Source organism: Dasypus novemcinctus, chromosome 27 (assembly GCF_030445035.2).
Source record: "Dasypus novemcinctus isolate mDasNov1 chromosome 27, mDasNov1.1.hap2, whole genome shotgun sequence".
NCBI classification, from domain to species: Eukaryota; Metazoa; Chordata; class Mammalia; order Cingulata; family Dasypodidae; genus Dasypus; species Dasypus novemcinctus.
Window position 1 is genome coordinate 17,071,243 of NC_080699.1, and position 288,358 is coordinate 17,359,600.

The 288,358-nt window shown below is 44.1% G+C and overlaps 3 protein-coding genes and 3 long non-coding RNA genes across 7 annotated transcripts; 2 read left to right on the forward strand and 4 right to left on the reverse strand.

The window, feature by feature from the left end:
- Positions 1 to 97,500: 97,500 nt before the first annotated feature.
- On the reverse strand, positions 97,501 to 203,733 carry LOC131276245 (uncharacterized). Of its 2 annotated transcripts, none has more exons than XR_011647619.1 (3): positions 203,580 to 203,733; positions 98,895 to 99,016; positions 97,501 to 98,237 (listed from the first exon to the last, which is right to left on the reverse strand). It is a non-coding gene; the product is annotated as an uncharacterized lncRNA (long non-coding RNA). The 2 variants fall into 2 exon arrangements; XR_009183744.1 differs by lacking the exon at positions 203,580 to 203,733 and adding an exon at positions 164,118 to 164,165.
- POU2AF2 (POU class 2 homeobox associating factor 2) lies at positions 166,713 to 203,928 on the forward strand. Its single transcript, XM_004481118.4, has 5 exons — positions 166,713 to 166,722; positions 176,563 to 176,672; positions 199,289 to 199,331; positions 201,699 to 201,997; positions 203,202 to 203,928. Exons 1-5 carry the CDS (start codon positions 166,713 to 166,715, stop codon positions 203,550 to 203,552), a joined length of 813 nt encoding a protein of 270 aa, XP_004481175.2. The 3' UTR covers positions 203,553 to 203,928.
- Positions 203,929 to 207,957: 4,029 nt separating this feature from the next.
- LOC111761304 (uncharacterized) lies at positions 207,958 to 214,060 on the reverse strand. The gene is made up of 2 exons (XR_002794705.2): positions 213,846 to 214,060; positions 207,958 to 213,082 (listed from the first exon to the last, which is right to left on the reverse strand). It is a non-coding gene; the product is annotated as an uncharacterized lncRNA (long non-coding RNA).
- A 127-nt stretch (positions 214,061 to 214,187) lies between these two features.
- Positions 214,188 to 222,770, forward strand: POU2AF3 (POU class 2 homeobox associating factor 3). Its single transcript, XM_004481119.4, has 4 exons — positions 214,188 to 215,045; positions 218,976 to 219,030; positions 220,458 to 220,687; positions 222,100 to 222,770. The coding sequence occupies exons 1-4, from the start codon at positions 214,920 to 214,922 to the stop codon at positions 222,469 to 222,471; spliced, it is 783 nt and encodes a 260-aa protein (XP_004481176.3). The 5' UTR covers positions 214,188 to 214,919; the 3' UTR covers positions 222,472 to 222,770.
- On the reverse strand, positions 217,575 to 219,167 carry LOC131276223 (uncharacterized). The gene is made up of 2 exons (XR_009183726.1): positions 218,880 to 219,167; positions 217,575 to 218,177 (listed from the first exon to the last, which is right to left on the reverse strand). It is a non-coding gene; the product is annotated as an uncharacterized lncRNA (long non-coding RNA).
- A 31,700-nt stretch (positions 222,771 to 254,470) lies between the features above and the next one.
- Positions 254,471 to 280,609, reverse strand: POU2AF1 (POU class 2 homeobox associating factor 1). The gene is made up of 5 exons (XM_004481120.5): positions 280,475 to 280,609; positions 262,895 to 263,025; positions 262,436 to 262,478; positions 262,084 to 262,349; positions 254,471 to 259,516 (listed from the first exon to the last, which is right to left on the reverse strand). The coding sequence occupies exons 1-5, from the start codon at positions 280,488 to 280,490 to the stop codon at positions 259,202 to 259,204; spliced, it is 771 nt and encodes a 256-aa protein (XP_004481177.1). The 5' UTR covers positions 280,491 to 280,609; the 3' UTR covers positions 254,471 to 259,201.
- Between the last annotated feature and the right edge of the window lie 7,749 nt (positions 280,610 to 288,358).

Sequence of the window (288,358 nt, forward strand, 5' to 3'; positions counted from 1 at the left end):
GCCACATGTACTGCAGTCCACAGACTGCTGTTTGTTCTGAGGGTGGGGGGATGGGCACCAGCCTCTGCTTCTGTGGCTTTACTCTCAGGATTTATCAGCCAGCTGAGACTCCTTTCCTTTGACCTTCTCTCTTCTGGATGGTGTCACCCATCCCCTGGTGTCCTGAGCCCCAAAGTAGCCCTCTGGATAGTCTCTGCCTATCCTCTAGCTATTTTTTCTCCAAAGAGTGCTATGAAGAAAGCCTACATGAAGAAATCTCTTTTGAATTTGAAAGTTTTAAATAAATGGAAAGTCATATTTTTGTAGGAATACTCAATATGATAAGGATCATGTTTCTTGCTAAATTAATACATAACTGCAATTTAATCCCAATCAAAATATTAACAGAATTTCTTTTGGAACTTGCAAGCTGATTCTAAAGTTCATAGGGAAAATTAATATGGGGGGGAAAAGCCAGAAAATTTATAAAATGAAGCATAATACATTTTGGGGAACAGCTCTAAATTACCAGAATACCTCCAGTAATTTAGAAAATTTGACACTGCCACATGTGTAGATAAACAAATCAATGGGATGGAATAAAGAGTCTAGAAATAAATACAGACACATTTGTGAAGAAAAAACAATCACAATGTTGAGTCTACTGGCTGGCTATTTGGGAAACAAATAGTTCAGACTGCCTACCCAACTTCTTCCACCAAAAATAAATTCCTGATTGATCAAATATTTAAGTTTAGAACATGAAACTGCCAAAGATCGAGGAAAAAAATTTGTAACATTTTATATAAAATCTTGAAGTGTTGATGTACTTAATATGATATAAAAACAGAATGTATGAATTTCATTTTATAATTTCAACTTTTACATGACAAAGCCCAGCACAAATGGAGCCAGAAGACAAATGACAAAGTAGGGTGGCTATTTACAACACCTATCCCTGACAAAGGGTGAATTCACTTAATATCCAGAGCTTTACAAATTAACAAGAGAAAGACCAACAACTCCATAGGTAGAAGATTAAAAGATATGAACAAGCATATAAAAAGAAAAACATATAAAAATATATAAAAAGAAAGAATTCGTCCAAAATGTGAAAGGATACTGAATATGGCTCATAATTAAAGAAATTAAATTTTAATTTAAATGAGATATCATTTTTTTACCCATCAGATCTGTAAAGATGAAAGCATCACATAATAATGTTGGCAGGGTTTGAATGGACACCATGGGGTGTTAAGTATGCTAAGCAGCTGTATGAGAGCCATTTGGCAGTATTATTAACAGTTGTAAGTTACACATAAAAATGGTCTTCGTAGCATCCTTAGCAATAGCTAGTTTGGATACAACCTAAATGTACATTAAAAGGAATCAGTTAAATACATTATGTAATGCACAGATGAGTTTCATATGACTGTTAAAAGAATGAGTTACTACTATGCAAATATCTGCTAGAAAAAAACAGCTTGTTGAACAGCATATATAAAATGAACTCATTTTTGTAAAATGAAAAAGAATACATGCTGTGATGATTTGGTTAATATGTCAACTTCACCAGGTAATGGTGCCCTGTTTGGTCTAGTCAAGTGCTGGGCTAACTGTAATACAAGGGCATTTCATGGACTTTAATCATCAGTGAGTGGATTGCATAGATGGCTGGCTACATCTACAATCATCTGACGAGATTGCCATCAGCAGTGAGTGATGTCTCTTCCAATCAACTGAAGCCTTAAAAGGGGAAGTGATTTCAGCATTCAGAGAGAGAATTCCCATCTCTACTTCAGACAACCTTGATGAGTTCCAATGTCTCCTGGGAACTCATCAAGGACCTTCATCAGGGCCCCTGGTTTGCAGCCCGCCCTACAGAACTTGGACTTGTGCATCCCAACTGTCATGTGAGACAATTTTAGAAAATCTCATACTATTTACAGACATCTCCTGTCGGTTCTGTTTCCCTAGAGAACCCTGACTAATGCACATGCTCTATTGGCTTTTATATGCTTGCTCATGCATAGAACTTTCCAGAGGATAACCAAAGAAATTGTTACTAGTGTTCATCTTTGATGAGTGGACTGGGGAACCGTAAAGGGAGGAAGATGCACTTTTCAATGCATGGCACTTTGCACTAAAAAAAAAGTACTCATTGTGTGAGTTTTATAATTTCAAGAACTACTAAAATGAAGGTTAATGCCTTGTGAGGAAATTTATTTTTTATGGGGGAATATAATGATTTTATGCACATTCCTGCCAGAACAGTAGACAAGCATCTATTTTGTTCCCCAGAGGGATGCAGAAATGAATTCTTACCTCAATAGACTCATTTGACAGAAACAAGAGTTTCACAGGACATTTTGACTGGAAAAGTTTGAAGAGGGCTGATAAAAGGAATGAGCAAAGAAGGCATTTTACAGTTCGCCAACTTATAAAAATGAACACCTTGCTTTCTCCCTCCATAAAAAACCAATAACCAGGGAAATAAATTCATATGCTGTTTAGGATTAAATACTTTGGTTGCCATTGAAAGAGCAAGAGACCAATCTGAATGTTCTGTCTCAAGCCAAATTGTGCTGGGCTCTGGAGCTATGGAGAGAATACATTCGTTCTCCAGAAGCAACTCAAGGCTGGTAGGGGCTGAATATGCAGACAAGTAAACAAATAATTTAAAAATGATTCAATTAGTGTTATAATAGGTGAGCTCAGCTCAAGGCAAGAAAAAGAGTTCAAAGTAGAATTAGGTCATCATATGTGCCTAGTTGAGCTCTTTTCTCTCCCACCAGCAGTGCTTCTCATCAGAAAGCTTGGGGGGGGGGCAGGGGGGAGGAGTGGATAGGCCTGTACTTTATTAATATAACCCATAATCCCTCTCCATAGAATTACTTTCCAAGCACAGTCTGTTCCAGATGTCCCTTGGCTGGCAAATTTATTTCAGGAAGACAATTTCCTCAGCACCTTACATGAGAAATTTTAGAATCAGATTCTGCCTGCATTAGAGTTTTCAGATGGAGGCACCCTGCACCGATACATAGCATTCAAGGCCGCTTGCCTCATTCAAGCACTTAGAGGCCAATATTGTTTTTTGTCTAACGATTGACAGGCCATGAGATTCCCTTTCCCCCTAAATAATAAGAGTTTAAGTTTGCAGAACATTCTCATATTTATCTCATTTGGTCTATACAAACCTATCAGCTGGGTGTCACTAGAACTCCCTGTCTCATAGATAACTGCAAATTCATGAAGTTTGGACCACACACATGATTTCATTTGATCATCACTAAACCCTGTAGATGATGTTGTTCGTGATTTTCTTGGTATTTGAAATTTGCTAATCGTGTTGGTTAAGGACAACGCCCTGGAGCCAGACTGCTGGATTCAAACCCCGGTGCTGCCACTTAGTGGCTGTGTGACCTTAGGCAAGTTGTTCCAACTCTCTGAGTTTCCACTTCTGGAAAAATGGGACAATAATAGTTCATAAGGTTATTGTGAAGACTAAATGAGTTAAAATAGGCGACCTACTTGGAACAGCACATGGTACATAGGAAGTATTTATTAACTAGTAAAGTCATGCTTTAAATCAAGAGATTTAGAGTCTTGTTCTTTTTGCTGTACTGCTGCCTCCAGTGCTGTTGTGGAATGCTTCTAGGACATAGGTGGGGAAACCTAAAGGGGGTGGTATCGTCAAATATGTTCGGGAACCACTGCATTAAATAAAATTAGAGGGAAGCAGATTTGGTGCAATGGATAGGGCATCTGTCTACCACATGGGAGGTCTAGGGCTCAAACCCAGGGCCTCCTGACCCATGTGGAGCTGGCCCATGTGCAGTGCTGATGCGAGTAAGGAGTGCCCTGCCACGCAGGGGTGTCCCCCGCGTAGGGGAGCCCCACGTGCAAGGAGTGCACCCTGTAAGGAGAGCTGCCCCGTGCATAAAGAGCACAGCCTGCCCAGGAATGGCGCCACACACACAGAGAGCTGACGCAGCAAGATGACTCAACAAAACGAGACATAGATTCCAGGTGCCGCTGACAAGAATACAAGCGGACACAGTAGAACACATAGTGAGTGGACACAGAAAGAAATCAATAAAAATAAATCTTTTAATAAATGTTAGATAGCACTCTTCTCTGCAGTACTTCTCAGGGCATACTTGAGTTAACTGTGGACCTCTTCAGAGGGTTTCTCACCCAGTACCGGCACTGGGCTTCTTCTTCTCACCACCTTTGCGCCTTTTGCCAGTGAAGATCTTTGTTCAGGGATGGACGACTTATAAGTATCCTGGGTCTCTGAAGGTGAAGGGCGTCCACAAGGGACAGTTTCAATGGGACCTGGCCATGCCTGTGGCCCTGGCTGGCCTTCTGCCGCTGGTGATGCACAGGCAAAGGGCAGATGGCGATAGAAGGAAAGCCTGCCCCTCTCAGAGACAGGTGAAAGTCCCACCTGGCGCCACCACCTGGTCAAGGGTGGCACTCCCTAGAGCTGTACTGCAGGAGCAACATTTCATAGGTGGCCCAGCTCCCATGTTGCTCCCTGGAATGGGCCGTCAACAGTATGAGCAGTCTCTTGATACTGACCCCTCTGTGTGGGGGGTGGAGGGGGTACAAAAGGGCTTGCTCTGCCTCCAGTCCCTCTCCAGTTCCTAGTCACCTCTTCCCCTCGCTGATTCCCACTTAGCTCTCTTTTCAGGAAATCAAAAACCAAATGTTAACTGTTTCCTGCTCTTTGCATTCCTGCTATACACATCCTACTTCTAAGACAGAAAAGGCATGAATATGGAAGAAGAGAGAAGAAATCCACAGGAATTTTAAAAATCAGCTCACTACATTTCACAAACGTACCACAAAGCCCCTTTTTTCTCTTTTCTTCCCTTCCTCCTTCCCTCCCTTCCTTCCTTGTTTTCTGCCTTCCATCCTTGTTTCATTCCTTCTTTCCTTTTTTTCTAGTAAGGATACTTTGGAAGAGGCCCAAGCTGCCTCACTTAAAACCCTGTTATGTTCCTCAACTATTGGGTAGTTGCCTACATGATATGATTTTTAAGTTGTTGATTGAAGTATCTTTGTTCTAAAGTACTTACCCCCCAACTGTCTGAAATATTTTGTTTCACATTTTTAACCTTCAGGCTGAAATATGACACCATGCAGACTAATTTGAGTCAATAAACCCTAATTTAAAATAAGATACCCAAGATGAAAAAAATCCCCACCACCCATGTTCTCATTGCAATGTGAATTGGTCAATTGGGTTGCTTTCTCAGCTAGGTCAAGAGCCCTGAGGAATTGTAAACTTTGCTAGAGATGGAATAGGGGGAAAGGAAATCTGAGATTGATATGAAAGCAGAGCAGATCTTGGTGGATGGGTGGGTGGGTAGCTTGAGACAATCAGAGTTAAGAATATAATGCAACCACATTGGTGAAATTCTTACTGTGAGCAAAGCACTTTCACATATATTATCTCCATCCAGTCTTAGCTCATCATATAGGTTATGTATTTGCTTATCATGCTCACCTGAAAGGTGAGGGAACGAAGGGCCAGAGGGATGAAAGACTGCTTTAAAGACACTTAGCCAGAAACTGGCAGGGTCGGGGTCTAAAGCCAGGTCTCATCTCATGACTCCAAAGACCATACTCTTTGCACTGTGCTGTGCTGCCAGGTATAAGAGCCCAGGCTCCCTGGAGGATGGGAGAAGAGACACCAGCAGCAGACAAGGAAATAAGAGTGAAAGTGGGAAGGCAGCCTCTCCACAATGTCGCCTTAAGGCAGCTCTGAGTAGCGCCAACAACCCCACATGTCTGATAAGACAAAAACCTGCCAAGAGTGAAAATCCATTCAACCGAGGAGTTCAAGAAATAATTTCAAGCTGGAAATTACATTTTAGCTTTTCATTCCCTTAAGTTCAAAATTCAACTCTCCACAGTTGCCTTGACTAAAAAAAAAAAAAAAAAAAAGGAAAGATTCTAGCATCGCAATTCAACATCCACAGTGAGTCAAAAGTCCCTGTGCATCCATGCTGAAAATGGCCGATTGAATTGGCATGTCTTGGCAAATAAGACAAGAGACTGCACATCTATCAGGCATTGGGGCCCATTTTCTGTATTCATAATTATTGAAGAAGAAATAGATTTGTGCTCATGTGCAGCCAGTGAATAATACTAATCACCACGGTTAGCTATCCAGGGGCTGGAAGCTAATGCTTTATCCCTGGCTTCCTGGGAAATAGCTTTTTCTAAATCTAAGGGCCAGGAGGACAAAGATAATGGCTACAAAGGAGCTTTCTAAGTCTGTTTCTGCCCAGAGAGCCACAAACATAATCAGAGAGAGGTAATGTATTATATAAAAAGAAACCATTGCCTTTGGAGTCACTCAGGTCTGGGATTAAATCCTATCTCCTCCATTTACAAACTGTATGACCTTTGGAAACTTATTTTTCCTCTCTGAGCTTTGGTTTACCTCTCTGGAAAACTGGGACCAAAGGTTTATTGTGAAGACCAAACAAAATAACCCACTTAATTAAGAGTGGCTTGAACTTATTATGTGCTCAATTATATTTATTTTAATCAAAATCATCATAATTTTGTAGGAAAAGAAAAGCCTTGTATATTAGTCAGCCAAAGGGGTGCTGATGCAAAATACCGGAAATGTTTTTATGAAGGGTATTTATTTGGGGTAGGAGCTTACAGACACCAGGCCATAAAGCACAAGTTACATCCTTCACCAAAGTCTATTTTAACGTGTTGGAGCAAGATGGCTTCTGACATCTGTGAGGGTTCAGGCTTCCTGGGTTCCTCCCTTCCTGGGGCTTGCTTCTCTTTCCTCTGTGAGCTTACTTCCTGGGGCTCCAGCTTAAGGCTTCAGCATCAAACTCCAGCATCAAAAACCCTCAACTCTGTCCTTTGCCATGCCTTTTATCTGTGAGTCCCCACCCACCAAGGGGAGGGGACTCAACGCCCTACTGATGCAAGAGGTTTACTTGATTACTTAACTAGGTAAACCTCTAAATCCAATATAATCTAATATGCCCAAAGGAAAAGAGAAGTGTAGAAACATAATCCAACACCTCTTTTTGGAATTCATCAATAATATCAAACTGCTACACCTTGGTTAGATAAACAGATCCAACAATCAGCTAAGAGAGAGTCTGGTCAGAAGCAGCCTAAAGTGGAAGTCCTTCAAGGTCAGCAATTAGCCGGCGTTTGATGGCACTGGCTCTTCTGTGTTTCTCCAGCAGCCCCAGAGCCTTAGGACCGGGTGAGCCGCTGCACCCCAGCCCCATGTGCCAGCTCCAGCAGACGAGGTTGACAGAGGGGGGAGGAGCCGGGCCAGGAGATCCATCCCCCTTGTGGTGCCTGCCAGAGACACGACAGCCCAGATGCCTAGGAGAGGCCTGCGGCCAGGGACAGCCAGGGGCTGTGCAGCTGTGGAGAGGAGAAAACACTTCATCCAATCCCAGCCAGGGCCAGCACAGGGGGGGAGGTCACTGAGGACTAGGGCAGCAGTTTCTATGAGGAAAGCACCCCTCTCCGTCACGAGGAGGCCCGCGAAGCTCTCACTGATCCTGCAAAGCATCTTCTGCGGGCAGCTGGGGTTTGGAGCGTGGGCGTGGATGGGGGGTCCTGGTTCTGTCTCCCTCAGGTTGGCTCCCTAACCTGTGTTTAAACTGGGAAGGGGGCGCTTCAGCCAGGCCCCTGGTGGAGATGATGGCCCTGAGCGAGCTTTTAACGCGCATCTCAGGGCTATCGTTAAGAGTATAAGAAGCAGCCCCAGAACGTCTGCTTCCCACGTTGTTCATTATGGGTTTCAATATGCTTGAAAGACAAAACAAACAAACAAAGAACTCCAGCTGGCAATTTCCCTTTAGAGTTGAGAGATACCGTCGAAAGGCCAGAGGTTTTGAAATCAGGGAGGCCTGGAGACCCGGACGGCAATCCTGCCCTTCCGCGCGCCAGTGACGCTGCGGGCCGCGCCAGTGACGCTGCGGGCCGCGCCAGTGACGCTGCGGGCCGCGCCAGTGACGCTGCGGGCCGCGCCAGTGACGCTGCGGGCCGCGCCAGTGACGCTGCGGGCCGCGCCAGTGACGCTGCGGGCCGCGCCAGTGACGCTGCGGGCCGCGCCAGTGACGCTGCGGGCCGCGCCAGTGACGCTGCGGGCCGCGCCAGTGACGCTGCGGGCCGCGCCAGTGACGCTGCGGGCCGCGCAAACGTCTTTCTTAATGGAGATGTTAACCCCTTCCTGGAGGGTGTTATGGGAATAAGAGTTGCTATTTTTTGAACGTGTACAGTGTGCAAGGCGCTCTGCTAAAGCCTCGTGAACATCTCACTGAATTCCACAGGGATTTCGGTCCTCCCTGGTTCCCAGACCACATCTCCCACCAGGGAGGAGAAAAGGTGGCATACCGCTTGACAGCTACTGGGTGCCTGTGAACGACAGCTACCTTTTCCTGTTTCTCTTCAGGACCTGAAATATTCCCTTCTATTAAAAAAGTTAATTAGGGCAGTTGCAGGTTTACTGAAAAATCATGCAGAAACAGTTCTATGGGTGTTTTACTTTTTTAAAAAAATTCTGGTAACATATACACAGCCTCACATTTCCCCTTTTAACCATTTTCAAGTACACAATTCAGTGGCGTTAATTACCTTTACAGCGTTGTGTTACCAGCACCATCAGCCATTACCAAAATTTTCTGTCACCTCAAAAAGAAACTCTGTACTCATTAAGAATTAGCTTGCATTCCCCACTCCCACCTCTACCCCTGGTTACCTGTATTCTATTTTTTGACTCTATGAATTTGCTTATTCTAATTTTTCCATACAAATGCCTGGGGTTTATTTCACTCAACATGATGTCTTCATGTTGTCGCATGTATCAGAACTCTTTTCTTTTTTAATGCTCAGTAATATCCATTGTATTTATATACCGCATTTCATTTATCCATTCATCATTGATGGGCACTTGAATTAGTCCCATCTTTCGGCAGTTGCGAATAATGCCACTATAAATATCGGTGTGCAAATATCTGTTCAAGTCCCTACTTTCAATTCTTTGGAGTCGCTGGGTCACAATTCTATACTTAATATTCTGAGAAACTGCTAAACTGTTTTCCACAGCAGCTGCACCATTTTACATTCCCACCAACAATTGTATGAGGGTTTCTATTTCTCCACGTCCTCAAATAACACTTGTTATTTTCCATGTTTTCAATTCTAGCCATTCTAGTGAATGTAAAATGGTGTCTCATTGCATTTTTTTCCTGTTTTTCATTGTGGTTTCATTTGCATTTCCCTACTGGCTAATGATGCTCACCATCTTTTCATGTGTTATTGGCCATTTGTGTATCTTCTTTGGAGAAATGTCTATTCAAGGCCTTTGCCCACTTGTAATTGAGTTTGTCTTTTTGTTGTAAATGAAATAATTTTTTTAATGAAAGACCGAGTTTAAGCTTTTTGTGTTTTCCCTCTTTGGTTCTTGGGAAATTCAGATTCTTGTTCAAAAGCAGTAACTATGTTTGCTTTCATGGGTATTTTATTCCTCCCAACTTGTTCATGATTTTTAACTTCCTAGTTTAGCAATTTTATTATAGCCATATTTATTGTGGGCCACCTAGAATCCTTTCAGAAGCAGACAGGTTACAAATCTAGGATCCCTGGATGGGATATGAGCTGCAGATTAGACACAGTCCTGATTATAACATATTAGAATGTTTGAAATCAAATGAGTGTTCCCCTTAAAAAGGGAAGCCTCCAGAGGCTAAACACATATTCTGATTTTAAATAATTCAAAACATTTGAATGGCTCCTCTTTGGGAGTTGCTTTTAATATCTATGGCATAATTTTTCCATCCTTAAAATGATGGCAAATTCATCCCTGGGGTAGGGGCTTAATTTTTGGAAATAGATAAAAGTCATTCAAAACTAAAGCTGTTGACTCAGATTAGTGTTTAAACTGGGAGAGTTGGGTTTTGGACCAAAGCTAGACAGCTATTTAAAATATGAGGCTCGCTAGCTTTCTCATGGGACTAATGAATTGGCTATAAAGACTTGGTCAAATCTTAAACAGCAGATACTTCAGAGGGAGCTACCTAGAGCCCCTGAAAAGAAGGCAGTCACTTTTGAAGGAGGGGACTGCCCTTCTATCAGGATGACAATGTGGAGACAGAGGGTCACAGCAAGAGAGGCCAAAAGGGCTCCCATGTTAGCCATGGGAAGATGGGTCTCATGGTAGCCAGAGCATTTGGATTAGAGTTTTGAGAAGGCAAGGAGCATGGAAAGGATGATACTTAAGGTCATATGACTCCTGTCTGTTTGGTACAGATGAGGTTGCTATGAAAAGAAATATCAGGAACTCTTGTTTGAAGAGCTAAGTTTGGGTGAAGAAATGGCAGAAGATTGGCTGCCCTGCCTGGTGAAGAGGTAGTACGAAAGAGGCAGAAGTCTGGACACAGAGGTGGCAAATGCCAAGGAAAGGAGGAGGGGTCTCAGGCTAATATTTGATAGTCATTAGTACCTGAGCTAAGAGTCACAGCCTCTTCATAAATTCTAGGATACTCAGTTTATTATGCCCAGATCTAGGTGAGCAGCATTTCTCATCATTCAAAGGACTTTTGTTCTTCTCCTTTTTATTTTTAATAATTTCAAACTTACAGAACAGTTGCAAAAATACTGCAAAATCCATACAGAGTACTCCAACACTTACCCCAACACCCAGCTCCACATTTGTTATATCTATCAATCGATCTATCAATCTATTATTTGTCTGTGTTCTAAACATTTGAGTGTAGGTTGTCTAGAACATGCTCTTGAACACATAAATACGGTCATTTCCTATGAACAAGGGTATTATTCACTTATGTAACTACCCTCAGGACTGTTATCAAGTTCAAGAAGTTTAACATTGATGGTCTATATTCCTTTTTTTCCCCCTATGTCCTAATAACGATGTCTTGGGCATTTTCTTCTCCATTATTAGATCCAGTCAAAGTCATGTACTGCATTTAATTTTCATTGTCTCTTTAGTTGCTCTTTTTCTTAATTGTGGAGACATACACACAACATCGGCCTTCCCATCTTACCCCCTCCTAGCATAAGTCTCAGTGGGATTACCCACATTTACAGTGCTGCACTACCCTCACCATTCATCGCCAGAACATGCCCATCACTCCAATTAGAAACCTGCATCAGGCATGCATTAGCTCCCCATTCCCAGCCACTCTGCCCTGGTAGCCTATACTCTGTTTTCTGTCTCTCTGAGTTTGCATGTTCTAGCTATTTTACATGAGTGAAATCATGCAATATCTGTCCCTTTGTGTCTGGCTTACTTCACTCAACAAGAAGTCTTCAAGGTTTTTCCATGGTGTTACATATATCAGAACTGCATGCCTTGTTCAAAGGACTTTAAAATTCTTGTTTCAATGAATCCTCAAAGCACCATTATGAAGTGGGTGGGGAGGTAATATTATGGGACCCATTTGACAGTAAGAAGGTCAAGACTCAGATAAATTAGTTATCTAACTGTTCAAGATCACTCAATTTATTAGGGAATAAATTTACTCTAGAACTTTGAATTACTATCCTCAAGTTCTGAATTAAACTATCTCTTCTACTCTGTTAACAAAGACATAAATTCTGAGATATTTTTCTACAAAGAAATGATCGCCATGTGTAGCAGTTTGATATGGTTATGTATTCCAAAAATGGATATTGGATTATGTTTGCAATCTGGTCTATACCTGGGCATGATTGAGCTAAGATTAGGGCTTTGATTGGGCCATGTCATTAGGGCACTGAGTCCCTGCCCCTTGGTGGGTGGGGACTCACAGATAAAAGGCATGGCAAAGGACAGAGTTGGGGGTTTTCTGATGTTGGAGTTTTGATGTTGGAGTTTGATGCTGAAGTCTTAAGCTGGAGCCCCAGGAGGTCAGCATACACAGGAAAGAGAAGCCAGCCCTGGGAAGAGAGGACCTGAGCCAGGAGAAGAACACAGAGGAATAGAGACAGCTCCTTAGACATGGCAGAAATCCCAGGGAAAGAGACAGAGCCGTTCACCTGATAGTCTACAGCTGACCTTGTGGAGAGAGGCAAAGTCTAGAGAGCCTCATAGTCTACAGCTGACCTTGTGGAGGAAACAGGAGCTGAACCCAGTGGAACCCAGGAAGCCTGAACCCTCACAGACATCGGCAGCCATCTTGCTCCAACACATAAAAATAGACTTTGGTGAGGGAAGTAACTTATGCTTTCTGGCCTGGTACCTGTAGGCTCCTACCCTTTATAAAGACCAACCCATTCCTTGTATTTGGCATCAGCACCCCTTTGGCTGACTAGCACACTGTGACTTTAGCAGCCTTAACTAACATCTGAGAAATAATTTTTAAAATAGCTTCAAAAAGAGAAACCTTTTCTGCAAAGTTGTATCTGAAAACTTAAGAGGACACCCCCACACTTTGTTACATTTCATGGATCTTAAATTGTCTGTCTTTTCCTCCTGAATGAAGCAAAAGGGGCACAAATAACATTGCTGCTGACTATAAGCTGTGCCTCCTATTTATAGACACTCACAATCTTCAGCGAACAACTGACAAGTTTTCCTAAAACACACATTGTGGCAGACTCCGTGAGCCATACTTGTCAGCCCAACCTAGCAAATTACCTGGAAGACAGGTGTGGGGCAGCAGCTTTCTCCTCACTTTGCCGTTCACCTCTCAGCCCCCAAATTGGGACCCAGCAACATCTGACATGCCCAAATCACATCCTTTTATGCCTAAACCTGAGTTTGATCCAAATCCCTAAAGAACACAAGGAAAGGCTGAAATGCACAATCTTCTAGGATCAGGATCTCTCATTCACTGTTTTCTCTTTAGCGTTAATGTGAAAATATTGGCAAATATTTAAGAAGAGCTCGAAGAGGATGAAGGAAGAAAAGAAAGGTAAAATGAAGGAGGGAGAAAAAATGGGAGGAAAGAAGGAAGGAAGGAGGGAAGTAAGGACAGAAAAGGGGAAAGAGGGAGAGAATGAGAGAAGGGAGTGGGGTTTCAGCCCTCGGAGATTTTAATGAAGGACAGTTATAAAAATACTTGTTTTGTGTTCATAAAAACTGGCAAGGAACAGAGAAAAATGAAGACAGGGAGTTGATTCTACCTGGAGGCATTTTCATCAATAATACTTGGCTTGCTTTTCTCTATGAGCTATGCCCACCTCAGAGGTTTCCTCTGGGTAAGATGGGTGTGTGTGCGTGTGTATGCACACACACACAAAGAAAGGAAGGAAGGAAGGAAAGGAGGGAGGGGGGAGGGTAAAGGGGGGAAGGAGGGAGGGAGGGAGAGAGGGGGAAAGACTCCCACTAGACCCTACAGAAGTCTGATTGTGAACTGAACTGAGTCCTGAACTATGTTTACTGAGGAGATGGTGAAATCCAGAGTTCTCCCAAGCACATCTTCAAGCAACCACATCTTCTCTGTGAGTTCTTCTGCCAATCTGCCCAAAACCACGCTGAGAAGGTGATCCACAGCCAACTACTTCCCTAGGCACTTCCCATGCTATGGGTCATCTAGGGCTTTGCCTCATAAATTCACTTGCCAATCTTTTCTTTTCTTTTCTTTTTTCTTTCTTTCTCTTTCCTTCTTTCTTTTCTTCCTTCCTTCATTCCTTCTTGCCTTCTTTCCTTCCTCCCTCCCTTCCTTCTTTCCTCCTTCCTTCCTTCCTCCCTCCCTCCCTTCCTTCCTTCCTTCTTTCCTTCCTTCCTTCTTTCTTTATAAAATCATTATTTCTACTTCAAAAATAAGTAGACAAAAGGCAGTTTAACAAATTATGGATGCATTATTTCAAAAATCCAGGCCAGGCATATTTTTCTTTCTTGATCGCCACCATATGCTGGGCTCTCTGCATTACTTCCCACCCCTTCCTGCCCATCAGTACCATGGAAGAAAACAGAAGTTGATGGCTCTTCTGCTCATTTAGAATATCCTGGACTTCTTCCCAGGCACCGGTGGCAGGCAGCAGAACCCTTGAGCCCACTGGGAGTGGGGTCCACAATGGTTCCTAACTTACTAGCACAAGGTAAGACTCCAGGTCCTGGCTCTCAAGTTCATAATTTGCCTACACCACACCAGCCTCTCCTTTGACCCATTGCTATGCCAAGCTCCTCCCAGCTTTCTGTATCTCCTTTCATGCCATGGTCCTTGCTAGCTCCTATGATGCCTTTATACAAATTAGAAGTAAGTCTCCCTTCCCAAAGAGACTTGCCTTCCATCCAATGCAAGATTGTTAAAACAGGACAAACCTCTCTTCTCTTCCAGGAAATTGTCCTAACAGTCTATCAACTACAGTCTCCAGTGAAGGGTATCTCTTTAGCTCTAGTCATAGCAGGACTGTGTTTTGTCTCTCATTTGCATGGCTCTCATTTCTCATCTCCTATAGAACTTTCCAATTTTCAAGGTCTGAATTCTATCTCAATCCCTCCATGACTATCTTCTGAACAACTTATTCATACATTCCGCAAATATTATTTGAATACTTACTGTAAGCCAGGACCTCTTCTGGGCACTGGGATACAAGACAGGCAAGGCCACTGCTCTCGGAGAGACAGAGATTATATACAGGGAAACAAAGAATTATAGAAACGACAAGGGCGATAAGGAAAATAAAAGAGGATGGTCAGAGGAGGTCACTCTGAAGGGCTGATATTTGAATGATGGGAAGCCAGGCATGTGAAGATGTTGGGGGGAGCACTTAGGGCAGGAGAGAAGTGAGGGTGGGAAGAAACAAAGTCGAAGAAGGGGGCAAAGGCTGGATCATCATACGGGGCTTTACAGAATGTTGAGGAGTTCTGATTTTTTTCAACAGAATTTAAAACAGCTTCTATGATTGGATTTCCAATTTGGGGATTATTTAGTATATTTGGTTTGGTATATTTTACTAATGTATTTTTAAAATTGAGCTCAATGCCTATAACACGATCTTCAACAGTGGAACTATTTTAAAGTATTTAATTTAGTGACTTTCAGTGCATCCACGGTATTATGCAACCATCAGCACTACCTAGTGCCAGAACATCTGCATCCCTCCAAAAGGAAAGTCTGTAGCCATTAGGCAGCCGCTCAACATTCCTCCTTCCCCCTGAGAACAGGGGCTCAGGGGCTGTAGGTTTGCCTATTCTGGACACTTCATAAACACACAATATGTGGACTTTTGTGTCTGTCCCCCTTCACCTAGTATAATGTTTTCAAGGTTCATCTGAATCATAGCATGTATCAATCCTTCGTTCCTCTTTATAGCTGAATAATATTCCACTGTATGGATATACCACATTTTGTTTCTCCGTTTATCAGCAGATGGACATTTAGGTTATTTCCACCTTTTAGCTAAGAATAGTGCTGCTCTGAACATTCATGTAAAAGTTTTTGGGTATATTCTTTTGGGTATATACCTAGACGTGGAATTCTTGGGTCATATGATAATTCTGCTTAATTTTTTGAGAAACCACTAAACTATTTTCCACAGTGGTTGTACTATTTTACATTTCCACCAGCAATGTGTGAGGGTTCCTATTTCTCAATATCCTTGCCAAAATTTGTGATTTTCTGTGTTTTTTGTTTTGTATTGTTTTATTATTACAGCCATTCTGGTAGATGTAAAATGGTATCTTATGATTTCCATTTATATTTCTCTAATGGCTGATGTTGAACATCTTCTCATATGCTTATTAGTCTTTTTTATAGCTTTGAAAAATATCTATTTAGATCCTTTGCCCCTTTTTATTCAGTGTTTGTCTTTTTGTAATGGAGTTATGAGTTCTCTATACATTCTGGATACTAGACTTTTATTGGGGACATGATTTGCAAATATATTCTCTCATTCTGTGGGGTGTCTTTTCACCTTCTTGATGGCATCCTTTGATGCATGAACATTTGTAATTTTTGTGAATTCCAATTTATCTATTTTTTCTACTATCTCTTCTGAACTGAAAGCTAATATTCTTCTAAGCAAATGGCTTTCTTTTTCCATTCCCAACTCCAATTCTTTCCTTTTGTGCTTCTAAATTTTGGAATTACCCCATATTCCACATCTTCCAGACTTCCTTTTTCTAACTTCTAAGTCTTCTTCCCCTTGACAGCAGAAGGGAGGAATTGCTCCTCACTTGTGAGCTACCTGGCCAACCTACAAAACCAGACAAAAACTCTCAGCCAAGGAGGTCTACCAATTGTTCAATCCTACCCCTAAAATTATGCAACACAGAGGACACAAACTCTCCCTTTCTCTTTGGTGTGTAATCTATGTTCCCTCAGCCCACTCCTACCGAAGACTAAAAATGGGATTGCAGCAACAAGACAGAATTTCTTAGGATCTCGCCACACCTAATGTTCAAGAAGGCCAAGGCCCTTGAAATTCTTCTCAAATAGTTCTGGGAAGGTACAAGCTAGTGCTTTGGCTCTCACCTGCCTGCCCTTGCCTTCCCACCACTTTCTCTTCTACCCCAGGTCACACAAATGATGATTTCTGTTGCTGCCAATGATAAAGAACAGCTGTGCTCCTGGCCTCCGCCAGAGCTGCCAGAGCCTCTGCCAGGGCTGCCAGTGCCCATCCTCGGGGGGTGGATCTCTGTGCCAAAGGCCCTGATGCCCCGTCCTTGACCACAGAAGACGCGGCTGCTGCCACTGCCAGCAGAAAGAGCTCTTCCCATCCGTGCCCCCACTGCGTCTGCTGGCCATTCCTCCCCACCACCACCACTTCAGGGACACAGATGTCAGCAGCATGTCTCCTATTTCTGCTGGCACCCATTCTGTTGACATCCTGGACTCTTGGCAGCCCAGGGAGATTTGAGAAATCAATCTCATTCGATTTTTGCTGTTGCTCTTGCAGCCCACTAACTCGAGGACTTACGTGTGATCCCATAGTTGCTGGGTCATTGGACAACCGAGTGATAAACACTTGGGCTGGATTTAGCATCACTCCTCCCCTTCTGCACTTACCCAGCATGTTCCGTAGCTAAACATTTGCTGCTCATTTCTCCCTTTCCTCGAGTGGGTTGTGTCTCATGTAAACAGACCCCTGGCAGGCCTGTCCTGCCAGTCCTACAAGCATGCCAAAACAGAATACTGGAAGTCCACGAGAAATCCTAGGTGGGAATGATTGATCCAAAATCACAACAGCGGCCTAGAAAAAGAAAAACTCGGACACTGACTCGCAGATGTCTGCGGCCAGCAAAGTGATTCTCAATTTACAAGCTGCAGCAGAAGCAAAGAAATTTGAAAACTCCCTCCTTAGAATGCTGCTTATTCTTTCAGCCATTTGTTTCCTCTAGATAAGATCCTTATACCTTAATTATAGCTATAAGGTGTCAGGGACTGACTATATATTTATTGCACAATTTCCTAGAATTCACTGTCTTGTGATTGTAAACAGTCACTATTTCCACTGAATCAAAGTTCTCAAGGTAGCTTGTGTAAAGTTAATAGCTGAGCCTCACTACAGCACCACAAGTTCAAGTCTATAAACTACCTCCTCGTGCCCATTTCCTTGGCAGTCATTTGCAGCAGGGCAGGCCCCTCTGTGAGATACAAGCCTTGAAGACTTTGGTGGCTCTTCCAAGGTACTCACCCATTGAGCTCATTCAAAGATTGCTTTCTCTCTTGCCTGGGAAAATCAAATTTCCCTTAAGCATTTTCTCATAAGCTGCATTTCTTTTTTTCATGGATTCCTGGTGCTTATGTAAACCAAGTTCATTTTTCTTTGGTCAAGATGCGGTAAAGGCAGGCATGTCTGTTTCTACTTGTTTTCTTTATCTTGGCTTTGTTCTTCACGTGTCTTCGTTGTTGAACTTCCCCAAATCCCTCCTTTCCCTGGGAGCATGGTGTTGGCAATGCAATCTATGTCCAGCCTTTTTGGCCTGGTTTTATCTGCACGGGAACGTCTCGATCAGAGATTGTGGTTCTTGTAGCATGCTTGTGGGACTACGGATATTATTTGATTTGAGTCTATTAGATCAAGTTCGTGGTAGACTCTCTTCGCTTTCTATGCTACACTGACTTTAATATGCTCTTTTATTGGCCGGTGATTCTCATCACTACCACATTTAACCTTTTCTCTGTTAACATCCCTTCAGTGATTTCTCATAAAATTGCACACTGCACTGAGCTTGGCTATCTTCTGTTCAGTTTTTTCTTTATCACAATTGCTGCCCCAGGCTGCTTGCTGCCCCAGGCTGCAGCTGGCTGAATCAAGAGGACAAATAGGAAGGGGGGAAAAAGCACAAAACAAAAATTAGGAGTCTGGTAAAAATATTGTTTATGAAGAAGAGTTGAGGGCAAATTCAATGTTCCTATAAAAATTATTTGAATGAATTTTGTGTGATAACTCATGACATTGTAGATTTCCCTTGCTTCACTAGTCATTTGTCTTTGAGCAGTCTAATTTCTCTGTGTTTCAATTTCCTTCCCCATGCAATGGAATAATGCTGTATTGCCTATTAACCTAAGAAGATGATTACAGGACATGATTTCAAAATGTATAAAACACCATTCACTTGTATTAATTTGATAATATTTTCATTTGAAGAGTAGAATTAACATCTCTAGAAAAATAAGTCATTTTCTCATTAAATTTATTTCCTCCATTTACTCTCAGGATTAGCCTTCTGATGAACAGAATAGGTGGTTTCTGGTGGTGGAATTCCAGGAGTCCTGGAAAGTATCCTTGACTCAAAAGATGCCTTTGCCACCTGCTCACTGATATGTGAAATGCAATCAATTACCAAAGACACATTTCACTGTTATGAGATGAGGCTGGCAATAGAAATACTTCTGAAGGAGGGACAAGCTGACATAAATTCAGATCTATGGTGTGCATTGAAAACTGCTTCCAGAAACAGTCCTAGGAACAGGTTTGATGTCAGGGAGTCAGGACGTTCCTTGCCCAGTGTACCGTCTCCTAAAGGGTGCATATCCTGGCTTTTCTCCAGGTAGCTTTCACTCTTGGCTTATCCATTCATTATCAAAATTGCAGAAAAAGGTGGTAAAACAGCAATCACCCTCTCCCCCTCATCGATGGTAAAAGCCAACCACAGTAGGTAGTCACCCACCACACAGGAGATCACAGTTGAGTGTACAGGCTCACAGCAGTGCTGGGATCTTCAAGTTCACTCTAAATCACAGACTGTTAGAGCCAGAAGGACGTTTTAGAAACTCTAATTGACAGCTCAGTAACTCAACGATTCACAGAGGCCAGGTGAGTAACAAAGTAGGAGGCAGTGAGAGACAATAAAGAGTGGGAGAGTCTGGGGCAAAGCGAAAAGAGAACAAACATCCTTATAGATTTGTCGTTCAAATCTAATTAAAATTTGTGTTAGTTAAGCCAAATATGGCCACAGAGGGACTATATTTGGCCTCCAGTTGCCAATATGTGGCTCCTGATCCAATTCCTTCGTTAGAAAGGTGAGCTGTGGGTACAACTAAAGTCACATAGCACGGGAGGCGCTAATTACTATGGCTCAGCTTATAATTAGTTCTGCCCTCCCAGAGAACCTCAGCTACCCTGGGAGGCCTGCCACTTTGTGTGTCTTCCAGTCACCACCCACGGTCTGTTCTGCTCTGTCCCATTATCTCTGTTCTACCTCCTCTTGGGCTGCTGAAGGTGCCTTTGTGAAAACACCAAGGTCTATTCCAGGGGTGCTGCCCAAGATCCCCCATATCACCACTCTCCCAGGTGCAGGGAGGGGGAGAGGGGGAGAATCAGCCTCTCCACAACGCCATGTCACACTTTGGCACCTGAGCCCCAAAGAGAATGAGATCTCTTGTGAAAGCAGCCCTTATGACCCCTTTTCTGTCCGGCTCTGCCCTCTCGGTCAGAATGACCCAGCACGGTGCTCACAGCATCCCCCACCTTCACCAAATAAACAAAGGCAAACCTGCCCAGACTCTGCTTCGACTAAAACATACGCAGCCATTTCCACTAACCGAAAGAACCAGCTTCTCTGTGTAAAGCCTCAGCATTAAGGAAACGTCAAGTCAGGGCAGGGAGTTGGAGCTTGGCTTATATTCTCGCAACTAAAGGGCCTATTTGGGTGATCTTGCCAGAGCAAAAGAATCAGCTTCCCCAAGAGTTACTGAATCTCTAACTTCCAACAGGACAGACAACTTCGGTTTTCAACAGAGACTTTTCCATTTCTACCCATTGTACCATCAAAAATTGGGGGGGGTTGAGTTTCATTCCATGTATCTTGATATAGATCCATGAAGGTTCTAAGATCTCCAGAGGGGATGTGGCTATAAATGACACCATCGAGAAAGTGAAAAGACACCCTGCAGAATGGGAGAAATTATTTGCAAATTATCTACCTGATAAGTGACACATCAAGAATATGTGAAGAACATTTACAGGTCAATAATGAAAAGCTAAATAATCCAATTTAAAAGTGAATAAATAACCTGGTTTTAAAAATGGACAAAGGAGCTGAATAGACATTTCTCCAAAGAAGATATAAATATGACCAATATGCACATGGAAAAATTTTCGATATCATTAGACATCTAGGAAACACACATCAAAACAGCTATGAAATACCACTTCACACCTGCTAGGATGCTCTAATTAAAAAGACAGATAATAGCTTGTATTGGCAAGGATGTCAAGAATTTGGAATCTCCATACATTGCTGGTGGAAATGAAAAATGGTGCAGTCACTCAGGAAACTAGTTTGGCAATTTCTCAAAATGCTAAGCACAGAGTTACCATATGACCTAATAATTCCACTCCTAGTGTATATACCCAAAAGAAAAGAAAAAAAAAAAATGTGCCCACACAACATCTCATGCACAAATGATCATAGCAGCATTATTCATCGTATCCAAAAATTTAAAAACAACCCAAATATCCCTCAACTGATGAATGGATAAATGAAATGTGCTATATCCATGCAATGGAATATTACATATTATCTAGGGAGTCTGTGCAGCTCAGTGTTTGAGCACTGGCTTCCAATACAACGTCCAGGTTCAATCCCCAGTTCTAGTTCCTCCAAAAAACAAAAGGACATGTAGAAATATTATTTGACAATAAAAAGTACTGATACACACTAAAACATGGGTGAAACTTGAAAATATTATGTTACGTGAAAGAAGCCAGTCCCAAAAGACCACATATTGTATCATTCCATTTATGTAGAATGTCTAGAACAGGCAAATTCACAGAGACAGAAAATAGATGGGCAGTTGCCTAGAGGAGCTGGGAAGGAGTGGGAGGAGGTGAGGTAGAGAGTGAGGATGGCTCATGGGTGCAGATATCTTTTAGGGGTGTTATAAAAAAGTTCTACAGTTTAGATTGTGGTGGTAGCCACAAAACTCTGTGAATATGTTAAAAACTCTTGAGCCTGTACACTTTAGGTGGGCAATTTGTATGTATTGAATTATATCTCAATAAAGTTCTAAAAATATATTTGAAGGGGGAAATTTTAGGTTGTGTATATATTACTAGAGTAAAATTTTTTTAATTAGTACTTTATAACATAAACAGTGAACTATGGACTACATTTAATAGCACAATTAAAATAATATTCTTTCATCAATTGTAACAAAGGTACCACACTAACACATGAGTGCTAATAATAGGAAAACTGTGTGGGGGGAATATATGGGGACTCTGTATTTTCTGCATGATTTTTCTGTAAATGTACCACTTCTCTAATAAAAATTATTTTTTTAAAATTTTTTTTAAAAAAGAGGGGATGTGATTTTAAAAAAAGAGGAATTCAAGGCTGCAGGGTGCTTGGTGGCATAACCAGTTTTCCTGTGCCCTCTTGGGACAAAATGCTATTTTGAACTCCTCCCAATTCCCAAATATAAAGCTAGTAAAAACTGTAGTAAAATTGATATAGATACAGATAAGGATATGAATCCGGATATAGATAGAGGTACAGACAGCTTTTTAATTTTCAAAACCATTACTGTTACAACTTTTTATATTGAAATAGTTTGAGTCACAATAAGCGACAAAAATGGTAGAGTGCTCTCATATACTTTTCATCCAGCTTCCTCCAATGATAATACCTTTTATAACCACAGCGCACTCTAGACTCAGGCTCTTAAGTAATTTCTTATTGTTCTTCACTGTTCTTTCTGAGGTATTTCTTTGGGGTGGAGCGTCTCCTGGCCTTCAAGTTTGCAAACAGAACCAAACCTATTCCATCACCAACACCAAAAGCCAAACACTGTTTGAAATTCCTGAGTTTGTCTCCGATGCTCATGAAAGGTTGGTGTTGTGACCATCTACCCAGCATCCTTGGAAACGGACCTCAGGGAGGCACAGATGCTCTGCAGACTGCAGGGCCCAGACACAGGCTGAGGGGCACACGAAGGTCAAGGTCTCCTGAGCCCTCCAGCTGCCAGTTGAGCTGCACTCACAGGCCTCGAGAAGTAGAGGGAGAGGGCAAGTGTGAACAAGAGTGAGAAGAGCTGCACTTCAGCAGTTAGCCCACGCATGGGACGTGAGATCCAGGACTGCTTAAATGGCAAACGAGGAGACGGTAAGTCAACAGCAATGGGTGGGCCACGGCAGCCAAACCGGACTGTGGGGGCACACAGGCACAGAATTCAACTGCACTCAAACGGCTGAATGCAAACGAGAGAAAAATTTAAAAGTACTGGCTCGGTGCCAAAGGTAACATCCAACCAAAGCTAATTGCAAAGCAAAATGTATAAAGACACAAGGAAACAATGAGTCATTCAACCTAATTTGACTAGGAGAATAGGAAATTTCACAGAGGCCACCTCAAAGGGCATTTGCAGGGTCTCCTTGCCAAGCTCTTCTGGGGCTGCTGCCCCTCTATCACCTTGTAAATACCTTTAAAGTCCAACTTTCAAGTTCGCTATAGTGGAGTGAGTAGATCAAAGCATTAGAGTAAGTGGATGTGCTTCACAGCTCTTCCCGGCATGTTATCTTGAGCTAGTTAGCTACCTGTTGTGAGCCTCAGTTTCAGCATTGGTAAATTGGGAATATCAGTCAAAAGAGCATCTATCTCACAAAGAGGGTATGAAGACATGTGAGAAGTATAGTAAGAGCTCAGCATAGTACCAGCTCAAAAAAGTGCTCGCTACATGGTGCCCATAATTAACGTGAGCCTTGCCTTTCAGTGAAGAGCCAAGTGCATGCAAGGCTTTGGCAGATTTGAGTTCTCCTGCTGAGGATGCCCAGTGCCTCTCCTGCCACACCTGCCTCTGCCCTCCCTCCGGGGCTGGCTCAGGAGATGGGTTTGGAGGGCCAGGAAGCCTCCGGCTTGCCCACGCAGATGTAAGGGGCGTGCAGTGGACATGGGGCCCCCTGCGGCAGACACCTGCTGAAGTTGGGGCACTCGGTGGCTTCCTCAGAGATGGTCCCAGAGGGGGCCCTGGGTGGCAGCCGCCCTGACCTGACAGAGGCTGAGACTCCTCTCAACCAGGTGTTCCGATTCCTCGTCTCTGGAAAGGTCGGTGGCCTGCCCAACTGGGGTCTCATCACTCCGCAGGCAGCTCTCTTGGAAGGGATTCAAAAGGGCTCAAGACCCACCCCATGCCGTGAAACCAAATTTCCCCCTCACCCCACCGAGGGTGGGAGAACTCCTCTTTGCCCTCTCAGGCTGCTCGGGCCACAGCTGTCAGTCCTTATGCTCCCCCAATTCTAGCAGGTGTGCTTTTGAGGTGCTCGTGTCCGTCTCCTGAGGCGCCCTCTCTCTTCCGGCTTAATGAGAGGCAGAAACAGAAGCACACCCCATCTCTACCTCCAGAGCTCTCTCCCCACCCAGGGGTCTGCTCTTCCCTTGGACTCTACCTTGACCCCCCTAAATGGGCTAAGGATCCCCAGATGAGTTTTGTGACATCCTCTTTGAAAGTTCTGCCCAGCAGGGTCCTAACACCTTGCTTTGGAATTGAGGGTACTTGGTCTTTTGTTCTAGACCTTTTAAGTCAGAAAGAAGGTCGTTTAATAGTCTGTTACACAATTGTCCTTATTAAGCTACTGGGGCAAATAAGTCTAAAAGGGAGTCTCTGCCTTGAGCCCCTGCTTCTAGAAACGTGTATTACACATCTGCCCCGTATTCTCAGGTTCTCTCATTTTAACCCCAAGGGGACAAACGTTATGTGGAGGCTGGGAGCCGTGTTGGCAGGCTAGGGAAATGATTTGGAAGCAAGAGAAGATCCAGACATTTCAGCTTTCCTCAAATCCAACCTCATAATTTTGAGCAATTGTTTAGCATTGTGAGTTTATAAACTGTTGGGTTTTTTTTTTTTTTACCCTTTTCATATTCACAGGGACCCTTGTGAGTCTCTAAAATCATCCCAATTTCTTTCTACAGAGTGGAAAGCTGACACTCGGAAAGTTAAGTAATTGTTGAAGGCTGAGCAGCTGGTTTATAGCACAGAGGACTTTGAACTCCTGCCCTCTCTCCAGCACACAACACTTCCAGCCTGTCTGCATGTGAGACCCATAGGAGCTGTTTTAGCTTCTTCTTACCAAGAGATTTTTTAAAGGCAGCGTTTCGAAAGCGCAGGCTGAATACTCCTGCTAGTCAGAACGTCCACCGGGTAACCGCATATGTATTTGGAACTGCCTGTTGCAGACTTTCTTAGAGCTATAGTTTTCTAGGAAGCATTTCTCCTGGTTCGTGTTCTAGCTTGTTTCTGAGATTGAAGATAAGTCTCTGGAAAGAATGAGCTAATAAGGAAGAAGCACTAGGCAGAAGGCTCCGGAGAGAGAGAGGCTCCAAGCTGGGGTGGGCAAAGGTTTCGACTAGTTTGTGATTCATCACAAGTTTAGCAAATTAAGATATGCTCCTACATTTCATGCCCCCCAAGTCCTGTGACTGCCTAGGACAGTCTCCCTGGCCGCTGGAGCAGCTGAAAGCAATTAAGTGACCTCTCGTGAGAGTGGGTGGGGGCACGCCGGGGTCCGGGTGCCCACAGGGTGTGATGAGATGACTTGGCTCCCAGAGAGGTCCCTGATAAATGATTTTGTCTGAATTTTGAGTAGGGTGGGCTCGGCGACTATCCATCCAGGCCTGTGCAGGGGGGTCCTGAGGGCCCGCCCCCAGCCCAGCTCAGGCTACCAGGGATCCTGGTGAACAGCAGCGCCTGGCGCATTTCATTCTGATTGGACTGCTTGTATTTTATCAGAAGTGAAATGAATCTTGTTTATCTAATTTAATGCAAATTAGAGGAAGGGAACTCTATGTGGAAAAAAATATTTTTTTAAAGTCTGATCGGCCTAGAAGCAGAATCATTCTCAAAATACCTCCAAGGAAAATCAAATTCACGAGTAGCGCAGCCCCACGAGCGTTCAGGGAGAAGCTCGGGGCTGGCACAGTGAACCGGGCGCCGCCAGCTGAGCTTCCCAGGGGCAGCCGAGCTCACGCAGGGCGAACTGAGGCCTCTCGCTCTTGGCGCCTCAGCTGCCCCATCTGCAGAATGGGCGCACCACACATTCAGCGTAGGAATCAACCAACTCTTCCACAGCTCTTATTCAAAAGCTGACATTTCTGATTCTGTGAGGTTCTGTCCCTGAAACTCCCTGCCATGGGTCAAGGGAGAGGAAGGAAAATGTATCTGGTCTTGCAAGAGGCGGTGCACAGGGGTGAGGAGTGCGGCTCTCGGGTTTCAATCTTGGCTCAGCCACTCACCGGACGCTGAAATGCCAGGGGACGTCACTTAGACCCCTGCTGCCTCAGTTTGATCATCTGTAAAACCTCACGGGGTTGCTGTGGAGAGTGAATGAGTTTTCATATCCAAAGTGCTGGGAGAGTCAGGGTCCCCCGAGAAACAACCAGCAGGAGAGGTGTGTGTGTCTTTGTGTGTGTGTACAGTTTTTAAAATATTTTAAGAGACTTATTTGTACTAAACTTTTTAACTAGAGAAGTAGGCTTTCAGGAAAACCACGCAGAAAATAGAGTTCCCATCTACCACCCCCTCTATTATTAATACTTTGCATTGGTACCTTTGTTACAATCGATGAAAGAACATTATTATAACTAAACTATTAGGTCTAGTCCATACTTTACATGAAGGTTCACTGTTTATATTATACCATTTTATGTTTTTATATTCTAATTTTTATGCTAGTAACATATACATATATATATATAACCTAAAATTTCTTTTTTAATCATGTTAAAATATTTAATCCAGGATTATTAATCATATTCACAATGTTGTGCTACCATCACCACCACCCGTTACCAAAACTTTTCTATCACCCCAAATAGGAATTCTAGATTATCTGAAGAAATTGGCTCTTTGACTGGGGGAGACAGGGGGGATGGCTGGCAAGTCTAGGATTTGTAGAGCAGGCCAACAGTTGGAAATTCTGGTAAGAGTAAGGCTGAAGTCTTGAGCCTGAAATCTGCAGGGGTGGCCAGTGGGCTGGAAACTCAAAGAGGCGCAGATGATGTAGTCTTGAGGCACAATTTTGTCTTCTTCTGGGAGCCTCAGTCCTTCACTCTTAAGACCTTCCACTCATGGGCTGAGGCTCACCCACATTATCCTTAAAGTCAACTGTAGATGCTAACCCCATCTACAGAACACCTTCCCAGCAACAGCGTGGTCAGCATGTGACCAAATAACTGGACACCATAACCTAGCCAAGACGACACATAAAAACTAACCGCCACGCTTCCTCCCATTACCCCTTACTACTTCCCAATTTCACACACACAGGTGTGCACAGGTAAACCTAAACAGGAAAAATACCCTTTCCTCAAAGAGCTGAGCCAAACCTTCTACCTAATGTAGCATTTTCACGAGCAAGAGTAAGGTGTGAAGCATTTGTAATTTTTCAAAGCAGGAATTGAGATTACATGGCTAACGATGCCCGGATGTATTCATTTCCAACCACACCAACTGGCACTCTGGCTCCACGTGTTAAAGAACGAGCCTCCTTCAAGCTGGAAGGATGACTCTTTACCTGGCAGTGCTAACTAGCAAGGCTTGCCGGCCGCTGCCTAAAGCGCCTCAGGGAGGTTTGGGGACCATCTCTGATTCGTGCTGTGAGACATCAACCCTCTCTCCACAGCACAAACACATCGTGGGCAGGTGCCCACGCCCACTCCAGCAGCCATGCCACCTGCACCACGAGGAGGCACTAGGAGGGAGACCACGCTTGCCTGAACTACCCCAACTGACGGCCCATCACAGCACCACAGACTGTGAATCCTCATCTAGAGGTGTCAGGACTTGCATACTTATCTTTAATTATTTATCTCATGAAGTTACAAGAAGCTAGCATTGGCCTTGTTATGGCATTTTTGAATCCCAAATCGCAGCGAGTATTCATTAGGCATGCTTCCCAGAGGGGCTGACCATTGGCGGTCCTCACAGGTCCTGTGTTTGCATTGGCTGCAGCGAGATGCAGCCTGGTGCAATCACTGGTTTTTCGTTTCTCTTTGGAAGATTCAAAGGGCGAGGGTAGTATGACAGAAAACAAGCTCGTGGCAGGAGGTGGAGGGCCAAACTCTGCCCTCAACCTCCTTGGGAACTTGTGTGGTCCCTTTACTTCTCTTGCCTTCATCTTTCATATACGGAAATGTAAGGGTAAAACAGGTGATTTCTAAGGATTTTTAAAATTTCTCCCCACCCCCACCCATTGTTAGTACTCGCAGTCTGCTCTTATGTCTGTTTCTTGTGTGCTCTCTGTGTCTTTCCATCTTTTTTTTTAAGAAGGCACTGGGAACTGAACCCAGGACCTCCCATGTTTGGTGGGAGAGGTGCCCAATTGTGTGAGCCATCTCTGGCTCCCTGCTTCTAGTGTGCCTCATTGTGTTTCCTTATTGTATCCCCTCATTGCATCATCTCATTGCATCATCTTGTGTCAGCTTGCTGTGCCATCCATTGCATCAGCTCACTGTCTTGCTTGTCTTCTTTAGGAGGCACTGGGAACTGAACCCGGGACCTCCCGTGTGGTAGGCGGGCGCCCAACTGCTTGAGCCACATCCGCTTCCCTCTAAGGACTTTAAGAAATCAAATCTATTTTCTGACTCTAGACATATCCACACCTGAACCTTGCCAAGGGGAAGCTACTCTGTGTAAAACGTTACAGAGAAAAATATTTCCCAGCCTCACCAGGTAAGCCACTTCTCATAAGCAAGGTGCTTCCTTGAACATTCTCTTCTAAGCAATATTTTCTCATTGTCTGTGGTTTCCATAAAGAGTTGGCTGCCCCTCTTCAAGTTTCCTTATAGTCTAAGTATCCCTACGTTAGCCTTCTCCAAGATGAGACAGCTTTGTTACTCATTTGTGAGTGTTCTCCATGACCCAGAAGATTCTTAAGCCTACTTCTCTCATAAGAAGTCATCAGTGCTGAGTTAAACAGAACATTTCTCACATAGTGTCCTGTGGAGCGCTGCTTAGCAGGGATATGAAGATAAGCACTCCAAGCAAGGGCTCTGTACTCAGACACATTTGAGAAATGCTGAGCTAAACAGAGTTGAACAAATGGCTTCATGGTAAAATTTCCCAGAGCTTCAATAAGCTATTTTTCCTTGTGAAGTTGTGAGGGGAGATGCAGTTTCTCAAACTCATTTTCCAGGGGAAAGCAAAATAAAGCACTTCTTCTGGGAGTATCTTGTGGAACCAGCATTCCACAAAATAGCCCTTGGTGGGTATTGTACTTCATGACCATACCCTGAGATGAAGTTCAATAAATGTAGGGGAAAGCGATGAGGGGAAATGATTTTATTTAAATTAAGACTGACGTAGGCTGGGGTCCCCCAGAAGTACTGATGTAAGGTTTTCAGAGCAACTGGTATATTTCAGGGTTGATCCTGAAAGCACCAGTGGTAGAAGATGAAACTGAGGCAGGGAAGAGAGGCTGCACTGGTAAACAGGTCACCGATCGGGCTTACTCCTACTGGGGAGCTCCGGGGGGCTGTACAGGACCACCTCAGGCTTGTCTCTCCTTAGAACAAGGAAGATGGCGGATTTATTCCCCATCTCCTGTCTGTCATTGGTTGAGGCCACCTCGGGGTATTACCTCTCTAGCATTCCAACCATGTGTCCTTGGACAGAGGGTCTCAGGGCTTGCAGGCAAAAGCCTTGGTGTGCAAGGGAATGGTGACAGGTGAGGGGAGATGGGTGGGCACAGCACTGTCCGCCACATGTGGCTTTCTTCCCTTTCAATCTCAAAAGACAAGGCATATCTCACAAAATATCTCATCCCCCTTATAACCTATTATGAGCATGCCATCTGCTTATTTAATCAACTTATTTATCTTTTCCTCCAGTAACACCACATTTCCTCTTAGAGGGGACAAGTTCCATTAACTTGCCCCCACTTCCTATAATTTTTAGCTCACAACTGTTCTAAGGCTGAGTCAAGGTATAGCTGGGGGCACAACCAATGGGATTTGGAGAATCAACAGGGTAGGGGGGTGGGGAGGAAAATCTCAGGAAACCCCAAGTTTCCAACTTATACAACAAGGCGAATGGCAGCGCTGTGATCCAAGGTGGGAACCTTAGGGTTTGGTGTTTGAAATGCTCACGAGATAGACAAGTGGAGATTTCAGCTGTGCCCTTGGTAATTCATAAGGCCCAGAGACGCAGTTGACCTTTTGGCTGCCACAAAAGTGCTGGATGGGACATTACATTCTGCAGTTACCCTGGTTAGACTGGCTGGAGCTTCTCAGAGGAGCGGGGCCCTCAAGGTGCAGTTTGGAGGAATCATCAGACGATGTACATTAGAAGCTGCTGCCTGGGAAAAACCCACCAGGAAACCCGTGTGCACTGGAGTAGGCCTCCAGAAGGCTGAGGTCAGAGCTCAGTGTGCACCCAGCACGGGCACAACGGTAGGAGAAAGGAGCAGCAAACGAAGACAGGAGCAGTCGAGAGGTGGCCGGGATGCAGGTGGGCCACAGAAGACAAGCAAGGGAATGATGATGGGCAGAGCCAAGCGGTCTGCAATGAATGTGGAAAAGAAAGCAGGAATTTTCCAGAGCATTCCTGCTATTGCCAGAGAAAGGTGGAAAAAAGGGAAGGCCTGAGATTGCTGCTGGGACACCAGGGACAGCGGAATTGCCATGTCCTTGCAGAGTCACCTGAACCTGACAGGTAAGAGGGGAAAGTGAGGGTGAATCCTGCCCCCAACCTTCCTCCCAGGCTCGTCCCTGCTCTGCTTCGAGGGCTTTGTGAGGGAGTGGGCAAGATCAAGGCCAGACAACCCCGGTCCAGCCCCCAACTCCAACACTCCATGTGGAAGATTAAGCTCTGGGTGCTCATCAATAGGGTAAGGATAAAAGCACCTGCCTTGAGTGTTGTTATGAGGAACAATGAGCAACATAAGGGGCCTTGGTCACTCAGAGAGTACCATCAGAACTAAATTCAGGTTCCCCAACTGATCACCAACCAGATTCCATTTGAAGATGGGTTTGAACCCTTCCTTCTAACCCAGGCCCCTTTTTCTTTCCCCTCTTTCTACACAGAGATGTATTGTGTAAACTCTCAGGCACATGCCCGTTGAGGGAGCCCAAGTTTGCCCTTGATAGTACCAACTGCCGATGCCTAGCACAGGCAGGGAATTCTGTGCAGAGGCAGCTTGTCGGCAGTCTGAACACTTTTGGAGACTCCGGGGATGGAATGTGGAGAGGGCAAAGGGAAGCACTCTTCCCCCTGATGTCAGAAGGAACACCCTGCAGGGACCATGCGGGCTTGGGGAGAAGGGGGTGTCATCTGTGGACAGTCAACAGTCATTTGCTACCTCCAGCTCTAAACAAGATGAAAACTCACATCTCTCAAGCAGGTTGCATTTGGCCCATGCAGTGGTTTTGAAAATTCTTATTAGTTACCCAGAAGTAAAGATTCAGATTTACAGCTGCTTTCTTTTTTTGACATGGGAAGATTCCTGCACAAAAGCAGCTGCCCAGGGTGGAATAGCTGCAGCTCCTGGAGAGGGGCAGAAGTGCTCTCCTGGCCTACCCTCCCCTCTTTCCTTCTCCCTCATCTTCTTGACTTACTTGCCTTCTCAATGGCTCTCCCAGGCATCTCAGTTTTAACAGATCTTTGTGGCGTGATGCTTGCATATCAGATCCTGTGGTGGCCACTAAACATCCAAAACTGTTCAGGGAGGGAGGAAAACACACAACCCATTGCAACAGAACCTCAGTGCCCTGACCGAGACAAAGTGCTATGGGCATCCAGCAGAGGGAAGGACTAGTTGCCTAACAACAACACCTATAATTTCTTGGGTGCTTACCGGGTGTCAAGCTTCTTGCTAAGCATTTCACCTGCCTAGGAAGTCTGGGATGGCCTCACAGAAAGGGTTCACTTCAGCAGACCTTCAAAGATAAGAAAACTGTCAAGTTGAGAAGGGCATTTCAGATGGAACTGCATGTTCAAAGAGAGAGTTCAAGAGCGTTCACTGAGCAGTGGAAATTTGGTATGGCTGCAGCTGAAGGTGCACAAGGGCCTGGGGTGAGAGAAGGCGCTGTCAACCTAATTTGAGGTTAGAGAGGTCTTGAGGGCTGTGCACTTGGACTTTATGCTACGGCCAGTGGGGAGATATCAGAAGTTGAACCGGCTCCTCTACTGTTCCTCCTGAGGCCAGACTTAGTAGTGGTAAAGGGTCAAGGATCCTGAAAAGGGGGAGGGACAGGGGCTTGGAGCCCCTCCTGGCCACGGCTCCATCTGGAGGAAGCTTAGCTGGCTGGACTGCATAACCCCTCACCTGCCTTTCCTGTAGAATATGTTCAGGGAATCCAAAGCTGCGTTTATTTTATCAAAGAAGGCAACACTGATGCCAAACATACTGACAAAGTATTTGCAGCCCAAGTGTAGTTCACTTCCCTCTATCTTTAATTGATCATACTTGTCTCTCATCAGAATAGAGGTTAGAATCTAAATGCCTACATGTATATATCTTTTTTTCTCAAAGCCATGCTCAAAATACCTTTCTTAAATATTTAAAGTCATGGTCCCTTTCAGAACCTTCTCTTTCATTTGTTAAATCCTTCTTGTCAATCCCTGCTTTTTGGCAACACCCATTCACACTAATGTGCCAAGGGGAGCACTGGGCAGGTCTGGGGCCACTTTGCCATGCAGATTATTTAGAGAAAGCAACATGAGAGCCCTTGGGGAAATTCTCAGCTGTAACTAAATCGGAAAGTAATATCCTGTTTTGTCTGCATGCTGCTCTAGTCTTGTGTGTCCTGTAGAGGAATCCTGGAGTTTCTCCCTGCTGGCTGAAAGATCAACAAACGGGTGCCCTCCAGCCCTCCCCTCGTGCTTCCTAGGGAATTACATTGAAAACAAAGTGTCATCAAAACTGAATCAAAAAGATGGAAACAAATCCTTAAGGGTCTTGCTAGCAGCTAATTTCAATTCTCAGTGTGGAAATCTTGAGTTTTGCCTGTAAGGCAAGCATTTATCCACCTCTCTGGGAGGCGTCTCGGGGGTCATCTATCGGAATTCCTACCATCATGGTTAGTACCATCCTCACCTGGTCCCTGTTTTTAGCTTCAAATAATTTTAGAGACTCTCCAAAAGACTCACCGTCAGTATCGAGCAGCTGCGAAAAGGTCTAGTAGACAAAAAAATCCACCAGTAATTTAGAAAGGGTTTTTAGAGGAATTTTAATTTTGTTAATCGCAGCAGTGGGCTTGCCCACGGAGAAATGGCAATGCCTGTACGTGTGCGGCGTCGCGCTTGTTTAATCTGGAGCGTAGACAGCGCTTCCTTGGGGAGCATGTTGACTATGGACGCCTTTGCAAGAATTCTCTTCCCCACCCCCACCCCCCACAGGAGTCCTCCACCCACAGTTGAAACTCATTGTGACTCAGAAGAAACAGCAGGGGTGCAGTGTTCTGTGTTTCTTTTAGGTTGTTTTGTTTTGTCCAACAGCAGGATTCACTGTGTTACCTGTAAAACACTGTTGAGATTTAGTCAAAGTCCCGTGGAACTGTTCTCTGACTTCCTGCCTTCTGTTTGAATTAGCCACAGTCTCCCTCAAGGGCAGGTGCTTTGAGGGTCTTCCCTACCACAAACTTCATCTTGGCGTAATCTCTCCTTGGAGGCTGTGCAGCCATGCGCAGTTCATGACGGACAGGATGAGACTCGCCGTGGTTTCCTCACTGGGAAGTAATGTTCCAGGAGGGACCAGAGGGTCCTAGCAATAGGCAGGAAAGGACACCTGGTCATCAAGATCCCTAAGTTCTGTAAAGAAATTGTTCATTCATCATTGTATCATTTATGGAGTGTAGACCACAGGTTAGGTAATGTGGAGTAAAGATTTTTTAAAAATCTGACCTCAAGGAGGTCAGACACACAAGTTGGAGGTGTTCAGAAGCTTATCCAAGTGGCACAGAAACCTAGATGAGCTAAATTCCATGAGGTTCAGAGAAGGGAAGGTTGTTCTCTAGCCAGGTGAGATCTGGTAGGCTTACAAAGGCAGTAGTAGCATTTGAGTGGGCCTTGGAAGACACAAAGATCTGGACAACTCTTTAATTCCCATGCCTGCTATAACGTTTGTGGTTTGGGACTAGGAATTTGAGTTGCCGGGAACAGGCCCCTTTTCTTTTTACTTAATCAGGGAAGGCTTTTCATTAGAGGGTGGGTTAAGAAATCCTTGAAAGAAGACAAAAAGAGCCTCCTGGTTACCAGGCAATCTAATTAATAAGCTTTCAGATTGTGAGGGCTAGCCACCAAGATTCAAGGTCTAGTAAATCTGAATGTAAAGCCTTCCCTATTTTATCTTGATCTTAGACTCATAATAGTAATACCTCATGGATTAGCATTTTGACTAAACATCATTATGCAAAGACCGTTGGTATTTTACACCTAATCGCCTCTCTGGCTTCATCTTTCATAACCCTCCCTACTTCCCCCCCCCCACCCCAGCCCTGCCCACTTTCACACTTCAGACTTTATATTCCCACTGCACCGAGCTGCGCAGAGAGCCCTACACTCATCAGAAGGTCCATTACTTAAGCCTTTGTGTATGCTCTCCCTTGGCCTGGAATGTCCTATGCCCTCTTGTTCCTTCAAAACCCAATTTAGAAGCATGACCTCTAGGTTGGCTTCCCTGGCTTCCTCTACCAAATACTTTATCACTCTCTCCTCCATATTCTGAACATAATTTTATTATTGCACTTGCAGTGGTATTTTACTTTCCCAAATCATGAGCTCCTTTATGGACTGTGTTTGATTCATCTCTGTAGGCCCATCCCTTAGCACAGATCTTGGCACATAGCAAGTATTCGATAAATGCTTATGAATGGAACAGGTAATTGAATAGATTGCCATCAAGTATATTCACATTTCCAAAAAGCCCTTCATGTGCACCAAGCTCTAAAGTGCTCACCAAACATGTTTACTACCATTAAATATATATGTTAGAGACTAAAAGGGACCTTAGCTCCTGGATCTTTTATGAAGGAAGAAGATGAAGTCAAATGAAGTGGAGAAGTGTATCCAGATTCACGTAGTCAGTCAAGTGGGAGACACAGAACTGAAACCCATCATTCTGACCAAGTGTTCTTCCACTTATCCATTCCTAGTCATTGTTTCAGACCTAACTCAAATCCAAGCTCTTCTGATGACTCCAATCCACACTGATGCCCCTCTTCTCTGGAGTTACTAATGGGTACAACTGCTGCCGGCACCTGACCTTGCTCTTTCATGCAATGCTCCATAACTCTCTTTTCATGACACAGGTTCTGCAATCTGGAAAATTTAAGTCAAAATCCCAACTCTTCACCCCCAACACACATACACACACACAGGCACATACACGCACATGCATGCACACACATGCACTCTCACATACTGACGCCAAATAAATCTGCGTGGGGGTTGACATGAAGGGGAAGATTCCTGAGACATATACAGGCAGGACTACATCTTTAGGACTATAGAACAAGAGGTCCAATGTAGGGTGGAAGGAGCCTTGGCTCATGATGTGGCAGATGAATTCTTTAGTGAATCTTCCTGATGATCAGTGATTCTGAAAGGGGTCACAGGTATGATGAAATGTGCATTCTTTAGCCCTTACTGCCAGGTGGGGCCCACATCCTTGGGCCATTTAACAGTCTTACACACTTACCCGAGTGGCCCTGCAATATAATTAAGTTCTAGGTGTGCTATGACATGAAAAGTATCCTCCCTTTGTCATCTCTGCTCTCTCCTGCCCACTTGACTAGACTGCTCAGATTGCCTGGTGTTGGCTTGTGGTTTGGACAGAAAAGCTCCATGACCTACCTGCAATATGGTGTGGCCAGCAAGGTATCGGCAACTTAAGGCCAAATGGTAACAGACACTGGCGTCATCAGGGTCTGCTGATGACCACAAAGTTTTACTTCAGGCTCTGCCTGGAAATGCTGTGCAGAGGTGTAGGGTTATTACTTGAAGGTGTGAGTGCAGCTCCTGGTTTGGGGGACATTAGCTGGGAGATGGTGGTATAAGCAGCTAAAGATAAAAGTCAACTTCATAGCTAGAAAGCACACAGCATTTGATTTCCTGCTCTAGATTAAGAAAAATTAAAATTTCTGACAAGTCCTGGTGAAAAGAAAAAAACGTTGAGGACTGGAGTTGTCTTTGATGGAAGTCATCCTTGAGACCAAGCTATCAGAATTCAGAGCCCAGTGCAAAAAGAAAACTTAATAAGTCCTGCCCTTTTCAGACTTTGCTAGAAAAAGAACGGAGAGAAGAGAAATCTAACTATCCAAAACAAGATGAGGTGATAGGTGAAATCACAAGAACACAGCAACTAGGAATTGGGAATCAGAATCCATCCAGTCCCATGGGGCTGAAGCCAAAAGAACTTTAAAGTTCTATTATAAAAGTGAAGAACAACTAAAATACATGGAAGAAAAATACGAAGATTCCAAACTTAGGCAAACAAAAAACTACTTTTACAAGAAGCTGAAGGATGGCTAAAAGAATGAATGAAATGAACAAATAAAATAAAAAGGATAAAACCTTCTAAAGCAGGGGTTCTTAACCAGAGGTCCATGAGCTTGAATTGAAATTCAAAAAAAACATTCTTCTTGTGGGGATGTGTTGGTGTGGGTGTGATTTATTTATTAAATAATAAACAGTGTAGTGTGGACTTTGTAAGGGGTCCGTGGTTTTCACCTGACTGGCAAAGGGGTCCATGGAACATAAAAGTTTAAGAACCCCTATTCTAAAGCATGTGTAGAAAACAGTCTTCATTAGAGGGAACATCAGCTCAAGTCTCTGACTGAATGCCTACAAAAGATGGCAGATATGGCATAAATCGTGGTCACTGGAGCTGGGCAAAAGAGAGTTGGAAATTGGAGACCACTTACATGATCATTCCAAAAGGGTTTGAAGAAACTGATTGGTGCCCCCAAAGTAAATATTTCCTTACAAACCCTTAAAAGAGAAAGTAACCAAATACATATTAAATTTGATGAAGAAGATAAATAGAAACCAAACTTAAGGATTATATCAAAACTCTCCATAGGAAGAATGCATCCTTGCAATCAAAAGATGCAAAGATTGAAAGTGAGCTTACAAAGCTCAACTTTAAAATAATGACTGAACTTTAACTAGGAAATGAAAATAAACCTTACATGTCAAGGGAAGAGACAGTTTAGAGATAGAGGAGAAATGTCCCAGCAGATGAAAATACAACCCATTCCCCTGAGCAGCTGGATACCTATAGAAAGTAAGACAGTGCTAGGAGAAAAAATGCCAAGACTCATTTGTCCTTTGAAAAACCAGATCATAGCTATTAACAAAGCTCATAATACCTGGTGGATAGTTTAAACTTCAATGGCTCAGTAGAAGAAAGTGCACACAGGGGCCCAAAATTGACACTGAAGCAAACATTACATTTGGGCTTTTAAGTAAAAGGCCTTGGTAATCAAATCACAGCATGTGGCAGGCCTGGGAAGACCAGAGATTCATTTGTCCATCAGATCACCAACACAGAAGCCATGTTCAGCTGGGAGGGCCCAGGGATCCAAGGGTCCAAAGCACCCATTGTATGCCACATGTCCCTTCCTCACGATCTAGGTCCCAGGTTGATGATCTCTCCAATCTGTCGACCTAATTCTGGACCAGTTCTTCCTTCAGAGGGGCAAGAGAGCATTTATCCTCCTGTACACAGTTCTGGTAATCTCTCTGGACCAGCCTAACTCATAAGTTTTGATGGAGCCTAAGGTCCAACATCCTCAAAAGCAGAGTCCAGTGGAAAGGATACTAAAAGGTTATGGGTCCCTGGTATGGTGGTTGATCTTCTTCACCTCCCTGTTCGCTGGCCAGGGTAAGTCCAATAAACCAGAGGGTAGGAGTTACAAGTCTGCTAAGGCTCAGGGCCTGGCTTTCACATGGACAGTCCAGAGATTCAGGTCTCCTGATTATACACCAACCACAGCACCAACTGCAGGTCCAGTAAAAGTGACAGAAGAGGCATGTGTAGAAAAGTCACATCTGAGTACAATTCCATCTCACTCAGGAACACAAACTCCAAACAGGGCCAACTGACATGGCACTGAACTCCAGAGCCATCTGCCATGACCATAGAACCTGGGGGTCTCTGTAGCCCTCAGGGGAACCAGTACCTGGGGTTATATCTACTTTGGCTGTCTCTGGGACCCTGCTGAGGCATGTGTAAGCGCAACCCCTCTGATAACCTCCCAACTCTTTTTTGGAGACTCATAGCCATGTAAATTCATTTGTCCTTTCCATTTCTCCCTTTTATTCAAGGTCAAAAACCAGTTTTTAACACCTGATATTACATGAAGGGTGAGATATTCTGCTGGTCTGAGTTGACCCTTTTATTCAAGGTCTTTTTCTAGTTACATCATCAGCTCAAGCTTGGTAGTAATCCCTTGGCACCAGAGAGGCACATTCCCGGGAGTCATGTCCTACAACTGCCAAGTAGGAGAATTGCATCCATCATCCATGTGGAATCTAAGCCCCCTCTTGATATAGAGGTGGAGTGGACATCAACATCCCAGGGTCCACAGTATGGAGGAATAGAGTATGGATTAGAGTAGACTTACTGATCTTCTACTATGGAACTATTGTGATTAGTAATGGAAGAAATTGTAGCATTGATGTGGAGAAAGTGGTCATGGTAGCTGCTGAGGGTAGGGAGAGGGAAGAAGAGATATGATGTGGGGGCATTTTCAGGACTTGGCATTGTCCTGGGTGGTACTGCAGGGACAGATGTTGGACAATGCATGTTCTGCCATGGCCCACTGGGTGGACTGGGGGAGAGTGTAAACTATAATGTAAACCATTATCCATGTAGTGCAGCAGGGCTCCAAAATGTATTCATCAAATGCAATGAATGTCTCATGATGATGAAAGAGGTTGCTGATTTGGGAGGAGTGGGGTGAGGGGGGTAGGGGGTATGTGGGACCTCTTATATTTTTTGAATGTAACATTTGAAAAAAAAAATAAGAAAGAGAAAAAAAAAGGTTATGGGTAATTTATGTTATTCAGACTCATCATTCCCAACTGAAAGTGAAACAGTAGCCCAGTCTTCTTTCCTTCATCTCATTCTCAGGGCAGGGGCTGATTCATGGGGCAGTTAAAGAGAAGAGAATCTTAGGTTCTTTACCTTCCTACAATGAGCCCCTAGAAAGCCCTGTCATTATTTCCCACGAGGAGATTTTTTCGGCTCACTCCATCCTTCAGTAGCACTGAGGAACATCTGCCCATTGAGGAGGTTTCCTTGTCATCCTGTCCAAGTCCTTGATTTCACCTCTACCACCATTTTCTGAAAGAAGGAGTAAGAACTTGGAGTACTCAGTCCACCTTCAAGTGCTCTTCTTACGAAGATCTACACGCAGAGAAAGAAAGTTTGTCTCTTTTCTAGAATTAATTTGACTTCTTCTTTAGCTTAATTGCTATTGTTTAGGTGATTATACATTTGTACAATCTGAACCTTAAATAGAATTCTAATTTACAGGTGGTATTTTTATAAATGGAGATGATTTATAAATTACGATCTTTTTAATAAATTATTTTCATTTTATTATACTCTGTAGGTAATGTAAGCATTGTATTTTGCTTTGATTAATCACTCCAACTAGCATAAGCTGCAAGAGACATTCTGCATGGACAGCCCAGCAACGAGATACATTTGAAGCTTTAAAGGATTTTCTGTTTGCCAAGAATTGTATTTACTGCATTTATGACACAAATGTGAAACAACTGAAAGTTTACATAAGAACATTTTCATTGATTTTGAACAAATAAATTTTAATTCTTCCCTCCTCCCTTAATACTCTCTACTTATGTGTGTTCCTTTCTACCCTAGCTTGAGTGGAAGACGGGGATGACGGCTGATGTTTTGTTCATATCTCCAGCCTATACACCTTCCATAGTGGGCACAACACCTCAAAAACTACCCTTTTCCATCCAAATTCCTTTTTATTTTGAAGTAACTTCAGAATTTAGAAAAGTTGCAAAGCAGTACAGAGAGTTTTTATTTGCTCTTCAGCCAGCTTTCTTGATGCGCTTTTTAAGTTCCTCTTGATTTTATTCCCTCTCTTTATCTAACTTCATATTCGTCACAAAACAATTTTCTCCATTATTAGGGCCAAGCATTCTGAAACGTAAGCCTTGGCATCTTCCTGGTGGACTCGTGGGCCAGCCCAGTCTTCACCCTTGGTTTCCCAATCCTACACTTGGCTGCTGCGTGCGCAATACCCATCTCTACCCACCTGACCTGTGAGAACAGGGACCTGGGGGAAAGGGTACCGCAGGAAAGCGCTAGGGCAGTTGGGACGGTCGGTCCTGCATAAAGCTCCTGCTCAGGGCGCCCACCTTTGCCTGCACCCTGACAGCTGCAAGTCCAGCCAACAAGGGAGGAGTCAACCATCCCAGGACCAAGCCCTGAAGACAAGCGATAAGGAGAAGCCCATCCATACCCCCTGCCCTGATCCCCACCAGGCAGGCAGACACTCAGAACCAAGGAAGATGTCGTGTTTCCAATCCTGCCCACTCAGAACCCACGACAATGCCGTAATTCACAGTCTCCACTAATGAGGAGGAAGGGGGCGGAGGGAGGCCAGCCCCAGCGTGTCTGCCCTGCAGGACGCCCACGGCCCAAGCTCACACCTGCAGTGTGCATTCTCTCACTCCATCTCGTTTCTTGCTAAACCCTTTACTGGCTCACCTACCCTATGGCATGTCCTTAAATTCCTTCATGCGGCATAGGCAAGAACCTAGAAACCCAGTCGCCAGCAACACACAGGCTGCTGGGGATAACTCCAGGGGTCGTAATGCTAAGTGCTGAACTGTAATGAACATTAGTACCTGGCACTGAGCGCCAGATGCTACGTCACCATCTTACATGAATTCTTTCTTTCCATTTTTCATGCACTCTAGAAGGGAGACACTCTTATTTCCTCCTTTTTATGTTTAAGGCCCACAGGATTTAAATTACTGGCTAGTAAGTGAAAAAGAAGCTACACCTTCGATTCCATTTTCCCTCCCTCCTGTGTCCTCTTGACCCCTCACCGCCCCCCGCCAGCCCCCACCAGCCAGGTTCCTATTCATTAAGTTGTATGTAACAGGGCAAAATACCCATTCACAGACTATACTCTCCTGTGCATATGACGCCCATGCTACATATAGACCTTCAAGAGACCTGCAGTTTGAGTCTAATTATCTAATAGCACTTCTGGCTTTGGGCCAAGCCATTTCTAGTCCTTTGCCTAAGCTCCATTTTGACCCAGAGTCCCTACCCTTTGATTAGGTTGAAGGTGGCGTTGTCCATAAACCTTGATGACACATTAACTCATACGCTGAGTTTTGCAGTATGGATAACCAGCTTGTCTAACCCTAAGAGCTATACCTTCTGAAGTTGCCAAGCCCCATTACCAAGGACATCTGCTAGACTAAAGCCATTATAGATTAATTCTGGAAAATATTCAAGAAGTTTAAGCCAAGATTCTATAGAAAAACAATGAATCAATGCTGAGTGTCTTTCAAGGGCATCATAAATTGTAATAAGGGGTAAGTTTCAATATTACATTATTTAATCTCATAACAAATAAGATGTTTCGGGTGATTTTCCAGATTTCCAGGTATCATCTAAGAAAACCTAAGAAAACACATATTCTTTGCATATAATGGACAGTGTTGATTAAAATTAATTGTTATTGAATCGAATTGTTTTCATCATTGATTAATTATAATTTCTCTGGAAGTGTAAAGTTCCAGAATTTAGATAATCAGTTAATTCTGAATTAGAGAAGAGACAAATCATCAGCAATGTGAATTGTTTTCAGTTTTCTCTGACCAATTTTACTATTTTAAGAGTCAACTACTATTATAGTAATCAAGGAGTCTACCGTTTCATATACTGTTCCTTTCCCAAACAAAATTAATTCCTAGTCTAGAAACTGATGGATAAGAAACAACCCAAAACAGGACATTTGAAAAAGAGATTAAAAAAAAAAAAATGAACTGGAATCTTAAGCAGAACAATTTGTTTCTAATAACTGAAAATTGACTCCCACAAAGCAACAGGAATTGAACATTTGGATTGCAGTGCCTTGGAAATCCATGGAAACCTCAGCTCTCTGAAAGGGATGGATTTACAGGTTAAATAAATCTTTCCAGAAATCTTTGAGTGTGAGAGAGAGTTACAATTAACGTTAAGGCAGCATAAAACTAGCACTGTCATTTCAGCCTGGATTAATTCTTTCTTAAACACGTTGTTGTAGAAGATCCAGGAAACTGTCCGCCAGACAGTGTCTGCATGCAGCCACAGCCTGGAGCTGGCCCTCTGGGTACCACCGCTTTCATCTTTTCCAGCACTGGAGGGAGGCAGGACCTCAAAAGGAGCAAAAAGCTGCCCAGGCTGCAGGACCCCAAGTGGTGGCTCATCACGGAGGGTTTGGAGAGACAGGCAGGCACTCAACTTCTGGTGCCCCAGCCTGTTTCGTGGATGTGGGTGTGAAGCCCCAGCCCTCTTCCCCCTCTCTTCTTCCTTGCTGAAATCCTTTTCTCTAGACGTTATTGCTCGTCCCGTCAAAGAACAAAGATGCAACAAAATTATGAAACATGGGGAAATTAAAAATATTCCAGGAATTTTATGAAGTTATTTTTTTAATTCTCAACTTCCATTTTGAAAGGATGCTCAGTAACTTCTTTCATGCCGTTCTAAATGCTGGTCTCCAAGTGCCAAATTCTCCACAGGTCTCTCCCATGTCTGCACATTTTGCAAGTAGAGGCATGGGCTGTCCTTTGTTGTGACCCATTTTTTCAAAGGGTGTGTGTAGAGTGACGAGTCTTGGAAAATACAGTGTCCCCCTCTGGAATAAAGGGCAGGCACGCTTACTGCTCATTTTAAAAGATTAAGGCTCCCTCTGCTCCAGGTTCCTCTTCCCATGATGAAACCTGCCGCGTGTGCAGGCATCGGTCTGGGCCCGTTTGTGTCGCCCCCATGAGATGTGGGAAGGGGAACTGTGCACATATGTGATGCTCACTCAGTTCACTGTGCTATGAGTATAAAGTCCTGCATCTCTAACCCGGACGTCCCCAGGCTTCTCCCAGCAACCCTGAGACTTTGCTAATACGCAAGTAGGGGAAAATCTCAGACCTTCCCCAGTTCTTAACTGGGAGCACAGTGGCTGGTACATACAAGGAAGAAGCCTAATAAATGGTGATGTCGACACTTAGATGCCCCCCTCCCCCCCCCCCCCCCCCCCCCCGCAAACACTGGTAGGGGGTAGGGGCCTGCTATTTCCAGGGATCCACTGCCAAATCAGCCTCCCAATGTGGCCCTCCTCTCCTTCTTGCTCCGTGGGCTGGTCCTTCAGGTCTCCCTAGTTAAGAAGGCACCTGCCCCTTGGACCCTGCACCCTCCTCCCCAGCAAGGTTTCTCAGGCTTTGCCTCTTAGAACGCCTCTGATCCATCCTGTTGAGTACTGCCCGCATCTGGCCCCTGAAGACTCTCTTCTGGGTTTCAGACTCTTCTCTCCATGTAGCCTGTTCTTCTGCCCCCACATCCAGGTGGCATTTTTCATTTAGCTATCCCACTGCCATTGTTCTCCCCAGGCTTCTGTTTGCATTGGCACTGTCCCTTCTTTGCTTCTCTTTTACTGATTTACTAGTATGTCTTTCCCATTATAAACAATTTGGAAGGTGGGATATATTCTTCATTCTCCTTATAGACTAATGTTTTTACAAGTCATAGACATTAATCGAAATGAATTATCATTTTACATATATGCATAATCATAAGCATTTAAAGCCATCAGTCCCCATCACTTTCACAAGGGAAAGAAAAGGGGCATTTGTCGCATAGGCCGTTTCCTCCTCCTTGCCCTGCCCTGCCATCATGGCTATTACCTTCGCCTGCCATGTTCCTTGGGTAGGAGCTAGAAAAGACGGTGTTAGGCCTTTGGTGCCGCTCTGAAGAAGCCTCAGAGGCAGGAGTGGAGTCACAGGATGACGGGATCTTTGGAGACCCGAACGGCTCTGGCAGAAGGACTTAGGTCAATAGTAGACAATGAGCTGGTCAAGGTCATCCATGGCCTCCTCATGGGCAATGGGGATGAGAAAAGGAAGGACTCGTTTAAACTTGCTGTTTTAAGAAAAGTTCTCCAGACTTTTGTTCTGGAGGCAGGCAGAAAAATAACCCTAGAGCAGAGGTCTCTTAATGAACTCAAGTGTCGGATGCCAGCCTCCACCCTGGGCCCACCCACACCCCACGTTTAGCCTTCCAACTCAAAGCTACCCCAGTCCCAACAAGTCCAAAACCACCATTCTGCCGTCTCTCTCCAGGAGAGTTCCAGGGTGCAGGAGAGAAGAAATGAGGCCTTGGGCGAACAGCTGTTCCTTTCACCGCACTACTTTCCACGCGCTGGAGATGAAGACACGGGGCGTGCACAGCGTCTTCATTTTATTTTCTGATGTGCCTGGCACAAATGCCAAAGACAACTACAAGTAATTGCTCTCTAAGCTCCAGTGAACTAGAACGTCTTCATTTAAGTCATGCATAGGCTGGAATTTTTTTTTCAAGGAGAGAAAGATGACTCTCTGTGGTAGTTGCTAGGCAGCCAGGCTCTCAGGGAGCTCAAACATGCATGCAGCTTTGCAGAATCTCAGCAGGAAGGTTGACAGTGGGTAGTTGGAGCCAAACTGTCCTTTTTAAAATGCTAGCTCTCCTTACGCAGCTCTGAATCTTCTACTGCATCCAAAAAGGCAAGCTTCTCTTTTTATTGTGTTTAACTACTACCACTCCCATTAACTAATGATATATCTTGAGATGATTTGCATTAGTAAACCTTTTGGAGCCTTACAGAGGACCTTGAGGCAGCCCAATCTTTGGGCAGAACTCCAGTGGAGTAATTCAAAGAAATGAGATTTCATTGCTTTACATTTATTACTTTACATGTTCCTGGAAGAAATGTTGGGAAATACAGAGAAGCAGAAGGCAATAAATAAAAAAATATAATATCCCTACCAGTCAGAACAATCAATGGGCATATTGGTGATATTTCCTTCTATAAATATATACACTAAAAACTTGGGATTGCTACATAGTCAGGATTTAACATGATTTCTAGAAATAGGCATTTAACACTCAATAAATACTTTGAATGAATGGATGAGCACATACCATGTCATTTTTTCAATGAATATTGCAATATGAGCATTTTCACATTATTAAAGATTGATTTAATGCTTTATTAATATTTCATCACATATATTTAAATCTTTTTGTCTATTTTTTAAACCTATTCTACTATTGTTGAGTATTTAATTTTTTCCCAATTTTTGGTTAGTTTAAACAATGCTGTTAAGAAAAGGCTTTATATAATTTTGTTTATTTTTTAGATTTCTTTAGGATAGATTCCTAGAAGTAGAATTATCTGATCAAAAGATAAAAAATTATTTTAAATTTCTTCAATGTTATCTTCAAATTGTGTTCAGCAACATGGGTAAAAATTCACATTTCCATGCTAGGTTATATTAACTGCTGTCCCATTACATCCTTGTTATTTTTTAATTGTGAATTTTGGTGAGTTTTTTTCCTACAAAGATATAATTTGTTGTTGGAAATTGGCATTTTATTTTGATTTGATGTTCCATATTTTTCATATGTTTACTGTCTCTTTACATCTATTCTTCTGTGACTTGTGAATTAACAGCTTTTGTCGATTTGTTTTTTCTATTAGGGAGGGGGCTACACAAAGGCATGGCTGCCAGGAAGTGGGGATCATGGGAGCCACCTTAGAGGGTGTCTACCACAACCATCTCCAAGTCAGTTTGGGACCCTGAGTCTCACTTAGCTTGAGTGTCAAAGCAGAGAAGTTAAAGGGGGCCAGATGAAGCATTTCATTTTAAGAGAGTCGTCAAGGCATTTGGGCTCCCCATTCTACCACCCGAAGGGACACCCCTTCAGCCAAGCGAATGTGAGGGCTCCATGAAAACCTCTCAGAGAGTTGGCCATGTGTCTCCTGCAGTTTGGGAGCTCAGGTTGTGAGAAGCTGAGCCTCGAAGCTGCCTGAGGAGGCAGAAGAGGGAGGGAGACAGGGCCATCCTGCGCTTGACCACACTCTGTCTCACCATGGGGCAAGGAGAGGGTATCTCCTGGATGAGATGGGGCTCCTTGAGAGGAAGCTGGTCTGGAAGTGTCCTAAATCCTGCCCGAGGTGAATGCTTGGAGATGTGATGGCAGCCGATGGAAAGTAGACTGTCAAATGCCCGGGGACCGAGAGGGGAATTAGAAGTGGCTGGCAGAGTTAAAGTATGGCTCCTGGCAAGAACCTGCCACCTCAGGGCCCCAAATGGTCATCTTCCAAAATGCCCAGGAGAGCTCCCCAGAGAGAAAGAGTCAGCATTACAAGCTTTTCACACCTAGAGGGTATGCTCACTGGTTGACCATCACCAGGCCAGCATTTATTTTGATTTGCTGTTACATATTTTTCACATTTTTACTGTCTCTTTACATCTATTCTTCTGTGAGTTGTGAATTAATGGCCTTTGTCGATTTGTTTTTTCTTTTAGGGAGGGGACTACACAAAGGTATGACCACCTGGAAGTGGGGATCATGGGGGCCACCTTACAGTGTGTCTACCACAACCATCTCCAAGTCAGTTTTGACTCTTATTCTCACTTAGCTTGAGGGTGTCAAAGTATAGAACACACTTGGTGTCAGGTTTAATCCTATAGATTTTCTGGTATGTTTTCATTCATGTTTTTGTTATTGCTATTACTAATGGAATATTTGCTTTCATGTTTTCAAACTGACTATCACATTTTAAATTAAATATCGCTCCTTGTATACTTATATTGTAACCAGCCACTTTACTAAATTTTTATTAAATTTTAAGAATGCTTTAGTTGATTATCTTGTATTTCTTGGGTTTGTAGTTAAACCATTTGCGAATAATGGTAGGTGGGCCTAATTTTATAGCTTTTGTTTCTGCCTCATATTTTACATCAATGTCCAAAAAATTATGGAACAATTGCGTTGATTATCAATAGTGATTTAGAGCAGGTGGTTCTTGTTCTTTGCGTTAGCAGGGATTTTTCTAGTATTTCAACCATGAGACTGGTGTTGGTTATTGTTTTTAGACAGATGTTCTTTTTAATTTGGGGAAATAAAATTTTATTCCTAGTTTTATAAAAATTAGATCAAGAATGTGTATCTAACTTTTTTTTGAAGTTAATATATCACAAAGAATGTTACATTAAAAAACATTAAAAAAACATAAAAAACATAAGAGGTTCCCATATAACCCACTCCCCACCCCCCACCCCAGAATTTTTGTAAATTGTATTTTTTCGAAGATATATACATCACCAAAAATATTACATTAAAAAACATAAGAGGTTCCCATATGCCCCCAACCCCCACCCCACTCCTCCCACACCAACAACCTCCCCCATCATTGTAAAGGCCTCCAGTTAAGGATATTCCAACATCCAAAATAGCAATGCTTACCAGTATTTAAGCCCTCTAGTTTACATGTAATTTAAAATTTAAATTAAGGATTAAGTCTACCTGCCCATGCTTTGCCTAAAATAGGTATACAAACCACTGGCCACAGGGTCGATTTTTACAGATTTTTAAGGTTCATGTAGAACGAATAAATTGCCCAACAGGACAGTCCATGAGTAGAGGTGTATATAAGTTCAGTATTCAGAATCAGAGAAATGGTATGTTTTTAAAAATTCTATTTTACTAGTACTGGCAGCTAACATTTTTAGTACTTGTGAGCATTTTGGAAAGAAGGTAATCACCAGCAGCCAGTATTTGTTCACTGTAAATAAACATGCCAAATTAATCAAACTAATTTTAGTTTCTTTTCTTTTTCTTATTTCAATAGAGCTATTCTACGAGGGGAATCTGCTAGGCAGAGTAAATTTGAATTTCATGAATTCCTGTGGCAAAGCTTCTCATGATATCCTTATAGGTAAGATGGTTAACTATGACTGTAACCTAATTTTGCAACTATTTTAAATTAGAGTGTGAACAGTGGTTCTGTGTTCCTGGGAGTTGTCAGGAGAGGCTCTTAATCTGCCCTATTAATTCATTTTATTAGTTACTGGGATGAAATCGTAGGAGGCATGCTTGCTGAACTTCAAGATGTCCGTCACAAAACTGGGAACGAGAAGAGATCGTATATGTCAACACAATGAAAATTCTAAATGATCTTAGCAGCTTGAAATATATGCTAGAAATCTCAAAAGAAAAAAGTAGAGGCAGCCTTAACATTGACATGAAATCCTTCTCACAAATACAAGATGAGTCACGTGACTTGGCAGCTGGACACATCAACAACTGTTGTTTTCTTTTTTAACGCCTTAAAACTAAGGCTGCTTCTGCTCAGTACAGAGTCAGTGGCCTCACATGGGTGTCACAGGTTCCCCAGGAAGCAGACAGTGAGCTAGTGGACAAGAGCGGACAGAGGGAGAGAAGCCAGGAGGTGACGCGGGCTCGGGACTTCCTTGACCAAACTCTTGTGCTGCTTCAGAAAGGAGCTGAGCGGGCCACGGCAGCCAGGGCGCCACACTCCCGCCTTCATCGGCCATTGGACATGGGCTGTCCAGGGGAGGGGCAGGGCTCGGACGTGGTGGCTCCCTGCTGCCCACAGGCTGACAGCACCGCGGCACCTGGGTCAACAAGCCCCCGTGGAAAGGGCTCTGGGCAGCGCACCACGGTGTCCCCCGCAGGGAAAGCCCGGTGTCTGCTCCAAGCCCGGGGAAGTGCTGGAAAGAATACTCTTTCAATGTTTTAAATACACGATTAAGCATAAGAAAGCAAGAAGCAGTGCCAGAAGTCAGGAAGAGGCTGACAGTCAAAGCATAAGAAACGTTCCCATGCTTTAGGGGAATATGGTTGTAAGCCCATTGAGAAGGAAATTAAGGCTTTAGGCTCAGAAATGAGAACTCCAACGTCACACCATTTGTGAGTGTGTGGTCTAAATGTGTACTCTTCTCGGGGGAGGGAACCCTAAAATGATGAATTAACATAAAAATTGGTCTAAAAGTGGTTCTACGTATCGAGCCGCAGCGAAAGCAAATTCAAACCCACCCATGGGAGTGTCCCACTCCCAGCGCACTGAGGCTCCCACGCTCCACGATGCCAGGTGATGGGAGGCAGACACAGAGGACAGCCTTCCAAAGCCACAGTCTGCAAAACTTAGAGTATTCCGAAAGAGACTTAAAAAGAAGTATGTTTAAAATATTCACAGAAATGAAGGAACAAAATCCAAAAAGCAAATAGATTAGGGAAAGTATTATAACAAATAGAAATTCTAGAAGTTAAAAGCACAGTCATGGAAATAGAAAAAAAAAATCTCAAGAGACAAGCTAAACACTCTATCATATACAGTGAAAGAGAAAAAGGTTTAAGTTGGAAAACTAATATGCAGAGATCACCTGGAATGCAGCCCAGAAAAATGAAATGGAAAATATGAAGTACTACTATGTTCAAAGAATCCTGTTAAATGCTGAAAAAAACCTCTTTTCATTCATTATTTACTGAATACCTACGATGTGCCAGGCACTGTTTTAATCCATGATATACCCACAAATTTCAGTGAAGAAATGAAATAATAAAAAGTAAGAAGAGATATCCGGTAATGCAGTCTTGAACCATGTCAAGTCAAAGAGGGAAAAATCGTCCCACCGTGCTCTTTACCGATTAACCATAGCTGAAGAAACACGATTCCTTCTGGACATCACTATTTAAAGTTGGATTTAACAAACTACTCAGATTCCAGACTCAGGAGACAAGAATGTAGAACAGCCTTGAACAAATGTCATTTAAGAAATAGCTGATGGGTGTGTTACCAAAGAAGGAGAGAATAAATAGGTACAAATCGTCCAGTATTTTCCAGCCCGAAAACATTATGATTCATGGTTTCTGGGGCAGAGACTAACTGTTCACCTGTTCCTTACCCCTGGCTATATAGCTAGACTAGATTTCCCAGGTTTCCTTTCAGCTGGGTGAGGTCAAGTGACTGAGGTGAAGTGATGTATGCCACTTGTAAGGCTGGACCACAAAAGCATCATGCATGCAACTCTCTCTACCCTTTCACCATCTTCCCACTTGGTGCAGGACACGGTGACCTTGGAAGCCAGAGCTGAAGTCGGTGGAGCCACAAGATGGAAGGAGCCTTGGTGTCTGAGTTACGACTTGGAGGAGAGCCTCCACCAAACATGTACATTTGCTTTGCACTTTACATGATGAGAAGTACTCTTCTATCCCATTTGAGCAATTACGCGTTTTACATTTTTTCATAATGCATTATTAACTAATACTACCTTAAACCCAGTTTCTTTAAAAGGGGTTCCCCACCCAGTTTGCACTCCCAGTTTCCGACTGATTCATTTGAATATAATTCTATTTACCACAGTTCTATTGCCCCTGGGAAGGCATGCTCACAGAGGGAGAGCTTTGTCCCTGCCATGAATTCTTTTACTCACAGTGGTTGAGGCATGATCTTGTCAGTGGTCCAACTTCTCTCAAGGAGAGAGCATTTCTTATTTTTCCCCACCAGAAATTCATTTACACATCTGTTCCGCCACTAGATTGAGTTACTTGAAAGCTGGGACTATATTATACTCATGTCTATATCCCCAAGACTTATCACAGTGCTACCCATATTAGATACTGGTCAACTGAAACAATAAACAAATCAGGCAACAGAGGTACTTACAGAATGTGAAGCTATGCCACTTATCTCTTTGACTCTCAATGAGAAAAATAAACCCAACAATATTTAACAAAAAGAACGCCAAGAGTGTGTATGCAAGCCGATATAAAACTATTTCAGTGCAGGCTACACGCATCTATGCACATGTTTGTGCACAAGGAGAAAGGGTTGATTTCCAATCAGTTATTTCTGGGTATAAAGCCAACAGCTTCTTTTTTTGTTTTCTTTACAAGATCAAGGAAACCTGAATGTGTAGCTATTTTTAAAGCACACACAGGGTTCCCCCGAACAAATGGTCTCTCACTGAATTAGTAAATGAGTAATGGTAATGAGATTACACTGGGAATAGCACATGTCACAGAACTGTAGGGCTCACAAATGAAAAACAAGCAAGCAAGCCTTTTAGGAATTCTTAATCTTCTGCTACTAAGCAAACACATCTGTCCAGGTCAAGGCCAAATACCTAATAGATCCCTGAATTTCATGAGCAGAAGTTAAAATTTAGGCAATGCCATCTTACCTTTCTCTGGGGTCTGCACTGGAATCAGAATTAAGGGGATGAAAAGAGAATATGGTCTTTCTTGTGATTTTGAGAGACAGAGAGAAAGAGCCAGAGCTTGCTAAATAGGAAATATCTAATTATCATGCTCTTCAATCAATTCTCTGGAAGCCCAAACCCACTCTTCAACCCCCTCCCCCTCTTCTCTTACTTTTATCACACAGTAGCTCAGAGCAATAGCTAAGCCTTTCCATGTCTGCTGTTTTCTCTTTAGGTAAGATCTGTGAGGACCAAAGTCATTGTTTAGTACACTTTTGGTCCCAGGGACTTGGCACAATCTCAGGCTCTAGTTAGTGCTTATTAAAGCCTGTCAAATGCTCTTGGATTTTCCTTAAAGTAGAAAGCCAATTTTGATGGGTTCTCTGCTGGTTATGGCTAGTCTGGGAATAACAGAACATAAAGATAATCAATAGCCACACACCCTCCTTTCTGACTAGAATATACATCTGCTAGTGGTAAAGGGAGGAAGAACTAAATTCTCACAGTTAATTGGGGCAAATCAATGTAAAATGCCTAAAAATGAGGAATCAAGAAGTAGCAATAAGTATGTTATTCAGAGGCATAAAGAGTGAACGTTAACTTATCAGCCAAAAGCGGTAAAAAAGTGATTGCTTCTGGGATGGGCAAATGTGAGCATGAGGAGACTGCCATGCTCGACCTTATGGGATTCTTTGACTCTTTAAACCATGGACACATATAACGTTGATTAAAATAATGGGGAAAAATAACAGAAGGAATAGAGGAGCAAGCTGTTTTTCCAAAGAAAATTGTCAAATCATTTGCACCTAGTGAAAGCAACGTCATACACCTCTGGCTGAGATGGAAAAACTCTGGCCCAAGAAATACTAAAGAGGATGCTGCAAAATGAAGTGAGATGATAATAAATTCATTGCACAGCAGTCATCTGTCCATCCAGCCCGGTCCTGGCATCAGCCTGACCCACCTGTGAGGCCTACATGACAAGCCATCGAAGTCAGTCCAGAATCAGCCTCTCTAGTCTGGCTCAGCTGCTACCCGAGGCTTGGTTTTATCTCATCCGCTTCCAAGTTTTGGAATGATTTTTCATGTAAATTATACAGTTGTTGGTTATTTGAGCGACACCACAGGACCTTCCACTTACAAGGATGCTCCAAAGCCCAATGATCCTCTGACTGCTTCATTCAAATGCTACCTTTTCAGGGGCTTTCGCTGACCAGTCACACCAACGCGCACCCTTCCACAACCCTCATCACTGCCTGTCACATCCCCTGGGCTCATTCATTTTATCATAGTGTTTGTCAGAATCTGAAATTACCTTGTTCATTGATGTTTGTCTTCTTTGGTTTATTCACATGATATCCCTGATGCTGCCGACAGTGTCTGACATCTATTAGTTACCTAATCAATAACTGTTGAATGGAAAAATGGATTGGTGAGTACATTAGTTAGTGTTTGCTGCACTAATGCTGCATAACAAACCACCCTAAAACTCGACATCTTAACACAACAAGCATTTCTTTCTTGGGCTGGCTTGAGTTCAGCTGCTCTTGGCTGAGCTCAGCTGGGCTTGGCTCCAGACTGTGGGTTGTGTTCAGGTCTGCGCTCTGGGTTTCCTCATTTTTCTTGGTCTAGTCTAACCACTTCTTTTTTTTTTTAAGTTACCAGGGACCAAAATTGAACCCGGGACTTCGTATGTGGGAAGACAGCATTCAATCACTGAGCCAAGTTGGCTTCCCTGAATTGTTGTTGGGTTTTTTTTACATTTTTTAAATTATATCCCCCCTGCCCCATGCAGCTTTTTTTGTGCTGTCTGCTCTGTGTCCTTTCGCTGTGCATTCTTCTGTGTCTGTATTTATTTTTATTTATTTCCCCTCCCCCCGCCCCTTTGTGGCTTGCTTGCTGTCTGCTCTTATCTATTTGCTGCATGCTCTTCTGCATTTTTTGCTTGTCTCCCTTTTTGTTGTGTCACCTTGCTGAGTCAGCTCTCCATGGCGCTTTGCGGGCCAGTGGCTCTTCACAGCGTGCAGGCCAGCCTGCCTTCACAAGGAGGCCCCGGGACGCGAACCCAGGGCCTCCCATATGGCAGAAGGGAGCCCAACTGATTGAGCCACAGCTGCTTCCCCTGAGTTGGTTTTCCATTTGTTTTGCTTGTTGTTTTTGTTTTTTCAGGAGGCACCGGAAACTGAACCCAGGACCTCCCCTGTGGTGGGAGCTCAACTGCTTGAGCCACACCAGCTCCCACCACTTTATTTTGAAGATAAGAAAACAGACCAAGAGAAATGCAAATGAGAGAATGCTGCAGAGTTACATAGCAAAGTACATGCGATCCTATTAACAGGGGGTGAAGAATTAGTGTGAATAATTAATTCACACTACCAAAGGTATTACTGATGGCAAGGAATGAAAAAAGAAATGAACTGAACTGAGAAAGAGGTGCTGGTAGAGAGATAAATGTGAAGATGAAGGAGAAAACGTGGGGAAATGATGAAGTAAGATCCTGGGGAAGGCAGGAGGGAAGGGTGGACCATGGAAAGGGAGGCTTCTGCCTAAGAGGAGGAAAGAATACACAGGTACATAGACAAACTTCCAGGCTCTAAGTAAGGACAGACAGAAGTCGGAAGCATTCATATCTGTGAGATAAGGTAGAATACAACCCATGAGGGAAGCAGATGTGGTTCAAGCAGTTGGGGGCCCACCTACCCCATGGGAGGTCCCCAGGTCAGTTTCTGGTGCCTCCTAAAGAAGACAAACCAGACAGCAAGCTGATGTGACAGGCTGGCACAGCAAGATGACACAAGAAAGAGATGCAACAAGGAAACACAATAAGAGACACGGCAAGCAGGGAGCAGAGGTGCTCAAGCCATTAGGCCCCTCCCTCCCACATGAGGGTTTGGTTCCAGTGCCTTCTAAAAAGAAGACGAGCACACAATGAGCAGAGAGTGAGCTCAAACAATAGGGGGAGGGAGGGAGAAATAAAATAAAATAAATCTTTTTAAAAAAGTGTTTAAATTAAAAAAAAAGACTACAACCTGTGATTAACATACCTCACCATAAAATACCCACAACAACTCAACTTCAGATTGAGTTGATAATAGCAAGATTGATAATAATGATAATAATGGGTTCCCAGACCCCAGCAACCCTGCCCGGACTAGTTGTCCACTGAATAGCTTTGTGGCTAGGTTTTACTGTCCGTAGAGTATCTAACTGTTTTCAAAACAAAGTTAGTGAATGTTCATCTCTTTCCCCTTGTTTAACCTCAACTTTCTCAGAGAAGTAGGTATGGAAGGAATTTGTTTAAAGAAAAGGCAGTGATGTTTATGCAAGGGACTCATGGCAAATGATGATGGTTAGGAATGGGAATGTATCTAAGGGAAATGGGAAAGCGGTGACTGAAAGCACCTGCAGAACTGGCAACCAGCAGAGCAGGCTACACTGGGATTAGACCATGAATTGGAAGCAGTGCAGAACCACGTGGCTGAAGGATTTCCTCCTTTTGGCCATTTATGGAATGCTTATAGTGGGCCCCGAACAATGGAGGTGGTCCCTAATCTCAAGCTGATGATAGTCTACTAAAACATATGCAGAATGAATGAATGACTAGTGAAAGGACTCTGTTAAATTTCAGAATTTAAAACCAAAAGTGAAACCATGAATTCATGCAAATGTAACCTTTCCATCTCATCTGCCTGCATAAAATGTCACTGCCATTTAATTTCCTAATAAATTACCGTCATATTCAGGATTTAAATGCAAAGCTTAATGAAGTCAACAAAATTATGGCATAAAAGAGTAGAACATAAATTCCATCGCAATCTTTCGCCACCTAATTGAGAGAGAAATGTCATTTATCTCAAGATAATATTTTCGATATTTTCACAAAACCATGTAGAGAGAAGTTTCAGCTCCGGTATTCCGAAAGGATCTCTGCTGGCCCCTATTTTTACAATAATGACACTAAATTGAAAACATGTACACAGAATAAAATGCCCATAGCTTTGCTGCTGATTAAATATTAAGTGTGAGTGTCACAGAATGAGAAAACCATTACAAACTTTGATCTGGTCCAACTGTGTCATTTACAGAAGAGGAAAAAAAGCAGAGGAAATTAAATAAGTTATTTTGCAAAGGTCACAGAATAAATGAGTGGCAAAACAGAAATAAAACCCAAATCTCCTGATTCCTACTCCAGGGTCAACCCCATGCACCGTGCTTTCTCCTTAACATGTGGGGATCCCAGGTTGCCACATCAAGCAGCTCTGAACAAAGAAAAGACAGGCATGTTGTACAATGTTGCCCTCTATCCTTCATGCAATCAAGAGCCCCCAAGAGGAGAAATCCAATCAGAGAGAGGCTGAGAGGCACACAGTCCACTATGATAACTGCAGGGTGATAACCATTGACAGAGGCTTTCTTGCAAGACAGAGCAACACCACCTAAAACCTGAATGAGTATGATCACTATGAGAGAGAAGAAGTGCCATTTGCTTTATTTTGGAAACTTTATGAAGTCACTTGGTATTCACTCAACCACACAACCATCAGCATGCCAGGAAGAAAATCACCATTCACATCAATTTTTGCTGAACGGGAAGCAAACCCATGAGGGGATGCCAATGGGCTCTTTAATTCTTCTGATTTCCATTTTCTGCAAACTTCCCCAAAGACAATGTTCACAGTCATCTTGAGTTTCTGATGGTTCAGACTGCTTATCCCCGTTTGCCTCTCCAGATATCCATTGTTCTCTGTTCTAGTTTTTAGGGAGTGTCTGGGAGCAGCATCTCAAGTTCTTCAGGATAGTATATAGGGAAAGTCTGGTTGACCTTGGGCAGGGTCAAACCATCCATAGGGTCCTGTATCCGTTCCATGCCATTCCACTCCAAGAGGGACATGGTAAATCCAGGATGCAAATTGGGGGATCTGAAAATCATGTTATATGAGAAATGATTGAACAAATTCAGTGTTTAGCCTGTAAAAAAAAAAGTATGTTTTCAAAAGAATAATGGCTTTGCCTTTCTAATTTTCTGTTACTCTTTTTATTCTGCAGCAGGATTTTAGCTCATTTGTTTTCATCTTCCTTGTTTTCTCATATATACTTTCAGAGCTACACCTTTCGCTCTGAGAACTGATTTAGCTGGGCTTCACAACCAAAACTCTGGGTTAATACATTCCCATTACTAAGTCAACCTGTTGCATGGTATTTCTCATGGCAGCTCAGGCAAAACTAAGCTCTCTGAAAATAGAAATTATGATTATTTAAAATGCTTTAATTGTTGAGTCCGCAGATTCAGTTGTATATGACTTAGGTTATTTACCTTACACTCTTTTTTCAAAATAGTGTCTCCTTATTTTTCCCCCTGAGTTCACATCTCTCTGGTTAATAAAGCAAAATGGGAGGAGCCAAATTACCCCTTGGCTGGTATACCTTTCTGACGTGCTTCAAGAAAAAAGGGGCATGCCCCAAAGTGGGCAACCCTGGTCGCACTGCTGGACTCTGCTGTCAGTGTGTGCGCGCGCGCACACACACACACACACACACACACCCCATGAGAGCTTGTTCTCTCTAGACTGCAGGTCTCTAGCCCTCACATGTGGAGGGGGTGACCCACGCCCAGCACCACCCCCACCGCCCCCACAGTGGGCTATAGAGTGGCCCTGGGCTGTGCTGTTGGGAGACTTTGCTCCTGTGTGTGTTTGTTTTTTAATCTGCTGGTGAAGGGACAGGCAAAGGTCCTCAAACATAACGTGGAGGAGACCACAGCTCTAAGGTTCGCTCCTGCTCTGCCGTGGCGGGTCTCTCCCCGGTTGAGACACACTCACTCTCTGTCTCTGCAGAGAGTTCCGTTTCTAGTGTTCAGATCTGCCCTCCTTGCCCCATGCATGACACCACTCTAAGACTGGGTTGGACAGAAGAAGCCAGAAATGAAACCTTTTTATATCTTTCTTCTTTTTTCTTTCATTTTGAGGGCGTTCCTCTAAAATGGATATGATGTTCTCGACTATGAATTTGGTATGATCTTTCTGTGTATTTTTATGGCATTTACTTTATATATCTTTAGAAGTTTTCGTGTTTCATTTCCATTTCTTTCCTGATTCCTGACAAAATGCTTGTTAACTTTCTCTGTTACCATTTTTTGGAACCTCAAAATCCTGGGATCCAAAAGGAGTCTAAGCATAAGCTATGGATTTGGAGGAATATGTGATGAGTCAGAAAACGCCTTCCCATTCTGGAATCCAGTTGGGATTCCCTGGTCAGGAAGAGAGAGCCTGAGAGGAAGCAAGAGGTGAGTAGAATTTGTGAGTCCTTTTTAAAAAAAAAGAAGCTTGATGAGGAAATACCTCCCAAAAGGCCTGAGAAACCAACAGGAAAGAGAGAGTCCCGGGAGATCACAGACCAGAGGAGAAAGTCTGGGTGCCATGTCGGCAACGTCTGGCCCTCACAGAATGCCCCTCGCCAGGGAGAAGCTGCATAATCCACAGCAGTCAAGAGTGGCATGGAAGTAGCCAGGGTCCTAGGCTCTCCCACACAACATCTGGTGGCCTGGCATGGACTGGGAGCCGCAGATTAAATTCCCTGGTACCTCAGAGGGACAGAGCAGGAGCAAAGATTTGACGAACCTAAAAGAGACTTTCCATTAGGAACTTGTGACAACTCATCAGCAACCTGCCAAGATTGATCAAGGACAATGAGACATGAATAAGGACATCCAACCAATGTCAGCATCTACAGATGACAGCACAGGGCCAAGCCGTGGCATTCCACCAGCCCCTAAAGCTCAGGCACCAATCTGGGCAAAAGCCTGCCAGACCCCAAGTCAGTTGGACTTAAGTCCCATGGTCTCAGTGGTAGGGAGACTCACTGTAGAAATTTCTTTCTGTTCTAGAAACTCACCTTTCTTTCACCTGTCAGTTTGTGATCCGAGATTCCCATAGGTGGCCTAGAAATGTCATCGGCCACATATGGGCAGCCCTTCCTTACACAGCTCAACTAGTGCCCTCTTTTTACCACCTGGGTATGCTAGTGAGCTGGTAACAATCTTTCCTTAACTAGCATTCTAATGCCGCCATGAAGATTTGCCTGCTCCTTTATTTCTTTCTTTTTTTTTTTTAAAGATTTATTTTTATTTATTTAATTCCCCTCCCCTCCCCCAGTTGTCTGTTTTCTGTGTCTTTTTTTTGCTGCGTCTTGTTTCTTTGTCCGCTTCTGTTGTCATCAGCGGCACAGGAAGTGTGGGCGGCGCCATTCCTCGGCAGGCTGCTCCCTCCTTCGCACAGGGTGGCTCTCCTTACAGGGTGCACTCCTTGCGCGTGGGGCTCCCCTACGCGGGGGACACCCCTGTGTGGCAGGGCACTCCTTGCGCGCATCAGCACTGCGCATGGGCCAGCTCACCACGGTCAAGGAGGCCCGGGGCTTGAACCGCGGACCTTCCATGTGGTAGACGGACGCCCTAACCACTGGGCCAAAGTCCGTTTCCCTATTTCTACATAATTATCAAAGGAACTACACTAGAGGCTTCTTTAATATGCCAAAGTAAGAAAAACAAGCCTTTCAAAAAGGCATAATTCAATACAGAAGTTAAAACCACCACTGAGTGATGCCTCTGACTTGAATAAAGCATCGAAAGCCCTGCGGAATAGGAACAGGTGTATGCTGCAGTGGAGGACCAGGGAAGTCTGCTGAGGTGTGTAGCAAAGATGGGCACATTTTTGCATGTCAAGTTCATTTTTATTTCTCAATCAGCTATTACATAGGTAACTGTTTTGGCACTTACTAAGCATCTGACACTTTGCATACGTTAATTCACTTAATCCTTGCACAAACCTATGAGCTAATGACTGCTACTCCCACGGACAGCTCAGGAATCCATAGGGTAGAGGGGAAGCAGCTGGTTCAAGGTCACAGGCGTTCCAATGACCCACCCAGGTCTGCAGGCCTCTGACACCTATTTTCTTAACCATTAAGCTATTCTTCCAGCCCAAAAGGATTTTTTTGTCCCCTAAATGCAAATGATTCCAACAAATCCGACCTAGAAGGGAACTATCTGGTCATTCAGGGACACAAGGCATGAAAGTGTATTTATAATGCGGGAAGAGGAGGCGGGGGAGGCCATTCTCTACCAACCGTGGTGAGCAATCTGTTCAGTCCCAAAGCATGAAGTTTGATTTTCTTTTTATCTGGCTTTTATGTTCAAGGGAATATAAATGTCAGGAATCAAGCATTCCCTGTGGATGGTAGAGCAATAAATAACTCTCATAGCATTTTGCACAGATGCTGTGACTAAATTGAGACCAGGAAAGATAGAGACAACTCTAGCAACAAAGTGATGATGAATCTATTTTTAAGAGCAACTGTTAAATTAGAGAGATTTATCAAATTAAAAAAAAAAAAAACTTAGGAGGAAATAATTTGGGCTCAATTCTAAGAATTACATCCAAGGAGATTCAAAGCTAAAGTATATGAGCAATGCACTCAACCCAAAAAGGACTGGTATTATACTTTTTTCAGTTTTGAACGAAATTCTGAGTATTTTTACGGCATAAAAACAAAGGAAATGTTTATACCTTGAATGGCTTAAAATGTTACTGGGCATACAGAAAATACTCCTGAAATAATTAAAACTTTATATTGTAAATAAAATATACTATAAACCAAGAATAATATCACTTACCTGTCTTCAATGAAATTCACACTTTAAACAAAGATAAAAAATATCTGTTCCATTTAACAAAAATTAGAACCTTCCAGTACAGAACACCACTCCTAGATATTTATCCTAAGGTAATAATACAAATGTGTCAATGACAACAAATAGTTGTTGGAATATTATTTTGCTTCAATATTGGAAACAGACCCAAACTAAGGAAATTAATCGTTATCTGAAAGGTTATTATTTGTCAGGTATTATCTGGGTACTTGACTTCTGTTATATATATAACAGTACTAATCTAGATATTCATTTCCTACTGAGGAAATGAATCAGAGAGGTTATGTAATTTGTCAAAGATTAAATAACCCATTAATAAAAAAGCAAAGTCAAATCTAAATGACAGTGAATAGAATGATTCTACTATTGAATTACTGGTATATCATTACATACACCAATTTAATATTATTTAATGTTATTTTTCATACAGCCATCAAAATTAATAGTTCTGAAGATGATGGGGCAATGGTACAGGATGGAAAATGCTTAAGATTTTAAAATTCACCTAAATAAATATATATAAGCATATATAACTGCCTCATGCTATCATTAAATATGTGAAATTATATTTACAAATGATCGATGAGCAGCATATGAGGACAGTGGATATTTGTTAGGGTAGCAGTAGCATTGTGAATGGTTTTCCTTGACATCAAAATTTCCACTGTCCATTCTTGGACATCAATGAGCAAAATAAAGCCCCTACCCACATGGAGATTATATGCTAGTGGGGAAGACAAATGATAAATAAGCATGTTACATGAAATCACTTAGTGGTCAATGCTATGGAGAGAAAAAGAGCAGGGTGTGATGGCTGAGAGTGATGGGGTGCTCTCTTAAGATCGACGGCAAGTAAAGCATCTCTGAGGAGGCAACCTTTGCACAGTAAGTGAGAGGAAACGAGGCACATGGATATACGGAAGTCTCACTGGCAGGGCAAACAGCACATGCCGAGGCCCTGAGGCAGAAATGGGATATCGTTCGGGCTATTTAACAATGTGGGGGAAAGTTAATATAGTAATGCTAAGGATAAAAATGATGTTAAAAGGCTAAAAGTTATACCTATACTGTGATCACAACTCTGTAAAAAGGCAGAGTAAAAAGGTATTAAAATAAACATATAACAATATGTCAATGGTGTTAGTATAATTTTAAGAGCAAGGTCTCCAGAACCAGACTGCCTGGGATCAAATCCCAGTTCCCTGACCTTCCAGCACTTCATTTGTAGCGATGATACCACTAGTACCTGTAGGTACTAGAGCATTGTTGAGCAGTGCAGTGGGCAGAAAAGTACCCCTCCCCCAACTCCCAATGTCCAGGTCCTAATCCTGGGAACCTGGGAGTATGTTCCTCACATTGCAAAGGGGAACAAAGGCTGTAGATGGAACCCAAGAGAACATTAGCTGACCAGAGATGATCTGGAATTATCCAGCTAGGATCCATGTAATCACAAAGGTCCTTGAAAGTAGATGAGGGAAGAAGATGGAAGTCAGAGAGAGAGAGGCAGGGTCAGAGAGAGGGTCCACTGCTGACTTCGAAGATGGTGCCACAAGCCAGGGCATGCAAGTGGCCTCTAGAAGCTGGACAAGGCAAGGAAGAGATTCCCCCAAGAGCCTCCCGAAAGGAACTCAGCCCGGCCAGCACTTTGATTTTAGCCCACTGAGACCCTACTGGTCTTCTGAACCACAGAACTGTAATCTACTAAGTTGGGTTGTTTTAACCCACTGTTTGCTGGTAATTTGTCACAGCAGTAACAGAAAAAAAAAATATTTAGAATGGTGAGCATTCTATAAGTTATAATATTTTGGGTCATTTTCTCTACCACATTTTCTAATAAATGATAAGTATGTTTTAGTTAAAAAACAAAGGGAAAAAATTACTTAAAACGAGAAAACTTTATCATTAGCACTACTAATATCTGAAAAGGAAGATTTTGGTTGCAGAGAAAACAAAGTTAATTCAAATACAACATAGGGATAAGGAAAATCTTTCCTAAATTAAAAAGAGCTTTTGTTTTTAAGATACTTTCTTCAGCTGTTAACAAAATATTGACAAATGGCTGTGGCTGGAGTAGATTAAAAGAGGTTTCATTTTGGAAGTGTGATTTATAGACTATAAGGAGAGCCATGAATCCATCTAGGATCCAGATGTAGGTCAGTAATCTAAGGCATGGAGTCCAGTAAGTTCCTTTACAGACAAGGATCATAAAAGCTTGGAATTTCACTCCTAATAAAAGCCTCTAGGAATTTGTGAATTTCATTTTCATTCCAACAGAAAAGTGAGAAATCAAATTGCAGCAATCAACCAAGAGCATGCCCTCCCTTAATTCTTGGCTCAATCAGGTCTCAAGGGCACTCAAAAATTTCATTTCTATCCAAACACTTAGCAAGCATCTCCCATATGTATGGCCAGACCCTGTGTTAAGTAGCATTGAATTTAAATACAGACAATACATAAACTGTAACTGCTATAGTTGAAGAAATGCAGCCTCATTAATTTTTAAAAATTGGAACATTTACTGCTCATGCTCAATTTTTTATTGAAAAATATTTATTGACTATTCCTCTGAATATACTTAGATATCTCGAAATGATTTCAAATAAACTACATGGTTCTCAAATAATTGGTAGGAAAGGAATGGGGAATATTTTGGCTTTTCTACTTTACTGCTTTGGAATTACTTTACAATACTTCATCATTTAGATGTTTGGCAAAAAAAGACAGGACATTTATATGCGCTGCTCTCCCAAATCCTCCACCTAGGCCATTCGACCAAAAGCCCAATTGTCTGCAGACACAACAGGTATTTGGAGCTTTAGTGCTTTGGAGAGAATAATAGCCATTGGTTTTTTCCATTTGGCCAGCATCAGAATTCTTTTCCTTTATCTAGGCAAGTCTCACTTCTGGTATGAAGCCGAACCCATCTCCTGCGACGGAAGCTAAAGGTCTTCCAGTAATACTGTGCATTCCTAAGCTGCTGAGACTACCTTTCTCAAACTGGCTTGCAGGTAGGGCAAAGGCACATGACCACCAACGGTCAGGCGTACCTCCCTCAGTCTTCCTACTGAGCAATAATAATGGAAAGAAGGAAAAAAGAAAGACTTTTTTAACAACCACAATGAACTGTTGGTGGTAGCAACAGCAATCAGGACGGTCACATTCCTGGGGCTTGAGTGGTGGGACCAGGGTCATACCCATCGTTCAGGATCCGGTACTGTGTGAATGATCGACAGGAACGGTGTCTGCAGTTAGAGAAGGGGTGCCGGGATTGCCACCTCCCTGAGTTTCTCTGGCTTCTGCTCTCCCACCTTCCCGCCCCCCATTTTCCTCACCACTGCCTCTCCTGCACCAAGTCTTTTGAACACATTTATTTTTTGCCCACGTCAACCCGGGATGGTTTCAGTGTGCCTCTAGAACCACTGATGGGTACAATGGGGATGGTGGAGGAACTGGTGAAATAGTACCAGCTTCTTACAAAATGCAAGAAAACATAATATTTTCTTCCCAAAGTGACTTGTCCAATATTTTCCATAGAACAAAAATATTTCCAAATGATTATGAAGCTTGGGTTCATGGTAGGAGAAGCTAAGAATTACCCAGCATCCTACAAATGGGCTTTCCCTCCATTCTAAGTTGCCTCCAGCCTCATTTGGTCTGTGAAAACACCGCACTTCTGAAAGGAAGGGCTGCATCACTAATCCAGTTCACTTTCTAATGTCAGTTTTTGTTATTCTGCTATTCTAGATTTATATGAACACATCACAGAGACCTGTTTGAATGGATAACAATACAGTGCAATACTAACAAAAGTAGTAACAAGATGCAGGTACAACATTCAACCCAGTGCCTCGCATACAGCGAGTGCTCACTACATTTTAGGTTTCTTCTTTTCATTAACATCCATGTAAAGTGCCAGGTGATTGCCCTAAAGGAGCACCTCAAGGTAGGGGAGCCCTAAATCTTTCTTTGCAGGTAAGACTCAGCACAGCTGACCCCTCCTGAGAGAAGCCTTCGCAAGCCTTCTCATGCTAGAAGAAGTTCTTTTCCTTTGTGTTTCTATAGCATTGTGCCTAACTGCATCTTTTCACTTTACCCAAGATAGTAGACTTGTCTATTTATGAGTGCTGTGGGGATGACCAGGAATTCCTTAAAGGCAGACCTCCCACAATGCCTGGTGCATGGACAGCGCTCCGGAACACTCTGATGGAAGACTGAATGCACAAGGAATAGAAGCCGAGGAGATTGTCGGATGGAGGCTTGCTGGCTGTTGTTCCTTCCAAAGCGAGTAAAGTGGTGGCAGAAGAGACAGCACTGGTCACAGATGGTGCTGAGGGCCACGCCACCGAGCTGGGCCTTTATCCTAGGGCCAATGAACGACTTTCAGTAGCGTCAGATAATGCTCATCTCCGCATTTTTACAAGTTCCATCTGGGTTGTTACATAGCAGGGGTTCTTAACCAGGGTCCCACGAACCCCCAAAGGGTCCTTGGAAAGATTTCAGGGGATCCGTGAGCTTGAATTGAAAAAAATAACTTATTATCTTTATTTTCTCTGACTTCTAACTGAAATCTCACATTTCCTTCACTTATGAATATAAGCAATAAATAAATTACAGTAGTATTTATTTCATCTGACTGGCAAAGAGGTCCGTGGAACAAAAAAAGGTTAAGAATCCTGCTATCCAGAGAAGAGATGGGAGGGGGCAGGGCTCCAGGCTGAGTTTGGAAGGTTGCCCTACTATCTAGTTCTCAACAAATAAACTGGAACCCAGGTAATAAAATCAGCAATGGAAAGAGATGGATCACAGAGATATCAGAAAGGCAAACTGGGCAGAACATGGTGACTCATTAAATATTGCGGAGAAGAAAGAATCAAGGTCTCTCTCAGTGTTTAGCTTGGGAAACTGGGTGGGGAGTGGGGACATCAGAAGGCAGGCAGGTTTAGGAGGGAACGGTTCTATTTTAGAATCATCATGTTTGAGGGGCCTGAGAGACATTTAAGTGACCATGTCCAGTAGGTCATTGTATGTTCAGGCTTACAGCACCTAAAAGCCATAATGTTCCTTGAAATATCAAAAACCAAACCTACCCAGAATAAAGAGTGTTTTTAAATTAAACAGATTCCAATTGATATGAGATTTAATAAATAGTGTTATACACAAGAGATATATAGGTGTGGAAAATATATGATTCTACCATTTAGCTTAATTATTTTATGAAATTTGGGGAAAAGTTCAACATCATTTGATTTTATCAACCACTGCATGAACTCATAAAAGATCACAAAACTTAAACTATTGAGATGCCAATATAGATGAACTTCTCTTCAATCAAAAAGTCTTCTGGAAAGCAGTTGAGCACCCACCTCCCACATGGGAAGTCCCAGGTTCAATTCCCAGGGCCTCCTGAAAAAGCAAAAACAGACAATAAGCAAAACAAATGAAAAAAAAACAACTAAGGGAAGCCAATATGGTTCAGTGGTTGAGCACCAGCTTCCCACATTCGAGGTCCCAGGTTTAATACCTGGCCCCTGGTACCTAAAACAAAAAACAAAAAATCTTCTTCTCAGGTAAACATACATTGAGTGCCTGGCTATGTTTCCAAATGGCAAAAGATAACATCTGAGTCCCTAAATAATCCATCATGTTTACATCCTCTACAACTTATTAAAACATAAAAAATATTCTAAGTCAGTGTTAAACATGCACACAAACTACAGTGCATAGCCGGTTCCCTTCTCTCCTCTGTATTTCATAAAAACGTGTTCTAGATGGACCACGAAGCCTCGGGGAGCTCAGCAATGGGCCTGCTTCTCCGCTGGCCTAGACAGGAACAGCCTTCTCTTGTATTTCTTCGGGATTTTCATAGCAATGTGCTTACCACTAGAGCAATCCCACTCTGCCGACCTTAACTGATGAGGCCCCATGACTGATGCCGAAGGGCCACCCACTAGGGATATTCTGTTAAAGATGGCAACCAACCAGCCCAAAAACCAGAGCAACATATTCCTTACAATTAAAAGGTCAAGTATCAAGGGAGACAAATTCAAATATGAGTAAGATTCTAATCAAACCACTAACAAGCTAGCTTAGAGCAGGGCACAATTATGCAGCAGAATCTTGGGGCAAAATCAATTTCATTTCAATACAGAAGACGCCTACCTTACTCCCTGGCTTCAGCTGCTAATCCTTCAGCTGGGAGAGTTTCTGCTCATATGACCTTGTGAAACGCAAACGTGTGGAGGCACCTGCCAGTACTTGCACATAAACTTATGCCTCCATTCTCTTGGTTCTTCAGATGATATTGTGCAGTAAGAAACCTCTGGCCCGGGATCAGCTGGCCTCAGTGACCACTCACTCTCCCTGAGAACATGGACAAGTCACAGCTTCCCTGGACAAATCTGTCTCTTCATTTGTCAGAGGAGAGAATTGAACTAGATGATCTCGAAGGTCTCCGCATGAGTCTGCCTGATGAGAGGACACTGTTAGATCTGCTTCCTGTCTGAAAAGTAGGGTGTGGTAGACAGAATAACCCCCACCCCAAAGAGGTCCTCATCCTATCCCCAGAAAATGTAGATACTTTCTTTTACATGGCAAACAGGACTTTGCAAACATGATTAAGTTAAGGATCTTGAGATGAGGAGAGTACCCTGTATTATCCAGTTGGGTCCAATGTAGTCACAAGAATCCTTTTAAGAGGGAGGTGGGAAGGTCAAAGTCAGAGAAGATGTGATAATGGAAGCAGAGGAGGCTTATCTTCAAGTCCCAACTCTCTTACTAAGTATATATGTTTTTTCAGATTTTATATAAGGAACTTGTGTTAGTTATTTAATTTAAAACATATATTTTTAAAATGTGTTCTTATCAGGCATCTAATTTCTGTGGTACTGTGCTCAATCCTTAGTTTCTGAAGACTGAATTCAGTAATTATTTTTAATCTGGTTCCTCAATTTAACATTCAATTTAGAAAAGATCCAAATTGAAAATAGGCCAAATTAAATATCTTTTAAGTAAGAAGACAGTAAAATTACAGAATGTAATTCAGAATGCATCATCCAATCCAGTGATTTGCACATTGTCCCCATGAATCCTAGAGATCTGTGAATAAGTCTTGGGGCTACAGAAGAAGAAGATGAGGGGGAGACTAAGTGAGTAAGGATCTAGAGCACCCACTTCTTCTTTAATCAAAATTGCTCCATTTTTTCTTTTCTTTTTTTTTTTTTTTTTTTGTATGAATGGCGTGTTTCTTGCTCCTGAATATACCTGGAGTGCATTTACTTCTTCCATCGCAACTGCCATCACTCTAGTCCAAACATCTTCATCCCTATGCTGGATTATTTTAATAACCTCATTACCTAATCTCCTTGATTCTGCTCTTGCCTCTTTCTCCAATTGTCTCATATCGTTCCTACTCTTCACTTTACTTACTGTACCCAAGTCATACTTGCCTTTTATTTATTCTCCAAACACACGTGTACTAGCCAAAAGAGGCCATGACATGCTGAGATAACAAGCAAACCAACCTATCAGTGGCTTAATAAAATGATTATTTCTCCTTCATATCAGAGTCTGGTATACTCTCCTCTGAGGACTCCAAGATCCAGGCTTCCTCCATCTTGGACATCACAGCCTTCAGTACATGGACATCATGATGGCCATGAAAATGGTGGTAATACCACTACTGTTGGCAGTGGTAGGGAGCCAGGGGAGAGGTTTTGTATGGGCTTGAAAATGGAACAAAGGTCATTGACAAGAGCTCAGTCATGAGACTTCAACCTAACTACAGGAAAGGCTGGGGAGTATAGTCTAGAGTACCCATAAAAGGGGAAATGACATTGGATTTTGCAAATAATTGATGACCCCAAAGCATGGTTTCATAATACCAACTCAGACCTCTTCCTGGGATATTCTTTCCATAGATTTTTTTTGCGTAACCGATTCTTCATCTTTCAATTTTAAGCTCAGTTTTAATCTCCTCTGGGAGGCCTTCTCTAATTACCTTACCCAAAGCAGACCGTATGGCAGAGACTGCTAGTTACCTCTCATTATCCTTTCCCCTCTTCATCTTGGCAAAGAGAACCCTTATGTATAGCAGGCTGTGTTGCCGCCCAGCTAAAAGGGTACATTTCTCATCCTTCTCTGCAGTCAGATTAGGCCATGGAACTAAGCTTTAGCAAATCCAATGATTTGCTAAAGAAGGGTTATGTAAAACTTTCAGTGTCCTGAAAGAGATGAGGTGGGCTTTTCTTCACCTGCTCCTGCTTTCTGCTGCTGGATTGATGGAACCTGCCCTGATTCAGGCGGCCATCTTGGACTATGAGGCAGCGTGCTGAATAGGATAGAATATCAAGTTAGAAGGAACTTAAGTCCCAGGTGACTGCGATGTCACCAAAGCAAACCTGGATCTCAGAATTCTTGCATGAGAGAGAGAGAGATTAACTTCTATCTTATTTATGACCCTATCATTTTTTGTCAACCAGTGATTTAGTACAACTTCCTCATTTTACAGATAAGGAAACAGACCTTATGATAAGTGGCTATGAAGGTATAAAGCAGAGCAAAATTAGTTCTCTGACTTCCAATGAAGTACACTACACATACCAACAGCATTCTGGTGCCCCAACTGAGGCACAAGACATGGGAGTAAAGCCATCTTAGATCTTCTAATCCCAATCAAGTTGCCTAGGCAACACCACTGGGTGCTTAACATGCATATTGGTGAGATTAAAAAACAAAACAAAAGTGGGGTGGTTGTTTCCAGCCAGTAAATTTAGGATATTTTGTTATACAACAATAGATAACTAATCTACTAGCTCTGTGAACTAGGGCAAGTTATACAACCTTTCTGTACCTTAGCACCCTGTTCTGTAAGCTGGGGACAATACAATTTTATAAGGTGGATGAAAAAGATTAAATAGGATAAAATATGTGAAAAGTTTAGTGGAGTACTTGGTATAGTAAATACTGAATGCTGTTCAATGTAAACACTGAATAAATGTTAGCTATTACTATTACTATTCCAAGTCAATTATGTCTTCCTTATTAATAAACAGAAATAACAACAAACAATTATGAAGTATTTTTAGAGCCTATACACCAATGTCAGAAGAGAATGTCTTGCCCCCCTCCTTTGTTTTCCATGAGCAGGGATTTTCCCTAAACCTTTCAGGCCTCATGCTCCATCTTTCCCTCAGCAGAGGTGATTTAACTGGTTGATAATTCCTGTTTTTAATGCCGTGGCACTAAGACACCAAAGCTCCTGAGCATGAAGGATTTGGTCTCTTTCTCCTTCCTCCTCTGCCCAGAGTAAGGAAAGAGGGTCAACCTAAATTTTCCCTCAGAGGTATTGCTCCAAGGTTGAGACTGGAGTCAGGAGTTGGCAGACCGATTTTGGCTGCTACACTAATTACATCACCAACCCAGATTTTGTCAGTACAAGCTTACCAAATCTTTACCATTCTTCTCAATTGGTTCAGAGCTTAAACATGGGAGATGGGACTATTTATTGGACTCCCTCAAAGACACCAGCAACTGGTATTACCACAGTCAACCTATAGGACAATCCAATCGGGGATATGCCATCAAGTGTCCCTTCCATACATCAGGAAACTATGGCCAAGTGACAGAACCACGGCCTGAATGCTCATCTCCCAACACAAGATCATGAATTTCCTTTCCCTATGATGAGTAATCCAGCTGGCTCTGACTTCTTGACTGCACTCCCAGAACCTTTAGCTAGTTTACAAATTCAGAGGAGTTGGTGATCATCTTGTCTTTGTCAGGGCAGAAAATTCATGCTTCCTAGGAGGAATCTTTTAGCCCTGACCTAGATAAAACCAAATGGATTCTTACATTCCTCTGTATTCATAGGGCAGGAGCAAATGCGCAGAAGGAAATGTGTTTTATTACATGGTACAATGGACTTCTTAATCTTCATTAATTAAAAGGAGATTTAGGGAATTTATTTTTATAAATCAAGATCCTCAGATGATTCAAAGAACACATTTTTGAGATAAATGATCATGTTACCAAGAGTAATAGGAGATATTATTAGGGGTTCCATAAATATTTAGAGAATGACAAAGAATTTAAATGATGTAGAATAGAAAAATTTCCTTCTAACAAATAAAAAGAGTAATTTGAAGGGCCTCTCAACTATTTCATTCTAATCCTTGCACAAAAATATGCAGATGGGCCCTTAGATGGGGCTAAGAAAAGGAAAGCAAATTATCCACATCTTTCATATTTCAATCCTGATTTTAAATGTTAAAGGAAATTTGAATGTGTTGAACTGGAAGGAATCTTCCCAGGATCATCTTTCAGTATTCATCGATAAAGTCCTAAGAGAGAATGTAGCCTTTATGTCACCTTCATTAGTAAAGCTCTGCTATTGTTCAGGGCTTATCTATAGGGTGCCCACTCTGTACATCATCAATCCTTGTATTTCAGAACAGGAACTGACTTTACAAATCATCTTTTCCAACCACTGCACTTGACCAGCTAAACTTAATCCAAGAGAGAGAAAGCACTTGTCCAGCAGTGAGGGACAGAGCGAGGTCTCACCTGCCTACCTTAGAACACCCAATACTGGAGGCAGAAACTGGAAGATTTCATTTACTCCCTTGTAGACTGGTGTGGAGATGGATGAAAAAATTGGTTATCCTAACATCTGGTCCCAAAATTCCTTTTGGCACCTAGTGGGGGGCAACTGCCTTCATTTCAGAAAATACCTTGGGAAGGCATGAGACCCCAAAGGCATGTGCGAGCTGAGACATCAAAAGTACGTATACTTTTCTTGAGAAAGGATTTTTTCATGTGAGAAGTCAGTAACTTGGTGATGGTGATGGCAGTGGTGGTAGTGGGTAAGCGTGAAGGGCATAAGAAACAAACAAACAGCAAATGTGCAAGCCGAGGACAGGGGAGCCAGCCAGTGGACTTGAGGCTGGGGCACTCTGCAGGTGCATTTGCTTTGTTGTTCACCCCTCCTCTGATCACCAAAGTCCCCAACTGATTTGATGACACACACGTAAATCAGCCCTGCTGGGAGTGGGTCTTTGCAGGAATCAAGGAAGGAGCCTAGTTTTATATGTTGGCCTTCTGTGAGTCAGAGATGGATACACAGACGGACAAAACAATCCATAAACTGAGGAAGACCCACAGATGACCAGGAGAATGCACTTCCTCTCAGAGATTCTCAGACGAGCGAAGCCAAGTCTATCTGCCCCAAGAAGCAGGGAGAGCCCAGCTAACATGGGTTTAGCAGGAAATAGCTTCAGAGACATTAGCCAATGCAGATTTATTATCAAAGTCCATATGTACAAGCTGTTATATGGTGGGAGACCCTCTTGTTGAATATTTTAATGTTATGTCAGGGCTCCCAGCTCCCTGTCAAGGAATTCCTAGTGAGGCAGCCTGCAGCGGGACTTGTCAGCTGATCCCTTTCTCTCTTAGTCAGCAAGAAAAAGCTGATTCTTTTCTTTTCTTTCCCTAAAAGCTAACATATACATGGAGTGTTTTCTTTGTTTGAGAGGGGGGAGAAGAGGAAAGCTTTTAAGTCATTTTTTTTTCTTTCTTGTAAGTGATCAAAAGTCTAGTCAAGAATTTTCAAAATGGTTCCACCTCAAAGGCTTGAGGGACTCTCCCCCCGTCCCCAATCCTGAGGAAAGATGACTTCTAATATAATAAAGTGGGCTCCAGGGAATCCAGTTTGTTTATTCCAATTTTTTCGGCTAATAAGAAGGCAAATGTGAACTCCCTTGACTCAGCGGCTCTCAGGCAGTGCTCAAGGCATGGACAGGCTCTGCCTCTGTTCCTTCGGCCTCTTCGGCTCTCTGGGGCCCATTTTCCTGGTTTCTTGTGACTAGAAACCCCACCACTCATGTGGGATGCAGAGGCTGCACTCCTGCGGGCACATTTATTGTATCCCCCTGCCAGCACCCCCAGTCCCATTCCCTGCTCCTCTTGGCCCCACTGTCTCCCCTTCTGTCACGTGTCTGGGTGGCAGCTGGCAACAAGCTCCCTCTGATGGGTCCACAGGCCCAGACCTCACTTTGAAGTCCCCACAGATTAATCACACAGGCCTACCACAAGACGCAGCTTGGCCCCCTTAACTGGCCGCTAAACTCACTAGGCACCCAGATGGACTGGACTTTCCTCCTGTGAGGCAGGGTAATAGGTAGGCTTGGGGGAAAAGAAGAGAAATGAGTGTGATTTTTGTACACACACCACATCTTGGAGGGAAGTGGAGAAAGCTATCGCTTAGAGTCAGCCCTCCTCCATCTCTGGCCAGGATTGAAGAGCTGAGGTTTTGGGGACAGAGCATAGTGGGTTCAGGTCCTGGCTTTATCTGGCTAAGACTGACCTTCGGCAGGTCTCTCTGTAAGAGTGTATGACTGGTAACCTCCCCTTAAAGTCATTGTGAGGCTTAAAAGACCAAAGAGCTTAGCATAGCACGTAGCACAAAGTATGGTCTCAGTAGGTGTCAGCTATTATTTTTATTTCCAGTGGTCAATCTTGGTAAACAGTAAAGGGTTTACTCTTCATTCGTGGAGACCCACCTTTGTTTATAACTTTTGATTTTGAAATAATTTTGAACTCAAAGGACAGTTAAAAAAAAATAATATAAAACCAATACAGAGAAAATCAATATACTCCCTACCAGATACCCAGATTCAGCAACTTTTAACATTTTGCCACATTTGTTATATCATTCTATCTACATATCTACCTACCTGCCTATCCATCCATCCATCTAGCTATCTTTCTATTTTCTAAACATTCAAGAATAGGTTTTATAAATCATGCTCTTTGAAAACTTAATACTTCCATGTATATTTCCTAAGAACAGGATATTCACTTGTGCATCTACCTTAAATGCAGTTATCAAGTTCAAGAAATTTAGCACTGATATAAGGTTTACAGTCCATACTCCAATTTTTCCATATGTCCTTATAATAACATTTTGGGCACTTTCTCTTGCACTATTAGAGCCAGTCTGGAATCAAGTACTGCCTTTAGTTGTTTTATTTTTTTCCTTGAATCTTCCTCTTTTTTGTAATTGTGGAAACATTTATACAACATGAATTTTCCTATTTCAACCACTCCCAAGCACACAATTCCGTGGGATTAACCATACTCATACACTGTTGTGCCACCCTCACCACCAGTGTTACCAGGGCCCTCCCATCACCCCAAATAGAAACGCTGCACCCATTGTGCATTAACCATCCCATCTCCCTCCTCCCCTTTCCCAGCAACCCACGCTCTAATTTCTGTCCCTATGAATGTGCATATTCTAGCTATTTTGTATAAGTGGAGTCACATAATATCTACTTGTCCCTTTGTGACTTCACTCAACATAAATTCAAGGTTCATCCACATAGTAATATGCATCAGAACCCCTCTCCCTTTTGGGGCGAATAATATTCTATTGTGTGTATATACCTTGTTTATCCATTCATCTACTGACTCACATTTAAGCAACTTCTACCTTTTAACTATGGTGAATAATACTGCGATGAACATTGGTATACAAATATCTGCATCCCTGCTTCCAATTCTTTTGGATATATGACTAAAATGGGGCTGCCAGGTTATATGATAATTCTATGTTTAACTTTTTGAAGATCCACCAAACTGTTTTCCATAGCAGCTAAACCATTTTACATTCCCACCAACAACGTACTAAGGTTTCCATCTCTGCATCCTTGCCTCTCGTTTTCCTAATAATGGCCATTCTAATGGGTGTGTGCTGGCATCTCATCATGGTTCCAATTTGCTCCTCCCCAGAAACCCACGTTATTGAGCATCCCTTCATGTGCTCCTTGGCCATCTGTGTATCTTCTCTGGAGAAATGTCCACTCAAATCCCTTGCCCATCTTTGCAGTGAGTCCTTTCTCATTTCTTTCTGGGCATTTATTTTTCAATATGTTCTTTGCGGCTACCACTTTGTAGCTTAAATTTGACAACCAAAATCTATAATATTCTCATTTAGTTTGTGTGGAGTGAGCTGCTGCATGATGTATGTAGGAGCACAGGCTCAGGCACAACAAAGACTTTCAGCAAATGACCTCTTTCTTGGCACAAAGGATATAAAAAAGACAGGGAAGAGATCCCATCATGGCCAGTCTCCCAGGGAAGCCAACTGCTAGGGTCAGGGTCAGTGAGTGGCAGCTCCATATCACTTTGCATCAGAGAGGAGAGAAATATCTATGCTCCCCGAGGGCAGGATATTTATACAACCCAGGAGGAGGGGGCTTTGCTACTGAGAGTTCCCACTCTGATAAGCAACTGGGACTGTTTGTTCCCAGTTTCTAGGTTAAACAGATGGTCAGGCCACTCCCTTACACCTAACATCTCTCCAGGGCTGCAGAATGGAAACATATTGAAATTGCTTTGCATAATAGAAAAAGGGAGGGGGTGGGAGAGTAGGTAAAAGCTGGGAGATGGCCGCTAAGTGTGTCTGTGAGTTCCCCAGCAACGTGATGCCTACTTAACTTCAATTGCATATATACATTATGTCCTCATACCCTTCCAGCCCCCCACTTTTATGTAGTTCTTGTCACAAACTACATATTTATACCTTATAAGTCCCAGACCATTGACTTACCATGATCTTTTATGCATTTGCATTTTATATCCAGTAAGAAAGTAAAAAGTGGGGCTACAAACCAAACAGTACTAGCATTTATATTAGCTATGCTATTACCTTTACCAGAGATCTTTATTTCTTCATACAGCTTCATTCTATTGTCTAGTGTCCTTTCCTTTTAACCTGAAGAACTCCCTTTAGCATTTCTTGTAGGGCTAGTTTAGGGTGATGAACTCCCTTTGTTTTTGACTGAGAATGTCTGAATCTCAGCCTCATTTTTTGTTTGTTTGTTTTGTTTTTTATTATTCATTTTTTAAAAAAATATTACATTCAAAAAATACGAAGTCCCATTCAACCCCACCGCCCCCAACCCCCCACTCCCCCCACAGCAACACTCTCTCCCATCATCATGACACATCCATTGCATTTGGTAAGTACATCTCTGGGCATTGCTGCACCTCATGGTCAATGGTCCACATTATAGCCCACACTCTCCCACGTTCCATCCAGTGGGCCCTGGGGGGATCTACAATGTCCCATAATTGTCCATGAAGCCCCACCCAGGACAACTCCAAGTCCTGAAAACACCTCCACATCTCATCTCTTCCTCCCATTCCCCATACCCAGCAGCCACCATGGCCACCTTTCCCACACCAATGCCACATTTTCTCTGTGGACATTGGATTGGTTGTGTCCATTGCACATCTATGTCAAGAGGGGGCTTAGATTCCACATGGATACTGGATGCAATCCTCCTGCTTTCAGTTGTAGGCACTCTAGGCTCCATGGTATGGTGGTTGACATTCTTCAACTCCATGTTAGCTGAGTGGGGTAAGTCCAATAAATCAGAGTGTAGGAGTTGAAGTCTGTTGAGGTTCAGGGCGTGGCTATCATATTGTCAGTCCAGAGATTCAAATCCCCTAGATATATCTTTAACCCCAGCACCAATTACAATTCCAGCATGAAAGTCTTGTGAAAAGAGATCCCATCTGAGTCCAGTTCCATCACGCAGAAACACCAGCTCCAAAGAAGGGCCAACTGACATGGCAGTGAACCCCATCTGCCATGACCATAGAACCCGTGGGTCACTTTAGCCCTCAAAAGAACCAATACCTGGGGTTGTATCTACTTTATCTGTCTCTGAGACTCTGCTCAGGTGTGCATAAGGGCAATCCTTCTGACAGCCTCCAGACTCTTTTTTAGAGACTCATAGCCATATAAACTCATTTCTCCTTTCCATTTCCCCCTTACATTAGGTCAAACAGCATTTTAAAGTCCTGTTATTATATGTAGACAGGGATATTCTGCTGATCCACGTTGAACCTTTAATTCAAAGTCATTTTCTAGTTGCATCATCAGCTGGTATTTGGTAGTGATCCCTCGGTGCCAGGGAGGCTCATCCCCGGGTGTCATGTCCCACGCTGAGGGGAATGCACTGCATCTACATGCTGAGTTTGGCTTCGAGACTGTCAGCCTCATTTTTTAAAGACAGTTTTGCTAGATAGCATTCTTGGGCGGCAACTTTTTGCTTTCAGCACTTTTTTTTTTTTTTAATTGACTTTGTAATAATATTACATTAAAAATATATATATATATATGAGGTCCCATTGAACCCTACCACCCCCACCCTACCTCTCCCCCCCCCCAGCAACACTCCCTCCCTTCATCATGACACATCCATTGCATTTGGCAAGTACATCTCTGGGCACCCCTGCACCCCATGGTCAACGGTCCACACCATGGCCCACACTCTCCCCCATTCCATCCAGTGGGCCCTGTGAGGATTTACAATGTCCGGTGATTGCCCCTGAAGCACCATCCAGGGCAGCTCCATGTCCCAAAGACGCCTCCACCTCTCATCTCTTCCTGCCTTTCCCCATACCCATCAGCCATCATGTCCACTTTTCTCAATCCAATGCCACATTTTCTATGTGGACATTGGATTGGTTGTGTCCATTGCACCTCTATGTCAAGAGGAGGCTCAGATTCCACATGGATGCTTGATGCAATCCTCCCACTTTCAGTTGTAATCACTCTAGGCTCCATGGTGTGGTGGTTGCCCTTCTTCAACTCCATCTTAGCTAAGTGTGGTGAGCCCAATAAGTCAGACTGTAGGTGCTGGAGTCTGTTGAGGCTCAGGACCTGGCTATCACATTGACAGTCCAGAGATTCAACTCCCCTAAATATATCTTAAACCCTGACACTAACTGCACCTCCAGCACATTAGCATGAAAGTCTTATGAAGAGAGATCCCATCTGAGTCCAGATTCATCACACATAAACACCAGTTCCAAAGAGGGGCCATCTGACCTGGTAGTTAACCCCATCAGCCATGACCATAACTCCCATGGGTCTCTTTAGCTCTCGAAGGAACTGATATCTGGGGGTTGTATCTGCTTTATCTGTCTCTCAGACTCTGCTCAGTTGTGCATAAGGGCAATCCTTTTGACAGCCTCCAGACTCTTTTTTAGAGACTCATAGCCATATAAACTCATTTCTCCTTTCCATTTCCCCCTTACATTAGGTCAAACAGCATTTTATTTTATTTTATTTTTTTTTTTTTTGAAGGTTCTTAGCCAAAAAAATCCATTTTATTAATATTTCCCCCTTTTGTTCAAGGTCTTTTTTCTTTTTTTTTTTTTTTTTTTTTTTTAATTTTTTTATTTTTTATTGACTTTGTAATAATATTACATTAAAAATATATATGTGAGGTCCCATTCAACCCCACCCCCCCACCCCCCCTCTCCCCCCCCCCCAACAACACTCGTTCCCATCATCATGACACATCCACTGGATTTGGTAAGTACATCTTTGGGCACCTCTGCACCTCATATACATTGGTTCACATCATGGCCCATACTCTCCTCTATTCCATCATGTAGGCCCTGTGAGGATTTACAATGTCCGGTGATTACCTCTGAAGCACCATCCAGGGCAGCTCCATGTCCCGAAGATGCCTCCACCTCTCATCTCTTCCTGCCTTTCCCCATACCCTTTGTCCATTATGTCCACTTTTCCCAATCCAATGCCACCTCTTCTATGTGGACACTGGATTGGTTGTGTCCATTGCACCTTTATGTCAAGAGGAGGCTCAGATTCCACCTGGATGCTGGATGCAATCCTCCCATTTTCAGTTGTAATCACTCTAGGCTCCATGGTGTGGTGGTTGTCCTTCTTCACCTCCATCTTAGCTGAGTGTGGTAAGTCCAATAAATCAGATTGTAGGTGCTGGAGTCTGTTGAGGCTCAGGATCTGGCTATCACATTGTCAGTCCAGAGATTCAACTCCCCTAAATATATCTTAAACCCCAACATTAACTGCACCTCCAGCACATTAGCATGAAAGTCTTATGAAGGGAGATCCCATCTGAGTCCAGATTCATCACACATAAACACCATTTCCAAAGAGGGGCCATCTGCCCTGGTAGTTAACCCCATCGGCCATGACCATAACTCCCATGGGTCTCTTTAGCCCTCAAAGGAACCAATATCTGGGGGTTGTATCTGCTTTATCTGTCTCTCTGACTCTGCTCAGTTGTGCATGAGGGCAAACCTTCTGCCAGCCTCCAGACTCTTTTTTAGAAACTCGTAGCCATATAAACTCATTTCTCCTTTCCATTTCCCCCTTACTTTAGGTCAAACAGCATTTTAAAGTCATGGTATTTTATGTAGACATGGATATTCTGCTGATCCGCATTGAACCTTCCGTATAAGGTCATTTTCCAGTTGCATCATCAGTTGGTAGTTGATAGTGGTCCCTCGTTGCCAGGGAGGCTCATCCCCGGGTGTCATGTCCCACGCTGGGGGGAAGGCATTGCATTTACATGCTGAGTTTGGCTTCGAGACTGGCCACATTTGAGTAACATGAAGGCTGACAGAAGGAAATTCCCAGGCACAAAGTTGCTCTAGGCCTTGTTATTATTTTGGGTTTATCAGCTCACAAGCATAGTCATTAGTATCAGGGGCTCACTGTTGAACCCTCACTCCCTCCCGGTCCCCACCACTGTACCTGGGAGACTGTCGCTGCTCCCCTAGGGACCACGACAGAGCACCACTGGCCTGGAACCCAGTACCCCCCCTACTGTGGTTTTTAATTGTTGCCACTATGAGTATATCCAAACATTACCATGCACCCTGGACATATGTTCTGTACAGCTCCCTGTCAGTCATATATCATCTGTCATTGGTATCCCATACCAGTATCCCTCCATTGCCATTGTTGAAACACTCTGTGATCCAGAACTCCCCGAAATTTGAAGCCCAATATAATGTCATGGTCCCTTACTAGGGAATGGCATATAGCGATGAGTTTCAAGGATAGATAAAGAACTTGGATAAAGTTAGATAAAGAACTTAGATAAAGAATGTTGACTTGAAAAAATTCCACATCCTATTTTTTTCTTTTCCCCCCCCCCCCCCCCCTAATTATTCAGCTTTTCTTCACAGGAGTCCTAGACCACAGCAATGTATATATATAATATACAGCACTCCCACACATCCACCAGAAAACCTTTTCCCTTCCACAGTGATACTCTTACGCCCTATTCATATCATATTTACTTAAAGTGATGTACAGAGTCCGAGACATTAGCTTTCTAACAAGGTGACATCTGTGCTTACATTATGGTGCATACTTTAGGATACACACAAACAGCATTTTAAAGTCATGTTATTTTATGTAGACAGGGATATTCTGCTGATCCACGTTGAACCTTCCGTATGAGGTCATTTTCCAGTTGCATCATCAGTTGGTAGTTGATAGTGGTCCCTCGGTGCCAGGGAGGCTCATCCCCGGGTGTCATGTCCCACGCTGGGGGGAAGGCATTGCATTTACATGCTGAGTTTGGCTTCGAGACTGGCCACATTTGAGTAACATGAAGGCTGACAGGAGGAAATTCCCAGGCACAATGCTACTCTAGGCCTGTGCACTTTAAATGTCATCCCACTGCCTTCTTGCTTCCATGGCTTCCTGTGAAAAATCAGCACTTAATCTTACAGAGGCTCCCCTGGACATGACATGTTACTTCCCTCTTGCAGTTTTCAAGATTCTCATTATCTTTAGCAATAGACCATTTGAGTATCTCATGTCTGCATATCCATTCAAATTTACCCAGTTTGGAGTTTGCTGATCTTCTTGGATGGTTTATTCATGTCTTGTGTTAAATTTGAAACATTTTTGGCCATTATTTCTTCAAATATTCTTTCTGCCCCTTTTTTCTCTTTCTTCTCCTTCTTAAACCTCCACAATGCATATATTGGCAAGCTCAATGGTGCCTCATAGGTCTCTCAGAGTCTGTTCACTTTCCTTCATTCTTTTTTTTTCTCCCTCTCTGCCTGAATCATTACAATCGTCCTGTCTTCAAGAGCACTGATTCTTTCTCTTGGCAGCTCCAATCTGCTGCTGTATCCTTTAGGAAATTTCTTCTTAATTTCTGCTACTGTGATCTTCAGCTCTGTCTGGTTCCTTTTCATGATTTCTCCTTGTGTTCATCTATCATTTTCCTGATTTCTTTTAGTCTTTGTCCATGTTTTCCTTTAGATCTATAAGCACATGTAGGACCTTTTTTTTAAAAAAAAAGTTTTGTCTGGTGTGTCCAAGCTCTGGTCTTCCTCACTGATGGTTTCTAACTCTTTATGCTGCTCCTTTGCATAGACTTTATTTTAAAGTTTTCTTTCTGAAATTTAGACAGGGGGCATCTATCTGTTCCTTAAGCTACTATTGAGCTAGGTATGATAGAGATTTCCTTGAATGATAGATGCCAACAAAAGGAAGGAAGGAAGGAGGGAGGGAGGGAGGGCGGGGGAAAGGGGGCATAAATCTAGGTTGACCAACAGTCCCAGTTTGTCCAGGACTGTCTCAGTTTTAGCACTGAAATTGTTGTGCCATAGGCAACCACTCACTTCTGGACACACCAGGATGGTTGGTTACCCTACCTAAACCCTCTAAAACTGTGTGGAAAATTTGGTAGGTGTGCAAATGTGCATTTTCCCAAAGAGAGAGTTCAGAGCTTTATTAAGATCCTCAAAGGGGTCTGGGCTCATGAAAAGTGAATAAATCCCTGATTTCAGATACTCAGGAGGAGCAGAATGCCTACTCACTCTTTGACTCTGTGAATGGATATATGAATTCTGTTCTTGTTAGAGTTAGAATGAATCTACAAATAATATGACTAGTAGAGAAGACAGTGCAAATCACATGATACTTCCATTACATTCAATTCATAAATGTATAAGCAACAGACCTAGTCACAAGACACAGAGTGGGGAAGAAGACTCTTAAGGGGAACACAGATAGATAACAAGTAACAATGACATTAAAAAGGTATTTTCAAACAGTGATAAATGCCATGAAAAATAAAAAGGAGTTGTGATTTACAGAGATTGGAAGAGGCCTACTTTAAAGAGGGTGGCTAGGAAAGGCCTCTCTAAAGTAGAACATTGGTGCTGAGGCCCAAATATTGAGGGATGAGCACAGTTCATAAAGAGAAAGAGGCCCGGTGTGACCTGGGGACAGCGAGCAGCAAGCAGAATGGCATGAGACCAAGTGGAAGAGGCAGACAGAGACCAAAGATGCCTTGTAGGTCAGGAAAGGAGTTTGACTTGCTTTTTTAACATTCAGTGCATTCAATTGGAGGGTTTTCTTCTGGGTAGTGACTTGAGCCAATTCATATTTTTTAAGGATCTTTCTGGCTGCTACGTGGTAAAGGGAATGCAGGAAGCAAGATGGAAGCCAGAGGACCGGATAGTCCAGGTGAGAAAAGGCAGTGACGTGGGTCGAGGTGTAGACAGAAGACCTGGAGTGAAGCAGACAGAGTGGGGCTGCCTCCTGGAGGTGAAGGTAGGGAACTTGACGCTGGGATTGAAGAGAAGGCATTCAAGGTAATGTAATGGATTGCTTGCAAGGCTGTCTCCTCTATGAGCCTGAGAGTTCTTTGCTGTCTGGGAGAGCGTCTTTTCATCTCTTTATCGCCACCAACGACCACAGGACTTGGCAAATGGTTCCTCTTAATGAATATTGTTGGGTGATGAATAGGTGAGTGAGTGTAAGAACAAATGGAACTTGGTCTCTGTTCCTGAACAAAGAAAGGAAAAGAGCAACAGCAGGAAAGGGAATTCACAATGCTCGTAGCTGGAGTAGCCGCTGTTCTGAACTTAGGAAAATATCATTCCTGAGATCTGATCTTGAGCAGAGGGGAGATGGAATGTGTCTTGTGCAGACTTGAGAAAGAATGGATTTGTTTTAGATTGTTTTCATCCAGAAGAGAATCCTGGAAGAGCTAGGATTAAACCCTGCGCCTGCCAGGAAGTCCCCAAAGCCGTCCCACACCTACCCATGGACTAGATTTCTGCGCTGACCTAGTCAGTGTTTCTTAATGCTCAGGGGTGAGTCTTTATGTTGCTTTCCCCTTTCTGTCTCTCATCTTCCTTTAAAGTGATCCTTCTAGATCATATGGACTCTTCCCCCAAGGATTCCTTCTCCCAAATAAGACCATGTAATTGCTCTTCTTTGACATTATCTTTGTAATCTGAAATAAAAGCATTTCCCAGTTTCTGTCTGCAGACCCTGGCAACAAGAATTTTTTTTTCCCTACATTGACTCAGTTAATTCCTATAAGTTTTTAAGACACAATAGCTTAAAATTGAATGAGGAGATTTTACATATCATCTCCCAGGAAATGTCCTCATTAACTTTTTTTAAGTAAGTAATCATGAGGTTTCTTTTATTACAACAGTTGGCTGTGGATTTATAGTTATGGAAATTAGTGCTTCAGATCCCAACCAACAACAGTCAATTCTCCAGCATGGAAATGTTTTAATATTTTGTTGTGGGCTTTGATAAGCCTAAGTGAATAACCCATTTAATAAGTAAATCATGCCCACTGCCTAGCACAGAGTAGGAGCTCTGAAAATGCTTGTTAAATAACTGAGTGAATCAATCAGTTATTACACAGACATATAATTATGCCACTTCAACAAACATGCTGACCAGGCATCAAACATCTTTTGAATTGATTATGGATAAAATTCTAGAAATCTTACCCTGGATTCAGGCTAGCACAGCACTTCAGTGCCCTTTTGTCTCACTCTTTTGTTAGCTGTCAAGGACAAGATCTCAGAAGTGTTACACATGAACCAGTCCCATTGATCAATGCCATTAATTTTACTAAATATGAGGTTCCTTTGTGCGCTCCTAACTCTTGCATTACAATTAAGTCCCTTCCAAATGGACTTCACTTCTTGCCAGATCCTCTTTTCATGGCCAGTCTCTATACCTGGCATTTTTGCTGTTATATCACCAATCCCCATGAAACAGACAGCACAGAAATGAGGTGTAAAACAACCCTATCCACATCAACAAAACAGATGACCAAGGCAGAATAGCCCAGCCATGGCAGCTCAACACCGTCAGGCAGTGAGTGGTGACTCACAAGGTGTTTCAAGACTCAGGCACTGCCTCTCTACAGAAGTTCTCTTTACTCCTTCTGGCCTAAATGGAATATAAAACTATGGGAAAGCTTTCACAAAATGTGTTTTTATAGCATTATAAAGGGCACACATGTTTATAGTAACAAAAATAAACAATAAAACATATCACATAAAAATGTAAAGCCATCCCTCAGCTCCTGCCCCTCCTCTCACTACTTCTCACCCCTAGTCACGTGGCCACTAGGATCACCATTATCATCGACAGCTTGGTGCTATCTTTTTATGCATTTTTACTCTAGACTACACTGTATATTTCTTGCAGCTTGCCTTGTTCAATTAACAGAAAGCTGGGGACATCATCCCAAGTCAGGAGAGAGAGAGATGTGCTTCTTTCTTTTTACTGGATTCCATATATGACATTGTAGGTTGCTTCTAGTTTTTTCCTCAGCACTCAGTAACCATTTTTGTATATGTACCTATGTGCATTTATTTGTAGGAAAAAAAATTCTAGAAATGGAATTGTGAGTTAAAGGGTATGCACACTTGAAATTTTGATTGATATTGTCAAGTGCCCCATCAAAATGGTTGTACCAATTTATACTCTCAGAAGCTATTTTAATTGGTAATTTTTTTCTTAAAATGAAAGTGGGAAAGTTGGAGAATGGTGGCTTGGAGATTTACCCCAGAAAAACATGTTCTTATCCTTAATCCATTCCTGTGTGTGTGAACCCATTATAAATAGGACCTTTAGATGAGGTTATTTTTAGGTAAAATGTGGCCAACTGAGTCAGGATGGGTCAGAATCCTATTACTGGAGACCTTTCAGAGAAGGCCACAGAGAGAAGACATGGTGGAAGCAAGAATGAAGAAGTCTACAGAACCCAGAAGAGAAAGGAGAAGAGGCTGCTGTGTGGGGGAGGCAGCCAGCCCCAGGCGCCATGATCTTCAGGAAAAGGCAGCGCTTTGCTAATGCCTTGATTTGGGACTTTTCCTTGCCTCAACACCTTGAGTCAATAAATTGCTGTTGTTCAACCAACTCATTGTACAGTATTTGTTTTAGCAGCTGGGAAACTAAAACAGAGAATGAAAACCAGGGGCCTTGACTGGGGAGGTAGAACAAAGGAGCCCAAGACAATGGCGAGTCGCTTGCTCATCATGCCTCTGCTGGGCCAACTGAGCCTGAAGCACAGTGGAGAGAGCTGCGAGGAGGAGCTGCTGATGGAGAAACGCTCTCAGCGAGTCAGGACATGAGAAGCCAGTTTCTCAGTAGTGGATACTTAAAAAAGAAGAAGGTTGAGGAGAGAACGTCTTCTTATGTACCTACCTGGTTTTATTCAAGGATCTCTGTACCTCATTCCAGGAGATGAACAGCATTTTGGACAAGGCTGTCTTTCAAAAGCAACAAGCACAAAATGTTTGAGTGGTGGTAATTTAATTCTAACACCCTGCAGAACTCCCAGAAGAAACAAGATCCAGCGCAGTAGATGATTGAGTCATCCAGGCAAAATGGCGTTAAGGGGACTGACATCGATAAATTGGCTCTTTCTGCCCTTCTAGCTATATTAATAAAAATCTCATGGAACAACTTAACCCTATGTTTGTCAAGCTCTGAAGCATCCAATGCTATCTTGCCCCTTGGATTTTCTAAGAGCAGAACAAAAAGATATCCAATCCCAAGATAAAATCCCCTAAGTACTTTCCCCTGCTGCCAAGAAACTTGCTTCTTGGAAAGTAGGAATAAAATTAAGTTTGTATAAAGAAAAACAAACACCAGAAGTAAGAAGGCTTGCTGCTGCTATTTTCTCAAAGGAATCACCTTCAACATGTGGGAAAACTACCATGTTCATTTGCATTCTGCTCTCCCTTTTCTGAAAGCAATATGGCCTGGGTTCTTCCCTCTTTTGAAAAAAGAATTCTAGTCCTCCAGCTCCATCGCTTCCACATTGCCCACACCAGTTTAATAAATTATGTGTCACAATCTTAGAAACGAGAAAGATTTAAGCGCTATTCCCTCTCAGGTCAAGCTCCCCGCCAAGCTCTCCAACCAGCTCGGCTTAGATGGCCCCAAGAGGTGGAGCCCCTTTGGGAAGGCTGGTCAGTCCCTGAGGAGAGGTGAGGAATGAGACATGCAAATAGCCTTCCCCTCCCCACTGCTGCTGATGTGTCCACTGGGGGAGAAAGAGACTCCTAAGGAAAAAGGATGTGAGACCCAGCGTGGTAAGTGGCATTAGAGGTCAACAAGGTGAAAGGGTGGTGGATTAAGAAAGTGTAAGAGTACTTCCCAGCATTTTCCACAGTTTTCTTTATTCCTAATCAAGCCCTCATAGCACAGCACAAATAAAATCATTCCTTCAGAGGAAACAGGGGGAATAGGGTTGCCAGATTTAGCAAATTTAACACTCAGTTAAATTTGAATTTCAAATAAACGACAAATGATTTCTTCGTGTAAGTTTGCCCCATGCTTACGTGGAATACTTTATACTTATAATTTAGTATAAGCATGTCCACTGCTGTGAACAGAGACAGGGTGGACAGCTGAGAAGAAATTGGAAGGTGGTGGACACCCTGAAGCCAGAGATAAGGCCAAGGGCAAGTGGAGGGAAGGTCTTCCTTCCTAGCTCCAACAATTCCTGACCAAAAGTTGCCTGCATTTTGCTGAAGTTCGGTTTCTCTGACTTTTTCATGGGTGTGACTGCTTCTTCTCACCAGGTGATCAGGGCGATCAAGGGAGGTAATGTCTGTAAAGCCCAGGCACAGTGCCGTAAGATAAGTCATCATCATTAATGCGATCATTCCAACTCAAGGCAAGAAGGAAAACCAGCACTTCTGTGACCATCAGAACTCCCAGTGTTGTGTTGTGGTGTGCTGTGTTTTTGCTTGTCCCCCCTTCCCTATCAGGGCTGTCTGGCCTGGGAAATAGATGCATAGAAAGGTGTCAAAAATTGCCATTTATCCAACATCGGGGAAAATAGCTTGCTTCACGAATGTTCTTCTAATTTCTTTAAGACTAGGTCGTGCCATGAAAAGTAAAAATGCCAGTTACATCTCTGATCTAACATCTAAATGTCTGAAAACTTCTAGAAGACAATTTTTCAAGTTGAAAATGAATTTTTGAGGCTTTGCAGTCTAAGGCTATGAACTCACCTATGTCATCTTAGACCTTCATTAACATTTCTAAGTTGACTTATCTGCAAATTTTATTTACTTGTTGCTTACTCCCTTCACAGAACCCAGCAACCATAGGTTTGAATGGCAAAGAACTAATCGAGAACCTTGGAAACTCACTCTGTAATTTCTCTCAATTGGAACCATCATTTTGTATTGATTTTCTCATTGAAATTCCATAACTAAAGAACGCAGCAGTGGGGAAGCGGATTTGGCTCAACAGATAGAGCATCTGCCTACCACATGGGAGATCCAGGGTTCAAACCCAGGGCCTCCTGACCCGTGTGGTGAGCTGGCCCACACGCAGTGCTGATACTCGCAGGTAGTGCTGTGCCGCGCAGGGGTATTGCCCGTGTAGGGGAGCCCCACCTGCAAGGAGTGCGCCCTGCAAGGAGCTGCCCAGAGCAAAAAAAAGCACAGCCTGCCCAGGAGTGGGACTGCACACACGGAGAGCTGACACAGCAAGATGATGCAACAAAAAAAAACACAGATTCCCAGTGCCACTGACAAGAATGCAAGCAGACACAGAAGAACACACAGTGACTGGACACAGAGAGCAGACAATGGGGGGGGGGCGGGCGAAGAAGGAAAGTCAAATAAATTTAAAATAATGAAATCTGAATAAATAAGTCTATTTTTAAAAAAAGCATGCAGGGGTGGGCAGCAAATTCCTTCGCAATAGTAGTGGCTTCCATTCCTTCATTCAATCAGTATTTATGGACTGTGGAACTACAATGGGTCAAGTACTAGAAAAATGACAATGAAGAAAAAAAAGATGAAAATCTCTGTTCTCTTGGAGCTTATATTCAAGGGGCATGGGCATCAGGGGGGTAAACAGATCTAAGAGCTGACTCAGCTGAATGCCTCAGGCACGTGGCAGATGTGTCGGAGAAGCTTGGCGCTCAGAGATCAAAGGCAGAGACTGAGAACCTGGACACTGGGCCTGCTCACAGCTGTGTCCTGTTCCAGAATGTTCTAGAGACATCTGGCACCTAGCACTGGGCACCGTGGAGGAAAATGGGCAGGACTGGGGGGGCCTGTGGGCTAGCAGAGGAACGCAGTCAGGGCCCAAGCACGACGGCGGGCAGAGGCAGGGCTCGGGGGCGGGGGTGGGCGTCGGCATTGCGGCCCTGGGTGGTTTTCAGAACAGCTCTGCAAGGCCTAGTCTAAGAGGGCCCAGGGTGCAGGGGAGGCCACCGAGATGGGAGGGTGGGCACAGGGCACAGGACAGAGGCTAGGGTCGACGGGGGCCTGGCGCGGCTTGAGCACGGGGATGAGGCAGTCACGCCTCTTATCACTATTCCATTCAACATTCATTCTATCAGCATTTATTGCATGCCCACTCTGTACCAGGCGTTGCTCTAATTTCAGGAGTTGGCGCAGTGAGGCCGACCGACAAAACTCTCTCCCTAAAGGAGCTTTCCTTTAGAGGTGGACAATAAGCAGCACAACTAAGTGAAGCAAAGAAGGCAGCTGGGGAGCTCTGGGGGGGCTGATCATTTTAAGTAGAGTCGCCAGGTAGGCCCGACAGAGCAGGGAGCCTCTCAGTGGTGAGGGAGGAGCCCAGCAGGTGCCAAGGCCCAGGGCGGGCACGTGCCTTAAGAAGGGGGCTGGGGCAGGGGGCTGGAAGGAGCACTGCCAGAGCCAAGGCCAGAGGGGCGGCGGAGGGGCGGCGGAGGGGCGGCGGAGGGGCGCGCGCCCAGGCGGGAGGGCTGGGCACTGGGGATGTGATGGGTTGAATCGTGTTTCTCAAAAACACCCATTCGAGTCCTAACTCCTGCCCAGGCGAACGCGGCCTTAGGCGGAAAGAGGGACTTGGGCGATGTGACTAGTTAAGACGACGCCAAACCAGGTTGGGGTGGGCCGTGAGCCCATAGGCCTGCTGTCCTCACAAGAAGGGGGGGTCTGACACAGACAGGGGAGAAGGCCCCGGGGAAGACGGAGGAGGCAGCGGTTCAGGTGACACAGCTACAGGCCAAGGAACCCCCAGGGTCACGGGCAAAGACCGAAAGCTAGAAGAGGCCAGAAGGATTGTCCCTTACCAGACTCAGAGGCCACACAGTCCCACACCTTGATTTCAGACTCCTGGCCTGAGAAAAGTGATTTCTTTTGTTTTAAGTCCCTAGTTTGTTGTGCTTTGTTAGAGCAGCCAACGCAGGGGCATGCACGGGCCACTGTGTATGATTTGACAAATCTGAGTGAACTTCAGATTTTACCCTCAACGAGATGGGAGCCCCTCAAGGATTCTGAGCAGAGGAGGGCCACGGTCTGAGGTAGCTTTAATCTAAACCCCAACCCTCCGGCTGCTGCAGGCAATCGGGACACCAGAGCAACTGCTAAAACTAAGATGCTAGGAAGGCAGCAGGGGTGAGCGCGGCACGGGGCTGCTCAGTGGAGCCAGTGGCCCCTGGCTTCTTGCATTCCTTTGTCCAAGAAGATTGATGGAAGAGCTGCAGGCAGATGGGGACAAAGCCACCCCAGCTGTGGGGGCAACAAGCCAAGAGGGCAGGCGTCATGCAGATCAGTGGCTCTCCGCCCCGGCTGCACAGTATCACCTGCAGGACGTTTAAAAATATGCAGCAGTAGAGATCCCTATTTAATTGTCTTTCTTTTTTATTATTATTATTTGTTAATTGTCTTTCGGGGAGGTCTTTTGATTAAGCTTCCCAGGCTAGAACCACTGATGGGGGCCATTGCAAGGAGGAAGTGGGGACACACCCCTTCGCCACACAATTCTTAAGTATTTATTATGCTCAGCTGGGAGCTGCACTACCCAGCCACATAGGAAGCTGGGGACAGGATGCAAAGTTACCCGAGATGATGGGTAGCATTTTTTTTTTTACGGTATTTATTTTATTTCCTCTGCCAAAAGCAAAAGACGTTCTTTATTTTCTCTGCACGGGTTTTTGCCTTTTGTACCCCTAATAAACAGAACAATAAATTCTACCACCTTTTCTGTTTTATCAAATAGAAGGATGCCTGCCAATATCTGTTAGGCCAACATTATAGCTCCATTCGAGAACATCTTGTAGTGGCTATTTCTAACATGTTCTGGAACCTGTACTTAGGGTACTCAGTTTCTCAACCAACCCACATTTGAAATTGACTTGCTAGCACACAAGCTTATCAAGGTTATTATGCCAGCCGAATAATTCATAGCAGGCGCAGGGGAGTACATTCTCTGATATTGCAATTATTTCAGTAATCTATAGACTCAAAGGCTGATGACAGAGCAATAAGTGCTCTGAAAAGGTTTTCTATTTTTGACTGACATTTCCTGGTAGATGAAACAATACAAATGGCTTAAAATCTGTTGCTCACAAAGGTATGGGGTTGAAAGACGCATGCAAGCCTGTAGTTTAATAAGTTGGTCTAGAATGAGGGGATGTCTAACAGATTTAAGAGTCTATAATAATCTGGAGAAACGACAGAGACGTCAATTTTATTATTTGTCTAAAGCATGGTCTTCAGGCCCTCTGCACAGCACAAACTGCTCATAAAAAACAGATTTCCCAGGCCTGGCCTCAGGCCTTCTGAATAGCTTGGCTGGGACCTGAGAATCTGCATTTAAAATAAGGACCTCAAGATAAGACTCCCCGAGAGAGTGTACCCCAAACAGCAGGAATAATATGCAAGAAATTAAAGTAAAAAGGTTTTACAAGAATTAGGGTTTTTGTACAAGCCTATTTCTACATGCAATTAGTAGACATAAACATCAAATTTCAGAGCAGAAACAGAGGCTCATCAGTGTAGTAATGAAGATAAGAGAACTTACCCATCACCCCAAAAGTGTGAGTCCCTTGGAAACCACTTCTTTCCCTCCCTGCTCACCCTCATCACCAGAAACCACAGAAACATCTGGCATGACATATTTATTTTGTATTCTTCAGAATGTTAAATGGAATAATAGAGTGTATGTATTTTTTCTGTTTCTTTCATTCAGCATACTTATTTTGAGACTTATCCATACTCTTGTGGGTATCAATACTTCCTTTTTATTACTGAGCAGTATTCCATCACATAGATATATCATCATTTGTTTATCCATCAACTTATTGATGGATTCAGGATTGTTTACCATTTGGGGCTATTACAAATAAAGCTACTATGAATACACACAAGTTTTGTGTGCACATGTTTTCATTTGTCTTGGGTAAAAACCTAGGTGTGGAATGGTTGGATCATATGGTAGGTGTATGTTTAGCATTTTAGGAAACAGCCAGACTTTTTCAAAAGATTTTAGTTATTTTACATTTCTACCAGCAGGGTACGGGAGTTTCAGTTCCTCCAAATCCTTGCTAAAACTTAGTATTGTCAATCTTATTAATTGTCAACATTCTAAAACATGTTGGCAGTACCTCATTGTGATTTAAATGTGCATTTCCCTAATAACCATAACTTATGACTGGAAAATGTTATTCTGGTTTTTGAAGAGAAGGAAAGAATGGACTATAAATATGAGAAGCCAGTAAGATTCAACCCTTGTCAAAATTCCAGAACAGATAGTTGACCAAGTAATTAATAAATATTTAGAAAAGACTGGCAGAATAACTAGCTACCAACATGGGCTTAGTATAAACAACTCATACTAAGCAAAGATTATTAATATTTTGATAAGGCTTTATTTGACCAGCTGATAAGAGATAATGCAGGATGTCATCACTAAATACAGTCATCCAAACATGACAATTGCTTTTCATTGTGACATATACATGCTCCTAAGTTTTTCAATCACGAGCATCTCTCTGTCCTTCTCTGTTTGCCAGCTTTGCCTGTCTCCTTCCTTTCATTCTGCTGCAGCAGAGGGGTCTCTTCATTTATTGTTGGGTTAAATCCCAGTCCTCCAACAACCTCATGTTTGATGACATTAATTTTTGTTTCAGTGTGTACTTTTCCATTCACAATGGCCCTCGTCCAATCTTCTACATGTTTTTCCATTTAATCTAGTTGTCAAGTCAGGATATTTTATGACAAATCACTTGTACATTGCTTGCCCATAAATTTTTATAATTTTCTAACTGGATAGTTTAAACACAATGGCCTATTATATATGCTTGTTTATTACATTATCCATTCAATGTACAGTTTGGGAGCAATCACGTTATCCTAGTGGAAAGGTTCATATCTGCTGATATATAATTGTTGTCTCCATCCCTTCTTGAATTAAAGAGGGCCAACCATGGATATTAAACTTGGTTCAATGGTAACCTTATTCTCAGTTTCATTTCTGCCTCTTAATCCTAACGCAGTTCTGAATTTAAGCAGGTCTTAATAGAATCTCTTATTATTAAAATTGAATAGCTTCCCAGACCTGCTCCAGCTGTCAGCAGAAAGCAAATTAGAGTGAATTTTCCTAAATGGGAGAGACCAAGACACAGTCATGGGGTTTTTCCCCAGAATGCTCCTAAGAAGCTTCCAGAAATCAAAGTGTACTTGTCTTGCTATATATTTCTTCTCATAATTTCTGGAGGAAAAGTAAGCTTTTAAGAGGGTAAAGAGAGGTAACTTTTTATATTCTCAGTTAAAAAAGAAAACTAGAAAGATTGGTTATCAGAAATTATCTCTCTCTTATCCTAAATCAGTAAACTATCAAAAAGACAGCTTCCTTATACAATGGAAGGAGCTAGCAAAGAAGCTGTGAGATCACTGAGGCTAAGATTATTAAAAGAGGAATCTCAAGAAATAAAAAAATAAAAATAAAGCTCTTATGCAATTGTAAAAGTAAGATCAGCTTGGAGACTATCTGTGTAGCTGGAAGTATAAAATAATTGTGTTTTTCATGTTTTCTATCAAGATTATTTTCCTTAAGTTATATCTTGCCAAAAAATGTTCTAAATGTATTTAAGAAGTATATTTGCAGTATTTGAAAAACAAGATCACATCCAAGGAAGGCCACAGATATACAAATTGTCTATTCTCAGCCTAGGAGGTAGTCATTTTTTAAGTTTGTTTTGCTATTTTTTGCTTTGTTGTTTTTTAATTGATGCCCTATAATGTGAATAAGTAGTGTTTAGAGCAGCATTTCCAAACTAGAGTTTTTGTATCATGAAAGAGCCTATTAAATGCAGATTCCTGGGCTCACTCCAGATCTCATGAATTTCTGGGCATAGAGTCCAGGAATCTACATTTCTTCCAAACTTCCAAGTGATCCCTGTGCCCACTAAAGTTTGAAAACCCCTGTTTTAGCCCTCTAAGGAGGCTCTAGCTTAGGACAACTCTATTGCTACCAGGCAGGATCATTTCAGGTTCAAGAGTAAGTTGGCCATTTTTTTACATTTTAGAATCAACTTGTGGTTTGTAATTCATGCTTAATCTATTACCTTATTCAAACCCACTGACAACCAGGGGATGTTCTAGAGTCCATTTGAGATTTTATTTAGCTGAACTTCTACTACATGCTATGTAAAGTTGACCACATTTGTCTGAACATATCTATATACCCTATATGGATGCCCTGGAGAACTCCCTCCCACCCATGCAGCCCCCATCAATGACGCCCCCCATCAGTGCTCCTCCACTGCCATAACTGAACCCCTCTGTGATCCAAAACTTCTTCATAAATGAAGTCTAATACATTGCTGGATTCAATTGATAGGAAAATGAAATGAATGATATTGCAGGGACAGATGCAAGACATCATACATCCTGTCATAACCCAACAAATGGACTGGGAGAGAGTGTAAACTCCAATGTAAACTAAAATCCATGCTGTGTAGCAGTGCTCCAAAATGTATTCATCAAATGTAATGAAAGTGCCACACTGATGAAAGAATTTGGTGATGTGTTAAGAGTGGGGGGCAGGTGGGGAGTGGGAATATGGGATCCTCTTTTATTTTTTAATGTAACATTTTGTATGATCTATGCATCTTTAAAAAAAAATTGTTTTAATCTATTAAAAAAAATTGACCACACTTGATTTCTTGCATATGAATATACCCATTATGACCCGTACTTATACTTTGGTCCTTTGTGAGCAAGCCTTTGATGTGGCTATGGGACTAATTCATCTTAAACCTACCCTGAAAACTTTTGCAACATGCCTAAGATGGTTCCTCATAGAATGACCATTATTAAAAAAACAGACAACAGTAAGTGCCAGAGAGGATGTGGAGAAATAAGGATGCCCCTTCACTGTTGGTGGGATGGTAAAATGGTGCAGCCTCTGTGGAAGACAGTTTGGCATTTCCTCAGGAAGGTAAATATAGAACTGCCATATGATCCAGCAATTCCTCTACTAAGAATATATCCAGAATAACTGACAACTGTGACATGAACAGATATCTGCACACCGATGTTCACAGTGGCATTATTCACAGTTGCCAAAAGATGGAAACAACCCAAGTATCTATCAGACAATGAATGGATAAACAAAATGTGGTATACACATATGATGCAATAATATGCTGCAGTAGGAAGAAATGAAATTGGGACTCAAATGATAACATGGATGAACCTTGAAGACATTATGCTCAGTGAAATAAACCAGACACAAAAGGACAAATATTGCATGGTCTCACTAATATGAACTAAATACAAAGAATACACACATGGAGTTAAAACCTAGAGTATAGGTTATTAGGATATAAAAGGAAGGTTGAGAAGAACTACTGATGCTTAATGTATGTAGAAGTTTTAATTAACTTGACTTTAAATGTGTGGAAATAGAGTTGATGGTAGCACATTATAGTGAGTCGTAGCTGGTTTATAAATGGGATTGTGGCTGAAAAGGGTAGTCTAGGGATGTTAATGTCAATTGAAAGAAAGCTAGAGAATAATTTAGGGACTGAATAATACAGTGAACTCAGAAGTGGATAAGAATTGTGGTTGATGGTGCAAATGCAAGAATGCCCTTCTGTGAACATATATTTCACTATTGTAGGATGGCAGGAATGTGGAGAAGCATGAGAAAAATACAATTAATGTAACCTATGGACTATAGTTAACAGCAATACTGTAATATTCTTGCATTAATGCCAAAGATGTACTGTGTTAATAACAGGGGATATGGAAAAAAATATGCCAAATATATGCTATGGACCATATTTAGTGGTTAAGAGTCTGATGATACTATCTCATAATCTGTAACAAATGTTCCACACATAGTGGTGTGTTGGTGAAGGGATGCTGCATGGGAATTCCACACATGTGTATGATTGCTTTGTAAGTACACAACTTCTGTAATAAAAATATATTATTTAAAAACTTCCCAGAAAACTAGGAGCAAAATGGAATTTCCTCAACTTAATAAAGACTGAGTACTAACAACTTGAAGCAAATATCAGTCTTACTGTAGAAATTCTTAATATTTTCCATTAAGATCAAGAAAAAAAGATTCTAACTACCCTTATTTAATAAAGTCCTAGTTAGTTCAATTGGACAAGAAGAAAGCTATGAAATGTAAGCACTAGAAAAGGAAGTGCTACAACTCTCATTACAAACAAATTACATCATTGTGTAACTAAAAAATCCAATGGAATCAACAGATAAACTAATAGAATTAATAGAAGTTAGTTTTGTTGCCAGTTGGATCAACTTACAAAAATCAGTAGCATTCCTGTACAACACTAATAACCAACAGGAAAATATTATACCATTTACAGTGCAACTAAACCTATACATTATTTAGGATTTCATCTAACAAAGAATGCACAGAACCTTTATGTGAAAAAAAAAGTGTAAAATTAATTACAAATGAAAATTTATAAGAATAAAACAAAAATACCATGTTCATGGATAGAATGATTCCTTATAGTAAGGATGTCATTTAGTCCCAAATTAAGAGTTAAATTCAATGAAATTCCAATCCAAATTCCAATAGGGTTTTTAGGTACTTTACCTTTTGGAAACTTACAGGCAGAGCACAGTTCCATAAATAGCTAGGTCAGCTTTGAAAATGAAGAGCAAAGAAGGGAGGCTCCACTTGTCAGATGTTAGGGCATACTGCCAAGCCAGAGTAATAAAAGCAGTATGGTAGGAGCACAAGGACAGACAAATAGATCAGTAGGACAGGAACAAAAATAGATTCATGGAGATTTGTTAGGTGATAATGGTAGTCCCCAAAATCTTTGGAGAACAGACAAATGTTAAGTAAGTGTTAGGAAACCTGGCTCACAATATGAAGACAAGTAAGATGGAATTCCTACCTTGACAGCATACAGAATTGGATTCCAATTGTATGTGAAAAATGAAACTATAAAGCAAAAGAAGAAAATATAGGAGAAGACCTTTGTGACCTAGTACTGTGGAACAAGACTCCAAAATCAGAAACCATGAGGGAAAAAAAATGTTGTTGGATTTGACTATAACAAAATTAACTAAGATACTGAATCCCAAACAATTAAAGACTAGGCTTTTATAATGCATATTCATAATAACAAAGGAGTCATTAAGAAAAGGCTAAGATGTAACCTAGATGGGGTCAACGACCTGGTGTGTCTTGTTCTTTGTAGCTGGGGGACCTCTCACTGTGCCTGGCACATAGTAGGTGCCTAACAAATATTTGCTAAATGAATGAATGAATGCTTGATTGTATTTCCTATTCTACATAGGAAGACAAGGAAATATGCAACCAGTTTTAGAACTATTTCTATCAAAATACCTTAAAAATTTTTAATGCTTCCGTAATTAAAGAAATAACATTCAGTTATTCAGGAAATGAACTTACACAGAATACCTCCTTTCTTAATTATGGTACCTAAATAAGGAACTACTCCATCATTGTTTTCATTTATAATTCTTTGTGGTACTTGGGTCAGTTTTCAGCGTCACCTTGTATCATAGGATTTACACTCTTATTCAAAAAGAGTTACATAACATTTGTGAATACAATTTTATGAGACACCATTGAAATAAATATTTCTCTGAAGCCTAATTATATGATATAATCTGAATTCCTAATGTCTGATAATCTGGTGAGCCAGATAAAGAAGGCAGAGGGAAGGCGAGAACGCAGATCTGCCGTGTGCCTTGGCCTCATTTCACCGGATTTCATCAACTCTGAAAACAACTGTCATTTATTCCTAACAAGAAGAAAAGCATGATATTCTTACAACTGAATTAATGAAACAATATTGGACTCAGAGGGGCCACAAGGAATGGTAGAGCAACCCCTTGGCAGGCCAAGCTTTCAGGGTCATTGTGGGAACTGAGCAGCAAACTGTGAATCCTGAGAGAGAGGCAAGAGCAGCAAACTAAGCCATCAAAAAGCAAAGCAGCTTTCAACCACTGAAGCTAATTTTTGTTTATGCAAAAAAAAAAGAGTTAAATTTGCTAAATACTTCCAAATATTGCTATAGCCGTATAAAGCTTCAAAGTGAGACTAATTCAAACTCTCTTAATCACTCCCTAATCGTGCAATCACTCCCGACTCTTTAGGTTTTTTGTCCACTTGACTGTTTTGTTTATCTAGAGGGATTGGTTCAAGCCCGTTGGGTGACTTTTCACCACTGGTAGGCACTAATTTCAGGTTCTGCACATAGCAGCTTTAGAGATAAACCAGAAACTTTATGTGTGCCCACTGGGGGAAAAACACTTTTCCAAAGACTGTTGCTCACAAGGAGTTACTCTGCCCTTGCCAATTCCCAGATGGCACTATCCACCATCTTTCTCCTTAAGAGCCCAGAGCAGAGCTGTAACTGACACTGCTAAGCTTGTCGCTGCCATTCGCCTTCCGAAAATCACAGCCTGAATGGCTAACTCACAGCTGAACTTATTGACAACCCTTTTGGTTGCAAATGATAGAAATGCAACTTGAATTAGTGTGAGCAAGGGACTGGGGTTGTTGCCTCAGAATTCACAGCAGTGCAGGACAGAGCAAGACCTCTGAAATGTCAAATAATGCAGCAGTGGCCCATGACTCAAAGGCAAAAAGGGAGAACACTGACTTGGGAGCACAGTCTTCCCAATGCTCCCAAAATTCTGTTCTTGCGCTGTTCAGAGGATCCATTAGCTGGGAGTGATGCTTTGGCGATCTAAGTGCCCCAGGTTGTCCTTTGTTAACCCTAAACCATGCCTACGCAACGCTGCTGGGAGCCTGGTTTATGCTTATGTTTATGTCTATATGCTATTTCTTATCTAGTATGATTCTGAGCAGCCGCCAGGCCTCTGCCAAAGCTAGCATATGAAAATGGTCTAAATAGTCTTGGAGACCAGAGCTGCTACTTGTTTTCTGTTTGTTTGTTTTTAATAATCTACACGTAAGCTTTTCTGTGAGTTCAGACTGGGTTTCTGGGCACTGGTCTGAATTAGTGAAATGTGAGTGTTTTATTGGCAGTTGAAAGGATTCTGTCATCTCGTAACACATAACATATACCTAAACTACGTGGCGCGCAGGGGCGTTTAGATGAAAGGTGGCAAGCGGCGCACCTGCGGCAGCCACAGACCACCGGCCCTTTGAAAGGCTCGTCGACCCTTGCGGGCAGCCGGGCAGAAACTTTGCACCAAATGTATCAGCTCTTCTGCTCATCCTCAAACAGCCGGAAAGAACATTTATTCAAGCAACGAGCCTCCTAGATCCCTGGCCTTCTTGATTCTGCTTTGCTTTTTAGTTATAAGAAATGTTCATTCTTGTTTCTTCATTTAAGTCTTCATAATTCCCTCAGTCAACACGTGTTAAATATCCACTATGTTCTGAATCACCGGTGCAGAGCCGGGAGACAAAATGCAAGGGGCCCCTGGCCCCATCCCCCGAGAAGCTTTGTTCATGGACAAGCCCCTGGGGGCGTCCCGGCAGAGCCACGACTGTTCACAGGGCTTCTGTAACAGTCCTGCCCTTCAGAGCAGACCTGTTTATTTAACTTTCTTGTGTAACTGCATATTCCAGGTCTCGACTTTCTGTCCAGGTTTAGGTTCCCAGAATTCACATGAATTTTCATAGTTTTAAATTTCTCTAACTCCCCAAGTGTCACTGTGCTCTATCAAAGAAAACACAGAAGCCCTCTGAAAAATAATAGGTCCCATCTTTGAAAAATGTAAGGAAGTGGAATAGCAGTAGGGAAAAAAAAATGACATTAATACCAATTTTATTAGCTCAGTTTTAAACAAGTGGAAGTGGGCACAAGGGAGTAAATTTGCCTTTCAAAAAACAGATGTTGCTGTCATTTGGGGACTAACATTTGAAAACTGCTTTTGAATGTAGCAAACAATGACATCTAATTTCTTTATGAAGCCAACACACTGTAATTCTTATGTGCCAGGAGCTGTGCCAGTCACTAGTGATACACAAATACATAAGATCCTCAAAGAACTCTGCTGACCAGCTTGCTCCTAAGCGACCCCTTATGCACTGGTTCTCCTGAGCTGGTACTGAACTACCAGGTAAAAGCAAAATCTCACCAAATGGCATCGTCGGGACAGTAACTCAGGAGCTCTCAGAAATCTGGGCATAAGCAGCAGCAGCCAGGTAAGAATGTCCCAGAGCCAGCTCTGCGTCCATAGGAAATGTGCAGCCTGCTTCTTAAATTGGAAACCAAACGGAGATTGCAAACACTTAACTCTAAGGGGAAAAAACACTTAGAGGAGGCTGTCAAGGTCACTGTGAACAGGATGTGAAAAGGCCTGGGGAGTGACGAGGCACACTGCTGGACAAGATGCAAGATGTCAGGACACCCAGACCTGACCAGTCTCTCACATCGGCCCTCAAAGCCTAGAGAGTGGAACGGTGTCACTCAGTTTTATCAGCACCACGCTCACACTGTTGAATAAGATTTCCATCATCCTCAAATAACTCCTGCAGGAGAAACCTGTAACATAAAGAGTAATGGGAAAGAGCTTTCACCAGCAGACAGTCTACCTGAACGCTCACTTACTGAACCTCCTCGATCCTCAGTTTCCTCATTTATAAAATGGGCTTAATTTAGTTGTTTTGGAGATTGAAACAAAGGTGGGGGTTTTTTGTCTTTATTTTTTTAATGTTACATTCAAAAAATATGAGGTCCCCATAAACCCCCCACCCCTCTCACCCCACTCCTCCCCCCATAGCAACAAAGGTTGAGCATCTAAGTGATAGATGTAGAGCAGATTGCCTGGATCAATAAATGTTGGCTACCTGGGAAAAAAAAGATTTAAAATGAGCCCCATAGCTCATGCCTGAGGGAGTATTTGTAAAGATAATGATTATACTTAGAGCAGCCAAGAGAGTCTGGTCAATGGTGGATAATGAACAAGTTTGTAAGGCTTAATAGTAAAGCTTGGGATGAAAGCTAAGTGGTTAGGTGGCAGGCAAGGATCCTGGCAACAGGACAGAGCATTATGTTGAACCCAATGCCTCCTAGGAAAGAGGCTCGAGTGGACATCTCTCAACTTTGTAGCCACCCAGGACCTTCTGAATACCCTTCCTAGGGCTGGGGAATTCCCCTCCTTGTGAGTTCCACCTCCCAAGAGAGAAGCCAGGAACTTACTTGCCTTGCTTCTCTTGCAGCTAGGATACAGGCCTGGACTTGGCTGGTCAGATGCAACCATGCAAGGTCCCAATTCAGAGAAGAGCTACATGAAGGGAGAATTTTCCCCTGCTGAATCCAATCTGGAAAAGATGGAGAGAGAACCAGCTTTCCGAGGCAGCAGTGGCAGAGACCATATTGGTAGGCGTTCTTGGCCCAGCACTTATGAGGCAGCTTGAAATGTTTATGCCAGGCACTGACAGCAGTGGGGTCTATCCTGGAAGAGGGGGTGGTGCAGTTTGGGTGTAGTTCCTGCCCAACTGGCTGCCAAGCCTGACTCTCTGGCCCTTCCAGATATTCTGTAAATTACACCATTGCCTTTAATAAATCCCTTTTCTGCATAAACTAAAGCATACTCTGGGTATTTGTGACCAAGTACCCAACCTGATAGAGTCTTTAATATACTTTCTTATACATGCTTGGAACTGTACCTAAAACAGGCTGTTCAATGGGAAAAGTAGGTATTCACACCTAGATAGAGAAGGTAATGAGGGAAAGCAGCCTCTGACCCTCTGAGCTCCTCTTTCCAACCTCCTCTCAATCACTCTTCCATTTCTTCATATGTCTGCCATAAATTTCCAGGCATGTCAGCTAACTTTATGCCACCCATGTAGGACGGGTTGAGTTGTAGCTCCCAAAAAGATGTGTAGAAGTCCTTCCCTCCAATACCTCAGAATGTCACCTTACATGGAAATAGATAGTTGCAGATGTAATTAGTTAAGCCAAGATGAGGTCACACCGAGTTAAGGTGGGCCCTCATCCAACAGGACTGGCACCTTCATGAGAAAAGAAGAGACAGACAGACACCGAGGGAAGACAACCATGTGAAGATGGAGGCAGAAACCTGAGTTGTGTTGCCACAAGCCAAGGAACACTGGGCCACAGGAAGAGGCAGCAGGAGGGAGTATGGCCCTGACAGCACCTTCATTTCAGACTTCCGGCTCCCAGAGCTATGAGAGAATAGATTTCTGTTGTTTTAAGCCACCCCATTCATTACAGCAGGACTAGAAACTGCTGAGTGTTTCCATTTACCTTCTCAAGGCTGACCTGGCTAACTGGGTTCCTCCCATGACCTTAATCTGATCCTTTCAACATTCTTTCAGCAGGTAGTTAATTAAGTACCTACTGTCTACTAGGGCAGGGATTCTTAACCAGGGCCCATGAACTTGAACTCAAATTCAAAAACACATTATTCTTGTGGGGACATGTTGGTACGGGTGTGTTATATTTATTAAATGATACACAGTATAGTGTGGACTTAGTAAAGGTTTTCACCTGACTGGCAGAGGGGTCCATGGAACAAAAAAAGTTAAGAACTCCTGCTCTAGGTACTATTCTAGGTATAGAAAATACAATGATGAACAGAACAGAAAAGGTGCTTGTCTTCTTGAGATACATTATATTTTCAAGATACATTTAATATACAAATATGCAAATAAATACTATCACAAAAAAAAGCAGAGTATTATGAAAAAAGTAACAACAATGATATGTTTGAGAATGATTTGGAGAAGGGGCAAGGGAGAGGGGCTGCACTTTAGAGCATCAGAAATTCCTTTTGGAGGAGGTGCTATTTCATCTCAGACCTCAGTTATGATGGGCAACCTTTCATAGGTAGGTCTGAGCAAGACACTTCCAAACAGAAGTACCCCAAGTACAAACTTCCTGAGACAGAAATGAGCTTGGCAGGCTCAGGTCCAAGGTGCCATATTGAGGTTGAGATACTCATGAGTCACGAAAGTAATTTCTGTCCAGCAGAAAGTTGGATTTATGAATCTGAAGCATAAAGAAGTAGAAAAGACAGAAAATGTTGTTTGAATCATAAGAATACTGGTGGTAATTAAAACTAGGAGAGTAACTGAGATAGCCCAAGCAGAGCAGATAGAGTACAAAGCCAATGGGCCCAAGGATGGAACTATGGAGAACCCAAGTATTTAAGGGTTATGCAGAAGAAAAAGAAACCATGAAAAGAGAGAGAATGACACAAGAAGGAGGAGAAAAATAAGTACAGTGTTAAAGAATTCTGAGAAATACAGAGTTTGTACAAATTTATCCCTTTTGTGTAAAAAAATTTTAAAGGCTATGTATGCACATGTGTGTATGTATATGTATAAGTAAATAATACTTTTATAATTTTTGTGGTGAGCACTGCCACAGATGTCTGGGCTCTGGCAGTGGTGACAGGTAGTCTACCATCTCTGGACTTGGAACCCCAAACCAAGACTTTTGAGGGAGACTCTTGGATTCGAAACACAATTTTTAGCAATGTATACTATTCAGAAGGCACAATGGATATATCATATATGTAAAGAAAATTTATCTTGTACATACTAACAGATATTTAACATCATAACAAATACACATTCTTTACTTTGTTCATCCAGCTACCCAAATTTAAAGTACCATCTTTTGGAAACAGGATGCTAACGTATACTAAGTCTTTGTTCAGGTACCATTACTTAAAGAGGAATAAACCAGTTTACTTATTCCCAAGAAAGAATCATCCATCAGATTTTTAATTGCTTGGCAGAAGGGAAACTACACAAAACAAGTAGGCATTCAATTTACTCATGAAACAGATACTCAGTGCCTCCATTACATGTACACCAAGTGGTATTCTGCTAAGAAATGGAGACACAGAAAAAGCTTTGGTCAACAGAAGATGCAGGAGACTCTACAATAGAGGTCCAGCCAAAGGTAGCCTTGGGACAACAGGTAGACCACAAGGTAGACTGACAATGGGAGTTTATCTCCTCTGTATCCCGACACTCCACCAAAATGATAGTGATACCCTCCCAGAACAGAAGTGAGAGCTAGAGACAGAGAATAGTCACTTAGAGAGGTGGGAGAGGGAGCTGAGTGGGTGACTCTAAATTGGGCTCTTCGATGTCGCTTTCCCCTTCTGAAAGCTTACCCGTCTCTGTTTCCAGGTCACATGAAGGATTTAATACCCTATAGGGCTTCGGAGGAGGGAAAGTCTCCTTTTAGCAGAATGTTATCGCATTGTAAGAATAATTTAACAGATACATGTTGTTGTCATGGGTTTAATCTCGAAAAGCAGTATGAAAGGTGATTTGAGTGGAAGAAAACATAATGGATAATATTATATCAAGTGCCGGGTTCTAAAACTAATGCAGTTCTAACTACTGAGCTACAATAAAGGATTTGCCATAAGTCTTTAATAGCTAACAAAGAAATGTTAAATAAGCCACAAATCATCATACCACATGCCAATAAATTGCTTTTGAAATGCTGCTGTAATAGGGTAAAAAATAAAAAGCGAGATTTTATTGTGAGCTCATAGCTCAGTTTGTTCCCTGAAACGTTAACTTTGAGCCATCACAATGTGTTCTAGCTGGTTACTAGCTGTGGTTTTTCTCCAACCAGCTTTTTGTGCTGGGGAGAAGGACAACTGTAGTCATCATCATTAATTAAAATTACTTATATAAAAGGAATTAGGAAGCAAAGTACCCTTTTCACAAAAGATAGGAGGAAACAGGAGTGGTGGGTGTAGATTGCTACCAGCTTGGGAAAATCGTTCTGAACAAGGACTCGGAAGGAAACAATTTGAACGATCATGCCAAATGCAAAGGCTTTTAAAGAGAAACTTGGGGGAGCCTTCTGGAAAGTGTTTCTCGCAAAACTATCAACATTCTTGTAAAAATGTAGGAGTTTCTAGACCCAGGACTGCTAACATTTCTCTTATTAAGGCTTTCGAGTACATGAATTGATTTTCTTTACACAGGCTCATATGTGTTTTCTTTGATTTACCCGCTTATCAACCAAGTCCATAAAAAGAGCATGGGCGTCCAGTGACACAGTCCTAGACAAGGGAAAGCATATCCTTTGCATTCCTGCAGTCAGCTGGGCACGGGCCAGCATGGCTGTATCCACACAGCCTGCAAGATGCAAACAGGAGCCCATCTTGGGAGTTTAGATGCTTCCTTGACTTGGGTTTCTGCTTGCCAGCCTAGGGTCGCCATACTAACTTAGCCCCATCAGCGAAGACAGCCTTCTCTTCTGGTCTCCACCAAGGGGACAGGAAATGGCTGGGCTCTTCTACCTCTCCCCCAGAAGCTGTACTTTTCTTCATCCAGGATGCAGCTGGGTTCCAGGAACTTTTGAACAGATGGTCTGATGAATGTAGGCACATTCATCAAATAAATAAAAATCTACAGAAAATTTTAGCCTTAATGTCCTGATGAGTTATAGTTCTGCAAGCCTGCAGAAGTCTCATCTCCCCGATTCATATAAGAAACCTGGGGTCAAAAGGGTGACAGAAATCCCAGGAGCAAAATATGTACAGTGCTTAGGCAGACGCCGTAGCTGTCTCGCAGAGTTTTTTTTTTCATATTTCTAAAATAGAGTTGTAATTTTAGACCATAAAATGCACAAATATTAAATATACAGTTTGAAGAGTTTTAATAAATGCAACACACATGTAACTTGCACTCCTGTCAGGATACAGAACAGTTCCATTGTCCTGGAAAGTTCCCTCGGGAACCCCTTTGAAGTAACCCCCCCCAACCTTCATCAAGGGCATCTGCTGATCTGATTTCCATAAATACGGGTTCATTTTTTCTGCTCTAGAATTTCACATAAATTGAAGAGTATACTACGTACACTTTTGTGTAGCGCTTCTTTCACTCCACGTGTTTTTGAGATTCACTTAGGTTGCTGAGACTCCTGTCCTCCTTTTATTGCTGAGAAGCAGGTTATTTTATAAATACACCACAATTTTGTTTATCTATTCTCTTGATAATGGACATAGGATTGTTTCCAATCTGGAGCATTAAATACTCATGAACAGGTCTTTTTTAAATACATTTCCATTTCTCTTCTGAGACCTAGGACAGGTATATGTTTAAATTTATGAGAGCATGGAAGAACGTTTTTCAAAGTAGTTGCACCATTTTGCCCTCCCACTAGCTTCACATCCCAGTGAACATGTGGTGTTGCCTCTTTTTAATTTTACCAGATAAGTGGGAGTGTAGTGGTACCTCACTGTGGCTTTAATTTGCATTTCTCTGATGAGTAATGATATCGAGCACTTTTACGTGCTTACTAGCCATTGAAACATCTTCCTTTGTGAAGTATCTACCCAAGTAATTTGTTCATTTTTAAATTGAGTTTTCCCTTTCTTATTGAGTTGTAGGAGTTCTTTATATATTCTGAATATAAGTCCTTTGTCAGATATTTGTATTACAAATATTATTCCCAGTTTGTGGATTCTCTATTCATTTTCTTAACCATATCCTTTAATGATCAGAAGTGTTTAATTTGATGAAGTCCAATTTGTCATTATTTTTCTTTAATGGCTCAGGTTGTCTGGGTCCACACTAAGAAATCTTATCTACCTCAAGGCTACAAAAATAGTTTCCTATGTTTTCTTTTTTCTCAACCTTTTTCTCATTATCATCTCCTAAAGAGTCTTTTTAGATTTTTTTTTTTCCCAAATCACCCCAGCCTCCAACATGAAATGTTCAGACAACAGATACACTGCTTTATGATTGTTTGGAGAACCTTTTCTCTATTATTCATGATCAGTCTGGTTTGAGCTTAATCAATTATGTTGTTCTTTTCAAAGAGTTCGTCTCTGGTTTAATTGATTTTCTCTACTGCTTTTATGTTTTTCAGTTTAATTGATTTCTGCTTTGATTTTCATTATTTCCTTTCTTCTGCATACTTTGGATTTTGTTTGCTCTTTCTTTCCCTAGCTTCTTAAGGTGTAAGCTAAGTGATTACTCTGAGGTCTTTCCTCTTTCCTATCATTGACATTTAGTGCTTTATAGATGTCCTCCAAAGACATGGCAGCATCCCCCAAATTTCAGTATGCTGCATTTTCATTTTCATTCAGTTCAAAATTTGCCCTAATTTCCCTTTTTATTTCTTCTTTACCCCCATGGAATATTAAGATACAGAGATGGCAAGTAAGCATATGAAAAAGTTGTATATGTTCATACAAAGACCTGTACAGATTCTCATGGAAGTTTTGTCATAGCAAAGAACTAGAAACAAGCCAAATGTATATGAACAGTGCATGATTTATTCAGTCAACAATAGACTACTCAATAATAAAAAGGTAGGAATAAACCATCAAAACACGTAGCATTATAAACAAACCTCAAAATAATTCAGTTGAGTGAGAGAAGCTGGACAAAAAAAAAAAAAGAGTAGATACTATGAGTCCATTCATATAAACTACTTTATAGTGACATAAAGCAGATCAGAGATTGCCTGGGGACAGTGGAGGAGGGCAGAGAATATAAAAAGGCATGAGGAAACTTCTGGGGGTAATAGACATGGTCATTTTCTCGACTGTGATGATGACTTCACAAGTGGATACATATGTCAAAGTTTATCAAACTTTAAATGTGTGAAGGGTATTTTAAGTGAATTATATATTCTCACCGCTCTTTAAGAAAAAAAAAATGCAAATCCAGGGTAGAAACAACAGCTCCTCACTCCTCCAAATATTGCGGCAGTTCTGATGATGGGGCAACCTGGTCAGAGGTTGCCGTTTCCTGTTTCAGGATCTCTGTGGTCCTTTTGACTCAGTTTCTCTGTGGACTTGTTCCTCTACTACTCCTTCTATTTGTGTGTTTGCTTGTTGTGTTAAAACTCCCCAAGAGAAAAATCATAATTGATAGTCAGTTGGAGCCAGGCTACTCAAAGACCATGAGATTCTCTTTTACCAAGGACATATGTGTTAGCCCTAATTAGATGAGTATACCCAACTATCATTCAATCTGTTGTGGCCACAAAGGCAGAATTCCTTGACAAGAAGCCCAAGTGACAGCCAGAGCCTTTGGTTGCTTTCCTGAGATGAGGAATGTGGCAGAGAGGGACTCTTCTCGCTGGTACAAGTGCAGAGGCCACAACTATCTCCCTGGAGACATGGGCCTGCAGGAGTTCAAATAACCCTCCCTGGCCCAGGTCCTGCCCTGGGCTTAGCAGTTACCGCCAGGCCTTCTGCTTAGGGACAGGCACATTGAGCAGTTCAGCTCTCACCGTGGGACAGGAGCAGCAGTCAGGGACTGACACATTGCTGAGATATCTCCAAAGCACAAATGGTTCTCAGGGAAAGTTCCTTACATAAACAGAAAATTTTACTGTATTCTCCCTGTGGCCAACTCCTGGATTATTGAAAAGGTTAAGGGCATAACGTATTTGCAGATGGCAGGTCTTCTACAAATGTGTGACAGCAAAGGGGAAAGGGGGATCGTCATTTGAAAAATGAGAGCATGCTCTCCAAAGGTTGCATACAGCAGAGAAAGGTCACATTCAAATGGGTGAGGCCAGGCGGAGGCTCTCCAGGGTCAAACACGGAGCCCAGAGCTCGGCATCTCAACTATTTCCTCCAAGTCCAGGTACGTCACCCTGGACAGGGAGTTTGACTGAGCTCCTTAGGTTGCTGCTTCTGCCACAATACTCCTTTCTGCCTCGTTGCCCTGCTTTCTGTTCCCCTGGTCATTTTCACGGAAAGAATTGAGAGCCCGTGGCTGAGCAGAAGGGAGCAGAAGCCGGGATGTCGACGACTGCTAACCCCTCCATGTGCTTCTGAAAGCACGGCACACGTCTGCAGAAGGACAGACAGGTAGACAGGCGTCCTAGCCTAAGAAAATCCTCCGACCACAAAGGCGACGAACTGGCTTTTCAGTCGAGCTTATCCTTTCTCCGTTTTCATCCCCTTTTCTCATTTCAGAGAGTTTCTTTCTTAGGGTCTAGTCCAGACCCAGAAATGTGACAGATGGCAAAAGACGGAGCAGGAAAAGGTGAATAAATGTAAATCAAAGAACCACGTAGCCTGACAACCACTGGCTGACTGGTTTGCCACGTGGTTAGGTAGCAATCACTGAGAACAGGGGCACTTCACTGTATGCACACACTCTCACACACACCTCCTCTACGGGACAGCAATTTAAAATGGCAAAGCATGGTATTAAGAGTCATCTGCTGGGGTTTTATCACAGACTTGCACTTACCAGCCGTGAGCAAGTTTTGTGAGTTGCCATTTCCTCATCAGTAAACAGGGATAACGATGCTGCCTGACCACTCATTTCCCAAGGGTATTGTCAGAACAGGGTGACAGAGAAAAAGTGATTACTATGCGCCAGCACGCTTTATGATGAATATACTTCTCCATCGCATAGCAAGGACTTTTAAAGAAGGAGTTTCTCTAATTCACTTCATCAACAACTATTTCTTGAGTGCTTACTATGTGCCAGGCATTCCTACTTCTCGTTTACAATGGTCCTTTTAGTCTTCGAGAGTCCAAATTCTATTTGGCAAAAAGGATTTTATTGCTTCTGTATGTTCTTAGTAATTTCTATATGTAAACTTCCATATCACAAAGAGGTAAATATGCGTTACACATGCAAAGGGGAAAATAGAAGATTATGTCAACATTATCGAGAAAGGTGACAGTCAAACCAGGAAAAACATAAAAGCTTTATAACAACAATATGAACCCACGAATATGCTATTTTAACAAATTGCAGAAAAAGAAATCACAGGTAGTTGTTCCAAGCAACTTTAAAATCTATGTTCTAGAAAGGGAATATATAGTTTTCAACCTTTATCATCGTCATCGTCGTTTTATCAGAATTTCCAAGCCCATCCCCCCATACTTAAAATCTCTTCCTGAGCTTCACATTCTGGAATATTTTATAGCTTAATATTAAATAAATATTTAAGCTATGAAAGTCTTACAAATACTTCATCATGCCACTTATGTCCATTTTCTCCACCATTTTCTCCACCACTGTATTTCTGCTGTACTAACTCAATATCTATGCTCACGAAAACAAAAACAAAAGGCCAGAACTTAATTAAGCTCAGAGTTCCTACCTTGTTTCACCTTGAGTTTTATTTTATTTCGGTAGTTTAAAAGGCTGTGGCTGCCTTGCTGAAGGTCCTTCATGATTAAAAAGTAAAAAACTGATTCCAAAATTAGAGGAAGATTCAGATGCCATATTTTCCTGCATAAGTATGAGTTTGAATAAATAGACAAACTAATTTTAATTCAAAATGAAATAATCACTGCTTTAGGTGGACATATTCATTAGATGACTTCAAGGGAAAATTTTAAATAAAATATATACTGTAAAATTTTGTTGCTCTTTTATGTTCCTTATTAAAATGTCTGGGGAATGGCTTCTTTCCTTTTAAAGTGCTTTATAAATAAAATAAAATAAAATGCTTTATAGCGCCTATTGTTTGTTCAAGATTTTATAATTTTATAGTATCTTTTTCTTTGTAAATCCAAACTAGAAAAATAGTGAAGGAATGAAATAACTTTAATGGAATTTGCCAAAGCAGATCCCATAAAGCATACAGTCTAATTTCCAGATGTAGGAGAAATGGAGTGGGTTGTCATAAGCCTGCCTTAAGCTGACACAAGGTTGGAGTGGCACCTTTTTTTTTTTTAATGAGGTACTGGGGTTGGGCACTGAACCCAGGACTTCCCACGTGGGAAATGTGTGCTGAGTTGCTTGAGCCACATCCGCTCCGGGAGCTGTGTCTTTTTCTCTCTCTACTTCTTTCTTCTTTCTGGCCAGGAGCATAGGTTTACACTGGTTCACCTGCCACTCTGAGCACCTGTCTACCCTGCCTGCAGCAGCCGCCCTCCCTACCTGCTACCATGCCATTCCCACAGCTATTGAGGCTCTACCCTCACGAGGATACATTCAAAACCACCCAAGGACAGTTGTCTTTTCAAATCTTTTACCCATTTTTTAAATGGTTAGTTGGTCTTTTTATTGTTGAGTTGTATGATCTCCTCATATCTCATGGATAATACCCTTATCAGATATATGTTTACCAAATATTTTCTCCCACTGAGTCGGCTGCCTTTTAGCCCTTTAGACAAAGTCCTTTGAAGTGCACAAGTGTTGAATTTTGAGGAGTTCCCATTTTTTCATTTTTTGCTCGTGCTTTGGGTATAAGATTTAAGAAACTACCACCTACCACAAGATCTTGAAGATCTTTTCCTACACTTTCTTCTAGGAGTTTCATGGTTCTTGTTTTTATTTTTTGGTCTTTGATCCATTTTCAGTTAATTTTTGTATAAGGTGTGTATAAGGTGTTTGGATACGGCTGTCCTGTTCTCCCAGGGCCATTTGTTGAATACTTGTTCTGGCCCAGTTTGGTGGGCTTAAAAGCCTTGTGAAAAAGTACTTGACTGTAGATGTGAGGATTGATTCCTGAGTTCTCAATTTGGTTCCATTGGTCAATCTGTCTCAAAGAAACATGTGAAAAAATATTCAACATCACTAGTGATTAGGGAAATGCAAATCAAAACTACAATGAGATATCATTTTACACCTATGAGACTGGCTGCTGTTTAAAAGTCAGAAAACTATTAAGGTTGGAGAGGATGTGGGGAAATAGGAACATTTGTTCACTGTTGGTGGAAATACACAATGGGACAGTCACTGTGGAGGACTGTTTGGCAATTCCAAAGGAATATAAATATAGACTTGCCATGGGTATACATACCACTGCTAGGTATATACCCAGAACTGAGAGCAGTGACATGAACAGACATCTGCACACCAAGTTCATAGCAGCATTATTTACAATAGCCAAAAGTTGGAAACAACCCAGGTATCCATCAACTGATGAACGGATAAACAAATTGTGCTATACACACACAATGGAATATTAGGTAGCAATAAGAAGAAATGAAGTCATAAAACATATGACAACATTGATTAAACTGGAGGACATTATGTTGAGTGAAGCAAGCCAGACACAAAAGGACAAATACTGTATGATTATGCTATTATGAACTAAATATATTATGTGAAATATATTATGAGAAATACGAATATGGGTAAAATTGCATATATAAGACCATTTTTCTTTGAAGCTGAACAAATATAGGTTAACACTACAAAACATTAATATCAGACAAAAAAACCCACATTATACTATGTAAAGGAGACCAGACACAGAGTACATATCATATTCTTCTACTTATATAAAATGTATATATAAATCAATTTATAAAGATGAAATTAGATTAGGGTTTATGTAGGGTTGAGGAAGGAATTCTTAGAGGTATGGAATCTTTCTTTTTGGAGTAATGAAATTGTTTTAAAATTTTTGAGATGATGAATGTAGAACATTGTGATTATACTAAAAGCTATTGATTATATCCTCTGGATAGATCACACGGTATGTGAATATATCTCAACAAAACTGTTTAATAAACAAATAAATGTGTGTGAATAGCCAGAAATAGCATTTATATACAGCAGGGGAAACAGAGCTTGTTTGTCTTTATTATTATTAAAACAATGAAAATGCTCTAATAATGATTGAAGTAATGAACATACAACTATGTGATTATACCAAATACCACTGACTGTACACTTTGGATGAATTGTATGCTTTATTAATATGGATCAATAAAACTTATTTGTTTTTTAAAATCTAAGCCCCTCTAAATCTGAAGAAGAGCAGGCATCACCATCCCAAAATCCTCAAGACTGAGGAATGAACAGACATAAAGGGGAATGCAACCATGGACCGAAGTAGACTTATTATTACTGTAGTAATGGAAGAACTTGTAACACTGATAGAAAGATAGTGGTCACCAGAGGTTCTGAGGGAAAGGAAAAGGAAGAATAGGTGGAACATTGGATATTTTTAGGGCATTAGAATTTTTCTGCATGATGTTGCCATGATGGATACAGACCATTATAGTTTGTCAAAACCTATAAAATTGCACAGTGCAAGTGTAAATCATAATGTAAACTACAGACCATGGTTAGTGGCGATATTTGTTGATCAATTTTAACAAATGTATCACACTAATGGAAGATGTTTTTCATATGGGACAATATGAGGGGGGAAGTGCTGGTATATATGGAAATCCCCTATTTTTTCTATGTGACTTTTTTGTAATCTAAAAGTTCTTTTAAAATAAGATTTATATTTTAAAACTTCTCAGTCACATTCTTACCTCCCCCACCCCCACATACATAGAGTCAATGAATTTTCTATTAGGTCCATTTGAAATCACTTGTATTTATAGTGCAAGACAGTGTTCCAAAATTCTTCTCTTCTATGTGTGTGCCTGTCTATACCATCCTTGAATAAGAAATGCATTTTAAAATATGTCATTTCAACAGATATAACATGTAATATGTTATTTCTTTGTAAGTTTTATATTGTTTTATTTTCCCAATTATGCTAATAGCACTCATTTTACTTTATGGATACATTCAAAAACATAATAACTAAGTGTAAAATGTTAAAAAAACAAAACAAAAGCACCCAAGGCAGCAGCTTCATTGATAACCTGCGAATCTGGCAGCTGGGGTAAGTGAGTATCTCTCCACTTCAGCTGCGCTTTGGCTGGTTTTGAACGGAAAACTCGCCAATGGCAATGGAAGAATGTTTTGCTTCTCCAGCACCCAGGATGTTCTTTGAAGACCTACAAGACTAGCAGGAAAGAGACTGGGCTAATTAAACATCTGCCCAAGAGAAAGAAAAGAAAGAACTCGTTAGCAACTCTGCAGTGTGACTGTTATGGAAAAAATGCCCCTTACTCCTGGACCCAATCCCTTCCAGCATTCCTTGGCCCCCCCAGCCCTAAACCATCCTCATAATGACCAGCACCTTCAGAAACCACAGGTCCTCCCACAGCACCAAGCCACTGTGGAAAAGTAAGACGCCCGTGTTTCAAATGGGCACAGGTATGTCTCCCTGGCTATTATTCTTTTCCCATTTTGGTAAAAGCCAGTATTCTCAATTGTTTCTAAAGCAATAATCACTATGTCCTCACTCTTTTGGTAGCAGCAAGCCACAAAGGGGAGGAAGGGTTGTTATGGGGCTATCACACCAGTGGAACCACCAGTTGTTGTGAAGATGAATTCTGTGGCAGGAAAGAGCAAAGAAGCCAGGAACCATACAATGTTTTGCTAAGTCTGAATTCTTTGTTCTTAGTTTAGTACAAATAACCCTGAAAAACTGGTTGAATATTCTGACTCTTGGATTCCTGGGTACTATGGCTCTTAAACAGACTTGAAAGATTGCAAATGAGCAGAATAAGAAAAACAGGTAATTACATAGCAGAACTGTTCCTAAGAATCACTAGATTGAAATTCAGTGCTTCCTCCTTAAGTCATGGCAGACAGGATTCATATCCTCTGAACCCCAGGGTCTAGTTCATGTTTTGAGCCTTGAAACCCTCACTTTAAAAATGGCAAAAGAAAGCCCACACTGACATAGCTTATCGGAGACACCATCAGCGCAGCCTATTTCTTCTCTGCATGATCTGTCTTTGGGGTGAGCAGATCCTCCTCTGAATTAGATCACCCTGACCTGATCTCCCATTATCTACCAAGGAACAAGAAGAAATAACAAAACTATTTTTCTGAGATGGTGAATATTATTTTGTTTTTATAATGAGCCCAGAGAAAGCTAACTCTGTTTTGGATTCACTAGGATGTAAATCTTTTTTAAAAGCTCAAAATGCCTTAAACTGTGAATCTTGTTCTCAAGAATTCATTGCGATAGGCTAATTAGAAATGACCATTTTGACATGTTTTTCATATTACACACTCTTTTCAAAGCCTGTCTGAAGTTATACCAACAACATACAGTAAACCATGGCTTCAAGCCAAAGTGGTTGTAAGCAAGGTAAGTCCACCTTTGGGTCCTTAAGACCACATACCACAGACACTCCTCTAAGAACAAAGACTTGAGCCATGATTATTTCCTATCAAAGATAAGTTTTATAACAAATCACAGCACAGTGACATTGGATTTATAGCATCAATAGCACCTTCTGCAAAATAATAGCAAAATTAAAAAAAATATATAAACCCTCTCCCAAGCAGGACTGGTGGCTTTCTTACCAGTAATTCTTCCCTCTTTCTTCTTTAGTACCAGAAGAGAAGCCCTGCATCATTGGGTGTGGCAATCTGCCCCTTATAAAACTACATTTCTAAACCTCTCCTGTAAATAGGGGTGGCCAATGAGACATGAATGGAAGCCCTTGAGTGTGGTTTCTAGAAAAGGACACTGACTCAGCTGGGAAACAGAATAAGATAGCTGCAGACATCGCAACCATCTCATGACTATGAGTTACCCTAAAGAGATGGTGGAGTGAAGGATAGGAAGTGGCTGGGACCTTGATGACTAGAGTCACCAAAGCAGTCCTTAATAATCTACTTCACAACTTTTCTTTCATGAGAAAAAATATCTCTGTTTCATATAAGTCCCTGTTACTTTGGGTCTTTCTTTCTAGCTTCCAAACTTAATTCTGTACCACCATTTCTTTCCCAGGTGTTTACTAGCAGCCAAACCTAATCCCTAACCTCTAGTCCTTTCCCAAGTATGTTTGACAGGTATAATAATTGGGATATTAAACTAAACTACTAAAACTCAACTTAGATGATCCCAACTATGGAGAAATAGAATCCAATTTCCTAAACACAGTCACTTCAATGAAGAAGAGTCTCTGGAGCACAAAAGAGTCATAACAAAAAGAATTTAGGAGGGATTTGGAAGCTTTCAGTGTCTCTCAGTTGTCAAAACAAAAAGGACTCATTATAAAAAGCATATCAAGGACATTTGGCTTTCAAAACAGGAGGGTCATCTACAGAGTATGATCAAAACCAAAAAAAAACAAACAAACAAACAAGAGAAAGGGTGAAAGGATGTGCATGTACATGTATGTATGAATATGAATTAGTTTACAATAATTTAAATATAAATTAACCAATGGGGCTGAACAAAATAAGAAAAATAGTGTGGGCAACAGTAAAGTATAGAAGTCCTTAGCCTATGCAGAAAAAAAATGTTCTGAAATGTGAATCTGAGATCCATGATAGGATGGATGCCATGGATGTATACTGTAGAGAAAGAACTTTAGCAAGGACATTTAAACATACTGGAAAGAATTAGGTTCTGGGACCCGCAGAACCTAGAGAATTGGGCTGCTAGCCTGGTTTTCAGGGACAAAGCTCATAATATGCTGCAGTACTGGCCTGATGGGTGACTGCTAACCTGCAACTGCTCCCTCTGAGCAGTTTATGCCACTTGAAGGCACCACCAGTGCTGCTATTTCTGCAACAGGAGTGGACCTCAGCTGCCCCACTTGCTCGGCAACAAAGTTTCTTCACAATGCTCTCCTCTTCTATTTGTCATGCATCTTTCTGCAAGACAGCTGGAAATTTAAGTTTGTCTTCTACACTGGGAGGCAGGCTCATAACAAAGGAATTTCCCCAAATATAAAGACTTCCCAGAATATGAGGGAAAGCCATAAGTAGGATAAATCGGTACCTTGAAACTTGAAGTTCTGGTTGTTAAAACTGAAAGAAGGGAAGCAGACATGGCTCTACTGATAGAACGCCCGTCTACCATATGGAGGGTCCAGGGTTGGATCCTCAGGGCCTCCTGACCTGTGTGGTGAACTGGCCCACATGCAGTGCTGATGCACGCAAGGAGGGCTGTGCCACACAGGGGTATCCCCGGCATAGGGGAGCCCCATGCGTAAGGAGCACGCACCTGCAAGGAGAGCCGCCCTGTGCAAAGAAAGCACAGCCTGCCCAAGAGTGGCCTACACACATGGAGAGCTGAAGCAACAAGATGACACAACAAAAAAGAGATGCAGTTTCCCAGTGCCACCAGATAATGCAAGCAGACACAGAAGAACACACAGCGAATGGACACAGAGAGCAGACAACGGGGTGGGAGGGGGGGAGGGGAGAGAAATAAATAAAATACATCTTTAAAAAAAAAACTGAGAGAAGAGACAACAGGTCATAGAATTCAGGCAACTGGAGAAAGTACAGTTTCAAGAGGAAACTAGGGCACTAGATGCCCTGGTGTATGTGAACAGGTATGAATTCAGTGTTCTGAGCAGGAAATTACCATAGAGCACTAAATGCACGCTAGGCCCTGCTCTAGCTCTGGAACAAAAAAAAAAATTTTTTTAAATCCTTGACCCCATGAAGCCTGCATTTCACTGATCAACAAATGGGACCTGGAAAGCAAGATATAAGAGCAGGGCGTTAGATACCTCTGATTTCTCCAGGTTTATCAAACATATATTCTCAATTTCCTTTTTTTCATATCTCCCAAAGTATATTTTGCCAAATGCTAAAATGTGTTACAAGAATAAAAACAGCTTGGTGATCAAATAACTTTGGGAAATGACAAGTAAAGAAGTGTGAACAGGTTAGTTGAAGGTAAGATTTCTCAGAGGCTTTAATGTATACACTGGGAATCTCTGAGGAGGAGACAGAGTATGGGTGCCCTGTCCCCCAAACTTATGCGGTGTATTAGTCAGCCAAAGGGGTGCTGATGCAAAATACCAGAAATTGGTTGCTTTTTATAAAGGGTATTTATTTGGCGTAGGAGCTTACAGACACCAGGCCATAAAGCATCAGTTATTTCCCTCACTAAAGTCTATTTTCACATGTTGGAGCAAGATGGCTGCTGACATCTGTGAGGGTTCAGGCTTCCCGGGTTCCTCTGGGTTCAGCTCCTCTGTTTTCTCCACAAGGTCAGCTGTCTCTTTCCCCAGGCGAATGGCTCTGTCTCTTTTCCCAGGGCTCCAGTTTAAAACTTCACCATCAAACTCAAACATCGAAAGTCCAACATTAAGAACTCTGAACTCTGTCCTTTGCCATGCCTTTTATCTCTGAGTCCCCACCCACTGAGGGGCAGGGACTCAACTCCCTAATGACGTGGCCCAATCAAAGCCCTAATCATAACTCAATCATGCCCAGGTACAGACCAGATTACAGACATAATCCAGTATCTATTTTTGGAATTCATAACCATGTCAAACTGCTACACGTGGCCACAGAACCTTTTTGGAGGAGCCTTTTTTGTGCAAAAGCAGAACTACCGTTGCAAAGAATCCTTTGGAAATGCTTTCATACCCTGAAGCAAGACTGATTTTCTCTTTTGAAAATAACTGCTGAGGAAGTGAGGATATGACCCCTGGTGTCAGGAGGGAGGCGTCAAGTTGGGTCCTACCCAAGGCAGAGGCTGAAGAGAAGACCGTGCCTCCCACCCCAAGTGAAAAGGTGAGATAACGCAGCAGTGTGTACGGGAATACTAAGCTTTGGGAGATCGAAGGTAGTTTTCACATAAGAGAATTAGCTTAAGTAAGAGAGGAATAGAACAAGAACATCATGGCTGAGACGAGGAGTCGACAGTAGTGAAGTACATAGACTGTTGGTAATGAACCATTTTATCTCCTATGAAGGGTCCCTATTCCAAGAAAACAAAGAATTAAGGACCATATACCAAAGAAACTTTTTCTCTCATACTGAAATATAAAGTGTACGATTCATATGCTTTTCAAATAACCAACAGGGAACATGGCATTAAAAGCAATCATTATACTCCCTTTGTTCACCAAACCTTTCATTAAAGCCATGAAAGAAGTAGCAGAGAGGTCTCATTTTCAGTGGGCGTGTCCACGCCCCTTCAGGGCACTGATTAATAGGTTAAAAGGCAGACCATAACACACGCATGCACACACACACACACACACACGGAGAAACATAAGGAAAAAGACCATCTCTATGGAGGGAAGGAAAAACCCTTTAGATCATTGACAGGTCACAGAAAAGGGAATAATGAGAAACCTTGAGCAGAGAAGGCACCAAAAGTAGGGAAATACTTTCAGAAGATTATGTGAATCCTACCTCCGTTCCCCAGAGGCCAAAGTCAGATGAAACAGACCAGCGTTTGAACGCTGAGCCTGCCTCCATCTTTCAAGAGCCCTGACTTAGAAAATCAAAGATCGGGGGAAATGTGCATCCCATTTTCTTCCGTGCCAGTGGGTGATGCGCCACCACAGTATTTCTAAATGGACACAGGATGTAAACCACTGGGGATGAGATTAAATGGTTTCCCTTCTAAAACTCAAGGGGTATTTATACAAGGTCAGATGGAAGAACTAATTGGCCTTGAAATGCACAAACAAACCAATCTCTGCTTGAAACCTCTCCCTGGACGAAGACCCTGTGCATCACCGGCTCTCACCGGAGGCAGCACGTCTGATCAGGACGTGAGGTCCGAGGGCCTGTGGATGGTGCTAAATGTCACAAATGAACGCCGAGTGACTGCTACAGCCTCCGGATTACAAGACGTAGTAAGGGAGCAAATGGCATAGCTCTGCCCTCGAGGAGGTGATCGTCCTTTTAAGGAGATGAGAGACACATGGGGAATAAACCTCTGGATAGCAAAGGAGCCCCAAAGCCCAGGTCCTCTCCCAGGGCCCTGGGGCAGCGTCCCACTTCCCAGAAGGGAAGCAGCAGCTTCAGTGTGTGGCTTTTAACTTGCTTCAGAGACGCCAGTGGGGAGCAGGAGAGCAGGGGCCCTTCCAGGATGCAAAGCTAGAGAGTTAGAGACTCCAGGAAGAGCAGAACAACTCAAGCGGCGGGGAGGGAGCTGCTCAGGGCAGCCTGGGATCTGCCTGGAGCTCGGGCAGTGGCCCCGTGGGCTGTCCTTTCCTGCACCCTGCTGGTAACTTAGAATGTTCTGCAGATTCCCCCACTCACCACAATGTATTACCATCACCTTGCTCATGGCGTTCTTCGTGGCTGGACGATGAGCTCCTCAAGGTCGGGGGTCAGGTCTCACTCCTCCCCCCCCACCCCCCGGAGCACTCAGCACAGCACACAGGCAGTGGATCTCCTCTTAGAGGCTCTTCCCACTGACCTGCAGGGACTGGGGCAGCTGCGGAGGCGCTACCGAGCAGCCCAAGGCCAAGGAGAGCCAGAGGGCCACCTGAGAGGAGAGTCCTGCAGCGCTAGGAGCTAAGGCAGAGGTCTGGGAGGTGAGTCTGAACTCCACAAGAGACAGGGCTGAGAAGAACCATCCTAAGGGCTACCCCAGGCTCCATTCCACTCCCACCCCCACCCCCTGAAACTGCTGTTTCTGCCCCATTTCCAACTTGAAAAGAGAAAAGAAATGACTTCGAAATGCAGCCTTTGTTGACATTGGCCAGAGTTCTTCTAGCAAATGTATTTGAAATTGCGGAGGAGATCACTAATAACTTTTGATTCTTGCCAAATTAGGAAAGAGAAAGAAAGTGACTCATTTGTTGTCTGACCACAAATTCTCCCTCCAAATCTCAGTTATGGGTTTAGGGGCCTGTGGCTGGAAGCAGCAGCTCCACAGCTGGTCGCCCGAGGCATGCTGCTCCCTTCCTCACCTGCTTGCACAGCACCCACCTGCGTGTGGGTTTGGCCCCCAAGCTTTGCTTTCTGGGGTGCCCAGTTTTGCTCCCTGGGGTGCTTTAGGAGGCCAGTTTTATGGCAGCGTCCACTAAGGGCTGTCTGCTCATTTCCTATGCTGGCGACTCCAAAGCAGGACCTCTGCTGAATTTTTCCCTTACAAGACCTGAAAAGAGCTGTATTTCCCTTAAAGCTTCATAATGTATATTAGTGAGAGTAAAAAAATTAAACCAAATATCTCAATATTTACCCAAATCACACATTCATTATTTCAGGTTTTCAGGCAGATCAAATAGAGAATCAGTACTACTAAGCAGCAAAGTCTTTATCAAATCATACACCTAAGAGACATCTAAATGAAAGACCCATTCATTCAACACCTCAACTGTGAATTACGTGTGAGCCCTTGACGACCTCCCGTACCTCACTGTATCCTTGTGACCAGCCATCTGTCTGCTCATTTGTTCCCTCCACCTAGACTACACACTAGAGCAGTTCCACCCAAGTGCAGGAACTCAATCTTACTCTCCTTTGCATCCTCTGCCTCTGGGAGAGTCTTCTCATAACGGACACCCAAAAAAAATGTTGCTGAATGATGACTGGATCTGTTACCAGATTTTATCTAGGTTCTTGGCTGTGCTACAGAAATGAATTTCAAGAGCACACCGGGTGAGTTAGGTCAGTAATTTATTCAGGTAGGGAGGGAAGAGAAATGGGAGAAAATAACAGAGCAGGGGACCCAGGTAGGGAGGAAGGGGGTGAAAAGGCATAAAGCAGGCTGATTTACAAGCTTCCCCATTATAGATTATAAGTCCCCAAGTTTACTTGAGTGGTCATGTGACAGAGGAAAAATGGCGAGAGCAGTGCACAGAGGGCCAGAACCGGTCTAGAGGCAAGGAAGCAGGGTAAGCGTACTCAGGCCTCGCTGTCTGCTTTATAAACTATTCATTATTCCACCCCTTTGCTAATGGCAGGGAGGGGTGCCAGCTGTTTGCTGTTTTGATTGATCACCTCACCCGTCAATCCCCTAGTGAGGACCCAATGATAAAGTCTTTGGGAAATATCCAGGGCTTTTCCTTGCTCCCAGAAGTCTTCTTTGCTCTAGATAGCAGGATCTTGAGGGTGGGGGTTCTTCCAGCAGCCATCTTGGGGTTACTGATGTCCACATAGACTCCTTGCCAGGTTCCAGATCCGTCTATTAATTTGCTATCTTACTAGCCTGCTTCAGATGCTCCCCTCAAGAAGTTTATGGAGCATCAACTATAGGAGAATATTGATATATAATGTAATATCTGGAATGCAGTGCAAAATGTAATATATATTGCAAAGGAAGTCAAAAAGCAAAGTATTGTGGGGATTGGGTCCAGAGAAGAGAGAGTTCTCTTGAGGGATGGTTTTAAGACTCAAAGGAAGTCAAACAAAGGGCTGCGCACAGCACCTGAGGTAGTCGGCCCTCACAGATTCATATGATTATCCGATTATCAGATAAATCAGACGATCATCTGACGCTTCAGAGAGGAGGTAACTCTTAAGTTGGGGCCTGAAGGACAAACAAGCTACCAACATCATGGATGAGAAGAAGGCTATTCCCTGCAGAGAGAGCAGTGCAAGACAAGGTGAAGAGGAAGGGCGATGAGGGATGCACAGAGGGAAAATCACCCGGCTGAACCCATAAAGGAAAGTCGCAGGAGAGAAGTCGAAAAAGCAGGTTGGGTCCAATACTTAGAGCACCTGAAGTTCCAGATTCAGGGCTCTGGACGTTCTTCTACAGGCAACAGAGAAGCCTAGGTGTTCTTTGAACAGAAGAAGAGAGTCAGAGCTGAGTTTCCAGAAGAATCATCATCAACAGTGAGTGCAGGAGTAAGCAGGGGGTGGGGTGGCGACTCAGGAAGCCAAACAGTCAGAGCACGCTAAGTGCAATCAACAGGTGGTAATTTTGTAATTTTGGAAAAGGAATTTAATAGGTGTAAAAAGGAAGAAAGAGGAGGGGTTTCATGTGCTTTTCTAAACTGCCTTGATCTTCAGAATTGCCTGAATTTCTCATTAATAATACAAATTCCCAGGCCCCAACCCATACCCAGAGAATGGACTCTGCAGAGCAGTGGTCTGGGAGTCTGTTTACCACTTTACCTTTAGCCTTTCCTTTCCATTGGGAAGTTTGGGCAACACTGCCTCTGAGCTGCAGGAACTGAGAACAGCTGCTGTGCTCCAGAAGCTGATCCGCAGATGAGAGCCGCACCTGCCCTCCTCCAGGCCTGGCATCTGCAAGGATGGACTTGGCTTGAGACTGCACCAGGGATTTGTTTTGTTAAGCAAGTCTCTCTACCTTTCCTAAAGAAGCAACGCGGCAACTACCATGAAGCCTTCCAACCTGGGCCTCCTAGTGAGGAAGGGCAAGTGGTTTCATGAATAAATCAACTTCAGAGAGGAATTTCTTTCAAAAGCAGAGCTGACTATATTCATTTGAATTAAGTTTTGCACTTTCTAAATGCTAAGGACAAACCCATTAATTTGTAATTCATTCTTAATTCCAAATCACATACAGCTATGATCGTTGAATGTGAATGCCAACTGCCAATCCCAAAGCAGAAATGTATTTTCTATACTTGCACATAGGCAAACAGGGATGAAACAAGTAAAAATTTGTTCACAATTGGCTTAAAGTCTACTAAGGAACTGTGGAGCTCTACTTTATGATCTCTTTATTAATTATATTAACAACACTGAAAGAACAAAGAAAGAAGACTTAGAATTTTCTACAAGTAAATATCACGTATGGTTAAGAAACCACTAGTAGCCAATGTATTTTTACTAGATGCTATGAGCCCATTGTAAGGCCACAGTAGTTGAACAGATTATACTATATTGAATAAGTCTCTAGGAATTAGGCAGTGGGCATGTCATGGGTGGAACTGAGTCCCCAAAAAAGATACATTCAAGTCCTAAGCCCCAGAGTCTCAGAATGGAAACAGGGTCATTGCAGATGGAATTAAATGGGGCCATACTGGAGTCAGGTGGGCCTCCCATTCAGCAAGAAGAGGGTCTGCGTAAGAAGAGGGAGCACACCATGCAAGCACCAAGATGGAGGCTGCAGGGCTGCAGCTACAAGCCCACAACACCAAGTCCGGCCAGCAACCACCAGAAGCCAGAAGAGATGGAGGATTCTCCCTGCAGATTTCCAGAGGGAGCGTGGCCTGGCCAAGTGCTCAGTTTTCTACCTGCATCTTCCAGAACCATGAGAGAAGAAATTCCTGTTGTTCTAAGCCACCAAGTTTGTGGTATTTTGTTATAGCAACCCTAGGAAACTAAGGGTATAAAACTTCACTGAGGACTAGGTTAAATTAATGTTTCTTCTTAAAATGTCCCTGATTAAATACTGTTTATTTCTTTAGAAAATGATCAGAAGTCATACGATATTGTGACCTCAAAATAATCTAATCCAATCTCCTCATTTCGTAATGAGAGAAGATGGAGCCCAAACAAGTTAAAATTACCCAAGATCATACAGTCAGGTATTTGCAGAGTAAGAAGCGTTTCTTGGTCTACTGCACCACCTTGTCTATGAGCAGAAGGGAGGAAATCAATATATTACTGCACACGATCCCAGTTATGTCCTTAAGAGAGAATGTCAAAGGGAAACAGACAGGATCTTGTATTCTTTAATAGCAGGCATCATTATGATGAAAAGAATGGTGGACAACTATGAAAGCCTGCAGTCAAAAACTTAAGCAACACCATAGACCTCTGATCAAAACTTTGTTTTGTGAGCAATATTACAATTAAATACATTCTACTAGTATATAGAATGGGCTGTGGAAAAGTAGAATGAAGTGCTTGCCAGTGTGCTTATGAATTCCGTGGAAATTGTTATTTCTTGTTTTTCTGGGGAGGCGGCATGATGTCATAGAAAGTGCATGAGTTTGTAAAGACCAACAAACCTAGGCGTGACTCCTGGTTGCTTGACCAGGTTTGTGACTTTATGAATCTTTATTCAACATCTCTCAGCTTCCATTTCTTCACTGGAAAGCGGGGGAGCACCTCCTGCACACAGCTATTTTGAAACTGAATTGAGGAAATAAAGAACACAGCTCAGGGCATGGGAACAGCAACTGCTCGGTGCGCCTTGGTTCCTTTCCCCCTCCCCTTTCTGGATTAGGACATACCTAGGGCTTCCCAGATAGGGAGGTTGTGGGTGTCAGTCCAGATCTGTGGCTCAAACTCTTAGGGAGATGGACTCTTTGTGCCTCTCATGAGGTTATGGACCATCTCCCCAAACTGTTTACATTCACCTATCACTTGGCAGACAATTTCTCCCAAGCCCCTGATGCTCACTTTCAACCACCACTTTCAACCACCACTTTCAACCACCAACAAAGGATTGTAGGGGTGCTAGAGGTCCTTCACATCTCCAAGACAAAAGCTATCTTGGCAGAAGCTGGATTCTCAAATGGCATGTAGAAGTCCATCCTGTGGAATCATTAACAGCACATGCACAAACACACACCCATACCAAGTGTCCATTCGCAATCACGAACTTATATGGAAACCAGGAGCCTCCCTTGAATAAAAGCGTGAACAATGTCAGTCCTGGGATTCAGACATCACAGCTATGCAAGATGGAGTAGGAGCGAAGATGCAATGGAACCCACGGCGAAGGAAGGACTGGAAAAGAGAATTCACCAGCAGAGCAGATCAGCAGAAAGGCCTAAGGGCTACAAGATAGGTGGTTTCAGATGGAGGCCGATTCCTAAACCCTTCAGATCTAGCTGCATGTGTGACATTGGGGAGAAAAGAGCCTGTGTAGGACACCCCACACTCTGCAATGCTTCAGACCAGGTGATCTACTGGAACCCATCCTGCCCCAATTAAGGTCAACTCAGAATGGAAGCTTCTTCCTGCCCAGTCCCAAGGGGAAGGGGTGGGGCAGCAGTTGATGGCATTAATGGGCAAGATGAACCAGCACGTCACTGAAGACAGAGGCCCATGCAGAACAGGCAGAGCCACTAATGGGAAGAGAGAGAACAAAATAAGAACAACCTGCTCAGCTGGAATGTGAGCATGAGTGTGTGTGTGTGTGTGTGTATGTAGTGAGTTTTAAGGGACAGGTACAGGTCCTCCCTGATACCAGGTCACCTGACACTTTCCTAAGAAAGTCATAATAGCTCTGGCAAACTAAGACAATATCAACATTTTTATTGGTGTTTTATGCCAACTGTATTTCCAGATAGTCCACTTCGTGCCAGACCTGAGTTTCAAAGGGCCGCGTAGACGTTTGTTTAGATGTCTGTATGTGTCTTAACAAAAAAACATGTCCCCAAACTGAGCTTGCTTTCACATCATTTATCTTTCTCTTATATCACCTATTTTAGTTAAAGCTATGTCATCTTTTTCTGATTTCTCAAGAGTCCTCCCTGATTCTTAGGTTCTCTGTCTGGCCCAGGTTCTTTTCCCAGGTTTCATTCTTGCTTGCGCTCCTGGTCCAAGATGCTTGAGAGAAGAGGTTTAGGGGACAGAATGCTGGGTTCTAATCCTAGTTCTACCACACAGCTCTGTGACTTCAGGCAACTGACCTAACCTTTCAGTATCCTGCTATTCAGGAATTAATGTTAGAACAGCCCCATTCACACAAACCTGCTCTTAAAACATGGGAGCATCCGAGTAACATATGCAAGGAAAAGTGATCACTGTTGCATTACAGACTGCTGAATCATTTTCTCTGTTAACTGATCCCTACCCTGCCCATTTCCCCTTCCTCGGACAGTCTGCTGAGTGGGCAGTGGGGCAGCCCAAGCACCAGCTTCTCTTTCAGCATTCTGCACTGAGATTCAGAGATCAGGCCTGACTCTGTTGCGTACCTGATCTAAGGCTACAGTCAGGTCAAGTGTGTGCAAAAAAGAAAGAGGCATTGCAAAGAACTGAAGAGCAAGGATGGAGGCAGAGAGAGGAGAAAATGTGAGCCCATGTGGTGCCCGGGAGGAAGAGGAAGCAGGGAGAGGAAGCCTGCTGCACCTCCGTCCAGGGTTGCATGAGCCACTCCTGCATCCTTCCAGCAACGGCCCCTTGTGTGCCTGAGCTGGCCCGAGTGGTTTTCTCATCCTTGGCATCAAACAATCCCACTTAAGACAGCTGCTCCCCTGCAGGGGTTTAGATCCTTTAAGTGCCTCTCCAAGTGTTGTCCTTGAATAAGGTGGGGCCACAGATGGGGCTAGAAGCCAGATCTTCCCAACTTCTCCATGGCTATTGCTGTTGAAGCAAATTAAATATTGAGTTCCTGATCATCTCAGAGGGTATTCGGTAAAAAATAATCATATTCTCTAATTCAGGTGGAAAAGTCTTTCTATTCTCTTTGATGTCATTCTCAACGTCAGACCAAATCTTCTATCTCATTCTCCCATTAGTTTTCCATTTGAAAGTTATCTTTTAATTATCTGTTTAAAACTGAGTTATAAATAGCAATGACAAAAGATGCTGTATTTCAGAACTCTCATTCTTAATCTATATTTAGGTTTAAGCTAAAAAAAGAGTATTCATAAATGAGAAAAAGGATAAAAGCAACTGATGACACATTTTTCCTATTTTGGCTTGCTGAGGAAACATTTGGATATTGTTCCTAGAAATAATGAAAGGATTTCTTCAAAGGCCAAGTCCAGGTGTCCCTTTTACCATGTCAAAATGTGTATGGGGGAATTAAGAGATTTTGAGGGTAGTGCCAGGAAGGAAGGAATCTGAGATGACTCTAAGGTTTCTGGCTTGAGAAATCAGAAAAAGATGACATAGCTTTAACTAAAATAGGCAATATAGGAGAAAGACAAATGATGTGAAATCAAGCTCAGTTTGGGGACATGTTTTTTTGTTAAGACGCATCCAGACATCTAAATGAACACATCTACTAGGTACTTTGAAACTCAGGTCTGGCACGAAGTGGACTATCTGGAGATGTAACTGGTATAAAACACCAATAAAAATGTTGGTATTGTCTTAGTTTGCCAGAGCTACTATGACAAACCACCACAGACTGGTTGACGTAAACAACAGGAACTTATTGGCTCACCACTCAGAGGCTAGAAATTCAAAACCAAGGACTCAGCAGGCCATGCCTTCTCCGAATCTGTAGCACTCTGGTGCTGGCTTATTAGCAATCCATCTCTACATATGTCACAGGCAAATGTCTCTTTCTGTCTCTTCCTTGGCTCATACTTCCATGTCCAAATTTCCTTTGCTTATAAGGATTCTAGTCATATGAGATAAAGGCCCAACCTGATTCAGTTTGGCCTCATTTTAAGAGGCTCTTCAAAGACCCTATTTATAAATGAGTTCACACCAACGGAAGTGGAGATTAGGACTTGAACATGTCTTTTGGGGGGCATGATTCAATCAACCTCAGGTATAAAAGTGGCAGTTTCAAGCCCTAGGAGTAATGAGATCAACCAAAGAGATTAACCAGATAGAACACGTAGCATAAGAAAAGGAAAGAGCGAAGATGGAACCCTAAGGAACATGAACGTTTAAGGAATGGGCAAAGGAAGATGGAGACTGGCAGGGAGTGTCAGAATGGCTGGAAGACAACCAGGAGAAAGTAGTGTCTCCAGAGTCAAGACAGGACCAGGTTCAGGAAGGAAGTGGACATAAGTGTCAAATGCCACTAAGGGGTCAAGTCAAACAAGGGCTGAAACATGCCCATTGTATTTGGAAATTATAAATCTTAGCACAGAGATGCTCAGCAGCATGTCTCTCTCCCTGCTGGGTAGGGGGCAGTTACTGATTGGGGTGTGCATTCCTGAAGACTGATTATGACTGCCTTAGCAAGAGCAGGTTCCACGGAAAGCTAAGAGCAGAAGCCAGGTTCCAGTACACGACAGAGAGAATATATCCCGATTTCCACAGAACATGCATATATATGCTCAGAGAATGCCACAGAGCAAGGGCCTAAGTTATGCATCTAATGTAATGGCAGGCAGGTCTCAGCCCAGGAGCCCAGCAAGCTCAGGAGAGAGTAAAAATGTAAGCATGTTGGGACTGAATCTGGTCTTCAGAGCCAAGATAAACAATGAGAATAATGGCTACCTACCTCTTACAGAGGGACAAGGAACTCACTCCAAGGGGAGAAAAACTATGGGTACCACACAGGGAAAGTTTCCATTTTTATAAGGGAATAGGATTGCATAAATAAAATTCCCATTAGTGAGCAGCAAGGCAGGAATACAGCAACAGCAAGTCAAATAGAAAGCCCCAGCCCAGGAACTGATGCGGAACTGAAGTACGCAGCCTCAGGAAAATGTTCCTCACAGGGAAGCAGTTGTGGTCCAACCAAATGGGCTCCCATCTACCCTATGGGAGACCCTGGATTCGCATACCGGGACCTCCTTGTGAAGGCAGAGCTGGCCGGTGCCTGTGGGGAGCTGATGGCCCACGTCCGTGGAGAGCTGACAGCCCACGCCTACAGAGAGTTGACAGCCCACATCTGTGGAGAGCTGATGGCCTGCGCCCGTGGAGAGCTGGTGGCCCGCGCCTGTGGAAAGCTGACCGCCTGAGTTCGCAGAGAGCTGATGGCCCATGCCTGTGGAGAGCGGATGGCCTGTGCCCGTGGAGAGCTGGCACAAAAGGATGATGCAACAAAGGGAGACGTGCAGACACAGAAGAACGCACAGCAAATGGACAGAGAGCAGACAGCAAGCAAGCAGCAAGGGAGGGGTGGATAAATAAATAAAATAAAATCTTTAAAAAAAAAATGTTCCTCACACCAATGGGCGAGGACTTATTCTCCACATCTTAGTGGCAATGACTGGAGAAGACAACAGCAGAACAACCCCAAAATCAGTGACAGAAAAAGGTATGCAAGAGGGTCAATGGCAATCATGGGAGTAGGATGCGATATCATAATAGAGTGACAATGAAACCAAAAATGCAGAAGACTCAAATGGTCTATCCAAAATCCACATCAGATTCCCCTCATGGACCATGAAATGAGAAGCAAGTTATTTTGCTAGAGAGAACTGTGATTCAGATATACCACAAAAATAACTGTTTCCGTTAGCTCGCCCTCAGGCTGCGTTATCTGGGTAAATTTTTGTGTCACATATGTAAATACAGTTTCCTCCACTCAGCAGAATTGAGCCATACGAGGAGCCAAGCACTATGGGGCAGACTGTAATCTCTTTGGGGAAATAAACATGTCTGTGTTACTGACCCTGGTATCCAAAAGACAGTGCCCTATACAAAAAACAACAGAATTGTCCAGAAGGGAAACACGTGTGGATAAAGACAGAGAGAAAAAAAGAATATGTAATTAATGGCATATTCTTCCAGTTTGAGACTGGGATTGGACAACGGATAAAAAGAGAGAATATTGCAAAGTACTTTATGCTATACCTGGCACATAATAAGCACTCAGTGAATAATGGGTATTGCTAATATTATATAGTGTGTTCCTTTTGGACAGTACCTTCAAAAATAGTGTGTTGTGGGAAATCCTAAATCCTTCAGATTAATAACTACCCATTAGGAAGTGGACTTGGCCCAGTGGTTAGGGCGTCCGTCTACCACATGGGAGGTCCGCGGTTCAAACCCCGGGCCTCCTTGACCCATGTGGAGCTGGCCCACGCGCAGTGCTGATGCGCACAGGGAGTGCCGTGCCACGCAGGGGTGTCCCCGTGTAGGGGAGCCCCACGTGCAAGGATTGTACCCCGTAAGGGGAGCCACCCAGCACGAAAGAATGTGCAGCCTGCCCAGGAATGGCGCTGCACACACGGAGAGCTGACACCACAAGATGATGCAACAAAAAAACAGATTCCCGTGCCACTGACAACAACAGAAGCGGACAAAAGAAGATGCAGCAAATACACACAGAGAACGGACAACTGGGGTGGGGGGGAAGGGGAGAGAAATAAATAAATCTTTAAAAAACAAAAAACAAAAAAAAAATATCCATAAAGCTGCCTTAGGGTACAGTTGCAACCTTCCTAATAGGGCATAACTTAGTCTATTCATGCAAGTGGAGTGATTTTAAGGCAGATGGTTTAGATCAGGTTTTTTTTAATGATTATTATTCAAAAGTCTGCCCCTCAATAGGAATTCACAGAAGTTTAAACTGGAGATGAGTAGTCATTCTCAGCCAGAATCACCCCCATCTTGAAAAATACCTCTTCCCTTATGTTTTGGTTTCATTTTTCTTTGTTGGACAAACAACTCCAGCTGTTTCAACCCTCAAGTGCCTCAAGCCTTCCTGGGCAGGCTTCATATCTCACTCTTCCTAGAGACCAGGAAATCTCCATTGAGCCCACAAGGAGTAGAGGAAACTACGCATTCCCTGAGAACTTACAGTAATTCTTTTTGGTAAATATAAATACAGCCCCTTAGAGAGCACCAGGTCTGTGAAGCTCATTCGCCCAGCAAAAGGAAACCTCCAGTGTCTGGGTAAAAGGAAAAACACAGATAATTAAAAATACTAGTAGCTGGATATAAATGTTAGAGGATGAATGGAAGAAAGACCAGTGACAGAACTGAGCATCTTCCCACATGCATGTTGACAAACATTCCATAATATCACCAAAGCACTATTATCAATTTCCTTTTCTTTTATATGTAATGTTTTTTAAGGACTCGTTTCACTTATTTTTTTAACCTTCTGGCCTTGGTTTATTCAAGATCACAGCCAGTTTATAATCACAAAAACCAGGTAGGTGGTAACTGGCTCCCTCTGTGGTGGATGATGCTGTGTCTGGAAGAACATAATAAAGACATATTTTATGTCACAAACACCAAGACAAATTTTTCTTACAATGAAAGGCCAATTGCTGCATTTCTCGTTCTATCAAATGTGGTAGCTTCCATTCTGTCATTAGATGATAATATTTCATTCACCTATTTTATATTTAAGATGGAAAAATCTACTGTCAGCTAGCCTTGAACCTGATGGGTAGTCCTTGGGTCCTTTTATTCAAATGGAAACTCGTATACTGCCTCAGAAGACATCCAGCAGCATGTATCAACCACGTTAGTGACATCCCCAGAGAAAAGTTCATTTTTCTTGCCAAAGTAATTCAATTGGAAAAAGGTTCTGGCTTAGGTAAAAATAGCTATTTTCATCAGTCAACACATTTTCTGTTCAGCTTTTATATACACACCATTTCTGCAAGTGGAAAGAATTGAGGAGGCAGACTTTAAATGTTATCAAATTCACAGGCTGCATATATATTGAAATATAAGTTACAGTAGCAATTATAAAGAACCGAGAAAGACTAAGTACTTTACTCATATCAGTCAGAACGTTGAATTGCAAAAAAGGACTGATAATTGCAGATGCAATTATCATATCTGCCTGATATGACAGCCCTCATTAGAAGAGACCAGCTCTCACAGGCACAATGACATGTTTGAGTCCCAGCTCATCGCCACATTGTGATCCAGACCAAAAGCATGGAGGATTTACTTTTAAAGGAAGGAGAATTGTTGAAACAAAGAACTCTGAGTTATAATAACCACTTTCACATAGTGGAGAAGTGTACAAATAAAAGTGAAAAATCTAAGATATGGTCACTCAAGGATTACTCCCTCTCCTTGATGGAAACACTTCTATATTAAGGATGTTTCTCTCTGGCATATTCGATAAAGTTATCAAGATGTCATTTTTTTTATGCCCTAGGTATTTTCTAGATAGTGCAGTAAAGGTAGTCATTTCTAAACATTAAGTGGTTCACACATCTCTAAAACACTGAATTCCATTATTACCTAGCTCACTTAACCTCTAAGAAAAAGAGCTAGGACTAAAGGATCCAACTAGTTGTATTTATAATAAAAATATTATTCTACTGCCAATTCATCATGCTAGATATAAAAGTGTCACATTTCAGAGCTGGAAAGAAAGTCAGAACAATGCTTCCCAAACTCTAATCACTGTGTGATTCCAATGTGCAGCCAAATTTAAGAAACAGTGTTCTAAATCAGTGTTTCTCAAACTTTAATGGCAAACAAATCACTTGAGGATCTTGTTAAAAATGCAGATTCTGGGATGGGACCCAAGATTCTGAATTTCTAACAGCTCCCAGAGGATGTGATTCTGCTATCTGCAGCTCACACGCTGAGAAGCAAAGTCTCAGAAATCATCCTGCCTGGTGGTTAGAAAACTGTGCTCTGTGGGGTGTGCCAGAAGGGTTCTGTAAATTCTAGATAACAATTCTCCAGATAATGAGGCTCATCTGCGCCCCCATCATTCACCCATTTTCTATCACCACCTTACCTGGCTTAAATCTGTCCATTTATTAAAACAGAATTAAGTGCTAACATTGACTGACATCATAATATGCAAACGTTTTCAGTGTGAACTAAACAATACATAGACTTGTTTTACACAGGTATTTTAATTGATAACAGGATGCACTGCCGGAAAAAAACACACATCTCTATTTCTCTCCACTTTACAGATGAGAAAACTGACACCCAGAGAAAATAAATGACTTTGTGGAAGTCACGGTATACTTAAGAGGCCAGCGCAATTCCCTTTCACCACACCCAATTTTCTTGTATCATTCCAAAGGAAACAACTTGACTGAAAGAAAAGTAAAGGAAATCCAATTTGGACTCCATATCTGCATATTTATATTCCACTGTTAAAACTACAAGAGCAATGAGGCTTAGAAATGCTGACATAACTCCCAGCCTTGCTGGGGACAGTTACACTAATTTGGAGGTAGAAGGTCTTGATGGACTCAGTAGAAAATGAGAGGAAAAAAAACATTTTTAGAAGCTACAAAAAAAGGAAGAGAGGAAAGGATGTGGCTCAAGCAATTGGGTGCCTGCCTCCCACATGGGAGGTCCTGGGTTCAGTTCCTGGTACCTCCTAAAGAAAACAAGCTGCAACAAACTGGGAGAGAAGAGGCTCAAGCAGTTGGGCACTCACTCCCACATGGGGGGTCCCAATTTTGGTTTCCAATGCCTCCTGAGGAAGATGAGCAGACAGATGGGGGAACCATCTCAGGCAGGGGGGTGGTGTGTGGAGAGAAGGGGTTAATAAAAATTTTTTTAAAAGAAAATTTTAAAAAAAAGAAGAGAAAAGAAATTGTGATTCAAAGAGAAAATATGGAACATTGGAGAAATAGAATTCATAAAGCAAAAAATAAGTAAATAAAGACAAAAGAAGGACATACAGAGGAAACTGAGGAGGCTCTCAGAGCTGTATGGGCACCAAGGGAATACTAAATCAACAGCTCTGTGACAGGGAAGAAATTCTTGGGAGCAGGAATCTGTCAGCTCAGAGGGCTGCAGAAACCACAGCTTTGATTTGGAAGAAGACGTAAATTTTGGAGCAAGGTTTCGACTCCTTGGGGATTAAACCAGTGAAGAAAATAGCTCTGGATTTCATCTGGTGGATGTAATAAAGGTGAATCAGATGTAAAACCAGGGATACACTTAAAGGTCTGATCGTTGTACTCACTCATGCCAATTTTTCCATGGTTACACAACTTTATATTCTTTTAGCTTATTCTTGAGTTCATGTGTGCATGCTAAGGGAAGCACACAGCCAGGGAAGAAAGAGGAAAGGACAGGCCAATGGAGCGGAATTGTACAAGGGATCCCTCTGTTACTTTGGGAGATGGCAAAAACAACCAGTTGGAAGGCATGTTGTTCAGGACCCAGAGGTTTTGGTGGTTGTTACAATGCTACATATTAAACCTAATAAAATGCACCTTGATGTCAAAGAACATGGACAAACATATTTTTTTCAGTGTTTCGGCAAGAAACGGCATGCACAAATGGGGTAAGCGAAGTGATTTTAATGGAGGAACTATTTACAAAGAAGAGCGCAGGGTTAAAGTACACCAACAAAGGACAGAGGAATACCTTACAGCTGGCAAGAGCAGGGAGCTGCTACCACCTCTAGGCCTGAAGGGGCAAGAGACCCAAAGCTGAAAAAGAAGGCTGCCCGGAGCCAAAAGGAGCTGTGGCCTCGGGCTGAAGAGCAGACTCACAGCCAACCTGCAGCCCAGAAAGGAGGGCTCCTGGGGAATAAGTATCCTGACCTGTGTCTCCTCCCACTCCCCGACCTCTTGCCAGTGCTGCTACTGACCGAACCCAACTGGAGGCCACAGAGGCCAGTGTCCCGGGGCATAGAGTGGAGAGTGGATCTGGAGGGGCAGAAAGAGAACACACAGCACAGGAGAATTTCCCATTATCTCTCTCTCCTTTTTTAAGATTTTATTGTATTTATTTATTTGCCCCCCTACCCCTCCCCTCCCCCTGCTGTTTTTGCTGTCTGTGTTGTCTTCTCTTCTCATTTTTTCTCCTCTAGGATTAAATCCTGGAGCCCTCTGATGGGAAGAGAGGTTCCCTGTCAATTGTGCCACCTCAGTTCCTGGTCTCTGCTGTGCTTCACCTTGACTCTCCCCTGTCTCTCTTTTGATGCAATATCATCTTGCTGCATGACTCACTTGTGCAGGGTACTGGCTCACCATGCAGGCACTGGCTTGCCATGCAGGCATGCTTTCTCTTCTTTTTTACCAGGAGGCCCCAGGGAATGAACCCAGGTCCTCCCATATGGTAGGCAGCAGCTCTATCACTTGAGCCACATCCGCTTACCTCCCATCATCTCTTGACATCCTACAGTCAAAGTGGGCTCTTCACTCTTCCTGCACACACCATCTTGCCTCTTGCCTATTTCCCATTTCTGGAATACCCTGACTCCACCTCTGTTGAATATCTAAATCCTAGTAAACCTTAAGGGCTCTGGCTACATAGATGGCTTATCCCAATGGTACAACAGTTTTGTGCACTCTACTTCACCATAAGCTCTTTGAAGACAGGAGCCATCATTGTCTCTAGCAGAGAAGCTACTCAATTTCTAGCAATTTGCTCTGAAGAAGCCATCAAATACTCTCTCACTGGCCAAGGGTTTGCCTCTGCAGTCTAAAAGTTTTTCATGCAACTAGAGATAGAGCTAGCATGCAGATGGGAGCCCCAGGCTGGGCATTCTATGCTTATCCTTCCTGCCTACTCCCTGTACCCTGCCTCCCCTAGCCACTTGACCCTTGACCATCCATGGTAGAAACCCAGCCTGCGTATCGGTGTGTACTCTCTACGGTGCATTAAGGTTTGTAAGTTAGCTGCCAACATTTAACAAAATTCAGAAGATACCACAAAAAATCTGAGTTTACTATTTCTTTTGGAAAACAGGAAAATTTGGCAATACCAGGTCCATTCTCTTGTGACAATAAATCCCTTGGATCTGAGCAGGCTACCCCTTTAGATTGATCACATCCACCCAATCAGCCTTGCTCACTGCCATTGCTGACTTTTGCCTGCTTTGAGAATCAATGTTTTGCTTCTCCCTCCCCACCCCACCGATACCATGTCTAACGCTTTCTGCCTAACTGCATGAAGCCCTCACTCTCTTATAAACATACTCATCTCTTCCCTTACCTTCATTACACAATATGCCTTCTATTCCCTTCCTTTAACTGAACCTGCATTTTCTCAGAGAAAATCCCAAGAGAAGGATTCTCAAGGGTTGATATTCTCTTAGTGCCAGATTGCCTGGTGGTGGTTCAGCTTTTTGCCCTCATCCAAAAGCCCTTCCTTTTCTTTTGAGGCCTGGAACATTCAGTGATGCCCACCCTCACCCGAGCATTGCCTCCTGGCTGGCATAGAGGATTTAGGTCTCAAAGTTAGACATTTTTCTTCATCTCAATTCTTGCCATTCCTTCTGGTAACTTCAACATTCTTGGAGGTGGCCAGCTGACTCCCTCACCCCGGGGTCATGGACATCTGGGTTTCTCCTCTCCAGCAGACCTTCCCATCCACTTCACTTCAGCCAGCTATTCCCAAGACCACAACTATTCCCAGGACCACAGCTACAGGTGGCTGCTCTTCTACAAAATCTTAAATTTCTACTCCCCATTCTTTACTTATAATCCCCTATTTTCTGCATTTTCTTCCCCCAAAGCCTGTTATTCACCTTCACTGATACCTCTCAGTCAGAGGGGCTTTTAAGTACCTGATGGATTTCAGGGCATCTCTGAGTATCCTGTTATTGTACTCAGCTTATTCTCCCGAACTGCAGTTTACTGCTACATAAAAATCACACGTCCATGCAAAGCAGGACCATCACAAATGCTATTTCTCCTGTATCAATTCTCTTTTGCCCTCCCCACAGCAACTGTACAAGCCTCATCACCCTGCTAAAGCCCAACAAATCACCACTCTCCTCTTTCCCCCCAAAGTTTCCTGCTTTGCTGCCCCCTTAAACGTGTACACTAATCTACCATTCTTCTATCCTTAACTTCTGTCTCAGAGAAAGAAATGTCACTCCCCTCTGCTGCAGCAAGAGAAAAAGACCCCAGGTACACAGCGCCAATTCTTGTGGTCACCCCAGAGGAGGATCGACCCCCTACCCAAAATGAGGTTCTGATGTGGAGACTGAAGATGCCACACACATACCAAGAGGATGTGAGAAAGTCTCTTACCCACATAGTGAGATTTTCTGGACAGAGCAGGGCAGCTTTGCAAGCAGGTCCAAAACTGGCTTGAGGAACAGGGAAAGGAAATTGGTTTGGCTTTTATCGTGACTGGGGGGTGGGCTGGGGTGAGGGCTCCCTTGTGTGGGGCCCGGACTTGCACAGTTTGAACTTCTCAGCATGCAAAGGAGGGAATCCCAGGCATTCTCAACAGCTTGCCTGGATGTGGGCACAAGAGGAAAGAGGGAGCTGTAGCAGTCAAACATCAAAGATGGAGCCAGATTCTTTATGATACTTTCCCAGAGGCACTGGATTTGGATCCTGGGTCTAGTGCTTACTACCAAGTGAACTTAGCAAGCCACGAAATCATGCTGAGCCTACTGTCCCACACCTACTATGTGAGGCTAAGAGCGCCTTACCACTGGGTTGCTGCAAGAAGTGAAAGATCATGTGTACTCAGGCCTAGCATATGGTGGAGATCCACCAATGCTGCAGCCCTAACCTCTCCCCTTCACGTGCCCTGGTCCACCACTAAGACTTCCACCCCTTTCTCTGTATCTTCAATTTCTGGATCCCCACTGACTTCTCCTCTGACTATGGGACACATCCAGAACGTCCAGCAGGCTCCTCGAACAGCACGTTCCAAACACAGAATCCCAACTACTCCACCCGCATCCATGTCACCAACTACAAATTGGTTCAGTGCTCCAGAAATTTTGGTGTTGTCCCTTTTTTTTTTTTTTAGATTTATTTTTTTTTATTTATTTAATTCCCCTCCCCTCCCCCGGTTGTCTGTTTTCTGTGTCTTTTTGCTGCGTCTTGTTTCTTTGTCCGCTTCTGTTGTCGTCAGTGGCACAGGAAGTGTGGGCAGCACCATTCCTGGGCAGGCCGCACTTTCTTTCGCGCTGGGCGGCTCTCCTTACGGGTGCACTCCTTGCACGTGGGGCTCCCCTACGCGGGGGGCACCCCTGCATGGCGCGGCACTCCTTTGCACGCATCAGCACTGCGCATGGGCCAGCTCCACACGGGTCAAGGAGCGGACGCCCTTGTGGTAGACGGACGCCCTAACCACTGGGCCAAAGTCCGTTTCCCGGTGTTGTCCTTAACATCTCCCTTACCTTTACTCTGAACATCTAATTAATGACATAATTTTCTACATTCCAGCTTAGAAATTTCTCCAAAAGCCTTTACCGTTTACTCTACTAACCATCACCTTGTCTAATAACGCATTATTTCTCATAGGCTTCTAACTGTCCTAATTGGTCTCTGACACCCATTTCTCAAAACGCTAATTTAGCCTCCTAATTTAACCAACTTAAAATTCTCTGTTGATTTCTTTATTGTATAAAAACTGCCTACAAGTAAAACATAGAGAAAAAAAATTACAAAAACCTGGTAAACAAGATAAAACTGGAAGGAAATAAACTAAAATGGTAACAGTAATCCTCTTGAGGTGGTAAAATTGAGAACATTTTTGTCTTTGTACTTTTGTATTCTCTCCAAATTTTCTACAATGTGCATATGGTTACTTTCATAAATGCGATTTAAAATAACTCCACTGGTTTCCTCATGATTATCTTACAAAATCCAAACTCCTAAGCTATACATACAAGGCACTTCACAATCTGCCCCTCTGGTAGTCAATTTCCAAGATGGCCCCCTAAGACTCCTGCCTTTTGTGTTGTTCCCTCCCACAGGAGTAGGGCTGACCTGTGTAACCAACAGGATTGTAGAAGTGATGGTGTGTGGCTTCCGAGGCCTCTGCTTTACACTGTCTTGGAGAAGCCAGCTGCCATGTCTTAAGGACACTCAAGCAGCCCTCTGGAAAGGCTGGGGAGATGTGGCTCATCTATTACTCTCTCTTCCGAGAAATCCTTACTCTAGAATTCCTTCTAGTAAATATTCAAGCCTCCCCTTACATAGTCTGGTGACCAAGAGTTAAAAATCAAAAATTGGTTTTATAATCTCTTAGTTTACCCTTCATAGATGTTCTTACATCTATGTCCTTTCAAAAATTCCAAGACAACAAGAAATATTGAATTTAACACTCTATTCCTAAACTTGGCTTGTGAGCTCATCTTCGGTAGGGCTTTTATCTGTGGGAATTCTGGGTAAATTAAGTAAAGGATTTGCCCCACCAGAGTCCTTGTGCACTCACTCTGGCCAGGATATTGCTGGCTTGGAAAATTTTTAAGCTAATTTCTTAGCAGATAGTGTACACTAAAACTCTAAACCATCATGAAGCGCAAGCTCAGGAAATTTTTTCCATTCAAAGCATCACCAAAGTCCTCCTCTATTATTAGAGCCCACATTGATTTTAACTTTACCATAATCCTATTGCATCCTTCAAACCATCTGATTATGCCTGGCCTTCTACCATCCTTTGTTTTATGTATTAATTTCTCTCTCTCTCTTTCTCTCTCTCTCTCACACACACACACACACAATGTTATTGCTTAAAACATTTTTCTAGCTCAGACACATTTCTTCACAATCACATCTCAATGTCTTAAATCCTTGATAAAACTCAAAGTTCTTAGAAAGCAGGAAATGCATCAAATATTCCTATTTTAAACAACCCCCACACACTGAACAAGAGTTGCTCAATTAAGGAATAATGTGCCTAGATAAGGCACGATGATGGGACTGGGAAACTGAGGTAGGTCATTAAGGGGCCAGGATTTGGTAGAGAGTAATGGCCCTAGGGATGATGTCAGAAGTGAGAGAAGCCATGGAAGAAAGGTGGGTGTTGTCTCTGATGATTGCATGTTTGTTATACCTCAGCCACTCTACCCACCTAACTGGCGACTCTGTCAGGCTTTGGCTAATTAGGGATCCCTTTGATCAGCAAGGGTTCTCAATGGAAATAAAATGAATTTCTTGCTCCTTGGTGCAGACGCATCACTAGCAAAGACCACTGGAAGCACTAGAACACCATGAGAAGGAAAGGAAATAGGAAGCAGGGCATCTGGTTAAACATATTTCAGGGTAGACTATAAATTTGATGACAGGAATTTTTAGGTTTTATTCCCTGGTGTAGCCTCACCATTTCTATAATGCTGGCACATAGGAGTCACTTACTGAACACGTGTTGAATGAATGAATGCTAGCAAGTTGGAGCTTTTCAGAGTGTACTACCAATCTCTGGTTAACTGTCCAGGGCTTGACTATTGACTGACTTGACCTGAAGACATGAGCTAGAAACATGCTTACTTCGGTGAAAATGTCTATTTCTTTGAAATGCTATAAACTGAAAAACCAGCTGGTGTAAATATTGGAAAATTCAAAGGCAGAAGTGAATATAATCTGGAATAAGAACCACCATTCTTGAATGATGGTTCTCTAATTTCTATTTACAATAGTTTTGTGGGGTTTTTTTTAAGCAAAGGATAGATGCAGACATCATAAATGTATTACCTCAATTTGGATAAGGGCAGCTGATAGTCAATAAAAACAAGAGACCACATGGGGAAAAAATCCAGGAACAAAATGTGTCTTTGCATTATCTGTGACCTGGGCACTAGGCCAAATAAATTCGAATTGTCTAAACTCATCCCTGATTTGTCAGTAAATATGAAAAGCTTCATGAATGCCCAAGAAATTATGAGTACTATATTGATTTAGATAATTTATGATTTGGGTCGTTTTCGAAATTATAATTACTTTGCTCTTACACATTTGCTGCTAACAACAGAAGAAAACTAATTTCACAAAATGCATAAAATTTTGCTGTTTGTAGCCATCAAGGACACTCCTAGTAACAAATGTTCCCTGAGCATATCACTTTAAATATAGATAAATGTTCATAAAGTAAATATACTGCACTTTATACAGTATACCAAGACAAACAACCCATGACTCACTCAGAACTGATGTTTGCATAGAATGTAATCCCAGTGGAAAGCCATGTTTAAACAGTAAAAATATTTTCCGGTGAAGTTTTTGATAAAGGCTAAGCCCAAAAGAAAACAACTCATATTTAGACAGCTAAAACAGAGATACAACTCCTTAGTGAATTTTATTACTAAATTCTGGACTCCTTTTGTGAATCCTCCTTTGGAAACAGAAATTATTTAATGTTTCTGGTTCTAGTGCTAGCAATACAGACAGCTGTGCCTTTTAGGGGGCCAGAAGCATAGAAAACTGTTGACTCAGAATAATACAACATATTAGGTTCTGGGGATCCAAAACTGAATAAAAGCAACAAACTCAACTACTCTCCCTGGGAGCTGCCATGTTGCTAGGGGAGAACCACCCACTCTATCAGGTTTCCCACACTCCTCTGAGAACATATCAGGGCCAACCCCATCATGCCTCACACCCCGGTACCCCAACCTCTCATCTCCACACTGCTCCTTGTATGCCCATTCTGATCTATTCTCTTTCCTCATATCATTGGACTCCTAGTCTGTAATCAACTAACTCTCTTGTATTCTCTTCCACTTCCTCTCATGTCTTCATTAAAACCTGCCTCTCTCTGGAGGACACTCCCTAGCCCCTGCCCTCTCAGCCCTCTAGAAGCAGCTCCACATACTTAAGGTAGGGGTCTGTGGGGTCCCAGCGTCACTTCTAAACCACCCTTCACGCATTGCAGATATTAAGAGGCTCTTGACCCTCTTTTCCTCTCCTCACTGTGACACCTACTTGACTTTTTTAATCTTTATTTTTTTTTGTCTTTATTTTTTTAATGTTACATTCAAAAAATATGAGGTCCCCATGTAACCTCCACCCCCACTCCCCACTCCTTCCCCCACAACAATCTCCTCCATCATCATGAGACATTCATTACACTTCATGAATACATCTCTGAGCACCACTGCACCTCATGGTCAATGGTCCACACCATAGCCCACACTCTCCCACTCTTCACCCAGTGGGCCATGGGAGGACATACAATGTCAGGTGACTGTCCCTGCAGCACCACCCAGGACAACTCCAACCCCCGAAAATGCCCCCACATCACATCTCTTCCTCCCACTCCCTACCCCCAGCAGCCACTATGGCCACTTTCTCCACACCAATGCCATATTTTCTTCAATTACTAATCACAATAGTTCATGAATAGAATATCAGTAAGTACACTCTAATCCATAATCTATTCCTCCATCCTGTGGACCTTAGAATGGTTGTGTCCACTCCACATCTATATCAAGAGAGGGCTTAGATTCCACATGGATGCTGGATGCAATCCTCCTGCATTCAGTTGTAGGCACTCTTGGCTCCCTGGTGTGGTGGTTGACCCTCTTCACCTCCATGACAGCTGAGTGGGGTAAGTCCAATAAACCAGAGTGTAGGAGTTGCAAGTCTGTTGAGGCTCAGGGCCTGGCTGTCACATGGTCAGTCCGGAGATTCAGGTCCCCTGGGTATACATTAAACCCCAGCACCAACAACAGTTCCAGTAAAAGTAACAGGAGAGACTTGTGGACAAAGATCACATCTACGTCCAGCTCCATCACACAGAAACACAAACTCCAAAGTAGGGTCCAACTGAGATGGCACTGAACTCCATCTGCCATGACCATAGAACCTGTGGGTCTCTGCAGCCCTCAGAAGAACCAATACCTGGGGTTGTATCTACTTTATCTGTCTCTGGGACTCTGCTCAGGTGTGCATAAGGGCAACCCCTCTAATAACCTCCCGGCACTTTTTGGAGACTCATAGCCATATAAACTCATTTGTCCTTTCCATTTCCCCCTTTTTTCCAGGTCAAAAAGCATTTTTAACTCCTGGTATTATATGTAGACTGCGATATTCTGCTGGTCCGAGTTGACCCTTTTATTCAAGGTCATTTTCTAGTTACATCATCAGCTGGTACTTGGTAGTAATCCCTTGGTACCAGGGAGGCTCATAGGAGTCATGTCCCACGCTGGGGGGAAGGCAACACATTTATATGCTGAGTTTGGCTTCGAGACCGGCCACATTTGAGCAACATGGATGCTCTCAGGAGATAACTCTTAGGCACCCTGCAGCTCTAGGCCTTGTTCTTATTTCAGGTGCACAGGCTCACAAGCATAGTCATTAGTATCGAGGGCTCATACTTGACTTTTAATCAATCCCCTCATTCTTTATAGAATTCAACTCCTGGCCATGGAAACCTTTGCCACCCCAACTCATCATCATTCTCCATAAGTTTAACCACCACAAAGAAGAAGCAAGAAAATATGGAATGAGGATTGTGGTTAATAATGCAAATATAAGATATTAAGAATACGGTCATATATGGGAAAATGCAACCAATGACACTTATAGATGATAGTTAACTAATATTGTAATATTTTGTAGCAAAGGCAAAGAAGGTACTATATCAATGCTAAAGATAAAAAAGAATATGGGATTTAGTTTTATGAGCTGTGAATATGACTAAGCTTTTTTCAATTTATTAATTAACATGGAGACCTTGGACATGTCATTTAACTCATCTGTGCTCATTTACTCATCTTTCAGAACACTGGAAAAAAATCAGTTTGTTTTTAAGATTAAATAAGATAAATGTGACTGGACAGGATTTTTTAAAGTAATGCTTCCATAATTTGTTAAGCTGCCTTTGTCTGTTATTACTTTATTTTTTGAAGTTGAAATAAAGTATTAAAATATACATCTGGAAAGATGCTTGATCTGAATAATAATCAAGCAAATGCAAATTAAAACAAAACCCATCTATTTCAATGCTTGTCAGATTGGCAAAATTTTTTAATTAACGTCTGACAATATCAAGTTTTGGGGAGACATGGATGTACAAGAATTTTCACTCACACACTGATGTGAGTGTAGATTGTGAGAGACACAGCGGTGCACAAATTTGCAATAATAGCCAGGTGGAAGGAAAACAGGCCCAGAAATGCAACTGCTAAATATATTTCCCCAAGAGAAGCGGTCACACACACACACAAGAAATAAGTACGGCAAAGCTGATTGCAGTATTGTTCATACTGTTGAGGCAACCCAGGTGTCCATCAGCTGATAAATGGAGAATTAATTGTGGTTTACCCATACACTCAAAGGGTACATAGCAATTAAAATATACATACAGTGCTCGCTTCAGCAGCACATAGACTAAAATATACGTACAAAAAAAATAACATCAAGTTGGATAGAGATTATCTCTGGAGTAAGAAAGACGTAAAGGGACTAAGGGTGGGTAGAAATGGGGCTTCATCTATATATTACATTTTATTTATTGCATTAAGAGAAAAACACGAAACAAGTAAAGTAAAAGTTAAGCTGAAATAAAGGTAATTTTAATAGCCAATTCATCACAATAAAATTGGAAACCTTGAATAACAAAAGAATTTCAACTATCTCCTAGAAAAATAACTGTTGTCTACACCAGAGAAAGGAAAGATGTTTGGCAGTCAGTTAATTTTATCAGTGCTTGATATCCAAGCTTAAAATTTGTGTGAAATTAATGCACATAAACAATAAATTATCCAGCTTAAGTACTGAATGCTGATCACAATTACCAAATAATAGTCAAATCCCCACCACACTTTGTACTACATGGAAACAATACTATGCAAGTCCAAATATCTCAAAAGTTCAGCAAAAAAAAAGTAATTTGTTTCTACACCTGGCCTTACTTAAGGAGAGTAATGCTTTATTTATTCTACATCATTGTGAAATGAAGTCTTTCAAATAATTTTACGCCTTTAAGTGCCAAAACTTTTTTTGAAAATAATTTTTACCACTTGAGCTGGAATCATTTTTGGAAAGCTATTACACACTTGGACATTTTTTCTCTACTTCCTTAAGATAGTAGACAGATGTGATTAAATTTTCTGTGTTGTCCTAGGGTCAGGAAAAATTAGGCTCCTAATCCCATTTTGTCTTGAAATTCCCATGCACCCTTGTCTACCTTTGTCTCAAGGAAATATATGCAATAGTAGTCCGCTACATACTTTTGGGCTGATAAACAATTGGTGAATGTTTCTCTAGAAAATGCTCTTTTTTTCATATTCAGATAAGCCATTACTTTAATTTCACCCAGGCTGAGTAATAGCTGTTCACACACACACATATACCAACATCCTTTTATTTGTACAATGCTTCTGATTTAGTCCATATTGCATAAATATCTTCACCAAAATCAATAGCAGTAACCTGGACATAAGGACTGCCTATCCCAGAGGTAAATGACTCCAGGGCTGGGGGTTTGAACTGGTGTGTCTGTTTTAAGCGAATGTCCACCTTCACTCACAGGAAATTAGGTCATCTATGCTAAAGTAAGAATAAATAGGCTGTGACCGACAGCTGGAGCCTGTCCTATGAGGAGGTGGACGGTAACCACTGTTCGGCTCTGCACATGTGCCTACCTCTTGCTCCCCTGCAATGCCCCAGGTAACTGAGTAGCTGTAGATTCTCTCCAAGACAGTGCGCCATTTCTAACCAAGGAGCCATGACCCACAAATCAGAGGTAAAGCAATGCCAGGGTCCATTTGTGCCACTGCAGAATTTACCCTTGTTGTATTTCTCCTCTGAACAAAGATGGTATTTTATATTCATTCTCTCTTTTTCTTGAAAGAGTACTTGTCAAATTTTCTTAATGGTCTCCTGACAGGTAGCAAAACCTCCCATTTAAAGTACTACACAATGCCCAATTTTATAAGTTGCCTATTAACATTTATTTAATTCCATTTACTCCCAAAGAAAAGTTAAAAGTAGCATTCTGCTTTCCAAACCCAGGGTCGGCAAGCCACAGCCTGCAGGTCAAATGCTACCTGTTTTTGTAAAGAAAGTTTTATTGGAAACCAGCCATGCTCATTGGTTTACATATTGTCTACGGTTGCTTTTGTGCTAAAAGGGCAGAGCTGAGTAGTTCAGGCAGACTATATGGCCCATAAAGCCTAAAATATTTACAGAAAAATTTTGCCAACCCCTGCACTGGGCTAACTAGTCACCCAAGTGTAAATAGGTTCACTATCCCAAAGAGGCCAACTCCAACTATACCTTCCTTTTCCTAAATGGAAGCACAGAAAAGATGCAAAATACTCAAACACACTTCCAGGCAAATGCTTTATCGTGTGTGAGTTACTGTAGTGCTCTTGGTAAACTCTTAGCAGCAGACAGTGGCCCCACCAGACAAGGGAAGTTGGGGTAACAGTGGAGCTTAAACAAGTACCTCATGGGAATCCTAATCATGACATCCTCTAACTGAAGCAAAAGTGCATAGATATGTACACACCATAATTTCATATCAGACATTAAAGGAGATAAGAGAAAGTTTCTTAAATAATAAATGTACTATACAACACAAGGCATAATTGATATGTTGTCACACCCATAGTTTGAAAAAATTACAAACACTGAAAAATTGCTAGTAATAGACTGTTATGTTATTAACGCACCCTAAAGTTTAAACTTTAAACAAAAAGCGTAAGTGTTATTTGGAACTATTTACATTTTATCCAGGTTATATCACCACAATCCTAAGGAAAGGAAATACAACAAAATTCCTTTATAAATCTAATATCAGAAAATAGAATTAACACCTCCTATAGTTTAACTTTTTTATGATGTGCTTCAAGTGTTTGCTTGCTGGATAGAGTTATTATGTTTAAGGGGACATTATTTGATCCATGTTAGCCCAAATCCATGAAATAACAGTTTAAATGCATTTCTACATATTTATATTGCAGTAGATACATTGAACAAGCCCATTGAGTGGGATTTCATCAAAATTCAACTTAATTTTTTTCTCCTTTAAACTATTCAGGGATTGAATCCTATCCCTGGCACTGAATGAAACTTAATATGTGCCAAGACTTTCCAATTCATTCTAAGGTAATGGATACTGCCGAAGTCACAGTCACTTTAGGTAATGAAGTATCATCTCATTTCAAAAATTAAGTATCCCATCCATGACTTCAATCAATACTCCAAGGTCTACTCAACTAATAACATCTTATTAAGGGGTAGACACTAGTCTGTGTATCTTACCTAAAAAAAAAACAACCTGAAAAGCTACACCAATCAAGACAGTGTGGTATTGATGAAAGGATAGACACAATAATCAATGGAACAGAATAGATAGCCCAGAAATAGATTCATACAAATATGGCCAACTGATCTTTGAAAAGAATGCAAAGGCAATTCAATAGATGATAGTATTTCCAATAAATGGTGTTAGAACAACTGGAGTTCATATATAAAATGAAACCTAGACACAGACCTGCCACCTTTTACAAAATTAAGTTAAAAGGGATCAATAACCTAAATGTAAAATGCAAAACTATAAATATTCTAGAAGTAGAACTATCAGAGAAAATCTAGGTTGTGGTTTTAAGTATAAAACCAAAAGAACAATAAATGAAAGAAAAAATATTAAAAGTAGAAATTTCTGCACTATGAAAGACACTGTTAAGAGAATGAAAAATCAAGCCACTGATTGGAAGAAAATATTTGCAATACACCTATCTGATAAAGCATCTGCATCCCAAAAATACAAAGAACTCTTAAAACTCAACAATAAGAAAACAAACAAACCAATTAAAAATGGGCTAATGATCTGTATAGGTACCCCAAAAAGAATATATACAGATGAAAATAAGCATATGAAAAGATGTTCAACATCATTTGTCATTAGGGAATTTTAAATTACAACAACAAGATACCACTATAAACCTACTAAGAATGCCTAAACTCCAAAATATGGACAATACCAAATGCTGGTGAGGATTCAAAGAAACAGGAATTCATATTTGTTATAGATGGGAATATACTTCCAAAGAAGTATAGCCTTTTTGGAAGACAGTTTGGCAGTTTCTTACAAAGTTAAATATACTCTTATCATACACTGTTAGGTACTTACCCATCTGAATTGAAAATTTATGTCCATACAAAACCCCATATATAAATGTTTATATCAGTTTTATTTATAATTGCCAAAAACTGGAAGAAAGCAAAATGTCCTTCATAGATGTATTAGTCAGCCAAAGGGGTGCTGATGCAAAGTACCAGAACTCTGTTGGCTTTCATAAAGGGTGTTTATTTGGGGTAGAAGCTTACATTTACCAGGCCTTAAGAGTCTAACTCAAGTTACCGTAAGATGTACTTTCTCACCCAAAGTCTGTTGCCATGTGTTGACACAAGACGGTGGATGATGTCTGCGAAGGTTCAGCCTTCTTCCTTCCCCTTAAGGATCTGTGGTCCCAGCTTCTTCTGATCTTAGCTGTAGGCTGACATAAGGCTCAACACTCTCCCCAGGGCTCATTTCTTTCCAGGCTCAGCTGCTCTATCCTCTCCACAAGGTCAGTTGTAGACTATCAGACTCATCTCTTTTCCCAGGGCCATGTATATGGAGCATGCTCTCTTCCTGCATACCTGCTTCTGTGTTCTCCTTCTCTGTGTATTTACTTCCCTGCCTTTGATTGAGCATCCATTTATATAGCCCACAAAGGGGGAAGGGGGTTAGAGACTCAAACCAAGTCACCCTAATGGCGAGGTCAAATAAAAGCCCTAATCTTGATTTAATAAAAGTAAAACCTCTGAATCTAATACAATCTAACACGCCCAGAGGAATAGACCAGTTTACAAACACAATCCAAATTCTATTTTTGGAATTCATAAATAATATCAAACTGCTACAATAAGTGAATGGATAAGCAAACTGTGGTACATCCATATAATGGAATATTATTCAGCAATAAAAAAGAATTGAGCTAACAAGCTACAAAAAGATATCGCTCTTTTCTTAAACACGTATTGCTAAGTGAAAAAAAACAATTTGAAAAGACTGTGTGATTCCAATTATATGACATTCTGGAAAAGGCAAAACTATAATGATGGTAAAAAGACGAGTAGTTTCCAGGAATTCAGGAGATGGAGTGAGGGGTGAATTGGTAGAGCACAGGGGATTTTTTATTGTAGTGAAACTGTTCTGTATATATACTGTAATTGTAGATACATGTATCTGTGCATTTATCAAAACCCATGGGACTTTACAGCATCAAGAGTGAATCTTTATGTCGCAATGTAAAATCAAAACCATTTAGGAAGTCAGGGGAACCCCAGGATGGAATGCAGTATGTTATCAAACAATCTAATCACATGTATAAGACAACTTCATTGAAGGAAGTGAGGAAAAAGTTGCTGACCTAAGTAACTTTGGAAGTGAATGGTGTCTATAAGACAAAAGGCAAAACAGACCATACATAAGAACTTTATTCTAACTGATAAAGTTGCTTCCCATGGGAATACAGTTTAATATTTCTGATGCCTCTATATATGTATACAGGAATTGATTGAACAAGCAACTAGACAGGGATGTTGGGAGCCAGGCTTCTCGCTATTGGAGTAGGTTACAGAGGCTAGAATGATCCACGTGGTAATGAGTTGGAAATATCAACGTGAGCCCATGCTTAGCTTCATACAGATACAAAATATTTACTATAGGAACATACATGTATGTATGCATGTATGTACAAATTAGGATAAACATATATATTTCCTTACTCTGCCTGCTCAGAGGGCTGAGCAGCGAAATCATGCCAGTAGTAACAAACACATGTAGCACCCAGATATTGGTTTCTTTTTTTTTTTTTAAGATTTATTTTTTATCTATTTCTCCCCACTCCCCCACCTTGTCTGCTCTTGTGTCCATTTGCTGTGTGTTCTTCTCTGCGCACTTGCATTCTTGTCAGCGGCACCGGGAATCTGTGTCTCTTTTTGTTGCGTCATCTTGCTGCATCAGCTCTCCCTGTGTGTGGCACCACTCCTGAGCGGGCTGCACTTTTCTCGCGCAGGGCGGCTCTCTTTGCAGGTCACATTCCTTGTGCGTGGGGCTCCCCTATGAGGGAGAGCACCCCTGCATGGCACGGTACTACCTGCACATGGCAACACTGTGCATGGGCCAGCTCACCACACAGGTCAGAAGGCCCTGGGTTTGAACTCCGAGCCTCCCATGTGGTAGGCGGACGCTCTATCAGTTGAGCCAAATCTGCTTCCTGATATTGGTATCTAATACCATTCTTCAATAGAAGGAACCAGGGCTCCTTGGAGAAACTGCTGGCTCTAAGACGAGAGCAGGAAATATGTAAGATGAGCCTGGGGCATCCTGTAGTACCAGAAAGTAAGGACATGCTAAAAATTTAAATTTAAATTTTAAAAAATAAAACACTTCAGGGGGTATGTCAAAGAGAACCAGGATCAACTGAAAGGACTTCCAAAGCTGGAACAATCTGAACAATAAAATACACCAAGTAGTATTGGATTATAACTCAAAGTATAAAATAAATATCTATACTGATAAGAAATAAATGATTGAATAAATAAATGGGAAAAAAGAGACAAATTTCCTATGCAAAAGAACTCCAAATAATTGATGTAGACACTGCACTCTGAAATTGGTGTACTACATGGGCTGCCCACGGTGACTTCCTTCCAAAGAATACAGTATGGATAGGGAGGAAAAATTAGCAGCTTAATAGTAGAGAAATCTGACTAAGACTACCTCAGTCAGGTGATCAAGGTCAACAGCAACAGTGATGAGTCATGTTGATAGTCTGTACCCTTGTGCCCTTAATGTGATGAAAATGACACACCGCCTCTGTGCTCTTCCTCCCCAAAACCCATGAGCCCAGGCTCATCGTGAATAAAACATCAGACAAATCCAAATATCCCATCAGAATGGGAGACATTCTACAGAGATCTGGCCAGTACTCCTTAAAGCCATCAGGGTCATCAAAAACCAGGAAACTCTGAGAAACTGTCCCAGCCAGGAGGAGCCTAAGCGACAGGGCAACTAAATACAATGTGGCACCCTGGGTGGGATCCTGGAACAGAAAAGGGATATTAGGGTAAAATCTAAAGAAATCTAAGTAAATTATAGACTTGGTTCTTATACTATATCCATGTTGATTCAGTAACTATAACAAATATACTATATTAATGTAACATGTTAATAACAGAAAAAACTCTAAGAATTCTCTAGACTACCTTCACAATTTTTCTGTAAATCTAAAAGTATTCTAAAAAACAAAGCTTAAAAAACAACCCAATAATATGCATACCATCACCATTCCCTCTCTACAGGGGAGGAAACTGAATCATAAAAAAATAAGAACCGCTCTCACAACTACCAGAGCTGGGATTTGAACCAGATGGTCTGATCCCTGTTCTGATCCACTATGCGAGGGTAGTTGTTTCTTTCCCTATCCCCGGTGGGGCCAATCATGGGCAAATACCTGATGACTTCTGGGAAAGGAATACAGTGCTTTCTCTCTCTGCTGACCTCCTCTCCACACACTGTTTCGAACCGGTAGGACCTAAGCAGGTGGGGAGAGGAGAGGTAAGGCTGTAGAACTGGAAGTTCTTACTCATCTGGTAACTGGAACTACTGCAAACTGGCATCAGTCCCTCTGGGCCTGGCATGTGGAAAGCTCACGGGGAGGGTTCCATGGCTCTTTGGAGGCCATCGCAAGGCCCTCCAACCTCAGCTCCCAAGACATGGACATTCTTCTCCATCTCCACCTGGCCCTGGTTCTTAGCAGTCCTACTGGAGTCCTGGCTCCCCCAGGATACCCTTACTCAGCACTCACAAGAGCCCATGTCAGCTCTCCATCAGCTGGTCCAACAGCTGGTCCACAGAAAACATGCTCTTAGTCCCTACCCACCTCCCTGCACAGCTGCCTTAGCTTTCTCAGGTATGAGCCAGACACCTGTCCCAGGCATTCTCTACCTGCAGGGAATGCAGAGCAGACATTCCAAAGGGTCAGTTGAAGTGCCATCTCTCCCCACCACACACACACGGTTAGACTCAAAGAGAGGAAGCAGGCACACACATCCCACCTTCCTCCTTGGGGAAGGGACAGAGTGGGGGATCAAATCTCAGCTTCCACCAATGAAACCCTCCCACAAAATCTAACCCAATATTCTGATCCTTTCCAATATCGCTGATCTGATCAGGTAGTCTAAGAATCATGCAACCATTCTTAACCATTTCCTCTTTTAAATTATTTATTTTTCTCACATCTCCGCTATTTAGCAAACAGCATCTTTTCAACAGATTTCATTGTTTCTTAATGCCTCAGTTGAAACTTCAGTTTTAACATTCTGCTATATGTGTATATAAACATATATTTGGAACTACAAAATACTTATTAGGTGGCTTATCCATAACACACAATTCTAAATACAACCTACTAACTTTATGTATCGCCTCCCTAGTTAGATTATAAAGTCCTCAAGTGCTATAATCATATATTCTACTTCTTTGTACCACATACACACATACACAAACACATGCAAAGAAACAAAATTTCCATCATAACCCTGACTCAGCAAATACTGGTAGCTGACTTGTTTCTAATGTATCCCCATATACATAATCCTACAAAAGCAGTGAAGCTTGAACCTGAGGTTTGGAACACACAATTTAGAGCCAGAACTTGGGCTGCTGTGCTTCCAGCTAAGTCGGGGGTTGAACACCTGCAAAGCTGGCATCAGTTATGACAACCAGCAGCAGCCACAGAAGATCCAGATCAGGCAGTCAACCCTGAAGATTCATGGAATGACAAATTTTTCATCCAGAGCAATCTCAACATCCAAATATACTCTCACAATGCATCGCCCAGGCAAAATATTATTTCATACTTTTAATATGTAATCATCTAAATCCATAAAAATAAAAACATTCTCAATTGAAAGATCACTTACAATTGGCAGGCACAGACAGACAGACAGAACTTAAAATTCAGGTGAGATGCATTATTTTTATCCACACATCAACAAACTGTAGTTCAGTTCACACTCAAGTATATAACAATGGGAGCATGCCCATGGCTTCCACGGTTCAAAGGGAAATTTCCAGCTGGTTCTGAGTGATTTCTCCTTGGCTGGGGATGAAGTTTTCCTTTTATAGCCTCTTTCTCACATGTGGTGCCCAAGTTCCTCACCTTCCATTACAGGGCGGCAGGACTGGACAAGAGCAGGATGTGCACAGGCAATGGACACTGGTGGGTGCTGGGACCAGTCACTAGCTCCTCACAAAGGACGGTTTTCTACCCCCCCCTTCCCCCTTCCCCCAGCTCCAGGCCTATCCTGTTTTAGGGAATATAGAATATTCCCACTAAATACACGGATGAATAGAATCTTTCTCTTCCCAGGATAGGTCAGCTTCTTCCAGCTTCTGTGTGGGCTGGAGAGAGGAAAGCACCCCCGGGCACCAGGGAGAGAGCAGAGGGGAGACCTACTGAACACAGAAAACACACAGATTCATACAGGGAGTTATAGCCCTACCATAAATGCTTCCACCAGTATTCTTTCCTCTTTGCAAAAACTGCTATCCTTATTCACGTCTATGTTGTTTTTTAAAAGCAAAAAGAAAAGGGTGTGTGTGTGTGGGGGGGTGCTTACCCAAAAACTACACATCAGGGTTTAGGCAGAACAAAGTTCACGGCCAAACAAGAATTTATTAAGTTAGGCTAAGTTGAGGTCACGGTCAGGCAATAGACGGGGAATCACAGTTAAGCAGAGCTAAGGTCACTGTTGGTGGCCAATGACCAGGCAAAGAAAACCATCATTAGGCTGAGAGCACCAGGCCTGGTGTTCAGACTGAAGCGTGGCCCACACCAGGTGGACGCATTTTCCTACCTGGGGAGGGAGGTCACGGAAGCACTGCAGGGATGCACGAGTCCTAAGAGAATGCACTGGAGCTCCAGGAAGCCGAATATTTTAACTCAATCAAGTCAAGAGGAATGTGGATTCCAGAATAGTTCCAAAGATGTTCCGATACCTAAACCAGCTCTGAGGAATTTTAACTGACACGATTTTTAGAATCCTTGGCATATTTTGATTGTACCTTAAATCCTAAATCTTGATCCCCAACTTTCTACTTTAAAGTACACAAAAATCTTCTGAGACCTAACGCCATGTAACTCTTTATAATTTGTTTTTGATTAAGACATTGCTTTTAGTGGGGGGAAAGTCTGTATTTGACACCAGAAATTCCTATAACTTCCCACTGATACAAGCAATCCCGACTTATAACATATACTTTTATTTTAAAGATGTCACTGTCCCTTTGTGGATAAATCACGTTTAAAGCCCTTGGAGCCCAGGTATTGCTCTGCTCAATTCAGTGGCATATAAACAGGAAGCAGTTTTATTCTTCCCTTATTCAACTACAGACTTCGACCAAGTCAAATCTGGCATTTGCATCCCTTCATGACACTGTAGGCAGATTTCAAAAGCTTTCCAGTTCTTTCCTATTATCAAAACTCAGTCCAGGGGACACTTGGCCCTCATATGTGATTCACATAGTATGACTCTTCCTCTTCCTTGCACAGTTTTGAGCTGAGACCCCAACGCTGAGAGAAGCAGGGGCATGGAGGCTCTGTGCTGCCTTCCCCTCCCTCTTCAGGGCCTACTTCCTGTGGCAGGAAGGAGGCAGAAGGGAAGAGAGAAGGGCCTCTTTGTCCACCGGTTGCTGCGGTGCTTCTCCCCACTGGCTGCCCTGCTTCTCAGGGTCACGCTGCCTAGTGAGCGCCGCTCTCCCCGGCCGGCTCAAACGCCTGCTCGCGCCTAGGCCCCGGCCTCTGCGGCCCCGCACACCTCCCTGCCCCTTCCTCTGCCACACCGCACAGCACCCACTTCCGGGGGTACCCGCCACAGCAGCACAAGCCTGGGTGCCCTCCTGGCGCGCCTGCTCCTGAGTGACTCCAGCCGGCGCCTTCCACTGCGTCCTCCCGGCGCATGGGGAAGTGCTGTCCCCAGCGTGGTGGCCACAGCCTGGACTCTCCCTGGTCAGGAGGGCCCAGGACAGAGGGGCAGGCCCGTTGTCTGGGGAAGGAGAGGCCAGAGTCTCCTTCTCAAAGGCGCCTCCAATTTCTATGAGGACTCTCCTGGAGCCTCTTCTCACTCAGCTTGGGGGGCAGGGAGTGCCTCTCTCGTCACCTCTTCTTGCCTGGGGGACTCGGTGGGTGTGCCCGGTGGCTGGAGGTACAAGGGCTGTTGGTTACTTCCAAATTGCATCCAGCATCCATGTGGAATCTAAGCCCCCTCTTGATATAGATGTGGAGTGGACACAACCATTCCAAGATCCACAGGATGGAGGAATAGAGTATGGATTAGAGTGGACTTACTGATATTCTATTCATGAACTATTGTGATTAGTAATCGAAGAAAATGTGGCATTGGTGTGGAGAAAGTGGCCATGGTGGCTGCTGAGCACAGGGAATGGGAGGAAGAGATGTGATGTAGGGGCATTTTCAGGACTTGGAGTTGTCCTAGGTGGTGCTGCGGGGACAGTTACCGGACATTGTATGTCCTCCCATGGCCCACTGGGTGGACTGTGGGAGAGTGTGGGCGATGGTGTGGACCATTGACCATGAGGTGCAGCGGTGCTCAGAGATGTATTCACCAAGTGCAATGAATGTTCCATGATGATGGAGGAGGTTGTTGTTATGGAGGGAAGAGTGGGGTGAGGGGGGTGGAGGGTATATGGGGACCTCATTTTTTTTTAATGTAACATTGAAAAATCAAAGACAAAAAACATTAAAAAAAAAAAACAAAAAAACTAGTCATCCCTCCCCTTCGAGGGGTGTCCCGACTATGGTCAAAAAAAAAAAAAGCCTGAGGGCGGCGGCCGCAGTCAGCAGCTCCCTGTACGACGGAGGCAGCTGGTCCCTGCTGCTTCCACTGAGGCCCGACTGCCACGTGGGGATGCAGAAGGGCCCCTTCACACCTTCCAGCAGCTTCCGCAGAAAATGCACACACTTTTTTAAAAAAGGCTAAATATCTTCACCACAGAATCCAAGGCTTACATCCATCCATCGAAGATAAGTAAGCCCGTGGCACTTTCGTGGGTAGGCCCAGAAATCCTCTCCCAAGCAACCTTGGCCTGTCCTGAGAGCCGGTCAGGAAGGAAAGACTATTTCTCCAGTCAAGAAAGGCCAACGGCGGCTTAGCTGCAGGGAGGAGGCCCAGGCCTTGGCGTCCGGACTCCTCTGACACCTGAGCAAGGACATGCTCCACATTCCCACGTCCACGGCGGGATTCCGTGTCCCCTGCTTTATCTAGTCCCCGCGTAGGCCCAACTGTCTGTCAGTTAGTCCCTAGGCAGGGGACAAACCTGGAAGGACCCAGCACGCAGACAATTCGGGAAAATCTGAGCGATAAAGACAGGTGTTGTCAATAGATTATACCTGTTCTTCCCTCTCTGTGATTTTCAGGGTAGGCCCCTGCGGAGACGTGAATCTCCTTCCACAGCCTGATACAGAATGCAGGGTCACCGTCCCTCCCTTCACAGCCGGCATCCCCAGTCGTCACGTGCCATGAGGAGAGGCGGAGAAGAGAGCGGTTCCTACTCCCGGGTTGCCGGTGGCAAACACACGTGCTCCAGCACTTACACCGAAGCAGATGCAAAGCACACTACACACACTGGCCGTGAGAGCCACGGGGACATGTTTTTAAACCAACCTGATTTCAAAGGTGTTTATGTCTAGCAGAGGGGCTGGGAGGAAGGGAGGAAGGGAGGAAGGGAGGAAGATGTCACACCTAGATTCAAGGTGGTTACGGGGGGGGAAGAAGTGCCAAATTCAGGCTCCCGGAGGGGCGGCCAGCCTTGAGCTGGAACACTGTGTAAGGGGATGGAGGTTTTGTCTCCAACGACAAGGTCACCTGGCAGGAAGCCAGGATCAGGAAAGCAGAGAACAATCTTGCACCGGCTTAGTTGTGTGGTCAGAGGTAACGTTCTCCCTGCACTGGGAGCAGGATGCATGCTTGGGGAAAAGACTAGAAAAGCCATGGATGTTATTCTCCCACCAGGACCAGCAAGATGGAAGATTGATCCTACCAAGCTCTAACGCTTGCTTGATTTGATCTCATATCTAACCTGGATAGTGCTAATAACTAATATCTATGGAACCACAATGTAGCAGTCCTATGAGGCCGTTCGCTCTCCTTATCCCCACTTTACAGATGAGAAAACTTGCCCATGTTTACATAGTTTATAAGAAGTGGAGTCAGGATTCGAACCCAACTCTAGAGACCTAAAACCTGTGATTGCTAGGCCGCTGTGACAGATACCACCCAGGAGCTTGGCTTACACGACAGGAATTTATTAGCTCACGGTTTTGAGCCTAGAAGTCCAAAACTGAAACGTGAGCGAGGCTTGCTTCCTCCTGAAAACGTGTGGCCTGCTGGCACCAGCTGCTGGCAATCCTCGGGGCTCCTTGGCTTCCCCATCACCGCCACCTCCTCGCCTTCCTCTGCTGGGTTCCTGCTGTCCGCTGGCTTCAGCTGCTCCCTGTGGGTTCTCTCACCCTGGCTTCCAGTCTCTTTCTTTTTATAGTCTCTAGTAATCCAGATTAAGGGCCACACTCAATCAGTTGGGCCACACCTTAATTTAAAATATTATCTTCAAGAGATGGTATTTGCAAAGGGTTCAAACCCACAGGAATGTGGATTAGGATGAAGAACACATCTAAACTGGCGTCTGTAATTTCACCACTCTTGTGCTCTTGCCCACCTGGATCTGGCCGCTTCTAGCGAGGAGCTCCCCACCCCAAGACCTTCCAAAGAAACAGGCACCCCCTGGGTTTGCTAGTTAAGGGAACAGGCAGGGAAGCTGGGGAAGTGGCCTCCTTCTCTGCAGCCTCCCAGGGACAGGAAACTTCAGGGGCATCGCTGATAAGAAGAAACATTCCAGGGAAGCGGATCTGGCTCAGCTGATAGAGCGTCTGCCTACCATATAGGAGGTCCAGGGTTCAAACCCAGGGCCTCCTAGCCCGTGTGGTGAGCTGGCCACGCACAGTGCTGCCGTGTGCGAGGAGTGCCATGCCACGCAGGGGTGTCCCCTGCGTAGGGGAGCCCCACGTGCAAGGAGCATGCCCCGTAAGGAGAGCCGCCCTGCATGAAAAAAGCACAGCCTGCCCAGGAGTGGCGCCACACACACGGAGAGCTGACGCAGCAAGATGACACAACAAAAAAGAGACGCAGATTCCCAGAGCTGTCGAGAATGCAAGTGGACACAGGAGAACACCCAGTGAATGGACACAAGAGAGCAGACAAAGGGGGGGATAAATAAGATAGATAGATAGATAGATAGATAGATAGATAGATAGATAGATAGATAGATAGATAGATGAAAAGGAAGAAACATTCCGGTTGACAACCAGGATCTTCAAGAAGAAAGCAGTGCAGCCCTTCCATGTCCCTGCAGTTCCCCAGAAAGCCTTGCTTCTTCACCCAGGGGCAGAGGGCCACCCTCTGATGAGCTACTTCTAGGGCTGAGGCACCACCTAGTGACTGAAACTGAAAATGCTTCCAAAGCAATGCCCTGAGCAATCCCAGGCCAAGAGGCAAACCGTCCTGTCCTTGGCAGGAAAAGGAAACTGAAACAAAAACGACCCGCACTCCAGCCCTTTTCCTGGATCCCCAAATGTCAGTAAAATGCGGCTTTCTAACTACCAGCCTGCTCAAGGACAATACATCTATCCAGTGTATCAGGAAGAAAACAAGAGTTAAAACAGAATTCAGGAGACACCGACCTCTTCCTCTCCAACAGATGGAAAAATTGTCTTCTACAATCTCCTCGCGGGACTGACAACCATCCTGGATACCTGTGGTCCCTATTCAACATCCAGGGGAACTCAGTGTAAGAGGATAGTGGCCAAGAAGGAGCAGGGAAACAAAGGGAAAATGGGGAGGAGGTTCTGTTTCTTGCAGAACGGCTTATGCTGTTGCTGAGCATAAGCAAAAACCCAGAGTAACAGCGGAAAGGGCCGGGGAAGGGTATTACCACCATGTCCCACCCTCCTTGCAGTTTTATAGGTTGGTAATGGACCCCTTTTCCCTCGTTTGCCACATTTTAAGGAGCTGCCCAAGAGGAAAAGGCCAAGCAAGAGTGAGGCGGTTCCCCTGCGGCTGAATGTCAAGCACTTCAACAAGAGACAGGTTTGCAGGTCAAGTGGGTCAGGTCCAAGGCACCCTAATCTAGCTCAGGCACGTGGAGACAGAGAGTTATGAGAAAGGGGTAGAGAGCAGGTGTGGGCTGAAGGTTGAGGTGGAAGTATAGCGTCTAGAATTCTGAGCAATGATCATATTTTGGTGGCAGGTGCAGATGAGGCTGTTAACTGGTGAAGTCAGTTCAGGGTGAGTTAAGAAAAGTCTGCTGCAAGGTCGAGCCCCAGAAAACCAGGCGGCTAACTGGGATGTCCCCATGCCACTTCCAGATGCCTGGGGAGAACTTCAAGCTTTCAGAGGATCAAACAGAAAAGATAGATGCCGACACCTCAGATTTAGGAAACAGCCAAATCAAGTGTCAAACAATGCCAGAGCTGGATGCTGATCCAATGTACACAGACCTGCTCCCAAGTCAAAGTCAGGCTTGCATCATGCTAGGCATGATAGAACCCCCGACCCTGAGAGAGCCAGCATTCATAAGTGTGCTCTGAAAATGAACCTCCAGGTGCTGCTTTCTGTCCCCAGGCTTTACTACATCTGCTCTGCGCCCCAGCCCCTCAAACCCTCTGGTCAAGGGCAAAAGATGGTACTTCTCCTATTTGACCCTCAAGAATTCTTGCCCTTCGAACAGATTTGTGCTGACGTTGCAGTTCACTCCTTCACCTTTCTATTAGTCTCCATATTCAAGTCCCTAAATCTCAGCCTCTCCTGACCCTGTTCTCTCTCTGGCTCTCCTTGGCTCGCTCTTCAAGGTTCGTTCTATCCTTGGGTCAAGCACGGCTTCTTCAGTTATGGTTCTAAGCTGGGATCAGGGCTTGTTCTCACCAGTGGCCATACAGTCTCCACTTTACGTCAAATCCCTGACACAGCTATCATCAGACTGCTGTCCCTTCCTATTGCAAAGGTTCTTCAAAGCCTTGAGTCGCTCCCTAAGCTTTTATAGGCTGGAGGTAACAGCCCTAGATCTTCACTTATTTGTCATACAGAGCTGATTAGTGTCTGTTGATCTCAATGAATGAATGAGCCCTCCTCTGCACACGTTAACAGCACCACCTGCTTATTAATGTTCCTCGTTGTATTTGTCTGCAAGGCTAAGTTGCTGTAAGAAAGAGGCCCTATATTAGTTTCTTCAATTTAAAGTTTATTTCTCTTATGTACAGTTCAGAAAAAGTAGGCACATGTTTTGCTTGACACAGCCATTCAGGGATGCTTCTATTCGATTTCTTCACCATCCTCTAGAGAATTGCCCTAGAGAATCTGCCTAGATTGAATCCGGGCCATAAGCACAGCCACATTTCTGCTCATGGAAAGGGCAAAGGTGTGAAGGCACACCCGTACTGTTCTGTTTTATAAACAGTTTTATTGAACTATAGTCACACTCCATAAAATCCATTTGAAGTGTAAAATCAATGGCTTTCAGCATAATCGGAGTTGTACATTCATCACTACAATCAACTTTAGAACCTTTTCATTACTCCAAAAAGAAAAACCCAGTAGTCAGTGTAACTCAGTGGTTGAGTGCCTGCTTCCAGGGATGAGGTCCTGGGTTCAATCTCTGGTGCCTTCTTAAAAAAAAAAAAAAGCAACACCAAAAGAAAAACCCCATACCCCTCATACTCCCCTATTACTGACACTTAGCCCTGGTGTGTACCTTGGTTACAACTGTTAAACTGCTAACTATAGTCCATAGTATGCATTAGGTGCATGATTCCCATATCCCACCCTTTTATTAGCACCTTGTAAGGCTCATGAAAGAGCATTCCTGTAGCTGTCCTACTAACCACGGTCATCCCCCACAACGAGGTTCACTGACACACGTAATGTTTTCAGAATCAGATTTGGACGTGGCACATGTTTCCACTCACTTTCTATTACCAGAACTTTACCACGTGACCACTAGCCAGGAGGAGGACTGAGAACCGTGGCCCCTGGCTGGGGGCTGCAGGCCCATTACCCCAATTTTCCTATCCGACACCCTCTGAAAATAGAATGACCTTGAGAATCTGTCCCCATTCTTTTACAGCATCAATATATATATCAAACATGCGGAAACAAAAGCAATTTCTACCAAGGAAAGGAGAGAGTCAAGAAACTGTCCTCTGACCAGCGTGATCTGGGAAGGCTTAGTAAGGGTGTGACAGGATCGAGCCAATCTCTAAACTGGAGGAGCACAGAAATGAAGAGGCTCCAGGAGAGAAGACCCAGGCGTAAGGTTAGCACAGAGAGCTGGGCCTGGAGGAGGGTTCATGCAGTATGAAGTGAGGATTAAACCCCAAACAGGCTGCACCAGAGGGGTTCACCCTCGGTGCCAAGAGGAGGAGTTTGGGTTTCACTGGACAGGCAGCAAGAGGCCAACAAAGGTTTCTTCACCAGAGTACCACTGAGCAATAGAATGAAAGCAGTGTGCTAAAGACACTGATTCGGCATTATAACACAAGATGAAACTGAACACAACAAACAAGAGAAGGAGGGGAAGCAGGTCAGCAGGTAATTGTACTGATCAAGTCAGGAGGAATGTGAGGCCTAACTTGTTTGGGAGTCCCTGGGATTTCGAGTTGGGGTGAAAGGTGAGCTGCGCTGAGGTTGACTGAGAAGGGTGGACTGAATGGGAGAGGTTGGAGTTAGGGAAACTAAAAGAAAACCACAAGCTGGAAGAGGCTATAGGTGCAGCAGAGGAGCCCAAAGGGAAGCCCAAAGTGGAGGCAAGACTGACAACACCTGACAAGTGGCTAAAAAGGAGCACTCAAACACAACTCTGAGTTTTCAAGATTTAGCTGCTCAAAAGAGAACAGTGATGCTGAGAAACGAGACATGGTTGTCAGAGTATGAGCTGAGCCTGGGGGAGTGAAAGGAAGTGAAAAGCTCCATTTCAAATACGAAATTTAAATTCCTGGCAGACCCAGGCCCAGATAGAGATGTCTAGAAGCAGTTCAAAACATCAGCCGGAAACTGAGAAGATAAAGCTATGTCTAGCATTAGGCAGGATTTTCAAGTGGTCTGTAGGGAGAGAGACCTGACAGGATAAGAGAACAGGAAATTGCCAAGGAAGACTACAAGGAGGGCGGCTGGCAGAACTGTAGGGAACCCACAGGGTCACTGTAGAAGGAGGAAACTGCAGGGAGAAAAAGAAGACCGCTGAAAAGCTGAAAAAACAGATGCACGCAGCATCCTGCAAGATGAAAAAAGTGATTCTCAACAAGCATCAGCTGTGTCAAAATATATAAACAAATAAAAACTCCAGCATAATGCAGATAAAGGAAAGCTGTTGAATTTGGCTTGTAAGTCATAATCTTCATCCAGGATAGGAGTTTGAGTAAACCGGGAAGGAGAAAAACCAATGGATTAAGCAGTGAGTTAAAAGTTAGGAACAAAACATAGAAAGCTGGGAAAGAAACATAGAAACCAAAGGCAAGAGTAAGTGAAGAATTAATAAAGCAGAAAGTAATGAGTTAGGAAAAAATCTAATAAATAAATGCAAAAGCTGTCTCAAAAAACAAGCTACTAATTTACATAAGAAAAGGATAAAAACACCAATATACATGACAAGAATAAGAAAGAAAACACCACACATAATAAATTACAAGAATCATGGGTCTACTTTGCTCAACTTTACAAAAATTAATTTGAAAATTCAGAAGAAATAAATAATATCTAGGGATATGGAAATTACCTAAAATATCTCCAAATGATATGATTGTATATTTGAAAACCACAAAGAATTGACTGTAAAACTACTGAAATTCAGTAGCAGAGGGAATATGCATATATAACATATATTAACAAAATTAATATCTAGAAATCAATAGCTTTCATATATACAAACAATAGTCAAATATAATGGAAGAAAAGACTCCACTTTCAACATCAACAAAATAAAAAAATACCTGGAATAAACTGAGTAAGAAATGGGCAAAATTTATGGGAATAAAATTTAAACACTACCAAAAGATACAAAATAAGACTTGAACAAATAAAAAGAAATTAATGTATAAAAGTAACATGAACCCAATAAATAAATATATTAGAAGGTTATTTTATTCTTTTCTTTCTTTTTTGTAAGTAGGCAGGCTACTTCTAAAATTCATATGGAGGGGGCGGACTTGGCCCAGTGGTTAGGGCATCTGCCTACCACATGGGAGGCCCAGGGTTCAAACCCCAGGCCTCCTTGACCCATGTGCAGCTGGCCCATGCGCAGTGCTGATGCATGCAAGGAGTGCCCTGCCATGCAGAGGTGTCCCCCGTGTAGGGGAGCCCCATGTGCAAGGAGTGCACCCCGTAAGGAGAGCCACCCAAAGCGAAAGAAATTGCAGCCTGCCCAGGAATGGTGCTGCACACACAGAGAGCTGACACAACAAGATGACGCAACGAAAAGAAACACAGATTCCTGTGCCGCTGACAACAACAGAAGCAGACAAAGAAGACGCAGCAAATAGACACAGAGAACAGACAACCGGGATGAAATGGGGTGGGGGGAAAGAGAAATAAATAAATGAATCTTTAAAAAAAAATAAATAAATAAAATAAATTAAAATTCATATGGAAAAATAAACAAATTAGAATAGCTAGGAAACCCTGGGGAAAGCAAAGCAAAGAGGAGTGACTAGCCCTACCAGATATTAAAAATATGAAGACTCAATAATTCAAATAGTGCTAGTTTGGTACATAAAAAGACTAAAGAAACAGGATAGAAAGTCAAGAAATACACAGAACTATATACAGGAATTTAGATTATAATAAAGGTGCCATCTTAAATGAAAGCAAGAATCATAAACTACTTGATAGTTTTGCCATCTGAACCCAAGATTTAAATATCTAAAAAAATGAAATAATCAAAGTATTAAAGGAAAACACAGGAGAAGTCCATTAAAAATGGCATGAAAAAAAGCCTTTCTCACTCCAGCTCAAGAACTAAAAGCCATCAAGAAAACATGCGCGGAGAGGAGGGTCTGATGCAAGACGAGCTCCTGGAGAATGTCTAAATGCTCACTCTGCCAGAGTGGGTGACACCAAGGGGTAGAATCCCAAGTAGTGAGAGTGGGGGTGGACCCACATCCTGGGGAGGAATAATGCCACCAAATAGAGGGAACTCTATCCCTCGAGAGAAAGGGTGGCTCCCAGGGCGTTGGGGCAGTTGAGCAAATTAGGCCCTGAACACTATTCCATCTATCTCTGGAAGTGGCTCCTCAGGAAACGGAGCTTGGCTGTCACTGTGGGCACCAAGGTGGAAGGGAAAATGGACGTTAAATGTGTGGAACCAAAGTAAATGGGAGGAAAGAGAGGAGTTTCTTGAGAGTACACAAGGACGGATATAAAACATGTAATATTACACCATAACATATAGGAGATGACAGACTGATAATGTAAACCATATTGTAAAACATAGGATAACTAAAAATGTAAAGAATTGTGTATCCTAAAGTATGCACCATAATGTAAGCACAGATATTACCTTGTTAGAAATCTAATATCTCAGACTCTGTACATCACCTTAAGTAAATATGATATGAATAGGGTGTAAGAGTATCGATGTGGAAGGAAAAAGGTTATATGGTGGATGTATGGGAATGCTGTATATTATATATATGCATTGCTGTGGTCTAGGACTCCTATGAAGAAATGCTGAATAATTAGGGGGGGGGGGGGAAAAAGGATAAGATGTGGAATTTTTTCAAGTCAACATTCCTTAAGTTCTATATCTAACTTTATCCAAGTTCTTTATCTATCTGTTAAACCCATCGCTATATGCCATTCCCTAGTAAGGGACCACGACATTATATTGGGCCTCAAATTTCGGGGAGTTCTGGATCACAGAGTGTTTCAACAATGGCAATGGAGAGATACTGGTATGGGATACCAATGACAAGTGATATATGGCTGACAGGGAGCTGTACAGAACATATGTCCAGGGTGCATGGCAATGATTGGATATACTCATAGCGGCAACAATTAAAAACCACAGCAGGGGGAGTACTGGGTTTCTGGCCAGTGGTGCTCTGTCGTGGTCCCCAGGGGAACAGCGACAGTCTCCCAGGTACAGCGGAGGGGACCGGGAGGAAATGAGGGTTCAACAGTGAGCCCCTGATGCTAATGACTATGTTTGTGAGCTGATAAACCTAAAATAAGAACAAGGCATAGAGCAACATTGTGCCTGGGAATTTCCTCCTGTCAGCCTTCATGTTACTCAAATGTGGCCAGTCTCGAAGCCAAACTCAGCATGTAAATGCAATGCCTTCCCTCCAGCGTGGGACATGACACCCGGGGATGAGCCTCCCTGGCAACGAGGGACCACTATCAAATACCAACTGATGATGCAACTGGAAAAGGACCTTATATGGAAGATTCAATGCGGATCAGCAGAATATCCATGTCTACATAAAATAACATGTCTTTAAAATGCTGTTTGACCTAAAGTAAGGGGGAAATGGAAAGGAGAAATGAGTTTATATGGCTACGAGTTTCTAAAAAAGAGTCTGGAGGCTGGCAGAAGGATTGCCCTCATGCACAACTGAGCAGAGTCAGAGAGACAGATAAAGCAGATACAACCCCCAGATATTGGCTCCTATGAAGGCTAAAGAGACCCATGAGAGTTATGGTCATGGCCGATGGGGTTGACTAACAGGGCAGATGGCCCCTCTTTGGAAACGGTGTTTATGTGTGATGAATCTGGACTCAGATGGGATCTCCCTTCATAAGGCTTTCATGCTAATGTGATAGAGGTGCAGTTAACGTTGGGGTTTAAGATAGATTTAGGGGATTTGAATCTCTGGACCGACAATGTGACAACCAGGTCCTGAGCCTCAACAGACTCCAGCACCTACAATCTGATTTATTGGACTTATCACACTCAGCTAAGATGGAGTTGAAGAAGGACAATCACCACACCATGGAGCCTAAAGTGATTACAACCGAAAATGGGAGGATTGCATCCAGCATCCATGTGGAATCTGAGCCTCCTCTTGACATAGAGGTGCAATGGACACTACCAATCCAATGTCCACAAAGAAGAGGTGGCATTGGATTGGGAAAAGTGGACATGGTGGAAGATGGGTGTGGGGAAAGGCAGGAAGAGATGAGAGGTGGAGGCGTCTTTGGGTCATGGAGCTGCCCTGGATGGTGCCTCAGAGGTAATCACCGGACATTGTAAATCCTCACAGGGTCCACTGGATGGAATGGAGGCGAGTATGGACCATGATGTGGACCATTGTCTATGAGGTGCAGAGGTGCCCAAAGATGTACTTACCAAATCCGATGGATATGTCATGATGATGGGAATGAGTGTTGTTGGGGGGGGAGAGGGAGGGGGGGTGGGGATGAATGGGAACTCACATATATATTTTTAATGTAATATTATTACAAAGTCAATAATAAAATAAAATAAAATAAAAATAAAATAAAAAAAAAAGAAAAAAAGAAAACATTCCACCAAATAAAAATAAAAACCTTTGTGCAGGGAGAAAACCTACATAATTTAAAGCCATAAACAAAAGTCAAAAGACAAATGACAAAATGAAGAAATTATTAGCAACTCATTTCACAGAAAGCTCACATCTGTCTTAGTTTGACAGGTCGCTATGTGAAATACCAAGGAAGGGATTGGCTTAAACTATAGGAAATTATTGACTCACCATTTTGAGGCTAGGAGAGTCCGAACTCAAGGCAGCAGCAGATGCTTTCTCCCCAAGGCAAGTAAACACGTTATATTCTGGAGCCGGCTACCCACAATCCTCCGGGCTCCTTAGTTTGAATCCCTGCCTAGTCAGGTGGCCACGCCCTCTCTTTCTCTTCCGGGTTCTGTTAACTTCTGGGTTCTGTTGACTTCCGGCTGCTGGCTCCTTCTCTTTATGGGTTTCCCACTAGCTAGGGGCGCCGTGAAATGGGCCGTTAAATCTTGGTGAATTTATAAGTGGCCTCCTTTGAGAAGTTTGCATTTGTGCTAAATTTTGAAAGATCTGTAGAACTTTACTTAGCACGACGTGAGGGAAGAGTATTCCCATTCGTAAGCGAGGCAGAGAGGTGCGAAAGCCCATGATTTGTCTGAAAAGCACGCAATAATCAGGTGTAGCCGGATCAGGGTCCATCAACTTTAGTATATATTCAGAATCACATAGACGTCTCGTTTACAGTGCAGATTGCCTTGCACGATCGCCAGATATTCTGAGTCAGTAAGTGGGATAGACTGTGTTCCCTAAGCATCACAGATGATTCTGACACACGTGGTCCCAGACCACACTGTGAGAAGTCCTGCCCGGGACACAGGCCGTGTGGAGGGAGGCAGTGGTAGAGGAGAACACCAAAGAGAACCTTGCACGCCATGCGAAGGAGATTCGCCTTTCTTCTATAAGCAATGGGGACTCATGTCTATGTTTTAAAATGGTCCTCTTCTGCATGAAAGGTTTAAAATATTCCAGCCTCTCTTTAAAAAGTGCAGTATTGAGAAGAATCTACATGCTTGCCAGAGTTACTGTAGAAATCATTCTTAGTTCCCTTAATAATTTTATATTTTATTTTGATGTAGAGTTATTTGTTGAAAGAGTAAGCAAGAATGAATTAGGATGACTGCTAGGATACAAGTCACTGTGGCTATAGAATCATGGTGGCTCTGCTCTTTCTCTTCTCATTTGCTTTAAGTAATAAAGGAAGCAGGTGGTAGAAACCAGAATATGAGTCAAATTTTGTCTTTTGTTTTCTTTTAGCAATGCACAGAGACCACACGAGAGGTATTCTATTCGTATGAGCACAGAAATTTCTCAAATTTGACTACATTAGGACACTCTAGAAGCTCTTTAAACACAGATTCCTTCCAGAGTACCAGTTCTCAACCTTTTGTGGTCTCAGGATGCTTTCACTCTTTTTTAAATTATTGAGGCCACCAAAGAGCTTTCTACATATATGTATTGTATTAGAAATTAAAACTAAGAATTTTTAAATATTTATTTACTCATTTAAAATAATAAACCTGCTACATGGTAACATAAATAACATTTTTATGAAAAATAACTAAGTTTCCAAAGCAACAAATTATAATAAGAGCAGCACTGGTTTAATTTGTTTACAAATCTCCTTAATGCCTGGCTTCATAGAAAGAGCTTGATTCTCATACCTGCTCCTTCATTCAATCTGTTGACATATTACAGGTCATGTAGCCTCTAAAAAATTCTGTACATTCATCAGAGAAGAGCAAAAGGCAAATAACTTAATCATTTCATGATCCCTGAACCCTTTTCAGGGACCCCTGAATTCTCTGGGTTCCACTGGTCTGAAATGGAGTTGGGACATCTAATGCACGGCCAGGTTTGAAGACCGCTAGATGACACTTGTTTGAAGCCCTGAAATACCAAGTGTTGTACAAACCCAGCACAACCAAAGGTGTCCAGGAACTAACTCTACTTAGGACTGGGGGATGGAACCAAAATTAGGTTACATAGCAATTGGGAGTAAAGATGAATGAGGGAAATGTCAAAAGTATCTAAAATCCACTTTCTTTAAATGTTGCTCTAGATGAGCTCATGAAATTAGAAAATTTCTTTGAAAATATAGCTACCTGGGTCCTACTTCAAAAGATTCTGAAGTAGTTAGAAGAGAATGGGGTCTGAGCAAAGGTATTTTTAACCAGCTCCACTGTTGATTCTCCCAGGTTCAGGAATCTCTGCTGTCAATTATGCATTTATGCTTTATATGTAATAAACAGGTAATCCAATTTTATTAAAATAACGTCCTTTTTTTTCTATTCCTAAATAAAACATTTTCCTGGAATCTCAATTCCCATAGTCTGTCTATGACAGGTATACTATATACTGTGAAATACAGTCTTCTTCATGCATTCTATTCTTTTAAACTAACTCTAAATTAAGGAGATGGAAAATGCCACTGCTATTCATAAAGCAAATAATGGATTCCTTGTTTTCGTTTTTAAGAGAGTTTGCTCCTCATAGAAACTTACTGTTACCAAATAAAAATCTTCTTAGGGAGGAAAAATGTGCCGTCATATATAATCTACATTGGGAATGCAAATTGTAGAGAAACAGACACCAAAGGATTTGCATTTAATCAAATCTAAAGCAAGTCATTTCAGAAGCATCACTGCCATGCACAGAAACCTTTCCCATCAGTATCAGACTAAGTCTTTCCAGGATTCCAGGATCCACTTACAAGAGTATATACACTATTTGCCAGAAATCCTACATTGCTGTTAAGAAGGAAATTCATCAGAAGCATCCAGAATGGAAAGTGGTAAGTTAATGGTGAATTTTTTTTAAAAATTAATAATCCTCATGTTTATTTGTGACATTCACAGAGTCATAACATAAAACAAAGGAAAAGAAATATCAATGACTCTGGCTAGAATATACTATGTATGATATTAAAACATTACACAAACTCCCTGGAATTCTTGGTAACATTTTTTAAAATTCTAGTCATATTTAATTACTCATTGCTTGGTTTTCTTTTGCTGCTTATAGTTCAGGAAGTTATTATTCTGAAAGATCAATTCAGCTGAACATTATTTTCACAATATGAGAACTTCGGTATTAAAGTAGTCTTTTGCAACATTCTGAAATTTTATTTTAAATGTAAAAACTTCCGGTAAATCCTCAACAATAAAGAAAGTGCAGGGGAAGAATCCACATTTATGTAGAATTTGAAATGTCTTTCAATCCTGTATCTTGCTTTAGGCTCTTAAGGCTAAGGATGAAGGAACTTCCACTTACAGGTGATAAGGAAGAATCTGAACTGTTACTTCAAGAATTCCAACTATATCTAGGTCTTCCCAGGGTTGGTCATCCTGAGGACACAAAATCCACCCCTTCATTTGAGTTTTAAAAGTCAGCATTTTAAATGTTAATCATAACAAGTGGACACAGAACAACACACAGCGAAGGGACACAGAGAGCAAACAACTGGCGGGGGTGGGGGAAAGGGGAGAGAAATAAATAAAATCTTTAAAATAATAATAAATGTTAATAATAATCACAGAAAAAAAAAGATGTCAAAAATGCCTCTAAAGTACAGTTGAAAGAAAAAGTAATATTTTGTTAACTGCCACAGGTCAAGTCTGATCACAAAAGATAAGAAACTAGCCAGGCCTCAAATTGATTTTCGACAGCAGCTCTAAGTAGGAGGCTTTGGGATCCAGTCAGGAGGTTTCAAAGTTCTGGAAGTGGGGGTGGGAGATATTGGGGAAAATGTATGGACACCGATGGAGGAGCCAAACCAAAGCTTCTACAAAATGTTAAAATGCTAACTAATTTCGCCTCATGTCTTTAAAAGTCTAAAAAGGTTTCACAAGTATTACACATGGTCCTCTGCGTAAATAGTATTTTGAACATTGCGAGATAAGTTGCTGAATTTGGAAGTTAGTATATTGCCTTTCCTTGTTTGCTCCTGGAGATTTCCCACAGTCAAACTGACAGGAGATCATCTCCCGGATCGGAAGTGGAGCCTCTTATGAGCATCTAGTGGGTATAGAGCCAGTGCTATTATTTCCTGCGTGAGCCTCTCCACTCCTGCCTGTCACTCTGATGGCCAGGGAGGCAGGCTGAGCTGGGGACAGAGGAGCCAGGAGAGAGACGCCCACAGAGCTGGGGCTGACGCGGGACCAGATGGTGGGTCAAGCACTATGTCACCACTGCAGGTTCAAGACCTCCTTCTTGACACTTCCTTGACAGGCAGGGAAGTGGAACAGAGAAGCAGGGCACCAGTAACCCATGTCACGTGGGACTCTAATTCCGAGAGATGTTGTCTAATATCGTAGTTTTGCCAACATCTAGTCATGTGATTCAAAATATAAATTCTTCTCTTCTAAAGTTGTAGGATATTTTGGTTCTTTTTTAACTTTAAACTATCTCGTTTAGACCATCTTTCCTTACCTTATGTAACAAGCACCTGCCTAGGGACTCTGAAATTTAAAAGCAAGAAAATGTATTCTACAGAATGTCCTCAAAAATAGTTAAAAATGGAGGTGTTTCAAGAACCATAAATATATTTGCTATTTAATAACGAAAAACAGCTTGGGAATCACATACATTTTGAAAAAATAAATCAATTTCAGAATATAGGAGTTGGATCTGATGGCCAAAGAGTTTAATTTTCAAAAACAGCGTTTAAGTAACAGCACCACTGAATCTACCATGAGCCAAATTCTTCATCGAAATAGATGGGAAAGGGAAGGACGCGGCTGTGACAATTTGCTGCATATACATAATCACAATACTATAGTGCAAAAGGTTTTTCATCCAATCCTAAAGGATAACTTCATTCCTGTTAACAAATTTGCTTCTGCTTTCTCCCTGGAAACACATGCCTTTGTTTTCTCAACAACTGATCTGAATGCAAGTTTGTATCTAGAGTATTTGAATAAAAACTCTTAAGCATCTCCTGGTTTATGCAGGTGTGGAGTCTTTAAATAGACACAATACACAGGAGGGGGAACGTTTTGGAAAAGGAGAACTGGCAACATTTTTTTAAACCCCTCCTCAGTAAAAGGAGAGTGTTGTAGGTTAAGGACCTTCCCGAATTTTCAAAAACAAGAATGCTCCAGGTGATATTTTAAAGAATTTATACTAGGTGTCATTGTTTGATTCATATTTATTTTATAATTCACCCTTTGTACTGTTCTAAAATGTAGGCATTTACAATTCTGCAGCCCTGCCAGTGGGGAACGGGCTTGTCCCCACTGCCTGTTTTCTAACAACCCATTCTCTCATGAAGGCCCCAGCAAACCCTTTCATTCCCACCTCTTATGAAACTGCCCTTTCCCATGTGCTAAAGACCTTCACGTTTCCAAACCCTGCCATCTTTATCAGCCTTCAAGCTGCTCGACTTCTCTAAGGCATTCCGTTTCCTCCACAAATATTCCACCTCAACTCAACATGTTCAAATCTGAGCTTTCCCTTCTCCACCAAAACCGACTCATTTCCCTGCCTTCTTGATTTCTCTTCTTAATCACGGTATTCTGTGTGTATGTGTATGTGTGTCATCGTTTCCACTGTTTCTAGCTAGCCTCTGTTCTAAGTTTGCTCATCCTTTCTTGCTTCCACATATTCTTCCCATCCTAGGATCTACTTTCAAACTAATCTTTTAAAGTTGTTCTTTTATCACAAAACTCACGTTTGAAAATTGTATAGGGGTTTTCATCGCCTGTAACATAAAGTGTACATTTTACAGCCTGATTTTCAAATCTTCAAATTTCCAAAATTCTCAACAGGAAAAGCAAAAGATGCTTTCAACAAACATTTTTATTGAGCACCTACTATGTGCCAGGCACTGGAATTTGGGATGTATCCATGAGTAAAAATCCCCACCACTCAAAGCTTACATTCTAGCAAGGGGCAGACTTAAGATAATAAACTTAAGAAACAAGTAAAGTATTAAAAAGTGAGAAGTGCTGCAGAGGAAGAAAAGGAGAGCAGGGTACCAGGTTTCAGAATATTTCATGGGGGAAGTTGGAATTTTAAATACATTCTCATTGAGAAGACTTGAAGTCAACAGTCAAGACTTGAAGGAGACAAGGGCATTTAGCCCTGTGGATAACTGGGGGAAGAATATTCCAGATAGAAGAGACAGTGAGTGTAAAGGCCCTAAGGCAGAAGTGTGCTTGGTGCACTTCAGGGACTGGCTGGAGTGCAGTGGGCAGGGGATCAGAAGAGGCAGGGAACAAGGTCATGCAAGGTCATGTAGAGCCATTGCAGGAACTTTGGATTTTATTCTGTGTGAAGATGGGTGCCATCAAAAGGTTTTGAGGAAAGGAGTGACATGGTTAGACTTTCTTTTGTAAAACATCACTCTAGCTGCTCTGTTGAGAACAGACTTGGGGGTGGGAGGCACGCAGTTAGAGAGAGGTGCCAAGGGTGGAAGCAGGGAGGTCAATTAGAAGGCAGATCTGGGAAGCAGATTTGGTTCAATAGATAGAGCATCCGCCTGCCACATGGGAGGTCCAGGGTTCAAACCCAGGGCCTCCTGATTCACGTGGTGAGCTGGCCCATGCACAGTGCTGATGCACGCAAGGAGTGCCCTACCACACAGGGGTGTCCTCCTTTTAGGGGAGTCCCACACACAAGGAGCACGCCCCATACAGAGAGCCGCCCCACACGAAAAAAGTACAGCCTGCCCAGGAGTGGCACTGCACACACGGAGAGCTGACGCAGCAAGATGACACAACAAAAAAAGACACAGATTCCTGGTGCCGCTGACAAGAATACAAGTCAACACAGAAGAACACACAGCAAATGGACACAGAGAGCAGACAATGGGGGGTGAGGGAGGGGAAATAAATAAATAAATAATGAAAATAATTAAAAGAAGAAGGCAGACCTAATCCACACAGAGTTGCAGAGATCTACACGAGGGATGAGAGCTTGAGCCTGATGGGAGCAATGGAGGTGGACAAAGGTCAGCAGGTGCTGGATCTCTCTTGTAGGCCCTCCATCAGGAATTCCTAAAGGATTGGGATGTGAAGTGTGTGAGGAAAAGAAATGTCAAGGAGGACTGTACAGCTTTGGGCCTGAGCAACCATAAGGATGGAGGAGCCATCCACTGAAATGGGGAAAGTTTCAGAGAAAGCAAATATCAAAGTGGAGTTCAGTTTTGGACACCTGAAGTCTGAGATGCCCATCAGTCATAGCCAAGTCTATCGTCTGGGACGGATCTGGGCTAGGGATATCCATTTGAATTTCATCTAACATGCAGATGGCATGTAAGTCCAGTAACTCCAGTTCTTTCCCATTCCACGCGTCTTGCTCCTTCCATGATGCCATGCCTGCCACAAAACCTTCCGCTCTCCTCCTGCCCACACCTTTCCTGGTCTGGCAAAGTCCCATGCCTTCCCACAAGCATCCATCAACAATGTCAAACTGTCTTCGTCCTCCTCCCCTATTGTTTCACATGTAAAGGTCTTCATTTGCTCATTAAGAATCTCTTTGAGTACATCTGCTATTTTTTAACTTATTTGGTATGCTCTGTGGCATACAGCCCCACCCTTTACACTAAGTCAGTGCCAACTGGTACATTAAGGCTGTTTTATGATAAAACTGCAAAAATTTTGATCTGGTGAGTTGCCAGCTCATGAACTTTATTCCTCTATTAATCAGTGTGTGGTTATTTGTTAAACTTACTGAGAATGGATGGATTTCGCCTAGCCTCTCTGGCATTTCCATAGAGCATAAATCGATAATTTGATCAAAATCACCAATGCAAAAGCCCTTCAGGAAAAAGTGAAGCCAGGACTGTGTGCAGACTTGCAGAGGATCCAGCCTGCACTCCACCCACCTCCACCCCACCCCACCCTCGCAGAACTAAATCCACACCCACCGTGGGTCGGCCTCATGTTCCCCCCTCCTGCTCAGCCAGCACTGCCTCCGCCAGGGGTGGCCCCACCGCCACAGTAACCTTATAAAAGCCTTACTCTCTCTGTAGATAGGGCGACAGTTCTCAAACTTGAGCATGCATCAGAGTCACCTGCAGGGCTCCCTAAAGCGCCATCTGCTGGGCCTCACCCCTGGGGTTTCTGATTCCTGGGTCTGGATAGGGCCTGAGACTGCCCTTCCAACAAGTTCCTTGTTGGTGCTGATGCTGCATCACCTTGGGGACCCACCTAGAGGCTCCCTGGTGTGTATTCTCACTGTGACTTGTCTGTCTGCCTTGTTCTGATTTGAGTCTGCTCCATGCTCCTCAGGGCTCAGAAGAGCTGTCGCTGGTCACACCACCTCCAGTCTCAGAAGTTACGGGCTAACTCATGCCCTTAATCACAATTTCTTTCTTCCTCTTTAAATACCTGGTCCCATTGATTGTCTTCTTTTTTTTTTTTTTTTTTAGATTTATTTTTTATTTATTTCTCTCCCCTTCCCCCTGGCCCCAGTTGTCTGTCCTCTGTGTCTATTTGCTGCGTGTTCTTCTTTGTCCGCTTCTGTTGTCAGTGGCACAGGACTCTGTGTTTCTTTTTGTTGCATCATCTTGTTGTGTCAGCTTTCCATGTGTGCGGAGCCATTCCTGGACAGGCTGCACTTCCTTTCACGCTGGGCGGCTCTCCATATGGGGTGCACTCCTTGCACGTAGGGCTCCCCTACACAGGGGACACCCCTGCGTAGCACGGCACTCCTTGCATGCATCAGCACTGCGCATGGGCCAGCTCCACACGGGTCAGGGAGGCCCGGGGTTTGAACCGTGGACCTCCCATGTGGTAGATGGACGCCCTAACCATTGAGCCAAGTCCACTTCCCCCACCTTTCCTTCAAAACTATCCCTCTGCGCTGTTAAAATGTCTTCAATTCTCTCCCACCCATAAAAACATAAATAGCTATAAAAGTATAAACAAACCTCACTTTGACCTTGTATTTATCTGTCTTTATCATCCAATCTCTTGTTTCCCTTTCTCATTCAAACTTCTAGAAATAGTCTCCCAGTCTCCACTCTCCCTTGCCATTATCTGACTCTAGCCACAGCATACTTCTGAAGTTGTTCTAGCTAAAATGAACACCAACCACTTAAAAGAGAGCAATGGTTGCTTTTCTGTCCTTGTCTTCCTGGAGCCTTCAGCTGCATCTACTACTTTCCTTTATGCTTCTTCCTTAAGGTCTCTTCCCCTGAATTCTGAGATGCTTTATTCCCCCAGTCTTCCTAGTTCTCCATCCACTCCTTTCCTATCTCCTCCATGGGATTCTCTCCTCCTCTTCTGACGACCCTTCAAGTAGGAATGTTCCCAGGTTCCAATCTTTAGCCATTTTGCCCAGATCTTCCCAACCAGTGTGGCCAGAATTGGCATTATATATGTTCCCAAGATATTGATCTTCTCAGTCCTTGGCACTAGGCTCATCTGTTTATCCCAGTGTTCCAGACACATATCATTGTATTCTACATGATGTGTCATAATGTGATTCCATCCTCCAAAAACTATCCCGAGAGATTCCATCCTCTTTCCAGTTTTCATTGACATCAAGATCATGCGGACTCTGAAATGTATATATGCAGACTAATCCCAAGATGGCAACTTGAGAATCATCCTTGAATCTTCCTTCTTTTTCACTGCCCTCATCTAAGTAATTTTCAGATCTCTTTGCTCCTTGCTTTCCCATGCACCACTACTCACCTTACATTATCTCTTGTCTGAGTTATTCTATAATCCTGTGGACTGATCTCCCTGTGGCCTTGTTATTCTAAAATCCATCTTCCCCATAGCTGCTCCAAAAGTCTATCTAAAATGCAAATCTAGCCACACCACTTCCTTGCTTACAAGCCTGCAGTGGCTCACTGTCAACAAGATAAAGTCCAAACTGCTTCTGCTCACAAGAATTTTCACTATTGACCCCTACTTGTTTCCACAGCCTCACCTCCTGCCACTTCCTCCTCTAGGTACCTCTTTCTGTCCTGGCCCCCAGGCTTTTTCTCTATTTCTGGCATGTTCTTGTCCATTTTGCCATCACCCCTTACCTCTTCCTTTAAGCCTCAGCTTAGGTATCCCCTTGCCATCCCTGACTTCTTCCCCACCCCATTCTGTCTTTCTCTGAATATCCTGTGTCATTGCACTTACCACATTTGCATTATAATCATTTTTAAGGATTTTTCTCACTCACTAGATAGCATGTTCTTTTGTATCCCCAGGTCTGGCACGTAAAAAATGATCAATAAGTAACTGATGAATAAATGGAGCCTTAGGCTTTTCCAAACACAAGGTATGGCAGGCAATTCTGGGAGCAACCCTTGGAACAAACACAGGAGAGAAAACAAGGAGAACACTTTGGAACAAACATAAGGACATTAAGTCCTCAATCTGAGGCCGATTTGAAAGGAATACTTCAAGCCTCTAATTAAAAGATACATAGACTAAGTCCTGTCAAAATTAATCCCATTCAGAAGCCTGTGTTTTCCTGAACTCTAGTTCCATGTGGTTATTTGAGTTATATAATACATTGTCTTGGATCCTAGATTTACTTTTCTTCTTTCCTTTTGTATAAAACTTGGTCATTTTCAAAGCAGTTTCGTATGGATATCTTATTTTTTTTCCTTGAACTCTGAAGTCATCTAAGAAGAGATTATCATACTCATTTTACAGACGAAAAAAAACGGGGCTGAGAGATTGGGAATTTCCGCAGTCGGTGGCTGACACGTGACCCCTAGATCAGTCTCTGTTATCCTACACGCCATCAGCCCCTGGCTATAGTTTTGGTTTCTTCCTTTCTCCCTTCCTTTCCTTTTGTAATACGATTTGACTCATAAATCAGTTAGATCCTAGACCACCTATAAGTGCAACCAGATGAGAGAATACTTTGGGTCATGTGACTGATAGACACATATTTTAGTATATTCTACCACACACACCAGATGCTGAATTCAGAGCCAGCTGAAATCGGTGGAAAATCAGCAACATCTCAGCTGAAATGAATTGAAGCGACCTGGCCTAAGGAGAGTGACAATTTCAGAGTTAGAGGATACTTCAGAATTCTTCTAGTTCAAGTCGGTGCTTAAATATCCTAGTATACTCCAAACATAAAGGTCCTATCTTTGACAGTCCCCAGTGACAAGGAATTCATGATCTCTAGAAGCAGGGTTGCCTGTTTCAGAACCTCACATAAAGCTTTTCTTGGTAGTTGGTTATCTCTGTAATTTCCTCCTGGTGAAAGTAGCAGCATTTTCTGGTCATTAGCGCTATAGCTTGACCTGAGTATGGATCCCAACTCTATTGTTTATTATCGACTGTGACACCTTACCCAATTACTTAGCCCAGACCTCAGTTTCCTCATCAGTAAAATGGATTAAATTAAATAATGCATATAAATTGCCCAGCACTGTAGTATCTTCAGTAAGTGCATGTAATAAGTACTCGATAAATGTGTTGAATGAATAAATGGCTCTTTCCTTATACCTGGGGTGGCTAGTGATTCTCATGTTGAATCGCTATATTTTACAAAATAAACAAAACAACATTTATCTAGTGCAATAAACAGAAAAAAAAATGGCTTTCTTCTTAGGAACAGAATCTTAAAATAGTCCAGTTGACCTGCTCACATCAGGTACAAATATAACAGCAGAAGAAATACTCTCACACTGTAACCTGAAATGTACAAATCGAACTTCTGCATCATGTATTAAGTAGTCTAATTTCAAGCTGCCCCCAGTCCTTTATCTTGTGATTAAGGTATAAATTATAACTCTTGCTGATGTTAAACCTTGGGAAGTCAAACTAATGAAAAGAGGTCACCAGGTCAGCAAAGAGTCTGGATATTGTGTACCTAGAGGAATCACTGAAGAACCCAGTAATTCCTTGCCTGGGAAAGGCAAAGAAAAGAAAACTACCTTCACATGTTTGATAAAACGTTGTGTGGAAAATGGAATATATTCAGTCTTGGTTTCCTGGCTGCTATGACAAATACCACACAATGGGTTTGTTTAACAATAGGAATTTACTGGCTCATGGTTTCAGAGGCTTCTTGCGTCCTTCGGAGGCCGGCTGGCCTGCAATCCTGGTGTTCCTTGGCTTTTCCATTACATGGCAATGTCCTCCCCTTCTTCCGGGTTCCTTAGACTTCCGGGTTCCTTTGACTTCCAGGTTCCTCCAACTGTCTGGCTTCCAGCTCCTCTGTGTGGCCTTCTCACCCTATGCCTGAATTTTGCCTGTTGATAAAGGACGCCAGCATTCTGGATTAAAGCCAACCTCACTCAGTTGGAGCACACCTTAACTAAAATTAAGACCAAGAGCATATCTAAATTTGGGGTATATAACTCAAGTCACCACAGACCCATGCAGTGCTTCTTCTCAAAGCAAACGCACAATCAAGTGGAAATTACAAGGGATATCTTTAGACTTGAAATAAGAAAGAACCAAAAACTCTAGAATAACCAGTAAAGACAGAGGCAGCCTCTCAAGAAAGTGGGTTTCTTTCACTTAAGCAGAGCTTGGATGGGTTTCTATCAAGGACTGGGAGATAGAACCAATATCCTCTGTTAAAGACACTTTAAACTCAAGAATTCTATCACTCTTATGAGAAAATACCATCACCATAACCACTCCTTCAGTATGTCCCTCAGGGGCTCATCTCTACTCCAACTGCTCCTGGTTGTTAACTCTTCTATTTCTTTAAGTCCCAGGAGACTTCAGCAAACGAGTGTATCAAGGTGTGAGAGTGAAGCACACAGTCAAGGATCTACTGGCAGAAAAACGATCCAGGCAGACAAATAATTCAAGATTTAATGTAAGTCCCAATTGAATACAGTCTGAAGTGTTTGGAGCTTTAAATTCTCTATTACGGTTAATTATCTCCATTCCCCTTACCTGCTCACCAACCTCCCATCCCTCAGGTCTGATATTCTCAGTAGCAAAGCCCTCCTTTAACTGGAGGATGGATAATCTTGCCCTGCCGAGCAAACCCACTTGGTACTTCCTGTTTCTCCCTGAGTGGTGCCAATGTTTGTACTTTAATTACTTCTCTCCTCCACTGCCCCTCCTGCTGGTCTATGTTTACGCTGGTTTTCATATCCTTTTTGGAAGGGTTTTGTTTTGTTTTGTTTTACTCTCTATTTGTATACTATTGATTTTATGCCTCTGGAAATGGAATTTGCGTTTCCTCACATAAATCAGTCAGTAACTGCTAGCTCACCTCCTTACTGAGGAGCCTTTGGGGAGGGAAGAGCCGGAGACCCTGGGTGAATCATTTTATTGCTGTGGCCCCACCAAGAAATGAGTCAATCGAAATTATCTCGGGGGTCCCTTCCAACTAGAAAAGCATCTCACTATTTTTGGTAATATGACAGGTCTATGAAGGTACGAGCAGGCATTCCATTGGTGTGATGTGATGACATAGCTTGACTTTTTCATTTTCACCCTAGTAACGATTATCAATGACTTACTTTAGTTGGTGGAATAATTCTGACCTTCAGGCAGAGTTTATTCTAAATCAGATATGGAGGCAATTTAGAAAAATCCTCTCTGAAATGCACAAAATCAGATTTTAACAATCCTAGTAGGAGATGACTTAAGTCCACAGCCTCTAGCTGCCATTTATGCCTTTATACGTAGCTCCTCTCTGTGCCTAAAATATTTAAGTAGCTGCACCTAGATCTCCAAAATTGATTCTAGATTGGAAATGGCCTTTGGCTATCAAGATCAGTAGATAACCATCTATTCCATTAGGTAAAATATAACAAATGCCAGGCATCTACTGGGCATCTTCTGGGTTCAGGTCATGAAAGCAGATGTCCAGGATTAAATGAGGCAACCCCAGCACAGGGGTTGGCAGGCACAGGTCCTGCTTCCTCCCACTTGTCTGCAGAGAACCTCAGCATCATGCTCAACACTCAAAACAAGCTTCGGGGGCACATTTCAAGTGCAACAACTCCTGATTCAGCTTCTTGCCATTCAAGAGCACTTTGTTGCATGTTTTCTGCCTTCCTTTCTTTTAAGCAAATATTTCTCTTCTAGCTCAACAAATGTAGTTTAGTTGATGCAGAGATCTAAATAACTGGCTCCTTGTCAGTCCCTAGTACAGCACGTCTTGTAGCCCCTACTCAGGGTCAACTGGAATGTGTGCTAAAATATCAGTACAGACCTAGTCTCTTAGGAAGAGAGAGCATAAAGGCTTCTCTAGATGAACCTCAGCTTTAAACGGAGGTACTATGAATTGCAGGCTACAACCATGGCTACCAGAGGAGAGCGCTCCCTTATATGGCAAAAGATGTGATTACGTTAATGATCTAGAGAGGCAGCATTTATTCTGGATTATCTGGGTGGGATTTGAATGCAATCACATGTATCCTTATACGAGAGAGGTGGAGGGAGTATTGAGAGAGGAACATACAGAGGAGAAGACATACAAAAGAGAAGGAAGCAGTGTGACCACTGAGGCAGAGATTGGAGGGGCACAGCCGCAAGCCAAGAAATGCCAGCAGCACCAGAGCTGGCAGCAGCAAGGGAGGGCTTTCCCTCAAGCCTCTGGAGGGGTATGCCCAGCCGACACCTTGATTGTAAACTTGTGGCCTCCAGACCTGTGTGAGAAGGTATTTTGGTTGTTTTAAGTCACCCCGTTAGTAGCAATTTGTTACAGCAGCTCTAAGAAATGAATGCATGTTTATTCCAAAAACTATGTCTTCTTGGATAAGGACCCTCTGGGAAGTATCTGTTCCATGACCAAATTACTGGATTACTCTTTGTGACACTTTGCTGTTTACACAGGGCTGTGCTGATCCATATTTGCCACAATTTCTCTGAAGAATATCCATTTCTGATACTATGAAATGTTTTTTGCATCTTTGCAGTAGGAATCAAAGAAAAAAGAATCCCTTGCTTCAAGAGACTTTCACCAAAGGCTGGAAATTAAAACCACTTCTATCATTTTAGCTATAATTATGTAGTATTGTGTATATCTGTTTTTTAAAATGGCTTTTCTTTTTCTCAAAATTTTCTGTGTCATCCTTCACTACACTATCAGATCTTTTACCAGAATGTTTAAAAATATGAGCCATTCACCATCATCTAGTAGCAAAAATTAGAGAATTAGACTTTTGAGGTTGGCTTATGCTGCACTCTTTTCAATTACTCTATTTCAATTGAGTTCATAAAAGTTAATCACTGGAAGTTTTTAATAACATCACAAAATTCAGTGAACTCTGTTATCCACAGTGAAAAGAGAAAGCTGTAAGCGTAATGACATATTTTTGGGGGAGAAGGGGGGGTTTCTTTTGAAATTCAGTGAAGAATTTGCAGGCTCTTGAGCTCTCTAATCAAGTTTTTCTTAGGCTATCATAAAGATTCATTTTAAATCATTGAATATACAACAGCTGCCATGAGGGGAAAATTCTAAAACTTGCAGAGTGGGAAGTGGAAATCAGTTTGGAATTAAAATCGGGGGGTAGAATAAGGGAGTGCATTGCATTATGGAGGAGAAAAAGAATGGACCTGGGAATCAGGATTTGATGTTAAATCTATTGTATTTGTTTGTGGATACACTAATAATTGTCCTGCTCTCCTCATTCATTGAAATGCTATAGTGAGAAACAATAAGGAAATAGATAGGAAAAATTTTTTTCAGTTAAGATCCTATATAAAACATGAAGAAAAATAAGTGAAGATTTCTGGTTCTGTTTTTGGAAGTTCCAAATGGAGATAAATATTGGGGAGAAATATTCCAAGTGAGAAATATATATGCATTATATCAGCTTTGAATTTACACACTCACACATACACATACACACACATATTATACATATACAGGCAAACATGTAACTATTTCCACATTGGCATGATTCTTTTGTGCCAACCTCAATTGTTTGCTTTTCCAATCAAAGTCACAGTTATTTTCTTTTTCTTCATTTTCTTAAATCCCCCTATTTAAGTTAGCTGCTAAAATCTGTACTTTAAGAACATACCATATTGTTAGCTAGGCTTCTTTGTTAATCTTTCCTAATTATTCTTGGATGGGATGCATAGTAAGCACAGACAGAAGCATTATAATTGTATGTATTTGATGGAAAAATTTGGATGAACAGAAGGTAAGTGGGAGCTACACAGTGCATTTATGGTGTAGAGTAATTGAGTGTTTGATCTTTATTGAGGGATGGGTAAACTCTAACTATGGAACAGATGTGCATTACCTAGCTCTGTCCCTAATAACTTTCAGTCTTTTCACCGGAACTGTTAGTTGGAAATTTGTTTAGTTATATATCCAGCTGCTGCTTCACTGCCCCAATCACATGCCCTTCAATCATTACCAAGTGTAAACATCGTGAGGTCCATATCTGTGATTTGCATTTGTATTTCTTATTATTAAAAAAAAAGAAAGACACAATCAGAGATTGTACATTATATCATCTCAAATGATATTGGAAATTTTGGAAACTGCATCAGAGACATTTTTCTACACCAAAAGATACACTGCCCCTTCCTCAGTCTGTTTGAACCTTTCTCCTCTCTGGGATTCAGTGTTCTCATCAGTAGAAGTAGAGAGTAGGACTGTGTCTCTAAGACCCCTCCCATTCCAGCATTCAATATTAATACTTGAATATTAAGAAATTTGTCCCATTTCTTTGCTTTCTTAATTTCTGCTTTGTACATGTCAAATGTTCCCATCTGACTGGTTAGGATTTAAAATACATCTGAATGTCTGAAAAACAGCTCATACCCAATTTGAAGCATCTTGGCGCTGACGTTTCTTCCTCTAAGAATCTCTGTGTGATCTGGGAATCTACAGCACTTAGGTTTACTGAGGTTAATCTTCTAAAGACAGGGGTATTAAAGGGAGGCAGCATAGCATGATGAAGAATTTGGGTTCTGGAGCCAGATGACCCGAGTTTCACTTCCAGCTCTGCCATTTGCCAGCTGAGTAATGCTGGGAAAGTCACTTAACTTTGTGTTAGAGGAGGAAAATCCTATCTGCCTTGCAAGGTACTAGATATAATATTTGTCAAGGCCTCAATAATACTACTGTTATTAGGTGCTCACTACATGTGAGGAATTCAATCAATATAAAAAATTCCTTACCCTTAAAAAGTGTACAGTCCAGTTGTCCAAAACATGAAATAAGTGCTTACAAATGAAAACATGACTTTTGCTCCAAGTGCCAAATGAGTCAAAGTCACCATCAATGAACACTAAAGAGAGTCCAGAGAAGGGTGGATGGAAGGAAACGTCTTGGAGGAAGGTGAGCCTTGTGCTAAGCTTTGAAGGAAGACGGTAACTTAGGTAAGCAATGAGGAGAGGTGGAAGTCAAACAGAACACACAGAGCAGGCAAAGGCCCAAAGGGAGGAAAGACACTCCACCTGTGACACAGTGATTGGACCAATTTGTCCATCAGGTGGAGAAGTGAAAGACAAGGTTAAGAATAATTACAGTATCCTGCAAGATTCAGTTCCAGCCTTGCCTGCAAAGTCCTCCCAAACAATTCTGCTCCCAGAGCCTCCAGGATATTTGCTGCTTAAGTACTTATTATATTGCACTGTATCCACTTGTTTTCTTAAATCTCTTTCCCAGCTTATTACTGCCTTGATGCTTTTGTTGATCAGGAAAGATTGACTTTAGAAAGTCCTCCCCGTCATGCCCCTCATCCTAGACTTTACGCTCCAGGCAAAAGGAGCTTGAAGCAACAAAAGTAGTGTAAGAACCTATAGAGGTAGACAGTCTGGGACAAATGCCTGCTGGCTTCAAACACCTAGGAAAGGGAGGTTTATTTCCTGAGAAACAGAGGGGACAATCCAAAATAGTTTTGCCCAGATAACAAGCAAAAGCCCAGGATATGACCTTGTCCAAAAGACAGGGGAAACCCTGCACACTGCATTCACCTTGGGCAGGCCTTCCTGATAGGAGGGCTGAAACTCCAGGAAATCTGTCTTATCACCACCTGGTTACAAAACCAAGAAACAGACATCTCAGAGAATAAATCCCATTTTAAAATATTAAAATGTACAGTGTGCAACAAAAGAGCACAAGACAAAGAAACAGGAAATGATGGCCCATCCAAACGAAGAGGTTAAAAATACAGAAAGCACCAATAAAGAAGACCAGAATGTGGACATAACAAAAAAAGCCTTTTTACAAGGATGCTAAAAATATTCCAGGAGAAGAAGGAAAAGACCAAAAGAAAACTAAAGGATATTAGGAAAACAATGAGTGACCAATATGTGAGTCCTAGTAAAGAGATAGAAATTTTTTAAAAAAGGAACCAAAGAGAATTACTGGAGTTGGAAGACCACAACATCTGAAATAAAAAATGTTAGGAGGATTTCAACAGTAGATTGGAGCTGGCAGAAGAAAGCATCAGTGAGCTTGAAGACAAGACAATTGAAATTAGTCAAGCTGAGGAGCAGGAAGGAAAAAACAATTATAAAAAGCTAAAATAGCCTAAGAGACTGCTTGGACAACATGAATTATACCAATATATGCATTATAGGAGTTCCAGAAGAAGAAGAAAAATAGAAAGGGGCAGAAGGAATATTCTAAGAACTAATGACAGAGAACTTCCAAAACTTAGCAAAAGATGTGAACATGCACATCCAAGAAGCCCAGAGAACACCAAACAGGATAAACATGAAGAAAAAACATAACTCATAATAGAATGCTCTGTCAAATTCAAAAGGACAAGGAGAGAGTTCTGACAGCTGCAAGAGAAAAGCAACATGTTATGTACAAGGAGCCCCAGTTAGATTAAATGCTGATTGTTCATGTTGAAATACTTAACATGCTGAAAGAAAACAATTGACATTCAAGAATTTTTTATCTGGTGAGACTTTTCTTTCAAAAATGAGATTGACAGTCACAGATAAACAAAAGCAGAGGGAATTCATTACTACTAGGCCTGCCCTAAATGCTAATGGGAGCTCTTCAGACTGAAAGGAAAGGATGCTAGTCAGTGTTTCAAAGTGATATAAACAAAGACCCTTGGTATAAGTAACCATTTGGGTAAATATAAATTCCAGTACTATGGTGTTGTATTTTTTGGTATGTAACTCCACTTTCTACTTCCTATAGGTGCTAAAATGCAAATGCATATAAAGTAATGATAAGTCTATGATTTTGCAGATGCAACACACATATATATTTTGTAACAAGTACAAAAAAGGTCAGGAGATGGAAAGATATAGAAACAATATATGTATATACTATTGAAGTCAAATTAGTATCAAATAAATATAATCATTATATATTTAGGATGTTACATTTTAACCCCATGGTAACAATAAGGAAAATATATGAAACATATTTCCTGATAGAAATGAGAAGGGATTCAATATGGTACAATACAAAGAATCAAATAAATATGAAAGTAGACACTAATGGAAAAGTTGAGGGACAAAAAAACATTATAAGACTTACAAAGACTAAATAGCAAAATGACAAAAGAAAGTTCTGTGTTATCAGTAATGACTTTAAATGTAAGTGGATTTAACTCTCCAGTCAAAAGGCAAAGATTGGCAGAATGGATAAAATACTATGACCCAACTATAGGCTGTCTATAAGAGAATTACCTTAAATTCAAAGACATAAGTATACTGAAAGTAGAAGGATGGAAAAAATATATACAATGCAAGTAGTAACCAAAGGACAGCTGAGGTAGCTATACTAATATCAGTTAAAATAGACTTTAAGTCAAAAAAACTGTTACAAAGGACAAAGATGGTCATTATGTAAGGATAAGGGGGTCAATTCAATAAGAAGATGTAACAATTATAAATATATACTCATCTAACAGCTTATATGAAGCAAATACTGACAGATTTGAAGGGAGAAAATGATGGTTCTACATTAAGATTAGGAGAATTTAATACACCACTTTCAATAATATATAGAACAGCTAGACTGAAGATCAATAAGAAAAAACAAGACTTGAATGATATTCTAAACCACCTAGACCTAACAGATATATTTAGAACACCTCATACAACAGAATACACATTTTTCTCCAGTACACATGGATCATTCTCCAGGATAGATCATATCTTAGGTCAAAAACAAATCTCAGTAAATTCAAAAATATTGAAATCATACCACATATCTTCTCCAAACACAATGGAATGACTTTAGAAATCATTAACAGAGGGAGAAATGAAAAAGTCACAAATATGTGGAAGTTAAAGAACATACTCTTATATAACAAGTGGGTTAAAAAGGAAATCACAAGGGAAAGTAGAAAATATCTTGGGGCAAATGAATATTAAAATCCAACATTCCAGAATTTATGGGATGCAGCAAAGGCAGTGCTGATAGGTAGATTTGCAGCTGTAAATGCTTAAATTCAAAAAAAAGAAGATTTCAAATCAGAGACCTAACCTCAAAATTGGAAAATCTAGAAAAACAAGAGCAAACTAAACCAAAGTGGGCCTAAAGAAGGAAACAGCAAAGATTAGAGTGGAGATAAATGAAATAGAGAATTAGAAAGACAATTAGAGAGAATCAACAAAACCAAAAGTTGTTTCTTTGAAAAGATCAATAAATTTGACAAATCTTTATCTAGACTGATGAAGAAAAAGAGAGAGGGTGCAAATAATGAAAATCAGAAATGATAAGAGGGACATTACTATCAGCCCTGATGAAATAAAAATTAAATAACCTAGATGAAATAGACAAATTTCTAAAAATACACAAATTATGTACACTGACTCAAGAAGAAATGGAAGATCTCAACAAACCAATAACTAGTAAAGAGAGAAATCCATAATCAAAAACTTCCCAACAAAGGAAAGTCCAGAACCAGATGCCATCAGAGGAGAATTTTACTGAACATTCCAATAAGAATTAACATTAATCCTGTTCAAACTCTTCCAAAAAACTGAAGAGGATAGAACACTCCCTAATTATTCCACAAGGCCAATATCGTCCTCATACCAAAAGCAGATAAAGATACAATAAAATTACAGACCAATATCTCTTATGACTAGAGATTCCAAAATCCACAACAAAATACTAGCAAACCAAATCCAACTGCACATTTAAAAAAATTATACACCATGATCAAGTGGAATTTATCTCAGATATGAAGGGTTGTTCAAGATAAAAAAATCAATTAACATCATAAACTACATTAATATAATGAAAGAAAAAAACACATGATCATCTCAATTGATGCAGAAAAAGTATTTGACAAAATCCAGCACCCCTTCCTGATTTAAAAAAACAAAAAACAAAAAACACTTAAAATACTAGGAGCAGAAGGAAACTTTCTCAACATGATAAAGGGCATCTATAAAAACTCACAACTAACTAACTATAAAAACTTTCAACTAATGTTGAAAGACTGAAAGCTTTCCCTCTAAAATCTGGAACAAGATAAGGATGCCCACTGCCACCACTGTTATTCAGCATTGTACTGGACATTCTAGCCAGAGCAATTAGGAAAATAAAGAAAAGCCATCCAAATTGGAAAAGAAGTAAAACTTTCCCTATTTGTGAATTACATGATCCTATATACAGAAAATTCTTAAAATCCACAACAAAGTTCTTCAAGCTAATAAGTAAATTTAGCAAATTGGTAGGACCCAAGATCAACACCTAAAAATCAGTAGAGTTTCTATACACTAGTAATGGAACAAGCAGCAGAAGAAATGGGGGGGATATTCCACTTACAATAGCAACTACAAGAATCAAATATGCAGGAATAAATATAACCAAGGATGTAAAGTTCTTTTACACAGGAAACTACAAAACATTATTAAAAGAAATCAAAGAAGACTTAAATAAATAAAAGGACATTCCATGTTCATGGACTGGAAGATTAAATAGTGTTAAAATATAAATTCTACCCAAAGCTATTTACAGATTCAATGCAATTCCAATAAAAATTCCAACAACCTTATTGCAGAAATGGAAAAACCAATCATCAAATTTATATGTAAGGATAAGGAGTCCCAAATAGCCAAAGCCAACTTGTGAAAGAAGAACAAAATTGAAGGACTTACACTCCAACTTAAAACTTACTACAAAGTCACAGTAATCAAACCAACATGGTACTGGTACAAGGACAGACATGTAGACCAATGGAATTGAATTGAGAGCTCAGAAATAAACCCTCATTTTTATGGCCCACTAATCTTTGACATAAGGGCAAAGACCACTCAATTGGGAAAGAATAGTTTGTTCAAGAAATGGTGCTGAGAAAACTGGATCTCCATTTGCAAAAGATGAAGGTGGACCCCTACCTCACACCATATACAAAAATCAACTCAAAATGGGTCAAAAACCTAAATATAAGAGCCATAACTATAAAACTCTTAGAAGAAAACTTAGGGGAGCATCTTAAGGACCATGTATTAGACATTGGTTTCTTAGATCTTATACCCAAAGTACAAGCAACTAAAGAAAAAACAGATCAGCAGGACCCCATCAAAGTTAAAAACTTTCGTGCATCAAAGAACTTTATCATGAAAGTAAAATGAAAAGCTAATTAATAGGAGAAAATATTTGGAAACCACATATCTGATAAGGACTTAATATCTAGAATATATAAAGGAATCCTCTAATTCAACAACCAAAAGACCAACAATCCAATTAAGAAATGGGCAAAAGATTTGAATACACATTTCTCCAAAGAAGATATGAAAATGGACAAAAAATACATGAAAAGATGCTACACATCATTAGCCATTAGGGAAATGCAAATCAAAACCACAATGAGGTATCATTTCATACCCACTAGAATGACTGCTTTTCAAAAAACAGAAAACTACAGGTGTTGAGAGGATCTGGAGAAATATAAATACTCATTCACTGCTGATGGGTATGTAAAATGGTACAGCTGTTGTGGAAGATAGTTTGGCCATTCCTCAGAAAGTTAAGTATAGAATTACCATATGACCCAGCAATCCGACTTGTAGGCATATTCCCAGAAGAACTGAACAGATATTTGCACACCAGTGTTCATAGTGGCATTATTCACAATTCCTGGAAGATGGATCCATCCGTTGATAAATGGATAAACAAAATGTGGTATATACACGCAATGGAATATCATTCTGCCATAAAAAGGGATGATGTTCTGATACATATGACAACATGGATAAACCTTGAAAACATCATGTTAAGTAGATTATATATTTGAATGTGGTTAAAAGGGGAAATTTTAAGTTGTATAGGTGTTATTAGAATATATTTTTTTAAACCAATGGCACTTCACAACTCGAACAGCCAACTTCCAAGTTAAACCATGGGCTATAGTTAACAGTGCAATTATGAAAATGTGTTTTCATCAGTTATAACAAATGTACCACACCAACACAAGGTGTTAATAATAAGGTGGTATAGGAGAACCCTGTATTTTAAACAGGATTTTTTCTGCAAACCCACAACTTCTCTTGCAAAAAGAAAGGCAGACAGGAGGGAATCAGTCCTTGTACGTGTTCCAGTTTGCCCCCTTCTCCCTGCTCAGTGCAGCCATCTTGCTTCCTGACCTCAGAGCATGTTCCCCCCATGGTCACCTCTATGCCACCCTTGAAGGTCAAACTGAACTCCCTCTTTAACCTGAAAAAGATAAATCCCCTTTCTCCTAGTTCAACTGGAATTTTTCCAATTGAATTTTCAAGGAATATAAGGAATAGAGCAGCCATGTAGGCACAAGAACGATTACGTTGAGTACAAATCTTCAGGCACCAACTTGAAGATCCGGTCAAAGGCTGGCATGGCCAGGACATCACAGGTGACTTGCAGACCTGGGTCCCCTTCCTTAATGTCAGTTCTCTCCTGATAAATAAGTATTCTTTATACTAATAGCTAACATTTACTCCTAGGCTCTGAAAAGAGAACTTTACAAATAATTTCATTTATCCACTTTAAAATGTATTTCATTTATCAACAGGAAGCACAACAGCCTTTAGGAGGCCGACACCCTAGTCTGTTTTTCAGATGAGGTAACAGAGGATCAGGCAGAAAGCAGGAGAACATGGATTTGGACCCAGGCTGGTTACACCCCAAAGTCTTTTCTTTTACTCCTTATGCAATATTGCTTCTTACATTTGTATTTCTGATCCAAGGAAGGACTAACTTTGGAATAACCACTCTGTTTCAGGTCCTCCTACTTGGTCCTCACCTCACGCTCCAGATCTAATGCATGATGTTGTGCCTCAATTTCCACTTTTACTCCCCATCCATATCTGTCTCCCCACCCATCCCTGCAGTGTGTCTGCAGACAGCTCAGGTGATGCCACACCCAACCCAAACCAGAACCCAGGACCTCCCTTCCTGTGCTGCCCAGACATCTTAGAAGAAACTAGACGTGAAGTTCCTCATTTCCTTCTCAAACCTCTTTCTAATTCTCGCTTAGAACCTGTTCCAAGAATATAGCCCTTCCTTGCCATTCTCAACACTCCCAAATGCCCTGGTCTCTTTGGAGTCTCCATGGCCCAGGCCCTCTCTGTACAAGAGGAAAACATACCACAGTGACCTGGCAGGAGCCTCTTTGCTATTCTCCTAGAGATCCCTAAGGCCTACTTCACTCAACCCGCTTCTCATTCCCTGGTTCCTCTTACCGGAAGCTTATCTTCCTTCTATGCCTTTGGTGAAGTGTGATTTCTTTCCCTTATACTGTTGAGCAGGTGTGAGAGGCTTACTCCTTTGACTGGATATAGAATGCAATTTTCCCCACTTGAGAAGGCAGAGACCACAGTAGCACCTTTTGAGGACTGGAAGAGATTCCTGAGCCCAGTAAAACATTGAGTTGACCGGCTCGGTTTACCTGGCTTTCTCAGTTACTCTTTCAACACCCATGGTGTCCAGAATTCTCTCATAATTTTACTTATTGAAGTCCTTTCTTCAGCATATCCTTAATAAAATTAATAGCCACTAAGGGGAAGGGAAGGTAATTCCCTTATGCTCTTGCCTTCTTATAAAGGTATGGAGAAAGATAGAAGTGGGAGACCACAAATGTTCTCATTTCCTCAGTATTAAGCCAATTTTCAGTATTCCATGTTAAAGATTTCTAAGGTAGAAATCTAATTTTAATCAAGATCTAGCCGCCCCGCAAAAAAAAAAACCTACTAAAACTTGAATAATGTATATATTTTGCTACTATCTTTGATATTTGAATGGAGGTGATTTTAAAAAATAAAAAAGACAAAAGAAAAGAGATGCAGAACATAATTAAGTCCACAACTGGTTACCCATGCCATAAAAATAGGGAACTGAACATATATAAATTCAAGGAAGAACTCAGCAATTACAGCTATCATCCTATTCTCATAACTAAGAACTTTACATATGTACATTATATTAATCCATTTGTGGAAGAAGGGTAAGCTTTGGACCCATGCATCTGAAGATCTGAAAACACAGGAATGCAAGAAAAATCAGTAGCACTGCTACTGTTAATACAGAAAATATCCATTTTCTTCTATGATTTCTTAATATTGGCCATAAAATAAATTTACACCTCTTCAGTTCTCATAAACTCAACCCATCCTACAAAGTGCTCTGGTTTTAGCAAGATTTTCATGCTTGCATGGGTGCAGCAAATGGTCATCAGTTGGTCTATTGTGTGTTTTCCTGCTTGCTAGTATTGTATTTTTTCTTGTTTTTTTTAATATTATCTTTATTTTCTTATATTTTTAGAAGCCACTGTTGTTCTCTTTGCACTTGATTACAAATTATCTTAGTTATACTGCAATTTTTAACTAAGTACATGCTACTTGTTCTGAACTGCCTGCATAAGAATCCATTTCTTGGTGATTTCGGACAGGTTACTGTTAAAGGGAATCCGTGTCTGAGACTATCTCCCCATAACTTTTGCTCATTCTCATAGTACATTGCTTTGCATATTACTTACTAGCATTGCCAACTAGCCCCTTCCACGAGTTGGGGAAGAAGAAAAACCCTTTCTAAATGGGCAATGCCTTGTGAACTCAAAAGGCCAACCTCTGGACACACAGTTACACAGCACATCCTTGGCCCTTCTTTGAATGTGTTCTTTTCTAATGCTTTCAAAGTGGCCCATTGTCTGCCTTTAATTAGTCCACATTGTCCTGCCCAGTTTAGAGGAGTGAACCACATTTCCAGTGCCTTCCATATCCCCACACACAATCACCTGCTCCTTTACAATCACAGAAATTTTTAAAAATGTTTTTGTACAAAGGTGGAACTTTTGCAAGCAATTTATTTTTTCAGCTGGTCTATTGGTTCTGCAGGGGTTTCTTTGTAATGTCATGAAACTTAAAATATTTTCTAGGGGTGACCTCTTTCACACAGCTTGCAAAAATAATCAGCTTTTGCAGCGAAACAACCACAGCAAATCCATCTGGCGGGACTGAGTGAACTTCTGCACAGTCTCTGCGCTGGCCAGAGAGTTCAGGTCCATTTGTCAGCAGTGCATCGCAGTGACTCCTGTTGTTCTAATTTAGCTTCATAAATAGGAAATAACATTCCAAAGGCACACCAAGACCCAGGGCTAAGATATGTGTTTCATTTTGTTCCTAGGGCAACAGAAATAACTTTCTCACTGAGACAGCCTGGACATAATTTGGGACCAAGCAGGAGATTTTTAACAGTAAAATTTCAAGAAACTGCCAGAAAGTTGGAATTCCGCAACCATGTTGGCCTTCAAAAGGACAGAAAATAGTTCTTTTGCTAGAAGTTTAAAACACTTGGAATCCTGTTTTTTAAATATTAGCTTTACCAAAAAGATATGACCTAAAGTCTACTGAATAATCTTTATTAATTAGTTGTTTTAATTACAAAAATAATATATGCTCATGGTAAAAATCAAACTAAAAAATAATGGAAGTTGAAAAGTAGAAGTCTACCGCTCTCCCCTGCATTTGCCCCCCTCATTTTACCTCCCAGAAGTCCCACCATGAGGATCATTTGTATCCTCCCAGAAGTTCGCTGTGACAATTTATTGGAGAGAAAGTAAGTTAAAGAACATCAGACTCTATGACAGATATTTACATGCAATATTACGGAAATGCACACATTAATGTTTTCATGGTAAATTCCCTTCCTCACGAGAGAATTTAAACATGGCTTTAATCTTCATTTGACCAACCCACATTTGGAAGCCTTCAGCAAACCACATTCTCCTTTTAGGTCTCAACTGTGTATTGGGAACAAGGTGCATAAAACCAGCAAGACTAAGATAAGTCCCCTTTAACCTAGGCCTTGTAGACACGAAGTAAGTGTTTTTGAGCATAAATCTTTCAAGTCAAAATTCTTACTGGCCTTAGAAGTGAAGCTATACCATGTGCTATTAAATGAAATCATTTAAGAATGCAGTTTTTATTTTCTTTGTAAATAGAGTAGTATGAGTAAGACGTGCCAGCCCCTTCCTTACACATGGGAATTCCGTGGGGGCGTTGGTGACAAAGAAAGAAAGAAAGAGCCCTGGCGATGGGCTTCGCTTCAGTGCCACTCCAGGGACAGGGTGGCTGGCAGCCCTCAGCACCTACCGATGCCCAGGAGAGGTGGGTGTAAATGGCACCTGCTGGCCTCCTGTGCACACACCGTGGCACCTTAGACCCTCATTGTTGGATCTCTGGTCAACCACTAAAGCCAACGTGCCCCCCCACCAGCCACTCCTGACCCATCCTCTTCAGCGCCAGGTTAAACTTCCTACAGTGCCATTCTCAGCATCTCTCTACACCCTTCAGGCACTTCCAAAGGACCATTGCCTGTTACAGGACAAAGTCCAAACTCTTTAGTGTGGCTCACAAGCCCTTTATAATTTGGCCCCTCTATCCCTCCCGCTTCTCTTCCATTTTCCTGTTTTCACACTTCCTGCTCGCATTTCCGTGTCTGTGACATGCTGCTCCACACATCCCAGCCTTTGCTTTCTCCCAGACTACAATACCCCAGGTTTATTTGCTCTCTAATTTCCTTTCCTTCTCCCAATCTGGGCTCAGATATGACCCACTGTTACGATGTGTTTCATCACATTCCCCCAACACAGTAACACACCTCCACCCCACCCCACCCCACCCCCAGGAGCCTGACCTTGGACAAGTCCTTCAGACAATCTTAGTTGTCCAACCTGTAATCCAGGGATAATAACTTACAGCAGTCTCTCTCACTGGCTAATTGTGAGACTCTAAGGAAATAATTCGTGTAAATCGTTTAGTGTTGTGTGTTATACATAAAGCGAACAAATGTTAGTTGTTTCCAAAAAATGATGAAACACACGTACACACATACACAAATAACATGTGTAAAGTACCTGACACAGAGTCTGGCGTGCAGTAGGCATTTAGGAAATGTGAGTCCTCTCAACCCTGACTTTTTAATTACTGCATTAATTATGTATATTATATATTTGTACAAAACCAACCCAGATTCAAGAGGTGGGGAAATAGTTTCCACCTCTTGATGGGAGAAGATGCAAAGAACTTGTGGTTATATTTACTTTTACCCCAAAGTCTTGTTTCTCTAAGTGGATTCAAACTTAAGCCATTTGATTGCATTTTTTCTAATACCTACAGCATATAGCACTATGCCTTACAAATCAATGGAGCCCAAAAAAAGATCTGTGGTTCGATTGGAGACTAGTGCAGAGAACTTACTTGTTAGTTCATTGAGAGGCAGCAGGAGCATAAACTTGGGAGTCAGGGATTTTGGTTTAAACCCTAGGTCTATAATTTACCAGAAGGGTGACCTTGGGCATATAACTTAACTTCTCTGATGCTTAGTCTCCTCTTTTGTAAAACTGAGACGATAATATCTACTTTATAATAAGATAACATTATATAAAGCACCTGGCATATAGTAGATGCTCATAACTGTATTTAAAGTTCTTTACAGAGTCATTTTCTAATTTATGATTAAATTACTGTGCAATTTAGATAAGTGGCCCATAAATCAAAACCTGTTTCAAACTTTGCAAAAGTAATAAGATTTATTAGAACATGTTTGGCATAATTTAATCATCGTAACCCTTTCACACCAATCATAATACCTCTGGTTCAACTACACACTTACATGTCACATTAATTCTATCCCATTTTCTTCTAGAGGAAGGAGTTCCAACCTAGCATGGGTGACCATTTAGACTGTTACATTTGTCATTAACTTTACATTCTTTTCAAAGTTAGAGGAAAATCATGTGACCTACTGTGGGTCTAAATTAATTTATTAAAATGTGGTCATAGATTGTTCAATATAATATCAATGGCTCCATCTGCTCCCCACCAAAACCGAAGATACGGTAACAATGAGAAATTAAACAGAAAGTATTGTGCATTCTTGAAGACTGATACCAGGTATTGACAGGTGGCTATGACTCTTATTCAAATATTAATAGCAATATTTTTAAGTTTAAAAAGATACTTTCTAAGCTATTTAATTAAAATAAAAAATTAAATTATACATCTGTGTGAAAAATCTTATACTATTTAGAGATCCCTGCCCCATAACATTTCAAAATATTCCTTCAACTAGGCTGGTGCCTACAAATATTATTATAGGGTCATAAAATGACTATAAATGTGCTCAAGGGAAACTTCTAATCTTATCACTTCACTACCTTGGTGACCTATTAGTTCAAATTAACTCATTTCCATGGAGGGGCTTTTGGGCAGCTGTGAAGCTGCTGCGTGAGCTACAGGAAGTTGCAGCCTGGCAAATTTCATTCAAATATAAACCTCTAAATTTGGCTACCTGACTTTGCAGGATCCTGTTGTTTGCAGTATGCAAAATAAAAATTATATACCATCTTGCTTGGTCAAAAGTTATGGGCTCTTCAATATTAATTTCAATATTCCTTCTGGAGGACTCACGCGGTGGGAGGCAACCATGCGAATACAATATCTTGAACAACAAAGAAAGGAATGGGAATTTTCCCTTACATGAGGAAGAACAAGTGGGCCTGCTGATGGCTCATGCTTTAGCCTATTCTTTCTCACTCTATAAAATCTGAGATAGAGATGGGGAGAGTTAAGTGCCAGCTATGAAATCAGTCTGGTGAAATCCTTCCTGGTCCCATCTTAGACCCTTTAGCGTTCTCTGATGTTCCATGAGAAGAACGTAGTGGTGCGATACCATTGCTCCTTATATTTATCCATCTAAATATTTCCCAAGCCACCATAGAGGGGGCAGCACTAATTAGAGGAAGCATACAGGTTGAACCACATGAGATTGCAATTATTGTAGCCCCAAAATAATCAGATATGACAGGAACGTTTTATGTCTTGATTGTGGTGCTGTCTATACAAGTATATACATTTGTCAAAATTCATCAAATTGTGCACTTAAAATTAGAGAGTTTTATTATGTGCAAATTATACCTCAATAAAACAGACCAAAAAATTAGAATATCTGTTGAAGGATTTAGAAAGATATATATATTCAGACAGGGAAGTATCCCAATCCCACCTGGACCCTCTTGGTAGACACACAAACTATACCACCCTTCGGGATGTCCCCAAGTCCCTGTTGTATTTTTTAAATACGAAAACAATGATGCTGTCCTATTTTTATTTTTGAGTTATTAAAGTGCTAGGAAGGCAATATGCTATGGTGGTTAGAAAGCAGCCTCTGAAGTCAGAAGGGCCCATATTTGTTCTCACCCACCCGCCACCACCACAATCAACCTCCAACCCCCGTCCCCAGAGAGGAACTTGGATTATTCTCTCTATCCTTCAGATTCTTCATCAGTAGAATGAGAATCCTATTACTTGTCTTGGTTGTCATGAGAATTAAATGAGATAATACGTTTAACACATTTAGCCATGTGCCTAAGTTTTTAAAACCAAGTGCTTATGAATTACATCTGTTATAATTTAAATCTGTGATGGAAATGTTGGAAATTACAGAAAAATCAAAGTCTTTGTGCTGCTTTTAAAAGTAAGGTTTATGCACCTAGGGTCAATATTTAGGGATCCAATTCTGTTTCTGGAAAATTACATGGCTGGGGAGTGGGGAGGGAGCTGTCCTACAACAAAGCTGGATCCTGCATAAATTTTAATGGATTGTTGAGCTGGCAGAAAGTAAGGGAAATCTCCAAAGTTCTTGGGTGGGAGATGACATGAGGAGATTGAGCCGAAACCAAGGCAATGGATAATGAGGAAGTAAGCACATCAAAAAGGTATGTTCCCCAAATTGACTTTACGTGTGGAAGACTGGTATTTGAGCTAATAGTAAGGCTGGGACTCCATGATTAATCTGGGGAAACTGGAAGGGAGCTGGCCCCAAGAAATATAAATGCAAATCCTCCAGAGGAAGCAACCTTATTTTAGGAACCCAAATTTTCTCGTGAGTCAACGAGATACAGGTTTCAATCAAATATCACCAAATGCATATAGAAACAAAACATCATGAGTGAGAGCCAGCATAAACAATAAAGAATAAATTTTTACTACCAGGACTTCAGATATTAAATGTATCAAAAATACAGAATATAAAAGAGCAATAAATAATGACCACTCAACAAAGCTATCAAAAATTACCAAGCAGATTCAAAAAAAATCAAGGGGAATTTAGAGAAATGAAAAAATATATAATTGCTGATATAAGAAAATAATGTATGCGTTAAACAACAAATTGACTATAGTTGAAGAAAGAATTAAAGAAGTGAATATCAATCAGAAGAAATTACCCCAAAATAGAACAGAGAATCATGGATATAGAGGAAATAAAGAAAGGATAAGATAAAATAGAGAGGATAAAATTAAAAGGCCTAACATTCACCTAAATAAAGTGCCAGAAGGAGAGAATAGGGAGAATAGAGACAAGGCAATATTTGAAGAGATGATGGCTGAAAATTTTCCAGAACTTATGAAAGACATAAATCCCCAGACACATGAAGCACATCCTATGCCATGCAGAATAAGTAAAAAGAAATCTACCTCTAGATGAAATGAGCTGAACGTGAAGAACCCTAAAATAAAGAAATATATTAGGCAAAGAGAATTTATTAAAAGCGGACACAACAAATAGCTTTAAGAGTAATTGCAGACTCCTCAACAGCAATCATGGAAGCCAAAAGGCAATGGAATGTCTTTAAAGGGCTGAGGGAAAATAATTTGATAAAGCTACAGTTGTGCACACAGCAGTATTATCTTTCAAGTATCAGGGCAAAGGAAATGATATTTGCAAATAAATAAAACAGAAAGAGTTTACCGCCAACATTACCTACTCCAAAGAAATTTTCTAAAGGATTACTTTAAAAGAAGGAAAAGGAACCCAGAAGGAAAATTCAAAATGGAAGAAGATAAGCAAAGAAAATTATGGACATGTAAATAAATCTACTACAGGTTTACTTAATAAAATGATGGTGATGATGATGTCTAATTTGTGACGGTTGAGTAAAAAAGACCCAGGGTAAAAATAGCACATATGTATATTAGGAGGGAAAAACAAGCTCTAAGGTTCTGGTCTATCCAGTAGGAGTTTCAAGATTTTTTGTAGCCTTTGTTAAATATGAATGCTAATGTTTTATTGGTATCACTAAAAAAAAGGAAACAGAGTGTATCACTTCCAAAGCAGGTAGAGGGCAAAATTATATAGGAGACACAAACGTAAGAGGCTTGTTGTCATCAATTAATAAACAAAAATCAAGTAAACTTGTAATTGCATTATTTTTGTGGAGTTTTCAGCTATTAACCTGGGCTGGGAAGAGGGCAGTGCTGGCAGTTCCATAGTCATACGAAACCTTGGCAGAAGAAGAAAGAGGAAGGTAAGAAGATGCCAGGGAACACTGGTGATGGAAGAAAAACACAGGCGAAATCTTAGAGCAGAGCTGTCAAGAGGAGTCAGTCGTGGTGGCCCAGAGGAGACTTTAACCACGCCCAGGCAGCGCAGGAGGCGGCGCTCCGGCAGGCAGGGAAGACGGTGTCCCTCACTCTGGGTGTGTGTTCTGTCTCTCCACGCGCCTTCATCCTGGGCCCAGCCTTGGGCAGAGGAGTTGAAGGGAAGCAGAGGAGGAGAGAAGGTGGGAGAAGAGCAGCGCGTCTCCCCACGCAGCACCCGGGAAGCTACCGCCCTGCCATGCCCTCCTGACAGAAGGGGGCTGAGCGGGCAGACTTGGCACAGGCCTTCAAGGAAAGACTGGGACAGGCAGAGCTGGGAATCGGAAGGCAACGCTGAATGACCCAGGACCCTGGCAACAAGATAAAATGGGCCCAAGCACCAGAGCTTCTATGCTTCCAACACTGCCTCCTTTCCTTCCCATACAAGATATTAGGGGGCCCTGATCGGCACTCCCCACTGGCCAAGAGTTCCCTTCTGCCACACCAGAGTATCAACTTATTAAACAGGAAAGCACATGGATCAAAACATTTGGAGGACTAGAGCACAGATTTGAAAGGACATAGAAGTGTCCCTTAATCATGCTAGCTGCACTTAGATGCTGCTTACTCTATGCCAGGCACTGTCCTGAAGATTATATGATCTCATTTAATCTTCGTGTGCCCAAGACCACACAGTTAATAAGAGGCAGAGCTAGGATTCAAACACAGCACTCTGGTTCTCAAACACCATATTTCTGAGTATATTTTGCTAGAGAAGATAGATTTCAAGTTGGGAAGTGATGAGCTTGTCCACAGATACGTCAAGGTCTGTATACGGAAGAAGGGTTCGACTTCATGTGTGAACCAAAGAGATGAGAACCAGGAAACTGTTTTCAGCCTAAGATTTTTTAAAAAGAACCTTTTAAGTCACGGGTCCCCCAAAATGAAATAAGCTTCCCCGGCAGAGGCTGAGTTCTCCATCCCTGGAAGCTAAATGCGCCAGGTGTTAATAGTCTGGCGAGGATTTAGGACTTGATTGGTGGTTGAATGAGATGCTCTAGAAAATCTCTTCCAACTCTGAAGGCCTATGGGACCCTGGGGTCAGCACAAAGAACCAGATGTGGAGGCCTCTTGACTTTAATAAAGCGACATTTCCCACTGGCTTTGTTTCTGGGCACCTTGGATCTGGAATTTGCATTGGTGCATTTTGAGGCTCTACCCTCTTCCCCCGTCGCTTGGACAGTCCCTGCGCTTCCTTCAGAGGTCAGCCTCCTCTGTGGTGTGTTCCCCATGCCCTCGCCCCCAATACCAACTTAGGTGCCCACAACACCCCCCCCACCCTGCCGCTTCTCACACTGCAGTGAATTGTACGTTTCCTTGTCAGTCGCCATCTGTATTCGTTTCCTAGGCAGTTGTAACAAATTACCTCCAACTGGGCAGCCTACAACAACCGAAATTTATCTTCTCACGGTTCCAGAGGCTCCAAGTCCAAAATCAAGGTGCCGGCAGGGTTGCAGCCTTCAAGGTGCTAGGGGAGAGCCCGCCTGGCTGTTCCCGCTTCGGTGGCTGCTGGCCGGTCCTGGTGTTCCGTGGCTCGTGGCTGCCTGGCTCTGCGCCCTGCCTCCGTCACGGGGACCTCTGTGTATCCCCTCCCTTCTCACAAGGACACAACCATGTGGGATGAGCGCCCGCCCTACTCCAGAATGCCGTCAGCCTATCTTTTCTTGGGGGTGGGGGGGAGATTCAATTCAACCCACAGTGCTCCCCGACCCCCCACACTCACTAGCCTGTGCATTCTTTTTTTTTTAAGATTTATTTTTATTTATTTCCCTCCCCTTCCCCCCTGTTATCCGCTCTCTGTGTCCATTCACTGTATTCTTCTCTGTCCACTTGCATTCTTGTCATGCAGCACCAGGAAACTGTGTCGCTTTCCTTTTTTGTTGGGTCATCTTGCTGCATCAGTTCTCCATGTGTGCGGTACCACTCCTGGGCAGGTTGCACTTTTTGGACGCTGGGCGGCTCTCCTTGCAGGGTGCACTCCTTGCACGTGGGGCATCCCTACATGGGGCACACCCCCTGCGTGGCACAGCACTCCTTGCGCACAGCAGCACTGCACGTGGGCCAGCTCACCACAAGGGTCAGGAGGCCCTGGGTATCGAACCCTGGACCCTCCATATGGTAGGCGGGTGCTCTGTCATTTGAGCCACAGCCGCTTCCAGCCTGTGCGTTCTTTAGAGACTGTACTTTATTCCAAGTCATTTTATCGCATCTGCTAGGAGCCATGCTCTGTTCTTGGCACTGTGTTCAATTCACTCAAAGTCCCCACCCTGGACCTGATGTTTTATGTGGAGACAGAGTAAAAAGGCCACCAGTGTTGAAGCCATATGCCCGACACGGTCCTAGATATTTATCGCTTATATTTGATGAAGGAATATAAAAGCAAGCAAAGGATAAATTATTTAATTTCATCTCGCCGATGCTTTTTGGCATTTTTACCAGAATCTAAAACTTTGGTTTCAGTCTGTCCCTTGTGGTACTTGAACTCTCACTCTCGGTTGCCCCCACAACCAGTCCCCCAAATAATACTTCTGAGTTTCCGAAAATGAAGCTCATAAAATAGATTCATAATCGTTTTAAAAATTAAAACCTGCACCTAACAAAGAAAAAACTTCCACTCTCTTTGCCTTCCAGGGCAGTGTCAATTCCTCGCAGTCTCCATTTGTCCCAATGCCAGGTGAGTACTTTAATTCAAAGAACAATGAATTAATTCTGTTGAATTTTAAATGGGCAGTTGGGCCTCCATCTTTCTATAACCACCTTGCAGCACTATCAAAATCTTGCTTTCTTTAAAATACAAATCCTTGAAGACAGACCTCATGCAGTCCTGCCTGAATTTAGAATTCACTCTGGCCGCAAGGCAGCCTTCTGATCCCTTGCCTAGCAGATGCTTATTGAGAGAAGGCAACAGCAAGGAAGCTCCTGAGACAATGTAGAAATGATCACTGTGATGTGATCCATTGTGCATCTACTTTAGAACAGAAAGGGCAGAGGGGTTACTACCGTTATGGGGCTCTCACTGAGTGTCAGCCCCCTGGGCAGGGTTTTACCAATACAGATGTTTCATTAAATACTCCAGTGAGGATGGAAAAGGGGTATCCTTAAAAACTAGTGTTGCAGACTCTCATACACATTCTCTCTCTCACACACACACACATACATACTTAAACAAGGCTTTCCAGATCCCAAACTCAGAAGCTGCACAGACCTTCTCCCTGGTGTTAGGAGGCAGGGCTGAACAAGGCAAAGGAAGAAGAGCAGTGTAAGAGCTCGCATATCTGAAGGTGCGTCCAAATCCCTTTTACTGTCATGGGCATCTGGTGGCATCTGTTCCTTATTATGTAGGAAAACTTCTGCAACTTCCCCTCCTAGAATTATTCTTCCATTTTTCTCAGGAGAAAAGTATATGCTTACGAGAGCTTAGGTTTTTTCCCTTTGTAGTTGGTTTCATTTGGAAATTGGACATATATACATGACAGCCAGCAAGCATTGTTTACATATCTTCCTTCTGTTCTCAGCCTTAACTGTGCCCATGGACCGGAATACATGGCACGAAATGGAACCTTGGTTATTGGTTTGAATTTTCACTTGCACAGATGTTGTCTAGGGAAGTGTGCTTACAATGAAAAGCCCAATTGCAGCTTTCAAGTTCATGAGCAGATGAGAGGTTTGGGGTGATAGCATTCAAGATGCTATATGCCCATACAGAGAACCCCAACACCTTCTTATGAATGAATACATTTACATGTAATTGTTGAACACAATATTATACTACCGGGTTTACAAGAAATGCATGACATAAGCTCTCCCCCATGGAGCTTACAGGTCAACTGGAAAGGCAGTTGCAATTCAGGTGAAAGAGCAGTGAGCAGGACCATGTGGTGAGGAGCAAAGTTCTGTGTTTTTAGGATCCTGGATGACTCAGTCATGACAGCCAAGGGCAGGGGTCTTGGCGAATCTTCTCTCCCTGTGGCAGAGGGGGACAGCGGGCAGGGACAAAGCTCGGTGGTGGTCCTCTGTGGTTGGGAGGAAGGTCAAGCAAGACAAGTGCTGCCGGGTCAACCCTTTCGTGGCCACATCACATTGGCTTCAGCTGATTAGGACATACCCACCAGCAGCTGGAATGATTTTTAAATCCTAATGCGATTCCTGCTATTACGGAGCTATAGGGTCAGAAAGTGTTGCGCAAACACAACTCTTCTTTTCTGTAGCCAGTGCTTTGGCATGACCTGCAAGGAGACCCTCCTCAGTTTTAGCTTCTCCCCATTTCCACTAAGGAAAACTTCCTGTACCAGGCGCTCTCTTGTTTAAGTTGCAGCATCCTGGTGGGGTGAGAGAGGGGTTCTGTACAGCCACAAGAGGGCAGCAAATAACACGAGACTCTCCAAAGCCAGAAAAATACTTTTTTGTGGCCCCCTATCTAACTTGACGGCACAGAAGCCCTGCCACCCACAGAGCAAGCCATTCATTGCATGCCCAGTAAGTGCAAGACACAGCGTTAAAGGGCAGTGTGCAAAGAAGTATAATATGGAGCTCAGAGCGGCGATGGATTTGCACATCTCACCTTATCTGGGGTTCTTCTGCAGCCCAGAAGAAGCCACTTATTAATGGTCCTGTGTATTCGGAGACAGAGCTCGGAATAGGATGCTTCATTTGGTAAAATGTAAATGCCAAGGAATTCTTCTGTTTACCTCTTTGAGCCTAGCCCCGTCCTAGCACGGTGCCTGGCACACAGAAGGTGCAAAATAAATACATGTTGAGTGAGCGGATGAGGGGAATGAACGGGTGGCTGAACAGTTATTGAGCCATCTAAAATGAATTCATCCCAAAGGCAGAGGCAAGACACTAATTATGAAATAGTTCAAAGCGGTGACACAGGGAGGCTTGACGCTTTTCCAGGCAGTTGTCTCTTGAGGCTTTAGCCTGGGTGCCAGGCATGCGCTGGGAGCCCGGGTCTCAGGCGCGGAAAAGCCCAGCTGCACCAGGGCTGCCCTGACCTTGCTAGCAGGAAATTTTTGCTCATTTGTTTTTCATTTGGCAACAGGCTCACCGCTCATGTCAGGTTACTACGGGGTCCGAAGATCTTTCTTATCTGACTCAGACTTTCACAACGCGAAACAGTTCCCCAGCGACATCTACACGTCCAGCGTGGCAAAGCGCTTTTCCTGCGACGCCACCGCAGGGCAGAGCTACCCGGGCGCCCTCGAGTCCTACTTGCCCGAGCCTTACGGAGACTACCGGTCCCCCGCCCTGCCTCCCAGCTCGAGCTCCCTGTTCAGTGCCTCGCCCCTGCCGCCGCTCCTGCCGCCACCCTTCCCCAGCGACGCCTCGCACTTCGTCTTTGTGAGTATGCCCCTGTTTCGTTTTTAGGGAGCAGCGTAAGGTGGCGGCTCACGTGGCCTGGCCTGGCCCCGTGCGCTTGGCACCCAGCTGGCTACCAGGTCTGGCTCCCACCGAAGACCTCTGTGGCTGCCAGGGCAGGGTGCCCTCTGGAGGGAGCCGTCCTCGGAAAGCCGTGTCGTTTTATCCAGGGCTTGGGTGGGGGTGGGGGGCACCTGCTGAAATGAGTCGCAAGTGTAACTAAGTCAGGACTGAGATCCAGTTTGCTCAGGTTCTGCTTATTTTGCCAGATGTTCCCCTGCCCCTTAGAGCAAGGTCATGGTCATCCCTCCAGTGCATAAGGAAAGCGCATGGGCCTCTTAGACATGTCTAAGCCATAATCTAGACAGGCACATCTATTCCCACCTTCTCTTTCCCTCCCAGCCTCCTTGCCCCCTTCTCACAGTATTTCTACCCTATGGAAAGTTGCTCTCTCTCAGTCCTTTCAGAGAGGGGAGCTCATAAAGATCTGAAGAATGCCAATACCCTTCTTATGGAGCCTTCAACAACAAAGGAATGAATCTCTAAAGGTGGAATTTTCAGCACATGGGGTGGGGGCAGTGAGAATGAACAATACTGAGTGCCTCCTCCCTGCCAGGAGCTTTTATGTGCCTTCATTCATGTAATACAATTACTCAGGACATAGTTACTAAGCTCCATTTTACAGATGAATAACGTGAGGTGCCCAAGAGGTCAAGAAGGTGATAAATGGCACGGCAGCGAACTGAACCCAGATCTGCCCAGCTCCAAGCCTGGGAGCTTGCCCACTGAGGATGGAATGGCCTTGGGGAAAAGCACGGGGTAGTTGGAGGCCGCCCCCTCCGTGAGCAGGATGCTGTCCTCTCCCGTGTACACAGCATGAAGGAGGCAAGACATGGCACCCTGCCAACACTAAAATGCTCGGTCCATGTGGCCTTGATTATTCTCCCATCAGCGCCTGACTCATTTAATGGTGTTTCCTGGGAAAAGGGCATCTTAATATACAGAGGAAATACAATTCTAGAGTAGGAGGGGAACTAGACCTCAAGCGCCGCCCGGTACCGAGGCCCCGCGCAGCAGAGCAGAAGCGAGGTCTGCTCCGGCTGCCACGGGCCAGCCCCGGGCCCGCGTAGGGGGGACACCTCCGGACACCCCCCCTTTAACCCCGTGACCCGTCGGTTCTCCGCAGAGGGACTCGTGGGAGCAGACGGTGGCCGACGGGCTCAGCCAGCCCGAGCCCGCGCCCGCCGACGCGCTGCAGCCCTTGGCGCCCCTGGAGGACGGCGCCCCCGCGGCCCGCGGCGCCGGCTGGGGCCCCGGCGCGCCCTACGCGCTGCCCGCGCTGGAGGAGCTGGCCCCCGCGCCCGGCTTCCCCGCGCCGCCGCCCTACGCCTTCCCGCCCTTCGTGCCGGCGGCCGGCGACCTGGCGCCCAAGCTGGGGCCGCTGGCCGAGGAGGCCGCCGCGCTGCCCGAGCCCGCCCCGTGGAGCAGGGACGACGCGCTGGCCTGGGGGCCCTACGAGGGCCGCCGAGCCTACTGAGCGGCGCCCCAGCCTCCCGGGACTCACGCTGCGCTGGAGGCTGGGTGCGGGGCTGCGCCGATTGTTCTAGGCGTGTCGGCTCCTTCAGAACTGGATTTTCAGGATAAGCCATAATGCCCGCCTTTGTTAATGGACGATAGCATTTATTTGTAATCCCCACCCCACCCCCCATAAACCCACTGAAATGCTGCACAATGTTAAATAAATACATCGAGGGCCGCATTCTAGATGAAACGACTATAGGGCGAGGGCTTTGGGGAGACTTGAGTAACCCATTACATGCTGGATCTTCTGTTGTTCCTGCAGTATCGTTTTTTGGCACTGATTTTTTTTTTCTTCAATTGCATTAAAAGTTTTATGCAGATCATCAAGCACACTGATTTGCCTGTTTGACTTTTTCTTAGTTATTGCAATTATGTATATTCTGTAGGAAGAGAGAATGTATGGAATCTAATAAAGGTTGGGACCCATAAAACAAAACTCATTTTATACCCTATGACCTTAAAGAGTGAACTCTTCTGCTCATGTCCCTCCTTTCAGTGGTACCTGAAATGGCCAGTAACCAATACAGTATCATAGATAAATGCTTTATTGTCATTAAAACAGAGATTATGGCTTCATAAATACATAGTTTCAACTCTGCCCTAAAGCCTTGGATGTCCAAAACTTAGTCCAGTCTGAAACAAATCTAGTAGAAAGTTTTCTTTGATCAGTGGCAGCCTTAACTGAACTGACCATCCTCTCTCTGGTGGAATGAGCAGACGGTAGCAGGGTAGAAGAGTAAAAGGGGTATTTTGTGATCAGGTAAGAGGGCATGCATTTGAAACAAAATACGCCGAACAGGGCTAGGCCACTGGCAAGGAACAACAGACCTGGGAGCAGAGAGGCACAGAGGCTTTGGAGAAGGGGGCCTTGGCGGGTGAGGGGCCTGGCATTCCACGCAGGACCTCCTGACGGTCAGAAGGAAGGGCTTGCTGGCAGCTTGTGGGTCAGAAATGGCCAGTTCCTGCTGGGTATAAATGAAGGAACTGACATCTAAAACCTTCATCTGTCTCGTGTAAATTTTCTTGCCCCGGGCTCCTTAGCCAGGAGAGTCCCCCAAGCAGCGGGCCTGCCTGGCTCACACTTGGAGTTGGCCGTGCTGAGCCCAGGCCCGCGGGGGACGCCCGGCACGCCCCCTGCCACGTCTCCACCGCCTTCCTTTCTTCACTCCCACCTCACATCTTCCTGAGCCCTTCTGCTCCCTTCTGAACGGACAGGTGTCTTTTCCCGCCATCCCCCGGGCACCCAGTGCCCTCCTTCTCTGGTTGCCAAAGCCCCTCATGGCATTCTCCGTCACCCCCTGGACCCACCTCTGTCACAGCGCCCGTACTCTACCTCCGCAGGCAGAAGTCCAGAAAGGCAGATCATGGGACAATTTCCACTAAAAGTGAATGCTTGACATTCCCCTTCTCCCGCCTTTCAGGGGTGTTTTCTGGTAAAGCAAACGCCTCAAGGGTGGGTCACCAGCAGAAATGCTGGGGCGTGAGCCTGCCGGGGAACCCCACTCCTCAGCTCCTTCCGGGGGAGCACACCAGGGAGAGTGAGGGCCTCAGCTCGGGAGGGCACCCCGCGGGGCTCTCCTTGCTCCCTGCCACCAGCTCCTTTTCGGCAGCCTCGGCTTTCGTTTGCCTGGTATTTGCTTTTCAGTGGAGCAGGCCAACCCCCCCTGCTGAAGAGAGGAGTTGTTCTTTCTGAAGTCCTGGTTCCAAATACCCTTGGCTGAAGCCGGTCACCCAGCCTTCTCTCTCACCCAGACATTAGGCCCTGCCTCGAAGGAAGAGCTCTGGGCCCTCTGTAGAGACTTGGGGTCTGCACAAGGTCTCAAAGACACTTTTTTCCTGACCCTAAAAAGGTTCGTTTGGCTCGGCTGTGTGAAACGTGTAACTACAGTCATCTACTACTTACCAGGTGTCCCTGTAGCACACATCATAGTAATGGTTGTGCAGATCATCAACACGTGTCCACACTTTGTTTGATCACGACACTAGATGTTAGGCTCCCTGGTTTCTCTTAGTTGGCTGTTGTCTGCTCATGGGTGATGCCCATCTCCTAACAGCCTGAGGCTGCCCTGGCTCTCAGATAAGTAGAGCTAAGCAACCAGACTTTGGAACAGGCAAAGACGGGAGTTCAGAGAGGTCTACATTCTTCGTTAGCACCCAATCCTTTTCACAGTGTTGAACAAAATTAATAGATAGTAAGGACGCACACCCAGGCCCATACTCTACCTGGTGTCTGTTGCAGCTATCTAGTCTACAGGGGGCTAATACTTCCACATGGTAAATGACTTTTAAGGATCGTATATAGCTTGAAAATGCATACATGGGTTTCTGTGTTACATATATTTTCATTTGTTCACCTTATTTTTCTGGGAATTTGCAATACTTTGCTAAAAAAGTGAAACCAACCTGCAAAGTTAGGACCTGGGAATTAATTCTATTTCCCTATCCTACTTCCGATTCAATTACTTCCTAGTTTCTACTACATGCTGGGTGGTGGGCTAGTGCACCTTTTCGTAATGCACATTCTTCTCTCTCATCTCTCCTTCCTTAAACTTGCTATATTTTGACTTACAACTTTTTCGGGAAAGCCAGAGAAAATTATAAATTTGGTTCAAAAATCCATTTCTTTCAGTTCCTGCCAGGACACAGAATTATTTAAAAACTGAAAATAAGCAGAGAGAATAATGTCAAATCCGAGCTACTTAGGAAAGCTGCCTAAATGATAATGTCAAAAAGAAGCTGGGAGCAAAATTTGCCAGTGCAAAAGCTGTAATGTCGATAATCATCACAGAAGTCCCTGGAAGCAGACATCATAGTACGCAATTGGAAGTGTTTGTGTTTCTCTTACAATGTTATATAAACCACACCTTTACCTCCTTTATGTAATAAACACTTTTAAACTATCATTATAAATTGCTACAGTGAGTTAACAATGCAATATGATGGTACTATTGTAGTAGAAGACAAGTATTCTAAAAGAAATTCCACAAAGGGAAAAGAATTTCTAATTCCACTAGTGTATGTATGTGTGTGTATGTGTGTATATTTCCATAAATTAATGGCTTATTTTATATAATACTCACAAGGAATATAGCATCAGTTACATTTTTTAAAACCAAAATATCAATTGATGTCCAAGGTGTCAGTCATATTTCATTGTTGATTTTATCAACCATATACCAAAATTATACTCTTTACTTTGGTTCTATCATTAGATTTTATCTAAAGCAGGGGTTCTTAACCTTTTTGTTCCATGGACCCCTTTGCCAGTCAGGTAAAAACCACGGACCCCTTCTCAGAATGTAGCGGCAGGTAGTTTTATGACACTCAACATCGGCATGTCTTTAAATTAAATTTTAGGATTATTCAAAATTATGTTTTACAACTTTCTCATATTTTCAATAGGTGATAACCTAACATGGTTCAACATCTGTTCAAATGGTCATTTTTGGTAAACATTTAGAAATTTGAGTTTTCCCACGGCGTCATAAAACCATCTCCGCCATCCTTACCAACCTTTTTTGCAGGCAGTTACGCACTGCACCAGGAACACGCTACATCAAAATAAAAATCATCCTAGGTCCACACTATACTGTGTATTAGTTAATAAATATATCACACCTGCACCAACACATCCCCACAAGAAGAATGTTTTTTTGAATTTTCATTTCAAGCTCACCGACCCCTGGCTAAGAACCCCTGCTCTGAAGTATCCTCTGTATTCCAAACAGTGTTACAACGTTCAGCTCGCAGGCCAGATTCAGTAGCTATTGACTCCGGAGAGGTTAGCTGCAAAAGTCCTAGGCTTCAGTTAGATGAACCTGGAGCTAAAGCCTCAGTCATCAGCTAGAGGAATGGCAGGGGGCTTCTCAAGGGGGAGATGCAGGAATGGCTCACACCTGTGTGCCAGCACCTGGCTCAGGGCCCAGCACCATGTAGGTGCTCAATAAAGCTGCTCAATTGCACTCAGACTACACCACGAAGACGAACAATTCTTAAGAGCCTGACCGTGTGGGTGACAACTCTCTGAGACTAGTGTACTAGAAAATCCTCACATCAGCCATGTGCTCTCTACGAATTCTGACAGCCTGGGAATATTGGGTTTTAGTAGTAATAGACTTAAGATGATTTGGTTAAATCAAGTTGGCTAAATGTCTTTAAGAAGGCGAATTACTAATCCTTTGAAGTAGCACGGAAAAAAATCTAATATTTTCCTTTACTATCTACATGTGTTGCTAATTTTAAAAATAAAAGTTATTCAATGTTTGGTATTATCTCTGGTGTGATTAAAGCAAATGCAATAACCAGTTTGTGATCCAGAATCCCCACTTAACAGGCTAAAAATAATAATAAAATCTTCTACGTTATTTGAATATTATGACACTTTATTTGATCTTATATACCTAACCTTCAGTAACTGAGATGTGTGGGTTTGTAACATGCAGGCTCACTGTGAATATATTCAAAGCCAAAAGGAGAATAGTAAAAAAAAACATATATTTACAAGTTACAAAAGGAGATATACGTGGAGAAGACAAATAGTATCTAAGAATTAGTTCTTTTGAATTAGGAAAATTGATAGATGACCCTGCTAACCTTTCCCCTAACCAAATGTCTTAGAGTACAATAATCCAGATGTTTTAATATCTAATAAATTAGTCATCAAAGAAAGATCACTGCAACTGTTTTTGACGCCTTATTTCTTAACCTTGGTGATGAATTCAAACGTTTTTACCATGGTATCCTTTACATGTTTTTGTATGTCTTAAACATTGTATAATAAAATGTTCAAATGAAAGAAGAACTTTCTCAGCAGTATATGATGGTATTTTTCTTGCTTCAGTGATAAATTTTCAAATGACTGCTCCCCCTGGAAACCTCATAAGGAAAAATTAAAATTTTGAATATGACGTATGGGAAGAGCACAGCAATACAAAAATAACCTGCATCTACCAGCCTTCCTGGTCATTTTCATATGGACCAAACGTTCACACCAGGGCCCAATTAAGTTCTTGTTTCCTCCATGTATTCAAGTTTTTGGAACTTGATATTTCTCACAAGGTTTGGTAACAGTGTCCTGAAGTCAAGATGACAAAAGAACTTTGCATTAATAAAGAGAATTTAAAGCATGTAGTCAAATGGGAAGGGAATAAACTAACCCTTTTCCTTATACTGAAAGTCTCTTAATCTTCATGTGTCTAAATTTAGTAAGATCTCCTACTTTGTGGAAAAAAATAAAATGCTCTGTAGTGCCATTTACATACAACAGGCTGCCATAAGATTTCAGTTAAAATATTGTTTGATCATTAAAAAGAAACTAATTCTAGACCCATCATTCGAGGTGCTGACTGACTTGAAGGAAGTCAAACTGAAGGGTTTCTAGCTCAGTGGCAAGTCACCGAAGATGGCGAGAGATCTGAAAAATTGTGATAAATGAATAAAACTGGAGAAACTGCAGATGGTCAGCTTCCAAAAGAGAAGACTTGGGGTAGGGGCAGGGGGGTGAGCCTGACATCCTTTTCAGCACCTAGCATTGGGCCTGGCCAGAACAGATTATCAATATACGCTTGCTGAGTGAATGAACGAATGAATGAACAAATGGACAAACCAAGCAAACGCACACTGGACAAGCAGTCGTGTGGAAGATGGTAGTACAGCAAGTCCATATTGTTCAGAGCAGTCGATGGCAGAATTCAGGACTTATGCGCTCCGTATCCCTGGTGCATGATGCCATGACTAGTACATATTAATAGTAGGTACTCGATAATAAATACCTAATTGGATTTGGGCTCAAACAATGAGCATTACGTTTAAAGCTCCCCATTTACTGAACACACAGTTTACTGCGTTGGGAATTCAGCCAAGCCGTGGAACCAGAGGCTGGACCACCAGCAGCAGGGATATTGGAAAGAGACTCTAAATCCCTCTCAGCACTCAGTGGTCCCTTCCAGCATCCAAGCATCCAGATGCCACATTTTCAAGCAATTGAGTCTGTGGGAGCCTGGGAAAACCCACGTGTTTTTTTCAGTCTTTTATATCAAAACCCCAAAGAGATTGTCAAGGCTTCATGGCAGACACCTTAGAGGTGACAATGCCCCAGCAAGGGGGCAGGGTTTCCTGTCTGAGAGGCACAAAGTGTAACTGGCATAACTGATAGTGGACCCTCATCTCTAGCCAGCCCTTCCTTCCCTGTTCCGATCCAGTGTTCCCATTTTCACGAAATATGCTCAAGTCACTCTGCTGCATTCTCAGTCACCTTCCACATATTGATAGTAAAACAAATAGCATTCCAAAACACTTTCACATGCACAACACTGAAGTGTGACCACATATCTTACAGGCAGTATTTTTCCAATGCTAGCCACAACTCATTAGCGGGTCATTAAATTAGCGACCAACCAACACATAGTTTTAGTAAGTAGAATGAAACAAAAGAGAACGGATAGTGTGGAGTGGAATGGAATGGAATGGAAAATATCAGAGTGCTGCCTAGACAGGGGTGTTTATTTCAAGAAGTTTGTCTTACGAATCTATAAATACAGATATTATATATATTGAACGTGACCATGTAAAATGAATTTTGGATTGAAGTAAATTTGGATTTGAAAGCCTCTATTACAATAGATCAGGAAGGCCGAAGACAACTAGACAACTATGGTGAAGAGTAAGGACTTGAGAATCAGACTTATCAACATTTGAATTCCAGTTCTGCCTTTTACGTGCTCTAGAATTTTGGGCAAGTTGCTTACCTCCTCCGTGTCTGTTTCCACCACTGTGAAACAGGGCTGCTATACAACACAGTGCCTGGCACCCAGTATGCCCTCAGTCAACAACAACTTTTAAAAGTCCCCTCTTAGGAGCACCCAACTACATGACTGCCTGGTTGCTCCAGGCCTCCTCCTGTGGGCAGATTTGTAAGAAGGAGCCACAGGATCCCCTTAGGAAGAAATCCTCCCTTACAACCCCAAGCATGGAGTTTGGCTCTTAAATCCCCGTGCTGGGGTTTTGCAGCTGTAGGGACGGCAGGGACCACAGCTCCCTAACACTGGGCTAAAAACCCAGGGGTTTCTTTCTTAAATCAGGGCTCAGGCCTGGGGAAGCTGAGTTTCCCAGAGGTACTGCCCAGCAACGCACCAAGCAAGGGGCCATCCATCCCAGCAGCAGGGGCAGCGCCCAGACTGCTGCCATGCGTAGGCAGAAGCTCCTGGAGGGAGCCGTGCTGTCCCCACAGATGCCACGAGCCCCACGGAGCTCAGCTCACCCAGTCCTGCCTGCCTGCCCCACAGATTGGCAGCACCCACTTTAAGGATGTCACCAAGGGAGCTTAACGGCCTCCTGTCCGGCTCCAGCTGAAAGAAAAGGTTAGGAAAGGGCTTGCGCCTGAAGGCGCGAGATGGCACCCCAGAAAACAGAGGCGCTCATGGGAAGCCAGGCAGAAAACAGCTACCCCAACGGGAACTGGAAGAAAACAGACATCGGGAGAGACAAAGAAAAAGAAACAGGGAAAGAATTACGGCAAGGGGGGGAAGATGTTTAAAGGCAAATCGAAAAGAGCAAAGTTAAAAGGAAGAGGGAAGAAGAAAAAGAAATAGCAGACTAAGCTGTGAAGACAAAATCTCTCCTTGGCTCCCAGCCGCTGGGGTGGTCCACACGCTGTTTGCTGCTGCTGCTTCCAAAGGAGCAGGGCCCACGCGGGGCAGGGGAGGGGGACTCCCAGCGGCTGTCCCCTCCCCACAGGCCTGGTCCCCAGGTTGAATCCCTCCGGGAAACTAGGACACAGGCTCCGGGGCCTTTGGGGGAAAAGGCTAGAAAGGCTGACAGAGCCCATCTGGGATGAGGACAAACACACCCCCTCGTGCCCTCCTTTGCCAGGGGCCACCTCGGTGTTCTCAGCCTGACCCCTCCTGATGACTGCCTTCAGCTGCCAGCAGCTCCCACTCAGCACGGCCCTGGTGACCCGCCGCTCCCGGAGCCCTGTCCCACGAACGTATGTGCCGCCCCGCATCGGGCACCTTCGAGGGCATTCCGATATTTTTCTAGTCACCTGGGGGCTCAACCACACTTTCTGAACTTGGAGAAAACATCGGAAACCAAGAGCAGAGCTCTTTCCCCACGGCCTGGCATCACAGGAGCCCCTTGGCTTATCTGCCAAAGGAGGCCCCTGCCTCTCCTCCATCTTCTCCCTCGACCTCCTGGGGTCAGGAGACGATGTGGCCTGGCACTCATGCCTTCTCCGGGCCAGTCTTGTCTCCTCCAGCTTCCAGGTCGCACCGAAGAGCGCAGCAGGTGCCTGCGGCTGACCGGTGCAGTCTCGGGGCAGCTCGGGCCTGCACCATGGGAGCCGGCTGGCCTGAATCCCTCCCACCTCTCCCCGCAAGGTGCGCAGCCCGGAACACAAACCCGAAGTCTCCTTTTGGCTCAAAGGAGCAGGAGCCAGGCCCACTTCTCAGCAAAGGCTCCTGCAGCAGAAAGCAAGGGCGGGCTCTAGGGGGAGCAGGGAGAGGGGAAGGGGGCCCTTCGCAGGGACAAGTTCCAGCCTCAGAGAAGCTCCGCAGGAGCGAGGCCGCCAGGCAGCCCCTGCTCCTGGGGAAGGGCCCAGGGTCTTAACAGGCCCGGCAGCCGGGGTGAAACCTGGGTGTCTGGGGCCCAGGCAGAGAGCGGGCGGAAAGGGGAGGGAAGCCAGCTCGTGGCCAGGCGGGGCCAGCAGGAGACGAGGCGCAGGACGAAGGCCTCGGCCGGGCCTCGGGCCTGCAGCCCGGGCCCAGCAGGACTCCTTGCCATGCCACACCCACCGGCTGCCATGTTCATTCCCCAAAACCAGAGATTTTCCCTTAAAACGGAGATTGGGGGTGTGAGCAGCAGCCCGGCCCGTCAGCCCGGCTCAGGTGGCCAAGGAGGGCGGCCGGAGCCACTGGGGGCCCGGGAGCTGCCTCTGGGGCAGAAATACAAAGCATCTTTGAGGACACCTGCTCTGTCTGTGGCAAGGTGGGCAAAATGCTCAAAATGCAGTCAAGGCAAGGGCCAGGACCCAAAGGGGTCTCACTCCCTGTTTCTCTGGACTCCCTGTGGGGTGCCTGTGTGCAGGATTTCTGCAGAAGATAGTCCATTTTGTTAAGCCTTTGAATATTCAAATTGAAACTATCGCGCAATCATTGATTGTCAAATCATGGGTTTCTAGAGGTTTTAAATACTTGGCATGAGGGGGAAAAAACTCAAACCTATACCCGAAGGTATAAAACATTAATTCTGTCTGTCTCCTGCTCCAGGGACCTGGGTGCAGCCCGATGCTCTGTGAAACTCTAAAAATGTGGCATCTCTGCTTCTCTCCTTGCCCAGGAGCCCTCCCAGGCGCTGAACCCCAGCGGCTGCAGCATCCAGCCACCGGCCCAGCTCCGCTGACCACGATGTCGGGTAACTCGGCTGCTTCTCCCGGGTAGGGTCACGCGGGCCAGGGGCATCTCGAGCTGGGTGTCTGCCCACAAGCTTTTCCTGCAAGGAACAGAGAGGCACACACGGTCAGGGCATGCAAGCAGGGACCAGGAAGCCGGGGAGGGCACGGGCCGCGCGGGGGCCGCTCCCCACTGGGCGCCCGCTCGCCAGGGCAGAGGCCCGGAGGCCGAGGTGGCCGCTCCGGGCGGCCGCGTACCCCCGGCCCCCGCCCGCGCTCCCCCGCTTCCCGGGTGGTGTCCCTGGGACTCGCCGGCACCGACTCGACGCGCGCAGAGGCGGCGGCGGGGGGAGCTAGAGGCTCACGGTGAGCCCGGCAGGCGGGGAGGGCGCGCCGGCCGCCCAGAGCTCGGCGGCGGCGGCCCCCGTGCGGCCCCCGCGCCCGCCGCCCGGAGAGCCCTGACCGCGGCGAGGGATTCGGGGGAGAGACGGGCCCCGCGGCGGGGGTGCGGCGCCCAGGCCCTGCGGCCCGGAGACGGGAGTCCCCGGAACTGAGCAGGAAGGGAACCTCGCTTCCCGGGGAGACCCCCAGCTCCCGGGGCTTGGCCTGGGTGGAGGCGGGGGGCGCGCTGCGGTCCAGCTGCGGTCCCCGCCGCGACCAGACGGGGCGCTGCGGGCCTGGGCACCTGCGCGGGCGCCCGGGCCGAGCGCGCGCGGCGCCCGGGGCCGGGGGGCCCCCTCCCGGCGCGTTTCCGCGGGCGCGCACCCCTGGGTCGAGGGCAGGGCCGGGGTCCTACCGGGCCGCCCCCCCCCCGATGAAAGCCCGGCCGGTTCGGGGCCTAGCTGCCTGGCCCGGCCTACTCACTGCGGCTCGGCGGGGTCCCCCCGCTTCGGCGCGCAGGGTCGCCCTGCCCCAGGCCCCCTCCAGTGCGTGCTCGGCCGCCCGCGCGAGCCGGGGGAGTGCGGGCCGGCCCCGTGCGGAGGGCGGACTCCCCGCCCAGGGCGCGATCCTCGGGAGCGCGGGGCGGCGGGCCCCGGCGCTGGCGCCGCGCGGACTCGCCCGGGAGCTGCGGTGCGCCCGGGCGGCGCGCCGCCGAGGAATGCCTGCGCGCGAAGGGAGGGCCTGGGGGAGCGAGGGCCAGGAGGGGACAGCAGGGGCCAGGGGGGTGGGGGCGACACCGCGGGGAGGAGGAAGAGAGGGGGAGCGGGAAAGGCGGCAAGAAAGAGCCAGGAGAGACCTCCGAAGAGGATAGATTGGGGCGGGGGGAGGGCCCCGGGCCTGACCCCTTTTCCTGGGGTCAGTCTGGCAGGTCCCGCTCTGGCCCAGGCACAGGGCTGGGAAACTGCACCTGCCCACGGCTTGCCCCCGGGCTGGCTTCCAGACCAAGGGCACACAGAGGTCGGAGGCTCCCTAGAAGCCGCGCCTGGCCTGATGAGGAAGGAGGGTACCCAGAGCCTCCATGCCAGCAGGGGCCTCGCCTGGGGTGGGCCTGGCCTGATGAGGAAGGAGGGAACCCAGAGCCTCCATGCCAGCAGGGGCCTCGCCTGGGGTGGGCCTGGCCTGATGAGGAAGGAGGGAACCCAGAGCCTCCATGCCAGCAGGGGCCTCGCCTGGGGTGGGCTAGGTCAGCGGCTCCAGGTCCACGAGCACCTGCGCCAGGCCTCGTGAGGTCCCTGCTACCCTCACCAGGATGGGCCCAGAGCCACAGGTTCCCCCACGCAAGGTGACAAGGTGGGCACACCGCTGAGCAGGAAAGCCTGGACCCTCTCAGTCTAGGAATGGGCCCTGCCCAGGGTGGGTGGCCCCACGCCCTTCCACAGGTACTGTTCCCCCCCCCGCCCTGAGCCCTGCCTAAGCTGGTTTTGAGCTTCATCAGTTGTCTTGGCACATTCTCTTAGCAACCTGCCCCACTCCCCTCCCCAGCCCGACGCCTTGCAGATGAACACTGACCCCAGTTGCCTTTCCCCAGAAAAACCCAAGGTGTATCAAGGTGTCCGGGTGAAGATCACGGTGAAGGAGCTGCTGCAGCAGAGAAGGGCACACCAGGCGGCCTCTGGGGGAACCGTAAGCATGAGCCCCTCACTCGCTCCCCGTCCCTGCTTAGGCCTCATTCAGCCAGCGTCCCGCTGACCGTCCCCAGACCTGGCCTTCCCCGGCAGTTCCTGCAAACTTCCATGCCCAGCTCCCTCCCAGTTCACCACGCAGGGTCTCAGAGAGCAGCTGGGGCATGGAAGGGGCTCGGGATTGAGGGACCAACTCACTGATCACCTTGCTAGTCAACATGGGGCGGAAAGGGCTTGCTGGTCCCGAGCAGGGCGCTGAGCGGCTGGCAGGTAAGTAGGATGTCATGCTCTCAGGGAGATAGAGGATGTGCCCTCCCCTCCCTCGAGAAAAGCTCCCAGTAATTCGCTTCATCTTAGGCAGCCCTTCCAGGTCAGTATATCTGGGGAACATCTCCTTCCTCCCCATTCTTCTAGAACTCGACCTCTGAGGTCCTTTGTCTGTAAATCACCAGTCATCAAAAGGAACCGCCTCTCTGGGAGGGAGACAGCTTGGGATATAGAGCCACCTCCTTAAGAAGCGAGGAGGCCTGTAAGGGATCCAGGTGATCACAGGCTAAGGCCCCTGGCACTTTGTATCCCTTCTGGGAGCAGATAAGTACTGCCAGGAGCACGCGGGGTTGCAGCCACAGAACCATGTAAACTAGGTGGGGTTATATCCCAAAGAGAGGGCAAGGGCATGGCCGAAAGCCCCTGACGAGAGACAGTGGCATGTGGGCTGCTCTGGGTACGGATGGAGGACCTGCCAGCAGGGGCCCGAGTTGCCCGCGTTGGGACTGGTCCTGTCTCCAGCCTGTTGGCATCTTCCCCACAAAGGGTTTTGAGCCTGGCACTATTTGTGTGCAACGCATGCCTTCCATTCCTTCATCAAATGGGCCTCTGCGGGAGGAGGCAAATGATGGGCTTATGAGCACAGGTTCTTGAGCCAGAGGGACTGGGGCTCGGCTCTCAGGTCCTCCATGGTGCGTATCCTTGAACGGATCGCTCAAGCTCTTTTGTCTCCATTTCCTCCTCTCTAAATTGGGGTTCCAGAGTTTTGTGAGGGTTAAATGAGGTATTACGCATAAAGCACTCAGATGAGTGCTTTTCACATAGTAAGTGCTCAGTAAATGTTACCAAGAGTTATTACTTGTGAAAAGCAATGAAAATAAAATTCTCCCAGGGATGAAAAGCCATGTATTCAGTTCACACCCTTTGCCCATCGAGTTCAGGGGTGGGCTTGCTGTGACATGGCTCGCACAGCACTAGTTTTACATTTGCCAGAGAATTTCAGCAAACATCATGTGCAGAATGTCAGCTAACACAGTAAAGCTTCCTTAGGTTAGTAGAGGGCTTCACAGTGGCCCTTCCTTTCAAGGAGTTTTGCATGCGCATTCTTTCCTTTAGTTCTTTTAATAACCAGGGGAGATAAGTAGATCAGGGAACCCTAGTTCTGTCGCAGCTGTAGGTCAAAGTCTGGAAGTTACTAATGGCAGAGCTAAAAGTAGGGCCGAGATCTTCTTCTTGGTGTTAAAAACCCTTCCCACCTATTGGCTCCCTCAGCTCATCTTTCTAGAACTCCAGCTGTGCTGAGCACGAGTCTAGTAGCCCTTCAGTTCAGAGGTGGTTATAAAATTCATAAAACCCAGGACAAGGGGACTGGAAAATGCTTCCAGAGCGAAACATATCAAGATATTCGTAACAAAATGCAGTCTCACTAAGGAGCCTTGATGGCCACGGTAGAAGTCCTTCTCAGATGCACCTGGAGAAGTCCTGTTTGAGCACAGCTGTGCTATCGCTGTGGTCCCCTCCAGGTAGATTTGGGCACCATCACCCGGTAGGCAGCTTCAGGAGCATGGGGGAAACATGTCGTTTGTGTATCTGACCAGTTTCTGATCCCTAGAGTGGTGCGACTTGTCAAAGCTTTTCCTAGTTTCCCTCTGAGGAATAATAAAGGAGCACATCGGAACCAATGCCTTGCGGGAACACACAGAGAGGAAGTGTCCCACTTTGCTTCCTGGAAGATTGTCTCAGCCCGTGCATTCACAGGCACGGAGGAGAAACACACACAGCATTTCATTACAAGAGCCAGATACAGAGTCCCTCCCTGGGAGCCATCAGAAGCACCCAGAGTCCCAGGAAAGCTGCGAGGCTAGACTCAGCGGCGAGGATGGCAGATACCAGGGGTTAATTTATGCCTCCGCTGTCTGGCTCAACAGGCATGATCTCCAATTTGTTCAATTGTTGACGAACATCTCTGGGAAACTTTAAGCCAAGAAAGAGTTAGCTTTATCAAATATTGCAAAGCAGGAAGAAGTTCATCAGAACTTGCTAAAGCCAGAGCTGTGTGAAGTTTTAAGGCACGCCAAGAATGGGAGTCATAGAACAAGACAAGTAGAAGGGGCCCAAACGGTGCCGGGAGAAACACGTGCATGCCAGAGTTGTAAATTTGATTTGAAAAACTTATTTCAGCCAGATCAATTTGCAGACACCACACACACACACACACACACACCCTTCTTTTGCCTTTACGGTAAAGAAAAACTTGAGTTAATACTTATCAAAAGATATGATTTACCCTTTTGAGTTTTTTTTTCCCCCAGCAATCATTTTAAAACAGCCTCGATGTGTTTTTATGAACTCTAGATTGTGGGTATTTGTGCTGTTTGAAATCTGAAAGAGAGGTGCCTTTCTTTGTATTCTTGGGGCACAGTAGAAAGTGAACCCATGACTAGAAAGATAATATCAGGTAGGGTATTGTAAACATACCTCAGGGAGATAACATGGGGAGGCAGCAAAACTGGCCAATCCGGGGCAGGCATGGGGTTAGGGAGAGCTGTACAATGAGGCAGAATTTTTAAAAACCCACCTCCTCCCCAGTCCTTTCGCTCAAGCTGCAGCCAAATATTTGCATAAAGATCTGGTAACCGATTCCAGCTTCCTGGTTCGTGACATTACAGCATGGATCATTTTCAAAATTAACATCACGTCCTATTTCAGCAGTGCCTGGTTGTGCAGCTCTCCACGTGGCTCCTTGCACGGGAGCCAGTCTACCCCGTAACTCAAGAGCGAGGTGTGGTGAGTGATGAGCTTGGCTCCCCAGCACAGAATCACAGAATCGCGGGTCCCTTTAAACTTTAAAGCCGCCACCTGAAACCTAAAAAAACAAAAACAAAAGCAAGCACCTAAGTTACTCGGTTAATACAATGATCAATTCAACCAGAAAATGCAAGCTGCATTCTTTCAATGGTTAAAAAGGAGCGGTCTCAGAAACTTCCAAGTATTTAGATACAGTAGTGAAAAAAACAAGTTTTATAGAAAATAGTAAAAAATATATATATATACAAGTTGAAGTATTTCCCAGCCATTAGCTAGGATGTAGTTGGGTCCTTGCTCACTGATTACAGCTTGAAGAAAATACTTTCTATTTTAATATTTCATAGATAAGAACCTGTGAATATTTTTTAGCTGTGCAGTATTAACAAAGTTAGGAATCGTTTCCTTTGGGGGAAATAAATTCCTAACATTAGGCAACCAGACCATATGTATATGGAGATTTTCAGGAAAATGATTGACTAAGTCATGAACAGTTGAGATTAAACAATGTTAGACCTTATTAATGTTAAGTTAAATAATCTCATCAAAAGGCTCTTTGCTGAGCCTTCTCAAGATGTTACATTTCTGCAATAGTGAAAATTGTTTGCCTTCGTTTTTATCAAAATTAACAACTTTTCAAATCGGATGGGAGGATCGGAATTAGAAAACTCCCCAAGCAAACATTAAAGTTGAATTTGAATACAATATATCATCGGTTGCATTTAATGACGGCAAGTTTTTTAGAAGAAAGAATATGGCTTACCTTGCGGCTGAAGAAAACATAGTGCCGGTCAGAACGTCCTCGCGTGCCCTGTAGAGCACTTGAATTTCACTCTGCGATTCTGTTCTTGTTTGGCAGCTGCCTGGAATCAGCAGCGTCCACGTTCCGGAGCCAGTCACACCATCTCCTGCAGGTCAGTACAGCCAGCACTGCGGTTCCCTGGAAAGTATTTCCAGAGCTCATCTCGAAAGCCTTTCAGGGCTTGATTCAGGGGCTGAGATAGGCGCCACCATTTAATTGGAGCCAGCCAATCAGAAGGTGAAAAAGGCACCGTGGCTCCAGATTCAAGCGCAGCAAGGAAACAAGCGCAGGTTTTGTCCCCATTTCTGAACTCCTCTCTGCTGTCCAGTCCTGAGAGTTGGCTCTTGCCGTTTATTCTAGTTCCTCTTCTCCACGTAACTGAACTTGACTGAAATGGTAGCACTGCTTTCAGAAACTTCTCTCTTTCAGTGTGCTCCTTAAGATGAAATCCAGAACATCCCACGCCACTAGGATAGTGCCTTCGCTGCTGTGCATTTAGTTTCTAGCCAACAGGAGCTTCCCTCCCCTTCTTTTCTCTCTTCCCAGAAAGCAGTTCAGGCAAGTGTAAGTTTTCTCAGCCCACGACAAATAACTCTATTACATAAACACACCTACCTATGCCACTCAACAGCTCAGCATCTGGGGAGGTTTTATCTAAGGAAGGCTGGGCTTGGGGAGACCCCAGTGGATATGTCCCTTTCACTTACCTTAAGGGAACACTGGGACTTCGAAATGCTTGAGACCCTAGTGGCCTGCAGTCCCTTTGATGGGCACGCTCTAAACCCATCTTTTTGAACATTTAAGGATAGTAGTAATCACAAATTCAGTGTATTAATAAGAAAACAGGAAGGGAGTGATGTTTTCAGAATTTTTCTTGTTTGGCTTTTAACAGCTTGTTTTAATTGCACTATCATGTTAATGTGCTCACTAAGCAAACATTTTCACCTTTATAATTTAGAACAAGTAGTACTAATTGGTACTCTATGTTCCTGATGCCTCCTTCCAGAAATGTGCATTACCATTTATACCACTTCTCAAAACTCTCTCCTTAAAATTTAAATTGCCGAGTACGTGTGAAAAGTTTAGGAAAGAAAGAACTGCTGAATCAAGGGAATTATTTCCCACAGTGCCAGAAGCTCTCCTAAAGCCTCCAACAATTCTATAAGTTACCTCTGAGACGTTTACTTGAACTGCAGATGGGGGATGGATGTTGACGTTTTATAGTCCTAGAAAGTCGAGGCTTGAGCCATATTTGACTGTGACGGTTAGAGAGATTGGAGCACCATTCTTCTTTTTTACCCCCACCTTATTTATAGCAAATTTCCAGGTTCCTGTACAGGTTCATCTCACTGGGATTTGAATGAGCTAAGACAACTCCAACTCCAAGTGACTATTCTGTGTATTTTACTTTTCTGGAACTCTTAAACCCCCTGTTGCCTGGACGTAATACATATTCCGAATAAAACATTGAACTCCGTTAGGCTCTGTAAGTACAATTATTTATTTAACAAAAAGCTTTCTTTTTCCTTTCTCCCGTAGGACTCTATTTTGAGCCTGAACCCATTTCTTCCACGCCCGATTATCTTCAGCCCCGAGAATTTTCCAGCTGTGTTTCTTGTGAAGAAAACTCGAGCTACCTCGACCAGATCTTTGATTCCTACCTTCAGACAGACACACCCCTGGACCCTTTGCTCGATTCCTCACAAAGCACTCCACACTGCTTCCCAGACAGCTTCCCGGCTGCCCCTTTCTGCTTTAACCAGAGCCTGGTAATTCATCTCAGTTCTTTATAAAGCCTGTCTGGAGCTAACTGGGGGGTAGTAGCGCTCTGTAAGAGAGTTTTGCATTGTCTCTTGCAAAATCATACAAACGGTCTCAACAAGGACATCAGCCGAGAAAAGCCAGCAGAGAACTATTTAAAATTCAGTGGAGGTAGAAGCAGCCACACACTGCAGGGCACCAACCTTTGAATACACTCATAAGTATGATGTCCCAAGTAAACTACTCCCAAGTAAGCTGGCGTACAGCAATAAAAAAGGGTTTCTGGAAATATTCATTTAATGTTCTTTTAAACGGTCAAGGTAAGACACCTGCTGATTGGCAATCACTCATCTGAGCAATGGCTTTTAGGAAGCCCAGGATAGGTTGACTGATGAATTTCTAAATTCTCAAAGCTGAAATTAAGGCTGTGTCTACACAGTCCCAGGCTGTCATTTCAATGGGGTGGGGGCGGGGGGGCATTTTGTTACGGAATTGCTCTATTCACTGGTTGTTTGGTCCACAGTAGGCACAAGCAAGAACTCATTTGGGTCTGAGATGGTTAGTAAAAACGAAGCCCTAATACTTGAAAGAATTTGGATTAACGTCTGTTCTTTATGGCCCTCAAATATTTGAAAACGTGTTAAAATGGAGCAGGGTTTCCATTTGTAGATACTAGTTACTTTCGATGCTATTCAGAGGCCGACGTATAGTTTTTTAAACCTTAAAAAGTAAGGTTTGGGGGGGAATGTAAACACTTTTGGGGGTTGATACAGACTAAATTTTAGAGGGGATAGGAAGTTAAGTCCGCACACTATGCGTATCATCATCCAGAATGCAGAGAGCCTCTGTCCCCCAGGTGCCTTCCAGCTCCCAGCAAGGGCTTTCTCGGGAACGGCCGTAGACCTCCTCGAGAGAAAGCAGGAGGTACCTTTCTCCTAAGGGAACAAGACTTTGGTGGCCCTGAGAGTGGTTTCCCATCTTGGAGTTTCCCAGACGCTGGGTCACTGGGGATCCCAGGGGCACGCTGCGTGTCACCTTGTCTGCACAGTCAAAGGTGGGGAGCAGCAGCCTCCACCTGCGGCTTAGATTGTGCCGCACGGCAGGATTCCATGTGCAGGTGACTCGAGGGAAAATGGGATTCTGTGGTTTACAAACAAAGCCTCCTCTAAAGTTGGGTTACAACAAAGGGAGCCAGTGAAGCAAGGCAATTTACTGTTGGGAAAGAAACAGGGAAATGCAGAAAGCGGTGCCATGAAATCGTGTAGTCGGAAACTGAAATTACTTCCGCAGACGGGTTGGGTTGGATTTTTTGGTTTTAATCCCTTATTGTCCTTCTCTGAGTTAATAAACCCACACTATTTTTTTTTTAATCCCCTCCAAGTTATCCAGCTCTTTGTTCCTTGGTTTTTCATTTCTCTAGACCCCAGGATCGCCGTCGGACTCCTCCACTCTTTCTGGCTCCCTAGACTACGGCTACTCACCGGCTCAGCTGCCCTCGTATGTTCCAGAGAATTACAATTCTCCCCCTCCCCTGGACACCAGAAACTGTGGCTATACCCCTGGAGACTGCTCCTACCACCACCTGCCCTCACACGCTCAGTACAGCTGCTTCTCCTCGGCCGCCGCCTCGGTGTGCTACTGCACGTCCTGCGAGGCCCAGCACTTGGACGCCATCCGGGCATCCGAGTATTTTTCCTACCCAAGCACAGACTATGTGGACTTGGTGCCCTCAGCAGCAGCGGCCAGCGAGTTCTACAAAAGGGACGCAAACTGCGACATCTGCTATAGTTAATAGAACTGACCATGATTTGGAACATGGCACGCGTGTACTTTTCCACATCTCGATGCCACCTCGACATCTGCAGCCCTTTCACGAAATATCACAAGCGCAGTTTTATGTGTCACCATTTTCAGTTTTCCGACACAAACCTTAGGCATTCCTATGATACCAAGTCCTTGGTCCCGGTTCCAGTGCCGCCCCTACTTGGTATGCATACAGTTTAAAGTTTTTATAGGAAACTTTCTATTGTTTTACGGTTCTGTGTAACAAAGTCTCCTCTTTTTTGTAACGAATAAATAATTTTGTATTACAAAGTGCTTTATTTTTTATTTTCCAATAGAAGTTCCTGGTTGGTTTGAATGGTATCTGTTATTTCTGGAACTCATCAAATACTCTTCAGTGGTTTAATTTCAGTTATTCGTGAATTTGGAGCTATGTTTAGGCACTGAGATACTTGGCTCTGGGGATGGAGGGTAGTCACAGCCATGAAGCAGAAGAGGGCAGGCCTGCTTCTCCTCTAACGGAGGAGTACACCTTGGAACAACATCAGAGAAAGACGCCCGTGAGTCAGTAGTTTCTCATATCTAACATCAGTCAACGAGATGTTAATATGGCCAAAGAGCACACTTTACCTACAGCAATGTTAAACTGTAGAGAGGTATTTTTCATTTCCAAAAGTATTGTTTTGTCAACTTTCTGGACAAACACTCGATCTTCTTTCTCTTGAGAGCTGCTATACAGTTGATGAGTCACAAATTTAGAATTCATGGATTCTGCCTATTTCTGACTTGCTGCTTCGGGTTCTTAAATACACATCGCTCGTGTTTACAAATTGATTTATAGGTTAACCACCTTGATTACAACCCAATTTTGGGGTTTGCTTTCTCTGACTAGTCTATTTGAACAAGCCCAAATCCCCTTCAAGGTGAAGTGGAGTTTCATAAGCTACCGATGCTAGAACATACTGCTCTAAGTTAAATGGATTCAATAACCAGCTATCTTTCATAATCCTCTTTGCTAAGACACAAAGGGTCAATCCCTAAAGTGAAGGCCACGGGGCGCTATTTTCCATGTCTGAGACTCAAGTTACTGGCAATTCTGCTGCCTCAGGCACCCTTTTCTGCGCCCTGCCTGTGTGCCAGAATTGTGCTAGGAGGTTTCTCACACGTCCTCACATTTAATCTTCCCAGAACATCGATAGCAAGATGAGGAGAAGGATGCTCAGAGAAGTTAAGTCACCTGCCTAAGGTCATCCGCAGCAAGCACCAGAGCTTGAGGCTGAGGGACCCCAAAGCCAGAGGTGAAGAGCTGGAGGCGCCATTTGTAAAAGGCCCTTCAAGGAGCTCATGGAATCGTCTCCCAGTAAACCCCAACTTCCTTGAACACACAAAGGTGTTTCACTCTCTCAGCCAGGTCCCACCTGCCCAGAAGGGCCAGACGGTCTCCAGGGTCCCACACTCTGGAAACCTAGAGGAGGAAGCTGGCTAACCGCCGCCTCAGTGTTCCAATCGAGAGACAGAGTGCTTGAGAAGCGGACTTGGCCCAGTGGTTAGGGCGTCCGTCTACCACATGGGAGGTCCACGGTTCAAACCCCGGGCCTCCTTGACCTGTGTGGAGCTGGCCCATGCGCAGCGCTTATGCGCGCAAGGAGTGCCCTGCCACACAGGGTGTCCCCCGCGTAGGGGAGCCCCACGCGCAGGGAGTGCGCCCCATAAGGAGAGCCACCCAGCACCAAAGAAAGTGCAGCCTGCCCAGGAATGATGCTGCACACACAGAGAGCTGACCCAACAAGACAAGGCAACAAAAAGAGACACAGATTCCCGTGCCGCTGACAACAACAGAAGCAGACAAAGAAGAACAATCAGCAAATAGACACAGAGAACAGACAACTGGGGCAGGGAGTGGGAGGAAGGGGAGAGAAAAAAATGAATAAATAAATAAATCTGAAAAAAAAAAAGAGACAGAGTGCTTTCAAAATGACACCCGGGAGTGCAGGGGGAACTCAGTGGTTGGGCACCTGCTTCCCATGCACGAGGTCCCGGGTTCAATCCCTGGTACCTCCTAAAAATTTTTTCTTTTTAAATGACACTGGCTGAGTTTCCTCTCCCTGGGGACTCAGCTAAGGCCTGGGCAAACAGGACATGTTGCAGCCCGTCTTGCTGGGATAGCCGTGCCAGGGAACTAGAACAATGGCTGCCTTTCTGAAATGCCAATAAAACCAAACTGTTAATAGTTTCAAACTCAATTGAAACTGGCCGATTGTCAACGAGTGTCTATTCACGCAGCCCAAAGACCCTGCACGCCCTCCAGCCCACCCATCTCAAATGACAAAGAGCAGAGCCCCAAGATGTCCAATGGTTGGCACCAAAATCCCCTTTTCCTAGATGTCATTCTTTTTATTTGGTTATTTTTTTATCTTTCCTTTGTTATTACAAGCGGTTTGCATATGTTATCTTGCAACTCTAATGGAGAGCATTTTCCCACCGCTGTGTTTCTGTCTGATCTTCGCATCCCGCTTGGTTTGGGGCCTAAATCTGGTATGGAAAAGGGTTCGTGAAGGAATGTGAGAGGAGGCTGATAGAGCTACTGTGCATCACAATGTATCACTCCGTCTTAAAATGGCCTTTCCAAACCTGTCCAGCAAAAGGGGGCACCAGGTCACCTGACACTTTCCTAAGAGGGTGGGCCCTGTCTGGCGGGCCTCTTGGCAGCTACAGGCTGCACGAAACCGCTCAGGGCCACCAGCAGCAGGTGAATCATTGACAAGCAGGATGGGCCTGCGAAGAGCTCTCTCATCACCAGGGTGTGAGAAAGCCTGCAGAGGACCCTGGCGGCTGTTTCCTAAATGCCCCTAAGCTGATTCTGGTACAGGTTGGAAACCACTGACATTCCAAGTCTGAACCGTCCACCGGAAAGATCTAGCACCATGATAATAGACTTGGCCTGAGCTCTTCCTGTGGGCCGGTACTGTGGGCAATTACTTCACATTAAATTCTCACAATAATCACAAAAGAGATACTACCACCGCCTTCATTTTTTTACAGATGATGAGACAAGTTTGGAGGGGTTAAGGAACTTGCCCAAGGTCACATAGCTGCAAATCGCGGTAAGAGGTCTCCTTCGCAGGTGCTCTGACGCTACAGTTTGAACTTCCAGTCACCTCAATATGCTTTCAATGAATTATACCTGCAGGAATAATCTATTTCGAATTTGGCCCTTTGCCTAAAAAATCACAGGTATATCTGTAGCCAGGCCCTCATAAAATTATCAATAGAAGTTTAAATGAATGAATGATTGTACTTTTGCAAGCCAATAAAGAGATTAATAAGCAAAATGTTAATTAATTGCTTTCCATGTGTAAGCTTGATTGCATGCTTTCAAAATGCAAAGCCAAAGGTTCAAGAACAATGTGATTTTAAAAATATGAAACTGGGAATTCTGTTGGTTAGAAGGCTAGACATGGACCATTTGTCAAATTCTTAGGAATCTTAATAAGCTAGGGTCAATCCTTGAAACTTGAGGGAGATAAGATGAGACAGAACTGAAGGTAGTAAACATTTGGAAATGATTACCTCGAGCAATGGCCCAGAGCAGTTGACGTGCCTGGCAGCTGGCCTAGGCCAGCAGGTGGACATCAAGGGGGACAAAGTACAGATAAGGACAACTGAAAGCATGGGGCAAGGGTGTGCTGCCTTTTGATAGAAAATATTTTCAAAGCCATTATTCAGTCTAGAAAGAAGAAGGTTAAACAGGAGTTATGGTCAAACCCAATAAAATCCTAAATGACATAGATTAAGATAAGCATGGTCGGACCATCATTTCCAAGTGCTCAAACTATACAACCCTCAAGCCGGCGCTGGCAGGGCTGCCCTGGAAAGTCATTAACTCTCACCCTGCCGCCCTTCCTCTGACAGGTCATGGCGTGGAGATGCCCTGCCTAACAAAGATGATTTGGTCTCGGGGGTTGGATTTGAGTGTGGCCAGGGGATGCCATTCAGGAGCAGGAGGCGCTGTGCATCAAGAGGCAGGATAACTGGCCCCTTTTCTCGTCTCCTGCAGGTCTCTGGACAAGACGAGAGACCGACTTAGCTTTGCAGCATAATAAAGCGCCAAACTCATCGAGAGCAGGAATCTGTGTCCATTACGTAGTACTTGTTTTTCTGGCTTAATCTGGAGGGAGAACACGCCGTTCATCCATGGGTAACGTGGAGGCGTGTGTGTCTGATCCATTCCTTGCCAGTTAGATAATCAGGAGGAAAGAGGAGACGCCTACACCTGACCCGTCAGGAATGGACCTGGAGTGTCACAGCTCACCTGGAACCGCCTTTCCTACAGCCACCAGCTCCCTCCCCAGGGTGTAATCCTTGATGAGTCACTCAGATTCCGAGAAGGTTACTGACGTCCTTGGGACTTCCCTGAGGAAGGAAAGGATGGATCCGAGGGCGGGATCGAGGCACAGGTGGGTCATCACAGTGCTTATGGGGTGGGGATGCTAAAGAATTCCATGGCCGTCATGCAAAGAAGGAGCTTCTTCTCTGAAAGGAGAATGACTCAGAGGACAGGGGAGCTAGACTAGGAATCGGGGTGCATCCTCAAGTTGGCAGGCTGTGAGAGGTTTAATTTTGGGGTGCTTTTCTTTTGGTCTACAAAACCCAGCATTATTTAGTATTCTGAATTTTCCTATCCCATGTTATAATTCCTAATAGTTAGCCCCACCTATTCAGGCGAGTCTGGTACACCATAGACCTTTGGGCAGAAGTACAGAGAGTGAAATGAGGGGACTTTAAAGGGAAGCGTGGGTCTCACCCCTCTCTGCTGAGACCACGCAGAGCTGATAGCATCCAGTTCTGGGGCCCGGGGTCCAGGACTCACACGGGGCGACAGGCAGCCCGTGAGCGGTGGTCCACGGAGCAGGTAAACATTGTGGAGAAGGGCATCTTTCGAGAAGCAGCAGCTCCAGGATACAGCTAGAGGACAGCAACGCCTAAAAGTGGAAGAGGCTTGGGCGTGGCTCACACAAAATAAGGGGTATCTTGAAGACCAGCAAAAGAAAGTCTTTACACAGTGAGTAGTGAGCCTGAAAAATGTGTTGCCCCTGTAAGTCGTGCATTTCAATAGTTTCGAGAAGGATCTAGATGAATTTGACTGACAATAATTTAGGTGTGGAATGGGACCTAAGACGGTCTAGTTCAGTGGCTCTCAACCCTGGCTTCACATTACAATCACCCTCAGGAGATTTCAAAACACAAACATTGACACCCAAGCTCCAGAACAATTAACTGGAGGAGGCACCCATGGGGGACATAAACGAGCCTCCCGGGGGTTAGCCGTGCAGAGCCTGAGCCCTGGCGACCCCCCAACTCCCGCTGCGGGATTGGGGCGCCTCCATTTCTGCAGTTCTCCTTCCTCCTGCAGGAAGAGGGTGGAGGTCCAGGCTCCTCAGACGTCGACAACGTCGTCGCCACACAGAGGGGGACGGCCCAGGGTTGAGAGCTTTGCCGCCTGCAGAACTGGCCTGGACGCCCCGTTCCCCCACTTACCAGCTCTGTGACATTGGGCAAGTGCCTCAATCTCTCTGGGCTACAGTTTCCCCCTAAAACACACAAACCAATGGAATAAACCCTCCTCATTCAGATCACCTCTTCGGGATGGGTCACATCCCCCCGCCCGGAACAATGAAGACTTTTCCAAATTCTCGAGATGTTGAGACCAGAGGCCTTCTTGTCCTGGAGGGCACGGGATTGTGAGAGCACCAGTCACAGCACGGAAGTCGGAGAAGAGTTGACTCTGTTGCTTTGGAAAGACTTCCCTGTCTGGATTTTATGCTCTCCCTGTACTTTGGGAGGAAATCGTGCTTTTGTTGACTTGGGCTGGTCACGCCTCTGGATGGGCCCCCTAGTTATTTTGTGTGTTTTGTGACCCAGATGCTTTGATGGACCACCCATCCCTATGTCATTTGGTTCCTATAACGACCCACTGGGGTGGGTATTGTTACCCCATTTTTAGGTGAGGCAGTTGAGATTCAGGGAGCTTGAGGCTGTTGCCCAAGCCAGAAAGTGAGAGTACCCTAAGTCCGATCAAAATCTGCCTAATTCCCCAGTCTATGTCCTTCCTTCCTCTAGGAAAGATCCTGGATCCTTCTGGAATTAAACTCTCCGGGGGCGAGTGGCTCACGCCACTGACCCACTCCCCGTCACTGTGTGGCATGAAGGCATCCTTGACTCTGACAACCAAAGGCTGAATTGGAAAGTTCTGCGGCTACACTGGGTGTCGAACAAGAAAGAATCGGAGAGCCGACAAGGCATTAGCATGGCCTCTCCGAGGAAACTGCTCCCATGGAGTTCTGTTTCAAATGATGCCTTTAACTACCATTTCCAGTGTCCTAAAGAAAAATGGAGAGGCCCCTTTAGGAAGTGTTCTTGGAGAGGACTTGGAGTTTCTAGGGTGTTCCACGTTCAATACATATTTATTGTGCAGCTACTATATACAAAGCGCCGTGCCAGGGATTCTGTGGGCGCAAAGGTGCTTAAGACACAGTCCTTAGAGACAGATCGTCACAGGTTTACATAAAATTCTCTTTTATAGAGTAATCAGAAGGGATGCAAAACAGAAGTACCGAAAAATGGAAATATAAATAAAATGCTGTTGAGTCTAAATAGAAGCACTTAAGAAGTAGTTGCTTTTTTTTGTCTTTATTTTTTTTAATGTTACAGTCAAAAAATATGAGGTCCCCATTTTTGTGCTTGCTAATAAGCACACCAGTGCCTAAACGCTTTGCTGGGTTACTTTCAAGTACTTTGTGCCGTGGAGCAACCCAGAAAGTCTCTCAGTGTTAGACTGAAAACAGGTAATGGTCAGTGGACGAGTGCTTGAAGTGTGCCTGGATATTTGGTTTCAGGTGAACTTCATTGTTTAATAGAAGTACTTTTAGGCTGTCAGTTCGTGTGAGTTAATCATTGTTATTGGTTATATCATGAGTAGTAAAATATTCTTAAATAATGAAAAAGGATGGAGAAAATAATGGACAGAATTGTGAATCACTTATCTCTGTTTTCTACTCCACTTAGGCCATACAACCATATCCCAAGACTGCGAGTGTTTCTCCTACTTTTCCTGGGAAAACGAAGATTCAGTAGGTCAGAGTGGACCTGACATTCTACTTTCTATCAAGTTTCCAGGTGATGCTAACACTGCTGCTCCTTGACCACATTTTGAGTAGCAAGGTCCAAAGATGCTTGTCCACCTGGCGACAGCTACACAAATGGTAGTAACAGCCCAGAAGTAACTAATAAAAGCTGATGGGCTGGGCTAACAAACCCTGTATATAAAACGAAGGCAAACACCACGCACCCTCGTGTGATGGCATGAATCTGAGAGCCTCTCCTGGGCTGGATTGTTTCGCTCCAGGGCCTGATTCCCGAAAGACTTTGCAAGGCAAGCTTTCCTTTAGTCGGGTGGAATGCAGTGGTAAGAGCAGCCCCGGCTCGGAAGCCCTAGGAGGTCAGCTCAGGTAAACGACTTACTCTTTCCTAAGCCTCAGTTTCCTCATTTGTAAATTGGGCATAATAGCAATACCTGCCTCCTGGGGCGGTTGGAGGACTCAGTGAAAACGCACTTAAAGCAGCTAGCCCCTGCCTGGCAGGCAGCGAGGGTGCCCTCGGCCTCAGCTAGTTAGCCTTGCGGTTTCAGTTCGACCTTCCGTAGGGACTCCTTGTCCCCCACCGTCACGCAACTCCGCCTGCATCGTGGTTACTGCCTGTAGTCACGAAAAGCTGAGATTTCACCCCGGAAGTCTAGATGATAATGTTTGTTTTTCTACGACACTGTCGCACAAGTATGTTCAGGGAATTGGCTCTCCGTCTTGCTTATTTGTTTTTTATTATAGTTTTCAGGCGAGCTGAGTCAGAAACTGAAGGTTCAGAGGTGTATTTTAGTTTTTCAGCCACCAAAAATTCCTACTGCCGGCCCAGGATAAAAAACTCCAAAAGCAGAGAAGGGGGCGCCGGAGCTGGGCCTGCTTGCTCCCACGGCCCTCTTCTGCGCCCTGGCAAAGCGTTTTGTGCAGCCAAACGAATCAACTGTGGGTGATGATGCCGGGCCAAGGGCAGCCCAGCCACCCGGGGGCAGGGACCAAGTGCCCAGTGGAGCCCCCACAGCCACCTGAGCAGCAGCAGAGCCATCGAGAAAGGAGCACCCAGGAGGGCTGGATGGGCCGGGGCGGCACTCCAGCCCTGGTCTCAGCAGCCCCATCACAGGCTGGGGAGGGCGCGACCTCACAGAGGAGCAGGTGAGGGCACGACCTCACCAAGTATCCCATCGACTGGCGCTGCACACACCAGGGAGGGTGCCAGGGTCCCTGGGCTCAGCGAGCCCACGTCTTGGTAGGGAGACAAGACTGTCAGGAGCAGAGACCACCATCAACATATAAAACGAAGAATGGGGAAAGCTTGGGAGGATGAGAGGAAAGAAGAGAAAAGCAAGGAGGGAGAGGAGCTTAAAAGGAGGAGGAAAGAAGAGGGTAAAAGGAAACAGTAAGGACTCTATTCCAGGAATATATCACGAGTGCTGATTAAAAAGAAAGGCAAGGGAAGTAGACGTGACTCAACTGATAGAGCGTCCACCTACCACATAGGAGGTCCAGGGTTCAAACCCAGGGCCTCCTGGCCATGTGGTGAGCTGGCCCATGCGCAGTGCTGATGCGCACAAGGAGTGCCGTGCCACGCAGGGGTGTCCCCCGCATAGGGGTGCCCCAAGCACAAGGACTGTACCCCATAAGGAGAGCAGCCCCGCGTGAGAAAATCACAGCCCACCCAGGAGTGGCGCCGCATATATGGAGAGCTGACGCAGCAAGATGATGCAGCAAAAAGAGACAGATTCCCGGTGCCGCTGACAAGAATGCAAGCAGACACAGAAGAACACACAGCAAATGGACATAGAAAGCAGACAACAGCGGGGAAGGGGAAAGAAAGAAATAAAATAAATATTTGAAAAAAAGAAAGGTAAGAAGAGAAGACAAAAAGAGAAATAGAGAAGATCACATGGTGAATGGACAGAGACAACAAAAACAGCAGGGCTGGGAAGGGAGGGAGGGGGAAAAAAAAGAAAGGGATAAGACCACGAGGCTGCTCAAGCCCCCACTGCAGAAGGCATCCTGATGCCCCCAGAAAAAGGCAACTATGAGGTCAGCCTGCAGCAAAGCCCCAGGCAGATGCCTCCAAAACTGGCCACCCAAAATGACGTCTCCCAGCTCAGGGTCTGGCTGGCGGAAGTGTGGACTTTCTCCAAGTTCCTTCACCGAGGGGCATGGGGACTGGGAAAGCTGAGATGAGGCCGAGCAGCCTGAGCAGCCTGCTCCCCCCAGGGTAGCCCTCCCTGCAGCCCCTCTTCTCCCTGCACCTCACAGCAATCCGCTTTCATGTGCTCCTGCTGCCCGGGGTAAGACCAGGTGAGAACAGTGCTAAGGCCGCATGCACAAAAGCCACTGCTTCTCCTCCAGCCACTGGGAACTGAACCCTTAATTTCCTGGCTTCTTTCTCAGCAGAGAAAACAACAACATTGCATTTGACGCACAGGTCTGGGTCTTGGAAATTCAGAAGGGAACCCCAGTTCTCTCCTTTCCCCTCGCACCCACCTGCTCTGTGTTCACCTGGCAGGGCCTTCAGAGCTGTAGGCCGGCGGGCCAGGTTTTTGAAACTAGGATTGATGTCAGGCTAAATGATCAAAATCAAAATCCCAGGCCAACCTAGACTGTTCTCAAGTGACTCTTCCTACAGTCGGACCCACCCTTCCCAGAAATGTCTTCTCAGAAATACCTTGCTGGTCATGTCAGAGCCTTTGTGGTGACAGACGGCCAGAGAATTTTTACAACTATTTCCAAAGAGTCGACCTACCCCCCCCTGCTCTGTGGCAGCAGACCAATGGTGCCTCGTATAATTAACCAGCTGCTCATAAAACGTCAGGGTTCAGGCCTGAGATTGTTCTGGGAGATACCCTATGCAAATATCCCTTGGTATCACCAGAGACAGGAATTTAGTTTGGAAAAGCTCCATGACTGTGGAGCCAGAGGAGGGCCTGGAGGGCCCCAGCTGGACAGCTGGCCTTGAACTCCTTCCATGGGGCTCTGGTCGGGCCAGGCTGAGGTTGGCAGCTTGTGGGGTTCATCCTGGTGCCACCCCTTGTCCTCAACCTGGCTTCCTAGAGGAGTGACCTTGGGCAAGTCACTTAATTGGTCTGGGCTTTGGTTTGCTCATGACCATAACAATTGCATGAGACCAGTCTCTCTCTCTCTCACACACACACACACACACACACACACATACACATATGACTGTAAATCCCAAGGGAAAGAGAGCGGCAAAGGAACACAATCCTGGGGACGTGAGAAAATGGGCCCAAATCCCATTAAAAGTAATAATGACACTGATGGAGTACCTACCAAGTGGGCCAGGCGCTTCATAATCTCTAATATTCAACACAAGATGGAGCGTAGAGATTTTCTCACCATTCCCATTTTATGGCAAAGGAAGCAGGGCAGGTGAGGTGACCTGCCCAAGGTCACACAGCTAAGAAAGGGGAGCGTGATTCAAATCCAGGTCTCCTTACACCAGCACACCCTTGTCCTAGGATGCCCTCAGTCCCGTGGCTTTTGAGGGCAGTGAGCCCCTCACGCCAGCCCCCACCCCGTCGCCAGGTCAGACTCTCAAAAAGGCAAAGCCTGCAGGACAAGCGGCCATGCAAATGCACCTGCAGGCTGAAGTGGATCTACCCTGACGCAGGCAGCCCAGGTGGCCCCTTGGCCGTGGAATGTGCCCAGCCCGATAAGAAGGCAAATGCCTGGCAGCTTGTGGGGCCAGGGTGCGTGTCTGGTTTCCTCGCTGGGCTGTGGCAAGACCGAGCCGCATGTGGGTCTCCACCTGCCAGGACCGGCTGGCGCTGATGCCAGGCCAGCTCCAGGCCGGCGTCTGCCCCAGGCGGCTCTCCTGATATCCTGATATCCTCCCGGGGGGGGCAGGCACAGTTCCCCAGGCCCATCACTCAGCAAACCAAGCACCCAGGCCCCCCTTCTACCCCTGCCCACAAAGCCAGCCCAGGTCCATCTTCCATCCTAGGGCACAAATGCCAACTCCAGCCTATTTTAGCTGTATGACCTTGGGGGGTGTCATTTCGTTTTCTCCGGGCCTCAGTGCTCTTGGAAATGAAATGGGGGTATGTGTGCCTACCTCCCAGGGCCAAGGACTGAGGCGCCCAGACCTGGGACGCCTGGCACATAATAAATAAATGCTTGGGGACAGCTAGGCACCTCCTTGCTTTTCAGAGTAGCCCTCGCCTGCAATTCCATTCCACTTGACACATGCCTCGTTCAACCCAGCCTCTTACCACTAAACACTGGCTTAGATCGGCCGCTCATCATTTTCTATTTCTATACGACTCTTGTCTCTCCCTGAGCTCCACAGAGCCAAAGCTAGTCTTCTCTTGTCCCCCTTTCTCTCCCCACTGAGCATCCGGCACAGTTTGGCACCATAATGTGATCCATGGGTGGCGGAGTTGCTGGAGCTCCTAAATTTATCCATAATGCTGAAAACATGCTTCGGAGCTTCTAAGTTTATTGATAATATGATTAAAGCATTCTTTGAGAGATTTTTAAGTGTCGCATACTGTACTGTGTTTTTTTGTATCATGCATTGCTCCCTGGCCAGATCAAGCAGGTGTTATTATTTCCACCTTTCAGGTGAGATAACCAAGTTTAAGGGCAAGTGGTCAGAGAAGGTGGTCAAGTCCAGGAAGTAGAAAAATTCAGGATTTGATTCCACATCTTTCCAACTCGAAAGCCTGTGCTCTAAACAATCATCTTAATCCCATTTGCTCAGCCCAGGGCCATTCTCCTGTTGGACCGGCGTGTCTCAGAAAAGACCCATGAGGAGTTAAAGGAAAAAGAAAAAATAGACAAAGAATCGCTGAAACAAGCATGGGGAGGGGCTCCAGAGCTGTACCCTCTTCTTTGATCCAAGACTGACCCAGTGTGGATCAGTCCGTCCAAGCAATAGCCCCCAGCCCGATCTTGCCACTCGCAGCTCAGAAAACAGCATGCATATCCAAATGCAGGCAACCAAGTGTCTTCTTGGTAGAGTTTCCTCCTTAGCAGCCCATCCTAAAAGGACCACGGAATGGAAGAGCCCCAAGTGATTTCTGTAAGGGGGAAAAAACTTGCTTTTTAGAATCAGCTTTATACCAGGAACTAGCAGAAAAGCACTGACTTTAGAGTGTCAATTCCACCTGTCTGCTACAGCTCAAATTAAAGCAATTTGCATTTTCACCAGAGGGCTTTGAAGCTCAGAAACCCACGTGCTATAACTTGAAAGCCAAAAAACAATCAATCACAGCAAGCCAGGACCAGTTCCCGGGAGATAGAAGTGAAATCACCGGAGGCCGCTGCAAGGGGCTCTGGGTACTTCCCTGCAGGCAGACGGGTGCTGCCAAAGGGGGCCTGGCTCCAAGCACTGGACGTCCCCCAGGCTCGTTGGGCCCCCCTTGAAGCTTCTAGGCTCAAAGAAGGGAGAGCAGCAGGTGGTCAGAAAAGGCAGCCTCCGGACCGTGTCTTACTCAGAGAAGGAGTGATTCCAAGGGCAGGAAGAGAAGGAAGGAGCCTCTGCTGACACCAACCCTGGGAGATATGGTCACACCTTTAACTGAACCACAAGCTCAGAAACCAGTATTCTTATCCCCATTTACAGATGAAGAAACTGAGCCATGAGCAGTCCCATAAAGTTAGTGAATGAAGTCAAGATTTGAGCCCAGGCCTGCTGGCCCCAGCACTCGCCTCATTGCGCTTGACAACCTCCCCCAGGAAGCCACGAGAGGCCAGCGCCCGCCGAGGGCAGGCACGAGTGGGCACATGGCACGGCCAGTTTGCTCCGTCGATGGAGCGGTGCCTGGAATGGCGGTCCGGGCCGACGGCCTCCAGGAGAGCTTCGTGGCTGGCTTCATGTCCTCCAGGCAGAGCTTGGCCTCTGGCATGCCAGTGGGGGCAGTGACAGAGACAGGCTGGGGGCATGCCAAGGTCCCGCCCAGGGCAAAGTGCACATCATTAAGACCCCGGGGCCACCTGCCCCCTGGCTCGCTGCCAGCTGCAGGGTCCTGGCTTTCCAGGCCAGCCTGGGTCTTCTTGCTGGGTCCACACTGGTCAGGGGAAGGCAGGTGGCCCACCCGCCTCTTCCTCCTCCCCCCAGTCATCCCCCATCACAAGCTCACGTCCCGCACACACACCCCTTGCCCAAAGCATCAGGAATGCCGGGGGACCCGAGTCTGACAGTAGTATTAGGACATTAGCCAGGACTCCCTGCAGCCACGTGCCTTGTTGTCCATCAGAGAAGGGAGAAGGGAATTAACAAGCACCGCGTGCCTCCTCTTTGCCGGTCACTGCACACGTCTATTCACCCTAGCCCAAGCTCCTCACGGTATAAGTAAGTGCAGTCACAGGAGCCCCGTCCTATAAAGGCCATGTCCTGTAGTAGCCAAGTTCATACACGCTGCAGAAAAGACGACCTGTGTCACATTTGGTTCCTCTCCTGACTGGTCTGTGCCCTTGAGCAGGTTACTTCACCCCTCTGTGCCTCAGTTTCCACACTCATAACATGGAGGTAAAAATAATACCTACCTCAGGGGGTTGTCACAAGAAATAATGCGTTAATCTGTGGAAAGTTCTTGGACCATTGCCTGGCACCTGGTGAAAGCTCCATAAATGTCACTTGACAGTGTACAGGTGAGAAGAGTTGGTGGAACAACCTGCCCGAGCACTGGAATCCAGTGACTCCCAGAGCGGGCACGGGGGTGGGATTGCAGAGGCACCGAGGAGGGAAGGACATCTAGCCCGTGGGTGAGCCAACAAGGGGCCAACTGCGGTGGGTCTGAGACGAGAGCATCCAGAGTGAGCACACGACCGAGGGGCAGGGGAGAGAGGGGGTGTTTTTTGCCCCAAGCCTCAGGGCGGAGAGTTTGGGGAACAGTTAGGATGACCAACTGGCTTACCCAAGGCATTCCCTGTTTTAGCCCTGAAAATCCCACATTCCAGGAGCCCCCTCAATCTCAGGCAAACTAGGACAGTGGGTCACCTAGGACGGTGTCCCCTGTTTTTGTTTTGTTTTGTAAGCTGCTGCTTATTGTCCCTTTCTAAAATCTTATCTTGAAAGAAGCTTTCGATTACATAAATGTGACACTGAAAATATAGAGACCCCCGTCTACCTCATCCCTCCTCTCTCACACTTTTCCCCAGTCACAGCATCTTTCATTAGTGCAGTACATTTGTCACAATCGATGAACACGTTGAAGCGCTGCTACTACCATGGCCTATAGTTTCCATTACGGTTTACCCTCTGCACTGCACAATTTTATAGGTTTTGACAAAATGAATAACGGCCTGTATCCATCATTGCAGTGTCATGCAGGACAATTTCAATGTCCCCATAGTACCCCATGTTGCACCTATTCTTCCCTTCCCCTGCCCTCAGAACCTCTGCTGGCCGCTGCCTTTATGTCAATGTTACAAGTTCTTCCATTACTGGACTGATAGTAAGTCTACTCGAGTCCATAGTTGCATTCCCCATATGTTTGTTCATTCCTCCATCTTGAGAATTTGGGGATGGGGATGCCCACTCTGCTTCTGGTTGAGAGGGGCTTAGATCCCATGGGGCAGAGGGGTGGCACTGTCTTGCGTGCTGTGTAGATACTCTCTGGAGCCGTGCCCCTTGTGGAAAGAGCTCCAGAAACTCAGCAGCAGCTCTTCTTCACTCCTTGGTGACTTTTTCCTTCTGATTCCTTGGGGACATAGTTTCACATAATGAGAATATTGGTTAGGCCCACCAAGGAAGACCCAAGCGTCCTCTGCCAAAACTGCGAAGCTGTCTTCGAGCTCAGACACCGTGAGCTGAGAAAATCTCTCACACTTAAAGCTAGACAAGCCTCTCATTTGACAGATGAGGAAACTGAAGCTCAGAGCCCAAGAGTCTTGCCCAAGGTTCCCCAACTCCCTAACCACAGAGCTAAGCCTAGAACCCCAGGCTCAGGGCTCCGCCATCCACACCCTGGGCTGGCGCATTGTCCGTGTTGAGTTAGGATTGGGCATCTCGGGCACAAGCAAAGTCCCCCAAGGAATGGTTGTCCATTAAAAATGGCAACATGCCAAGGGCTGGGCATGACTGTCAAAGGGGCAGCCGGTTCCCACAGACCAGGAGCCTCTGATGCCCTGAGAGCTCCACCTTCCTCCTGACTGGCTCCCCCACACCCGCCTTTCCGGGAAACGGGGGTTTCTAAGGCATTGAGAAGGCAGTGCTCCCACTGGGGGCTTCTGGTCTGCTGTGGCATCCTGGAAGGGAGAACCGAGCCTCAGAGCCCAGAAGTTCAGGGGGAGGCAACAGGGTCACCAAGACGAGGCTGGCCACAAGCACGAAGGCTTGCTTCATAAGCACTTTCCCTCCTTCTCACCTCTTCCTCTGTCCATCCATCTGTCTCTCCTTCCCTCTTAGGTACTCTCCCAGAGCGGGGTGCCAAACCCCTCTCTACCATCAGAACGCTTTGGTGCTGTCCTCTCTCTGCCCTGTGCTCACCATTCACAGATAGCTTGATGGAAGAAGAGATCTGGTTGCTACAAGGGGGTCAAGGTGCTAAGGTGCTTCCCTACTGGGAAACTTCTGCCTGGGATTTCATCAGGGCTTAGAGGCTGAAGAAAGGAGGACAGGCTTTGGCACAGTGGAGTTAGAGGTAGGGAATGATGGAGAAGAGAGGTCTCAAGAAGCTCATGTAGGGTTTCAGGCCCAATCTGCCATGCAAATGTACTCTGCCTTGGACAAGGATCCCCATGGTTTCTAAGAAGTAGGTCTGAATGGCGTGAGCCACTTGGTTTCCTCTCAACCCAAGGACTGCCAACACTGGTCTCATCCACCCGGCCAAGAGAAGACCACTCCTCAGGAGAGCTGGGCTCAGCCCTGATGCTTGGGTCAGTTATTGCTCTCTCGGTTATACGTAGGCTGTCCCAAGGCCTGTGGTCGATGGTCACATAGCCCAACAAAGACATGTTCTTAACCTTAGCCTGCATTCCTGTGGGCATGGACCCCCTGTCAGTAGGACCTTTTTGGTGAAGATGTGGCCCAACGGAACCCACATGGATCTTAAGCCATATTACTGGAGGTCTTCGGAAAAGAAGAAACTAGAAGCCAGAGGCTAGAGAAAGCTGCACAGGAAGCAGCCAGAAGCCAGTGGAAGCCAGAAAATGCGAGACACGGAGAGAGACCTTGCCGTGTTTCAGGAAGCAAAGACACAAGGTGAGGATTCTTAAGGATTGCAAGCTGCCAGCACCAGACTTGAGAAAAAGGGAGTCTTGCCATTATCTTGATTTCTTCTAGTCTCAAAATTGTGAGGGAAAAAAAAAAAAAATCATGAGCCAATAGATTCCTGTTGTTAAGCCCAAACCCCCTGTGTGGTATTTGTCACAGCAGCCTGCAGGCTATGACGGGGCCTTTGCCCATCCCCCCTCACCTCTACCCTGGCTTCTGGGCCAATCTCAAGCCTGCACACTGAGCAGTACCCACTGGGAGCATCCTGCACAGCTCAGGCAAGTCCCTGCTCCCCTCCTGCCTCCCGCACAGACAGGGAGGGGCTCACTCATGCTCGGAACCCATGCGTTGCTTCTGGAGTTTTGTTTATTGGTCCATCCATCTTGCCAACAAAATTCTGGAGTGCTGGAAACCCCAGGTCACTTCCCAAGGCCACACCGCTAGTGGATCTCTACCAATTGTGCCTTCAGGGACAACCATCGACTTCTACTTACTGCGAGGATTAAGTGAGACAATAACACAATAATATACATAAAGTGCTGATGGCACAATATCTGGTTTTATTATCTCCATTTTATAGACAACAGTTTGAGACTTATAAAAGTTTCATGTTTTTCTCAAGGTTATGCAACAATTAAATGTCAGAGTCCAGACTACTATGCCCTGCTGGGTGGCAAGAAAATGAAACCCCCCAAAGGAAGATGGTACTACTTTGCCAACCTGGCTTCCATGGCTCAAAATCCTGCAAATGAATCACGCAGAATGTTCGAGAAGTTGGGGTGGAAAAAGTTAGGATATTTCAAAGGCCCAGACCTCCTGAATTTGTCCCTTTCAGGGAAAGATAATGAATCCCCACGTTGCATGGTTTTCTACATTTCCTTGGTTGAACGGTCAAGTCAAATGTCACCACGGCTTGTGGCTCATAGCTCCGCTCGGAAATGGACGTCGAAGCCATCCAAACTTCTGCCTCCAGGAGAACCTGGGTCCAGCCCAAGTGTGGGTTTACTGTCCCTCAAGATTTTCCAAGAAAGACGGTCCCAAGCCTCACCTGTCTTCAGCTCCTCCCCACGTAACTAACAGCTGCTGTTATCAGGTGCTTCCTACATACGAGGTCATACACTAGGAGTTTTGCATGTATCCTCCTAACGATCCTTGCCACGGCCCTCGGGCTCTGGGAAGTTGCCTGCTTTTTGCAGACGTGGACACTGAGGTTCAGAGGCTCTCACCGGCCACGCCTCGCATCGCTTGCTGCCGGCGGCCTGCATGTATGTCCTCCTAAGTTTGAAGCTACTTTCTCTGGTGCCGTCCTCCCTGGAGACGCTGTGCCCTCCTCCCCCAACAGGTAGGTAACAATCGTTAAAGGTTAGTTATTGATGCAGCCACTTTGAAAGGACATTTCTCAGTAGACATTAAAATGTAAAATTTGCATATTCTATCACACAGCAATGCCACTTCCTGTGCCCAAGAAAAATACGCCCAGAAGTACACAAGGATCCTCACTGAAACACTGTGAGAGTGAAACCTTGAACTTCAGTGTTCACCAACTGGGGAATGGGGAAAGAAAACACGGCAGTATATGTCCATAATATGCAATTTTATACGTTGGTAAAAATAGATGTGTGAATGTACTCACATGGAAGGAAGGGCAAGCTATATTGTGTAGAGAAAGAATCAAATTTTAGCGTGATGAATACAAGCATGATTCCATTTATGTGTTAAAAAACAGCAAATGATACTGGTGTTTTCTTTATATATAAACATATAGGAAATAGTCTGACATTATAGAGACCAAACTTATAACAATAATTACTCATTGGTTAGAAGGAAAATGGCAGAAATAGGGGGTGTTCATCTGAGGGGACTCTAGCCTTATCTGTAGGAGTCTGAATTTTTTCACAAGAATAACATATTCATGGATTACTTGGACAATTATAGTAAATTTAGAATAAAGTTGTTATTATTTCTATTAGAGAAACTATAGCACACAATGATCAAGGATGCAGTGTGGACTGCAGCAGATCTTGGCTTGGTCTTCCAACGACTGTGTGACCTTAAATAAGTGACTTCACCTCTCTGCATCTCTATAGCCTCATCTATAAAATGAAGCAGATAATTATCCTTACCTCAGAAGCCTCAGAAGGTGTAGTGAAGAATTAAATGATGGAATGGATGAAACGTTTAATCCTGTGTCCAGAACATAGTAAGTGATCACTAAGTATAGGCAGCGTTTATTGCTCTAAAGTCCAGTGAGGAACTGGGGTTTGGGCCACGGAGCTCGCATAGTGGCATAGCACACATCCCACCACAAGCCCCAGGAGCTCTTGCACCCCCTCCACTGACAACAACCCCCCCCCCACAGTCTCATCCCGGCAGGGGTGGGAGAGGAGATGGAAGGGCAAGGCTACCCCCCGGGAAAGCTGGGCGGAAAGCAAGGGTCGGAGCGTTTCTCTGCCAAGATCAGAGGAAGGCAGGACCAGCTGCTGTCCTCAGAAGGCTGGAATCCCCTTTGCTCTGAGGTCAGGAGGTCACCCCCAGGGACCAGATCCCTGGAAAGAATTATTTGGAGGCCAAAAGGGTCAGGTGGAGGAACTTAGGGCGAGCATTTGCTCCCCGTGTAAGGCCACAGCTCCACTGAACTGCTGAGCGTTGGCTGAGCAGGGAAGATGGCCAGAGTGGGGGGTTGGGGTGGGGGGCAATAGGAGGGGTCTGCAGGGGCCTGCTGCACAGAGAGGGAGGGCCAGCTAGACACAGGCCTAGCCCGCCCTGCCCAGGCCACGGCTCTCCAAGACGCGGGCACGGGGGTCTGGGTGTGCTGTAAAGCCCGGAACATTCCTCTGAGTTCCGTGACCCACTCTGAGGAGCGGTCGTCGTGGACCCTGGCCCTGACAGCGCAGGCGGGGGACTGGCACTTCCCTTGGCGCTCAGCCGGAGCCTGCAGGCCCCCAGCGTGGCCGTTGCAGAGCCGAATCCCACGTGTCCTGATTAAATATTAAATAACCCTCTACCTGCCTTATCTTGGGTCAGAGAAAACCAGGCCAAGTGGCTGCACAGGGCGAACTTTCCCTCACCTACGGCTCGCCTCAGGCTCCCCCACGGGCCGCCTCAGCAAAGAAACCGCTCTGCAATACGGGAAATCCGAATCTACACTCCTAGGCCAAAGAAGTTTTGTGACTTGTTAGACCCCAAAATAAAACCTTCCTTCAGTCATCTGGGTGTGCGGGGTGAGGAAAAGGGCCATCCCCAGTGTAATTTGATAAATCACTCATTACTTTTCTACCAGCGGATTAACTTGGGGAGGGGGAGGGAGGGCCGCCTGAGGCGAGAGGGTGGGGTGGGGGGTGTAAAGGGCTGGCAGTGGCCACCAGAGGCTCCCTGAGGCCTGAGCCTGCTTCCCAGTGCAGGCACCTCCAGCCGGGCTCAGCGGGGCCTGCCTCCGTCTAAGGATGGCCAAGGGCCCCCGGCCTGAGTGAAATTCAGACCAGCCTGAAGTGAAATTACGAAGGCGCAGAGGTTCTCCTCGGTTTCCAGCTTGCCTGTTCTCCACATCACGCAGGCCCTTTGGAATCTTCCAGCATCTTTGCCTCTTCAATATATTTCCCCTGAAAACACCATAGGTCCCAACTGAAGACCCCTGACCTTCTCTCCCTCTACAGGGGCAGGATTGGACTATGACTCTCTCCCTGGAGGTGGGAAGGGCTGGTCTGGGGCTCCTTGTTAACGGAGGCCATGGGGGTCTCCCCCTGGCAGGGCTCCCCACAGATGGGGTGGGGAGAGCTACGCGGAAGGGCAGGGAGCTTCGGCTTTTAACGACCTCACATGGGGACCCTGCTCTGTGGGTGTGAGCCAGAGGCTTCTGCTCCCCGAAGCAGGAATGGAACCTGAAGAGCAGCCGAAGTTCAGGGAAGCTTCTGCCTGGAGCGCCCTAGCCCTCCCCGGTAGGATCTCGATTCAGTGTCAGCCCTCACCCCCTTTTGCCCCACAACAGGCAACAGGTCGCCTGACGGGATTGGAATCCCCTTGTCTCGGCCTGAAGGAGTTCCAGAGCTGAGCGAGAAAGGGCCAGGGCTCTACAGAACGCTGTGAAGGGTCTTCTGTGAAGGGGGATAACTGCTTCACCGCAGGGCCTCGGGTCTCGTGGTCTTTGAGAGGTTTCCTTCCTCACAGCTTCCCATCGGTCAAGGCCTAGCCTAAGTGCGTCGCATGCGTCTTCTCATCTAATTTTCATGGCAACCCTCTGAGGCCCCATTTTATAGACGGAGAATCCAGGACTCACAGGCACTGAGCAACTTGCCCTTGGTCACATGGCTAACCCGTGATGGAACCAAGACTTGGCGACGAGATCGGACCTCACAGGGCCCTCTCCAAGCCAGTCACTGACTCGGGAGCCAGACTGCTGAGCGTATGAAGAGTCAATATTTGTCAAGTACTTAGAACAGCGCCTAGCAAATAGTGAGCACTCTACACATATTTTATTCGATAATAACGAGCCTTGTGGGGCAACGGAAGAAGATAACCTGGAACATCCGGTGGCCAGGATGAGGTCTAGAAACAAAGGAGTGGATGAGGCTAAACTGCAGGCCCCCGCACCCCTCTCTGCCCCTTTTAAACTCCTGGTCTTACTCCTAACCACATGCGATGAGAAGGATATGAGAGGCAGCTACAGCATAATTCCCACCCCAGGTCTAGAAAGTTCTGTCCATACTTTCGCTGTCCCCGCTGGGGTGGGGAGGGGTGCTAATCTCCTGCCGGAGCTGCCAGGCATGGCCAAGAGGGCATCCTAAGCCTCAGGGGGTTAACGCAGCTGGAGGTCGTTTGCATCGGGCTTGCTGGGCACTGCACCATCCAGGAGATAAGTCTGCATTATGCAAATTACTTCTACCAGGATTCTCCAGAAAATACCAAGCCACAAGGGGAATTGCCTAACTGCTTAACCCTTTTCATGCAGCCAGAGAACAAAAGTAGACACCTCTGATCAAGGTTCCCAGGACGTGGTGACCTGAGGAGCAGAGGGGTTGTGATGGGCGCACAACCCATCCTGAGGGCCCGCCCTTACCCCCGGGGGACATAAGGCCGGTCCCTGCCTCCCTGTGCCTCTTCAAGGGGAGTGAATTTCCTCCAGAGCATCCTAGGGGCTCGCTAGAGGCAGGAGGATTCGTGCAATGGACCTTGGGGCTCAGCCGTTTACTCTGGCCAGTCAGATGGTGGGGGCTTCTCAGGAGAAGGTGGCATTTGAACGGGACATTGAAGATGAGTCAGCAAAGAGAGGAGAGGCACGTCAAAGGTCCACAGCTTCTGTTAGGAATGGCAAGTGGTTGAAAGGCAAATGATGAAGTTGGACTGAGTGGAAATGACAGAAAATTGCCTTTTTTGGTTAGAAAAATTCCTATATGAAACTAAGAATATTTATAAATTCGTTAAGTACCAGTCTACTAGTTATAAAACTCACCACTGGAACAAAAAATAAACAAGCAATAAAACCGTTGTTCAAATTCCCCAGACCAGTTCCCTTCTGGTGGGCATCGGAGGTTTAAAAGCAAGAGGGGAGACCGGGTTAGCACAAATGCACGCTCGGAACGGTATTTGCCTGGCTGAGCGGCCAGGTCTGGCTGGGGCAGCCCAGCCTAGGGAGGACTAGTGGCGTGGCCACCCGGGGCTTAGGCCACCAGGTGAGTGACAAGGAAGGGCTCCTTCAGGGACAGCCAGTTTCCCCATCCGAGGAGCAGCTTGAGACCCCGGCTGCTCTCAGGGCTCCCACAACAGGAAGTCGCGGACTCCTAGGGCAGGCCGCCCACCCAAGACCGTTTTACCCAACTCTCTGCCTCCGGGCAAAACCGTACCACATACAAAATGAGGACGAGTAATGCTCATCAAAACGTGTTGCGACAGGCTGTTCACAGCCCAGGCCCTCCTCTGCTTCTCAGAGATCTGGAGGATTTCCTTCAGCCCAGGAACCCTAACGAGGTCTCACCACCTCGGTAACCCCAAGCTTTCTCTGTAGAGGCAAGCGTTAGCCCTAGCCTGGGCCTGGGGGCCTCCGGGTCTTTCCCCGACAGGAAATGAACCACGTTCTCCACACACGCTCTCTACATTTGCCCTCGCCTGTCGTTTGCGGAGCCACCCTGGGTCTCTCCACTTCTCCCCCTGTGAATCCATGAAGAAAAGCGTAGCAAAATGGCCAGGAGCGGAGGCCTTGGAATGAGAGAGAGCAGTCTGTGGCCCTCACTAACCACCGCAAACTTGGGAATCATTTAGCTCCTGGGGACTCAGCTCCATCTCCAGAAAGTGGAACCAACCATCTGATCTACCTATAGGATTGCTGTGAAGATCAAAGGAGAGCAGAGAAGCTCACCTCTTCATAGCATAAATATAATATGTCGTTTGTATTATTTCTATTTACAAAGTGACACCAACACTCCCAAGCAAACAGTGAGTGCAAGGAGGCTAAAGTGGCTATCTGAATATGAGAGAGAGTAGGCTTCAAAACAAAGAGCATCACCAGAGAAAAAAAGGAACATTCTAACGATCAAGGGTCAATTCATAAATGCGTAACAATCATAAATGCATGTGTATCTAATAATAGAAATTCAAAATACAGGAAGCAAAAGTTGACAGAATTAAATGGAGAAATAAATCCACCATCATAGTTAGAGAGTTCTAGCACTGCTCTCTTGGCAGCTGATGGAATAACTAGACAAAAGCAATCAGTAAATGCACGGACCTGAGCAACACTATCAATCACGTCAATCAAATTGACGTTTATAGAACTCTACACCCAACAATTACAGAATTTACTGTTGCTGTTTTTTTCAAGAGTGCATTCACCAAGAAAGACCAAATGTGGAGCCATAAAGCAAGTCTCAGTTCATTTCAAAATATTGAAATTTTGCAGTGTATAATCTGTCACAGTGGAATTAAATCACAAACCAATAACATTCAGATATGTAGTAAAATGCCAAAATATTTAAAAATTAATCAATACACATCTAAATAACCCATGGGTCAAAGAACACAAACGGTTTTGGAAAAACTGAGAGGGGAATTTAGAAAATATTCCTAACTAACTTATAATAAAATCCATATATCAAAATGGGCATGCAGCTAAGGCAACACTAAAGGGAAATTTATAGGTTTAAATGTGTATAATAGAAAAGAAAAGCAAACTTAAAGATATATCTTTAAAATATGGATCAGTGATTCTCAACCAGGAGTGATTTTGCTCCCCAGGGGACATTTGGCAGTGTCTGGAGATGTTTTTGTTGTCCTAACTGGGTGGGGCATGCTCCTGGCACCTAGGAGGAGAGGAGAGGAATGCTGCCAAACATCCTCCCACAGTAAAGAACCAACAGGTTCAAAAAGGCAATCAATTACGCCAAGGCTGAGAAACCCTCATCTAGATAAAGAAGGCTAAAGTAAAACCAAATTAAGCAGATGAAAGGACAGAATAAAGATAAGAGCAGAAATCAATAAAATAGAAAATTGAAAATTATAGGCAAAATTTACAGACAGTATTTACAAAGTCAAAACTGATTTTTTGAAAAAAACAAGAAAAAAATTTGAAAGAAAACATAGTTTGATAAGACGAGGAAAAGAGAGAGAGAACACAAATTATCAATATAAAAGATATCACTACAGATCTCATAATTGTTAAAAGAATAATAAGAGCATAACATAACATGAACAACCTTATGGCAATAAACCCAACAACTTAGATGAAATGGATTAAGGCCTTGAAAAATACATCTTACCAAAAGTGATACAAGATGAAATTTAAAATCTGAATAGCCATGTATCTATTAAAGAAATTGATTTTGTTATGAAAAGTATTCCATAAAGAAAGTTCCAAACCCAAATGATCTCACTGGTGAATTACATCAAAAATTTAAGGGAAAAATAATAACAATCTTTAATATTTCAGAAGCTAGAGGAAAAAGAAAACATTCTAAATTGTTTTATGAGGCCAACACAACCCTGATGCCAAAATCTGATAAACACATTATGAGAAAAGAAAATTATAGACTGATAACCCTCATGAATATAGATGAAAAATCTTTAACCGAAAGAATAATACATCTTGACCAAATGGTATTTATCCCAGGAATGCAAGGCTGATTTAACTTTCAAAAATCTGTCAGTGTAATTCCCCATATTAGAATGAAGGAGAAAAACCACATGATCATCTCTATGATTTAAAAAAATGACAAAATTCAACATGCTTTATGATTTCCTTCTTTTAAAACTCAGCAAGTTAGAAAAAGCATAGATGCCTCATATCAATCTGATGAAAGGCATCTATGAGAAACATATACCTAACATCATATGGAATGGTGAAATATTGAACGCTATCTCCCCAGCATGGAAACAAGGCAAAAATTTTGCCTCTCACTATTGCTATTCAACATTGTACTAGAGGTCTTAGCCAGAGCAACAAGGCAAGAGAAAGAAATAAAAGGCACGGAAAGAAAGAAGTAAAGTCTCTTCTGTTCACATATGACAAGATTGCTTACACATAAAATCCTAAGAAATCTACAAAAAAAAAGTTACTAGAAATAATGAGTTTAGCAAGATTACACAATACAAGACATATGCAAAAATTAATTGTTTCATATTTTAGCTGCAAACTATTGGAAAGTGAAATTTAAAATTTTTCTTTTATAATAATATCAAAACATAAAATACTTTAGGAAGAAATTAGACAAACATGTGCATGACTTATACAATGAAACTACAAAACCCTAATGTGAAAAAAAATTTAAGTACTAAATAAATAGATACATCTTGTTCATAGATTAAAATATACAATGTTTTAAGATGGCAATTTTCTACAAATCGATCCATATATTTATTGCAGTCCCAATCATAATCTCACCAAGTTTTGTGTGTATGTGTGGGAATTGACAAGTGATTCTAAAATTTATGTGGAAATATAAAGGACCTAATCATCCAAAGCAATTTTGAAAAGAGAAAACAAAGTTGGAGGACAGACACTACCTATTTTCAAGACTTACTATAAAGCTACAGTAATTAAGACAGGATGGCATCAGCATTAGGTTGACAAATAACTCAGTAGTTCTGAAAAGAGAGTTCACAAATAGAAACACATTTAATTTTCAATAAGAGCATCAGAGCAATCCAATGTAGAAGGGAAAATCTTTTCCACAAATAGTGGAAAAACTGAGTGGGAAAAAATGAAACTCGTCTTACACCTTATACCACACACACACACACACACACACACACACACGGATTTAAATGTAAAAGATAAAACCACCAAGCATCTTGAAGAAAATAAGGAAATATCTTCACAACTTGTAGGACAGGCAAAGTTTTCTTAGATAGGACACAGAAATAAATACTCATAAAAGAAAAACAATGATAAATTGTACTGTACCAAATTGTAAAAATTCATCCTCATCAAAAGACAGCATTAGAAAAATGATTAGGAAAACCACAGTATGGGAGCAAATATTCACAAAACATGTATCCAACAAAGGACTTGAATTCAGAATCTATAAAGACTTCCTATAAATCAATAATAAGACAACAAACTGCCCTAAAAATGGTCAAAAGATCTGAGTAGACACTTCGCCAAGAAAGAAAAATGAACCAAAATATAAAAAGTGTCCAGTATCATTAGTCATCAAAGAAATGCAAATTAAAACTGAACTGAGATAGTCCACATGTTGGCATTTGGAATATCCAGAACTCTCAGATATTGGTGGGCATGTAAAATAATACAAACACTTAGGAAAAAGACCTGGCAGTTTTCTTATAAAACTGAACATCTAACTACTGCATGACCCAGTCATTCTTAGGTCTTACCCAACATATTACCCAATAAAAAAAATATGTTCACACACACAAAAACAACTTGCACAAGAATGTTCATAGTAGCTGTATTCATAATAGCCAAAAACTAGAAACAGCTCAGGTGTCCATCAATAGGAAAACAAATAAACAAACTGGTATATTCATGCAACTGAATGCTAAGCAGCAATACAAAAGAAGAAACTACTCACACCAGCCACAATTTGGAAGAATATAAAAACACTGTGACGTGTACAGGAAACATTTTACAAACGAGTACATACTGCATGATTCCATTGATGCTAAGTTCCAGAACAGGCAAAACTAATTTATGGTGCAAAAAATTTGTAGTTGCTTCCAAGGAGGTGAGGTTGGAGACTGACTGGCATGAAGAAACTTTGGGGTTGATACTAATGTTTTTTATTATGATAGAGCTTTGGATTACACAGATGTATGTATTTTTCAAAACTCATTGGATGGTGTATTAGTTAGCCAAAAGGGTGCTGATGCAAAATACCAGAAATTGGTTGGTTTTTATAAAGGATATTTATTTGGGGTAGGAGCTTACAGATACCAGGCCATAAAGCATAAGTTACTTCCCTCACCAAAGTCTTGTCACATGTTGGAGCAAGATGGCTGCCGACATCTGTGAGGGTTCAGGCTTCCTGGGTTCCTACGATCCTGGGGCTTGCTTTTCTCTGGGTTCAAGGTTCCTATCTTCCTGGGCCTGGCTTCTCTTTCCTCTGTGAACTTACTTTCCGGGGCTCCCACTTAAGTCTTCAGCATCAAACTCCAACATCAAAACTCCAACATTAAGAGCCCTCAATTCTGTTCTTTGCCATACCTTTTATCTGGAGTCCCCACCCACCAAGGGGTGGGGACTCAACGTCCTAATCATAACTCAGTCATGCCCAAGTACAGATCAGATTACAAGCATAATCCAATATTTCTTTTTGGAATTCATCAATTTTCTCAAACTGTTACAGATGGTACACTTAAGATATGGAAGTTTTACAGTATGCAAATTTCACCTTAAGCTTAAAAAAAGAGAGCCTTAAGCTAATACTAGTTTAACGATATGCACACTAAAGTACTTTGTGGTGAGTATTCTGCTCTGCAATTTACTTTGAAATGCATCAAAATATATATGGATCCATGGAGGAAGAGGTGATGGATAGATAGAGAGGTGATAAAGCATCTAGAGCAGGGGTTCTTAACCAGGGGGCCACAGGGTCCATGCAAAGATATCAGGGTGTCTATGAGCTTGAATTGAAAATTCAAAAAAATATTATTCTTGTGGGGACATGTTGGTGCAGGTGTGATATATTTATTAAATAATACACAGTATAATGTGAGCTTAGTACGATTTTTATTTTGAGGTAGCGTATTCCTAGTGCAGTGGATAACTGCCTGCAAAAAGCTTGGTAAGGATGGCAGAGATGGTTTTATGATGCCATGACTAAATTTCTAAATGTTTGCCGAAAATGACGGTTTGAACAAAAGTTGAACCATGTTAGGTTATCAGGTTTTGAAAATACGAGAGAGTTGTAAAACGTAATTTTGAATAATCCTAAAATTTAATTAAGACATGCCGATGTTGAGTGTCATAAAACTACCTACCTCTACATTCTGAGAAGGGATCTTTGGTCTTCACCTGACTGGCAAAAGGGTCCGCGGAACAAAAAAGGTTCAAGAACCCCTGATCATCTAAAGATAAATGTTCATTGTAGAATCTAGGTGGTGGATGCATATGCTGTTCACTACACAATGTTTTAAACATTTCCGTATGTTTCAATTTTTCATAATAAAATATTGGGTAGAAAAAAAGTGACACTGATATGAAATAGAGAAATTCTGGTAACCTCAGGACAGAACCTTAAGGAATTCTACCAATGGCTGCTCCGTTCCTCCCAGCTGCTTCCCAGTCTACCTGCGCTGTGGGTGGTTGACTGACACCCAGGCTTCAGGTAAACCCAGGTTATCGCGTTGAACTTTGCCAGCAGAGGAGTAGACAGGGTTTGCAGTAAGTCTGTGTGTACATTTTAATTCCAATAACTACAGCTACCAGTATGACAAAACTTAGGGCAACTACATTATTTGAGTATATAAAAGGTACTCCTATTTCACACCTAAAACTGGTGAAAAATGACGGCTAGAACCGGCAAGGGAAATTATTTTCCAGCCAGGAGATTCTACTCCCCTATCAGTTATAAGAAAACTAATTGGCCTTTAAATTTTGTGTGTGAAGTATTTCTGGCATACCCGTGTGCTATTTTTCATGTTTAAAAAGTTAAAAGCTGAAGATGTAAAAAGACTTTCTGATCTTCCACTTAAGAGGAACTAACGTTTATGGAGGGCTTGTGATATACCTGACACTACTGCTAGCACTTTATATATATTATCACACTTTTTATCACCATTCAAACCTAGTTTTGTCTGCTCCCAACAGTCCTTCTTTGCAATAGGCTTCTCTGCCTCAGTCGAGCTCTTAAAGGTATTTGATACGTGAAAGGACCTGTTATTCCACTTCAGAGGTTCATCTAATCAAGACTTCCAGGCGGAGCCCGGCAGCAGCTGCACAGGGTCTGAGTTCACCCCCGTGCATCATCACTGGGTCGCTGACGTGAGCTTGCAGGTCTCGTCCCAAGCCCTTTAGCATTGCTAGGATCTCCTCACGGGCCCCGTTGTCCTCAGGGACACGCACCAGAGGGTGTCTGCTCCCGGGGGTGTTGGTGTCAAATGATGCAACTCCGAAAATTCTCCATCCTGACCTCCTTTCCTGGGTGCAAGGGGAGGCTTTAACTGAGTCAAGAGGCATCCTTGCCGGTTCTGCAGCCAGAGCCCACTTGCCTAAGAGGACGGTACCATGCTCCCTGGGGTCACTTTGAGTGAGAACTCAGTATTCTCGGACCAGAACAAGTCAGGATCTCTGTAGGATCCAGTGTGGAGAGCATGGATCACAGGGGTCACAAGAGACAATTTGTTGGGGTACAGGAAGAAACTATCAGAATTTTAATTCCTCAAAAAAAAAGCAAGAGAGAGAAAGGATAAGGATGGAAAGAAGGCAGGGAGGCAGGGAGGATTTTATAGTATTTAGTTTGTGGACAGGGTGATTAAAAATCCCAGTTTTCCCTGGGGTGTTTCCCAGAACATGGGATTTCCAGTGCTAAAACCACAACTAGCTGCCATCCTCACGTGGACTAACGTCGGTGGTACCACTTGGTCATACATGCCCCATGGTTCAGAGTGTCCCCAGGGACAAGAGAGAGTTACACACTGGAGGGCGTAAGGGGTGCCCTTATCCAGTTCATTCACAGCCGTCATAATGCAACATACTGAGGTCTGCTTGTTACAGGCTGATGTCAGTGTGATTAATTTTAGAGGCACACCACCTTTAAATGGTGCAATCTTTATAAGGACATGAGACACTTTAATACCACACAGATTGCTGACTATCTCGTTGCAAAATATTACAAAGAACTGTAAAAACTTAAAAATGAATTAAATATATTTGTAAAAATACACGCATACCCAATTTGCTGATCTTTTTTGGTTAGAAAGTTGACTGCCCAAAATAAGCTGCCTGCAGATAATTCTTAAATGTATGCCATTCACATTTAACTGGGTCCATCAAAGTACAAGTGACATTTTAACAATGCTTTTAGAATGCAATGAGGAGAACATTTTGTAAGTGGAGATTTAGTGAATGCTTAGGAACATTTCTGACATATATGATATTGTTGCTAACAATGATGAAGTTGTGTGTTACCTTTAAACTACCTGCACATGCTTTAAAAAAAGAAAGAAAGAAAGAAAAGAGAAAAGGGGAAACAGAAAATTTCAACTTGTTTAAATTTTTTTCAAATAGTGTTCGGGAGGTTTTAAATGAATATGTAAAAAATATAAAAATGCAACACTATCAACAAGTTTGCAAGAGTGGTTGGCATCAGCTTACTAACCAAATAGAGGGGGAAAGCTTTGCATAATTGGTGGAAGAAATTCTTCAAGATTTTTATAATTTAGTTAGCACAGCCAATGATGCACTATTTCTATGTGTCTCTATTTTTCCATGATATCTTTTTCACCTATAACATCCAAAGTACTGAAATAAATTGATGAGAACCAGATCCTCAAATTGGTGCAAAACAATTAAACACATTCAATAACATTTCTCCTTTTATATAGCTTTTATATAATTTTTATTTAACCTTTTATACAACTAAAAGATAACTTTCAGTTAATGAGGTCAAAGAGGATTTTTGTACCCTTCATGATTGAAATAACTATTTCAAACATTATTTGTTTTATGTTTACCTCATCTTTTTAAAGTTCTACTATTGTGAGCATTTTATAATGAATAGTACAGTCAAAGTCATTCAGGAATATAAGTCATAGAAAACTAAATATTACAGTAAATATATGGGAATGGATATTCATAATGAAAAGAGATCACTGAGCTAGAAAACTGCCTCAAAGAAGGCATCTAAAATAATTCACGATGCCTGTCTAACCCAGAATTGACACTCATAAAACGTGTGTTGAATGGATCGGTGAAACCCCTTCCACAGCCGCCATAGCCGTACATGGAAGACTGACTACTATATTAAGAGCACCAGCCTATGGAAGCTTCTGTCCAAGCATTCAGGAAAAATATCCAAGAAGCATCATGTGTCTAAAAGCCCAAGAAAGAAACTCCACTATAATCAACTTGCAATCATCCATGTCAATATTTAGAGCAATGAAATAAAACCATCTCCCAAATTCGTTCAGTTCTATAAGGAATTATTGAGTGCCTATTTGACTCGCAAATGAAGTTCATACAAAGGGTGTCATCCTATGAGTCCTGGTTTCAAGAAACTCATATGGAGCTCTAGAATATGTCTTCAAACTTTTCCATTTAGAGATGAGTGCAGACTGATGTTCTAAGAATTTGAGCCACACGGGAGGGCAATTTCATTATTCTGTGGGTGTTCAGCTTCTTCATCTCACCACATATTGATCTTCTCCTTGCTCCCTTGCTCCGTGATGGAAATGAACAGCCTCATGGATCAGAATCTTGTAAAGCAGCAATCTACACTGACCTGCCACCCTCTTGTGTTACAAATGAGGTGCTACTGCACTTGTCACAAAAGAGGGCAGGTGACACAAAGTGAATTTTTATGAGATCTTCCCCTATAGGTAAGCCTCACTAAATCCTTTTCCTGTCCCCTCTCCCCACCCAGGGTTATGGGGAATAAGCAAAAAGGACAATGGTGGTGACCATCTAAAGTGAGTTAAATAACTGGTAGAAGTACTCTTGTCCCCCAAAATATGGAAACCAGACAAACTTTAGAATAAGGGGCACCACTGAAAGATAATTACCCCAATGATGCTTAATAATGAAGCTCATAGTAACTCAGAAAATCACTAGGAAAAGGAGATCCCTCCATACTCACTCCCAGGATTGTTCTTAGTAAGGACTGTGTAGCTTCTTGAGTTTCCATTTCATTGTGATGTCAGGCCACATGCCACTGGCCCTGACACATGGGAAAATGCCAGTGATGGAGCTTATTCCTGGACACATGACATCATGAGAAGTTACTCATGTAACAGGAGTATCAGGAATAACAACAGTTTTAAAGAGATTTCCTTCCTCCCCTCAAATTCCCTCTCTCCTGGGGACCCAGCCCACCAGCCTCGCAGGCACTGCTGGGAGAACAGTACTGCAGGCTGGTTTTATCTTCTCCTGCAGCAGATCAGGTTACAAAATCAACAAGACTCATGTAAATGGCCTAAAATGACACTGCCTAACACGGAACTGAGAGCTAAGGGAGATTAATTTGATAAAAATTAAAAACACTTTGGGCTTAATTTGATAAGACATAAAACTCTTTGGCACAAAAAAAAATCTCTGCAAATCTTTATTGAAAATGTTTCCATCTTAGCAAAAATCTAGACAAACTACTACAACCAGGACATTTGAACTCAAGATAAAGAGAGAAAAAGATACCACTTAAATCTCAGCAAATACATAAAGTACTTAATTTTTTTGCTAGTTTCTGCCAACTTACATTCCTTTATGCTTCTACATCCTCTCAAATCCTCAAAAAGTACAGCCAAAAAGTCTTGCATAGTGTTTTTATAGAAAACCGGGGCTTTTTTTTCCCATCATCAGTATTTATTGAGCATTTACAGTATACTGGACACAACAGTACAGGAAATATTATCCCTGCTCTTGAGGAGCTTACATTCTAAAAGAAAAAAAAAATACACCTCTTTTAAAATGATATTTTTCTTTGGTGTTTTTTGCAAGGAACTGAGGAAATAGTCTATAGGGTCAGCCTTGGGAATAACTTAGCCCCATAGTTATTTAGATAGAGGAGAAGAAGGATTAAAAGGCAGATGATGACAGAGCACTCAAGATAGGTAGGGCTCACAGGGAGATAAACACGAGTTCATCAACTAAGGAGAAATTTGCTGCAGTAAATAGGATGAGGGAAATAGTTTGTGATATGCAAGCAAAGGAAGTAGGGTAGCATCTTATACATTAAGCAGAGGCAGAAATATCATGCAGCCTTTTTCCAAGTGCATGGCCAACGAGTAGGAATGGTTGGTGATAGATGATACAGAAGAAGGCTAAAAAAGGAAGGTAATCCTGTGCACCTGACAAATAGGCTAAAGGTTCAAAATTGAAGGCAGACTACAAGAGTATCTAAGAAGTCTTAAAAACCAAAAGTGGAAGCACAAAACCTACCGTTAATGCCACCCAACATCATGATGGGCTAAGAACATTATGGCTTGTGGCTTCCTAAGTTAGAAAAAGCCATATACCAAAAGGCAGAACACATTACTTTTATTCAGTTGACAGTCCTCCCAATAGAAACTGATTGCGGAGAGGGGGTGAAGTAGGGTAGGAAAGGAGAATGCAATATGGTTGGGAAGAGTAGTTACATGAGTAGTATTTTTGTCATTATGATAAACTTTGTATTTAAACTTGGTAACAGTCCATTAGCTGCCAAAAGGGTATAAGTAATAAATTTCCAAAAACGTACAATTTTTTTTAGAGTAGTTTCAGAACCAAAAGACTAATTTACATGAAAAGCTATAGAGAAAGTAGTTGAAAAGTCCATTCACAAAACTTATATTCTATTTACATCAAGCTATCACACATGTTCTTAACAATTATGCTTGGACTGTTCATGAAAATTTCATGAGACATTAAACAAAAGCTACCCATCATCAAGTTATTTCTCTATTTTTACAACATGTGCATGATAGGCGAGTACCAAAAACAACAACATCCCACAAAAGCAAAAAACCTATAAAAAGTAATTACATGTTTTTTGTTGTTGTTAAGTGCTTGATATACATGAAGTAATGGATATCAAGCAACTCATTTTTACTGCATAGTTGCTTGAATATTTGTTTTTAGGATGCCTAAAATATTTACATAAATAAAATGAGTATAGCAAAAATAATGAAAGCAAACAGCAGGTACCTTTACAAATAATGGAACGTGAGCCATATCTGCCCCTCTCCAGAGTAAAGTGGGTCACGACTTTGAAAAAGTGTGTGCACATGGAGATGGTATATCCCATAGAAACATATGGTTCAACAGGTAATATCCTAGGGAATTCTATTTATCCTACAACCTTGAAAGTGCTCTAAACCATAAAGTACCCACAATAACTACACTTGTGTCTGGAACCAATTATTCCTTTTATCCCCCACCAGCACAAAACAATATGTAGGTGGTTTTCTTTGCTTAGACATGGAAGCAGTTTTAACACTGGCCCTTGCGAAGCCACAATGTACCAAAAGTACTATGCCAAATATTTATAACTTGTGTAAAACTTCCACATCCCCATATTGGTCACTTCAAAACAGATAATGCCCTAAATGTTAACTGTCTCTACTGCCCTAATATTAAACATAAAAACCACATGGGAAATACAGAAATTCAAATAGAAGTAACATAAACCTGTCATAATCCTAAACAAAAAAAAACTATTTGTGGGGACAGCATGGATGACAAATGGTCTACTGTGTAAATTTTGGAATGAGGCAGACAAAAGTTGGTAGGCTGGTGACTTTTTTTCCCCTCCTTCTCCTGGTTCAGCTTCATCTCCTTGGGCATCTGACATCCACGATGTCAACTTGTCTCTCAGTAATTACCTTAAGAGCATGCTCTCTTTGCATGACTCTTCACTAATGTGTCAAGTTCAGCAAGGGCTTCATCAAAAGCTGTCTTTGCAAGAGAGCAGGCCTTCTCTAGGGAGTTCAGAATCTCATAAGAGGACACAGAAAAGTTAAGAGCCAAACCCAATCTGATAGGATATGTTGGTTGCATTTCCTTTCTGCTCATTTCAATTATTCTTGGTGTGATTGTTGTGCCTGAGCCACAATCCCTTTCTTGTCTTCACCAGCAGCATCCTCGGCTAAGTAACCATAGCAGTCTCCTTTCATTTTCAAATGGAAGACGTTGCTCTCTCTGTGTGGGAGGCATTGGAGATCAAGAACTTTAACAAAGAGACTGTACATCATTGCAGATATCTCTTAGCTCAGTCTCCATTTTCCCTCTGTATTCTCGAATCATGCTGTTTTTTTCTCAGCACCTTCCGTCTTTTGTTCAGTCCGTCAGTTTTGTTGGCCCTCCACGATGACCTATGAGCTCCAACAACATTTTTATAAGCAACCAAGAGAAGATTCCTCTCCTCGTTGGCCACATCAGCTCCTTGCACCGTTAAAGACTTCATGCAAGCTGCCTTGTCATCACTCAGCCTGCTCCGTCGGTTTGTCCTGCACAGGTTCATGTTTATCTATGGTTAGATGATCTTGTCCAGCGTAGGTGGCAGCAGAGAGATGGGGCTCGGCAGTCTCTGTCCCTGGATCTTGGGGCTCCCAGGCTCAGAAACTAGGGCTTTTACTCGAACAGGCCTGAGACACCCCTCTCCCTTGCCTCCTCCTCCTCACTACCAAAAGAAATGTAAATTCGTCTTCTAAAACGCTGTCTTGAGATTTGAAATTTGAAAAAAAAAATTTGAGTCTGAATAGAAATATTTATAGTGTGCATACTGGGATTTCAGGCAGGTAAGGAAACCTTTGGGTCAAAATAAACCCAGAGCAGAGAAAAAAAAAATCCAAAAAAGACAACTAGATCCAGAAGATTTTGTTAAAAATGACAAAGAAAATGTATCAAAGACATGGTCATTCCCCAGAAAAGCCGCTCCTTGCTCATGGGGCCCACCAGCCAGCGGGTCTGCGTCACAGGGGGCAGCGGTGCCAGCAAGCAGGTGCCCTGGCCCAAGGAACACCCCCGCTCTCGGGAGAACCTCCAGGGACCGCTGTGCTCAGCCCTGACGAACGCGCTGCTTCTCCAGCAGCACCGGAGCCCTGGCCTGCACCTAGAGGCACTTCTGGCCAAGGCTCCTGCCATCCCTGGAAGGCTGCTGCTGGGAGGGAGGAGGCCTTGGCGCCACAAAAGGGTGACCTTTGGGTGCCTTTCAGACACCACAGAAGCAACATGACCACACTAAGCAAAGACCCAGCCACTATGAGGCACCGCAGGAGGCGGCCAGGCAGCCTCATCGCTGGGATGGTTGGAAGCGCTCTGCTTTCCCTGCAGGCATCCTTAAGGAGAGTAGCAACAACACCTCTTAAAGCAATGTTTCTCCTAAATGTAATGTCGTTCTTAATACCCCAGGAATCCAGAGCTGACCCATTCAGCCCACCTCCTATGTAAAATCTGCCCCCAGCATCTCCTGCTTGCTCACACCATGTATATGCACCCTCTTTCCCTCCCCACTTCTGTCCCTCTCTCATGTCCCCACTGTCCCTACCCACCCTGACGTTCCTTTTCTCCCCCCACCCTAACCCCACCCGTCACTACACTCAGCCCCAGGTCTTGAGACTTTGCCACTTGGCCCGTAAATCTGGCCACCGCTGAGAATAACAAACAAAGGAGCAAGTGTGGGAACTGGCAGCTCAAGGGCTCTGGCATTGGGTCTGCCCTTGGCCGCCTCTCCCGGGAGGTGCTGGCACAGCCCGTCTACCCGCGGGGCACCTCTGCATCTCGAAATGACAGAGGGTGCAGCTGGTGCCGTGACCGCTCGGCAGTGCTGCGCTCCCCGCCGCAGCGGGCGCTCCAGAGAAGGCGCCCCCGCCGAGGGGTGGGACGTGGCAGACACAGAAGCACCCGGCTCACAGCGGCAGCAAGGTGGCGTGAAATACCACCCCTCCCCGAGAGGAACAGAAATGGAAAAGGAGAGGAAGGAAAGACAGAGAAGATGGAAGGAGGGTGGGAGAGGGGGAGAAATGGAGGGAGGGAGGGAGGGAGGGAGGGAGGGAGGGAGGAAGGAAGGAAGGAAGGAAGGAAGGAAGGAAGGAAGGAAGGAAGGAAGGAAGGAAGGAAGGAAGGAAGGAAGGAAGGAAGGAAGGAGGGAGGGAGGGAGGGAGGGAAAGGGGGGAGAGGGGAGGGAAGGAGGGGGGAGGGAGAAAAGGGCCACAATTTTACTTTGGGGCTGAAAGTGTGGTAATGCAATGGCTGCGCCCGATAGGTATGCATCTAAGACTCAGTCCTGGCTCGTTGGTGCAACCCCAGCTTCAGGGCACAGGCCCCTCGGGGGCAGCCCACCCTAAAAGCCCTCCACGGAGAGCGTGTGGCTGAGAGCGTAGGCGTCGCTGTCCTCCTCCTCCAGGAGCAGCTTGTCGATGGTCAGGGTGCCGGCGGCCCTCCTGGGGTCGTCCATGTCCTGCAGGACGGGCTCCGGGATGGAGATGGGCAGCTGGACGAACTGGGGTGCCGGCAGGGCCGGGGCCGGGGGCTGGTACTGCAGCGTGGAGGTGGGCAGCGTGGAGAGGGGCTGAGGCCACGGGAAGTAGGTGAGGGGCGCCTGGTGCTCGGGGCTCTCCAGCGGGGGCCCCACGGCGGGCGCGGCCGCGCTCCTCGCCTGCCAGGGGGAAGCACAGGACCCGGGTGAGCGGCCCGGGGTGGCCACGGGCCCTGCTGCCCCTCTCCATCAGCCCCTTCCGGCTCTTCCCCCGGGGCCTCCGCTTCACCTGCGCAGAGTCCCCCCAACACAGCCCGAGGGACAAGCCAGACCAACTGCCGCCCCACCCCTGACTCCATCCCCCACTAGCTCAGGCTGCTTCCCCGCTCCCCAGCCTCAGTTTCCCCATCTGTAAAATTGGATACTAATAGGACTGAAGCCAGGGGGCTGAATGAGAGATGATTTTTCCCTATTTCAGTGAATATAAAATATAACACAAAATAATATTATTATTATTAGAGATAATAAAATGTGAAAAAAGGTTCAGCTTAAAATTGATTAAAATACAGCATGTTAAAGAACTAGCCTGGCACCTGGAGTGGTCCCTGCCACTCATGTGGCCCCTGTCCTGCCCAGACTCAAGGACAGCCTGAGCACGGGGTCCCCGGGAGCCCACATAGACCCCCTGACCTCCCCCCCACCCCAGTAGTGACAGCACAGGGGAGGGCCTGCCATGCCCCCAGACCCGCCTTCTTCCGGCCTCCTGGTGCCCACCACGGCCTCGTCCTCCTGCCTCCCATGGGCCCCAGTGGCCATCCAGGGGCCCCCAGGGCTCGGGGCTGCTCCCCGAGGCTTGCTGGGGGCAGGGAAGCCCGGGCCTGCCTCTCACCACCCCTTCCTGGCCGAGGAGAGCAGGTGGGAGAGGAAGTTCTCGCGCATGAGGAGGTGAGAGAGGCCCAGCTCTTCCCCTCCCGGCCCCCCACCCTGCCCAGTGCGCCTTGAGAGCGAATGCTGGAGTCCTTCAGGGCAGAGCTCATTTAAATCTCCTGAGGCTCTTGTCACAGCGCAATTGCTGGTACAGGGGGTCCAAGGCGGGGCCTGGGATTCTGGGCCTCTAAGACCCCCGGCCGTGGGAAGCGGCTGTCCTAGGACCACGCTTTGGAGTGTTTATCCACAGGAGAGAGCTGGAGGGTGCCTCAGGGGCTCCAGGCGCTTGACTTCCAGGCTGGAGTACGTCCCCTTCCCCTCTCCTGGACTCAAGCCAGCGCTCCCCACCCAGTGTCCCGAAACCAGAGAAACTCTCTGGTTTGCTTCCCTCGTTGCAAAAATTCAAACAGAAATCCTACACATTCTCGTCCTAAGCCCCCACGGATCAACCAAAACGCTGCGTTTCTTTGTTGGGGTACAGAATTCCATCAACCCAGTGCCACCACCAGTCTTATCTCCTGCTCATCAGGAGAGCTGAGGGGTAGCTCCAGCCATCTTTGATGAATCAATTTCCCGAATGGCAAAACAAATAAATTATTTCTTCAATACGGTTTGTTTGATACACAGAATCTTTCAAAGCAGGGGGTGGGGTGCCGAAAGGATAAATAGGGAAAGCAATCTGGAGTAACGAAGAAGCTGGGAACAATTATGCCCGCCCCCCCCCCCCCCGGCCCCCCGATAGGCAAATGAGCCGCCTCCTCCCCCTCCACCGTCAGCCCCGCAGTTGCTGTGCCGGGGAGCCAGGTGGCGTGAGGTGGGAGGCCCCCGCGGCTTGCCTGGATGGGGTTGGGACGCAGCGGGCAGGTCCACCCAGCGACCCTGGAGAACCAATGCGAGCTCCTCGGTCAAGAACGGGCTCCGTAACTACTCAAGGGGCTCCCACGGTTTTCCCAGGACCAGGGCTGGGTGCGGCTGTAATCACAGGGCTTTCATCCCCTGGACCCTTAGGGGATCCCCACCCCCACCAAATGACTTCTCTTCCTCCACTCCTGGGGACACGGGTCCTTGCCCACCGGCCTGGCCCTCGAAGGCGGCCCTCGGTCAGTGCTGCCCGCAGCCTCTGAGACCCTCAGGATTTCTAACATGTCCTTCGTGTTTCCTGACGCCGGGGACGGCTTGGAGCCCTCCACGTGCGACACCTCCTTTGGGCCTGATGACCACCCACGTGTTACTATTCCCATTTAACAGATGAGGACACGGAGGCTCAGAGAGGCAAGGAGCCCGCGGTCACGTGACTACAAAGGTGGGGGTGTGAGCCCAGGCCATGTGACTCTAGGAGGAGACCTCACAGAAACACCCCGCAGGGGGGTCTGACTCCATCCCAAGTACCTTTTCTGGGAAGCTGTGCGGGAGTCACCTGTGGCTCAGCCTAGCCACTGCTAAGTGGGAACTCCCTAAGGTGCCTGGAAAGGAAAGGCAGACTGCGGCACGCTCTCGTCTGGTTCCCCAGCCACTGAAAACGCGACCCTCCCAGTCGAGACCCACTGCTTCAGGAGTTGGGGTGGACGGGGAGTCAGGAGCATGCTCCGACCCCAAGGAACAGAAGGCCTGGCAAGAGAGGCCAGAAACCCTTGCGGCAGATATTTTAGAGCAACAGGAACGGAAGCAGGCCTCCCTGGAGGACAGGGTGGGCTGGGGCGACCAGACTCTCCCAGGAATCTGGGAACCAGCTACAAGGAGGCTCGGGAGGCCCGAGGGTCAGCCTAGGTTTTCTAGGGGCTCCCTCCAAGGGTGGGTGCACTCTGCCATGGGCGACGTACCGCGACGTTGGTGAGGAGTGGCTGGGAGGCGTAGGTCAGCACGGAGGACGGCCCCACCACCGTGTAGCTGGGACACATGGGCTGCACGTACATGTCGGCCGAGTAGGGGCAGCTGACGGCCTCGTGGGACACGTACTCTGTGTACGGCGTCCACGGGGCCAGGGGTTGGAGGGTGGCCGGGGCAGGCTGGGAGAGCCAGCCGGCGCACAGCGCCCCCTCCTCGGTCACCGTGGCCGCAGAGACGTCCATGTCAAGGCAGGAAGGACCTGTGGGGAGAAGGAAATGACGGCCTCTGCAGCCGCCACCCCAGAGGAGGGGCGTGCAGGAGACGGGGGCGGCCAGGCGCTCTTACCCACTGCGGTGTAGGTGGCCAGGGGCTGATGGGGCAGCACCACCTGGAGGGAGAAGAGAAGACCAGGCTCAGTGTCCAGCCAGCATCAGCCAGCCCTGGGTCTGGAACCTTCCCCGGGGGAGGAAAACACAGGCTGAGAGCCTCCCGGCTTAGATTAAAAACCCTCCATCCCACATCCCCACCATTTTGGAGGGATTCTTGTCTCCCTGGAGCAACAAATCCATGTCTGCAGAGTTCTGGCATCATCCTCCTTCCCGGGGGGGCCCCAGCAGGAAGGGCGATGAACCTTCTGCTCCCTTAGGCCCTGCCAGAAGCTCTGTCCAGGCCCTCGGTGCACCAAGCCGGCCGCGTCCCTGCAAGGACCCCGGGCTCACCCAGGCCCCGGCGGCCAGTGCGCCCTCCGTGCCCTGCTCGACCCCTGCGCCCGTGCCCCCCGCCCGGCCCCCGGGCCCTCCTCACCGCCGTCGGGGCCCCCGGCGCCCCGCTGCTGGCGTGCCCGCGCTTCCTCCTCAGCAGCTCCTTCACCGGCTCCTTCACCCGGACGCCCTGGTACGGCCGGGGCGGGGCCGGGGCTTGCTCGGGAGCTGCGGCTGTGGAAAGCAAGGGCACGCGCGCTCGTCTCCCTCCCGCGTGCACCTGCTCACCCAAGTGGGGGCCGAACGCGGAGGACCCCAGGGGAAGGCAGGGGGGCTTCCTAAAATAGCCCTCTCAGCATGACCACTCCTCCTGCCCCCCAAACCTCCTGCCAGGGGTACAGGCCGATGGGGTCGTAAGACTCACCATCCCAACCCCTTAACCCCTTCTGGCCTGCCTCTGCTTCTTTTACTCCCACCTTGCACCTTCTCACCTCCTCTTTGCTCAGGACTTCCCATGATCAGAATTCCCACTCGCTTCTCTCAGCTGCTCAATTTCCCATGACCCAAGATCGGCTCCGACCCTCCTGGCTGACCACTGCAGCCCACGCAAATTATTTCATCCCAGGAACCTTTCGACCCCTCCCAGACCTGTGCAGTACTCATCGTAGGGCGGAGAGGACAGTGGTAAGAGCAGGGACTCTGGGTCAGGCTCAAATCCTGCCACATTCTAACTGTGTGATTCTCAGCAAATTACTTGGCCTCTCTGTGCCTCTTTATCAAAGGAATGTTGTGAGGAGCCACTGACACCGTCAATGTGAAGTATGTGCTTAGTAAAAAATCGGTTACAGAGTAAGGTTTCCATCTTTTTTTTTTAATTAGAGAAGTTGTAGATTTACGGAACAATCCTGCATAAAATAGAAGATTCTCATGGACCAACCTGTTATTAACACCTCATATTGGGAAGGTACATTCGTTACAATTGATGAAAGCTCTTTTTTGTAATTGTGCTATTAACTCTAGTGCATGGTTTAATTTCGGGTTCACTGTGTTGTGCAGTTCCATGGATTTTTTTTTTAATTTTACTCTAGTAACATATACACAATCTAAAATGCCCCCTTTGACCTCATTCAAATATGTAATCCAGTGCTGCTAGTTATGTCCTCAATGTTGTGCTACCCTCACCATCATCCATTACCAAAACTTTTCCATTGTCCCAAATAGAAACTCTGTACATTTTAAGCCTTAACTCTGAACAGAATCTTACATTATTAATATTTATCATAATCTGCTATATAACAATTAGTTATCCTCTCTGGTGTGAATTTTTTATGACCCCACCTAGATTTTATGTTTCTCCAGGTGAGATGTTGTACCTTATTTCTCTGTGTCTTCCTTAGTGGCATGTCTGTAATAAACTCAGTAGGTTATTTGTTGATTAATTGACTGGCTGGTTATTTAACATATCCCTCCACTCCCCTCCCCTTCGTCTCCTGGACCTTTAGGCTGCTGAGCCGGGTGGCTCCCAGGATGGAGGCCAAATGCCGTGAAGTGATCATGAGCCCTGGAACAGCCTTGCTGCAGAGAGAAGGTTCCCTCTGCCTTTTGTCATAAAGCCAGGAAGCCAAAGCACCGAGCCAGCCATGAGCCCAGGCAGGGAGAGCAAGCCGAAAGCAGCCCCGGCCGGCCAGCGCTGACCTGCCTGCCCAGAAGGCCCCGCCCGTGGGCCCCGGGCCCGTGGAGGGCAGGCCTGCGTCCACGGGGGGTGGTAGCGCAGCCCTAGCCTGACACGGAGGCCTGTTATCACCCCCGATAAGGGTCTGAATCAAAGGCCCGGAAGCATGGGTATCTGCTGAACCCGGATCCGCAGTGCTGCCCTGGCTGAACTTTGCTCAGTAAACACCCAGCTGATAAGGCCCCAGCCTGGCCGGGCACCAGACAGCCCTGCGGGCTCCAGACACACGCGGGGCCTGGCCTCAAGGACTGGCAGACAGGGGCACATGGCATGGACGGCGGCAAGTGGGAAGGGGGCCCGAGAACCCCCAGAATGGTGATGTGGAGCCATGGCACCCGGCATCCCGGCCTGGCCTGGGGCTTCCTCCCCTGGCCATACAGCAGGATCATCCAAGGGGGCATACAATATAGAGACCCCCAGCCCTGCTCCCTGACATTCCGATTCTGGGGGCCTGATGTGGCATTTATTTTTATAAAGGTCCCTTGGGTGACTCTGATGGCCTGCTGGGATCTGGACCATTGAAAATCCACCCCTGACCTAGCATGGGCTCTCCCTCTAACCCCCAAAACAAGAGGCATTAATCCTCTTTAACTTCTCCTGTGACCGCATGGGGTCTCTACTGGGATTCCTTCATTCTCTCAAATATTTGTTGGCACAAGGACTACCGCCCTGAGCAAGGCAGATATGACCCCTGCCCCTCTGTGGCTCTTGCAGTCCAGACGGGAGGACAAGCCGTGAAACAAACATCGACGAGTGGGTAAGTGCCATGAGCAGAGGGGCAGCCTGTGCCAGGGACCACCTGTGTGGACTGCCTTTGTCCAAAGCAGCCATGAGAACGGCCCCCAGAGTCCAAAATACCTGAACTCAAGTCTGGGCTCCGTTACTTCCTGGTGGAAAGGCATCCGATGCTTTATTGGAAGACTCCGTGCCACAATTTCCTCATCCTTCGAATGGGGTTAGTTCTTGACTCACACTGTTGTGAGGATTAACTGAAATCATGCATGGAAAGCTCCCAAGGCCATTTCTGGCATATGGCAGATGCTCACTGCTCATCTTCCCTTCCCCTCATCCCGCCCGCCTCCACCTGCCTTTGGAGAGCTGTGCCCCACCCCTGCCTACTGAGCCCGCTTGGGTGACTGGTACTGTTGTCCTGGGATTACCCTTTAAGGATAGCCATGATTCAGAGCCACTTACAGTTTTCTCCTCTCTAGCGTGAAAATCCTAATGGTACCCACCACATGGGATAATCTGAGAATTACACGGAAAGTGCTCAGGCTAGAGCTGGTCACAGAGTAGGAGCTCAGTAAACAGGAGGTAATATTAGCAGCGGTGCTAGGAATCGCATGCCTTTTCCAGTATCTGAAGACCCCTCCCAGGTCCCCCTGCAGAATCCAATGAACATCCTTGTCCTTCAGCTATGTCCCAATGCAGCACTCTTGCACACGTTCCATTTGCCAATTCTCCTGCTGGGCGATGCCCACTGCTGACCCCGGGGGTGGCCTGACCTGGTAGAAAAAACACTCTGCTCACTCATTCCTAGGGTCACCCATGGCCACATCTGCTTTTTTTTTCCCAGCCAGGTCACTCAACTTACACTCGTCTCCCCTGGGTTTTCAGGTGCCCTTTAGCACAAAGCGTTGTCTGACGCATGGGGGAAACTCAGGGGAGGTTATTTGAGTTCCTGACTGTTATTGTGGTCAGATTCTTAATTCAGTTGTGAGACAAGAAAGGTGCAATCCCGTAAGCACACATGTCCGACACAATACATCTGTATGGTTATTGCCCCCGCTGATTTGCATATACACTTCTGGGGAAGGGCCTGGAGGATGCTCTGATCCCAGGCTCTCCCAGGAAGTGGACGCACCACCCACTTGGCTGGAAGGCAGCCAGCGGGGCACTTCCAGGATCTCGTCAAGCAATGGCTTCCTGCCGCCTGTTGTTTTTAAATCAATAAACAAAGCAGGTTTGGGGGAGGCGCTGTGAGCAGAGGGCATCACCCTCTGATGTCTGGACTCTGCTGGAGCCCGCAGTGTCAACAGGTGTGCCCTGGCACAGCACACCAGATGGGGAGCAGTTTCTAAGTCCCCACCTTTTCCGACTGCAGGTGCAAAACTTCCCCAGCTCCTGGGGAGCCCCCCTGCCCACCCATGTGTCCCCAACCAGCTCCCAGGAACACTGCCACTGACCCCGGGGGAGCAGGCAAGACAGAAGGGGCCTCGGAGAGCATCTTTGCAGAGTGCCCAGGAAGTGTCAGAATCCAAAGCCTCGGGTCAATTCCCGAGGAAACCCAAGGGCCAAGTGCATTTGCAAGTTGAAAACTGGAGGTCAGTGCCTTTCACACCACCCTGGGTGAAGCAACAATAAACACTCCTAATTCCACAGCCAGCACTGTACCCCCTACTGCCACCACCACGAGAACAGGGGTCCCGAATGCACATTTTAAGAAGAAAGGATGTTGTCTGACAGCATGATGGTCTCACCTTCAGGCTTCTGGGACCCTGAATTGAGCAAACTTTAACCAAACTAGAATATTTAGCAGAAAGGAAATGATGAGAATAGTTTCTTAAAATAATAATAAGAGCATTAAAAGAAAATAAAACAGGAGACCAAACAATACACAAGTAGAGAAGATGACAGCCCGATTTCCCAAGAGAGTGGACCAGAGTCTTTTTTTTAAGGACCTGCTGATCAAATTGCTGTGCCGGGAACACCATCCTCAAAGCCTGAAGCTTTCTCACCATTTATCCTGTGGTCTGAGGGCCCCGTGAGTCTCCCACGGACATCCACGTGTCAGTCACCGAGAAAGAGCTCTCCACACAGACATGAGCCTGTTGGCCCTGGTAGGGGACCTCCTCGTTCAGGCAGGAGCTGGGCCATCTTGCCTTTTCATACCACTAGAAGTCAGTCCCCAATCGAATGGGAGAAAATAACAAAAATTCACGTACAGAAAAACCCATGCATTGGGCCCCAGGGAGGGCTTCCCTTTTCCAAAAAGAGCAACAAGAAATCTGCAGATATAAAAAAGTCAACAGCGGACATTTCAGTTCCCCTGCCACACACCCGGACATGCTCCGCCTCACAAAAATAAGAATCCTGCAGCTGCTGTTCCGCTGCAAACGGCAGACCATGACGGGCAGAAGCCACCCGGCCCCTCCGCCGGCGCCCTGACTGCATCTGCGCCAACCTAAGGGAGCACATGGATTCTGCTGATTTAAATAAACATGGCTCACTAGTTCCTTGATGAAGGTATAATAAAATATCAGAGAGGCAATATGCAAAATCGTCGGCACTTGTTTATTTAATGACCCCGTGCAAACCACATTCACACCAAACAGTGGAGGCTGCTCGGCTGGGGAGGTCGGTCAGACACACAGGTCACTGTCACTTCCCCTTCAGGGCGGCTTTAAAAGAGTCCTCTCCTGGGCACTCGCTAGAGCAGGCTCCAACGTGCTCTTCTGGGAAGGTCCTTCTCCCCTTGTCCAGGGGCATGTTGGACAGCAGCTAAGAGAGTTCAGGGTAAACAGAAATTTCCATTGCCAGGGAGCCAGGTCCATCTTGACAGGCAGGCTTGCTGAGAGCCCTTTCCTTTTACAGCTGACTGGTAGACCTCCAGCTGCAGCCACACAAGGCCCCTGGGAAACATAAAGCCTTCGGAGCCCTGAAGGACACGTGATGCACAATGCACTATCGACTCTTGCAAGCAACCGCTTTAAATAGTATTCTCTTTTGCTGCTGAGTCTTCAGTATTATTTTAAAGAGAGAGAGACCCACTAGGGAGAAATACAAATAATTTTCTCTTTATTAGTAGCAAACCCCTAAACAAATACCTGAACAATAGGAATTCAAGCCTGGGGCTAACAAACTTGCCCTAGCTTCTAACTGAAAACCGAGTCTTAAACATTGCTGACACTTTTCCCTTCAATGTGAAAAATCTTGCTTGCATTTGGAACCTGGGACAGCAGAGGAGCCCTGGGAAACATTTGCTCCGGTTGGGTGAAGGATTCTTGATATCCTTCATTGAAACACTAATGCCGTCCCTCTGCTTATGGTGAGGGTTGGACTCAAAGTTTTCAAATTTGGTCTTTCCCTCCACAGACAGTAGCTTATTTTTTCCAAACAGGAAGAAAAAACTTTGACTTTGGCCAAAGACTGGACTTGACACTCTGTAGAAAGGTTTTCTTGCCCAATTTACATTAGACAGTAACTCGCTTTTCTTTTTTGAAAATGTAGGCTAAGAAAGAAAAGAGATCCCACATGCATGTAAATGTGGGCTTTCCATTCACTCATGTTTGAGCTCAGAGGACCCTGCAGCCAGGAAATATAAACCTATCACTCCTAGACTGTAGTGATCTGGATAATATCCAGGGCAGGGAAGGGAAGTGATGGAAGGGTGCCTTTTAAAAGGGTGTTCAGAATAGCGGACTTGGCCCAACGGATAGGGCGTCCGTCTACCACATGCGAGGTCCATGGTTCAAACCCAGGGCCTCCTTGACCCGTGTGGAGCTGGCCCACACGCAGTGCTGATGAGGGTAAGGAGTGCCATGCCACGCAGGGGTGTCCCCCACGTAGGGGAGCCCCACATGCAAGGAGTACAGCCCTTAAGGAGAGCCACCCAGCGCGAAAGAAAGTGCAGCCTGCCCAGGAATGGCACTGCACACACAGAGAGCTGACACAACAAGATGACGCAATAAAAAGAAACACAGATTCCCGGTGCCTCTGATAAGGATAGAAGTGGTCACAGAAGAACACACAGCGAATGGACACAGAGAGCAGACAACTGGGGGGAGGGGAGGAAGGGGAGAGAACTAATTAAATAAATAAATCTTTGAAAAATAAAAATTAAATTAAATAAATAAAAGGGTGTTCAGAAAATATAAGAAAATGGGACTTCGACTGAAGTATGACTTGGGGCTCTAAGACTCCTGGGGTACCCTGAAGGGAGTAAGTCATGTTGTCTTGTTCTCCAGAGCTAGAAGTCTCTCTCAGGAGACCTCGAAGAGGGCGGTTGACCCCCCGTTCTTAGGTGTGTCAGGGAGCAGAGGAGTCAGTGGCCCGCCCACCCCCATCCTCTTGGAAGAACCTCCCCAGCAGGTCCCACCAAACTCCCATCAACCACAGGCAGTTCAGCTGGGAAAGGCTAATGAGGTCTACAGGCACGGGAGAATTTCCACAGGCCTACGCAGGCTAAGAGGACCCGGCGGGGACCGTCAGATAAAGGCTCCTAAAGCAAGTCTGGGGTGACCGCTGTTCCCTTAGAACCACTGAGCCCCAGACCAAAGGAGTCTAGGACCCGAGTGACCAAAGCCACCTGGGGTGGGCGCCCAGAATGATCACACGAGGACCCCTCTTGAGTTATCAGAGGCGTAAGTGGACAGCCCACCCTCATCCACCCAGCTCCCAGCTGAGGTGTCCCCACACTGCGATCTCTGGATTCACTGGATTGGCCCAAAGCTCCAGATGTACCATCCCATGACCTTGGACAGGGGTAGCCCAAAGGCCTCAGTGTGGCTGCTTTCGTTCTGGAAGCATCCCTCAGACTCCGCTGAGGAATTACCACTCCCCTTCAAACACTCTCAGTATCTTCCTCCCACTCAACTATCCCTCCAGCCCTCCTTCAAAACAAGCAGAAAGCTGCCTAACTCCGTGCTCTCTTCTAGAGAGGTTCAGCATTATGCACCTTCTGTATGTAGACACAGGTATGCTGAATGAATGCTTTGCCTACATCCATGTGTTTCCTGGACACAGCCTTAACTCCCAGGAACCCCACAAGAGCCCACGTTCACCATGGCATGGTGTCCTGTGGCCTGCAAAGCCTTCTGCCCAAATTATTTGATGTGAGGTCTCACCACAACCTCTGAAATAGGCATGGTGGGTATTCTTCTCCCCCTCCCATTTACTGATGAGGAAAGAGATTCTCAGAGATGTTGAGTGACTTGCCCATGGACTAGGCTTGTAAGGGGCCATGCCACAAATCACACCCCGGACCTCTGATTCCAAGTGCAGTTCATTTCTGCCTCGCCACACTGCCTCCTCCACGCTCAGCCAAGTCCATTTCTCTGGGTGACACTGGGGTTATCGAATGGTTCCCTGCCTGGTTCTAACTCTCCTTCTTCCAGGAGGAGTCTGAGCCAACCAACCATTGGTCAGATTCCCTCCATTGCCGGTTCCCCCAAGAAATGCTGTTTCCCAGATGAGGAGGAGAGAAAAGTCCTTGAGAACTTACCAGCAGCCTGCTCACATGGGGAGTGACGGGAACCGAAAGGCCCGGACAATTCCCCTCAAGGTTTTATTTTTGGTATTTTTCGACTGAAATGACAACAGATAGGTCCACCTGAGAAACCAGCTGCAGCGGCCTGACTTTTACAGAAACCGGGGTCACCAGAGCAGAAAGGGCTCCCACCTCAGACACAGCATGTCCTGAGGTAGGCAAAGAGCAGGAGTACCAGGACAGAGCATTCTGCCCTGGAGTTGCTGCTGAGCAGAGCAGCTCAGGTCTCTCTAGGGGGTACACGGATATTAATCAAATAATTACACACGCAAACAGAGAATTACGAAGTGTGACAGAGCAGCATTTGCCTCTTCATTGAAGTCGTTCTGGCTTGTTTGACTGGTTTCCACCTCCACCTGCTTCAGTGGTGCTCGAACGAGCAGAAAGCGGGGGCCGCAATGCAGACAGGCCACTCTGGGGTCCAAGGCTCAGCTCACACCATGGGAGTGAGCCTGGCCCAAGACACTCCAAGGATGGAATCGGCTGGCTTCAGAGCCTTCTGTACTGAGTCCCATCTAACTTTCTGAGATTCAAATTTGCAGGGGCTTTTGAATCAGACTAAAGCTTCCCTCAACAAATTCAGAACCCGCCTCCTTCAATCAGGAGAGGGAAAATCTTCCGAAAAGTAACCAGTGTCCCCTTGGCATTGAGAAGCAGTGTGGAGTAGTTGGGGAGGCAGGAAGACCTAGTTTGGAAAGCTTGCTGCTTGACTTATCTCCTGTTGACCCTTGGAAAATCACTTAACATGTGTGCCTCAATTTCCCCATCTGCAAAATGAGAATAACCCATCTCATAGGGTTATTACAAGGATTGTATGAGATAACACAATTAACACCTTATACAGAAGATACTCAACAAATGACTGTTTCTCCTTTGACCCAACCCAACAATCTGTGGCCCATCTCTCGTCAGCAAAGTAGCCTTGGTACTTTCCCCTGATACTGTCTCTGTCCTCAGCACATCCAGGGCCCTCTGTTGACTGCAAGCACCACTCTAGCCCATTGGAAACTGCCTTCATCATGCCCCTCGAAGCCATCCCTCAGGTACCTGGGCCTGCTGTCCCCAAGGAGCAGGACAGCCCCGTTTAGGAGCTGGGCAGGCTGATGACGCTGTAGAGAGCCTGGTCAAAGACCCCACTTGCAGACAGACAAACCCGGGCAGAGGACACAGAAACCCCATCACTGTCCTCTTGTAAAGATACCAATTGCTGAGCAGAAGGACTTCTTTCTTCAGAAGCCACCAGAGATTTGGATTTGTAACAGATGTGAGTTTTAAAGGAGGACTTGGAAGGAGCGCCTTGGGGATTTTTGGATGGTGGCTATTAAGAGACAGATGGAGTAAGATGGCCTGCCCTTGTCCTGGTGTCAGATGCAGCCCCTTGAGGACCCATGTGTATCTCCCAAAGGACAGGGACATAGCCATGGCTAAGGCCAAAGGAGAGGATACACCTCCCACATAGAGGCCAGAAACCGGGGAGCCCGTACTATATATGGGATGAAAACTTGGCATTATCCAAGGTTGGGTTCTTTTGGTGGTCAGTGAGCAGAGCTAACCACCTGCCATAAAAAGACAGTCACTGGGATGACATATTGGGCACTGCCCAAGGGCCGAAGCCTCAGCTTTATCCAGAGCGGCAGGTGTCAAGAGACAGGGAGAAACTGAGAGGCCAAGATAAACAGTTCCACATCAGAAGGGCAGCAAGGAGAGCTGCCCACCCCAGGAGCCCACGTATTCCATAGCAAGGTAGCACCCAGTGAGGAGATGGAGCCATGAAAATGATACAGCTTTCCTTATTAGATCAAGACCCATAATCTGAATCTACAGTTGTCAATCCATTCTAAGAAAGGAAAAACCTGTGGTTAGGCAGCTGGAAGAGACAAAATTCAGTTGTTCACTCCTTGACTTAAGCAATAACTCACTTGAGATTTCCAAGACCAAAGAGAGTTTTATGAAAGAAACTTTTCCTGAGACCCTCACATAAGGACCACTTTCTTGTAGGCATTTGGCTGCCCAAGCCCCAAGGCTGGAGGTGGCCTGGGGTACGGCCTGCATGAGTGACAGTAGCCCCACTAATGGATTCATCATGAGAAGCATAACAGCCAGAAAGAATGAGCTTTGTTGCTAATTCTCTGATTTATTGATCAAAGGTCCTCAAAATATGTGGGGGTTTCTCTTGCAGAGGATGCTAGAGAAGGATAGTGGTTGTTAGAATATGAAGCCTGGGAAAGAAAGTCAAGTTCCAGAAGTCACTATGTCCTCTTTGGGGGGATTTGCCGCCCTCCTTATTCACAAAAGACACATGACCTTCAGTTTCAAGAAAAAAAGCTTCTTGGAGACCAAAGAATCATGCTTCACAGTGATCACTCATCTCCAGGATCGGTTCAGGTCAAACTCTGACGTAAGAGTCCCTAGAGTCTAGAGTATAGTGATGGTGACTCTGGATTGCCTAAGGGGATGGGAGACCAAGAATCTAGGACGAGGTACAGGTATCCCCCAAAAGCTGTTCTATCTTTATGTTTCATATTGGCATTCTGCAGTAGATTTGGTTTGAATAAAGGGGTTCATGGCAAAAATGATGTAGATGCTCAGATTCATCTTTGATGCCCAGGATGGAAGGAAGAAGCCTGATTATCGTTCATTCTTCAAGAGCCTCACCCAGTGCCATCGGTTCCATGACACCCACTCTGATTCCATTGCCTCCTCCCTCCTGCTGAAGGTCATTATTGTTGATTTCTCTAACCAGAAATAATTCCATATTGGATAGCTGCATGCATGGGATGATGAAGGGAGAGTTGGTTTTCCTTCTATGCCTTCCTTTCCTGAATTGTGTTGCTTTCACTCAGCATGAAGAATGCGGTCCTATTTTCAACTCTCATGTTTCTTTTCTACCTCCCCAGCATTTCTCAGTCCTTTGTTCTCTTCCTCTCTTCTAATTAAATTTATGGTTCTTTCTAGATGATTAAAAAATAATTCAACTTTCCTTAAGGGTGGGCAGATCCTTTTGGTCCCAACACCTGGTCTGAGAATAATTCTGGTTTATAATTCTTTGGCAACCTCCTCTTCCCAGAAAGTGGTACTAACGAAACCATTACTGAAAAAAGGAGGCTGCACATTGCTGTTTCAGTTTTCGGTATTGTTAGTGCTATTTCTTGCCTATTTCAAGCGCCGCTCTCTTCACAGCTAGATCATAAACACCTCATTCCAATCTTGTGAATTAAAAACAAAAGCAAGCTGGCCACTGTCAGTAAGTACAACCCGTGCTGCATCCCACCTAAAAGGTTCAGTAGGGAAGTCGTAGCCCAAGTTCCAAGTTTGGTCACAGAACGGCCACTTTAACCATTAGCTTTAGCCCTGATCATGAACCCTGTGACAAATTTGAAGACTTGAAATTTGTGTCCTGCCATTTCACAATGAGCACAGGGCTCAGGGGCCACTCAGGTTGTAATCTAGTGTCAACCTGCATATCCTCTATGCAGAGAGGTAGAGGGAGAGAGAAAGGAGAAATAATAGCACTATTATTATTTGATATTTACTTAATATTCAGCACTTACCACAACCCTAGGGAGTAAGACCCATTTCCCTGTTTTATACAAGAGGAAATGGCACCAGAGCAAGGAAAAGTGATGTGCTGGCGTCCCACAGCTAGTACGGCATAAATCTGGGATTCAAACTCAGATCTGCCTGCCCCAGAGGCAAGGAAAGAGCAGAGCTATCACTTGAACTCAAGATAAAGCCCAACTCTCTACGCCTTGCTCTCTGCACCCCACCTCCACACATACACACATTCATGCACACATGCATGCAGATGTGAAGGGACAACTTGACTTCCAAAGTCTAGAAAGTGCCATCTGGAGGAAGTGCCAAGGAGGCAGAAGCCCTGGCTCCCAGTCCAGGCTGCCACATGGGACCCTCTGTTAATGCTACCCAGATGGGCTGGGTCATTTCAGGTGGCTTCTAGACCCGTCTTTCCCCTTTGAGCCCTCCGCTGCAGCTAAAATGTCTGCAAAAGGCCCAGTGGAGAGGCGCAGCAGCAGATAAAGGCCTTCCCTTCTTCAGCAAAGAGGCTGAAACACAACTTGCAAGCATCACAAATGCAGTTTCAAAGTCTGAAGTGTCGGTGGGCTGCACTTCGCCTTGCTGCTGATCCCTTCTCTGACCTGGAAGGCCTGTGTTTTCCCCAGGAGCATCTTCCTAGGCCCTGTGAGTGAGACGTGCAGCATGGCAGGGAGAGCTGACAGCTTAGCACGGCAGTGCTCAGGGTCTGGTGCAAATGGATTTAGCTGCAGAGGTGAGTTACTAACCTGACTGCAGTCTCCCTAGCTATGAAATGGAGCTTTTACAAGGATCAGAGGAGATAATACATTCACAGCACAGCAAAGACTGGCAGTTGCCAACCCCAACGTGCCCCCTCTCCTCCCTTACTATCCCTGATATTGTGGAGAGTGGCAACATGCCCAGCTAAACAATTATGCTATTCTCCCTTGCAGCTAGGAATGGCCATTAGATGTCAGCAGAAGTTGTGCGTTGCTAGGGAGGGGCACCTCAACAGGGAGGCATGATCTTTCTGCCCTTCCCTTTACTCCTTCTTCCTGGTCTGAAACACAGATGTGATGGCTGGAGCCGTGATAGCCAACCTGCAACCATGAAACAACCTTGAGGACAAAAGCCACCTGCCAAGGACAGCAGACCAGAAAAACAGAAAGCACCCAGGATATTGTTGGCACTGTGAAGCCTCCACACAATCCTGCACAGCCTACTTCGGATTTCGTTTATGGGAAAGAAAATGTTCCTCTGTTTTATGTAAATCTCTGTTATCTCAGTAGCAAACAAATATAATCCAAACCGATCCACCAAACGCGTGGTTCACCACATGGCACAAAATAGGCCCTCAGTACCCCACAGCTGTTATTACTCACTATAAAAAGGATTCAGCATATGCTGCCGATAGCCGTGTGATTTCCAAAGGTATATTAGAAGTCATTGATTTTAAACTTCAGGTCAGCAGTTCTCAGCCTTGACTGTATGTCAGAATCATCTGGGAAGCATTTGAAAATCCCAACACTGAGGACAGTTAAATCAGACTGTCTGTTGGCATCAGAATTTCTTAAATCTCTCTGGGGCATTCAAATATGAAGCTAAAGTTGAAAAACGCTGCTGTAAGCAGTTGCAAGAGTCATTTCTATTAAATTAAGGGCTTGTGGTTGAAAATATGAATTTTTTTTATAATCACTCATAAAAACTCAGACTAGAAAAGAACCTTGAACAAGTTCAGTCCCCTTAGCCAGGAAAAGGATGTCCCAAGTTATAGCTGTAACATTTGACACCCAGCATGGTGAGGTGACCTGCCTAAGGTCCACAGCGAATTAGCCACAGAGTACAAGTAGAGTCCATGTGTCCTGCCTGCAGGAGCAATGCCTTAGTCCACAGGATGACACAGCCAGGACGAGAGGGTTTCAAAGAAGTCCTCCCCATTCCAAACAGACCCATTCTTGTCAAGGAGTTGTTCTTTAAAAAAAGGAAAAAAACTAGAGTGTTGCTCAGTATTGCATAAAAGTGAAAATTTGGTGGATGATTTCATCAATCAGACAGCTTTGGTTTGGTTGCCTCAAACTGAGAAATTAATAAACATCTTCATTTAGTGGGAAAATAAACTGCTTTTGAACGAGTTTCAGAGAAAAAACCTGATGCTTTTTCTTTGTGATGGGGAAGTTAAAGACAAAAATTTACAGGGCTTCTTAGTGAATTAAAGGTCCAGATATTTAGCCAGCAAGTATCGGAAACCTTGATTCTTCCTTGTATTTCACAACAGTACAGCTTTGCAGGTTTGAATTAAAAGAGAGCTTTCAAAACCTCTGACTCAGTTAACTTTTGGGGCATGGAGGGGGACACGGTTGGCATTTTTCTTTAGATTAGGGTAAAGGAACTAAAGAATTCACCTTGAGAATCATCTGGTCTTTTGTCAATAGATCCCTGGGTTCTTAGTAGATACATGTGATTTATTCTACCTCCTTCTGCACAGGTTATTTTCTGTCTCTCTTTTGCAGGCTATTTGTCCTTATCTTCAGGAACCACTGCATAAACAGATGAACTTGACAAGAAGCAAAGTTTCATCTTAGGCTCATTAAATAAGCCACAGTTATTAACACAATAGAAATATTAGAGGCTTTCCACACACCTAAATTACTTCTTGCTATAAGTATGCCTAAATTTATGCAGGATATAGGGTTCCAAAAACTATATGTATATCATGTTTTTCCTTATCTAAATGCAACTTTAAACGTCTTAAAAAAAAATTGGCTATTTAGCACAACCCGAGAGAAACTCCTAAAAGTAGAGTTCTATGATAAATGAGCATTTTGAGACCCTAATTTACTTGTTTGGCAAACCACTGTTCTGTTCAAGTTGTCTGAAAGCAAAGGCCCAGCCATGTCATAATAATTTGATAACTATTTCCTCTTCCGAAGGTGGTAGTTGGGCACTACAGCAAGGATACACCAAGGCCAAATCTTTGGGACACCATGACAACCAGCCAAGCCAAAGGCAATCAGTCAAGTCACACCTGCCTTTCATTATCATTTCGCTCTTTCCCTAATGCAAACAACAATGATAAACGGCAGTTTTCCAATTTGTTCATTTTCTAACAAATGGGTGTCAGGTTTCTAACTCACAGTTTCATCACTTTTAAGGAAGGAGTCAATCAAATCAATTCTTGACGTTGAGCAAATCATTTACTCCATCGACTGCCAGCTTCGTCCACCATCGGTGTCGACGTTATGCAACCCCAGGAGACTGAGTAACCTAAGGAAATGAATGCCTAAATATTCCCCAAGCCATTGGAGACCAGAGTTCTGCAAACTTTTTCTGTAAAGGGTCAGATAGCACAGATCGCAGGCTTTGCGGGCCAGATGGTCTCCACTGCACTACTCAACTCTGCCATTGCAGCAAAGCGGCTGGAGACAATATGTAAATGAATAGACCAGACTGCATTCTAATAAAACTTTATTTACAAAACCAGGTGGCAGGCCATAGTTTGCAGGCCCTGTTTTCAACCCTTGGAAAACTGTTGGCACGACCCTATCACTAAGAGCTTTTCATTGTGCCTTCTTACCTATTCTAATGCAACGTGTAGAAGGGAGCTTGACATCACCCTGATCACTTGAGATGGGTCCACGGGAAAGGTCAGAAAAGGGAAGGCGCTCACTCACCACTGTCACGACTTCTCAGGAAATGTGATCACATCACTTAATTCTCTACTTCAGGTCTGGCACAAGCCCTGGAAGGTAGGCATTGGAGGCCCCATTTTTCAGATTTGTAAGACTCTGAGCCAACTTGCCAATCCAGACCTGCTCCTTCCAATGCACAGCTGTTTCTAGGGCCCTGTTACCCATGGGCCTCAGCCAGGGCTTCTCACCAGCATGGAGGTGAGCTGTTGGCATCTCTGAGGCCTGCAGGACCAGCGCGGGGCCATGGCGGGGGCGCCTCTGCAGCCAGAGTCCCTTCTTTGTCTGACGGGCCAGTCGGGCAAATCATGACTCCTTAGTTGGGGCTTCAGATTTCCACTTCTGGGTGCCAGCAGTTCTGAGCTTTGTCACGCTAATCCGATCTTAACCAAAGCCCATGTTCACGTTTACTCTACACACGGGGTCATGGGCAAGGTGGGCAGGAGGCAACAGAGTCACAAAGTGAATGTTTTCTTAACCCTTTCCAGAACCCCATAGTACAGTCATTTCAGCTCATGCCTCGAGGGTGTTTTCTGAAAAAAGAAAGTGCCCTTTCAGCACTCTTGGTGTCTGATTTCAAACCCTGCCCTTCCAGTGGGTGATTCTAAGTGGGCTGCCAGGCTGCCCTGTTCTTACTAGTTTTCCCACAGGGTTTAGTCATCCAGGTGCCCTTGATGCCACACACTCGGGTCCAGGTTTAAGGGTACGGGGTGGTGCCCAGGGGCCCTCCCTAATTTCCTTTTAGCCTGCAAAGGACAGCTGAAAAGAATTTTTATTTTTGTTCCTCTGAAAATGCAGGTGGCGTTCATTCCAGTTACGCCATGGATGAGCTTAGAATGGTGGACCCCCTGATGGATGGAATTTTGCTGTGAGAACAGGAGGCATGCCCTCCACCGTCCCCTTTTAAAAACCCTGCTAATCTCTGAGGAGTAACTGAAGAAGAAAACCTGTACTGCATCACCACAAAGGGAGTCTCACGAATGCAAGGAAGCTACCCATAGCTCAGACACTGAAGACGAACCAGCGCAATCAACGTCCTTTCCGGTGTGCCTTAGCTTACCACAGGCGGCTGTGGAATGGATAGAATATTTACAACCCTTTTACCTACTAGAAACCTAAGGATTACCAAAAAAAGCAAACCCATCAACTCAGCTCCAAGAGTTAGAGCATACATAGGTTCGACATCTCCCAGGAAACCAAAGCAAGGAATCCCTGCCTGCCCTCATCCACATGGCACAAATTATCTGGAAGAATTCCACAACTCTCAAATCCAAACTAGTTCCTTTTTTTTTTTAATGCATCTTGGCAATGTCAAACAATAATAAGGCTTTACAATCTGAGAAATTTTTTAATCACACTCCTATAGTACACACTAACAAGCTCGATTCTATTTACACACACACACAAAAAAAACAATAGATTGGTGATAGAGTGACTAAAGTAACATTTTAATCAGTGAAGTTATTTTTTCCGAACTTAAAGGGATCTAATGCAGTGTCTTTTGGTAAAATAAGTAAATATCCCTGAATTTATCTTTCTTCGTAAACCTAGGTTCTCTTATATTAAGTTTGCTTGAGGTAGGGAGTATCTGGATTAATCAAAAGGAATTTTTCAAGAATCAAGCACATTTAAAAGAAAAAGACAACAGTTATTTGGTAATGGTTCTTCCCGGAGGAAGTCAGAACCAAGTCCTACAAAGGGCAGTGCTCTGAGTTGACTTCGTCCCCTTGAAAAAGGAATGTTGTAGATCATCTCTCCTTGAATTTAGCTCTTAATAACTCTGATCTTGCTAGAGCTCTGTTCCATCCCCCAGAATGGAAAAGTTCACAGTTGGTCCATCCAGCTCCAGGGATCGAAATTAAAGTTGAAGCTAAACCCACTGCCCCCTTGCCCTGAATCGGAGCAAGACTGACAAGAAACCAGAGTGTGAAGGCTGTGAAGACATGCTCCACCAAGCCAAGTTTCCACCCTGGCCCCACATATTCACAGAGATAAATCATGCCTTTGGCAGAGAGCTAAGAACTCAGCTAGAAATGGGTCCATGGAATTTTAAAAAAAGGCTGAACAGGAGCTGCTTAAAAAAATAAAGCCACTCGTGTAAATAACTCCATGGCTTTCCCCTCCCAGCCCCAAACCAATATCACATTTGGCTTTTGTTCTGTGAATCATAAACTGCCCTTTCTTCACCACAGTGATTCATGCACAACAGCGGAGGTGCAATGCGCTGGCCCACCTTGGAACACTAGTTCGTTCCCCTCCAGCCTGGAAATTTAGCATCACCTCTGACAGGCTGGTTTCGCCACCCGGCTCATCTCCCCCACCTCACTCCTCCCCGCGCCCCTGGCTTGGAACCCAGGCAGCCCCCATCACCACCACCGTCTCTTTAGTAACAGGCCAGCAGGTGAGCCCCCAGCCCTTCCTGGCACTTACTTGGCTCCGAGCGGCCACAGTCAAACCACTTACATTTTTGCCAGAGCATGCTCTGTGACAGGATGTTGCCTCTTCTCTTTGAAGCAGACAGTTTGGCTTCTTTAATGTGCGACCTGGGTGTGCTTTCCTCCAGTGTAGCCACTGCCTGCTCAGAGGATGTTTCCTCGCCTTTTTAAAAGCCCAGTTCCCGCTGCGCGGGGGCTCGCAGGCGTCACATCCTCCCACCACAGGCACGGGTGCGCGCGGCCTGCAGCCCCACTGCGCGCTCCCTCGGAGGCCCGCGGGCTGCAGACCACTGTGTGCACCGAGCCAGCCAGGCCGGGGGCGGGGGAGGGGGGGACGACCCGGCACGGAAGGCCACGGACACTGGCCGTGGCCAGCGTGGCGTGCGAGAGCGTGGCCGTGGGTATGAGCGCTGTGGAGTGTGTGTCCCGAGCCACCTCCCGCCAGTGGAGCCCAAAAGGCCTCCTGAAAAACGCTGACTTTTCCTTGGTGCCTGCTCAGGCAAACCCACCACCAGGGTGCTAGCGGGCCACAGCCCCCCGTGGGCTCCCGCTCGACGGGAAATGCGATTCCCAAGGGTCACTGGTTCTCAACCCAGGAGGAAACACCTGTTATCTCTTCAAGCCTCGCTAAGCAACTCCTCGTTCTTTTAATATTGCTTTTCTGTTTATTCCATCTTGAAACACAATAGCTACCACTGCCCCCACCCCCAGCCACTACCAACATGGCAGGGCTCGATGGCCCTTAAACACGGGGGGCAGTGGCTCTGGCAGCCGATATGCACACAGAGAGAGGCCGGCTCACTCAAGGAAGAAAGCTGACAGATGCCCCTGCTCTCACAGGAGCCGGTGGTCAGTGGAGACTTGCAGGCCCCGTAGGGGTGGGCGCCTCTCCTCGTGCCCACCCACCGGCCAGCTTGAAGGAGGTCAAAGGAAACAGAAAGGGTTGGAGTATGTGGGGTGGAAGGCCACAGGACTCCTTCCCAACTGGGAAGCTCATGCCAAATGTTATCTGAAGTCCACCCGCTCAAGTCCCAGGGTCCAGATCGGTTTGGGGTCAAGGCCACCTGAATGGGGACAGGTTTGGGACTTTGCTTCTCCACCCACCCCACGGCCTCAGAGCAATCTTGTACACCCGGATCTGATGATGACACCCCCCACTTCAAAGGCCTCCACCTTCTCCCCTTCACCACAGAGCGGGAGGCCCCCAAAGCCCCTCCCGAGGCAGCCCTCACCCGCCTGCCCCGCCGCAGCCCCCTTGGTCCCCAGGGCCCTCGGAGCGCCAGCCTGAACCTCCTGGCGGAGGCTGCCTTTGATCTGGCCGCCCTGCCTCACTGGGTTCCTCTTCCCCATTTCACCCCCTGAAAACCACCTCTTCGTTTTTCAAGATCCAGCTCACACGGCCCCTTTACGGCAAAAAACCAGCCCAGAGAAAATGAGTCCGCCTCAGGTCTCAGGTCTCGGCCCGCTTCGTTCAGTCCATTGCAGGAGGCAGTTGCTTGACTCCAGGAGCTTTCACCTTCGTTTCCCCGGTGCCTCATCCGGGACTTCTGCCATGACTGGCCCTCAGTGCAAGTTCACGACGAGTCATGAATCGCTCTCTCTAACGGGTGGTTGGTTCCAGAGCATGTCCTGGGGGGAGAAGTGGTCCATGAAAGCGACCCCTCAGAAGCCTGAGGGGACTGGCCCCCTGATGTGTTTTGAGGCCTCACCCCAACGACCCTGAGCCTCAGGACGTGGAGGGCCCAGGGCTGCTGGCGGCTCGTGAGCAGCACCTCACAGGCCTTGAGGCACACTGAGGCGTCGCCACCAGAGACGGCGGCCACCCTCCAGGCTGGCTCAGACACAGGAGACAAGGATGGCCATCGGGGCTCGGCCACACGCTGGCTGTGCCCCGTAAGCCACATAGCCCCGGGTCTCAACTTCCTTGTTCTTGAGTGAAGAAGCAGTTCTCTGAATGTCTGAGGGGTTCTGAGGAGAATCCCGGCCCTCACTAGCGCCTCTCTCACGCCGCTCTGTATGCCTGTCTGTCTTATTCTCTCCGAGTTCCGTGAAATTAGAAACTTTTTCTTATTCAGCTTTGTTTCTCCACAGTCTAATCATAATCATTGACATGAAGAGATCATAATAACTACAACGTTTAAAAACGTTCTCTGTGCACCAAGCCCTGCGTTACATTTACATGCATTATCTAATTTAGGCACCCCAGCAGCTCTGTGAGGAAACGTCTATCATCACTGTGTTTTCCAGAGAAGCAAACAAAGGCTTACGGCGCTTCATTTGCCCAAGGTCACGGGGCTCTTAGGCAGTAGGCCTAAGTCCCAAGTCCATCTGAGGAGAGCCTAATCTCCAAATGATTACACTAACAGGTATTCATTAAGCTGAAGCCCATGAAAGCTAAATGTCAGTCATAGAAGTGAGCCGTAATAAGGACCATCGTCATCAGAACCTGGGGCAGATAAACAGAAACTAAGATCTCCTGAGAGGACCCCTGTGCTCTGGAAAGAAAGAGCAGAAGGAGAACCTCAGAGGTGCTCCAACAAACCAGGTCTCTACAGCGGCCGGGTGAAAGCTAGCTCAGTGAGCCGGCCCACCAGGTTGCCCAGCATCAAACCTGCAACCTCTGCCGCCGCCAGACTCAGAGAGCACATTCCAGCTCAGCGCTTCTTCCAAAGACCCTGGGTACCTTTGGCCACAGATAGGTGGGGATTTTAAAAACGAGACGATCAAAATGGCAAATATTGGCTGGGCTGACATTTTCTGTGACTCAGAATCAAAAATCAAACTACATAGCAGGGTTCAAAAACTACATGGTAGTCATTTTTAAGCAGCACTTCAAGATGTGCAGGAAAAAGTATATATTCCATTAACCCCACCCAGCTGTCTCCAAATGCAGGTTATTTTTCTAATTTTCAAATTAGGAAATTTTGATATACCAAAATCAAAATGCCTAAAATAATTGATTAAAAAGCACTGATCTTTATTGCAAAAAGATGCAGCTTTTCAAAGAGATGCAGCATGAGCTTCATCTCTTCCTTCATTCATTAAATATTTACTGAGTGCTCATTAGGTACCATTGCATCTGCTAGGCCTTATATTTCCTTTTCTTTCGGACTTTAATCATTTATTCTCTTCAGTCTGTGGCCCTTCATCATTATTTATCATCAGATACTCACCATCCCAATCAAGGCTACTACTTTCATCTGGTTGATGTCGATCCTTCAGTTTGCAGACATTTGCACGCATTATAAAATGTGTATTGTTCTGCCTGCATGTATTTTTAGTCCACGTAAGTGGTGTTTAATTCATGTAAATTCATTACTATGGTAGTTATTTTCTTAATTTAACACTATAAGAGCCTTTCATATTACTGTGTTTACATTTGATCTGTTACTTCTAATGGCTGAAGTGTTCCATCGTGTGCTCATACTACATTTAACTTAATCAGATTGTCTCCGACATCTCTCCACAAACAAAGCAACAGTGAACATTCAAGTATGCATTCCTCTACAGATGCATGTGAAATTTTCCTGGGGATTATATACTCAGGGATAGAATTATTAGGCCAAAGAAGATGCATATATTTAATTTGACTAAATACAACCAGAATGCTCTCCAAGATTGCCACCAGCAGTTCATGAGACTCTTCACAAGTTACCCTTTCACCGCACTTGGCCTTGTCCAGCTTTCTAGTTTTTACCAAAATAGATGTAGTGATAGTTCATTGTGATTTTATTCTGTATTACTAATACTAATAAATTTGAGCATCTCTTTATATGCTTGTTAACCTTTGGGTTCACTCTTCTGTAAAATGCCTGTTCATATTATTTGTCAATTTCTCTGTTGGGGTTGCTGCCTTTTTCTTGTTGGTAGCAGACGCTCTTTGTATATGCTTGATGTACAATTCCAGACATTGTCAGTTTCACTCATTATAAATATCTTCTCCTAATCGGTCATCTGTTAACTTTATTCATGATGTCATTTTTTGAACACAAATATTTAACGTGGATGTTTGTGTCTTGGGGATTTTAAGTTTTTTTCCTCTCTTCCAAGATATAAGGATAGTCTCCTACATTTCTTCTACTAATTTTAGAGGTTTACCTTTCACATTTAGACTTCTTCTGGAGCTTTGCCCTGGTGGAGTCCTAAGGATACAGGTTATTTTTCTCTCCTTTTTCTCCATATACTTGAGCTGATTTTCTCTGTACCCTCCCTTCAACAAACCTCCTTTCCCCCCACTGATTTTCACAGCCACCTTTATCTATACAGGGCCTGTCTCTATACTCTGTTTTATTTCTTTGGTCTCATTAATTTTCATTATTATCTATCATAAAATTTTAGAATAAGTTTATCAAGTTCCTCAAAAAAATCCAACTGGAACTTTGATTGAGATTTCAGTGAATGTATAGATTATTTTAGGGACAATTAATATCTTCATCATATTAATGTGGCCCAGCTAAGCAGGGGATAGCTCTCCATCTAATCAGATCAAGTTCTATATATATTATTTGAGTTTTACATTTTTTCCATGGAAATCTAGTGAATTCTTTATTTATTTTTTTTTTTTTATTGACTTTGTAATAATATTACATTAAAAATATATATGTGAGGTCCCATTCAACCCCACCCCCCCACCCCCCCCAATTCTTGAATAAGTTATTTCTTAATTACTATGTAGTCTCTGTTGGTATTGTGAATGGTCTCTTACTTTTTATCCTATTTTGTAGTCAGTTAGAGAAAATATATTTGTGAGTTGATCTTATTGCTAGCAAGCTTACTGAATTCTCCTATTAATTCTTACACTTTGTTGATTATGCTGGTGTTTCTAGGTAGATGGTCATTTCATCTTTTCCCTTTCAATCTTACACCTCTTATTTCTTTCCTTTCTTTTTAGGTCTGGCCACTGTTACGCTTAACAGCAATGGGGAGAGTGATTACTCTTGTCTTGTCCTTATCTTGAAGATATGATGAAGATAAATTTCAAGAATTTTTTTTAAAAAATGAAGATCTCAGATTGAAAGCACTCATGGACAAACAAAAGATAAGGAAAAACTAACATATAAACACATGATAGTGAAATTCAAAAACAAATGAGACAGCAAATTCTAAAAGCTTACTGAGAGGAAGAAAATATTAACTGAAGAACAAGAATCATATTGACCTTACACTTCTCAATAGTGATACTGGATGCAAGAAGACAATGTAGAAATTTTTTTCAAGTATGGAAGGAAAAACTATTGAACCTATCATTTTAAATCCAGCCAAACTGTCATTTGATATTCTAGCATAGGAAAAATATCCTCAGACATAGAAGTCTCACAATAAAATTGCTTTTGGAGGAAGCATTCAAATAAGAAGAGCAAACCAGGCTGGTTCTGCAAGAAATTTAGGAAGAAAAGTGATAAAATAGCTAGGTAAAGTTATTATAGAAATTTTATTAAAACTTGGAAAAAAATATCAACATGACTGCACCAGTCCAAGAACACTATTTATACTATATTCTCTTTAAATGTGAAGGTGGGTAATGTGTGACCCTGGGGGAGAGCAAAAGGAAATAAAAATGTACTAATGTTTTCATTTTATAAGAGGAAAATATAGCTATTAATAGATTTAAGACATCAATAGGGAAAATAATAAAAATAAATCCATTAGCATGGATCTGAAGTAAGGGGAAACTGCTGTAAGAACAAAAATAGAATCTTTAATTTTTAAACCAGCTGAAGAAAACCAGATCTTTCCAATGAAGAACAGGAAAGAAGAATTTTAAAAATACAATCAATGGAAAATAGAAACAAGAGACGTTCTAACAGTATAGTAACTATAGTGAATATAGTTCACTATATTCTAATATAATTCTATATTAATATAGAATTAAAAGACACATACAATTATTAAAATGTTCTCTCATCATTTGCAACAAATGTACCACAGTATGTTAATAATAGGATGGTATATGAGAACTCTGTTTTATGCATGATTTTCTATAAACTTACAACTTCTCTAATTAAAAATAATTATTTATAGTGAGCAGATGTGGCTCAAGCAATGCCCACCTCCCACATGGGAGGTCCCAGGTTCAGTTCCCAGTGCCTTCTGAAAAAATAAATACAAACAACAAGCAAAATAATTTTAAAAAAACAACTCAGGGAAGCCAATACCTCAGTGGTTAAATGCCAGCTTCCCACATTTGAGGTCCCAGATTTAATCCTTGGCCCCTGGTACCTCAAAAACATAATAATAATAATTATACACACACACCAAGGGCTGAGGATGAGGAATGGGGTTTTATTGCTTACTGATTAGAGTTTCTGTTTGGGGATGATGAAAAAGTTGGAAGTAGGTAGTGGTGTTGGTTGCACTACATTGTGAATGCAATTAGTGCCACTGAATTGTACACTTAAAATGGTTAAAATGGAAAATTTCAAGTTATATGTATTTTATCCCAATAAATTTTTGAAAAATTAAAAAATAACTTTAAAAAATACAATAATATAATGTCTCTTAGACATGGTTAAAACAAAAACTGCAGGATTTTGCAATTAGCCTTATGTAATCTTGATTTTAAAACTAGATAAGGTCAATACAAGAAAATTATAGGCCCATTTAATTTGTGAACATAGATTCAAAACTATGAAATGAAATATTAGTTTACTGAATCCAACAGTATATGAAGAAAATATGCCTCATGATAAAATAGAATTTTTCCCAGGAATGCAAGGATGGTTTATCCTTAGAAAGTGTACTAATGCAATTCATCACATTAATAAAAACAAGGAGAAAAATTATGAGATTACCTTAATCAATGCAGAAACATTTGATAAAGTCAAACATCTATTTGTCCTTTTAAAAATAACTGAGATTAAGACTAGAAGCTTATCTTAGCCTGGCAAACTTTATGTATCAAAAATGATCTATACTGATGTTACACACAGTGGAGACATTGCAGATAATTCTTTTTAAGAACAAGTTTTCATATTTATGGAATTAATTTCCAGAACTTTTTTACACTCAACATTTTACAGGGACAGATATTGAACACAAAAAATAAAACACAAAAAAAGTACATCATGTAATGGTGCCAAGTACCATTCTAGGCTTTAGGAGTACAGTAATGAACAAAACAGATGAATTATTAGCATCATATAGCCGGATATTTAGTGTTAGATAGAAAATCCATACAACTTTTCAATAAATGATTTGTCACCAATGCAGACATGGACAGACTTCAGCATAGAGAAGTCTATGGCCTACAGGTATAATAACTTCTAGAATATGAAGATTGTGGCCCAGAAATGCAAAGCAATTTGAAAGTCAGATCTCTAGATTTCTAGAGAAGGATTTCTTGACCTGGGAGATGGGCTGGGGAGGGAAGAAGAGGTCTGGATAAATTTATACAGGTTTCATGATCCTGAGTGCATATATACATTTTCCTTGGGAGACAGTCCCTAAAGTTTATAAGATTGCCATGGTTAAGAATCACTGTTTATATTAGAGAAATACTGTGATATCCAAATTTTAAGTTTATTAGAGGTAACTTGCCTAAATCCTGGAAGAAAGATAATGGACCCCAGGTTAAACATATAATCCACAGGTAAAATATCAAATTCCATTGCTGCCTGCAGGCAATCTCCCATTTTTCCTTTACCCACAAAGTTACTAAGTCCATTTCTCATTTCTCCTGCAAACAAATATCATTTCATTCTTATACGTAATTCAATGTAGGGTCAGAGAGCTTGGTTTGGAAGTTGACTGCAACACTAGCAGTGGGTCTTGGATAAATTGTTGTCTCCCAGCTTTAGCTTCCTCATCTTTCAAATTAAAATCATAACAATAATAGTTGTTGCAATGATTAAACACAATAGCCTAGTGGAACATGTACTACATACACTAATTTTCATTGATTCATTCAGACTAT

Bases quoted from the DNA above. Each gene is read 5' to 3' on its own strand.
- POU2AF2 (XM_004481118.4), top strand. The intron at 199,332-201,698 runs GTGAGTACTTTA...ATTTGGCAACAG, and splicing joins TCCATTTGTCCCAATGCCAG to GCTCACCGCTCATGTCAGGT. The intron at 201,998-203,201 runs GTGAGTATGCCC...GGTTCTCCGCAG, and splicing joins ACGCCTCGCACTTCGTCTTT to AGGGACTCGTGGGAGCAGAC.
- POU2AF3 (XM_004481119.4), top strand. From the start codon at position 214,920: ATGAACACTGACCCCAGTTGCCTTTCCCCAGAAAAACCCAAGGTGTAT. The intron at 219,031-220,457 runs GTCAGTACAGCC...TTTCTCCCGTAG, and splicing joins AGTCACACCATCTCCTGCAG to GACTCTATTTTGAGCCTGAA. The intron at 220,688-222,099 runs GTAATTCATCTC...TCATTTCTCTAG, and splicing joins TCTGCTTTAACCAGAGCCTG to ACCCCAGGATCGCCGTCGGA.
- POU2AF1 (XM_004481120.5), bottom strand. The intron at 262,479-262,894 runs GTGAGGAGGGCC...TTCTCCCTCCAG, and splicing joins CGCCGGGGGCCCCGACGGCG to GTGGTGCTGCCCCATCAGCC. The intron at 259,517-262,083 runs GTACGTCGCCCA...TCCCCCTGGCAG, and splicing joins CACTCCTCACCAACGTCGCG to GCGAGGAGCGCGGCCGCGCC.